Source organism: Mustela nivalis (genome assembly GCF_964662115.1).
Source record: "Mustela nivalis genome assembly, chromosome: 9".
NCBI classification, from domain to species: Eukaryota; Metazoa; Chordata; class Mammalia; order Carnivora; family Mustelidae; genus Mustela; species Mustela nivalis.
In genome coordinates this window covers 31,123,892-31,405,979 of record NC_139028.1, presented here as the reverse complement: position 1 = coordinate 31,405,979, position 282,088 = coordinate 31,123,892, and the positions used below count along the sequence as shown (strand labels likewise).

The following is a 282,088-nucleotide window of genomic DNA, read 5'->3' as shown; positions in this document are numbered from 1 at the left end:
AACAAAGGCAGACCTAAACTCAGACTTCCTGACTCTGAGTTCAGTGTTCTTTCTACTACCCATGTTCCCTGAGGCTGTCACCCTGAAATTTGGGGCCCATATTCTAAAGCACATTTCCTCCCCTTGAATGAGATCCTCATTACCTACACCCAAAGTCACAGTGGGGCCCAAGAAACATCAGGGACCTGGCTGGAAGGCCAGTGAGACCCACCCTATGGAGTCCAGGTTCTTAGATATTCTGTGAGGGCCCGGGGTTCATGGTCCTATATTCACCGTGGGCAATGAAGACTGATCCATGACATTAGTTGCTGGTAGATCTTTGAGCAACAGTGGTGATGGCAGGGCTGGTCACCACGGTAGGAAAACACTATTTACATCAGCTACCGTGGTGGAAAAGGCATCCACTTCAAGGTCACTGCACTGGCCCAGGATACTTGTGCTTTGTCATCGCTGAAGTTGGTAATTTCCAGAGCCAGGGTTTGTGTGCCTGAGTTCAGATGCTGACCTTCATAACTATGTGAGCCTGGGAATAGTGCTGTCAGGTATCTGCACCAGGGGAATTCGTTCCCTACTCACCCCTTTCCTCTTCCCCTGAGCATTCAGTGAGCACAGAAGTGGCCGGCTGAGAATGTATGAACAGATTTATACTGACTTCTGATTTTAAGGGGACACGTGTGAGCAACCAAGACTCAAGAACAAAGTGTCTGAGACACTTCCAGTGAGAAACCCTGGAAAAGCAAACACCAGTGTTGCTGCAACACAGAAACCCTTCCCTCCAGCTTTCCCAATGTTTCTGGCATGATTCTGGCCCTCTGCCTCTCTGTGACCCATCCCAGACCTGCTCCCCAAACAGACCAGTATAAAAGACAAGGCTATCCACCATACCTCCCTTCTGTGGTCAGCTGCTCTGGCTTGAACCTCAAGCTCTGCAGGGCTCTGGAAGGTTCGTATGTCTGAGGGAGTGGTGAGGGTGGTCCTCCAGGAGTCTACTGGCTGCCACGGGGCTGGTAGCCCTGAGGAAAGAACACTGGCAGGACTAGGTCACCAACTAGCCACCCTTGGTCTTCAGAGTGGAGGCATGACCATGAGCTCTGTTGAGGGTGGGGCACTTGGTGTTGTCCTTAGCTCAGGCCCCATGGATGTGTGTCTTGGTCCTGGCACAGCTCTCTTGGTAATTTTCCATTAAAGAGAAACCCCCCACCCCCTCCCCCAAAACTGGAAAGTGCCTTCTCGGCTCACTTTGCCACAGCGTGTGTGTCATGGAGGGCCCTAGTGGAAGGAAGGCATGGAGTGAGCGCGCTCTGGAGATGATGTCACTGGTAGGGGGGCAGGACTGCGGCAGAAGGAAAACTAGAGGATGCCACACACAGCTTGTATCTGATCTTGAGCACACCAGCTGGAGGGTCCTGGAAGCTTTCTTTTGGAGGGTGGTCATGCTTTGGAGGGGAGCAGGCTTCCTACATTAGCAGGTTGTACAAGGCAAAGGAAAGAGGAGACTCAGTTTGAATCATTCATTCATTCTTTGGACAAGATACCAAGCTCTGTAGCTTTGGAGTTGAGGAACCCTGGAGGATGCAATGATGACTCAGGTCAAGACCCTGTTTCCTGGGAATGTTGTGTCAGTAAGGGAGAGAGGACTGTGCTTGCAGATAAAAGCGCCCCTCCCCCCCAAAAGAAGTACCAGCCAGGGACAACAAGAGGTAGGGGAGAAAGACACATCTGCTGAGTGGAGGTCTAAGATTCTTCTTCTTCTTTCTCCTCCTCCTCCTTCTTCTTCCTTCTTCTTCTTTCTTGTTCTTCTTCCTCCTCCTTCTTCTTCTTCTTCAAGAGTTTATTTATTTATTCAAGAGAGAAAGCATGAAAAGGGGGTAGGTCAGAGGGAGAAGCAGATTCCCATCCAAGCAGGGAGCCTGATGTGGGACTCGACCCCAGGATTCCAGGATCATGACCTGAGCTAAAGGCAGTCACTTAACCAACTGAGCCACCCAGGCGCCCAGTCTGAGATTCTTCTTGAAAAGTGTGGGGAGGTGGTCTTCTGGAGGCTGCTGCATCTGCTCTCTTCACTGGGGAAAGAGGACAAGCGAGTGGTGAAACTGAGTCTTCAGAATGCAAAGCAGGATTTCTGTGGCGCGGCTGCCCTGGGGGCTCCTGGGCCGTCTCCCTGCCCAATTTGTATTCGTCTCTTCCATCCACCAGACATCCTCTCAGTCCAAGGGCTAAGATGACCCATATAGATTTCATCCTTTCCCAAGGTTGTATTTTTATATACATTTATATATATATTTTATACATATATATTTTATACATTATTTATATATATATTTATATAATATTTATATTTTATATATTGATTTTTATGTATGTTTACATATAGTAAACTGCCCACGTTTTTGTCTGTCTTTGTTTTGCGGGAGTTCTCAGATTACCAAAAAACAGAATGAAAAGCAACAACACCCAAATGTTTCAAAAAGAAAAGAAATGTAAAAGAAATTAAAAAAAAAAAAAAAAAAAAGAGGAAACTCTATAACCCAGATGTGTAACTTCACTGTCAAACTCAGGGTGCTCTGCCAGGCTCTAGGGAAGGACTTTTTCGTTCCTCCTTGAGGTTTGCCAAGTTCCCTTGTTAGTTCCCAGAGGCTCAAAACCCACAAAGGATATTGAGGGAATATTTTGTCTTTGTAATTTGCTTAATATTTATGCCTCCATAGCACAGTCTAGTTAGGATCTTGGATTTGAGTCCTGGTTCCTTTGCTTATCATCTGTGTGGTCAGCTGAGGCCAGGCAGGGGCCATATGGTTTATTTAGCATTTGTGAATGAAACAAAACAAAAAAGTCACCTCTAGCTCAAGGCCAATCACCCTATGAGTTCTAAGGGGGTATTAATAAGAGCATAATGTCTAGAATGAAGGAGGTGATGGTCCATTCCACTTGGGCTGGTTGGAGTGCACCTCTGGAATCCTGGGGTCCCAGGGCCATGTTTTTGAGAAAACTATAGGCAGGCAGGAGTGTTTACATGGATTTCATAGATAGGAGAAAGTGTGGGAAATGTGGGCAGGCCAGATTCCCTTTCAGTGCGTGGGGGTTGGGGCGGTTTGTCAATCTGTGAACTTCTCTTTCCATTCTAAGAAGGAAGCTGCCTGGCAAGATGGGAGTATGACATATTTCAGTTGCTGGTCTGGTAGCTAGCTAGTGATCAGAAATATTGGAATGGCCAAGTTCACTGGGCAACCGAGTCCTGCATCCAGCCCAGGTCTAACTGGGATGTTTTTTGGAAGGTCATTCAAGACCTTGTAGGAATGGATTTTGCTAAGCCTCTGCCTCCTCACCTCTAAAATGAGGACTAGAAAAATAGATCTCTGTCTCCTTTACAGAGACACAGACAAGAGGGAATGCGTTAGCTAAGGGGCATGCGTTAGCTACAGCCGAAAGGAGATCATTCTCTTTCCCTCAGGGCCTCACCACCACTCCTCTGTGCTTCTCCTGAGTAAAACCTGTAAGAGGACAGGCCCCCAGCAGAGGGGTGGGTGGTGGAACAAGGCCTGAGTCCGGCCTCTTGGGGATGGGAGCACAAACGCTTGCCTACGCTTGCCTGAATGAAAATCCATTCAGTTAAAAGTGGGCAGCCTTTGGGAGGTTTCTGTTCTCAGGGGAAGGACATCCAACCTAGTCGTGGTCATTACCTAGAGTCTACCTGAAGGAAACAGACTGCAGCCATGTTTTATTTACCTCTAAGTGCTGGGAGAGGGAAAAATACTGTTGTGTTTAGTACTGATGTAGCCCTTGCTTCAGTGGAGCTGACTAAAATCTGTTCAGTCTCTGGAGCTTTTCTGAGCGGCAAGGAGGCCTCAGGGCACTTCTGAAGGATGGCATCTTTTTCTAGAAAGCCTGACAGAAAGAGGAATGGGGCCAAGTCTGTGGCCTTTTGGCACCTTTCCTTCCTTGTTTAATGGCACTTTCTGAATAATGTGACTGGCAGGGCTCTATAACCAGCACATTGTGCGTCTTTGTGTGAGGGATCTGGGCTTATCAGATGTGACCCCACATGTCCTTGAGGGGGGAATATTTTACACTTGTCAGAATATGCTGGAGTTGTGAAAATAGGCAATAATATATGTAAACACAAAATTCTGAGTGAAACATGGCAAAATTCCTCGAGAGAACATTTTCAACGAAGAAAAGCTGCAAGCATCATCTTCTATAGCAACCCAACTTGCTGGCATTCCAAGTGTCTCTCCCCTCCCTCAAAGTCACACAGTAGGAACTAGACCCAAGGGTGGCACACTGTCCTTCCGCCATCTTGTCTCCACCTACCTCTCTCCTGCTTCATCTACCAGCACATCTTCTCTCGATCCAACCTTCTTCCCTTGAATATTCCAGACATCCCAAACCTACCTGGGCTCCCAGACTTCCAAACGATTTCTCCTTTGTCCACTCCCCACCTTGATGGCCCCTCGGGTGAAATTCCACTTTCCAGTAGCACCTCACCACCTCCATGAGGCTTCCTCCAGTCACCCCTTCTCCTCTTTATTCGTAACACTTTACGTGCGTTTACGCCTCGTGGTATTTGTCACTGTCTTCTCTACATAAAATGTTAAGGCCCAGGGCCATGTTTTATTCATCTCTGTAACTCCCCACCCGCCTGGCACCGTGCTGTTTACGTGGCAAGGCCCTCAATAAGCTTTTAGTGGATTAAATGGAATCACCAAAATCCTCGCTTCGTTCAATTCCATTTCTTTTTTTTAAAGAGTCCCTTGACCTGGAATGTCTTACCGAGCCATGTGCTTTCATCTTCAAGGGCAGTCAGTGTTTCAGAGGAAAAGCATTTCATCTCCTGCATGCGGCTTTCTCAAAACGTCTCTGTTGCGAAACCTGCGCGGAGATGCTCTTTCCTTCTAGTCAGCTCCGTGGGATTCTCTACTCCTCCTCATTAAGCAGCATGCTTAATTTAACCACCTATCTTTCACCAGACACGGATTCTCAAGAAAATCAAGGCTTGAAGAAGGGAGAACACATTTCACTGAAGAGCCCCTCTGTCCTGTCCCCGTCGGGAGCTGGGACACCCACCTCGCCACCTGGGGCAGGGGGTGGCCGGAGACACAACAAATCTCCTCCCTGACTTAGAGATGGGAGACTAGGTCGGTGGCTGGATGAATCAAGATCCCAGCTCCGTCTCACTGTGTCCGACCGTAGCCTGTCAACCTGCTTGTCCTGCAGAAAGCGTGAGATTTTGGTGACAATATCATGTATCTGGAAGTCTTGAACCAGACCCTGCTCAGCATTTCCTGACTGACTTTGGGACACAGGGGGCTGCCTGGGATGCGGTCCATATGGCCAAACAAGACCCCCCTCCCAGAGCCAGAGCCAAGGAGGGGGAAATATCATCCACCAGAAAAAAAAATCACAGCCACAGGGCCCAGATACCGAGTGCTAGCCTTGGAGTGCTCTTTCTGAGAAGGATCCCTGACTGGGCGGTTCACGTTTAGAGGGCTGGTGTGGGCAAGAATGTAGTAAGAGGTTCCTGGTGATGAGGTGAGCGGAGTAAATGGGGCATTCCCCTCCCTTTCCTTCCACCCCAGAGGATATGTGCGCTGAGTGGAAAGTCCCTGAGTCACTCAGTGTTTGTTGCTTGAAGTCACTTTCATCTCTTGCAGCACTGGGAAAAAAGACATTCATTGAAAATTGGGCTCCTTATTGCTAAATAAAGATTATTATTATACCGTATTGATTTTTCTTGCTTGACACTGTCTATTGACTCCCTAATCTGGGAGGGGCGGACCTCCCCTTCTGTCAGCCCGTTTCCTTCCACTCCTTCCTTCGCCTCCGTTCCCTACAGTTACACCAAAAGTTGTATTAACGCAATACCCAGGGTTTCCATCACTATGATTCCCTACATGTTGTTCACAGCTGAGCCAAGGGGTGTATTCTAAATATACTTTCTCTTCTTCATAAATGTGTGTCTTTAAGCGGAGCTAACAATTTTTGCATTTTTCTAGTTCTTTGTGTATCTATTACTCATTCCTCCTGCAAATCTCCTTCAGAACCATGAACCCCTCTTAGCACACCTCGGATGACTGATTTCCATGAGAGGCAGCCAGCCCCCAACCCGACCTCCAGGGTGGCCCCCCACCTTACCCAGGCACATCTCTTCACACTCACCCACGCTGGCTCCCTTAAGCATCTGTCTTGCGCTCAGGTCATGATCCACAGTGCTGAGATTGAGCAAGACAGCTGAGAGGAAGGTCCACCAGGACTGACACCTGTGGGTCACTCAGGCTGCGGGGTCTAGCCCAGCCCCCTCCCTCAGGGCTTTGTGCTGGTAAGCATCCTTCTTAAGGGTCAGTAGGCCTCCAGACGTTTGAGGAAAGGCTCAAACACAAAAGAGAAAGATCAAGACAAAACAGAAAGGGCTCCTGGAGAGGTAAAGAAGGGAGCCAAAGGAAGGTCTAAAACCTACAGTTAGCTCCAGAAAGGAAGGACTGTACTGTAGACGTGAAACAAGAATGGGAAGCTAGATCTGTTGACTATGGCACGTCACACCAGAATGCGCCCCCAACAAATCTGGTAGGACAGGTGTCAGGAACTAATGAGAAAATCCCAGGAAGAAAGAAAGCAGAGCCATTTTTTAAATAAGATTTTTATTTATTTATTATATATATAGAGAGAGAGAGCACAAGCAGAGGAAGCAGCAGGCAAAGGGAGAAGCAGACTCCCTACTGAGCTGAAAGCCCAACAAGCTGAAAGCCCAATCCCAGGATGGAGAATCTGCTTTCTATGAGGACTGCCAACCAATTTTCGTGTTTGTAGCTGGACACGTTGGCCCTGCTGGGGAGCTCCCTGGGCTCTCCCACTGCTGGGCTCTGAGAGCTGGTCACCGGCATCTTGCTGACTTTTCCCCCAGCTCCCTCAGCCGGGACTTGGGGTCAGCTCTCGCTCCGCCCAATTCCTTTGCTCTCCTGCTTCCTGAATGTTGCAAAAATCCCTTCTTGTTCTTTGTCTTTGAGGATTTTTACTTTTTTTTTTTTTTTTTTTTACTTTTTTAAATCCTTTAAGGGGGCCTGGGTGGCTCAGATGGTTAAGCATCTGCCTTTAGCTCAGTTCATTATATCCGGGTTCTGGAATCCAGCCCTGGGTCCTGCTCCCAGCTCAGCGAGGAGTCTGCTTCTCCCTCTGCCTCTGCCCCTGCCTGTATGCTTTCTCTCTCTCTCTCTCTCTCTCTCAAACAAATAGATAAAATCTTTTAAAAAAAGATTCCTTGACTCTCATTTTCCTTGAGTTCAGGAAGGAGCAAAAATAAAAATTTGCTTAATCTAACATATTTTCATCTTAAAATTATTTTAAATTTCTTTTCCTGGGGTGCCTGAGTGGCTCAGATGGTTAGGTATCTGCCTTCGGCTCAGGTCATGATCCCAGGACCCTGGGATCGAGCCCTGCATCAGGCTCCCTGCTCAACGAGGAGCCTGCTTCTCCCTCTCCCTCTACTGTTCTCCCTGCTTGTGCTCTCTTGCTCTCTCTGTCAGATAAATAAATAAACTCTTAAAAAAAATTTCTTTTCCTGATTCTCTGAATGAGGTGGTCAGTGCTTTGTAAAGAATATATACTGTGCCAGAAAGGGTACAGTTAGAACTGCTGGGTTTTTTTCCTTTTAATTGAAGTATAGTTGACATACAATGTTAGATTTGTTTCCAGGGCATGACAAGAACTGCTCTTGAACTAAACAGAGGCTGGACAATGCCTGAAACCTCTGCTTCCTCCCACGGGGAAATAGTGTCCTCCTGGGAGACAATCCTCTCAGTGAGATAATGGTTGGGAGGAGTTTACACATCACAGGTTGGCCTGAATTTGCCCCCCCTCCCAACTTGGCCACTTACTAAATGTGTACCAGAGAGGAGTGTCTTCACTGCTCCGTTGGTACACTGTTTAAAATAATGCCTATCCCCAGGGTGCCTGGTGGCTCAGTCTGTTAAGCGTCTGCCTTCGGCTCAGGTCAAGATCTCAGAGTCCTGGGATCAAATCCCATGGCGGGCTCCCTGCTACTCAGCGGGGGGTCTGCCCCTCCCCCCCCCAAACTCATGCTCTCTCTCTCTTTCAAATAAATAAATAAAATCTTTAAAAAGAAGATAAAATAAAATAATGCCTATCCCAAAGGCTTCTGGATGAATCGAGCTGGTGAAAGTAAAGCCCTCCACGCAAACTGGGAGCTCAGTCCATTCTGGGCTCCCCGCTTCCTCTCTTCCGACCAGGGAGAGCTGGCCTTGGCAGTGTTGCTCCTCTCCCCTTGGTCACCACACGTGCCCGCTCCCGGCTCCCAAAACGAATGTGGTTCCGCGTTGCAGACTCCCGCCTGCTTTCCCTGCCGTCTTCTCTGTGCCCCAGCTTCTTACTCTCAGACCTTGTCAGGTGCTACCCTTTGTGGGGTGGAAGGGCTGATCTGCTTTCCCCTAAATCAGACTGGCCCCCCTAAAGAACCATTATCTCTCCAAATTGCTCCTGTCGAAATATTAGTCACAAGTCGAATAATATCTTTGAAATGTTCCAAATCTCCTTAAGAAAAGAAAAAAAGGAAGAAAGAAAGAAAGCCATGCTGTGGACTCTGGGCCTCCAACTCAGGTGCGGAGGTCAGGAGGCTCCAGGAGGCTTGAGGAGGAAATGTTGGGGAACCCCTGCAGGGTTGGCACAGCTGATCGCACAGAGCCAGGGCAAAAGGAGAGGCAGTGTCCCCGCCACGGAGCCCCAGACCGCAGAGGACCTTCTCCATGGGAGCAGAGGTGAGAGAAGCAGCAGGCTAAGAAGAAGGCCGCAGAATTTCTCCAAGAGGACCGCCTGTGGGAGGAGAGATCGAGAAAATGGATCACGTTGCTTTTACCAGAGAGCCAGCGTTCCATCAGGTCAAACACCCTCACTTGGATCTTATAACCAAGATTCGGGGAAATGGAAGAACGCATCAGCCCTTCCCTCTCTGTTGCTTAGCAACAGCCTCTTTCTCCTTCCCTGTGGGTCCCAAGGGGTCGTTCTCACTGGGTGGGGATGGAGGTAAGATAATTACCTGGTCTGCCTAATAATAAGACATTCTGGCTTCTTTGGGCAGGAAGTGCTTGCCTTGTAGATGAATAAGGCACTTAAGAAACCATTTATTTTCCTCGTTTGGGGTTTGTTGTATACTGTCATCAAGAATGAATGTTTACCTTTGAGAGGTGCCTGTTTGCCCATGTGGGTATTTCAAGTTGTCCGGTGGATAATGGGGGGAGTAAAAGGCATACCCGCAACTCACACTCAGATTCAGAACATTGCCTCCTGCTCTGGAAATTACATCCCTAAAGTCCTTTTTCTGAATGGTCCCATGCTACCCCGGTGTCTCGAAGAGTCAGAACCCCCTGAGATTGTCCATCCTGGTGGAAGACCACGTGCCAACCTGGGGCCTCGGAGGAGAGGCACCAAGATAGGATTAACGATGCAGAGATCTTATTTGGGGAAACACCTAGGTGAAGAAAAATAGGAAGGGAGCCAGGAGAGCCAGCCATTGAGGGAAATTCAAGGTTGACTCTGAATGAGAGAGAGAGGGAGGCAAGGCTGAGCATCCTAGCTGGTCCTGGAGTTTAAGGAAGCTCCTAAAGGGCTGCATGAAAGTTTTCCAGCTAAAGCTGTTCCTGGAGGAGCCCCTCTGCCAGCAGTGGCCTTCCTGGGTGGGCGCTGTGCTCTGTCATTGGGACTTGGACACCCCTCTCCCTGATCTTGCAGGCCTGCAGGTGCTCTCTCATGAATTCTACACCCACATTTGAGGACATGCACTGCTCGGGGCGTGGCGGTGGTGGGCAGGGGGCGTGACAATGAACCAAGTGTTGTGAGGTTATCCTGCTGTTGGGTTGGGATCCTTGGAAAAGAAGGTAGAAGGTCACAGAGCTGAGGATTGAGAAAGGAGGTATTTTGGAGAAAAGGGTGAAGCTAGAGAAAAAGGAACGACCGTGGGAACTGGTGTACCCACAGGAGACCTTCTGTGAAGGGGGAAAAGGCATATTTAACACGAGCTTAAATCTCTCCTCTTGTTCTTTTCCTGTGGTGTTGCTCCCTGGACTAGGTCTATCACCATCCAACTCCCCCTAGAATTGCCACTAGAAGCTTCTTGATTGACACCTCCTGTATTCTTCTCCATTTACTCTAACAACTGATTATACTTACACGTGTTTGAAAAGAGCATTTCCTTTTTCCATGTGATTGTGCATTCATTTCCACTTTATGCCTCTTATGAGAATCCTGGTGTTATCTCTATTGTATAATTGAGGGGTATCAGAATCACACCATGTGTCCTCCAAACTTTGGAGCTGCTCTCCAGCTTCTTCTGTTCTTTTTAATCTCTGAGACTGCAGTAAAGTCTGAAACCTCATACCATCTAGTGTGGTGTTGACTGAAGAAGAAGGGGCAGACAATGAAGAGATTTGTGGCTCACCCACATCCAGCACCAACCTCAGCCCCCCAACCCCTCCCTGGAAACAAAGTGACAGCTCATCAGAGAGACTGGATGCTCCAGGGGCATGATCAGCAGTGAAGTGATTGGTGGTCCTTAGAGGATACTGTAACAAGGAGGAACAGTCAGAGAGCATCTCAGGAGGGGTAAGATAAGAGCTCCTCTCCCTCAGGATAGACTAGAGGGAGGTGGGCCCTAGGGTTTGGGATGGGAAGGAGGAAAAAAAAAAAGTGATGCTTGGGGTATGTTGGCTTTCATGAGTGTTTACTCAATGCCAAGTGCATCACATACATTATCTCACTCCCCACCACCGACCTTAGAGGGTGAAGATGTAGGTATTTGCCCCCAAGAGACACAGTTGGGAGTGCTGGGGGTTTCTCCCAGTCTGTTCTGTAAAGTCCCTGCTACAAAGCTTTACTTTGTGTTGGGACCAAGGAGACGCATGAATGGTCAAGAGAAGGTCAGGGCAGGCTGACCTTTTGTAGCCACTGAGTGAGTCATGAGCAGGAAAACATTGGAGGGGCACCTTGAGGACCCCCCGATGCCCACACCCAGGGGGCATGTATCCTACGTGGACATGAGGGCAACCTCATGCGTTTGGCCTGGGACACTGTTAGGTTGGGCAAACTGGCTTTCTGGTTCCAAGCTATGGTTCCATAAACAAATCCTTCTTAAATATCCCGGCAGCTCAACACCTCTGGTGTATCTAGCTCATTCCACTGCCACGCCTACTCTTGTTGGATCCAGTTCTAAAGTAAACTATGTTCTTTGAGAGCTGTTGCATACCAATGAGTTGGCAGCCGGTCTGAACTGACCCACAGACTCATACAAACCAACAGGACCTCAGCACCCTCACCCGGGCTACCCAAACTCTTGGACCAGAGAGGCATAGTGTTGCCCACATCAACGGTCGGGCTGCTTTCTTGGGGACCAACAAACCGAGTTTCCTTCTCTACACTTACTCTGGCAATCCATGAGGTAAGGGGGAGAAAGTCTGCCTGGTCTCTTTGTAGAAAAAACAAGTCAATTTGGGGGGAAATTTAACCCTCTTTTCCATACCTCAAGTCTAGACAGACTGTCCACCACTCCTGGGGGATTCGAAGTGTGTTTTTAATTTGCTCACTTGATGCTCTCTATTGTATGACCACACTTGGATTACAAACTGTGAGCTTCTTCCCACCATCCCTTGGCCATTTCTCAGCCCAGAGCTGGAGCACAGCGGAAGCCTTGGGTCCCACCATGCCTGGTTCCATGGTTTTCCCTTCTTGGTAACAGAAATATGTGCAGGGATTCTGTCCCTGACAGCATCCTTTCCATGGCTTCAGGGACTTGCAAAACAGCAAACCTCCCTCAGAGCTTCTCCATCATGAAGGCAGAGGATAAAGTGCTAATAAGATCTATTATGGAAAAGGCGCAAGGCTTATCTGGGTGAATTGTGTTGGTGAGACATTTTGCTTACCTTCCCCCAGAAGCTTCTGTCTTTGATGAAACATTGCCTGATTGTGAGTGAATGCATTTGGATTTCTCAGCGTTTGCTCAGCTCCCTAAATTTCTGCTGTGACAAATGCTCTGTGGCAGTGGGTAGCAACCGTTTCCCTGATGCTCTGCATTCTGTGAGCCCGAGAGTGAACAGGCATAGAGCCCCCTTCTCCCAACATCTCTGGCACATAGATTCTAGGCAGAGTTGCTCAGAAAAAGTGTGTCTTTTGCCACAGTCAAGCTTTGGGGAAATAATTTCTTTTTCATTAGTTGGGTGTACAAAATAGAGCAAAACATGGTAATGGTGGTAAGGGGGCCATTTTAGACGAGACTTTATCCAGGTCTCCCATTGGGACCCCTTCAATCACGGGCTTGGCTTCCTTTGTCTTGCTCTGCACTGTCTTGGGACAGTGTTAACTCAGTCAGCTTCAGTTTTTCAAAGCAGAGTGAGGTAGGGGTATCTGAGAAGGTATGAGCCAACAGAAAAAAAAACATTTAAAAAAAATACTTCAAGGCATGAAGATGGATTTTCTTCTGTGTAAAGAAGCAGCCCAAGTGAGTTGAGGGGCAGGGCTGAACCTGCCAGAAAAGTAGTGAGCGGATTCCTTGCGAAAGGTTCTTGGAGCTTTGGTGGCATTTGGTTTTCTCTGATTTTTTAAAAAAATTTAATATATAAGATACTGTAACTGCCAAGAATGCTTTGCTCTGCAGAGCCCAAACTTGGAATTTCTCATGCATGTCACTTTCCTGTTCTCAGCAATTCATTTTTTCTATGCTAGGTTACAAATATACCCTGGACCTTTTCACAGCTCAGTGATTTTCCAAAGATTCAGCTTTGGCTCCCGTGCTTCGCCTTTTACCTGCCCCGTGACTTCTGTGGTTTTAATGCTTCCCAATTCCTCCTCATTGAGTTTTCATTGGGTTGCTTATCTGTCTCAGCAGTTTGACCCCGAGTTTAACCCAAACCCCTCTTGCTTCTACTGTTTAAGATGCTAATGATGACTATTGCCTTTCTTCTTTTCAATATGACCCTCATTAATATTATTAGTATTATATATATATAGGTTTTTGTCCTCATTTGCCTTCCAACAAGCTTATAATGAGCACCTGTGATGTTGCAGGAACTGTGCTAGGTCCTGGGAAAGCACTGTATAGCCCCAGTTCTCATGGCACTTAAGTTGAGAGGGTACACACATGGGAACAGGTGATCACGCTCCAGCAGGACACATGAATGGGGACTGCAGTGCAGCAATGTAGTCATGACATAATCACTGTATTCATGGGAAGGACTTTGCCTGAAGAAGTCCTCATGGAGACATGATACTCAAATCCCTTGGTAGGCAGGAAGGGGCCTTCTGGGGGCAGAGGAAAAGCATTCCAGAACAAGAAAATAGCACTTGAGTCATGAGAGAGCATATGAGCGGAAGATACAAGGAATACAAAGCTGGCATAATGGGAGATAGGTGGTCCAGGGAGTGGTGAGGAACAATGACACAGGAGAAGCTGCAGAAAGAATGCATGTGAGAAGGGACCTTGTGTTGGGTGCTAAGAGGCTCGGGCAGTCTTCCTAAGGTAGTGGGAGACCACATAAGATGATATTTATATTTTAGAAAGGTCATTTTGTTTGCCAAGTGCAAGGTGTATTGGAGTGGGTAAGCCCAGGGCCAGGGAAACCATTAAGAGATTCCTACGAGGCAGAACCCACAAGATTTAGTGGCAGATTGGCTGCTAGGACCAAACGTAGCTCTGAAATAGGAACCTGAGAGTCACCTGGTCTCATTCGCGAACTTTCCCCAAAGTCCAAATGCCAAACTTAGAATGGAAAAGAGCGTTTTCTTGACATTTTCCTTCACACGTCCACTATGGTCTCATGGGCACAGAGACATGAACTAATGGTTCCCGGATGTTATGGGGAGTCATTGACTGTGTAGGACAGGTGCCAGCGGTCATTTGCTTTTCTGCTCCACTGAAATGCATGGCTCTCTGGGGAGAAGGAGAGTTTTCAACAGACTGAGCCTGCATCTCTTTTTCTCTCTGGGTACCTATGCCGCCAATGCCCTGGATCCCTGCTGAACCCCTGTGTTGCCCCTTAGGAGGTCATGCAGGAAATGTGTCACTCCTTATTGTAGAAACTCGAAGTTGGGACAATATCAGAAATAACGACAGAACTGCTGAAAGTTGGAAGCCCTTGAACCTACCATTAACTGTCCAAATGTATTCTCACTTTAAAGGAATCAGATCCTAAGTTGTCTTTCCTAAGGATTATGCCTGAAAGCAAGTGCTATTTTCAGTCCCATTTTGCAGGGAGGTAAAGAAGACAAAGAGGGCAAGGGAACTGAGGGTCTCCTGAGCGTTTCCAAACATGGTCATATGGAACATGATGTTTGTAAGACATGCTGGGGTTAGTGGAGATCCTGCTGCAGCTTCAGAATGCTACATCAGGCCCAGATACTCATCTCAGGCCCAATATGGCCTCAAGGGCCAGGCGTCAACGTCCTGGTGCCCATGACCCTACGGGTCCACTGAAAAACTCAGGGCTGAGTAACCAGAAACAAGTCACAGGGGCAGTAAATGGCAGAGCTGTGACTCAGTGTCAGCCATATATTCCTCGTTCTTTCACTTGGCAGGTGGGTGATAGGCCTTGACATGTTAGGCGAAGTCTCATGGTTTGTAGTATCTGGAAAAACTGGCACTGTGGGGTTTAAGTCCTGATCTACTTTAGGGTCGCCACTTTAACTCTAGAACTTTCACCCTAGAGCTGAAATAAGTCCTTGAGTCCTGAAAGGGACTCAAAGAGATTCCAGTTTAGTTTTCGTTAGACCCAAGAAGACTATGTCAGAATATGCATGCATTGCTGGTTCAAGTCACTATGGAATAAATTTATTGGCTCAGAAATCTAAGTTTGCCTTAATTAATTGAGGATAGTTGAATGTAATAATTGGTTTTAAAGACTTCTGCTCAATACCTTCTCTTTTCCCCACACCAACTGGACACTTTCAGAGGGGAAGTGATGGTCAGCTTGTTAAGGGGATTAAGGGAAAGCCCAAAGGGGATGTTTACCTTTATCTCCTGCCAGTAAAGTTATTCCAATTTTACGGGTTGAGAAAAGAAAGTACTAGACTATGATAAGTTAGCCTAGGCCAAAACGTAGAGGAAAGGACATAGACCTCCCCAGTCTGCTTTGTCTTTTGGGATCTATAAGATTCATGAATATTATTAGCTCTGCTCTAGATAGCAAAAAAGTGGTTGACTTGATTACGTAGTTCATAATCTTCATGAACAAGCAGGGAGTATGTGGAAACTGGAAAACAAAATGGGATGAACCATCCAACAAACATCTTTGAAAGAAAGAGGAAAGAAAGAAAGAAAGAAAGAAAGAAAGAAAGAAAGAAAGAAAGAAAGAAAGGAAGGAAGGAAGAAAGAAAAAAAGGAAAAAAAAGAAATAAAAATTAGCATGGAGATGTATAGAAGGTAGACCTCTAGAAAAGTCAAGAATAATCAGATAATAACCTTAAGGTCAAGGGGTTCATAGGAGTCCATTATTGACTCCAGATGGAATGATCTTCAGCCGTGCTTGCCGAGCTTATTGTGAAGAACGTGCAGAGAAAGTGTCGCTGTCCTTGCTGTTTCTTTGTCAGAATCTATGAGCAAATAGAGAGCACTGTCCTTACCCATGAAACTCTCTGATTCTGTTTGAGGAATAATAGAAATAATAGAAAAAAGCAAAAATAATACAGAGATTGACAGCTTCAAGACTATTGAGAGTCCAAGACTATTGACCCCAAGTCGTTGCTCCAGGAAATGCTTATTAAGGACTTGAGCTGTTAATGCAAAATTCAACCCAACAGCATCACATTTAAAAAAACAGAACCTTGGAATTAACTTTAAACAATCCTTCTAAAGGTTCATCAAGCCCAGGTCACCCATTGTGCAAAAGAAGAAACTAAGGTCTAGAGAAGCAAATGGACTTGCTCAAAGTCCCCAGGGAAAACACCAGCCTGAATCCCCTCAATGTCGTTTTGGGTCAGTAACTTTCTCACTCAAAGAAGCCTGTTGTTATTTTCCTAAAACGGTTCCCAGGGGGCAACTGTCTACCTCAGTGGGCATGCGCACATATTTACATCCTGTAGTTATCAAGCCTTGTAAATTTTGCAGTCTAGTTAGACAAATGACACCCCCTTATTCTTCTAAAGGAAGCTTCTTGAATATGCTATGAAATACACGCCAGACATTTCCATTTATTTAGAATTTCCCCAGGTCCATCACCCTCTCTCACTTGCGATTGCACAAACACCAGTGTTTCTTGGCTTGCGTTCAGGAACTGTATTTACCAGGGTGTATCAATGTGGCGCCATATCCCCAGGGAGCAGATTTAAATATGCAACACAATGCAGGCGAAAGCAAAAGGTTAATACTGTCTTTGCACTTAGAACAACCAAAGCTCTCTCAGGTGACCACCCCTAGGGGAAGACTCATGGTTCACTGCCTTCGATTAAATTCTTGGGAGCTTTCTGGCTCTATCCAGATCTGCCATTTGTCCTTGAGGAGCTCGACAGAATCTGGAAACCATGTATAACTGTTGCTAACTTCTCCCAGGAAAAGACTCCCCAAAATTTGGTCCCTTGGAGTTCAAGTCCAGTGATATTATGTTCAGAGAGAAAAGAGTAATCCCAGCTTTGTGCTGGACGGCGCATTCGACCATTTCAGGGATCAAGGTATTCTGATGCTGTTAGGGATCTGGACCGCTGATGAATTATGCATACAGGAGAGAGCTCAAACTGGATTCAGAGATAAGTCACAGGAATGGTCCAAAGGTCACCTCAGAAGGCCTCTGGGGAAGTCCAAGCTGTGTTGGGCTTTTCTAAAGGGTGAAGACACAATCCCGATCCTGCCGAAGTTTCGGTCTCACTGGAAGGATGGGTGTGAGTGACGGGCATAAGTATGGCACCTTCTCACTAATGGGTCTCTCTTCCTGAGTCTGTTTCTAGGGTGGCCTGAGTGAGATGGAGTGCTTGGTCTCCTCTCGCAGCTACTCCATCTTCTCAGATGGGGAGAAGAGAAGCCCTGAGAGGTCCTAACTGAGAGTGCTCACGTGAACCAGGCCTGAGAATCCCTTCAGGGGCTGGGGCTCTCTGTGCTCCTTGGCCTTGCGCAGATCCCTTGTGTGGGAGAGTCAAGGTTTCCTTCCCGAACCAAAGCTAACCCTCACTGCTGTTAAGACTCTGATGAGATGAAGTCCACTGAGGAAAGAGGCTAGCTGAGAAGTGGAGAAAAACGTGCACAGGATTTGGATTTTATTCAGCTTTTTATTCACGTGTTCTTTTGGCTGGGTGTTTCCCGTCTGGTGGATTTCTACGGACTAAGATGCTTCTTAAAGTGTCTAGTGGCAGTGAAAGAAGGGGAGGCGAGGGCTCCGTGCTGGGTCCAGGCTGGCCCCTAGAGCAATATGAAGTGGGGAGATCCAGCACTCAGGGCACAAAGTGACCCCATTCCTCCCGGGGACTCTGCTTAGAGTGGCAATGAAGTGAAGATGGGAAATGGGTCATCCTTTGAGGTTGGCCAAGGGTGGTGGGCTAAAATTGCTTTCCAATAGAAGCAGGGGCTGGTTTTCTCCTACGTACTGAAGACAAGATGACCGTGGGTTGAAATCTCAGCCTCAGAATTTGAGTAGATACCAAGGAGAAGATTGGGCTGTAGAGGTGTTGGAAGCCAGGAAGAGATCTCAGAGAGACCTGGAGTCCTTATGCAATCATGGAACCCATGTCCATCTGTCTGGGAGGTGGTTCAAGGGCTGCTGGCCTACAAGTGGGGCACGTCTTGGTGCTCTTGGAAGTCTCTTCCCTTCCTGAGTCCTGGAAGGGGGCTTAGCATGAGCTTCTGACTCTTGCCTTATGTTCCTGCACCACAGACACGAATCCCCAGTGACACTGTGTCTAGTGGCTTCAAGAAACAGATATGTTTTTCTAATGACACTCAGTGTAATCGTGTCCTAGGGACAGCTGCTTCTGGCTACCTCCCCATGTTCCAGCCTTTCTTCTGACTGCCGGGATCCACAGGATAAATGAGTCTTATAGCTCTCTTCCTGCCTGAGGCTGCAAATACGTCAGAGGTGCCATTAACCCCAGGCAGCCAAGAGGTCAAGGCTTCCTCCCATCTCCCCTGCCACCTGCCCCTCTTGGCCCTGCTGCTTAAAGCTTTGGCCTCCTCATTCCCGAATATTGGCTGCTCTGTTCTAAGGGCTCCAGCCCCTCCGGTGGTGCCATTCCAACCCCCCACCCCAGCTCACCTCTTCATCATCACGGAGTCTGGCCTGCAGTGGTTCTGTCTGTGTGCTTAGCCATGTGAGCAAGGGGGCCCCGGGGACTCCAACAGCCAGACCACAGAAAGGCCCATTTCCAAATGCAGATATGGGGAAAAAAGCCAGGCATGTGTCATCATTGACTACAGACCAGATGCCCGGCCACAGGGGGCCCTGCCTGTGACCGTGACCGAGGACGGAGAGGAGGGGCAGCTCCCGACAGAGAGAGGCTGTTTCCATCTCTGCTCTGCTGACTCTCCCGACCCCGGGATCTGTAGAAGTAATCCTCCTGTGCACAGCATGTTTCTGCTTTTCAGAATATTCTAGGCACGGCCAGCAATGTGGCCCCCATGGCTCAGGGAGGGAAATGACTGTCTCGGAGCCTGGTCACCTGAGTTGGTCAGGGCAGAGCTGGGTCCCCCCCAACCGGTCTCTGCGGATTTTCCTCAACATCACTCCTGGATTTCAGAGCCTCTCACTTTCTGGAGCAGCTCCAGACTGTCTCCTCCCTTCTGCTCTCTTTGCATCCTGATAGCTCTTGGTCCTGCAGTGAAAACCTCCAACCTGCGCGTCCCTAGGCCTCCTAGTCAAGACGATGCGGGCCCTATGTTCCAACTGGTGATACCGCCACTTTTCTTAAGAGAGAATCTTCTAGAATCCCTGACAAACGGAGAACAGAGAGGCTTCCCAAGTTCCCCAAACGCTCCCTTTCTGCAGGTGACATCCACATTTAAAAGGCACCCATTTCCCCACATATCCACCCCTCCCTGCTACACCTGTGAAGTATCCGGCTTTTATCTGAGGCAGACAGTTACTGCTTCTGTTTTAAATTGTCAACATAGGCAAGACTCTTCACTGGAAAACAGCTACAACACATGTCATCTTTCCAGTCAAACATTCTTCCTTATGTCTAACTGAGCTCCCTCTGGCTAAGTTCAAACTCACTTTTATATAGTCTGTCACTCATCCATCTGAATTTTCCCAAACACAGCATCATTTTATCTGTATGGTGACCCCGGGAGATAGCTATGCCTGTTACTATTATTTGACAGATGGAAGAACTGAAGCTTGATTTGTGCCCATTGTAGGTTGGAGGCAGCTCCTTTCAGAACTCTCCAGATTTTCTAAGTCTGCCTGAAATTCGAGAACTCACTGAGCAGTGCCCTGGGCAGGTGCTGGTTGGGAGCGAGGGAGCCTGGCTGGCCCGGATGGGTTCGTGAGGAGGCTGCTTTTGAGCTTGCCCTTGGCCCCAGTGAGACCTTTCCTCTCTCATCTTGGCATTGTTACCCCCCAGTTTTGGTGCCCTATGCCCCCCTGATTACTGATACTTGCCAGTGTCACCCCCGATTACTGTGGCTTTCTTAACCCTTAGCACGATCTATAATTACCATGATTATTTGGTTCCTTTTTATTATCTGTCCATCTCTCTCCACCTCTCTGAATATCAGTCTTATCCATATTATATCTCAGGTTCCTCACACAGATGGTAGACTCTGAATAAGTATTTATTAACAGAGGGACAAGGAACAACAAGAAAAGGAAGAACAAACAAGAAGGATAGAAAGAAAGGAAACAATTGGAAGGCCTTTCCTTCCCTTTGGTTTTCCTTTCCTACCATGGACATCAGAATTCATGCATCATATGGGCCAAATCTTATGGGACTTGTGGTAGAAGGATCTAGAAGGCTGGGGTCCTCATTCCAGCTCTCCTCCTCCCTTGTAAAATAGAGATAATGATATCTACTTCATGGGGTCACCCTGAGGATTAAATGAAATAATTTCTGCAAAACCAGTTTCTGGCTCATGGTAGGTATTTAGCAAGTGTCATTCCCTTTTTCCCTGCAGTAATTTCAACCTTCCAACCTGAGTCCTGCACAGTAAAATCAAACCCTGCAGTGTGCCTCCAACCATATATGAAAGGCTATCTGCCCAGCTGGTATGAAGATACATAGAGAATACACAGCCGGCCTTCTGTCTGTGCCAAAGAAAGTCACATTGAAGAGATGCATTTTAATGAGTTTCTTACAGTAATTACACCCAAGGGACACATATAGCAGCTGAAACCATGGTAGGCTGAATTCTAACTTTCTAGCTCTGTGAACTTGGATTAATAGCTTGGCTTCTCTGATCTTTGGTTTTCCCCTCCACACACTTGGAATAGCAATGATGTTGTGTATGTCATCGAGTAGTTGTAACTGTTGAGTGTATGCATGGAGAGCGCCTGGAAAGTAGTAAGGTCCCTAAGTGTTAGCTATTGTTGATCCATGGGTTACAGGAAAAACTACCCCCCATACTAAACTAGATTCAAGAATATATCATGGAGCCTTCCTTAATTGCCAGTTACTTTTATTCATCCTTTTGTTTTGTCTTTATAAGGAAGTTCCACACCCAGCATGGAGCCCATCACTGGGCTAGAACTCATGACCCTGAAATCAAGAGCTGAGCTGAGATTGAGTTGGCCGCTTAACCAATGGAGCCCAGGAACCCCTCCTTTCATCTTTAAATAATATTGAAAGATACAACCCCTTCCTGTTTTCATTCATTCATCACTCCATCCATTCAACAAACACCAGCTATAGCCACAGAATCGTGTGCCATTCTAACAGTGGCTAATTGTCAGTAAAGTACGGTGGTGTGTGGTTGGCTTAGGTAACGCTTCTTCTCTGTATCTTTCCTTTCAAGGCTCAGCCTTGGATTGTACACCCCATGGAGGCCTGGGGCTTTTTTTGGATTCTTGTGCTTGGCCAGTAATGCACACTGTCTCCTTGCTTCCAGCTACCCTTGTGCACCCACAGGGGCCAGCCCAGCACCTCACTGCTCCCCTGCACTGTGCTCCTGCTTTCTCCATTTCGGCCACATCTTCAGTTTCTCCAAGCTTTTGCATGTGGTTCAGCTGCTTTTGCACTCATAAAAACATTAACCCAAGACCAAGTGAATCTATGTTAAAAATGGGTGGTTTTCTGAGCATGTAAATGAGTTCTCAAAACCACGTGCATTTCTTCTCCACATTTCCAAGGACCACAATGGGTTCGAAACACATGAGCTATATGTGCCACTATGCACTGCAGAAAATCTAAGCTTAACTTTGAAAGGAGGAAATAATGAGGAAAATAATGCCCGCAAATGCACGGGTTGCTTCTGAATACACATGATCATCCCTGCCACTGATCGGCATTGGCATTTCTGAATTCACCACGTGTCATTTTCATATCCTCACTGGATGTTTATTTGGTCATTAGTTAGGTGAGCAAATAAAAAATGTGTTCAGCTGTAATTTGGAGGAAAATCTCTCCTTTCTTTCTATCTCTTTCTTTCTCGTGCACAGCCCCATGGGTCCACCACATTGTCCTTTGAGCCAGGGGAGAACATGGACTTTCATTCATTCAAGAAATATTTGTTGAGTTCCCACTATGGATGCAGAGGACAGTGAGGTGGGCTGCTCTCTGGGAGGGTATGTTCTAGCAAAGGCGAGATAGACAGGAGGTAAACACGTAATAAAGAAGCCAACAAAGAAGATGACACCTGTAGTGATAAGAGGTGGGAGGAAGCTAAAACAGAATGGAGTGGCAGGTTGGTGAGGCAGGGGGCGCCCTCTTAGATTGGACGCTGAGGGGTCTTGTTGCTGGAGGGTGGTGTAGTTGAGTGTCGAGGGATGGGAAGGAGCTGGACATGGGAAGACCCAGAACAAGGCATTCCCCAAGAAGGGAGCAGCATGCTGAAAGACGAGGGCAGGAGGTAGCATTGCAAGCTGGAGCAGCAGACTTGATGGAAAGACTGTGATACGAGGTGGGGCTGGGAAGGAGGGCAGAGCTCAAGTCATGTGGGGCCTCGAGGAAGCCAAAAGAGGCTTCAGCAGGACAGCAACGTGATCTGATTTGGGGAATGCACCACGGGCAGGAGGGAGAACCAGCAGAGGGAAACTATAGCCCACTCATGAACTTAAATGTCATTTGGGCAAAGGTGGCAGCAAGGGGGATGGAGTGAAGACAGATAGGTTCTGGATATGGTCTGTCGAGAGAGCGGACGAGACCTGTGGATGAATCTTGCTGAGGTGGGGATGAGAGAAAGAAAAGAGTCAAGATTGAATAGGGTTTTGGTTGAAGTAGTGGATGGTGGTACCATTGATGGAGCTGAGGAAGGCCCCAGTTAAACAAAATCAGTTAGAACACAGGTGTATTAGGGGCTAAGAAAAGGAGGAGGGTGATAGGAACATTTTTTGGGGGCATTTTCAACCCAAGAGGAACATACCCAGACGGGCCGCCTGGGTCCTCCACAGAGAAAATGCACCTCCCCTCCTCCCCAAATCCAATGGTGACAGGTCCTCAACCCCTGCTAAGAGTTTTTAGAGAAAGGTGCCATCACCAAGGCCTGGGCTCCAGCTGCCTCTGGATCTGGAAGTCTGGTCCGGCTAACCTCTGAGGAAATTCAATTGGTTTGGCACAATTGCATCTTCATGGGCTAATCGAATTGCATCCATTTATGGGCAATCTTTATTTATTTATTTTTTTTCCTTCTTGTCCTCACCCTTTTCTTCCTTTGTTAACTTTCCTCCAGCAGCAAAATAGACAAAATCTTCTTCTCTGGGCCTCAGGTCTGCAAAAATAGGCCTCAGCAGTCCTCTTTAAAGCAGCCTAAAGCTACTCCCCATCCCAGAGGTTCTGGCGGGAGAGCCAGCTCGGTGAGCCAGAGAGAACAGAGGGAAGGGAGGCAGAAGGATCCTACCCAGGCCTGGCATCTCCCCCAGGCAAGACTACATGACCTCCTCAGCACTTCCTGCGCAGTTCATGGAGGCCCTGCTGGTCCTTGAGCTAGCTGCCTGCTCAGATATAGACGTGGGGATTCATATTATTCCCCCCAAACCGACTCAACCTTTGGCTGCCTCTTCATCAGGCCTCCTCCTCCCTCCTCTAACCTGACATTATTAAGTTTTTAATGTGAGGGACCCTCTGCTGGGTGTTCTTACACGGATTCTTACCTATTCTTATTGTGAAACAAGTATTCCTAGTTCCATTTTTTAGGGCGAACACTCAGGTTCAGAGAAGCGGATTAATTTATTCTGTTGACTAGTAGATAAAATAGAGCCCAAGCCTAGGTTTCTGTCACCTTCCGGCCCACCTCCGCACTACCTTCAGGACATCTGTCGAACCTCATCCTTGTTTTGCCAACCCCACCAACCAGCTTTCTGCGATGATGTCCTCGGTCTCCGTGTTGCCCCCAGCTTGGACCTCACGTCCCTCCTGGGTGCCAGGGGGCCAGCATTTCGGTCAGTGCCAAGCCCCGAGGTCAATTCCTTGTCGTTGCTCCTGGTTTTCCCTCCATCCCGTCTTCTCCATCTTGACCAGCACAGCTCAGGTCAACCTTAGCAAGATGGATCACGGCAGGACTAAAATGATGTTGGAAAAACCCATCACTGAAAAAGGAGAGAGTTACTGGCAGTATGGCGGGTATGTGGATGGACAAGAACCAGAAAAAGGCGGTGTTGGCGGGACGGTACATCAGTCAGGTCTGGCCGAGCAGCAAAACAGGCACATCAAAAAGAGAGAAAGAGGGATAAGAAAAGAAAAAAAAAAAGAAAAGAAAAGAAAAGAAAAAAAAAGGCAAACATAACTCACGATGAGCTCTGGGATCTTTATTGTGACTTTTCTTTCTTTTTTGTTTTCCAGGCTTAATCGATTGCATTGGGAAACCAGCTGTGTAAAAACGCAGGTGGGCACTCCATCCCAGACCAGTCCTCCACGGAGCTGGAATTCGGGCTGACCCAGGACCACGTGGTGCCAGGACAGAGACTCTGTGGCGCCTGCTCTCACTCTCCAGGTAGACGGAACTCCTCTCCTTTCCTAGGAATGAGTGTTCTTAACAGGGCAGGGGCTATGCTTCACTTTCTTCGCTCCAAATCATCATTTATTTATGATACTTGATAAGATCAGCTTTGGTCCTGCGTCTGTGTAATCATGCAGGTCCCTATGATCTATATTAGTCCAGGTGAGGATTTTTTTTTTTTTTTTTTAAGGCAGACAGCTGAACATAGAGACAGGGTAGCCTGATACATTCTTTCTTGATCTTGATAGGAGCAAGGAAGCATGCAAGGAAATCTCTTTAAAAAAGACAGAGAGAGAGAGAGAGAGAGAGAGAGAGGAAGGGACCAGCTTCCAGGAACGCACAGTGGGTGGTTTTCTGTGGTTTCCTGTTGAGATCCTGAATGTAGGCTCCCCACAGCTGTCCCCTCAGCAGACAACCACAGAAGCCCCAAAGACCACCTCCCCCCTACAAGCCAATAATCCAATCATGCTCCACATCCCTTTAGCCTCTCTCTTTGGTGTGTGTGAGGCAGAGGGAAGGAATGATACGGGAGGGATGTGGGAGCGAGGAGGGGCTTTAATGGGTCCCATGGGATTCCAGCTTATCTGTGAGGTAGTGAGTGTTGAGTCTCCACAGAGGTCGGTATAAATAAGACTCAGATTATTACCCTTACTGGCTTAGGATTAAAACAAGAGCCGTGGGTAAGAAACAAGATGCTAGGAACAATGAAAATAAAACACATACTGAGAGGAGGAGAGAGAGGGAGAGAGTGAAATTGAGCTCCCAGGAGAGCATGAGAGGATGAACAAGCAATGGGGGACATGTGAGCATGGGGGAGGGGCGCTGCGTGGGGGCTGGGCCGTGGTGTCACAGAGTGTGAGGTCAAGATCACTTCCAGGCATTCCATCAGAGAGCCTGCAAGTCCGTGGACCTGCCTGCTTTGGAGAACTGCAGATCTGGGTCCCAAGCACATGACTTTGGCCTGACCTCCAGGCCTGGGAGGTGTGAGGGGCCGGGCCAAAATGGTCCTTTACCCTGGAACTGCCAGGCCACGGTCATACCAAGGGTGGTTCTCAGTTCTGTGGAGCCCAGGGGAAGGTGTAGGGATGGGAGGTACCCACATTCTGCCTCAGCCTCTCCACCGATCACCACCTGGGCAGGATTGGAAAGAAGAATTTCACCCACAGGTGTGGGGAGAAGAGACATCTCTCCAAATTCTGGTAGACTTCCTGTATGGGAGTGAGGACAAGCAGAAGAATCTCTCTGTACCTCCGGGCTCTTGAGAACAAGACAGTGGTGCTGCAGAATCGCGGTGGCCACTGGCTGAAGGAAGTAGGTGTCCCATGCAGCCCAGGGCCTAAGAAATGCCTAGCGCAGTGCTTCTGGCTGGGGCTGGAGGACAAAGGAGGAAGCAGAAAACAAGAAGGGATGTTTGTTGAGTCCCTACTGGGCAATAGGCCACTTACATGGGTATTTTTTCTGAATACTATAGTATAATTACCAACCATATAGTCCTCCACTTAAAGTATACAATCATGGTTGCTTTGCATGTTCACAAAGCTGTGCAACCATTACCGCACAATGTCAGAACACAGTCATCACAGCACAAAGAAACGTCATAGCTACTGGCGGGCGTTCCCCCTTTCCCTCCTCCCCTCCCTCCAGAAGCTACCAGTCTAACTTGCTCTCTGCAGATTTGCCTAGTGTAGACATTTGTAGAGATGGAATAATGCCACGTCTGGCTCCTTCTACCTCACAGAACACTTCCAAGACGCTTCCGTGTTGTAGTACTTCATACCTTTCTCAGGGCTGAGCAATATTTCATTGTACCGCCGTGCCTTGTCTTGCCTGTTGACTCGTGAGCTGATGGGCCTTTGGGTGGTCTCCACTTTCTGGTGCTTGCAGATAATGCTGGTATCAACATTTGTGTGCCAGTCTCTGTGGACACTGTGCATTTTCCATGTAACCCCCATAACGATAAAATGGGCATTATCGTCACTGATTTCTTAAGAAAAACTGCAGCTCAGTGAAATTAAATGACCATTTTTGAGACAGGGAAGCTTCTTTTGATTCAGGTGGACGAGGCTAGAAGAGCCGAGAAGGGGAAATGCGGTGGAGTTCCACTGCACCTTACCAGGTTGTGACACACACTATTGAATAAAAAGAAATGGCAGGAATGAGAGAAAGTGCGTCAGCAGGGGGGCTGTGTGCTCTGTGGGCCTCCTCTCAGAAAGCCGGTCCCGCTGGCAGGGCCCTTGGGTCTGGGAAATGTCCCTCCTTTCCTGTTGCTTCCTCGTTTCAGCGGCAGTTGTGAGGATTGGTCAAGAGCGGTTTGAGACTACGGCTGGAGCAGCTCATCAGGCTTGTGAGGAGTCAGGTGGGAAGCGTCTGCAGCAGTGCCCATCCCGAGAGGGTGCCTGGGGTGGGCTCGGCCTAGCAGCAAGGGCGGTGAGGAGGGGAATTCAGCATGGGCCAAGGGCGGCTCTATGGAATGGCATGACGGGTCACTGAGGCTGCTGGCTCTGCTTCTTTCTGCCTCCAGGGCTTTCCCAGAAAGTGCTTGGACATGGGAGTGTGGGTGACGTGACGTCCCATTAATGCAGCTCCGATGGCTAAGCAGAATCAAGCCAAAGCTGGTAATCATTGACCCTCGGAAGCTCCCTGGGGCAGAGCCGTAGAATCAACAGGAACACGGGCTCTCCAGAAAATCTCCTGGTCTGTGGTTTATCTGAGAGCCTTGCCCTTCCCGTCACCTTTCTGGGAAGCGTGTTGCTCCTGCAGCTTGGCACAGAGAATCCCAGAGTGAAAGGCAAGGCAGATGATAATGTCAAAGGGACTGTCAGTGTGTGGCAGACTCTCAGTGGAAAGGAAATTAGAGTTGGACTGAAACTGAGGATGCTAAGGGCTCGATCACGTTCCATGTTCAGGTTGTCATCAAAGCTCTTTCCAGCCATTTGCAAGATTGAAGCAAATGTCCCTATTTCTCAGATGAACACAGTGATAGGTCAGGTGGCACCCAGTGACTGACGTAAGCAATGTAAGTGATGTGAGTGACTGACTCCAGATCCAAACCGCACGTACCCACTTCTTCAGTCCTGCCTGGGAACCACTTGAGGCAACCCTCATAGGGGATCTTAAACATAAGCAAGAATGTGAAATGAGAAGGCATCCAGAGCTTCCCTCCAAACTCAAGAACCCAGTGTTCTGTGCCTTCTCTTTTGCATCATCTATGAGAGCTGGGCTATCCCACCAACATGAGACCCTTCACGTCGGGCATGGCATCATGAATTCTAGTCTCTGGGTGCCATCACTCAGGCATTAGCTGAATTGGGCCATTATTTTAGAAATTTTCAAGGGTCAGAATTCTGTATGTTCTCTTGAAAACAAAGTGGAATCTCCTGTTGGGGACACTCAAGGAAGTATGTTCAGTATGTCCAGTCCATGGGGAATTTATTCGTTTCTGGGCTGGAAAGACTGAGTCGACGTAACACCAACCCAAACCACGGAGAACTGTAAGGGTCACACTAATAACAGGATTCCAGCACTAATAACAAATACAACTTTTTGTAAACATTTAAATTATTTTACGTAATCCTGGTGCCATTTGAGATGAGTGGCTCAAAGATGAAATTTAAGAATTATTTCATTGTACATGTGCACAGTTTTCAGACAAACAAACTCCCCCAACACATACTTTTATAAGATAAACAAGGAAGAGGATGATTGTTTTATTTGCAAAAATCATTCTTTACTTTCTAAATAATCCAGTAAAATATTTTTTTAAGATACTTAATATCTTAACACCTAAGCAATATGACTTACTATATGCAAGTGATTTCTGTTCACATACCATCTTTTGAGAATACCATATGTTGGTTCTAGATTATACATCCAGACCTGAACAAAGATGTCTGCACTGTCACAATTTCTTTTGAGTAAACATGAGAATAAAAAGGCCATGAGACTAGAAACATCTTTGGGTCATTGTGTTAATTCCATTTTCTGTCACAGGTTCATTAGAAACTAGAATTCAGGGGCGCCTGGGTGGCTCAGTTGGTTAAGTGTCTGCCTTTGGCTCAGATGATGATCCCGGGGTCCTGGGATGGAGCCCCCCATTGGGTTCCGTGCTCCACAGGAAATCTGCTTCTCCCTCTCCCTCTGGCCCTCCCCTCTGCTCATGCATGAGCGCGCGCTCTCTCTCTCTCTCAAATAAGTAAATAAAATCTTAAAAAAAAAAAAAAAAAAGAAAGAAACTAGAATTCAACAGGTAGGATAGTGACCCTCAAGAGGTCTGACCAAAGTGCACATGAGGGGTCTTAGAACTGATCCTTCCACCCTTTCCTTTGTAGAGGGATCCCATCTGCTTCTTGGACAGATTGACTGAAATTTCACCCAGGATCCTCTAGGGATCTGTCCTCTCTCTTCAGTCAACAACACGTTTGCTGTATTTTACCAGGTGTCTTTCCTAATGGGCTTCCACCCTGATCCTATGTGCATCCTGACAAAGGCAATTTGGTAAATTCCAAACCCAAACCTGGGAGCTCTGTTGGCTACTGCAAGTTTTGGTGGAATGTGGAGCTTTGAAAGTCATCTCCTGACCCTCTTAAGAAGAAGCAAGGGTCTTGATGCTCACATTGCCTTCTCAGTAAACAAGGCAGTAGACCACCCAAGCTAGAACAAAACCAGATAAGAGTTTGGTTATGAGGAGCCCAAGGCCACAAGACCCAATCATCTGCCTGGTCCAAGTGCTGCAGAGACCGAGTCCCGCCAACAGAGAGCAGTGTTAGGTTCTGTTCACCTCCCCATATCCCCTTCTTCGAACCAAGCACTTTGAGTCTTTCACACCTTGCTGGAGCTATTTATTTCTTGACGAATGTTTCTTGAGGATCTACTCTAGGCTGGCACCGGGGATAAAGCAATGGAGGGCATGGACGGGGTCATTGCTGCCAAACCACCACAGAAGAAAATGTGTAGGTTGAAATGACTGTAGAAACTATACCCCGCCCCCAAAGAAAAGAATACAATAAACTATTATAAGGGGAAGGAATCTGATGTGAATGGGGAAGTCGTAGCCAGGGACTTTTGTCTCTTTGTGAACCTGCCATTTAAGTTTCTTTCTGAGACATGGCCTTCAGGTTGAACCTAAGTACCCAGTCTGGGGTTGGGAGGAGGGAGAGTGGAGCTCTAGTGTCCCCTGTGTGTCTTCCTTTGTCTGTGTCCTCACTGTTGCCCAGGAATGACCTTGGCCACTCAATTAGTGTTGCTGAACTGACCAACTCCAAAGCCTGGGTGCTTTGCCTTTCTGCTCGAGCAGTGAGGACCCCAGGCTCAGCTCACTATCACTGGCAGGGTTTCCTCTTCCACTGGGGAGGAAGATCCCTATGCCCCCTCACTAGCCTCACTGTCAATGAACTTCTGACTGTGGACGGTGATGTAACTGCACCCTAGAGGTATCTGGAAATGTCTCCAAATGGAAGATGTCATTGCCATTACTTCAGATCATCACCAACAGTTGGCTCAAGCCAAGACAATCTATAGAAGTTTCCAGAGAAAGCACCATGCTTAACAGTACATCTTCAGCTGCTTCCACAATCATGTCCTAATTATTTTGACATAGTGACCCTTCCTGAACTCTTCCCAGCATTATGAGACCCTTCTTGTGACTTTGGGGCCCATGGCCTTTTCCACCAACGTGTACCTGTGGATCCAGTACAGTTGGCTCTGGGCCCTCTCCATGGGGGTCCCAGGGCCTTGCACACACTCTTCCTCTCTCCCCTTTTCTAGTGCTTTTGCTGCTGCTTCTTGTCCCTGGAAACCTCTCCCCTCCCCACCAATCCAAACCCTCCTTATCCTTTCAGGTTTTGTGTCTTCAGAAAACGTTTTGTCTCATGCTAGCTCTTGCCTGCTATGGGATCTCTGTCTTATCACCATTGCTGGTGCATAGTAAGTAGGTGCCAAAAAAAATGTTTGCCTTCCCTTTGTTCAGTAACTGTTTTGAGTATGCCATACGGCTTAAAAGCAAGGACTTCTCAGTTAGGCAGAGCTAGATTCCTCTGATCTCTGCGCTTTGGGCTTTTTGCTTTGTGACCTTGAGGAAAATTGCTTAACTTTGCTGAACCTCTGTTCCCCAACTGCTAGGTTTATCATGTGAATTCAACACTATAATATATGTGAAGGATACTCTTGTGCCTGGCCCAACATCCAAGGCTTTCCAGACCCCAGAATTTCAGGGCTCCGATGGGGCACCGTTTGCATTGTGCTCTAGAGGGCGCTGTTCACACAGAATACAGGAGAGTGCAACAGGTCTCCCAAGGCCGTCAGCAGGGTACAGGGTATGGAAGTCCTCTATGGCATCTTAATAGCCATTTCCCACTCTCAGGAGACTTTGCTCTGCTCTCGTCTTTCTCTTCATTCAGTCTGAGCTGTGGATCTTCACTTCTACCTTGACTTCCTCTGTCATCTGTGGCTTAGTCCACTCAGACCCAATACAGCAATGCCTTCTTGGTAAAGAGCTGAACTCCCTGCAGTTTAGAAGAGAAGAATTCTTAGAAAACCTTTGGAATAGAAACCACGTAGATCCACCTGTGTGGTTTTGAGTTTCTCTTGTCTTCTGGTGCTCTCTCATTCTGCTGTTACCGCTCCTCACCACTCCCAGGGGTGTGTTGCTTTCTCTTCAAAACTGTGAGCCAGGCATAGAGGAAGTGCCTCCTTTTGGTCCTTCTCCACCTAGCTGAGACAAGCTAGCAGTTCCTAACTACCTTAAGGAACAGTGATGAAGAATAATAAGGAAACAATCCTGAAAATATACACAGAATAAGCACCCAGCTTCCAAAACATAGGTTTCCAATTCCACAACCAATGCACACTGTCAGCAAAGGCTAGGAAGACCCTGTAGACATCTTCTTTGGGTCCAGCTTCACTAGCTCCCAGGCTGAGACTGAATTCGTGGGAACCTCACACCTCTTGACATTTCCTGCTAGGACCCAATCCACCTGCTATGTGGAAATAGAGGTCTTTGCAGTGAGAGTGTAATTCTCTCAGGGCGACCAATGGTTGTGGTAAGCAAGACAGCTAGAGAGACTTGAAAACCTGTGTCTGAAAATTTTAACTCCTCTTTGTGACTTTTTGTATTTAAATTTGGTTATTTCCTTGATTCTTCACATCCGATACAAAAGCAAACAAATGTATAAAGTGAACACATGGCCTGTAAAATGGCTTTATGACCTTCTTAGTTATACCTTTTGTTCTGTGTGCTCTTCTGTCCTTTAGTGGTGCCAATGTGTCAGCTGAAGAACCTCCAGAAGACCCTGGTACTGTAACAAATCGGCTTTTTGCAGCTAGTGAGGACACATACCATGACGAACTGTGGGGAGGCTCACTGGGGGCTAGGTCACAGTTAGAGCATCTGGGCTTGTTATGTGATTTGGGGAAGATTTAAAGAAGCAATACCTTGCTCTGGGTTAGATGTCAATAATTCAGAGTAATTCTATGAGTCATTATGCCAATAAATCTTATCATCTAGAACGGGTGAAGACTGGTGGATAGCTAATGTCATTATTTGTAAAGAAGCAGCAGATCCCTTCTAATAGCCCACATGGGGGACTTGGGTCTTTTTTAAACAATGTTCAGGTTTTGGTCTGTGTTCAGGCATGATTACAGAATGGCCTTATCTGATATCGATGTTCTGTAGCACTGTTCGTGTTCAACAGAAGAACACAGAGCCCTAGTGGGGACAATCAGGACAGCCCCTAGCAGTGCCAAGACCCTTTGCAGAGGGCATATGTGTATACATTCAGTAAAACGATCAAGGCTTAGTCAATGTCTATGGTTGGAGAAGGACAGCGTCACTCCAGGTGCCATAGCTCTGGGCAGGCTTGTGAAGAATCATTCTCGTACCCTCTATTCTCTTTCCACCTCTGCAAGATAAGGCTTCTGCTGCGGTCACAAGACAAAGCCTTTGTCCTAGGCAAAGCCTCTATAAAAACACATTCCCTTTTCCCGAGTCTTCGGCTTGATGTATGGTTCATAGGCAGTGATGTTCTGGGGAAGCTTTGTCACTTTGCTACAAGCTTTTGCCTTCACCTGGATGTTGTCTCCAGTATAGCCCATTTGACTCCACACAGCAGAGACTCCAAATGGCCTGGGTCAGTGTGACGCTTGGTAAACTATTACCCACATTTAAATTTGTACCCTAATAATAACAGTTCTGACAATTTATTGTTTGATCGCTATGTTCTAGGAACTTCACATATGTGATTGCACTGAGAACACACTCTAGTCTTGGAAAGTATATTTTAACAGCCATTTCACAGGTGAGGACACATGTCAGAAGGACTATGTGGCTTTCACAGGTCACCTGTACAGAGCTGGAGTTCAAATCCATGACTCTGCGTACCCAAGCTAGGATTCCTTCCACCTGCCATGCTGCCTTTAGTTATTACCTGTGCCATGAACATCCTGGCTTAGGTCCTCCTATCCTCTTTTAATCTCCATGCCTGGCACACCTCTGAAGTTATTCCGGTAATACTGGTGGCCCAGCTGGCTCCAGAGAAGTCTACAGAACACGGTGTCCTTTACGAGAGCACCAACACCCTTCAAACTTGCGATTCCCTGGCTCTTGTTCCCACACTCTTTTCATGGGAAGGAGCCAGGCACCCAGGAAGGCCTGTGTTTTGTGCCCACCCTGGACACAAGTGGATTTGTGGCTTCACAGTGGACTGGATCTGGGAAAATCCTTACCGCAAAGGAAAGGTGAGACGTTCCTGAAATGCTTTCCTACATCTAGCCTGGAAGAGTCCTGAGGTTCAGATATCCTTTAAGAGCTATAGGAGTAGGAAAATTGGTTTCTACCAGCCCTGCCAGGGTCTATTTGAGAAGTGAGCTGTCTGATGGTGCTAAAGACGTCAGCGGTGACTTCTCCCGGAATTACTGAAGGAAAGGGAAACAGCCATCTGTCTCCTGTAGGTTCTGGGGGTAGCCCGGGAGCTAGATGACTCAGGGCTTGTCAGGGGCCTGAACATTTGCAATCCCAGTTGGGTGGATAGCCTACAATAGCTTGAGATCATTTCCATAGGAAACAGGAAGTGCTCTGCCTCGCAGCTAGGTGCAGTGCACCTTAGCGAAGTTGTGTGCAGAAGAGCGTAAACTTGACACCCAGCCTGCTGGGTCTCCTCTTTTGATGGTTGTTTTAAACCCCATGCTTAAGCCTTTTGGGGCAGCAAACCTGCCCCACTACAATAACCCAATCGTTTCCTATCTGTGAGGGACTGGGGCGCAGGGGCTGTGGTCCCTAATTCTTTCTAAAGGTTTCTTAGGCTAGCACCTGATACATAGTAAATGTTGAATAAGTCAAGCGTTGGCTTGATTATGTTAACGGAGAAGGCCAAGACTGTGCCCCAGAATCCTGTTCAGTTCCTTGCTGTGTTTAGTTGGCAATGTTTGTTGACTCAGTTGATTGTTGGCTTAAACAAAGCAGCAAAATTTGATGGAAACTTGAACTCCTCCACCGCGGTTGAGAAGGAACCACAGAAAATCATTTGACTTCTGTACTCGGGAACCAGAGCTTGTGGGTCCTACGTTTAACATAAAAATCTCAACTCTTGAGAAATGTCCACAACGGAAGTAAGGCAGTGAGAGACTTGACAACAAGGCAGACTCACGTTGTACGCAAACGAAGGGTGCATTTTTATGGGAAGAAGGAGATCCAAGAGGAAAATATGCTTATTTTCAGGAATTTTAAGGACCCATAAGCGGAATAGACCTCAGACTTCATTAGAATTACCATGAGTCATCCCTGAAGCAGAACTGGACCACTGTTCTTCATACGGTTTTGTTATTTAAGTCAACAATGAAAATATCTCACATGGCATTCCACCACCGAGTGTGTGGCCCTTGCTTGCCTTTCCAGCCTCATGTCTCCCTGACAGTCACCTGGCTTCTCTCTCAGCCCTTCACACTCTCTTCTGTTGCCCCGGAGTCTGGGTCATTCACAATTACAGTGCAGTTGGTTAGTTACTACACACTCAGGTGTGTCTCTTCTGAAATATCGCCATTAGAGGAAGACCCATAGAAATGACAGCAAACTCATTGCTTTGATGCATGGGTTGATGGATTTCTTTGTGATCGTCCAACAAATAGTTATAGTGTCTATGACAGGTGAGTCTAACACCATCCTCACGTCTTGACCTTGATAACACGTCTTTGCCTGTCAGATAAGATGCTCCCCAGGGGCGCCTGGGTGGCTCAGTGGGTTAAGGCCTCTGCCTTCGGCTCAGGTAATGATCCCAGGATCCTGGGATCAAGCCCCATATCGGGGTCTCTGCTCAGTGGGGACCTGCTTCCCCCTCTCTCTCTGCCTACTTGTGATTTGTCAAATAAATAAATAAAATCTTAGGAAAAAAAAAAAACGATGCTCCCCAGATCATTCCTACTGTTTCTCATCTTGACATCGCCTACTTCCCACACTTGACTGGAATCTTCTTCTCAATGACAAGGAAGGTGCCATTTGGCAAAGGATTGCATCTCTAAAGTCTAGCAAAGAGCCTGACACACGTACTAGCAGCAACATTGTTGAATCATGATAGAAAAATGAATTAATGAAAGCAAAAAGACAGTGACTTTTCTGTCCCCTGAAGTATTGGGCAGAGCGTGGATACCCATCTGATAGAGATCTTTTAGAAAAGGTGTTCCTTTGGGCAGATGCACACCATACCACATTGTAATTGCTGGTGTCCTGAGCTCACTTCCTCATTTGACTGTAAGCCCCTTGAGAATGGGAGCAGGTTTGATTTGTTTTTGAAATCCTACACAATAAGCATACACTCAGTGTTTGGAAAGTGTACAAAAAGTCTACTTCCTGAGAACAGACACTTTACAGAACAAGAATACTGGAGCACTGAAGGGAAAAAAAAATGGCAATAATAGAATTTGCCTGCTTTGCCAGGCCACTAAGAGTACCTTGGTAAATATTAGCTAATGTACAGCCCTTTGCTTGCTATTAAGATTTACTGATTTCAGTAGAAAGTAACCTAAAATCCATACATGCTATACAACACAGACAACCAGGGTCAATCTCTGACCACCCTGTAGTAAAAAAAATACATATTTGCTCTGTCTGTGGCTAGATGAGATGTCATTGTCTAAGCAAAGTAGGCTATGTGCTGATTACAATGGGTCTGCCATGTGAACTGTGGGTTTGATCAAGGGATGGATTTATTCCATATTCTTACATCCTTTCGGTATCATTCTTCTCACCCTTTGAGTAAATAAATCCACAGCATTGGCCAACACAGTACATGTGAAAAGTACCTTCAGTAAATGCCAGATTTTATAAAATAATTCCAACAATAAAGGCTGTTTTTTAAATCTGTTTCTTACATAACAGAGACTATTGTATATAGAGATTGACCAGTATCTTGTTTCTTCCTGGTGTGACCTTACTTTCATCTTACAAATATTTACTGATCTAAGTCTATATATTCACCTGTATCTTTGTGAACATTTGGAAATCTCAGGATCTCAGTGTGTTTCAGAGAACAGGCTCAGAGATCGATGATAACTAATTCTTTCTCGTGAAAAGCTAACAGGCATGACCTATGAGAAACAACAAGAGAGCTATATAGAGCGTGGCAAAGGAGAGGAGGAAAATGCTGGAACTCATGCCATGCTTGCTGCCCAGGGACCTTAGCTGGGGGGCTGTCATGTCTTAGCATGACGGTATTCAAGCCATGTGAGGTCTGGGGGAAAAAAAAAAAACACTACATACCCAGCTTAGGGCTTGGGCTGAGAACAACCAATTGCCTTGGTTTAAGCCACCCAAGTCCACTATCAAATTAAGTGTTTTCAAGCTAATACAAATTAGCATCAGTTCACTGACCAAACCCTGAAATAAATTAGGCCGAGTCTAAAAGAAATCAGCCTGCAGACAGAGACCAATTCCCAAGGCCACTTCGTTGCTTTCCCCAGGCATGGATACATCAAGTCGGAATATGCTTAGGATGTTGGTAAGTGCAGACAGTCTGGGAAGACTTGCTTTTGTTTTAGCTCTTTGCAAGGCCAGGCAGATATTTTATTAATAATGCAGGCAAGGAAACCCAGACTTAATCAAGAGATAAATCAGAGGCTACTTATTCATTCTACAGAAATATTCTTTATCTTCAAAAATGAAATGAACTTGAGACTGAAAGAGAAAAGTTGTGAGGAAGAGAAACTCAGAAGGTGTATTTCAGGAGTCATCTCTGGAAATATAATGTGTGACAAAGCGAATGTGGATTTGCCTGATAAATGTTGGCTTGAGAATTATTATTTTATTTCTACAAAGAGCATTTAAAACAGTGTGTGAGCTTCCATGACACAGGGGGAGAGAGGAATGTAAACCAGGTTAAACTATGTGTGTGTGGAGAAAAGAGAGAGCCTGGGGAGGGGGCAGACTCTTCTTCAGTGTGCCTCAGTTGGGACCAACCCCTAGGACTCTTTGGGGACTTGAGATCCATGAGGGTTGGGTGGGATGTGGGCAGGGCCCACTGAGTGTGTGCACTGATGTTTGCTCTCCTGGTAGCCTTTTCTTTCTCTGTAGCTTTAGAACTTGTCCTCAAAATTTCAAATCACCACAGCTGTGGTTTTCTCTTCACCACTTCTACCTGGTGTTGGCTTCTTGTGTTTTCACCTAGTTTAAGGCTATGAACAAAACACTGTGGGATAGTACTTTTGTTTAAAATGTATCACTAAGTTGGTTTCGCTTCCTGGTTTGTATGAATAAACACATTTTTGAAGGGGAATTTTGAAATCTATTTTAGAAACATATTTACATTTAATTAAAAATACCACGAAGACCTTGCTAACCATGGTGGGCACACCTTGGAGTGGGGGAGGGCACAGCTAGGGGAGGAGGTAGTCTAGTGTTGATAACTGTGGCTTTCATCATTGTTGGCTGTTTAGGGGAAAATCCCTTCAATTTTCTTGCTGTAAACTGGAAGTCACAATAATATCATCAACAAGAAACCATTGAGTAGATGGTATTTTGAAGAGCTTACTTCATTCACTGAGTTATTCCATTCATGCTCATTGAATAACTTGTGAGCGCCCATAGACTGTGTTAGCAGCTGGGGTAGAGGAGTGAATAAAGTATGGTTCTATGTTTATGGAGAATTATTTGGAGTATTATTTAATTCAGAGCTTCCCAGTCCTTCAACTGAGAAGCAGGGAAGAAAGCGTGAGATATTGATGGTGACCATCATACTATTCCTCTTAGGAATCTTGGCATATCATGGAGAGAAAAAGGAAAGGGGCTTGTACCTCCATTGAGCAAACTCCTGGGATCATATGGTAGGACTTGACCAAACTGTATTAAGGAGCTCTGTTCTAAATAGTCTAAAGCATTTTAAAAAAGAAAAAGGGAAGGTGACCAATATTTGTCTTAAAATGTTTCAGGCAAATATGACTTTAGAATATAAAATTTAATAGCTGAGACGCAGCCTATTAGAGGTTCCTCCTGACTGGAAGCAGGGAACCTTATGGTTTATGTTTTTAGTTGTCATCCTGCCACTGGTTAGTACATGACTTTGGCTATACTATTAAAATTTTCTGGGGACGCCTGGGTGGCCCAGTTGGTTAAGCAGCTGCCTTCAGCTCAGGTCATGATCCCAGCGTCCTGGGATCGAGTCCCACATTGGGGTCCTTGCTCGGCAGGGAGCCTGCTTCTCCCTCTGCCTCTGCCTGTCATTCTGCCTGCCTGTGCTCGCCCTCTCTCCCTCTCTCTCTCTGATAAATAAATAAAATCTTTAAAAAAAAAAATTTCTGAATCTCGGTGCCTTCCCTGGATAAGTGGAACAATAATTGGGACAAGATTTCTTTTACTATTGAGTGAGAATGGCAATAAAGAGGTTTACTTTAAGTAGTATATTGATGAACCCTTTTAATGGTTATTTGTTTTTATATATTACAAAAAATACAAATGGTCCTTCCAGCTTCTGCTTTCACGGCTATTTTTGCTTAGCAGAAGGCAAAACTTTATTAAAGTAAAAGGAGAATCAATTTAAAGAATTATATCAGATAAATCATAATGCAGGTCATAGATTGGTTATCACCTACATTTTTAAGTTTGTGTGTTACTGACTAAGGTCAGGAAACACTTGAATACATGCCCTCTTAAGTTCCTTCTATTCCTATCTCTCTGTAATTATTTTTCCTCTTTATAGTTAAGTAATATGATCTTCTGGTGGAAAGTTTCAATTGGAAAATAGTATTGTTGTATCCAGAATAAACTGTCAGCTTTCCTTAATGATCAGTAAATCAGATTGTTTTGAATGGTCTTTGATATATGTGAGTCGCCTAGTCCACTGTTGCTGTAAACATCATTTTGTTTTGTTTGTTTTTTATGTATTTCAGATCAGAGTGTTGACAGAAAGAATGTTCAAACATCTTCGGAAATGGTTTGTCGCTCACTTTTTTGGGCATTCTCGGCAAAGAGCCAGACTGGTCTCCAAAGATGGGAGATGCAACATAGAGTTTGGCAATGTGGAGGCCCAGTCAAGGTTTATATTCTTTGTGGACATCTGGACAACTGTGCTTGACCTCAAATGGAGATACAAAATGACCATCTTCATTTCAGCCTTCTTGGGGAGTTGGTTCTTCTTTGGTCTTCTGTGGTATGCGGTAGCCTACATCCACAAAGATCTCCCTGAGTTCCATCCTTCTGTCAACCACACCCCTTGTGTGGAGAACATTAATGGCTTGACCTCAGCTTTTCTGTTTTCTCTGGAAACACAAGTGACCATTGGATATGGATTCAGGTGTGTGACAGAACAATGTGGCACTGCCATTTTTCTCCTTATCTTCCAGTCTATACTTGGAGTCATCATCAATTCTTTCATGTGTGGTGCCATTTTAGCCAAGATCTCCAGACCCAAGAAACGTGCCAAGACCATTACCTTCAGCAAGAATGCAGTGATCAGTAAACGGGGTGGGAAGCTTTGTCTCCTAATCCGTGTGGCTAATCTTAGGAAGAGCCTCCTTATTGGGAGCCACATATATGGAAAGCTCCTGAGGACCACAGTCACTCCTGAAGGAGAGACTATTATTTTGGACCAGATCAATATCAACTTTGTAGTTGATGCAGGGAATGAAAATTTATTCTTCATCTCCCCATTGACAATTTACCATGTCATTGATCAAAACAGCCCATTCTTCAACATGGCAGCAGAAACCCTTCCCCAACAAGACTTTGAATTAGTGGTATTTTTAGATGGCACAGTGGAATCAACCAGTGCTACCTGCCAAGTCCGGACATCCTATGTCCCAGAAGAGGTGCTCTGGGGTTACCGTTTTGCTCCCATAGTATCCAAGACTAAGGAAGGGAAATACCGAGTGGATTTTCATAACTTTAGCAAAACTGTGGAAGTTGAGACCCCTCATTGTGCTTTGTGCCTTTATAATGAGAGAGATGCTAGGGCCAGGATAAAGAAAGGCTACGACAATCCCAACTTCAGTTTGTCAGAAGTCAGTGAAACAGATGACACCAAGATGTGACAGTGGCTTTTCAACAGGAGTAAAGTGAATTTTTGAAGATACCTAGTGACTAGAAGTATTAGGAAGCAATCAACAATTTGAGGATATAGGATATGAAATTAGAACAAGAGCCTTCAATGTCTATCAGCACCATGCCCCTTGAACCCCACAGCCACAATCTTATAAGACACATAGCTCTACAAGGCAACTGCATTAGAACATGCAATATTCTTATAGGAAATGGCAATATGGAAGCCATAGGAGTTCACTTGGAATCTTGAATACAATTATTTGAAATCATGCAGTGTTGATAGAAACAGTATCCTCAAAAGTTTCATAGACAGGCCAAATGAAATCTTAAAAGTCTCCTTAAAGAAGTTATGAGCTTTAGAAAGGATCAGGGGAAAACCATATTCTAATTTTGATTCTACTGATAAGAAACAAGCCACTTTTATTTTAACATTGGTGGCTTTTATCAAGGAAAGATGGTCTCCCTTGGGAGAGCCATTTTTGGTTGGTTGGAGGAGATGAACTAATCAGAGATGGTAAGAAAAGACTGGTACTCCAAGAACATTTGTGAGGCTCTGAGCTTCTCCAGCCCTGGTTTTTAGAGCTTCCATCTTAGTCTGGGTCATGTTGTGTTTCCTGAAGAGCAAGGGAAGGCTCAGGCCACCGACTTTGCATCTCTACCTATCAACGTGGGGAGGAACACTGAGCTTAACCTGCTTTATAGCACATCCAGATGCTGCAGCCCAAGTTGGGTTTTGGTCCAAATGATATCAAATGGTACATTTATACAGAGGATAAATCATCACCCTAAAATCTCAATGAACATTTTCCTAAAGAAAGAATGCTTGATTTGAAAATGGTGATATTTCTTCCAGTTTGTACTAGGTGGGATAAGGGGCTACAAATCCATGAAAATAGTATTTGCTGGCCTTCCAAGAAGGCAGTGAAGAGTTTAAAGGCACAATGTCACCTTAGGAGGGACAGCACTTCCAGTGCTTCTGAGAGAAAAATTATCTTGTGTTTTTGTGCCTTGAGTTTGTACTGAAATGCTGTTGCTAAAGAAGACTTGTGGATAGGAAAGAGTCTGTGACCCCACAGGGAGGCAAACATGAGGTGTGTTTTCCTCTGAGGGCCAACAAGACATCTTCCTCAAAGGGACCAATTTAATATAAGGATTGATTCTTAGGGAAGGGTTTTACTATGAATGTCTCATTCGGTCCTCCACCTCCATGATTTTGAATCTATTCTGGAAGGAATGGGACTCAAAGCACCATAGAAATCAAAATGTTTTCAGTGTGTTGATTCATAAATTAAATTTTGAAACTGTGCATGTGGTTCCAAAAGGGTCAGTTATTGTGCTTAAAGTTATTGTAACAGACCAATAGGGGACATCCCTCTTGCTGAGGGTGGACTTTCTCCTGGGTGATGTGGGTGGGATGGGAAGATGGCAAATAGGACCATCTGGATGCCAGCTCACCCTCGAGAAAATGACCCTGTGGTTACAGACATGCCTCTTTCTGTGCCATTCCTGATGATCACTCCAGTGTGTCTTGGGCACAAATGGCGGTGGTGGCAGTTTTCACTTATGATGGTTATGTCTTCCCAGACCTGGTATGAGTTTGTTCAGATTCATACACATGCTCTGGTCATTCTGAGCAAGACCAGTACAAAGTCTGATGGGCTAAGAGTTGTGTACTTTGTCAGTGGCCTTAACGCTGGATGCAACTGGCTTACACGAGAGATTAGTCCGTGCCTGTAAGTGTGCCGGCCCTGCAATTTGGTCTATTGACAAAGCTAAAAGAAATGAGGTATGGCAAGCCCAACGAAGCCAGAATTCTCTGCTGGCCCACTGTCATGAGGTTTTATGGCTCTGTAGTCCCTTCACAAACTGGCGGGTCAGAACACATTCCTTCTGGTCTGTTCTGCTCATTAATAGTATGCTTGGGATTTGGTGGAAGTGAAATGATCTTGTAAATCTAGTCCTTTTGATGGTTAAGAGAGCTTAACAACTGGAATCTTTGTGATTGGCATCTCCTTTTAGGTTATGCAGTGGAAATCTGTGCTTTCAAATATTCTTTTATAAGGATTAAGGCATTCTGCTACCTGGCTTCTCTTTCTTCATGAATATTCCCATCCAAACTCTAGCAACCATTAATATACTTATATCCAATAAAACCCTGAGGAAATGAGGGTCCACAGGATCTTTTAATAATCCTAAGGGGTGGCTGGAACCCAAAAGCAGCATAAAAAACCTGGATGTTTAAAAACAGGGGGTGACTGAAGACATAGAATCTCAGTGAGTAAAGAAAATAAATGGGAAATAGAAGGTTCCAGAAGGCTAACTTGCCTAAAGGTTAATGCAAATGCTAAAGGCAGGGTTTTTATTCCAATGAAACAACATTGTTCCCAGGAGGAGCAGACCGTATTAGCACTGTAATTGCTACAGGTGTGCCATATTGTTAGATTTACTGAATTATCTATCCCAGTATTTATTCTTTCCAAGAAAAATTGCATACCATCACACTGTACCATATTCAGAGTTTTCCTGGGTACTGACTCCCTTTGAAGTGCCTAATTTAGTTTTCTTGCTATGGGGGTTTTGATTTGGAGAGTCCCAACCTGGTTTAATGTGCCAGGACTTAGGTCCACTCTGGTACCAATATTCAGATTTAAGATTTGAGAGGTGATCTACAAATTTGTTTTCCAAGAGAGAAAGGGTAGACAGAAAAGATCCTCTTAAAAAAAAAAAAAAAAATCCCCTCTAAGTTGCCAAATCTAAGAAGTGAGAGGATTCGAGTGTCTCTTTCCATGGCTAATGGGCGACTCACAAGACAGCAAAGAACTTTGCTGGTGGACTGCGTGGACAGTGGAGGTGGCTTCCTTGGAGATTTTTTCCACAAAATGGGACACGGCTTCTCCACGGGAGGTTCGGTGCATAACACAGGGGATCTTTCCCCATCTAGAACAAACTTGAAAACCTCTGATGCGAAGAATGCAAATGAGCCCCTGAGCCCGCCCCTGGGCCGTTGTTGTCTGCCATTACAGGAAGTGCGTGTCAATCAAAGCTTGACAGGGGAGATAGAGCATTTTATTTTGGAAGCCAGAAGTTTGAGAACAATGACTGGAATTTCCTCTTTCTGTCCAGAAAGGGCTGTTTGTCACTGGGGAGATAAAAGTCCAGGGGTAGGGAATAAAGGTTATCGGGAACAGCGCAACACAGAGCCGTGTGGGGGGGCGCCGCGGGAGGAGGGGTTATGGAGGAAATCTATTTCAATGCCTGTCATTGAGTTTCCATTAAAAGAACATTCAGTTAGGAATTCAAAAATAATTTAATCTCCCCAGCCAGATGCACCCAGCTGGACTCCTTGGAGCCAAGCCCTGCAGACAGGGAGATCTGCACTTGGGGCTGCAGGGGCTAGGGACTGGGGAAGGGCACTCCTGCATCTCCAAAGCAAGCATCTTTGACTGCCCTGGGTGTTGTGGAAGACATGGGCATCTTTTAGGCTCATGAGACACCCCAAGACCTAGGCTATCACAGAAGAAACATAATGCCAGGGGCTACTTACTGAGTTCTTTCCTACTATGTTTGAGGTTCTGTTTTAAGCATTTCCTATACATTACCTTATTTAACTTCCCCAATGGCTCCAGAAGGTACTATTTTTACATTTATTTTTCACTTGAGGCAGCTCAGGTAAGGAACTTATCCAGAGTTACTAGCTAGTAAATGGCAGGGCTGGGATTCAAGTTCTGATCTGTCTTGTAAGCCCACATGTTTAAAAGAGTTCAAGTCTGCATCCTACCATGGGCCCTCCCTCTGAAAGGACCCACCAGGGCCATCAGACATTTACCTTGAACCCAAGGAGAGTTGGCACGTATTTGGGAGGAACCCCTTATTGCTCAGCACAGGCTAGAGCCCCTGGCTGGTGCTTAATGAACCTCTGTGGACTTCCACGTTCTAGGAAGAGGTTGTGTTTCACCGAGGCCTCTGGGTAATTGGCTAAGTCAGCGTCTAGAAATTTCATGGCTATCCTGAAGATTTTCCTAGGCTGGTGCAAACTATCTTTGTACATCTACGTATATGCTAACTATACACGTAGTTACGTGTCCTTTTATTTTGATCTCTGAGTAGTCTTGCATTGGAGGTAGAGGCAGATCTTATTTCCATTTTGACAGATGGACAGTGGAGCCTCCCTTATTCCTGTAGGACAGCGTCTACATTCTTCATTCACCTCTGTGTTTCTGGCACCAACACCGTGTCTCCCATGGCCAGTAAGTGGATTTTGAATCAGTAAATGGATGAATGAAGGATTTGCTTGAATCAATATGGTTAGGAGTGGATTTGAAGCAATATCCATCCAAATGACTTTTGACAAGCTACCTCAATCACCAGCTGAAGGGCTTTGATAGATGACTTCATTTCATCTCTGATGACATTTTTATGATGTGTAAAACTGAGCTTTGAAAAAGAGGTAAGGGGAGAATTAAATAAAATGAGGGACCTAAGGATCCCTTATGAACAGTAAATGATTATTGACGTGGTGGAACAAGGTGGGAGTGTGGGTTTGGAGCAGAGGGGCTGAAAGGCGCCAAGAGCCCAGAATGCACAGGCCTGGGAAGGGCTGGTACAGAGACCAGAGGAAGCCTCCAGAAGTAAGTGATAGGACTGAGGCCTCCTGAATACTGGATAGGCTGTGAGTTGAGGGAATCTGAGTAGGATCCTGGGGCCTGGGACTTCATTTCAAACCGGAGGCCTGCTGTGAGCCAGGCACTGGGGATGCTAGAATGAGGAAGGAAGGATGATTTTTAGCAGGGTCAGAAAGGATCCTGAGGGGCTCACACCAGCCTCATGGGCCAGAGCTAAGCTGGAAGACAGTTGATTATGGAGAATGTGATTTTCTCACCTGATGCCCATGTGCTTAGTATAGTTTTCGTAGGTGACATTGACATGATTGTTAACAACAGGACTATTGACTACAGTTTTAAAATTGGTTGGGATTTAAAAAAGTCTTTATAATATGTCCTACCAGGGATATATTGTCAACAAATGGTTTTAAAATTACGGGAAGGAGCGCTTCCCTTTGTGATTGTGTACCCAATTCACAGTTAGGTTCAGATGTCTCAGGTTTTTGTTTTTGTTTTGTTTTTTAACCAATTATTAGAGCTTGTTGATTGTTCCCCACTTGATATAACTGTTTCAGCAATTATGCAAAGAATTTATGTGGTTTCAAAAATCATAGACTAGAGTACGGAAAATTCATTGCTTGGTCTGTGCTCTCCCTCTTCCCTTCTTCTTCTGGAAAGGTAACCATTCTTATTAGTTTATCATGCTACTGTTTCATTTGGAAAAGTATAAGCAAAACATACATATTTATATCTCCCCATTCTTACACAAAAGGTAGCATTCTAGGAACATTGTCCCACAGTGTTTTGTTCCCTTAACAATATATCCTGCAGATCGCCACGTTAGGGTAATTGCTGATGATAACAACATCGCTGGGATCCTCCTCTCCACTGTTCTTCTCTGGCTTTTGCCAAAGTTGCTGGAATCTTGCTCCAGAGGCCCCTGTCCTGCTGTCCTAGGCCTGAGAGATTGTGGATGTGCCTGGTTTGCATTCCTCTTTGCAGAGGGCCTGCAGGCCTTACTCTGAGGATGAGCTCACCCTTCCAGAAGGAGGGTTCTCAGCAGGAGACAATTTGCCTGGGAGCAGCAGCTCTTTAGGGATCAAAACTCCTTGGAATTTTGGCCAGTTAGAAAGTCAGAACAGGGGGCAACTGGGTGGCTCATTTGGTTAAGCATCTGCCTCGCTCAGGTCATGATCCCAGAGTCCTGGGATCGAACCCCGCCTCGGGCTTTCTGCTCAACTGCCCACTGTCGGTTGCTCCCTCTCTCCCTCTGCTTGTGTAATCTCTCTCTCTGTTAAATAAATAAATGAAATCTTAAAAAGAAAGAAAGAACAGGTGCTCTCAAGGAAAACATCCTCATTCCTGTACATGGTCTGGGGTCTCTGCTAAGGAGTGGGGGGATTCATTTCCCAGGACATTCTGGGTCATCTCTTCTGATTGGGTTCCATGGACTCTTTGGAGGTTGGGAGATCAGGGAACCCACCAATTGTATGCAAAATTCCATGCACAAATATTAAGATTAAAACAACTAAATGAATTAAATAAATAAAACACTCAGTAGGAGTGTGAAAAAAAATCCCGAGGGAGGTAGAGGTGGGGAAGTCTTCTTCAGGATGGCACCCGACTGGGCTTAATACTCAGAGGAGGTCTGACATAGGGAGGGGTGAGGGCGGCCAGGTGGGCAGGTAAGTCCCAGGCTAACAGAAGGACAGGATATACATTTGCATGGGGCTTCTGGGAGGTGATAGGCTGGTTTACATGGCCGCCCCATTGGCACAGAGTGTGGAGGGAAGTAGCCATTTATGGTCGCGAGTCACAGGTTTGGGGTGGTGTAGGATGGATTGGAGAAAAAATTGGAGGTGGAAATTAGCTTTCAAGGGAGGGAAGGAAGGTGCCACCACCCTCATTTTTCAGAGGGGGATGGGGAGTAAAATACGTTCAGAGACCCTAGGACTTGCCCAGGTCACTTAGCCACAGATGGGAAAGCAAGGGCCAGAGCCCAGGGCTTCTGTTTTCTGGTTTGTTTAGTGCTCTTCCCTGGACCACCCACAGCCCTCACACCCAGGGCTCACTGTTCCTGAAAGAAAGCTTCCCAGGAGGATGGAAGCCAAGGTCAGGGGATTGTTTGCTGGGACCAGAGGGCTGGTAAGTTCAAGTCGGGGAATGGAGAAGGCACCACGTACTTGAACTGTGTTGTGGGGTAAGGCTGGCTGCATCTGCCCTTGCGCTTGGTATCCAAGCAGCCAAGAAGAAGGTGAAAAGCTCATTCCCATGGTCAAGGAAGGGACTTCATCTATCCCAAGGAAGTAAGAAGGAGGCGATTCACTAGTTAGTGGGCTCTTTGGGCCAACAGCAAAACTAGTTTCAGCTGACTCAAGAGTTGCAGTTCGAGACCGTAATGATCTTGATGGCTCTGTCTGTTCCCCATATCACAGCCCGAATCTGTGACCACCTCTTAAGGCTCTACCCTGATGCAAGCATGCAAGGAAAAAAATGTAGGTAATAAAGAAAGTTTGAAGGCAGGAAATATAGTGTGACGTTCAGTGGCTTTGAAGACAGGCTCAGCCCTCCCATTTACTGGCCATCTCATCTACAACCAGTTCTTAACCTTTCTGAACCTTTTTTTTCCAGTTGTAAATAATGGTAATTAATATCTATGTGAGTTTCTGGAAGGACAGCAACGTGAAATAATATGGAACGTAGTTTTAGGTGAAGCGGTGAGCACAGGGCCTACTGCAGGCTCTCCCTGGGTGGTGAGTGATGGTAAAGTGGTGGTTTTGCTGATGACCGGCAAGGAGAAGGTAGTGGTTCGGGCCACTCTGTGCCTCTGACCCTGAGCCTCATCATTGCTTACTCCCTAGATTCCATGCATTTCTGTTCCCAGCCTTGAACAGAACCTGAGAAGAGGTAGCTCATCTTCCTCCCATCCCTCCCATCTGCTTTCCCTGCCCATGCGCAGAAGCCTAGAAGCTTAACAGTGAACAGGACTTGTGATCCTGTTCCTGATCCTACCTTGTTGTTTACAGGTGGAGAAACCAAGAGTTCCGGAAAGAAATGACTTGTCCAATGGGTCTCAATGGCCCTTGGAAAGCATCACTTGCTTCAGACCTTCCACCACGTGACTAGGAGAGCAGAAACAGGTGATACCACTGAGTTGATTAGAGAGGAAGTCTAAAATGAGGGGACCCTCCACTAGCGGTTTGTCTAAAGCTGCCCACACTTTCTGGGAATACAGTGTGCCTCTGGCCAGTAGGTGGCGCCATACACCTCTAGATCGCAGAGAGAAAGCCGCAGGATGGAAAAGTTGGCCTCCAGCAGCCCTTAAGTGGTGGAGAGCCAGCTCTGGCACGCCCGGAGAGCTCTTTAATAGCTATCATGCTTAGAATAGTTAACAGAAATGCATAAAAATATCTGGATCGTCTAAACATTGCTGGGCCGATAAAATGTCTCTGAAGACTTTTTCATTTGCAAAATGAAATTGTGATGTCGAAGTTCACAACTCTAGAGAGATAAGGGCGGCAATAGAGAAAGTTATCATGTATTAAAAGTCCACTAGAGCTGAGATGCTTTACATCTTCTCCACCATGAAGCTGAATTAATAATATTAGTCCCCATCTTACAGATGAGAAGCCTGGGACTTGCCCAAGGTCTCTATGTGGCCATGGAGCGCAGAACCGGTATATATCTGAGTCTTACACATGTATATTTATTTGCTTATTTATTTTTTTAAGATTTTATTTATTTACTTGAGAGAGAGAGCGGGGTTGGGGGAGCAAAGCAAGAGGACAAGCAGACTCCGAGCTGAGTGTGGAGCCCAATGCAGGACTCGATCTCACAACTCTGAGATCATGACCTGAGTGGAAACCAACAGCTGGCCACTTAACCCAGGTGTCTGGTGTTTGCTCACTTAATCCTGGGAGACAGGAACAGCCCAGCACCCAAGCACGGTTCACAGGCTTTCCCCAATAACAGGCCAACTCAGGTCACCCGGAGGCCTTGGTTACAATACTGACTCTTCCAGGCTTTTTTATGACTTTGGCAAGGGACTTAACCTCTGAGTCTTAGCTTTCTCATCCTAAGATGAAGTTAATAAGAACACAAAGTTGTGTAGAGGATCGGTGGGGAAAACCTACAAGAAAACAGAGTCCATGATAAAGTAAGATTTTCTTTTATGGGAGTATTTCTACTGCAGGCATCGGGTAGCTTAAGTCATAGAAAGACGTACACAAGGGTCTGTGTCACTGGACTGTTGGTAGTGATGAAACACCTAAGTGTGCCCCAACTGGGAAATGGGTGAAAAGCGGTGTAGACCCTGACAGAGTGTAATACCACGCTATTTTCCGTAGAGACATGGGTGCTCAGCAAGGTCCTGGACGTGCACTGGGAGATAGAATGTGCTAGAAGCATAGTGGAGCTCATATCCTAGAGGCAACGGACAGGAAATGCAGCTGTCAAAGGGGAGACAGGGCATTAGGAGTTCTAAACCAGTCTGGGGCACCAAGGAGAGGCTGTGAGGAGCAGATATCAAGGTGAAACCCGAGGCCTCAAGGAAGAGTTAGCCAGAAGATAGAAGGCTGAGGGTAAAGATCAGGACTGGGGAGTGCTCCTGGGAGTGCTCCAGTGGCCCTCAACCCTAGGCACATACTGGCATACGGGTGTCATCTGGGGAGCTTCAAAAAATACTGATGCTCCCCCCCCACCCCAGATTCTCATTTAATTCTGTAGGGAGACAACCTGGGCATTGGGATTTTTCCAGCTTCACAGGGAATTTTACCAGCTTTCCTGGAGCTGCCAATATACAGTGAGACTGAGAACCACAGATCATAGGTGGAAGCAAGAGGCAGGGATTCGCAGTCAGTATCGGATCATCTTTGGGTGGTAGCACAAGGCTTGTTTAATGTCATTTTTTAGTAGTCTGTATTTTGCAGACTTTTATAGCCATGCATTTTCTTACACTAATTTTAAGCAGGGATAACTCAGAGAGAGTGTATCGTAGTATCCAGGGTCTAGATGATGGTCTGGGTCTCACCTAGACCTAGGACATCTGACCTTCCAACTGCCGGTGAACAAATAGGGCGATCTTGGACAAATTACATTACCTCTCCGGGCCTCAAGTTTTCCTTATTTCTAGAATGAACTCTACAATCCCGTGACTCTGTGAATTGGAGCTCTGAGTAAGCAAGACCCAGCAGAGGTCTGAATCATTACGAACCTGACTCTGTGGGAGGGAATGTCTCTAAAGAAAGACTACCTCTAAACTCCCAGAGTTCTGGAGGATCTTATCGGATGCTTCTTTTGTTTTTTAATGTACTTTTCATGTGAACCCAGTTGCTAGAGGTTTTCTGATGTCAGCTCTGCATGAAACACGGAAAGATGAACCATGCCCTTCCCTTTGTGCCCTTCCGTCCCAACTCGATCACCCCCCTCTCCTGCCCCTCTCCAGACCGCCACAGTGTCTCTGAGCCCCTGCATAGAATCACCCCAGGCCAGCTGGCAAAAATGCCTTCTATTTGGCCTCTGAAATTTGCCCAGACTCTGCCCACATTTCCCAGAATCATTCCCTTGCCTCTTTCACTTTCCCCGCAAAGGACACAAACCCCAGGAGCTGGGCACTCGGGTTTTTCCTGCAGCCGTACAACATTCTTAATGACTTTGATCGCAAAAGGAAGAGGAAGGAAAGACAGACTGGGAGACTTTGTTTCTTTTCTGCTTCCTGGCTGCGTTCTGGCTGTGGTCAAAGCCATCAGTGTGAGGGGCTCGCCGGTGGACTATGCTGTCATGATTTCTGCTAAGTAAGAGGACAGTGCAGTGTGGGGCGATGCAGTGGGCAGAGAGCCCTGAATCTATGTTCCTTTCCTGGCTGCGCCCCCAGGGACCAGCCACTTCACTGTTATTTGGCTCTCAGGAGGGTCCAGGTTACAGGAGCCAATTCTGAAGGTCTCTTTCCTCTGAGTTCAGAGTCTTCATACAGTAGCTCAAAATTTACAACTTGGAAATCAACAATGGCTACAAATCAGAACCCTGCTTCCAACCCCCCCCGCCCCCGTAAGGGCCCATTGTTAAGCACTTATCAGCACACTGCTGAGGGTATGTGCCTGCTCACCCTGTGTCCACAACCCCCTGAGAGCATTTGTCACAAGTGCAGGATCCCCAGGTCCCATTGCACACTCTGGAATTAGAATCTTTCGTTGCTTGAGGGAATTCCAAAGACCTGTACACTGGAACTGGCTTTCTGATGAGCGGTGGAACCAATGAATGACATAACCTTTAAGATCATTTTTGGCTCTAAAAATAAATCTGCTTCATTGCCACCTGCCTATGCGTTTGTGGCTACAAGCAATAATCAAATCATCCACTGCTAGGCCATCTCTTTCTTGCCAATCAGGGAACGGCGTGGCTCCTGGTGGAGCCTGCTGACATGCTTCTACCATGACAAGGTAATTCTTGCTCCCAAGTTTTACATCAGCCTGATGCAGGGACAGAAGTTCCCGGTAACCAGCTGCCCCTCACTGGTGGTGCTCGGGCTTCGAGCAGGCAGTTTCCTTTCAGAAGTGACTTCTCAGGGCTGGTTCCCTGAGGCATAATGATGTGCCTGGTTCCCTCCTGGATTGGAAAGTTCCCCTAGCCCCGCAGGCTGGCCTGTGGCTTACTGCTCAAGCCACACTGGACTTCATGGCAGCTCTTGCTATGACCTAGAGAGGAGAGGGAATTGCTGCCAAAGAGAGACCGAGGCAGGGATGTTTCTAAACGTCTTGAAATTCTACTTTATAGCACTCAGGCCGCTGCTCACTAACAGACCCCTGGCTCTTTAGCAGCCAGCAGGAATGTCTTTTGAAAGGAAGAGGACGCTGGGCTAGGGAGGAGTTCGGAAGAGGAGCTCTGTGGCATTCTTTTCTGATCCCTCTCCTGCCTGGTCAGCACCGCTCTAGGCTCTCCTGTGATCTGACCTTGGCAGGAATGTGTTACTGCATCTTTCTCTCCCTGATTTCTTTCTTGTCTCTCTTTTTTCTGGCCTCAGCTTTTCTATCTGCTTTCCGGAATCACTCTGAGGTAGGCCCTTCCTGCTTCCTATGCCTGTTATCTTTTTCAGCCTCCAGGCCTCCACCCTTGGCACTGGACAACTCCCTCCGGCTGCCTCCCTTCTCTCCTGGACATACAAAGTCACCGCTGACTCCTGAGAAGTGAAGTTTGGCATCTGGGGAGGCAGGAAAAGACTGCTCAGAGCCTGGGGAAGGGAGTGGGAGCCACGGGAGCTCCTCCTCCCCAGAAGCTGTCCGTGGGTAACCGGGCAGGAGGGCCGGAACAGAGTTTGCATATAGAATGGAAGACTGGGGAGCTTAGGAAGGGGTCCAAGTTTCAGGTTTCTCCCGAACGGACCCCAAATCTCACCCCAAATTACTGTCATCTTCTCGAGAAAGCAACTTGCCTCCGGCCAGGTCCTGTGGACCCCCCTGCCTGAGCAGGGGGGCCTGGCCCACGCCCCCCCCCCTCCTCCGCCCCTCCTCCGCAGCGCCCTCCCTTCCCTGCAGACCCCCACTCCCGGCTGCGCCCTCCCCAGGTGCCGGCGGCCGGCGGGCCGCGGGGCTGAGCCCGAGCCGGCTCCGGCTGTCTGCGCGCCGCGCTCCAAGGCAGCGGGGTGAATGGACGGCATCCAGCCCGGCCGGCAACTTGAAAATAAAAATAAAACAGAGAGAAAAGAAATAAATAATAAGGAGCGCGCCAGAAAGCCAAAGAAAATACAATCGCCAGACCGGAGTGGGCTGCGAGCCTGCAGCCGGCCCTCGGCCGCGGGCCCCTGGCACGGGAGGCGGCGGGGCCTTTGTGCTCCCCAGGCCACCCCCGGCGCGTTTCTGTCCTAATTGAAGAAACACAATCCCGGGGCTGCGCAGCGACGCGCCCCACGGCCGCCCAAGGCCAGAAGGGGCCGCTGGCTGCCGGCGCGGATCGCGAGCACGCCCCCCGCCCCGCAACAGGGCCCGGCTTGTTCTTTGTGCCCGCAAATATTTATTTTGGTTCAAGTGGACGCCTTTCCACAAAGACCACCTGGTTGTAATCAATAACACCTATTTTCAGATAATCTGCCGCTCTCTAGGCAGAGCCCACGGCACTCACCCAAACAGAGACCTTTTCAAAGGGCATTTTAAATGGGCTGGATTCAGAGGGCTGCAGGAGGGACCCAGGCTGGGGGTGAAGGGAAGGGGGGCCCATGGACCAGGCGCTGCCAGGTGGCCCTTTCCCCTGGGACCTCGAGGTGGGGGTGGGGGGAGAGCTTCCAGGAATGTTTCTCAAAACAAACGTTTCTTGGGTGGACCAAACGTTGCTGGAGAGGTAGGCTTCTAGAAACTTCGACAGCAGCTTCCTCCTCCATCCAAAAGAGCATCTACTTGTCAAATCAGGGTTTGGGCAGGAGGCAGAGCCAAAGGTACCTCACACTGGCCCTCCTCAGGCTGCTGCCGGGCCTCCCATCCCTTGCTCCTAACAGGCGCACCAAGCCAAGGACATCTGACAGGACCGCCATTCGTGCAAGAGGTGCTCATCGCCTATCCAGCGCCTACTACAGTTCAAGGCCCCGGCTGCAGCCTGGACCAAAATGGATAAAACCAGGCCCTCATGGGCCTTACACTCCAGCGTGGAGAGACAGATGATAAACACGGAAATAAGTCAAATATGCAGAGTGAGGTTATTCCAGGAAAAAAACAAAAACAAAAAACAAACGTGAAGACGCTTTGAAAACTATTAAGTGCGTTGTGTTTCAGCTCTGAGGTGAAACAGCTCTCTGGGCTGTTCTGTCTCCTCTGGCAGGTGTTGAGGAGATGAGTTCCCACAGGTGGAAAACCCCAGAAGAGTCAGAAGGTGCCGTGGGCTCCCTCGCGTTTCAGGGGGACACAGCAGGCCTGCGTGCAAGTCCACCTACTAAGGTAATTTCAGAGCCTTGAAATCCTCCACCACAATTGGGCTCAGTAGTCTCTACCTCCCTGGCTTGCTGTAAGGATTAGATGAAAATTGATAACCTACTTAACTCAGGGTTACTTCCTTCCTCCCCAAAAGGCCACGTTTTAGTCTAAGTCCAGTGGCCATGTAGCATCTTGGAATAAAATAATGACATTTTTAGGCCTCTCATAACAGAATTTAAGATTTCCAGGTGAAGCGTGGAAGTTAAATGTGTCCTGGCAGCTGACGCTGGGGGCTGCTCTCAGAGGAGACGCTGGGCTGCGTCGTTCGAACTGTGACTGTGACAGTAGGGGGTGGCCTTGGCCAGCCAGTCTGGGTGCCTGCCATGCCCACCGCTGCACTCAGGGAAGAGCCAGGGCTGCCCTGTGACGTAGGACTCTCCTAACCACCACCCTTGGGCCGTGACCCGAGGACAGCCAAGCCAAGAGCTTCAGGTAAGCCTTGAGGGGTTCAGAATGAGGTGACAGTAATTGGCTTAGCAAGTAAAGAACTTAGCAGTGCTTCTCTCAAACTTTTTTTTAAAAAGATTATTTATTTGGGGGAGTTGGCAGGGGCAGAGGGAGAGGGAGAAAGAAACTTTAGCAGACTCAGTGCTGAGCACAGAGCCCCGCAAGGGACTCGATCCCACAACCCCAAGATCACCACCCAAGCTGAAACCAAGAGCTGGTCGATCAAGCAGCAACTTCTCACATCCTAATGCTGTTTTCTCCATCCTTGGAGATGGCTGGAAAGAGGGGGGACAGGACTGATTTACTTAATCCTTCGTGCTGGTTGAGCCTGGCTGGGGCTGAATTGATGTCACTGCTCTTCACCAAAAATGTAGTTTTGTCCCTCCGATGAGATGTCCCCAGCATTGATGTTAGCTCTGAGTGAGCTTTGCTGAGAGATTAAATGTGGGTTCAGACAACCCAGCGGGGGTTGATGGCCCAGGAAAGGTTATGATAAGGAAGGGGTGAGGGACAGGAAGAAGGGCGGTGTCCTGGAATTTAGGATAATTGAATTTGCTGTGTAGCCAGCAGTTATGACCGGGGTCATCCGCTGGATCTTTGGTCGTAAATCCACTAAGACCAGGAAATTCCAGGGTTAGGCCAATCTTTCCATTTTTTTTCTCTGAGATGAAGATGGTTGAGGATTTAGAGAGGGATGGTTTTCACCTTCTAAAGATGCTGTGACTCTGAGTAAAATGATTTTTGGCTTTTAGATCGTTAAACTTGTGGCTTAGAAACCAAGTTATTAGTCCTGGCTTTTGGTCATAGTTTCTCCCCGGAAAACCAGGAGGACCTCCTACATAAAAGACGTTTGTCTGTCTGCTCTGATTACCCAAAGTGCTGGAGGTGGAATAGGGTTCCTCCAGGGACCTACTGCTTGTGAATTCCGAGAACTTGTTTTGACTCCAGTTTTTTTCTCTGTTGCCTTTTGGGCATTTGCTAAGGCAAACTGTGGGACCATTTGTAATTAACTTTCAACAAACTGAGTAACTGATCTTCTGGTTTCTAGATATTTCATTTTATTTTTAATATTTTATTTATTTATCTGACAGACAGAGAGATCACAAATAGGCAGAGAGGCAGGCAGAGAGAGAGGAGGAAGCAGGCTCCCTGCTGAGCAGAGAGCCCAATGTGGGACTCGATCCCAGGACTCTGAGATCATGACCTGAGCCGAATGCAGCGGCTTAACCCACTGAGCCACCCGGGCGCCCTCTAGATATTTCTGGCAACGTAAAACTTAACCTAAGAGCACATTGTAGGGAAGTTATTCATATGGCATCTCCAGAGTTTTCGGAAAACCCTGCAAATACTCAGGATATTCTTCTTGGAATAAAACAAAGCTCCTACAGGTAAGGGGCTTGTTTTTTTCTAGCAGAATGCACGTGTCCTCAGCATGAAGGGCAGCTTGCGGAAGATTATGTCTTTGGCCACACACCTTACTGTGGGGATGGAAATCCCTGCTCTCCTCTGCTGCTCTCTCTTCACTCCAATCTGACTGAAGTCTTCGAGAGTTAGCTTTGAGCACAAGTGGCAAGTCTAGAATTTGGTTGCTGGATTAAAGCCACTTAAAGAATTGGACACCTTAGAATATTGTGTCTTGGATTCTGATCAAGCAATCACTGAAGTTTGTTAACGATTCAGTGTAAAAAGAAGACTCGAGAACCATCAGCAATTCTCTTCTGAAGGCAGATTTAAGCTCCAATCCAATTAACTTTGCTTTTCAGAATTGGTGGCAAGTGTGTGTTTCTTCCCTATAGACAGCGTTCCTTTGGATAGAGAGTTGGAATTCTCCACATTTTCAAGGTCTCAAGGTGGATGTCTTATACCTATTGGTTTCTGAGGAGGCATATGTTGTCTTGTGTGTGTGTTGGGGGGGGGGGTTAACGACCAAACTTTGAGTTACTCAGAAAACCACCAGATAAGTAGAAGTTCCTCAACAAGACAAAAGCAGAGCAAAGGAAGGGAGAGTTGTCAGGAAAAGCTGAGGTATCTGGAAAGTATCACTAGAATATATGTGATGCTTGATTAAACATTTCTGAAAGTCAGAGCCTCAAGACAATGTAAGAGTCAGTGGGGAAGGAAATGTTACATCTTCTGGGGAAAGACAGTTAATAACAGACACCGACTTGGTAAACATTGCCAGCAAATTATAATAGTGCTCTGGTCTTATACTTTAACTATATCTCTCATGTTTTCATTTTCTCTCTGTGTGTCTGGAGTTAACCAGAAAGGCTCAGGTCAGACACCTCACCCTGCATCTCAGACCTGCTGGGCACCCGTGCTCAGATATTTTCTGCCCACAGGTGCAATTTGACAAACAACAGACACATGTATCAGACCCTTCTAAAAAGCCAAGCACTCACTAGGTGCTAGGAATTAAAAAGAAAACATTAGACACAGTGGTTCCTACCCTTCATGTCCTTCTAGTCTAATGGAGGAGGGCACAGACCTTCAAATACAAATAGATCCCAGGTCTTAGCACTGCTGAGTAACCAAGAGTAATTAAAAAATTGATTCCAGGGGCGCCTGGGTGGCTCAGTGGGTTAAAAAGCCTTTGGCTCTGCCTTTGGCTCAGGTCATGATCTCAGGGTCCTGGGATCGAGCCCCATATCAGGTTCTCTGCTCAGCAGGGAGCCTGCTTCTCTTTCTCTCTCTCTGCCTGCCTCTCTGCCTACTTGTGATCCCTGTCTGTCAAATAAATAGATCTTTAAAAAAAAAAAAAAAAGTTGATTCCATTCTTCCCCCTCACCTCTACCAGAAAACATTTATGGCATATCCTAGAGCATTGTTTCTCCACACTGGCTGTCCATATCTCTACCCGGTCTTACTATTCCAGTTTCTCCCCTGGATACCTAGTACAAGATCATTCATTTCATTTTATGCCCATCCCCAGCTAACTCCTAGTTTCTTAGCCTCTCTGGCTAACTCCTCTCCTTTTTTCTCCTTTCTCTTAACTATTGCCCAGATTTTGCATCTCAAAAGGTGCAAGGGTGTCTGTCTGTGTGTGTGTGTGTGTGTGTGAGAGAGAGAGAGAGAGAGAGAGAGAGAGAGAATGCAGAGACAGGTGGAGATCACACATTGGAGCGATTTGGAATCCCTTGTCCTCACCCACGGCCACCCAACAGCCAAAACGTACACACGTTCAGTGAGATTCGTGCCTTTGAAATGTCTATTTATGGATCCCCCCTCTATCGGCTTCTCATCCTTCCCCTCTTCCCTTTCCCTTCCTTTCCATTCATTTCCTCTCTCTCCTGAAGTATTTATTCTTGAAGCCACATGGGGAACAGAGTATCAGAGCACAGTGGTAGTAGGGTGTGCACCAGGTGAGAAGGGCATGGAGTACAGAGTTAGCACCCAAGTGGAGGAAAGACAGTGCCCGTGGGGGACTGTGGTGCGACCTGTCATGAGAGCCAGGGCTTGAGCAGATGGAGGGGGGTATCACTGTAGAAGGGTGGTCTGGCTTGGAATGTGAGAGCTTGGACAGGGTGAGGAGGACATCAATATGGAAGCATGGGCTGTGTAGGGTGAGGCTGGAGGCCACGTAGTGGGGTGGCTGGGATGGAAATTGACAGCCAGAGCAGGGAAAGGAATAGGTCCCATGGGGGTGAGAGTGTGGCAGAGAGAGGAGACGGGTCACATGCAGGACAACTGAAAAGCAAGTGCATATATTCTGCTTAAGGGGAATCCTGTTTGTCATTGTCAAATAGGAGAATCACAATATGGAAGGGGAAAACTAGGTGAACCCTGTGGTGTTAGTTCAATTGGAAAAGGATGCATTTGCACGAACTATACTTTTTCAATATATATAGATAGAAAAGAAATAAATACGGATACCAATGTCTAAGCATAAGTGATGGCTAATTTAATTGTCATCTTGAGTGGGCTAAGCATCGCCTAGAGAGCTGGTAAGACATTTTTTCTGGCTGTGTCTGTGAGGGTGTTTACAGGACAGATTGACATTTGAAACAGTAGACTGGGTCAAGGTCTTCCTCACCAATTGGGTAGGCATCATCCGGTCTGCTGAGGGCCAGTCTGTTGGATAGAACAAAAAGGGGGAGGAAGGGCAAATTCTCTTTCTCTGTTTGATCTGAGACCTCTGCTGCCCTCAGACACTGGCACTCTTGCTTCTCAGGTTTTCGGGATCAGACTGGGACTTACACCATTGCCTGCACTCTCACACCATTCTCTGGCCTCTGGACTCACTTGGATTGAATGACATCGCTGGCTTTCCAATTTCTTCAGTTTGTTTCTCTGGAGAACCATGACTAACACAGAGTATGTATGGATATGGATGTGTGTGTGTGTGTGTGTGTGTGTGTCTACATGATGTATGTATACATAGATATGTATGTTGCCTTTCTCTGTCCCCTGAAAAGGCATGGGAACAGTAACAGTGCAGTTGCAATGAGCACACCTAGCACGGAGATATTGGGTTCTAAATATAAATTCCCGTGGAAAAGAACCAGTCACCCTTGGAGAAACAACAGATTTCATGGTTGGGACAGAGAGCTGGAAAAATAAGAAAGTGCTCAAAGATTGGTGGGAACATATCAAAGGACACAGAAGCCAACTTAAATGGCCTCCCACTGGGGCAAGGTCATCATCACATTAAACAATGATAAGAACATATATCCAGGGGATAAGAAACTAAGTCTCTAGAGACATAAATAAGTGAACACATGGAAATCTAAAGATGAATGAGATATTCTATAATTTCAAAACACCTACCCACAAAATACTTGATTTTTTAAAAAGGTTTTATTCATTTATTTGAGGGAGAGAGAATAAGAGATAAAGAGAGAGAGAGAGAGAGCATGAGAGGGGAGGGTCAGAGGGAGAAGCAGACTTCCTGCTTCAGTCCTAGGTCTCCAGGATCATGACCAGAGTCGAAGGCAGTTGCTTAACCAACAGAAGCACCCAGGCGCCCCACAAGATAATTGTTAATTCCAAAGGGGAAAGAGTACCTGTACAATGGAGAAGACTGGAAGACACCACAATATGAATTTGATTAATAATGGATAAATTGAAAGCGTGTACGGAGAAGGCAACATCACTCTGTAGTACTGCCATCAGAGACGCCTAGTCTAGATCTGATCATGAAAAAATACCAGACAGCTCCAAATGGAAGGCCATTCTACAAAATAACTGTCTTATACTATTCAATGTTGTCAAAGTCTTGAAAGTCAAGGAAAGACGTGGGAGTGTTGCAGACTAAAGAAATGGGACAATTAAGTATAATCGAGATTATCAACAGAATCCCTTTGCTACAAAGGGCAATAGTAGGACAATTAGCTAAGGGTGAATGGTGCCTGAGGGTTCCATGCTAGTAGTCTCTCTCTCTTAATTTTTTGATTTTTCAAGATCCTACTGGATTATGTCAGAGAATGTTGTTCTTTGTAGGAAATTCACACTGAAGTATTTGGATGTGATGGGGCCTCAGGTTGGCAACTTGCTCTCGAGTGGCTCAATAAAACATGTTCTCTGTAAACTCAACTTTTCTGTAAGTGTGTGACCATTTTGAGCCTTGACAATTTTTTGAAATTAAAATAGTACATTCATAACAGACACAGAAATTAAGGAGTATGATTTAACTCCATTTTATGATATCAGAGAAGAACAGCGAGCTACTTACCAAGACGATATCTTGTATTTCCATAGTTCTTTTCAACATGCAGATCATTTTCACTTGTAGTGTCTTACTTAACCCCTTTGATAACCTTGTACAGTTAGGACTCTAATCTTCATTTTACAGATGGGAAAAATCAAGCTCAGATACGGTTATGCTATCATGAGGAGAGTGGCAATGCCGGGCTTCACCCCCAGGTCTCTCTGACTCTGTCTCTGTTCTTTATTCTCTCAGCGTGTAAGGATGGCCCACTCCTGTGTGCCTACTGTCTCCACAACAAAAACAAACAAACAAACAAACAAACAAAACCCTATTCTCTCCTCTCATGGAAAGTACGGGCTGCTTTGGGTCTGCAAACAATCTGGAGCCAAGCTTACTAAGCATAAAATCCCAGCTCCCAGCCTCTATTTCTTAGCTGACTTAAAAACCCAACCCAGCCTTTCTGACAAAGGGCATTTTTAGCATTCTTTCATAACAATCTCATTTTATTTGTAACATCCTGCAGCTTGGCGGTCTGCTCTGAGGTCTTTAGGTGTACAGAGAGAGCCAGCAAAGGGCAGAAGCCCAAGTGGGGCACAAGGGCCTCCCAGGGATGGGGAAGACACAGTGGGTCTCTGGAAAATCCAATTTACTCCACTTTTCACTCGTTTGGAAAAATGCCTTATTGACCACAAAACGAAGTCTACCCTGTACTCCACTCACCTAACAAAGTGTTCGCCAGTTACCGAGGAGTTAATAGAAGTTCTTGGAAAAACCTAGCAAATACTAGCGATAACAGTGATTACATATATCTATATACACTTCCTGTACAGTATTTAATAAAGGGTTTTCCACATGGGTCATCAAGGAGCTCGCAGGAGATATTACCCAGCTCCCCAGTTTGAAGGTGCCAATGAGTTGCCCAGTAGGTGGAAGGGTCAGAATTTGAACCCGGGACCCCTGGCTTTATATCCTTGTTCATTTATCTACCTCAATTGCCTCCCTCCTCCCGCTAAGAAAACGCAGGAGGTAACGAACTCGGTTAAAATCCAGAAGGTTAGTTTAGCAATTGTAGGTAAGTGAGTGGTCTCACTGGAAACTTTTTCTGTTTCCCCTTAGAGCTTTTAAGCGAAGTGTAAATTGACTATGTGCTTAGGAATTTACCAGCTCAGACAGACTGAAACAATTAGACAGGAGGCCAAGTCAGAGTGAGAGAGGGAGACAGACCCCAGGCACGTGAGCCGACATTCCTTTCAGAAAGCTTCCCTCCATATCCTTTTTCAATTGGCTGAAGCCCTAGAGGTTTGACTGGCTAAACCACTTCCTCTCAGAAGCGTCCGTCCCCCCCTCCCAAGGGAGACTGGGATTTGTAGTCCAGAAATCAGCTGACCTTTCATAATCCTTTAGCTGGACTCCCTGGCTGAAGGAGTACGTAGTCAATTTCAGAAGCTTTCCATATGATGAAGTGTCCAGTGTGCTTTTTGTGAAACACAAAGCTCGTCCCGAGTAGGGGCTGAAGTCTCTGTTTATTCACCAGAATCCAGTCCCCTGGTCTCCCCCGTCCCCGCCATCCTAGTTCTTTATTACCGCCCTTCTCTCCCCCATTGATACTGAGCACCATTTCTCTGCCTCCTTCTCGGGACATGCTGGACACGAGCCCAGTCGTGCAGCTGATGGTGGGGGACCCTCCAGGAGGCAGATCCCCAGCTAAGTGTGGGACTGGGGCTGGACAGCAAAAGAGCCATGCCCAAGGGTTGCTCCTTAGAGTGGCACCTTTTCAATGCTTTTTCTTTAAAAAATTAAAAAAAAAAATTAGAATATGAGAGAGAGAAAGAGATCATGAGCAGGGGGGAAGGGTACAGGGAGAAGCAGACTTCCCATCCAGCAGGGAGCCTGATGCAGGGCTCCATCCCAGGACCCTGGGATCATAACCTGAGCTGAAAGCTGATGCTTAACGACTGAGTCACCCAGGCGCCCCTTCAATAGGTTTCCAGGTAACATATTTACATGATGGTTGTTGATTCAATAGGTATTTGAGGAAGTGGAATGTGAAACTAGGTCCACAGACCACCTACAGAAAACACTGCGTTTTATTTTGTTTTTCTTTGCTTTCTAAGCCCTCGCTAACCACTGCCTTGGCCCTGCAGAACCTAGGCTTAGGATAGACAGATCTTTCTTTTTTTAAAAGATCTTATTTTACAGAGAGAGAGCACAAGCAGGGAGAGCAGCAGGCAGAAACAGGCAGAGGGTTAGGGACTTGATTCCAGGACCCTGGGGTCATGACCTGACCTGAAGGCAGCCACTTAACAGATTGAGTCACCCAGGCGTCCCAGGATAGACAGATCTTCCTTTCTGCCCTGGAGTTCTGGAACTCCCTGACCTCTGCTCTAAACTAGTCATATCCCATCTGAGGACCCACACTTTAGCATTACGCATAGACTAACTAAACACATTTAATTGCATGCAGATATTACTGGTTAAATTTTAAATACAATAATTTTTAAATTAAATTTCTAGTGGTTGTTGATCACTAGAAATGTAAAACAGTAGATATTGCATATATGATTTCCTTTGTGTGGGAGGCAACGATACTTTTTGATGCTAAAAACAAAAATAAAAACAAAAAACAAAACAAAAACAACCAAAAGAATGACCTCCTCTTTGAAAGAGCTGTTGACCAGCGTGCTAAAGCTTGGGAAAGAATAATTTTCACGAGAACTGCTCCCGGGTTTTACTATGCTACTCTCGGCTTGCCTTGCACTGTGTGTTAGACGCAATGAACTTCATGGCACAGGCTCAGAGGGTTGATCGGAGAAAATACTGAACAAGGAGCCAGGACGGCGAAGAGCCTGTTTGTCCTCTGCCACGATTCAGCTGGATGCCTTTTAGGAAGCTAGCAAATCCTAAATCTGGGCATTCCAGGGGACTGAGTGCTGGCCTTCATTCCGCACAGATGCTTAGAAGGAGGAAACACTGTCCTGGTCCTGTCAGTGAGGCACCGATGTCCCAAATGTGGAAGCATTGTTGGGAGCAAATTCAAGGGACAAGCTTAGACCAGAGTTCTGACTTCCACTGAGGTGAGGGACCCATGCCAGTGTTTGACTAGGGCATATAAAGGAAACCTCTTAAAAAGATGAACTCCCATTCTTCCCACAGCAGCAAGAAACATGCACCTCTATCTTCCCTAATGATTACTTTGCAAATTTCTAAACTGATGGAAAATTGCTTGGCTGGTGTGGAGATTTGCAGAAGAATCCAGCTAGACTAGTCTAGAACATACCTGGCCTTTATCGTTTCTGTCTCCATGCTTGGGCCACAAACACCAAATTTTTACTTTCTCCTTTCTTAGAAGGAAAACCCATACAGATGTACACATACATACTCATTCCTTTAACGACTACCTTTCTTGTGGAGTGTTAACAGCAAGAGATACACAAGACAAAGAACATAGGCAGGAAACATTAGAATTTCAGTTTCAATTTATTTTTATATTACTCTTGAGAATTATCTGTTTTTCGTGTTTCATAATATAAATAGTGATAATAGTTGGTGTATATGATTTATAAATCAGTGTTTATATGTTGAGAATATTTGCTTAACTCTTTTTAATGGTAGGGTACAATTTAAAAAAAAAAAAAAAAGGAGACCAATGTTCTGGAGCACACCTCATTTCATTTAGGTAGACGTGTTGTCCAGAAGGTACTCAGTGCTACCCGGGGAAGATGTCATCTCATTTCTCATTTCTCATAGACTTTCCAGGCCTCCCTCGTTTTCATTTATAAAATAAAGGAAATGAAAACCAACTACCTAACAGTGAAGCAATTTGAAGCAAGTTTCTTCCTTGGAAAGAAAAAAGAACCTAACAATCTCCGTGGGCCATAAGATCCTGACATGGGATCAGAGGAAACCAGACCTTCTTATTCTCCGGTGGAAAGTCAGGAAGATGGTCACTTGGGTTTGAGGTGCACAGTGGAAATACAGAGTGAAGTCTAATGGACAAAGGGCCCATCCTGGATGGAAGTGTTTGCTCTGCTCTGGTTCTTAGACACAGATTATCCACGGCCCTGGTGTCATCCTAAAAACCCTTTTAGGCTGGAGGAAGATTGAAATAACATTTTTTAAAAAATCTCTGCAAAGGTCATCAATAATGTGAAGGTTAATTTAAGTATCAACTTGCCGGGTTACACATTACTTGTAAGTTTATATGTGCAAGTGTTTCCAGATGAGATTAGCATTTGAATCTGTGGACTCAGGGAAGTAGATTGCTTTTCCTAAGGCCCAAGGACACCATCCAATCCCTGCAGGGTCTGACTAGAACAAAATGGCAGCTGAAGAAGTAATTCACTTCTTTGCTTCCTGTCTGCCAGCTTGAGGTGGGGCATGTTTCTTCCCCTCGCGCTAGGATTTCTACCATTCTCCTCTCCGGTTCTTAGGCCTTTGGGCTCACACTGGAACACATCACTGGTTTTCCTACATCTCCAGCTTGCAGACAGCGGATGGTGGGACTTCTTGGTCTCCTCAATTTTGTGAGTTACATCCCCATAGTAAATCTCCATCAGTACTGTACATCTTACAGTCCTGTTTCTCTGGAGAATAGTGACTAATACAAACAATGACAAAAACCACACCGATTTTGTACTTTCTGCTTTCTGGCAGTATATACACATGAAAAAGCCTTTACAGTGCAAGAGTTTCAATTGGGAACTTCCCCTGGGAAAACCCTTTGATTGACTTAGGGGTAAATAAGGCAACCATGTTCTCAGTTCTGAGAGAAGAAGGCACAATTTATTTAGTCAAATTATTTTACAACATAGTCTTCATTGACAGTTGTCAGCTTAACACTTAATATAGTTTTAAAAAAGTCAATGATTACCTGCAAAATTATATATATTTTAATATCTAAAAAATATATTGCATATATAGGGCAGGAAAATCCCTCGTATCCACAAGGGAAAGTTTGCTTGTTCTTTTCAAAGTTGTGATTATTGCATTATGGTTATTTACAAACATTTCCAAAGCATTAACGATTTGAATGGTTCACCTTCACCTCCTTGTGCACGCCCGTTAAATACTGCATGGTGCTTCTCTTTCTAGTAAAGTCAGTGACTCAAACGTCCTGTTTTCTTTTTAGCAATAGTCACATTATGTTTTTTAAAAACCAGCTATAAAAACGTACAAACAGCCCAAATGTACAGATTGACAAAAGATGTACAAATTACATTTAAAAAAATAACGACTGATTTGATAGTAAAATTGTCTTTGTGACCGAGGTCAACTCGTTTATTTATTTTTACTTTTTTTAATTATCTATTTTTAATACTGTGAGATATAGGAAAATAACTCTGCATAATTTATACAGTAAGTTGCCTTCTGATTGGTTGACCCTGGACCGGTGGTCGGACAAACGCACAGCGCTTGCGAATCTGCTTGTGTTCAGAAATCCCTATGACTTTTCAAAGTTCTGGGACCCACTGTCATTACTTAAAAAAAAAAAAAATTATTTAATTCTCTGTCTTTCAGTAATGTCTGCATTTGCATTAACATTTCTTAAGTTCATATCTTGACTATTTCCAGAGAGATGGTCAGCCTAGCACATACTGCCCACTGGGAGGGGTTTTGCAATGCCCACGGCTTCTTAAATACACACACACATGTTCTTTCTTTTAAATTCCAGTTGGGTGAAAACTTCACTGGCCTTACAACCAATGTTCCAGTTGCCATCCACTGAATCAGGTTCTCCTACAATAAGGTTATAAGGTTCCTGCCTCTATTTTCTCTCAGTCTCCAGCCAGAGCATTAACTGGTTAAGTCCATGATTATTTTTTTTATCATACTGAACCCTACAAGATCCATGATGAGACCCGTGTGTTGATAAGAAACTGCTTTGGTCATAAAAATATAAAGAAAATGTACAGTTTCTTTCCTAGAACCATGATACAACCATTCTAGTAATCGAAATATTCAACTCAGAAGAGGATAGCAGGTTGAGATTCCAAACTGGTGTACTGGCCCAGAAAATCAGCCATCTCTTTGTTCAAGGTAGAGGAAGCGGAAGTTAACCAACATTTAAAAAAAAAAAAAAAAAAAAAAAAGGATTGTTTTTAAACAACAAACGTTCTATCCAACAAGAAAGAACATCCAGTTTTGTTTTTCTCTTCAAAGCCACGTATGTCCTTTGGAGTCCAAAGTATCCCAGGAAGTGTGAGGAGTGGGGGGCTTCAGGTAGAAGACCACCGATGATTAAGCTTCTAGTAGTAGCTGCCTAAGTGTGAGGGCACGTGGGTGTTGGGATGGCGGGGGACATTGGGGTTGGGGTAAATCCCACCTGTGGGGGAGGTCCAGTATTGTGACGCTGCTCCGAAGAAGCTAGAAGACGTGACTGGCATGGAGGTCGGGTGGGGAGGGACAAAGTTCACCTTCTGTTGATGGGCGTGGTAGGAGGGCATGTAGGAGATGTCAGAAGGGTACTTGTACATGGACGACTCCGTGGGATGTGGCTGCAGAGCCTGCGCGATGCCGTGGAAGTCAAATTTGTAGGCATACCTCTTGCCGTGCACTTTGGTCATAATGTTTTTATCATAGTAGTATCTGAGGGCCCGGCTCAGCTTGTCATAATTCATGTTGGGCTTGCTTTTCCGCTCTCCCCAGCGCCGGGCCACCTCATCGGGGTCCGTCATTTTGAACTCCCCGTTGGTCCCCTCCCAAGTGATACAGCTGGCGTTGGCGCTGTCTGAGAGTAGCTCGAGGAGGAACTGCCACAGCTGGATCTGCCCGCTTCCTGCGGGCGGTGAGGCAAACAGGAGAAGACAGAGCAGCTCAGTCTGGGCAAGTCAGAGTCCGATTCCCTAAGACGTCCGATTCCCTTCTCACCCTTCCTAAGAAACCTGTTATTTCCTGTCACGTTCAGAATCTACTGCCTCTGGCAGCCCCGTAGCTGGATGATTTGAGGCATGCCGCTTCCCACCCCTTTGGGCAAGAATTTTGAATCTCTTCTAGAAAGATTTGCATCGCTGTCTAGTTTTGACTTACTCATGAAGTCCCCCCAAATGTTCCTTGTCAGTGTAAAAGGGAGCGGGGCCAGAAGACCACAGGGAGAAGGGGTGGCCCAGGTGTCAGGCTGAAGGCACCTGGGTCGTTCCTTAGCAGAGCCCCAGTGCTTGGGTCTCAGCTCTAAGTCTGACAGAGAAGAACTTGGGCAGAGAGAAAAATAAGAGGAGAGGGAGCTGTGTGCCTCCTCCCCGCCCCAAGATCCCAAAACAGGAATGGCCAGGCACCGAAGAATGGGCCTGCAGACACAGGCAAGAGCAGTTCCCTGAGGTGTGAAGGTGTGGGGTTCACTACCGCAAAGGGCCAGTTAGCTCACACGCTTGGTGGTCTTGGTCTAGAATTCATTTGAGAGCTATTTTTAATAATGAACCCTTAAACCACATTGTCAGATTTCCTTTATCTGCAACTTTTCAGGGACACGCCTCTTTCACAAGGCTTTCAGATAACTGTGACCCTTTCTAAAGTCAAGAACAAAACACCTTTGGACCATCTATTCACGTGTGACTTCCATGAGGACCATAACTGAGAACTCACTGGAATTGCCCCTCCCATTCTCCCCATCTTTCCCTACAAAAATTTCGACCTGCGTTATTTATTACAGATCTAAACTTCCATGCAGATAGGCAATGCTCATACTCTTGTTTTCCAGAAGGAGCCTCAGCTAATGGACATACCTACCACCTAACAACAAGCTCCAGACTCTCACTTGTACACCAGAGAAGTAGATGTTGACTATTTCAAGGGAAAGAGCACGTGTTACTTCTTAGTCAGGTCTCTGAATTTTGGACAGTGGTCTCTGTGACCTCACAGAGCTATGGAACATTCTGGAAAGAAAAACCTTGCAGGCCAAAGTAAACTCACCGGGGTTGGCTAGGCGACTGCTGGTCGGGCCCAGGATCTGATATGGATCTGAGGAGGCAAAAAAGGAAATAAGCTTCCCTATTATTAAAAATATAAAACCAACAGCATTAATAATAAGAATACCCCTGGGGTTTATACTTTTATTTCAATACCACAGAAAAAACTGGTTTCAGAAAACTATACTGCTTTTATGTGCAAACCTCAAAGATCTGGAGCAGTTATGGTTTTCATTCCTATGATTACAGAAGCATAGAATACAAGAAGCATCATTTTTTTTTTCATATTCAGTGTCTAATATTTGTAGATAACACCTTCAGTGGCTAAAACAGAATCATGAATCCATTTGGAAAGATGCTGGCTAATATTCATTCATCATGACTGAAGTGAAGGACACCTTTTGAAATGGGTTTACAGAAAGGTCTAATGATTCCTGGTCTTTACAGCTCCGTATACATCTCTGGTTTTGTGATACAGCATAACAAACATGTGCCTGGAAATCAGGAAGCCTGGTTTCTAGCCCCAGTTACGTTACAAACTAAATAACTCATTGGGACAATCTCTTCTCCCTTCTACTACCAAATCCTGCCTCATTTGCTTGGAAATGGCAGCAGTAGCCAGAATTTGTATTTTAGCAATAAAATGACTATTCTACCTCGGTCTCTGTAAAACTTACATGATTATTTAATTATAAAAAGAATCTTTGCAATGTTGTTTACATCGGGTCGGTCTTTTTTTCAGGTCAGGAAGTCATGATACACAGTTGGATCGTGACTTGGCCAGGTGGTCGTATGTTTGATGCAGTTTACTACTTTTGCAATTGCCGTTGCAATTTTTTAAAAAATTGGCATGATTTGGGGATTTCTGCTTACAACCATGAATTAACTTGAAAAGTCCTCAAGGCTACTGAGTTTATTCTCCTGCGTCCACATATCCACACAGTACGACAACTGAAACATTTTTGGCAGGTAATGTCTAATTTTATTGTCGCTGGGAATTCTTTAAATGCACTGTGTCAAATCCCGTTTGGCTTGTGTGGTTCACTCAGGACATTCTTTCTCAACCTTCTCAATGACATGTAGGTCCATTCTCTATTGCTCTGCCTTCGATAGAAATGGAACACAGTGTTTCTCTGTCTTAAAGCCAGTGGCTTGTCCAGAACTTAATCTCAGCTGTGTCACACAGAGAAGACAGAGCTAGGCCTGGGAGTGGACACCACAGCTGTCTTCAGAAACAGGAAGGACAGAACAGGAGGAAGGCCTTCCAGATGGCAAACCAGAAAGCTGGATAACAGTTACACAAGGTGGACATTGGCTCCAAGAGTGGAAATGAGCCTAGTAAGGTAGTGAACTCCTCATTGCTATAAATATTCAAGGAGAGATGAGGTAATCATAAGACAGATGTCACAGAAGGATGTGATAGACCTAGTATCACTCCAATACCAAGAGTTTCCAATTCCATGGTTTGAAAAGCTCCCCTGCCTAATTTGTTAAGTAGACCCATCAAGGATGGGAGTAGTTTTAGAAGAAAGGTTTTATGGAGCCTAAAAGGTTTGGATAGCAGCTCTGGAGTCTGTGGATTAGAGCTCTAGTTTTCTCATAAGCCAGCTGTGTGGCTTTTGTCAAATTACTTTCCCTCTCTGGGCCTTAGTTTCTTTATCTTACAAAATGAGGCATTGGAACATTTCATCTTTACTTTTGTTTTTACCTCTGATATGTAACAAATCTTAACCCGCTTCTAGTGTCTGCTACTTTTTATTCACAGAGCTCTTACAGGGAGTCAAGTAGGGATCCTCTGTGAAAGAGAAGAATGAGGACAAATACTGTGTATTGATTCAGTCCCCCTCAGCTGACCACATGGGATCAACAGGGGCATAAAGAGCAAAGGAGGGATTACGCATGCCAGACAGGTACCTGGTTGGGGCCGTTGTTCAGTATTCTTGTTCATTGCTTGTGCTCCTGCAAGTGGGGGACCTGAGGAGGGAAAGGGATAAGGTGAGTGGGGCCACTCTCCATGAGGGAAGAGAAAGGCCTTGTTAAAAGCCCTCCACAAGGTGCTTCCTCATTCATTTGCTCATTTACCCACTCTCTACTCACTCACTTATTCATTTTATCTAATAAATATTTATCTAGAGGGGCACCTGGGTGGCTCAGTCAGCTGAACATCCAACTCTGGGTTTCAGCTGAGGTCATGATCTCAGGGTCATGAGATCGAGCCCCGGGTCAGGCTCCACACTCAGTGAGGAGTCTGCTTGAAAGATTCTCTCTCTCCTTCTGCTCCTCCCCCACTCGCTTGCTCTCTCTCTCTAAAATAAATAAATAAATAAATCCTATAAATCTTATAAATAGTTTTCCAGAATTTACTAGTACTGGCAGTGTTCTTGGTGCTAGAGTTTCAGCAATGAACCAGCAGTTCTGGTAGGACTTACATTCTCATAAGGAGACAATGAGGAACCACAACAAACATACAGCACAGCAGGTCTAATGGTGTTTCTGCTATGAACTGCATTTTTAAGTAGGACATTTCGAGGTTCTCAATGGGATGGGGACATGTGAGGGAATGTCACCTGCTTGTCGTGTTTCCATGTTTTGTGAGTTCCCCTCGTGGAACCTCTCACATTCAGCTTTTCTGCTCCCATCATAGCTTCTCCATCTTGCACCTACGGTGGCTTCTCACACAGTTTATGGTTTATGTATCCTCACCATTCCCCTATCCTCCCACTGGTCCATTGTACATATAGACAGTTTCATTTCCCCAAACCATTTCACTCCACCATCCAAATACCTTTTTGAGTCCTCAGTGACTAAAGAATGAAGTTCTACCTTCACAGCAGCCTTCGTGCCCCATCCTTACCTTTCCAGACTGCTTTTCCTTTGTGCATCTGAAACTCTAAGAACCTGGAGTCCTCCCTAAGCATCAGACATGTCAACCGTGACATTGTTCCCTGGCCCCCCACCTCTCACGGAAGGCTCTGTCTTCCCCATCTCTGCAAGGCCAAATCCTGCCTCTCCTTCAAAAACCAGCTCAAATGCTGCCAGGTCAGGCTCTCCTAGATACTTCCCAGATGAAAAAAGCTGTGTGCATGTGTAACCTCTCTCCCCAGCTTGACAGATTGGTCTATGTCTGATTCATCTTTGTGGACCTGAGAGTGCCAAGTCCCAGGTACAGAGTAGACAAATAAGGAATACATAGTATGGAAAGGGGTCCCAGTTATTGCTTGAGCATCAATTTGTTATCACAACCTTCTTGAAAGAAGGCCCTTCATCACCCATGTGCTGAACATTTTGTTCCCTACAAATAGCAAGTTTCATACATTCTGGTTAGGAGTGCATAGTCATTCTCTTTCTATATTCCCTTAATGGGAGATTTGGGGTCAGTCTTGAACACAAATTCATGTGTCAGACCCCCACCATTGCCTCCTAAGACCGTTCTCCAACCCAGCCGAGGTCAGGGAGGTTGGTATGATTAAGCTTCAACACTCAAAGGAGGAAAGTCATGAACGACCATTATCATGACAGAAATGGCTAGATCCAAATCCAGCAACCTTCCATTCATACAGAAAATCCAGTCTTGAGAAGCCTTCTAGCTTCAAAATGCGAAAACCAAATGCAATGCAAAAAACCCGCAAGGTCTGAATGAAAATCCCACGTTACCTTTCAAGGAACAAGTATCACTGATAGGCCCTACCCTGGCAGTTAACTTTGATGTCCTCTGCACAGGAAAGACAACAAATGCACACTCCTGCTCTGTTCTAGCTCATGACCCTGTTTTTCACCCATGTTTGTAGGGAAAAAAAATTTTTTTTTCTCCAAATGATAGCGTGTCATTTACTTACTTTTGTTGAGGCCAGAATTCATGTTATTGCCCCATCCGCCTCTCCTTACTGAGTCATAAGAAGGGTCTAATGAAAAACAACAAGTAGAGGTACATCAGCATCTCCAGCTTTTCAGAAAGGTGCCATACGATTCTCTTGTAGTGATCAAGAGAAGTTTGATTTAATCAGCCATGACGTCTTAGGCATGACTAAGTTCCAGAGGTGTACTCTCCTCCTGGGCTACGGGTGGAAAGGAACATTAACACTCATCAGAAGTTGGAGTGAACAGGAAGATTCTTGAATTTGAAGTCAGCGGATTGGTTCAAGTTCTGTCCCTTGCCACTATTTGTTGTGGGACCTTGGATGAATCATAACTTCCCTGAGCTTCAATATTCTTGACTATGGACATAAAAATTTACACCATTTTCCCCCCTTATGGAGTTGCAGTAATGCTGTGAACTGAATGTTTGTGTGTCCTCCCCCCTTTCCACCCCCAAATTCACATGTTCACCCCAGATGTGATGTGATGGTGTTAGGTAATTAGGGAGGTAATTAGGTTATGAAGGTGGAGCTCACTAGAAGGAGCTAATTAGGTTATGAAGGTGGAGCTCACTAGAAGGTGATCAATGGCCTTATCGGAAGAGGTGGTCGAGCTAGCCTGCCCTCTTCCTGCCATGCGAGGGTACAGCGAGAAGTCAGCGGTCTCTGATCCAGAAGAGAGCTCTCCTCAGAGCCCCACCATGCTGGCACCCTGATCTTGGACTTCTGGCCTGGAGAAGGTGTGATAAATGTCTCTCATTTCTAAGCCACCCAGTCTATGGTCCTTTGTTGCAGTGGCCTGGCTAAGACAGGCAATAATCCAACGAGAAAACATCCGTGAGACAACTTCCAAGCCTCCATAACCGTGTTCAGGAATTGCCTAACTAACTGGCTGGAAACTTCCTCTTTTCCCTTCTCATGGTGTGAGTTCTGTTGGGACATGAAGCAGGAATAGCAGAAGAGTTGAGGGATTCAGCATTGTGACTTTCAAAGTCTTTCCATGAACAACAAAGAAACCATAAAAACCATCCAAACAAATGGAGCACGAACCTCATCAAACAGCAGCCTGACAGGGTGAAAGGCGACCCATCCTCCCCCCAGGCCCCCCTCCCCATCCCCTCCCCCCTCCCTTCGGAGCCTCTCCAACAAATTAGAATAAGCTCTGCGGAGATGGACGGGCCCATCCTATTGCTTGTTCTCATTGCTTCTGGCTAAGAAGAACCGAAAGCCCGGATGGTTTTCTTGTGGAAAAATCCACGTGCGGACGCACATTCCTCCCAGCTCTGGAAAAGCCAGTTCACTTTTTAAATTACCATCTGTAGCAACTGGCATGAAAAGCAAAACAGAAAGCAAGAAGGATGAGGATGGGAAGGGAGGGCAGAGAAGGGGACAAAAAAGACACAAAGCTCCATGCATTTAAGTCCTCTGTTTTCTTTGGCTTCCACTCCCTCCCCCACAATTCTCCCGCAAATAGATTCCTACTTTTGTTTAAAAATGAGGCAAAACAAACACAAACACAAATCCCAGCTTGTTTAGGGGCCTAGAGCAAGGTGAGGGCTCTCAGGAACGTTTTCTGGGATGTCTTGTAAGGATCTGTAGAGCGTGTCCGATGCTGGTATAAGCAAAATGGAAGGCAAGATTCCTCATTTCTCTTTGGGGGCAGGGGTGGGGAGCAAATGCTATTTAGGCCTTCAGTAATTTATAGCTGGGCTTGGAACAACACTGTTTGACTGCATGGGTCCACTTACACGTGGATCGTGAATGGTACAGTACTATGACATCTTTTTCTTATGATTTCCTTACTAATATTTTCTTTTCTCTAGCTTACTTTATTGTAAGAATATGGCATTTAATACATCTACCATAGAAAATATGTGTTAGATGACTGTGTATGTTATTGGTAAGGCTTCTAGTCAACAGTAGACTATTAATAGTTAAGTTTTGAACAGTCAAGAGTTAGACACTGATATTCAACAGAGCAGAGTGTTGGCACCCCTGACCTCCATGTTGTTACCCCTAACCTCCATGTCGTTCAAGGGTCAACCATAATTGGGAGTGACTTCTGCACTGCGCCACGTGCTTGGCCATAGACTGGATGGGAAGGGATATGAAAATATTCCCTGCAATTGTGTTTAAATATGAGAAGATTGGCAAGACTGTGGGGAAAATAAGGACCATGTACTAAAGGAATGGTGTGGTACCAAGGTCCACTGGAGGTTAAGGAGGGAGAGGTGAGTGTCACTGGGACCATCAGCCTTGAGTGGGATCCCTTTGGGGAGGAGAGAGTGAGTAACGAAGGCAGGCACAAAGCAGAAGTATCTGGGGAACAGCCGTGGGTGTCATGAACACATGACAGAGGTAGAGGGAAGGGAGGGGACAGAGGGGTGGAAGTGAGGGCCAAGGTCATGTCCAAGACCATGGTGATGGCAGCTAGGCAAGCACAGTGGCCTTGGGTGCAGGGAATGGACACCAAGAGAGATCATGGGCATCAGCATGACCACGCACAAGGGTGTGGTGGAGAACAAAGCTTGTGAGGTTGTGTCGGATGGATTGGAGCACCCAGGGAAGGAGGTGATTCTCATAGGAACAGAACAGAAAGTGGGAAAGAAAGTGACAAGTTCATGCCAAAGGAAAAAAACAAATCAGTCGTTCCAGGAACTGGTATGTGTCATCTGCAGTTCTGACTTGACATATGATTTACTGCATTGATAAAATCTCTGGCTCCAAGTTTACTTGGTGTTTTTTGGTCGATTGCTATTCTACCAAAGGCTTTCATCCTGTCTGAAAGCTTTATTCTATCCATTCCAAGGACTAAACTATGGCCATGGCTGATCAACTTCTCCTCCTATTCCTTTCCAGCAGCTCCAGGAACAGACCTAGCACACAAAGGTTACAGAATGAGTGGATGTACTCCTTCTAACCAACAAGGGTGGGTGACCGCTGGATTCTCCTCTAACTCCAAGGGGCCCCATCCTGGTTTGAAGTTGATGCCTTATCAGAGAAGTGTTTGGTGGTCCCATCTTTCCTGCCACACCTTGAGGTCTGTGGAGGGCTTCTGTAGGGACACAATTCTCCCACTAGCTTACCTCAGGAGAAAGCCTGGCTGAGAAGACTTTCAAAGTCCTACCCAACCCCTGAGTCCTCTAGTAAGTAAAAAAGGGAAGTGACAGAAACAGAGATGCCACCAGCAATCAGTCTAAACTATGTCCTCCCTTCTGTCTTTGACAGAAGAATAAAGAGTAAAGGCCATGTCTTCAGCTGGTGTCTCTAGCCAATGGTCCCCAAGGAGCGTGTGAACTCAAAGCCACACGGATCACAAGATCCCTTTCTTTTCTGTTTTTTCAATCCCATCTACCTACACAGAAAATCCCACCACAGGTACCTGGGTCCACAAAGAACACCCTGGGTCTGTTTACTGAGGAGTTTAACAAATACACTCGATGGGTACTGGGGCTCATGGGGGCAGCTGCTACATGTAACATTTCAGTGAAGACCAGTGTTTTGGGAGTAAGTCCTATGGCAAAGACAAAGCATGATGCTGGAGAAGACCAAGGCCAAGAACCAAGGTCTGGCCCTCAGCCTCAGAGAGCTGAAGAAACAGGGTAGCCTTGTGGATAAAACGAGATAGCCAAGTAAATGCCTGGCCCAGTGAGAGCACAGACTCAGCCTCGGTACATGTTGCCAAGTAATATTATTATTGACATCATTATTATGCACCTAAAAAATGATTATCCCCAGAGACATGGGTTTGCTAGCCCTACCAAATACACGTTCATTTCCCCTCCCATGCTCCCGACTCCCTTGCTATGCTGTATTTGTCTACTTTACCACCAAATTTAATCACTAACTCACGGTTGTTTCTTATAGTCTGCATCTCCTACCCGAATGCCAGTTCCGCAAGAGTAGCAGTCTTTCTGGTATAACCAAGCACCTAGAATAGTGCCCCACTATTATAATTTATATTATATTATATTATATTATATTATATTATATTATATTATAATATATTATATTATAATATATTATATTATATTATATTATAATTATAATTTGATAATTATTTGTTGAATGAATGAACAGACAGGCCAATATTTTATTCTTGCTAAGTATACCCACTTCCTCTTATTGTTCACTATTTCACTAGTTGAACAGAATTCAAGGCCCCTCCCCTGACTTCTCCCCACTGAAGTCTCCTAGGTGTTTTAAGACTAGGTGATGAGGTATATAAGCCATATTCATTCTGGATGCCCTTGAGACACCATGAACAACAATGCACATAGGCTAAAACCTTTTCCCCCTTGGGAAGTCAAGGAGTGGACATCACACATTAAGAGAAAACTTAGCAGTGTGGCAGTTCCCGTCCCAGACAGACAAACAGATATATGTTTATATCCCAAATGGAAAAGCCTGGACCTGGGAGTTAACCCAGCAGCTCACATTTCTGCACCAACACCAGCCCTCCTGGGGCCTGATGCCTGGGTACGTCAGAGCCCCTGCTGCTGGTCGGCACAGGGAGAGTTCTCTGATGGCCTGAGTCCGGTCCACGCAGCCGCCTGAGTGTGCACTGATCTCTCCACCCCCACCCCACAGTCCCCCAGTATGGTGTATGCTTCTGCTTTCTGAGAAATGTCTTCTGAAAAGACAAGCTTAAGGTAGCAGCAGAGAGGACAAGTTTTAAAAAAGTGACCGTTAAGGACCAGAAAACCAGTTGATGATCTTCTATGTAGTGGCAGATGGCTTTATTGGCAGAAAAATCACTCTGACTCTGACAAGCTGTCTTTTACTTTGGTGAGCTGACCCTCCCTGGATTTATAGAATATTAAGATGACACATCTCACAGTGACTACTTCTCAGAGAAGTCGTCCAAAGGGCTCTAGCTGGAGTCCATCGTTTCCGGCAGTCCAGAGCAAAGAGAGAATAGAGGCTCATTCGGGAAAATCTGGGCACTGCTGGGCATTGTAGATAATTCAGCCTCACATATGTAATGGCCCAAATAGTATCTAGTATCGCCATTATGTGATGTTCAACGTGGCTGAATCAGACGCAAAATGGCCTCTCAGTACAGAACTATGAACCTGGAGATTTTTTTTTTTTTTTTCTGAAATTTCCTGTTGAAAGGAGAAAGCTTTTTCTGGAAATGACCTTCTCATAGACATCCATGCAGTGTTAACTCAGTTTCTGTGTGAAGCTTTTAAATGGGTTCTAGAAATCTGGCCAACTGACTCAGGAAAGAAAGCTTCTTTCTGCTCTGACGCCCACGGTTGGCTGTGTGAAGGCCTCATGTCCCGGTGAACACGCAGCTCTCTACTTTGTCATGACCTCACTGGGGGCCAGCACACAAGCGCCTCTCTCTTGATCCCTTACGACACAGGCCATGCTCTCAATTACTTGATGGAAAAAAGATGAATTTTCCCTGAACCTTCTCATCGAATTTCTGGTTGCTGCTGAAAGAGCTGGCAGCACCTAACCATGTTTATCCTTGGAAAGCCCAGCTTCTGAATGTAGACCTTTCAGCTGAAGAATGGACAAGGCTGCTCATGCTCAGTCAGATCCAGACTTCCTCTCTGGGAAGCGGAGGATACCACAGGAGACCCAGAGCCCTGAACTGCCCAAGAGAGGGTCCAGCCCACCTGGAGGTAATTACATATCCTAGTCGCTCACAGGGAAGAACGTAGGGGAGCGGCCATGTTTGTTGTCAGTAGATGTTTGGGCCAGACGAGCCTCCAAAGCCCCTTCTCCCTTTGAGGTCCTGGTCTTCTGGCAGGCCCAGTCTCTGAGGAGAAGGTCCTACTGGCCAACAACCTGGCTCACACTGCTTTCCTCTGGGCTTCCCTTTGTGTTGCCTGTGACACTGGCAACCTGTCCAACCCATGAAAGCTTGCTCTGCTTCCTGAACCTTCCTGGCCCCCACATCGGGCCAGCTTCTTGTCTGCCACCATCTCCTCTACAATGCCTGCCAGTGACTAAGCCAGCTATTTGAACTTCCGGCCTGGCCTCCCACTTCAGAAACATAGCCACCTAACACCTGAGCAGCAGCCGTTTGGTGGTGGTGGGGGGGGGCAGGACACACCTGGGGGGCACTGTCTTTTCTCTGTGTGAGACCCTGGGCTTTCTCCAGCAGCTACGTCATGGTGGGTAGAGTCACGGAGCTCTGGGTTCAGACCCCAGCTCTGTCATCTACTCTGCTGAGTGATCTTAGCCAAATCACTACTCTGTTGAATTTCAGGTTCTCCTTCTCTATAAGAGCGGAAAACACATGCTTTAGAGGACAGCCTGGAGGAGTAATTCCACGTGTGATAAGCAGCAACTTCCAAATTTACACTGTAGACCTGTTGTTTATTCTCTCGTCCTGACATCTCTCAACTATTTCTCTTGGTAAGTTGAGATTAAAGAGTTCATCGAGGAGGGCCTTGAAAAGGGAGAGAAGCCACCAAAGGGAAGAAATGGTTCCACTGCTATGCTCCTGAATCAGTGATATCCCATGGGAATCACGTGTGGCTCACTTTCCACAGGAGAAGTGGGTTGATTGGGCCCTGGTTTGAGAGACCTGGCCCTGGAAGACTTTGGGGGGCAGTGGCCGCAGGCCGCCTTCAGTAGAGTGGGCTCGGGGAGTAAGAGTCCAGCGTCCACCTGACTGCCAGCTCCCCCAGTCCCTACCTAGCTGGCCCCAATGCTCAGAGCTGTGTCCCCTCACCTCATTTCAACTCATGCTATAGGAGCAGGCCAGCCTTCACCTCAGTAGTATCTTATGTTCCAAAGAGCAGCAGAGGATCTTGGCTTCCACTGAGACTCAGGAGGAGGGAAATATCTAGGGAAGGCTTTCCCTAAACTTGGAACTCACAGAAAAAAAAACATCCTGGATCAGATTTCCTTTGCTCAAGGATCTTGTCCTGGAATCCAAACAGCCCCTCAGCCTCAGCACCAGCCCCGCTGTGTGGAGTATAATGGAGGTACTGTTTAAGATTATTATATGTGCGAAGGGGGGGGGGGAGGCATATGAGAAAAATGCTTGAAAAAAGTGGATGGTTTTTAAATATGAAAAGTTTGGAAGCGTGAGTGGCCCATTCGCCAGGCACAAACTTGCCACAGTCACGCAAGGCTCCCCACTGAGCCCGGACCCTTCCTTCACTTTGTGTCTCCCAGGAGCTCTGTGTCCGAACGACACTGAAGTCTAAATGACCTATTTATTTTGATAAGGCCTCAAAGTGGGATTTGGGGGTCAGCCTTATGTGGAAAAGCAATTCATACTGACTAGATTAATTGGGTGTTTGCCCAAATTTCCCTCCACATTGGGCCATGCAGACACAACTAAAGTGCAGGCTTTTTGGTCAAATCCGCCTCAGGTTTAAAAGGATTCCAAGTAGGGAAAAGAAACTCGAAAGTTCACCTAAGTAACAGGGCTTGAGGAGAAAGGAGAGGTGATCTTGTGTTCGACCCCCTCTGCTCCCCAGTCTGAACGGCCACCCCCAACACCTTCACAGTGAGGTTGTCCTCACTTGTTCTGGCCACAAGGGGTACGATCCTGTGTCTGCTCCACAAATCAGCTTTTGCATCCTCTTCTTTTCAAGGTCTGCAGGTTAAGGCTCCCTGGTGATAGTCTGATGTTTATTGCCCTGCCCTGTTCTTCTTCTTGTGTAGTTCTCTGTGCACATATCTTGCTTGCTTGGTGATGATCTTTTGAAAGAGAGGGACTGCGGTGTCTTAATCACCTTTCTTTCCCTCGCCAACTCAAGATTCTTTCCCTCCCCAACAGTAGCTTATTGGACTTAATCAATATCTCTGATCCCATGGTACATTCATTCAGCCACATTTTATTGAACGTCTACTATCAATCCAGATACCGCTCTATGCGCTGGGAACACAATGATGGCTAGACGAACATTCCTGCTCTGTGGGACTTACATTCAAAACAAACAGTAAACCACATTGTATATGAGAAGGTGGTGAGAACCATGGGAAAAGAGAAGACACTGAAAGCATGGCAGGCAGTACTGGGATGGGGAGGGCCTCACCAAAAACATCTAATTGGAGCTCAGACTTGACCAGTCTAATGGTGTGAGAACAGATCTCTCCCTAGCACCACATTTTTTTCAAGAGGAATGACCGCCGGCTCACCCTACATTGATCTGAAAGTCCTCCTGGAAAGTTGATGCCCTTTTATTAACTCTTTCTTTAGTGAGAATTACTTGAAGTTGGAAGACAACAAAATAAGTGAAAAAAAACCCGACAGTATCTTTTTGGCTTTTTAGGGTGAGGACAGTAAGAGGTTTGATGAGTCTGGTCTAGTAAAGGGTTCCCCAGTTCATGCAGACTTAGAATCATGCTAACTGGAAACCCTGAGGTCTTCCCCTCACACTGATTTAGGGTTACCATTCAGATCAAGAAACTTAAAATCCCAACACTGCCCTATGATCTGCCTGTTGAGCTGCATCAGAAATGCAGGAAAGGGCAATTCTCTGGGGTCAGCATGGGAAGAATGGACAGGTCAGGTCATCACGAAGGAATACTCCATCTTTGTGGCCTGGTAGGTAAGCATGAAATGCTTCCATTCCTGAGTCCTGCATCCACATGACAAAAACACAGCAGTTTTAAAGAAAAAGAACCACCAATTCTTGGTAGGTGGAATGCGATCTCACTTATATAACAGAATCAGAGGCTTCTTTTCAGACTGGAAGAGACCTCAGACATTATCTAAACCAGACATGCAAATTAGCAAAGGCCTGGAGGCCCAGAGCCTGAGAGAAAGCATATGTGGCCATATAAGAATTTTAATAGAAATTGAAAGTATGACTCATAGCATAAAAACTGCCATTCTCTAAACTCCTCTAGGATATTGGGCAGGGCTGATAATTATTTTATAGGCAGGCCAAAGACTTTTTAAGCTCAGAGGTTTTCCAAGATTACACCAAGAATAATTTCCATCTCTTTGGAAGAGTGATACCTAGATCTTACCAAGCATAATATGGTTGTTTGTGGTGTTCGTGAGGATGCCTAAAGATTTTCATTAGAAGGAATTCCATAATTTCTCTTTAATCTCTTCCAAGCAGGGAAACAGCTCATTGCAACAGGAAGAATTCAGGATTGGGGTTCAGAACTTGATTTGCTTCCCATCTCTGCTGGTTACCAGCGGCATGAATTAAGGCAAGTGACTTAATCTGTCTGAATCTCAGTTAATCTATCTGGAAAAGGTAGGTACCTGGGTGGGGGAAGGGATGATTCTTCTAAACTTAAGAGTTTGGAAAACCAAATGACTCCTTTAATGCCCACAGGGTTCTACTGAAGAGAAATGAGATCATGTATGTGAAAATGCTTCATATACTCCAAAGTGTCCTATAGAATTATAGCTGCTCCCTTGTTCGAGTTTAATTCATTGGAAATAGGAAGTTAATCTTTCTTGTGTCCACCAGAGCCAATTTCTTTTTGTTCTTTCTTTTAGTGAAGCAGAAGGATTGGGGAAATATTTAATTAAAGTGTCAAACACTACAATTTTTTTCCCCCAGTGAATCCATCAACCATCAGTGATTATTCACGGAACATCTACAGAGCTGGGGAAAAAAGGACGCGGGATGAAACTCACAATTAAAGACTACAAGGTAACCTTGTAATTAGGTCATTAGGTTCATAGATAGCTTGTGAATGTGCTGGGGCTTTGAGAAGAGATTGTAGTCTTTGCGAGTAATGAAGAAATATCTTAAAGGCGGGACTTGAATTGGTTTTTTAAAGGTATGTTAAATTTTGTTAGACAAAGTAATAATCCCACTTAATTACCACTTTTTCTTTAGATTGTGGCTTACACGAGAATTTGAATTTTATCAAAGAGGCATGTTTAAACTTTTTCTTGATCCTCCCAGGTGGGAGCTCACAGATCCCTGAGATGAGAGAGCAAAAGCCCACATGAGTCCTGGTTAGTGTTTTTAACTACAGTATTTCTTCCTCAAAAAGACTTGATGTTCTTCAAAAGGATAACTCATGAGAAATAAGTCCTTTATTTTCTTAGATAGGGGCTTCTCTAAAAAGAGTAAATTGTTAACATTTATAAAAAGAACCACAAAACTTTGGTTAAAGTTTTTATATTAAAATAACAAATGATACTATCAATGCCTTGGTTTTTCACCAAACCTCTACACCTTTATCTGAAAGGAGAGAAGCTTCTCTCTCTTTCTCCAGATAGAGGGATAAATAGATTAGATAGATAGATAGATAGATAGATGATAGAATCTGGTTTATAAATATGAGACTAAGCAAGCTTCTTTCAAATACTTTCTAGTATTTGGAAATACTGGAAATACCACCCCCTCAAACAGCCTCCTTGTATGATTTCTCTATCAGTATATTTTGCAAAACAAATGCATTTAGAACATTGTGTGTTGAGGTGGACACCAACAGACCCCCTGGAGCCCTTGTGGACCTAGGATTTTCTTTCCCAAGTACTTTGGGACCTCACTACTCAAAACAGCCAAAAGAGGTCACTTCTAGCTTCTATTACAAACCAAGACCACATGGCAATAGAAATGGAGTTACATCAACCCAGGCCAATTTCACTTTGAGTCTTAGCTCTGTTATCTGGAATGGGATGAAATGTCTGAGTCAAAGGGAAATTTGGTAGACATGAGAGGCCTGAAATAGTAATAGTCAAGAATCTGGAGATGAACTGGAAATTCAAAACTCAAGGGCCCACTTAGTAAATGTGAAATGCTACTGGGAAACTAGCATTAACAGTTGTGAGAGCTGCACCCCACCCCTCCACCCAGCTTTGTCATGAGAGGGCCCTCCCTGCTGGGCGGGCTAGATCAGTGTCTGGCTGAAGGATTGGAAGTGTACTCTCTAGGTCAAGTGGCCTCCAAATACCTTTCCCACAGCCTTACCCCACCCCCCACCCCCCACCTCCTAGGCTTACTTAAAGCCATTTTTCTCCTATTAAAATGCAGCAGAGCTCATCCATTCATTGTCATCATCATTAATGTTGCAGGACAAGCTGGTGCCTAGCGGGTTCTGGATTTCTCCAGGAGCACTTCAGAGCAGGTTCAATAAACATAAAGACATAAAGACAAAAGACACGCCCAAAGAGGGCAGGAAGGCCAAAGTTGGGGGAACATGTAAGCAGCCGGGAACAGGATGAGGGGCCTGAATGTCTTCCGGCAGAGGGACAAGATGAGGTTAACACTGGTGGCAGAAAGGGTGACCATGACGAGCAAGGAAGGCACATCTCTTCTCCTTTCAATATTCAAATAAAGCTCCAGCTCTCCAGGGTGGGGTTGGTGTCCAGGGACAAGAGGTCAGAAACATTGGACGGCACTCATTCTAAGAATGCAAATCTCAACTCTGACTTCCTCGTGGGCTCCTTTGCCCAGCATGGGCACACAGGCTTGGAGGAGGCTGTGGGCTCCCGTGTGATCTGGGGTGGCTGGATCGTGCGTCTTCAAAATCCTCACAGCCCTCTTTCTTACTCCTCCTTGAGCACCGTGGGTCCATGAAGCTTACAGAGGCAATGAGCTTACCCGTTGCAAAGTGAGGGACACTTCACAACTAGCTTGTGGATAGGTGGGTAGGTGGATGGTGGATAGGTGTCTATAATGCAGCAGAGCTCATCCATTCATTGTCATCATCATTAATGTTGCAGGACAAGCTGGTGCCTAGCGGGTTCTGGATTTCTCCAGGAGCACTTCAGAGCAGGTTCAATAAACATAAAGACATAAAAATTAAGTTTTCAAAACAGAATAGCATAGGGGAAGGGAAGGAAAGATAAAAGAAGATGAAATCAGATAGGGAGACAAACCATAAGAGACTCTTAACCATTGGACACAAACTGAGGATTGCTGGTGGGGAGGGGGGTGGGGGAGGGGGTGGGGGAGGGGGCAACTGGGGAATGGGTATAAAGGAGGGCACGTGATGTCGGGGGCACTGGGTGTCACATGCAACTGATGAATCACTGAACTCTGCCTCCGAAACTAATAATACACTTCGTGCTAATTAACTGAATTTAAATTTTAAAAAAGATAAATTAAAAAAAATTAAGTTTACTGCAAACCTCATTGATTGACAGAGTGTTACTCAGTATAACTCCCTTTTCTAAATTTCTTCTTTTTTCCCTTTATTCTTTTAAGTGTATTATGGAACACAGAAGAACGGGTAATGTCATGTAAACGATAAGGCACGATAATGAAGAAGTCGACCGTGAAACCACCTCACATGCTTCTGGAAACATCTACAATGCTGTACAACATGTACAAACATGTACAAACATGTACAACGCTGAGTACATCCAGTCAGGTCCCTAATTTTTTCGGACCTTATAGCTGAATGGTAAGCTCTTGGAGAATAATTTGAGGCACTTTGCCTATAATTCTCACCCATCGACCCAGTGGCCTTGTCGGAGACGCAGTCCCCACCTCTGAGATGTTCCAAGTCTTTTAAGAGAAAAGACTACTATGACAGAATCTTTTGAGGGCTAAATTGGGAAAACAGTGGGTCCAAGCAAAGCACTGTGGGAATAGGGGGATGACCATACTGAGGAGACGTCGTCTGACCCAGGCCTCAAGAGGCGAGGCACATTTCTTCATTAAATATTCAAATACAGCATGGCGGGTGTGGGGTTCTGGGAAGATTTCAGAATGTGACTTTCTAGGACACAGGCTGCACTGGGGGTGAGACAGGGGAGAAAGGGTGTATGCCACTGGGCAAGGCTGTCACATCCCTGCACCAGAAGCAGACTAGATTGTTCTGGAACTTGTGTCTGTGGGTCCTGACTAGTGGAAGCTGGACAACCTAAACACACACACACAGACACACACACACACACACACACACACACACACACACACATACACGTAAAGGCTGACTTTTGCCTCATAATTCCACTGTGCTGTGGTGGCAAAGTCGTCAACTGATCAGAGTAAGTGGGGGAGACAAGACTGAGAAGCACCTGTGTGAAACTCTAGACAGTCACCCTAGTCATGTGTGTCTGCCCCAGGAACCCTGGGGGGCTCATGGTTGACACCATGCACCTCTGAACTCTCTCCTGCAGGGAGATGTCTGGTGGTCGCTTTCTTTAAAATAATCAAACAAACAAACACAGACACTGAGGAGAATGATCATGGGAAGATATCTTTGCTTGACTACATTTAAAAAATATATCCTCAAAGGAATAAAACATATACAATTTGAATTATCCCTGAGACAGAGAAACTCCTGCAAATAAGGGAATGCAGTCCTTAACTACAACTAAAGGACAAAAAAAATGTCCCAACAAAATTCCCCTATACCTTCCTCCCACAAAGCAAGGACACAATGCCGAAAGTCGTTGGCCTCGTTATTCTGGAACAAATTTACACGTGTCTTAGGAAACGGGTTAAGTGTTTCCAATAATTTAGAGAAAGCATGTCCTAGTCGCTGTGTGTAACCCACACATGTGTGATAACAGTACACGGAGCACACCCACGGAAAAAAATAACAGTGCTTTTACTTAAGAGAAAGGAAGGATAATGGTTACTTAGAAAGTGTCCCAGACAAGCTGTCAAATTGAATTCAGAGAGCAGGAGTCTGACTCCGGGACAGGGCTGGCTGGCTAAATTCCCTTGGGATTGGGGTTTCCTGCCTGCTACAGTTTGGAGACAACCATTCTTTGTTTCCCAGCTCGCTCGCTCGCTCGCTCTTTCAATCTCTCTCTGCTGAACACACACACACACACATACATACACACACAAAAACATGCAGCTCTCCAAAGAGGGTCAGATCGAAAGCAGACAAAACATTAACTCTGGAATTTCAAAGAAAAACAGTTAAAAAAAATAATAAAATGGAGAGAGCGAGCTACTGTCTATTCTAGAATCATAAATCTTGCCTTTGGACCACAGAAACAGCTCGCTCGCTCTCTCTCGCTCTCTCTCTCTCTCTCTCTCTCTCACACACACACACACACACACACACACACACACACACACACACACATTTCAGCAATCACCCCGGCTTTGCTAAAAATGGATTAGGGGTATTTCATCATAAAGAAAAAACACAGAATGACAAAGTTCTTAACAGGCCCTCCTGTGAGGCCTTAATACCCTCAAATTTTTAAGTGTATGTTAGTCGACACAGACAGAGCCTGAGGAACCATATAACCTGCTACATAAGAGAGGTCTTTACTCCCTAAAAATAACAGGAGATTACCTCACAGTATTACAGGCCTTTTCCTATGGGTACACATGTTCCAGACCCATCCCCCATGTGCTACCCTGTACGGGGCCTGCCCACACCAAACACCACGCTCATCCTCCCTTCCTATAGAGACCCCACTTAGGATGCTGCCCAAAGCCCCCCCGGCCCCCAAATGCTGAACTCGAACCCATGTCACCCTCACACACTATGCATTGCCTTAGGAATACATATTCTGAACCCATCTCTGCTCTTTTCCCCATCAAAACAAAGTTTCTTGAGGCAGCTTTGAAATTATGGAAAATTCTGGAGGTATAGAAAAGCAGAGTGAAATGTCTACAGAACCCCGGAGGGCCCTTTATCCTGCTTTAACAAGCATGGACTCATGGTCAATCTCATTCCTGCTCCACTCCCACCTACTATCCCTCCCCAGCCTCCATTAATTTGAAGCAAATTCCGGGCTCTGGGTTCCTTCGTGGAGCTTCCTGGCCCACAGGGAGACACCCCACTGGACTCCGTCTCTCAGTTTCATGTAAGCCACCAAGAGGCCACACAGGGCTTCCCACCCCCCATAACCCTGTCATATGTTGAGGCCTTGGTGCTTCTCCAAGCCATGCTCATATCTCCCAGAGAAGCTCACCTGGGCCCCGACCCCCAGTCCCAGCCTGAACCCCTCTGGCCCCTGGCACTGCTGTCCCCACACGTACACAACAGAGCCAGTGGCACTGACCAGCATCTTAGGGGTCGACTCTCTTCCCCTTGTCTCCATATCGACTCCCAGGACTGCCATGATGCATATCTCTAGAGGGCTCCCATCTTTTGCTCCAACCTCTAAAATTCCATCATAAAGGACACCCCCAATAGGATGTAAATACAGGGGGAATGGCAAGATTTAGCATTATATACTCATCCATACTCCAATATACAGTATTTAAGGACTTACTGGCCTTATCTGTAGTATCTCTGATTCTTAGCCCCTTGATGGTAGGTACTGGTTGGACACCATATTTCTGGGGCTCAGCCTCGTGTCCCAAACATGATAGGTTCTTAAGAAATGAAGACGTGACCGAATAGGGTAGAGGAAGGCACGAATCACAGGATTTTGGTCCATTCTTAAGGTCCTGAGTGACTTCAAACTCTGCCACTTGCCACTCCCTCCCTGTGTGGTCTTGGCTGGACCCAGTCTTCTCTGGCCTCACATCTCTTCTGTCCCATGAAAGTGGGGCGGCAGTGGGGGATGGTGGTGCAGGGTACACAGTGTTAGCATTGAACTATTTTTCATCTCTCCATTATTCTCAGAGAACTTCTTGGAAGTAGCATGTATTTTTCTAGTCAATGATATGCAATTTCATTTTATTCTTTAAGAGGTCCACGTGCATCTCCTTAATAAGATTTTAAGCAGCTTGGCTGTCTCACTGATGGTATCACCATGCCATATGATATGGTGCTTCTCAGCCTTTGGCACAGTGTCAGCAAACGGTCAACCCTCAAAACTATTCTAATTCTTTTGCAATAATAATACTAATTACTATAATTCATGGAGCACTTATTGGTATGTCAGATACCATGGTAAGGGGTTGGTGAGTACTGTCCCAGCCCTGACGGGGTACTAAAATGGTCCTCACTTTTATACATGGGGAAACTAATGCATCAAAAGTAAGTGACTTATCCAGGATCATACACCTAAGTATATGTATAAGTATGTATAAGTATGTATGTATACTGTATAAGTATGTGTGTGTAAGTATGTATGTATAAGTATAAGTATAAGGGTATAAGTAAGTGACTTATACATGGGGAAATTAACGCATCAAAAGTAAGTGACTTATCCAGGGTCTGAGTCCAGAGCTTGAGTTTCTAATCAAGATGTGATAATGTTAAAATAAGAGATGAATACTTGCCTTGGGTAAATTCGGAGCACGAATCAAATAATTTAATTAGTTTACATTTAAAATACCGTTAGATGCTTGAACTAAATAATGCCGAGAGGATGATATGAGAACCAGCGTGGTGGGAGGAAAGAACCCAGAGACCTAGGTGTGAGCCCCGCTCTGTCCTGGGACCTGGGGGATGTCCCAGGAAGCTTGTAATTTCTCTGGGCCTTGTTTTCATTATCTACAGAATGGGAATAATAATAATACCAGCCCTGCTGCCTCCTGGTGAAGTTGTGAGGCGCATATGACATAATGCGTGTGCAAATGCTGGGTCAACAATGAAGGGCTACAGAAAGGGGCAGTTGCTATGTGTGTGTGTGTGTTGGGGTGGGGGGCTGGGGACTGCCATCTGGAAATCTCCTTGACAGAAGCCGGGCTCTTGTTAGGGTGATCTTCAGTGCCAGTTAGGCGTTTCTCGACAAAGGATGGGGAAAGGTAGTTGCTTCCTCCCTCCCTCCCGTACTTAGCAAGCAGACAGACTTTTTCTCCATTAGCCATGGCAACTGCTGGAGAGGGCTCCCCGTGCTCAGGTTTTGCATTCAGCAGCAGGTTCGGAAAGCCTTCCTGGCTGGGGCAAGCAGCTCAGTGCTGCACGGGCCCCTGGCAGGTTTATGAGTTCTAGGAGTTCATAAGCAAGGAGCTCAATATCCTCTGACGTTTGGAGAGTCCAAGGTATTTAAACAGATCCAGCGTGAGGAGCTAAGGAAACGAAGGTTAGGCATGCAAAGCAGCTCCCAAGCTGAGATGGGAAAATTATTGCACGCTGATTTTCCAGCGGAGAGCACTGGGAGGCCCTAGGGTGTACCCCAAAATCAAGGTGGTGCTCTAACCTACACCCCCAAACACACTCCAACCTCAGCGTGGAGGTCAGGGAGAACAAGTTTGGAGAGTCAGTGGTCCTGTTTCCAGGACTCATCATATGGACTTGGAAAGGCCACTCACCTTCCAGACTCTGATTGTCTTTGCTAGAAAATCGAGGTTCCAGGGCTCCTGGGGGTGGCGCAGCTGGTTGGGCGTCTGACTCTTGATTTTGGTTCAGGTCAGGATCGCAGGGTCATAGAACTGAGCCTAGAGTCAGGCTCTGGGTGGGACTTGGAGCCCACCTGGGATTCTTTCTCTCTCCCTCTGCCCCTCCCAAAATAAATACCACTTCTACTATTTAGATACATATAATGAGAGCGTATAAGTGAGGGATTTCTGAGATGTGAAGAGAGGTGCTAACGCAAACTTGTCAAAATCAATGATAATTATAAGATCATCAATGATGATGGAAAGAACAAGTCATGATCACGTGGTCTCTCCACTCAACCCGGACCTTCATTAGTGAACCAACAAGTCCTGTTCCTCCTCCACTAGGGGTCAGGAAAAGTCAAGATCAACCACCCAGTGTATCTCTAAGAAAACCTGGGGGGTGCTCTGAGCTAGGTCTCCTTTTCCTCCCTCGAGTTTGTGTCTGCACTGCAGCAGAGGGCTTCTCAATTTTAGCTGTAGGTTATGACAGTAACCTGGAGAGCTTCAAAAAAAATTCCCAATGTCTACATGTCATTCCTAGCCATTCAGAACTAATGGGTGCTGTCTGAGGCCTGGGCATACGTGTTTAAAAAAATTTTTTTTAAGATTTTCTTTATTTGACAGAGAGAGAGAGAGAGAGCACAAGCAGGGGGAGAGGGAGAAACAGACTCCCTGCTGAGCAGAGAGCTCGATACGGGGCTCGATTCTAGGACCCTGAGATCATAACCTGAGCTGAAGGCAGACATCTAACCAACTGAGCCACCCAGGTGCCCCTTAAATTTTTTAAAAATTTAAATGTCTCATTTTTCTTGTTATTGTGATAAAACATCTCTAACAGAACTGAGCATTTTGACTATTTCTTAGTGTGCATTTTAGTGGCATTAAGGACGTTCACTGGGTAACCCCCACCATCAGAACTTATTCATCTTTCCAAACTGAAACTACATCCATTCAACGACAGCTGCCCCTCTGTCCCTGCTCCCAGGCCCAGTAACCACCATTCCATGCTCCATCTCAAAGGATCTGCCCATTTGAGATGCCTTGTGGGAGCGGAGCCATACAGTGTTTGTTCTAGGGCACCAGTAGTCTCTGTGTGGTTCAGACCAGAACGTAGTGCCAAGCAGGGGATGTGTATGAATTCATCCTTGGGAATGGAGAATGGTACAGGGCATGGATGGAGAGGAGAGTGGAAAAATTGTGAGGTCAGGGCCAAACAATGGGAAACATGTCAAATCTCTGCCGAGACAATCTTTTGGCCAGATATTGTCTGCATGGCCCTCCAGCGAAAAGGGTTGAGCTGTAGGTGTCAGGGAGACCATCGGAAGCCAGGAAATTGGGAACCCTACAACCTGGGTTTGAGTCTTTGCTACACTGTTGTCTAGCTGTGTGCTCTTCAGTGAACGGCTTAATATTGCTGAATCTCACTTTATCTGCAAACTAGAGAGAGTCTTAGCTACCTCTCAGGGACTCTGCCAGGTCAGAAGAAGAGACAGAGCACGTAAAAAGGTCTCTGGTATTACAAAATCCTATGTAGACCACAGCTGTGGCTCCTTTTATAAATGCGTAACTGTTGCTTCCATCCTACTGTACTTTTTAAAGTGCATTAGCCTTGATAAGTAAAGGTCAAGAGAACACCACTGTTTTAACTGGGGCCAATGTGTGACTATTGAATACTTGATTTAAAGGGGCTTATGGACTGTTATAAATTAATTTCTAAAATCAAGTCTTACTTCCTGGGCACAAATAACCCTTTGAGAAGGCAATCATTTTCAAGAGACAAGCTGAAAGGGTGATTATGCCATTTTAAAGCCAAAAAGGTTCTAATTTGATAAATGAATTGAAGAAGCACTAAGAGACATCATCTCCTCAACTTCTTTCCTTTGTGCTTGATGCCAGCACCTGCCTTTTGTGACGCACAACACACAAACGCACAACACACAAGCACACACATACACACAGAGCTCTGGGCTCCTGTCCCCTGGGTTTGTTTGGGGGCTATGCGTGTGTGTCTTATTCAAACAAGGTGGAGCCAAGGTTAAAGTGGGTTTTCTCATTATTTTTCCAATTCATATTTTAAGTCATGAAGATAGCTATTAGAGAAAAAGCGTGCACATGTGAGAGAGAAAGAGAAGAGAGAGGGGGGGTGGGGATCTGGGGAGCAGGGTGAAAGGGAAGGAGAGAAGTCTGGTTAGCTTTGTCTTGCTAATGCACTTTGTTTTGTGGATGGTAGGCCTTTCAGACAGATTCGGACCACCTCACGAGGCAGGGAGGCAACACAGAAGCAAGACAGCTTGAGTGGAAAGCTTTACTGGGGACAAAAGATGCACCTGCAAAGCACAGACTTAATGGTCTCTAGAGGCCAGAGCCGATGTTGGGAGATAAATGCCCAGCACCACCTGAATGAGGTCCTGGCAGTGTGCGTTTGCCTGGATACTACAGTTCATTTATTTCTGAGGGTGCTTGCCCAGCAAGAGCGAGCTATTCCTGCAATCAGCCTGAATAAGCCCGGTGGCATTACAAATGCTCAGCCGCCTGTACACAAAAGGGCCAAGGGAAGCAAAGGGAGTGGTAGGTGCAAGTGAGAGGCTGAAAGCTTAAGACCCCTGGAGGAGTAATGAGTTGCTTATCAACGCAGTTCAATTCAGTCCTGCTTCTAATTGAAAATCTGTATTTTAAGCCCAATGCCAGATATTCTCTCATTGGCTCTGTCCCCGAGCCCTCACTGGTTGCCAGCAGGCGTTAGCTTGTAGAACTAAAGGAACTTTGAAGGATCCCCCTTCCTTCTCCCTTCCTCCCCTTCCCTTCCTCCAGTCCTTCCTTTCCTCTCGCCCCCATCCTTCCAAGAACTGGAGGCCTGTCTGCAAATGAAATGAACTTAAGTACACCAGATCCAAACAGAGGGGCCCTGAATGAAGGCAGAGCTCTCAGCTATGGCTCTAGGACCTCTCTTTAGAAGCCAAGAGCCCAGGAGTCAGGGCTTGATTTTCCCTGATTTAGTTCAGTCCTTTTATTCGACAGGAAACAAAGATTTAGGGCATGAAGTGATTTCCCCAAATGAACCCCAAATGTGCCTGGACCTCCAGTCTAATATCTGTCGCTACAATACCTTTCCTCCATAGTAGATGTCTGCAACACAACGTTAAACAGGTAGGCAAGTAAAATGAGGTTCAGACTATAGAATGAGTCAGTTCATCAACTTTAGTTTTTCATGGCAAAATCCAAAAAATCTGATTTGGAAAGGAAAACGGTAACATAAAAAGGACTGACCCTGCGATGGACAGGGGGCGGGGAAGAGGAAGCAAAGGAAACCACAAAAGTTTAAAAGTGCTGTGAAGTATGTAAACCTGGTGATTCACAGACCTGTACCCCTGGGGATAAAAATATATGTATATTAAAAATAAAAAATTAAAAAAAAAAATAAAATAAAAGCAGATTCACCGTGTCGTAGATCGTAGATTCCTCCCCCCACATTTTCTGGTCATGATCTGATTAGAAACTGCTAACAGCGAACACAAAGTCCTATGTGATTACACTGTGGCTGTAACCCATGAGCATTCTCAATCAGATGGTCTCTAAGCCTCTTCCCTTAGAAGAGCTTTAAGTTTTTCCAGAAGGTTATGCTGTGCTCTTACCCCAGGGCACCTGTATGGAGAACTTCTGCCCCCATTCATTCTCTATGAGAGCAGATGGACATTAAAGAAAAAATGGTGAAGTAGTAAAGGAAGCCAAGGAAGGAAGATCGCATGCCTGCTGTACTCCAGGTTCGTTCTTTAAGCCTCCATTCAAAATGCCCCTTCTCCATGGAGACATATATATTTAAAAAAAAAAAAATATATATATATATATACTATATAGTATATATTGTATATATATATTTATAATACATTAAAAATATATATATATTTTTTTTTTGGTCTTGGGCAGACTTTTTTTCACGTAATATTTCTTCCTCCCTTAAACCAGGTACCATATTATTTATTCACTTGTTTAAATGTTTGGACTCTAACACAATATCTGGAGCAGGAAATCCCCACAATGTTCCATAAATAAGATGCTGAGAAAAGCCATTATAATCAAATCCTCACTAGCAGAAAATCACTTGTTGAAGTTGTTTTCTGTCCCTCTCAAGCAAACCCAACCAACTAGACCAAATCCCCAAATCACCACTTTAAAAATGAATTGGCATTGCTAAAATTTGTGAAGGGGGGGAACCCCTTAAAATGTGGCATTGCAAGAATCCCAAAAAAAAAAAAAAAAAAAAAAACCCACCAGAAAAAAAATCCTTCATTTCATTATCTTCAATGGAGGAAAGCCCTGACTTCTCGCTCTGAAAGGGAGTGCTGCTCTGAGAGGAACCCCTTTTTTAATTCCATGGTGTCACAACTTGAAGTCCTATCTTTGATATTATTATAAGATATTTTAAAACCTCGCCCTGTTTTTGCCGCTCTTTGGCTTCTTGCCTTGTATGCTAGAAAAAACAAGAGACTTGGTATTTGAAAATGAGCAAAGGGAAACCTCAATAAAATGAGTTGAGAGGCCAGAAAGGGGAGCCTGGGTGGGGGGCACTACCACTCACATGTCAGTTGCAGGAAGAACTGTCAATTACAGACTTCAACAGAGGAGTCAATGACCTACCACAGCAGAAGAATCTCCAGCAGGAAAGAATCATCAATTACAGGCCCCAAGGGGGAAAGATTTACCTTGCCTCTCTCCTGTAAGAAATCCGCTACCCCTGCATCCCAGCCATTATCCAGAGCTCTTACTTTCTCCAATGGACTTCCATTCAAAATGTGTCCTCCCAGCTTCCTCCACTTTCTCCATAAAATAACGCTTCTCTCCTTTGTCTGCTGGGCTTACCTAGGGTTTTGCCATAACTTGTTTATCCAGAATTCCTATTCTTTGCTATTCCCAAATAAACCCAATTTTTTTTTTTTTCTGGTAAAATAACCACCAGTTCTATCTTTAAGGTTAAGGGTGCACAGATTTGGGGCTGCCCAAATGAGACTTAACAGCACGGAATGGTGCCAAGCCTGGTTCTGAAGAAAATCCACGAGAGAACTGACTCACCTTCTTTGACACTCAGTCGTGAGGATTGGTCTGTGTGGGAGGTTGTGTTATAGGCCAACAGTGAACCTGCAAGGCAAAGCAGAAGATGGCTGTAACAAGACGTTCTTCTGAGATCAAGAGTAGAAGGTGGGATGAGAAGGGATCGGGAGGGGAATGGATAGGGCTAGGGAAGAGGGACAGATGGCTCCTTGAGTTATTGGAATCTGTTTTGGGGGAAATGTACTGGATTCCTGGAGTTCCCGTTAGAGTAAGTTAGGACAGAACACTTCCGGGTGGGACTCTCACAGCCCTCCCCAGGAGCCACGTTTATGATTCCAAAGAGTTCTCGGGTGTCCATGCCATGTCGCGGCAGGAGCACAGGACAGAGAATCTCGCTGCATGACTGTGGGTAGGTCTAGATTTTGATTTCTTCAGCAGAAAGATGAAGGAGTTAAACTACAGCCGGGGCTGGCAAGCTTTTCTTATAAAGACCAGATAGTAAATATTTTAGGCTTTGTGGGTTAAATACAGTCTCTGTTGCACATTCTTTTTTGTTTTTGTTTTGTTTTGTCCATGCGCCAGAGTTGGCCAGATTTGGGCAGATTTGGCCTGCAGTTCGTAGTTTTACCACACCCTGGAGGAGAAGCTGCAAGATTCCTGCCTGCTAGGATATCCTGTGGGTTTATGGACAGGTCCTTTCGCTGGTGGGGTGAAGTGCTTGGATATTACTCGTTGACGGTGGAGAGGAGTGTGCTGGCCGTTGGGAAGGGGGGAGTGGTGACGGGTGTTCCAGCAGCCACTCTTACCTTCCCCTGCGAATGTCTAAGAGAATACAGCTGAACGTAAGGCATGGTACGTGGAATTTTCTGTCATCCCAGAGGGCTGCTACCCTACCCAGTCTCTTAAAATTAACCTTCAATGCATAACTACTCACACCAGGCCCTAGTCTGGGAATTTTCAGGGATGATAGTTTTGTTTTTGTTTTTGTTTTTGTCTGCTGCATATAAAAACTCCCTCTTGCCCCTAAAACTAAACTGGTTCCTTAATTTCAAAAGAATTCAGGGATTTCGTGTTACAAAATGGAGGCATTTTTGCAATTCTCCCTGAGATTCTCGTGGGGGAAGTTCTGCAGGTCTTTCAAAAACCGGGGTTGGAATATGCTTTTACAGAGGACGCGATAAGCCTGCCAGAGGTGTTTGAGGCTGGGGAAGTCTTTGAAAATTTTCCCTTCTCTGTGCAGACGGATGGCTTTGGGTGCCAGGGCTGAGGACAGGGGATGGGCTGTCAGACGCTCCTATTTTTAGTCTCCAGTCATGGCAGAGATGCCGGCGCGGAGCTGCCGCCTCACCCAGCTGTGGGCGTTTGGTTGTGTGCCTCAGAGAAAACATGTTCCTTTCAGGCAAGACAACGGGGGAGAGAATTTTGTAAGAATCCCCCAACTGCCTAGCTTCTGGCTAGGGCGACTATCCCTGCTGGCCCCGGAAAGGGCTCCAAACAAAAAAGAGGAGGAATGGGGGTGAGACTGAGACCACGCTACGCCAAAGTGTGGACACATGCATACTACTTTAGAAACGAGACAGTCACGGGCATCTGGGTATCTCAGTCTGTGAAGCATCTGTCTTTGGCTCAGGTCATGGTCCCAGGGTCCTGGGATCAGGCCCCTGCTTCTCCCTCTTCCTGCACCCCTCCCCCCTGCTCCTATGAGCTCTTCCTCTCTCTCTCAAATAGATAAAATCTAAAAACAAAAAACAAAAAAATCCCCAAAACATAAATAAGACAGTTATGCACACGGACTATCCTGAGAGCCAGATGCATTTGGTTAGTCCATTCTCAAAATATCATGGACCCAGATGCTTGGGTGGCTCAGTCAGTTAGGCGTCTGCCTTCGCATTGGGTCATGATCCTGGGGTCCTTGGATCGAGTCCCACGTTGAGCTCCTTGCTGGGCGGGGAGCCTGCTTCTCCCTCTACCTGCCCTGCCTGTAGCTCTCCCTGCTTCTGCTCGCTCTCTCTGAGAAATAAATAAGGCCTTCAAAAATAAAATAAAATAAAAAGGACCCAGCTAGGCTGGGAGGACCTCATTTCATTATAGTTGTTATGCAAATGAGAGTCAAAAGTTGGACCTGCCTCTTACCACTTACTAGCTTTGTGACCTCCATCGATTTACCTAATCTCCCTAAGCCACAGGCTCCTTATATATAAAATAGGCTAATAATAACATCCACTTAACACGGTTGTTGCGAGGATTGAATAAAATAATACGTGTCAAGTGCTCAAAAAAGATCTTGGTTGCTAGTGAGTGTTCAGTAAATGCTAGCTGTTATCATTACTATTTTTACATCCCTTCTCCCACAGACACCACAATGACATACAATAAACCCTTCATAAAAGGGCTTGCTGAACGTTCGTCGTGTCCTCTGGACCTGGACTTATGAATGGGTTCTGCTGCAATAAGAAATAATCCTCCATGACTGGAAGGAGGTTAAGAAAGAGAACCAAATGTTCCAAGGGACTAGAAAAAAAGAAAAGTCTCAGGAGTAAGACCAAGAATGTCTGCCTGTCTGTCCCCGACATTCTCTCCCTCAGGCTGAAACCTCACGGCTGGAGCAAATAAAGAAAAATGATGGTCTCAGAAGAGCAAACTGCCTGAGTCATTACTGCAGATTTAGCTGAGAGCACGAAGCTTAGATAAACCACATTTATTAAATTTTCCCCTCGCCGAAAGTTCTTCTATGGGCACATATGAATTCCACAGGAAACTCCCAGAAAGCCAAGAGAAAGAAAGGGTCGTTTGACCCCTGCAAAGCTTGCATGAAATACATATTTCATGGTAACCTAGGAAAAGGATTTTGCCCTGAAGACCGTTCTTGGTTCAAGTTTCACTCCTGGAAGGAGGGGCTGGTTAAGGGCATCTGGCCTCCTTCCTAAGGGACCAACATCCCCTTCGCAGCTCCCTTTTTTATTTGACAAGTTCTTCAGCCTATAGAGGATGGCACAGCACACACGCTTTCCTTTTTCTTTTTCTTTTTAGATTTTATTTATTTCACAGAGGGAGAGATCACAAGTAGGCAGAGAGGCAGGCAGAGAGAGGGAAGCAGGCTCCCTGCTGAGCAGAGAACCTGATGCCGGGCTTGATCCCAGGACCCTGAGACCATGACCTGAGACCATGACTTAGGCGGAAGGCAGAGGCTTAACCCACTGAGCCACCCAGGAGCCCCAGCACACACGCTTTTCTTACGGGAACTTGTTCTGATATGAAGAGGTCCTTCCTGGAGCCTGGTCTCCCGCTCAGTGGCTTTGGATTTTTTTTCTCTTGCTTTCAGGCTCTTTCTCTGTGGGGCTAACGTGAGCTCCTAATCCTTCCTGACACCATCCTGTCCCAGCAAACAGGCTGTGATGGGCAGAGGGACGCCAACACTCCTGCAGGCAGGAAGCACCAGACACTTTATAACTATTCTCTCACTTAATCCTTACATGGGTCCTCTGAAGCTGGGATCACGTGGGTCTCCTCTTACAGATGAGAACATCAGCCTTCGGAGAAGTCAGGTAGTTTGCTCAGGGTCACACAGCCAGAAAGCCCAGGAACAGGATTCCCATTCTGGTCTATTTACAAAACTGTTCTCCATCCAACAGACCCTGGGGCCCTCAGGCTAAATCTAAGAAACAAGAAACTCACTCACGGTGTTGGTTTCCTCTGGGAAGGAAGGAGGAGAGGTGACAGATAAAGCGTACCTGGGGGCTTCTGATCTCTTCCTTGACCTTGACCTGGGGTGCTCATACAAGTGAGTGGATTCTCTTTGTGATAGTTTCTTGGGTTATGCATTTACAATTCTTGCTTAACTCTGCAAACTTCCATTAAAATGTGCATATATTTGCTTATTTACTGTTATTAATGCATGCACATGGCATATCCATATATATATATACACATACATATACACACAGATATATATATATCCGCTAATTCGGGGCCCCAAAAAGAGGTCCCTGAGAATGGAGTGCTCCCCCTCAAAACTGAAAGCATAAGGAAAAAATAATTTTCCATTTTGGAGTCCATCCGTCACTGGATATTGTATTAGGGAACTGAAAGAAGATGGAAATGAGCAGAGTGAAGCGTTGCAGGTGTGAGGTAGAGCCCCAACAATGGGGCTTTCTTCAGCATTCCAGTCCCCCAGCCCAACCAGCTCTTCATCTGGGACACCTGGAGCAGGGGAGACAAGGGTCTAGCCTCCCGCCTCCCGGGCCAAAGCCTTTGTCTCCTGCCCAACAGCCTGCTGACTGCGGCTCTCCCTGTCTCTGGGCTGCAGGGCAGGGCAGGGTGGGAGGAGGGAGCACGGAACTAAGGCTCTATGTTCCAACCACAGGCTGCACTGACTACAGAGTCCAGGGGAAATCTGGCCTTTTGTTGTGCCTGAATCCTGTTTTCTTTTACTGGTCAGACCCTGGCCTGGAAGGGATAATACTTCACCAGCTTAATTACGCGGACCCATCACCTTTGCCCAGCCCTCAGAGGCTGCTGGGGGGAATGCCACAGAGCACGAAGTGTGTTTTCCATTAAGTTTAAATTAAAAATGGGAATCAAGATAGATACCTTTCTTCAGTCTCCCTGTCACACAATATATTTCTTCCTCCAGTACCACCACAATTTAAAAACACAGTGTTTTAGCCTTTTTCACGGGTCAGACTCTGAAACATCTACGGAGCACAACTTTTTGTAAAAGGAAAAAAGACTCCTTTTCCTTCTTCCTCTGGCCACCCAAGCCCAGGACCTTCTGGGCTCCCAGAAACCCCAAACTCCCCCCCACCCCAGGGGCCCTGAGCCTGAACTGCCAATCCGGACGGCTGTCATTTCCTCTGGGGTCCGGTCCCACCGTGCCTTGTGACAGACCAATCTCACTTCCCTCAGCCCTCCGACGGTAAATATGGCCCCTGCCAATCGGGGTGTGCCCAGCAGAGATACTGGCCCCGCCGCCGGTCAGGTCCAGGGTGTGAGGCGGCGCCGGGAAGAGAGAAGGACAGGGTTAGTGTGGTGATAGGCTTGACTTTAATCTGCCTCATTCCAGGAGGCCATGGGGGAAGTTTCAGAAAGCATTTATCTCTTGGTACAAATGAAAACAGAAAATGCTGTGGGGAAAGTGGCCTGGCCCTCCACAGAAAAGCCCCAGGGGAGAGAAGGGAGCTTGGCTCACTGTCTCTCTTGGGACCTCTCACTTCTGAGCACGAGGCTGTGGTCCCTGAAGCAGGATGGGACTCTGGAGGCCTGGGTCTTAGCTACCAGGATGCCCTCCGCTGGCTGTATGCCTTTGCACCAATTTCTAAAGCCCTCCAGACCTCAGTTGCTTTGGCTTTAAAATGGGGTTTAGAGACGGTTGTCCACGTGGTGTCCACAAGGGGGCGTCCTGCCCACATGCAGTGAAAGGCACCTGGGGAGATGCACACCTGAGCCCTGGTGTCCCTAGGAGACTCCAGAATCATCCCAAGTAATACAGGCATCCTCCCCAGACCCCACCTCATCAACCTCCTCCCGTTCCCAGCGTGGGCGAAGTTACAGAGGAGGTGTAGGGGATGGCCACTCTCTCTGGGACAGCTGAAAAGCCAAGCTAGGGAGAATAAGCCCCTCCAAGGAGGCCAGAAAAATCCTAGGACGTCAGGCCATCAGACAGGGCACAGGGGGCACCTGGGGCATTGCTATCTCTTCGCCACCCTGAAAAATAACATTTTAAAATGTAAGTTTGCTATTTAACATTTAAAGGTAGAGCTAGCCTCCCAGACAAGCCCAATCAAAACTCAAGCACCCTTGGAGAAAGTGTGAATTAGATGCCCGAGCTTCTTGTCCTATGAGGTTTCCTTTTTCTATTGAAGTCCAGAAAGACCAGATACTTTGGAGTGACAAGAGGCCTCCCATGTTCTTCTGTTGACTCTCCCTAGCCCCACTGTCCCCCTCCCCCGCTGTGTCGAGGAGCTGAGCTCTTTTCCTCTCACCGCCAGAGTGGACATGTTTGAACCCCAACCCCCTCCTCGGCATAAGGACAGATGACAAAGCACAAGGAATGAGCACCCCGTGCCCCTGCCTCAACTCAGCATCCCTAGCCTCTGTCCCCAAAGCACGGGACTCCCTGTTTCGGCACAAAACATCTGTTGGAAGTAAGTCTTCAAAAACAATAAAGTGTTCGAAGGCAGGGAGTTCCAGTCCTGAGAGCAGCCGGTCCCCAGGCACACGGCCCCCTCGCAGGGGTCTCAGCCGGCCAGACTTCGCCCAACACAGAGTCCCAGAGGCTACCACGTGAAGCTAGACACCCGTTGAAAAGAAGCAGGACTCCCATTTTTTTTTCCCATGAAAGTGGATCATTTTAAGTCTAGGTTCCTCAAAAGGCCTTTAGACTATTACAATACTATAAGTCTAGGTTCCTCAAAAGGCCTTTAGACTATTACAATACTATTCCGGGGCACGTTTCTTCTCGAACCTTCCCACAGGATTTTAATTTTTGCCTCCTCAGGCAAACTTCTATCAGCCCGACCACTTTCTATTTAGCTATTTTGCTCAACATTGTATCAAATATATACTTTGTTCCCTCTCCTCTCCAGCCTGGAAATTGCTCCACTAATAAGCTCCTTTCTAGAAACTTCTTACTTTTATTGCTTGGGGGCATCTTCCTCAATATCTACAAATATTTTTTAAAAGAAAGAAGGAAAGCCGCAGCAACGCACACCCTTTCTTGCCCTGTTACCTGTACCCCAAAATACCAAGCCTCTGACCTCCACTGCTTCATGACCTGCTCACTCCTTTGCCCCTTTGCTCCCTATTTACCTGTGCCCCTCCGTCATGGTTACCAGCGCCCCGCCCGTCCCCCCCCCCCCCCCGCCCCCGCCGGCTTATCAAATGACTAGGCCTTTGGGGCAGGTGCTGGTCTGGTTTCAGGGTCTGTGGCTTGGGCTCTGCTGTGTAGGAAATCCTCGTGGGGACTTGGATGGTTAATGGACCTGCCAGAAAGCAGGCCTGGGGAGTCACATGGCCTGAATGGCCTTTTCCCCCCACCCCTGTCAAGTCAGAATGTGCTCAAATGCTTTCCCGACAAAGCTATCTGACATGGAACCCCAAATTGCTGGTCCCTTAGATTGTTGGGATGTGCCGTGCCTGTTGCTGCTGTCCCTCTCTTCTCCCACAAAGGAAATAAAGAGGCCGGTGATTCCTGGAGCACTGCCTTCTGATGCCTGAAGAAGCAGAAAGGTAGGCTTCATGAGCGTTCTTGCTTTGCGGGTCTCTGCTTCTCAGTCCCGCTTCTGTGGCTCACTCCCACCCCCTGCTGTGCCAGATTAGCACCATGGCAGGTCTGTGCAAAGAAACTTCTTTAAAAAATTCCATAAGCGCTTGAAAGCTGAGAAACACAGATCATTAGAAAACATTAAGTTTTCCAAAGCTCAGGAAAAACTGGGTAGAGAATCGCCCCCTTTTCCGAACTTGCTGTTTCTTGGGCTGACCTCATGTTGCAGCAAGACTCAGACATGAGGTAACTGGTTTGCTGTTAACATATACGGCATCACCCACACTCTCTCACTGGTTACCAGACGCCTCAGAGGTGACCAGAGAGCCCGGAGGCACCGGTGGAAACTTCCAAAGGCATTTTGAAAATTTTTAAATTTTAAAGCCAGCGTGTGTTGCTCCCATGTCGTGCACTGTTGTAGAAGGAGGCAGAAGATTACAGGGAGGGTGAGTCTGAAGACCCACCAAATGACGGGGAGCAAACGAAGAACTGATGAACCCAGAGCCCGGGAGACCAGGAAAGCAGCAGACACCCATAGGCAGTATCCAAAGATCTCAGCTTCAAAAGGGCTTGAAAATCATCAAGCTCCTTCACTCCACAGCTTAACTCCTCCAAGATGCCAGGCAGCCTGGGCTAAGGAAAGCAGACACTGTACCCTGAGGTTGCCCATCCCTCTCTGCTCCGGGCTGTTACAAAGCTCCCTTCTAGACAGAGCCCACCCACATCTGTTTTCAGCTCCCTGATCTCAGTACCATCTTTTCTGGCCACAGACAAATCCTTCAGTACTTGGGGTCATTGATAGACTACTGGGCCTGGATTTCTGGGGAAGCGTTACGGCGAAGATTATTAGCATGCCTGAAAAAATTCTGTTCCTATCTCTGTGTAGGTTTAAGACCAAATGAAATTCGTATGAAATTGATGGGCGCTTGATGCCTGAGAAATCTCATACTGGGTACACTTTTTGGGTGAAGACATGCTTTCTTTCATAAAATCTTTTCCGAAGCTCTTTTCTTTCTCGCTGTGCCAGGGGAAAGGATGCCAGAGACCCTTGTGCACCCAGAGCTTCTCCTGTGCTCCCAGTTTGGCTAGCAAGGGTGCGTAGCTAGCAGCCGGCAAAGGTTGGGTTCGGGTCTGCCAGAGTGACCCTAAGGATAAGAGGAAGTTAATGTGTAAATTTTCAAAACCTTAAATCCTAAATCCATGGATCTGGAGTTTACTGGAGGAATTTAAATCATTGTGCAGGAAAATCCCAGCCAGGATATCCATCTATTTATAATTACAGGGCAAGGCAGTTTCTGGAATGGGGTTCTCATGGAAACAGTGTGACTATACTCTGGCAGACCCCACTGGGTCACAGCTCCCTAGTTTTTCTCCATTTCTTACTGTGCTTCCCTTGACACTGCAGGACTGGGTCAGCCCCCTTGAAGGGTTTGTAAGAACCAAGGTGACTTTGGCAACTTCACAGGCACTGACCTGGGGCTCCTGCTCCTGCAGCATGCTGCCCAGCCAAGGGGCAGGGAGGGCGGAGACAGACCAGTTTCCTGGTCCTGGATTGGCTGCATGGGAAGTCAGTCTTCATTTAAGGGCAGGCCTTGCAGAGTTCTGCCAGCCATGAGACTTGGGACTCCACCCCGCCCAGACAGAAACAGGACACTTACTTTCCCTGAGATAACTGAGATGTGACAGCAGCACTTCGGTGTTGTAGAGGGAGGTGGCTCGGAGGAAGTCCTCTTTGTTCATTTTACACAGTTCCTTGCCATCCATGTTCTGGAAAAAGGACGTGTCGATCTCCATCAAGCCATACTCCTTTATTGCCCACTCCAGCCACTGCCGCACGTGCTCCTGAGTCCACAGCGTGGGGTCTGCAGGGGAGATGACCTGTTAGCAAGGTCTGGGCCGGCCAAGACCCCCTTCCCTTCACCAAGGCTGAGTAGACCCTCCCTATTCCCGCCCCTCCCTCTCTTCGCGCTCCTCTTCCCACCTGCACCCCTCTCCAGCTCCCTCTCCTGCTGTGTCCCCCACTGGGAAAGTGGGTTCCCTCCCAGATGGTTTCCTCCTAGAACTCCCATCTGGCTCTCCACATCTGGCACTGCCTGAACCACTTAGCCCTCGGGGGAGGTTGTTAGATGTCTCCCGAGGCATCCCAACAGAACATTCTCTTTATAGTTTTTGGAGGACAATTAAAACCTTTGCCTGAGCAATGGTGGTATCAAAATGAAAGTACACACGGTCCCAAGGAATCAGGGACCAAAGTCTCTGGAAAGGGAAACCATCTGTATCTTAAGAACATGAGTGATTTCACGGGAGAACACGGATCTCTGAGATGGCTATGGAAAAGAACACATATGTATACACTTTTGTTGCGATTCCATCTGTACAGTTGGAAACCCTAGTGGTGTGAGCCTTTAACAGAAATCCAACCTGGATTTTCTCCTTGTGGAGACAGCTATGATGAAATCTCTACCTGATCATTCCCCAAACATTTTTATGATATTAATGTCCCCAAGGTTGGGAAAAGCTATTGGAGAGAGAAAACCTTTCAGGCCTTCCTCCTTTGAGTGGATATGAATAATGTAATGATCGAGGTCATCTTTAGCTAGAACCCTCACAGCTCCTTTTTGGCTAGGTGTGTGTGTCAGGAAGGTGGGTAATACTTTGAGTGCTGGTGATGAGTTCCAGCAAATTCCACAGTGGTTAAAGTACTTGTATCTTATCACTTATCACAGGCTGGAGGTTATTTCTTTTCCTGGCAACCAATTATTGGTAAATCCAATAAACACCTCAGGTATGCCCATCATAAAAAAGGAAATGCCCATCAAACAACAAAACTACCTGGCTCTTGGCCACGCAAAAGATCTGTTCATGTGAAACATTTAGGTGGGAAACTGTCTACTTCAGCAACAGATTCTGTGGTGGGAGTTGAAGGAATCATGGGTGGAGGGAAACAGTGTGAACTTGGAGAGTCATGGAAGGCTTCCTGGAGGAGGGGAGGAGACTAGACATTGTAGGGCTGTCAGCCCCGGGCTCCTACTGGGCCTGCTTTATTAGCATGTTTCCTTGGTAAGAATATCCATGCTGCTTCTCCTCTTCCTTACCCTCCCATTCAAAGACTCTGTGAAGGTTCTTGGCAAAAATGGGGACCAGGTTTGAATGATTAGTAGTGACAGTGGGAGGAAGCAAGGTTCTGTTGCCTTCCTCACACCAGATGCGAATTCCCCCACTTTTCTTCAGAGCTTCTACTGATTGCCCTCGGTTGCCATAGGCTCTCCACTCCTCCTTGGTTTTCTATGTGAGTATCTGGGGGGCAAGGGCTAAGTCTGCTTTGCAAAGTGCCTCGTCTCCCCCGAGGTGTGAGAGTGGTTTCCATATTGGTGCTGGAGGTTGAGGAGCTGGCCAGAGAGGCAAGAGTAGAATTTGGACTTATGGGTCACAGGCTGCTGTGACCCGATTTGGGAGACCTACTATTTGCACCCCAGATTTGGGGTGCCTCCTATGTGTGGCTGTCCCACATGTACCATTTTTCACGTATCCAGAAAATCCAGCAAAATGGCTTTTATTTTCATTTTGTGATAAAAAATGGAGTTCTGAAAGGTTAAGTCCCCAGCTGAAACTTAAGTCTTCCTAGGATTTCACTTAGTGGAGGGGGTGGGCTCCCCCCCTCCCTGAGCCGAAGCCCCTCCTCTTGCTTTTTCACAGTCCTGCCTTAATTAGGCCAAATAATGGAGCTCCTCCTATAGGTTCATTGTATAAGTCTATATGCATCTCTCTCTCTCTCAGATAAATTTCTTAGTTTGCTTTTCTCTTTTACTCTCCAGAAACAATTAGGCACGGACCATTGGAAAATGGAAATACTTTGCACCATTTCAGAATTCTAAGGAAAAGTGGCACAGGTGGGGTTTGGGTTCCACAGCATTTCATTTCCTCCACTCTTTTTGCTTCTCCTAAATCCTCACTTTTAGTATTTGAGGCCTCAAATTCAATTTTACACCATATATTTAATTTATTTTATTATTTCCTCTCTTGCTTTGGGCTCTATCACAATATTATTTCTCTCCCTTTACAGCACAATGAATTATAAATCTTCTACTCCAGATCATGCTAAACCCTTCCAAATGTATTTCCTGGATGATTTAGTCCTAGTTTCTTCCCATCTGAACCTGAAACTGGTGATTAACCAGGGCCCTCGTTTATACCTGTCCTAAAATCCCACCAAAAATTCAATCAGTTGCTCCTCAAATGTTTTATTGCCTTGATTTGTGGACTCACCCCAATGAGACTTTCCCTCATGTCCAGGAGGCTGGCCTGGAGGAATCCAAAATGTCTGAGGATAATGTTTAAAGATCTCACCAGAGGTAAAATAATGAAGTAAATCCATAGCTAGCGAATTCACTACAAGAAATGCTTTGAAAACCCTCTGATATGAATCTACGCTAGTAGCACGATTACTACTGTGGTTACCTGGGTGTATTGAGGACTGACATTTTGATATGCCTTCTGAAAGTATTTTGATACCAATTCAGAGTTGAAGGGTCAGCCAAGCAATCTGGCCACGTTTGCCCCCTCTGACTGTGGAAATGAGATAGTTATCGACATTTGGTTCAGAGACAATCTCTGATCCCCTGTCTTTGGTGCTCAAGATTGCCTTCCCATGTTGGCCACTGTTTGGGGAAACAAGGCAGTTTGATGCCCAAGGAGCAAAGGCCTGGTGAGGCTTGACTTTGCTTAAGGAAGAATAGGGAGGTTCCCACCATGTCGGTTTTCTATTGCTTTATCGCCTGCTTCTTCATTTAGAAGGGAGAAACATGGTTTTCTTGGACCTTCCCAAAGCACCTGAGCTAAACTTTCCTGCTGTCCTGAAGGAGGGAGGAGACCAAACGTTAAATGACAGAAGTAATGGAATGTAGAGAAAGCAGTTCGCATGGTGCCTGACACCTGCCAAGTGCTCAGAGCATGGGCGCTATTCTTCCTTTTCCTCCTTTTCCTTCCTTTTCTTCCTTTCTTTCTTTCCTTCCTTTTCCTGGGAACCCATATGCTTGTGGAAGAAGGAAACTCAAAATCCTTTGGGAACAGTTTTCAAGTCCTACATGGCACTGTAGGAAGAGTCCACACTAGCCCAGCTTCTCCGGCCTTACGGGCAATCACACCTCGCACCACCCGCCATCTTGAATTTGGCCTAGATCGCAGGGATGTGGCCATAGTCCTCAGAGCTGGTGAGACACAGCTTCCCGTGGAAAATAAATACAAAAGGGCATCGGGAGGAGAGGCTCATTACAAAACCATGCCTTCCAGGCCAACAAGCAAATTCCTTCGCGTTACCTCAGACAGCTAGCCAGTCCTTTGCCCTCAGACACAACTGAATCTACACTTTTCCAAATGGAAAAGGTTTTGCCTTTTTGGTCATGTTATTTTGGTAAGATTAGTTGTAATCCCTGCCCTGTAATTCACTTTGCTTAAGATTTGGACATTCTTGCTCCTTCCACCTGGCACCAAGTCTATATGTTGCAGTTTTCAAACCCCCTTTCCAACCAGGCTCCAGAGCTTGCTGGTCCAGCAGAGGCGGAGCGTCCGGCCAGGGGACCGAAGGCTTGAACAATGATTTTTATTTTCTGTAACCAACAGCACCAATACCTAGGAAAAATAGGCTATTTTTACATAATGACCTAACTTGCTGCACACATTAAGGCGCTCCGTTTGTTAAATATAGTTATTTCTATTTTGAAACTGAAAGAGCTGGCTGTCGTTTTGGAAAGGTGGGACCATGCGGATGCCAGGAAGTCCATGCCTGATGGACATGACAGACCTCTGTAGCCGCCCCTTCTCCTTCAAGGCAAGGGTGGGGCCGTCGGGAGTTCCTGGGACTCCTTTTGGATTCCGACGGCCTCACCTCTGCCTTCCCTTGCAGGCCTCATCCTGTGGTACCAGGCCCTGGGGGACAGTCTGCGTGCTGTGACCTGTCTGAAGGTGCTGGTGACATGTGGGATATTCTCATGAAGGGCAGTTGGAAGAAACTGAGAAAAGCAGCTTTTTCCCAAGTAGGCATGTCCATTGGGAAGAGGGGACTGCCTAGGGACCAGGGCCACGGGACAAGCATGCCCTCCAACTTCTAGCCCAGAAAACCGAGGACTCAGATGCCAGCCGGCAGCCTGGTTCGCAAAGTACCTGCGGGGACGATGACCCTCCTCTCGTTGGTGGTCATGTTGGGAGGAGGGGGGCCGTTCTTCTCGTCCATGTAGCTGTTGTAGTTCATGGCGTTGGACTCGCTTCCACCAACTAGCTTCCCGCATTTGCTAACACTGCAGTCCACCGGAGACTCCCTGGAGTGAGAGGACACAAAGCCCAGAGGAAGTCATCACTGCAGCTGCCATCAGCCCAGCGTGGGCAGACAACCATGGCGCCGTCTCCCAGCCCCACTTGGGGTAGGGCTGCTGCTGCTGCTGCTGCCTTATTTCTCTCCTCCACGCCGCCACCAGAGTCTTCTTCAAATCCCAGCCCAATACTATAATTACGGTACTTACAAACTGCTGGCAGCTTCTCACTGGCCTCAGACTACAGTCTGGACTTCTCAGGACGGCGCTTGCAACCCTCCCAATCTGACTGCAGGGGACATTTTTAGCCCTGTCGCCAGGCAACCTGTACTCCCCCCACGGGTGCCTTGCTGGGGCCTCCAGGTGGCCCCCAAGTAGGCCTCTACACCCCCCATGGCGCTCTGTGTCTGCCCGAGGTTCTGGCACTGGTCACACCATGGGATTGTTAGCCTGGTGGAGGCCCTTCCCCCTGGCTGGACTGGGGGTCTCCCGAGAGGCTGACATTCCTTTCTCCTAAACCTCAGTGTGTTATGTCGAGCCTTCCATGGGAGATGAGCAATCGGTGTTTTCTGAGTGGACTCTATCTACTGCACTTTTATGATTTTAATGTATTTCTCATACACTGTTCTAGCTAAACTTCCCAGGACTCCTCCACAGTAGCCATGGTGAGGGTTCACATCTCCTCTTTATGGTTAAGCAAACTGAGAGGTGAGGTGACTGGCCCAGGGTCACACAGTTCATAAAAGTGGACACAGGACTCAGGTCTTCAGGGTTAAGCTTTCCTATCAAAACACACACAGGCAGGCATGCCCAGCTGGCTCTGCTGGTGGAGCATCTCAGGGTCCCGAGCTTGAGCCCCACACTGGACAGAGAGTTTACTTTGAAATACACGCCCACGCACACACGCAAAGAAACTGGGTACTGCACGAAGAAGGAATAGAATCCAAGAACTTCAGCCTACTAAGTTGTGGCCCTGGTGACAGGTTGCAGCCCTGGCCACGGTCACGGAAGAACCATTAAGGAAGTACACAAAGGAAAAATCGTCCAGCCCAACCTCAATGTCCGTAGGCCAGTGGAAGGCTGCTCCCTGGCCTCAGCTCAGCCTTGAGCTGCTGTCTGGAGATCTAAGCTGACACCCGACTTGTGCCCCCCACCCCCAGGCTGGGAGGAGGTTGGCAGAATGTTCCACACCCTCCCCAAGCCCGGCATCATGGTCCCCCCAGAGTGCCCAGGGGAAGTGCCATCCCACCCTGCCCTCGCTTCTGTTCGGCCACTCCAGCAGCAGCCGCGGGACCAAAGGGGACGACTGGAAGGCCCCAGAGAGGCTGCCGCCGTGGTTACACAGCGCAGGAAGCATGAGACCTGGGAGACAGCCAGTTCTCTCAAGAGCTCCAAACCAGGCCCTCAGACCAAGGAGTTCAGATAAGGTTCAGATTACAGCGGCCCAACCTTGGGCCGAAGAAAGACTCCAGGCTTCCCGAAGGCCTGGCCGCTGCCCTCCTCACTCTGCTCTGGGCAGGGACCAACCATCCCAAGGACGTAAGAAGCCCAGTCCTGCCAGACAGGGCCTCGCAGGGCAGGGAGGGCAGGGACCACAGAGGAGAGGAAGAATGGGTCCTGGAGGGGCGGGTGCAGGGGGCGGGGGGGACTCCAGCAGGCCAGGGGGGGGGGGGGCAGAGAACATTCAATAAAGACAATTAAATGAATTTGTTTCTTAATCTGAAAGGAAAAAAATATTGAAGATCACTTATCATAGCTGGGAGATAAATGGTCCACTGAGATATTAGAAGTCAGACGGTAATTTTTTCCTGATGTCTTACAGAGGGGAACATGGGCTGAAAATGAAAATAAGATGTATAACTTACACATGTTAGAATTTAAGGTTTTACTATTCGCCTACTGTTTTTCCAGGCAGAGAACCAAGAACCAGCCGTCAGAGCCCCAGATTGTTGAAGGTTTAATGTCCCTATGGCAGTCTGAGGGGACGCAGTAGCACATCGGGGCTTTTCACCAGTTTGGCCCTCTGGCTTCTGCTGTTGGAGACCTTGGTTTGCCACGAAGCCAGCCGCCACCACAAGACCCTGGGGCTGCGTCCCAGCAGAGCCCGCGCCCAGCTCGCCGCACCCCCCTGCCCCACTCCAGGACACCCCTCCCTCCTGCCGGGGGCACACACGCCTGTGGGGCACACGCCAGGGAGCACACTCACACAGACCCACGTGCGCACACACAGACACTGGCACACCCCCAGCACACGCGCACATGCGCACCGCCATGGCCTGGCAGCCTTTCCCAACATACTTGTCCATTGTGAAACAACCCAAGGGCAGCAGGAGTTTGGAGGATTAAGCTGGCCCTCCACCAGCACAGCAGCGTTTTCATTGGCTGGGAAGCCCCCGGCTGAGGGTGGGGTGGCCCGAGCACACACTTCCTCTGGCGGATGCCAGAGTGCAAGGGCCACGGGCAAGGGCGAGAAAACTCTCAGAGAGGAGAGCAATGTCCAACTTGGGGGAGGGGTGCGGTGATGGAAGAGGGGTGCTGCCCGTTAGCAACAGCAGGGAGTCGGGGTCTGGAAAATTATTTCCCACATCGGCTGGGCCTCTGGCAGTTGCTGAGCAGAAGGCCGACCTCTTGCCATGCGGAGGTGAAAAGTCAGAGCCTCAGAAATTGCCAAAGGGGGACAACCCTTTAGGCCACAGGCGCCTATGGCAGAATCAGGCATCAGGACCAAGTATAGAGAAAAATAAATTTGAAGAGAGGAAATATATGGGAAAGGCCACCTGGTCTGGGACCGGGTAAGAAGAGGCGCCAGGAGCACCACAGCGCTGGGGAGGTGGGTGCCCAGGTCACAGGATGGGTGGGAGGAGGACCTCAGAACCACCCTCGGGACCAGGGTTCTCTTGCTGGGGTGAGCCCTGGGGGCTGCACAGGAGTGGGAACCTCCTCATTTCCTCTCCCACAGAAGTTCTCATGGTTCTGCTTTCCCCCGTCTTCTTCCTCCAGCACCTGTGTAGGCACTCATGCCCTGGCCGTGCCTTGGGGGCCCCCTCCCTGTGCTCGCTCCCAGTCCCCCCCCAACCAAGGTTGCCCTCAGAGAGGCCTGGCCCCACCATAGACCATCATGCTTGCCCAGGCCAGCCCTCCCCTGACTGCTGGGGGGATAGGGAAGGGAAGCCATACCTTTATCACTGGCTGCCGCCCTCCCCTCCATTCGCAAGCTCTTGGGCTCTGTGCCTCCAGTAGCCAGCAAACGCCTCACATGCAGCCATGGGCTTGACAGCTATGCTAAGGGTGGGTACAGGTGAAGCCCTGCCTGAAGACTGATCTTTAATGAGGCAGCTGGTGCCTGTGAAGAGGCCCGATGAAAACAAGGGGGAGCGGTGAGGGGGAGCACGGATGGAGGGGAAGACGTTCTGCCATTCAGCCTGCCCGCGCTGCTGCTAATTGGTATTGAGCCCTGCATTACTGCTTGCGTGGGATGGGGGCCCACAGGCAGCTGAGAGCCCTGGGACAGGTGACAAGAGGGCCTGGGGCGGCCACAATAGAGCAGGGAGGCGGCGTAGGCTCCAAGCGTGTAAGTCGAAGCATCTCCATCTCAGGGCAGCAGGAAGCCCTGGCAGGGGAGGCCCCAGCAAAGGTGCCATGGGCCCTGCAACTTTCTCCTTTTCTTTCCCCATGGGACAGGAGCTCTGTATTTAATGCTGCTTTAAAAATCCTGCCCGGGGGGAAGTGGGGGCACCTGGGTGGCTCAGTGGGTTAAAGCCTCTGCCTTTGCTCAGGTCATGATCTCAGGGTCCTGGGATCGAGCCCCACATCAGGCTCTCTGCTCAGTAGGGAGTCTGCTTCTCCCTCTCTCTGCCTGCCTCTCTGCCTGCTTGTGATCTCTGTCTGTCAAATAAATTTAAAAATCTTCAAAAAAAAAAAAAAAAAAAAGTCCTGCCAGGGATTTTCAAGGCCGTCTTGTAAAGTGTTAAGCAATTTAAAACAAGGTGAGAATGCGTGGGTATTTGGGTGAGAGAAGATTTCAGAGACTACTCCCAAAGATGACCGCTTCAGCCTGTAACAGACATCTTCTTGACCTTCCCACTCAGCCCCCAGCAACTCCAAGTGTTCTGCCGAGAACCACAAGTGCACGGCGCCGGCGTGCGGTTGGTGGATAATCTGTATTCACACAGTGCATGCAAAGTCGCAGAGGCCACCCAAGACACACAGTCACCTTTGGACCTATCACGTGTGTCTTCCATGCGTCACGCACACTCTGCACCATTGAGCGATCCCTGTTGTCTTTAGCACTTCTGTAGGACCCCTGCATAGATATGTCCCTTGTTTTTAAAAAGGAATACTCGATAAGTGAGAAGCAAATTTCAAGGAGACGGAAGGAAATCACCCCTAATCTAGCCATTTGCCCTGACCACTTAGCTATTTTCACCACTGCACATAGCTTCTGCTGAAGCCCAGGGATGGCTTCCCACCCAGCTTGGGTGACATGCTCTGTACGGCAAGGTTGAGAACTGAAGGAAGCACCTGAGAAAGCGGCTCTATTGTCACAGACACAGACCTTACAAGGTGTGCGAGGCTGATCTTCCTGAAAGTGGAATGTGAAGTCTCCACGTGTCTCCTAAGAGCATCCAGAGCCCATCGGCCAGGGCTAGGGGCTGTCAGCGTAGAGTAACACCCACTCAGATTCTGCATGCCAGGCGCCCAAGGCAAGCAGGTCCTTGCTTCCCCAACTCTCCCCACCCCCCTGTAAAATAATACTCTTTCCTCCACGGGATGTTTTCTCCCCATCCCCGAGGCAGAGGCAGGATGCAGCTGAGAGTCATTTGCAGACCACAGCCCAAGGTCAAGTTGCTGAAGGCTACGTACATCACAGAACCAATGGGCCTTGCTGTTCCAAGAGCAACTCATCCTAACAGATTCAAGCACGACAGGAAGAGACAAGAAAGAGAGCAAACCTCCTGCAACATGGGCCAGCTAGGTTATCCCTGAGCTGCCCAGACCTCAGTCTCTCCATGTGACCCTGTGCCCCTGGTCCACAGGACTTAAGAGTGGGGTGAAAAGCAAGAGGGTCATTGTAGCTTTAAGGGACAGAGAATACCTGCTCCAGAGACAGAAATATCTACGGTATCTCTAAGAAGCACGAAGTCACTCAGAAACCCAAGTTATCAGAGAACGTGGAGAGAATGCACCGGCAATTGTGAGATGGTCCAAAGCATTCTGGCCCAGCACTGTCCAGTTAAAGTACAGTGTGAGCTACATATATAATTTTCAATTTTCTAGTAGTTTCATTTTTAAAATGAAAAAACCAGGTGAAATGAATTTTAAAATATATTAATATATTAACTCACTATAGCCAAAAGAAAATTATCCAAAAGAAATTATCACTCAGCCAAAAGAAATGATCATTTCAACATAATCAACGTAAAAATAACTAATGAGATATTTTACCTTTTCCCCCCATAGTCTCCAAAGTCCAGTGCGTATTTTGTATTTCGAGCACATGTTGGTTTTGGATTTCAGGTGCTCAGAAGCCACATGTAGCTGGTGGCTCCTGCCTTCGATGCCACAAATCTAGTCCACGAGTCGAGACCCCAAATGGGACAGATACTCTGCTTCGATTTTCTCATTGGAAGTTTGGAACTCTTTGTATTAAAGGAGCCATTTTGGTAACACTCGGGGTCAGGGAAACGCAGTGTCAATGATGAGAGATTTAAATTGCCTGGCATCTTTTTCATTGTGTCCCTTCTTTTTGCATGATTAATTAATAATAGAATCTGACGTGGTTCCAGCCTTGGTAAAGACATTTTTCTGAAAACCCTGGCTTCCTGCTGACCACTGGGCCAGCTTCCATGTGAGCTCTTGGAGAATATTTATAGGGTGCTAGCAATGGCTCCTGAGAGCCCACGGGATCATCCCTGTTTCCCTGGGGCGGGTGAGACTCGCCTGTCCTTCTGCACCTATTCTGTCACTGTGGATGGTCTGGGGCAGGACCTGGGAATCAAACCAAGGGCCCTGTGTCACCACAGCCCTGTAAATACCACGTCTGCTCTTTGGGGGGTGATCACACAGTTCTCCTCCTACTGGCCTCTGGTGTGACAGCAGTCAGCGACGGCTGGCCAGCGGGTTCTGAAAACTGATTTCCTTGGGGGACCCTGTTTGTCCAGGATTAGTGTGTAGGAGTGCCCTCAGGGCAGAGAGCGGCCAACTCATACAGGCAGCCTCCCCCGAGCACGGACATAGGCTCTAGCTAAGACAATGTCCAAAGACCTTGGTGTCAGTCCCACTTATATACACCGATGACCTACAGGGCTTTGAATAAGCATCTTCACCTTTGAGTCTGGTTAGCCATGCATCCATTCACTTCTTTGTTTCATGACTATTTGTTGGGCACCTATCAAGGGCCAGGCATCACTCAGTAGACAGAACAAGGCCCTGCCCGCATTTTAGTGAGGGGTGTGAAAAGAGCCAGGAAGAACAAAGAAGAATCTGAGTGAGGTGAAGAGCGCTGGGTGCTGTTTTCCGTCAGATGCATTAGAGACCTGAAGCAAGTGGGAGAGAGAGTCATAGGACTCAACGGAGTAGGAATATTCCAGAAAGAAGGAACACAGGCAGGAGACTCTGAGGCAGGAGGATGCTTGGAGTCTGGAGTCTTGTGTGGCTGGTGCAGAAGGAAGGTTTAAGATAGGAGGGCTAAAAAGGGTTTCATAGGGATGGGGGAACAGGGCTTGAGGAGGGCTGTGGAGTTTGTTGCAAGCCGGTAGAGGATTTTGAGCAAAAGGGTTAAAAATTCTGGAAGATTCTCTCTAGCCACTGTCTGAAGAACAGACTTCAGGAAGGCAAACAGAAGTGGGGAGAACAGGTGCTACTGGAGTGGCCTAGTAGCACAGGTGTTGCTGGTCTGGGTTGGGATGAGGCTACAAGAGTGGTTGGGATGCGGCTGGAACAGACCAATGACGCTCCAAGCATGGAATTTGGATTTTCAGTAAGCATCAGGAAGGTTCGTTCTGGGGTCGGGCCAGTTTGGGAGGCACTGCCAGGCTGGGTGCTGTCAGAAACTGTACCATGAACCCCAAAACACAATGTACAGGCAGAGAGGGAAGGGGTGGAGAGGCAGCCCACAGGCCAGGAATCAGAAGGCCCAGCTCTGGTGCTGGCTTTGCCTCCTCTAAATCCTTGGACAAGGTGTCAATCACCCCCTTGCCCCTCAAAGTCCAATCTGCCTTTAAATGTCAAAATGTAATTGCACCATTTTCTCACAGCATCACGGTAGCGGGCAAATGATAAGACGGTATGGAAAAAGTGCTTAACAACTGCACCTTCCCGACACTGTGGGGAAATCATCATCCTTATTATCTATGTGAAGAGAGGTCGTTTGAGGGGCTCCTGGCTTAGAACCTCTGAGCCTTCTGTAAATGCTAGACTCTGGGACGGTGGCTGGGATCCCAGTGGCTGGTTCTGGTTAGTGGATTTGAAATGTGGTAGGGCTGGGTGTTCCCACAGGCAGGTCCGAGACTGGGGGTTTGTCTGGGGGAGGTCTCCTTCCCAGTGGCACACTCGTCCCCTTCTCTCTCCTTCTCTAGACTTATTTCCTTAGTGACCTCATCCCTTCTTAGTGACAACTCTTTAGAGATGATGCCCAAACCTATGTTCCAGCCCCTAAACATTATCTCAGCTTTAGTTTCCAACGCCTAGCAGACATTTTTATCTGGATGTTCTACTGATTGCTCACAGGAATCTCAGAGGGAACATTGACATCTGTTCTCGAAGCATTTCCTTTCCTACCTCCCATGGCTAACAGCACCGTCCTGGCTAAAAAACAGGCAAGCGCCAACGATCTTTTTATTCTTTCCTCTCATATACCCTCCATCCCCCAAAACAAGCTTCAGTACGTGTCCATCTCAGCCCCGCTAATGATCCCTTTGATATGTCCCTCCTGGAGCTGTCTCTCTTGATTTCCCTAATCATTACCATCACTCAGATTCAGAACGTGATCGTGTCTTACTGGGATAGTTCACTAACTTCTTATCTTTCTGACGCTCCTTCCCTTCCCCACCCTCCGTATATGACTGTCAGCTCTGGAAATCAAGCTCTGAAGAAGCTACATGTCAAGTCCACACTTCGAGTCGGTATCTGCATATGGAAAAAAATCCTGTGTTTTCTTAGCATGCCATTCAGGGCCCTCTCTTAATTTTTTTTTTTTTTTCTCCTTGTGCTGCAGGCCCATTGACTGGGCTGATATTTAATGAATAAGACTGATGTTTTCTCTCTTTTAAACATTTGCCCAGGATGAACGCTATCAATATCGAGCACTTTCTGCGTCTGAGGCACTGTTCTGGATACTTCCTCCCCAGCATCAGAGTTAACCATCAACAGGAGCCTATGAATCCTGTGGCCTCTGGTTCCGAAAGGGAGAAGCTGGTGCTCGGAGAGCTGGATTGCTTGTCCAAGGGCAGAGCCGGGAATGAAACCTGGGCTACCCATCCCCCAGGCATGCCCTTCCTTGCTCCTGTGAATCTTCTCTCCTTGGGCTCTCCTCCCGGCATTCCTACAAGGAAAGTCTTCCTGCCCTGGGTATCACCAAGTTCTAATACACCTCCCAAGTGTGATGTGTCTGTCCTCCCTGGCACAGTGAGCCCACAGATGTGTTCACCTTTGTCATCACTTCTGGACTTTTACTGCAAGACTGGTTTGGTCATCTCTGAGACCCACCCAGAAAGGTCAAGTGGCATCAGCGGGACAGGGACAGTGTGTTTTCACTAAGTTATCCCCAAGAGGAACTCTACCTGGGCCTGACACAAAGTGGGTCTTCCCTAAGTGTCAGCATAGGGTCATGAGCCTAACTCTGACCTGGCCTTTGAGGGCTGAACCAAGACTCAGAGGGCGAGGTGGCTTCCTGACCCTGCTCCAGCCCCTGCCCTCCGTTCTATAGCCCTCTTTTGTCTCATCTCTCTAGGGACGGGCTCAGGCTCCCTGGCCTAGCAGCAGAGCCCCCCTCTGCAGCAGGCACCCGAAGCACCAGAAGCTACATAAGTCAGATCTGCCGGACTCAGGCACCAGGGGAACAAGCCTCCGCTAGCCCCGCACCTGGAAGCCGGCTGTGCCCACCCCTGGAGCGCCGCAGGCCTGGCAGGCTTACCTGGATCCATTCATGTGGTCATACTCCCGCTTGACATTGACCCTCACCGGCTGATTAATCCACTCCTGCTGCGGCGGGAGGGGGTTGATTTTGTGGGGCTGGCCATAGTCTGGGCTCCCTGAGGCGGTCATGTCGGCCTTGGGGAGGTGGGCCGCCGCTCCGTAGGCAGAGTCGAAGAGGGACTGGTCGTCGCTCACCACCGACAGAGCCTCCTGGAAGGTCAGAGAAGGAGACCGAAAGCCCAGTGTCAGTTCATCCCGTGTCACTCTTCACCTACTCTCTTTCTGAACTGGCAGGGTGGCCCAGGGCTACCCCTGGCCACCGGCCGGAGGTCCAGATTGCTGACTGACTCATGCTTGGTGGGGGAGGGGGGAAGTGATCGGGGTGACGTGGGGGAGACAAGTCTACCCCCATGCGAACTCAGTACATTCTTTGCGGGTTACCCTGCATGAGGAGGGATTTGGGGGCAGTGGGGTGGGATGGGGGACCCCTCGGAGCCCGGGGGCTTGGTCACACCGTGCGCATGCGCAGTGTTCCGTGGGCGCTTGAGCACCGGCTTTCAGGTCTCAGCAGAACCACGTCTGACTAGCTTGTGTGTCGGTAGGGCTGGAAGGGGATGTGAAAGTGAGCATTGATATTATAGGTGAGGCAAGTAAGACCCACCCAGAGAGGTTAAGTATCCAACTCAAGGTCACACAAGGGAAGGGTGGGGCCCAGGGCTGCGGTTGCCTCTAATTTCGGTTTCCTTATCTGTAAAGGGGAGTAAGAATAGCTTTTTCAGAGCTGGTAGGTGGGTTAAATGAGAAAAATTCTTGGGACAGGTGTCTAGCTCGAAGAGATGCCCAGCGGCTTTCACAGGGGTTCTCTGGCATGTGTTGGGGGCATCTTACACGTGAGTCAGTTGGGAGGCTGCCTGCCTGCTAGGGACCCGGCTCCGTCATGCCCTCTTGCCTGACGCCTGGAGATGAGAGCTTCCTGTCTAAATTGTGATGATTCAGCTTGCCTAGGAACAGCTCTGCAGATGGGGGAGTCCCCGGGTAAGACCCTCTGCCCACTCACACTGTCCCATCCCTTGGTGCAAGTCTGTCTTGTGGATATCTGGATGGAGAAAGGAAGCCTTGCACTGGGCAGAGATCTCCTCCCCTCCAAAGCACCATAATAAGATGCTTCTGCTATTCCAACCCCCTTAAATCACAGAGGCCAAGGGGTCACAGACTAGAGTTTGATGTTCCCTAGATCACATAATCACACCAAGGTAAGTTGTCCGCGCTCCGGAAAAGAAGGGAACAATCTATAACCCAGAATGAATTTACAATCAATGTAATCTATAATTACACAATCTGTCATTGTGAAGATGAGATGGATACTATCCAGGAAATGCTTAGAACAGTCTCTGGCACCTAATGTCACCCAATTAATGTCAACTATGATGATTCCTAGTGTTCAAGGACAGGTTCTCTGAGGCTACGTGTTAGGGGCTGAATTGTTCCCTTCAATTCACAGAGTAAAGCCCTGATGCCAATACCTCAGGATCTGACTGCAGTTGGAGAAAGGGCCTTTGGAGAGGCTATTCAGTTGACAGGAGGTTCTTTGGATGCACCCTAATCTGATCTAACTGGTGTCCTTATAAGGAGAGGATGTCTGGACACACAAAGTCCACCATGCGGAGAGGCTGCAGGCCACCTACAGCCAAGGAGAAGAGCCCTCAGAGCCTGCCAGCACCCTGACCTTGGACTTCCAGCCACCAGAACTGTGAGAAAATAAACTTCTGTGGCTTAAGCCACTCAATCTGTGGTATCTTGTTATGGCGGCCCGATACACCACCTTTACGTAAGCCCTCCCGTACCCGTAAAGTTGCAGTTTGCTCCACCAGCTAACCCTTACTGTTTCTCCCAGGGTCATTCGCAGCCCCGGCAGGAGGACAGCCAGAGTTCAATGAGAAAGGCTCTTCTGTGGCTGCTTCTAGCTGGGGTTGAGGAAGAATTACTGGAACCTACTCCGGGAAGTCTGTTCCTGCCCCAGAAAGCTTTGGATCATATAGATATGGCCAGAGATAGCAGTTTCTAAGCTGAGCTGTCCACGCAATATTGAAAGGCCCACATTTGCCCAACCAAGTGGGTGTCTCTTGATCCTGACCTAAAATATGCTGGGATCCTTCTTCATTTTCCACTTAGTGCCCTTGCTCATGTTCAGAGGAAATCTGGGCTTCCTGGAACCACTGTCTTTGGGTGATTTGACCCATTCTCCATGTCACTTAGGGAGCAGACCTGGCTCCTTATCCCAGACCAGTTTTGAGTTGCCATCCAGGCCTTTGGTGTTTTGATTTTAAGTTGAAAAGCATGACATTGTAAGTGACCAGAGAGTTGAACCTGAGTCCCTGAAATTCTGGGGGTTCTACATGAGGAGCAGAGACGCATTACCCCCTAGGACCTACATGTGCACTTTTGGTGGTAAAGGGGAACCCTCACCAGTCCGGCTACTAAAAGAAACTATGTATGTGTAAGGAATTGGGTATCATCTTCTGCTGTGGAAAGTGGCTTTATGCTTGGTCAATCAGGCACACATCCTAGAGTTTCCAATGAAAGAATTTCTTATCTCCCTTCCTCTAGGTTAGGGAAAAAGATGGTAGAATCATGGGAGGAAAGAGGCAGGAAAAAAAGGGAACAATCGGAAGCATCAGGGAAGCAGGAAAGATCCCTCCCCTCATTATCCCCAAAGAGAGGGGGCCAGGAAGCAAGAGAGGCAGGGTTTCATGTCCAAGGGGGCCAAACAGGTGGCAAAAGCAAGGCTTGCAGCAACAGAAAACATGAGATGAAGCAGCGGGTGTTGGTGGCTGACCATGGAGAAACTTCTTAAGGAAATGAGAACGAAGAGCTTACAGGACCAAGGGTAGGTGTGGTAAAGGGCATGAAACCTGTTTGAACTCATTTTGGACTGCAGTCCACAATCAAAGGAAACCAGTCAGGCGGCAACATCACAGGGGGAGAGATCCCTGATTTCCTCCCAAACGTCACTCTCTCCTCCTGCCTGACTAGTCTTCATCTAATGGTCCAGGCACGTGGGCATCCTTGCCTTTCTCTTCCAGACTCTTCCCTCTCTGACAACACACGGGCACTCTCTGCACTCATCCAGCCCACCATGCACATCCCCTGGGCAGAGGGAGCTCCCCCGAAAGTCTAAATACGTCCCGCCATGATCCCCGCTCAGACACCTCTGAGAGCTCACTTGATGTTGCCTGCAGCAAATCTACTCTCATCTGCTTGTGTTCGCACAACTCAGCTTTGCCCCAGCTGCCCACCCTTATATCTCACGACATCCCCCCAGCCCCCGCAACTCCTGCCCGATGCTGACTATTCCTGCTGTTCCACTCAGCAGGCTCTGCTCACATACACTTGGTCAGTTCCCGTGTTGTGGGCGCCCTTACTCTGTCCTTTCCACCTGCATGCACGTCCAATATTTCCCATTTTCTAAGGTAAATGAGATCTTCCTCACCCTGTGAAACCTTCCCTGATAGTTCCCTCTGACTCATTTGAGCTTCTGAAAGCGCAGTGAGAAGAGGGTGCCTGGGTTGGCTCAGTTGGTTAAGCATCTGCCTTCGGCTCAGGTTGTGATCCTGGGATGGAGTCCCGCACTAGGCTCCCTGTTCAGCCAGGAGCTTGCTTCTCCTTCCTCTTTCTCCTTCCCTCCCCCTTGTTCATGCTCACACTCTCTCTCAAATAAATAAAATCAATACTCCTTAGGTAGGTGTGTGTGTGCGGGCACACACATACTCACACATACACACACCACACTTTCTCTCTCTTTCTATTTCTAGTCATTGATAAGCAAAAGATTTTTTTTCCCTTATAACAGTATGGAGAAAAGAATCTGTGGTTGGGAGAAGCTGGGAAGGGAGAGAAGATGAAGAGGAACAACTCCCTGTCTGGTCTGCTGGACTGAAATTAAGAAACCTAGTAAGAGCAGGAGGCCAGAGACGAGAGCCACTAGGTGGGAGTAACAGATTTGGGCAGCGAAACAGACTGACTGAAGACCCTGGTGAAAACTTAAAGTTGGGGAGGAGAACATTCTCACTGTCTCTGAAAGGAAATAGCACCCCTCTTGCCCTTCAAGACTGAGAGCCATAGGGGCATCCCAAGACCACACCCCTAGCAAGAATGCTTCTGTCTTGAAGATGGGGAGATTTCTCTGAACCTCTTTGGTGGCATGGGCTTAGTGAGGAGGGGACAGGCTTAGAGGAAGGACAAACGGGGAACATGGCACTGGGTATCTGTGGCTGACAGACTTGTGTGAGAGCATCTTGTCACTGCTGGGGACTATGGGGGCTGCTGGGGGCGTGGATAATGAATATGGATGAGGCACCAAGGTGCTGCTTTTTTTTTTTTTTTTAAGATTGTATTTATTTATTTGCTGGGGAGAGAGAGAGAGAGAGCGTGCATGCACAAGCAGGGGGAGTGGCAGGCAGAGGGAGAAGGGGAAACAGGCTACCTGCTGAGCAGGGAGCCCGATATGGGACTCAAAGTCCTGGATCATGACCCAAGCCCAAGGCAGTTGCTTAACCAACTGAGCCACCGAGCCTCCCCAAGGTGCTGCTTTTATCATGTGAGAAGCTATTGAGCTGGTAGATGTTTCAATCACACACTTTGTACACATGCTTTTACACATGTGCAGCTCTTGCTGTTTTGTGTCTTATAAAGCTGTTTGCTTTTACTTAATCTCTCAAAACTTCTAAAAGTTTAAACATGAAACTCTTACTTGTACTGAAAACTCTTTACAGGAAGGAGTTGTTGGTTTTCAAGAAATTTTTGCTGATGACTTGTTGATAAGAATTTAATTTTGGGATGAGAGATTGAATTCAGAAAGACCTTTGGTGTGAAATTCACAGACCATTCTCAGACTGACTAAGTTCCTTCAGTTTGTAACGTCTTCACTTTTTCTATTGACTTTGGCCATGACCCAGAAGACAAATGATTCTTTTAAAGACTGTTAAAATCCAGGTTGCTTTAGAGCATGCTACATAAAAATTGACTTCAAAGTGAAAAAGACACAAGGTATGGGCTCCCTAGCCCCATGTGGCCCCCAGTTCTAGGGTTAATCCTTCACCCTCATAGTCATCACTGGGAAAGTGAGCCCTGGATGTGCTTAGTAACTGGGTTCTGAGAAGTATCTTTCCTTTGCTCTGCTGATTGCTGGAAGGAATATAGCAATTCAGGATGCTCTGGTCCCTCAACCACTGAGTTCTAGACCCAGAGGGAGGCACACAGTCCCTTGACTCCAAGTACATCAGTACCCAACTTGGTCCATTTGCCAGAAAGCTCCGACAAGGTCAGCTACCGGGAGAGGCAGCTGGAGTTCTGAGCTAAGAGGTTGGCCCTATTTGCCCGTAGAAATGCTGACCAGACTGTGTCCGCCTTCCTTCCCGTGATCCCCTGCTGGTCCTGGCAGCCAGCAGAGGGATATGGCCCATGGAGCGCTTGTCCTTACCCAACTTGGGTAAATGCCTTTAGTTCATCACTTATAATATATCCTGTGGTCTCATTATTGAAAAGAGGTCTTAGCAGATAATTATCATAGCACTTAGTAAGTGTGAGACACTGTTTATATGAGTAATCCAATTTAATCCTCTTAGCAATTCTATAAGGGATGCACTATTATTACCCCCATTTTTTTTTCGGATGGGAAAATGGCTATTCAGAGAGGTGAAAGAACTCGCTCAGGTCGCACACCAAGTGAGCGTGATCTGGGATTCAGATTCAGGTCTGCTGCCCGTCACCTCCCAGGGAGCCTGTGCACGCCTTGAGGACAGCTCTTGAGTTCATTGTAACGTAGAGCCCAATCTTTGGAGTTGGAGAGATGCGAATTTCAATCTGCTCTCCAGCAGTTGCTCATAAACCCATCACTGATTGTGATTTATGAATGACTCTCTGAACTACACATCCTCATCTCTAGAACACGGATAATAACAGTACCTCACCTGGTACATTTTGAATATAGGCAAAATGAGTAAATGTAAGTGAATTTCCCAAATCAAGCGTCTAAAGTTCTTGGGATACAGTAAATACTCACATTGAAAAGAAGCCCAAGGCTGAGATGGCATTGGGACCCTCGTACTGGAGCTGTGAGATGGAGCAGGGGAAGGGGAGAGTGCAGATAAAGCCAGAGATAGACCTCCTTCTCCCCTGTGTGGGTTACTTCAACGGAAGTTGCTTAAGGTTCAAAATTAGCAGGTTTGGAGATAATAGTTAGATTTTGAAATGCAAATTCCATGAGGTTTCTGAGAATAGAGCCTGCTTCGCTACTGTTTCCACTCTCCTCTTTCGAACCATGGATGTTGTTCCACTGCAGCCTGAGAGCTCTCTAAATTGGTTTCTGAATTGAGGCTTCTAGATGGCAGATAAATTTTTGTTAAATAGCCTTGCAAGGGAGAGGAAGAGCCACTCATGGCTGAGCTAATCAAAACAGAGGCGGCTAACTCCTATCCTTATCGCCATTCATATATCGTACATGCAGTAAACATCAGGAAAAGACCATGTGTATGTCTGTGAATTCACTAATAAGAAAACCTTTCCTCATTTTGGAATTTGTCTCATATATATATATATATATTTTTTTTTTCTTCCTTCATTTCTTAAAAATACTAGCAGACATAGCTTCCCAAATTCGTTTTCCTTAGATTAAGGCATATGTTCTCTGTGTGCACGTCAGTTGAGTGATAGGGGACTGTGGTCACAGCATGGCCACATGATGGCCTGGCTGATATTAATGATGAGCAAACAATTGCATCTCTGAAAAAGCTTTGCTGAAACAGAGATGGAAAAACCCCTAGAGTAGCAAAAAAAAAAAAAAAAAAAAAAAAATTAAGACGGTGTCTGGACCCTGGACTTTCTCCCCTTCTATTTCTGCCATGATCCTGTCCACAGAAGAATACACATATAATCCACATTTATGAACCAAACAGATTCAGGGGAGGAAAAGTTCCAGACAAAACCATGGAGGAGAGACCCTGTCCTTCGCTCATCCTGATTTACATAGTTAGATTGAGTTTCTACACCAGCACAGGGAATGACCCAAGACATGGCGCTCCAAGAAGCACACATTCTATGTGGTTTCCTCCCCTTTCCTTTCCCTCTCTCCTGCCCTGAACCCTTCAAGGACAGGTCTCTGTGGTTCATGAGCTTTGCTGGAGGTGGGTGAAAGGACTGTCAAAAGCAGCCCCACCAGGTTCCCTGCCGCTTGCTGCCCTGCTCAGCAGGCCGCGTGACTCCCAGACCAGGCCTCTGGAAAGCTCATCTCTGGGTCACCGCAGGGAGCATGCTAGCTTTGGCTTTTTATTACATTCTTTGCATAATGACATGAAGTCCCTTTGCTTGCCAGCCAGAGAGCATACAAAATTCAGACAAGATTCTAGGAAGCAAAATACCCTGTCTTCTCTGTTTTTGGAAATCAGCAAACTCTGCAGCAGTGGGAGCATCCAGCTCATGGGGGCGGGGCAGGGGGGTGGGCGGTGGAGGTCTGGTCATAGTCACATGTGAAGTGTCCTTGTCACATCTAAAGCTGTTAGTTCAAGCCTTTTGCTTCTCACTCTTTTCTAATCGCTGGCCGTGTACTCCCTTCTTCCTCATTATTTCAGTCCCACAGAGGGCAGGTGGACAAAAAGAAAAGAAGGTAAACTTTATGACAAGTTGGATAAGGAGGAAGGTGGGTAACATCAACAGTCACCAAATATTAAGCCACACATGGGAGAGTCCCGGAGCTGCCTGAGCTCACATCTGCCTGGTTGTCTTTTCCTGAAAGGGCCAGGTTAATATTTCTAATCTTTGCCACTCCCCGTCTGCATACGGGCTCTCTTTCTCTTCCCCTTGAACCCCCTTGAACTTCACGACTGCCTCAACAAACAGAAGATGGCAGAAGTGACCTTACAGGACTCCCAAGGCTAGGTGATAAACAACATTATGACTTCCACCTGCTTCTTGGTCTCTCTTGGGGCTCCAGGCCTTAGAAACGCCACCATGCCACAAGGAAGCCCAAACCAGCCCAGGCAGAGAAAGGCATGGAGAGGCCCACATGGAGAGGGACCCGAGGCCACCAGCCACCAGCCCAGCAATGACCTTCAGACTTGGGGGTGATGAGCCGCAGATGAAGGTTTTGCCCACGACCACCATAGCAGTTGTATGCCCTTGAGTTTTGGTATAGTTTCTTACATAGCCATAGAAACTAGAATTAAAATGAATTAAATCTAGATGAATTAAATGAATTAAAACTAGAATTAAAATCATTAATTAAAATGATTTCCTATCATTTTAATCAGCAACAAGAGAACCCAGATTCAGAGGCTGCCGAGCACGATCATCTGTGTTTCCTTTTCACTAGGGTTGCTGACACCAGCTGCAAGAATCAGTGCCAGGACTCGCTAGATGGGGAACTGAGGCACAAAGCCCACACTCCTTAGGATCACACAGTGAGGGAAAGTCAGTCTCAGCGTTCAGGCCTAACTCTTCTGATAACCACCTAGCAGAAATACCCCTCCATGACATCGAGAAAACACATAACCAGGGCCACTATTTCTTTTTTAGGATCCTTATATTATAAAAAAGGAAACTGAGCCTTAAGGGGGTTTCTACTTGCCTTAGGTCCCTCAACTAACAAATGACCCTGCTGGTAGCCTGAGTACAAAACCCACACTCTTCCCCCAAACTCCTTCTAGCCCATTGACTCTAATCCAGGCTGTGCTACAGAGCCAAACTTGCCAAGAAAACTCAGAGTGCTTTGCTGATTTCTAAGGTATTTCATTGAACTCTGTCCCCCTACTTCCCCTCTCTCCATCCTCTTCCCCCCGCAACTTAAATCTTCACTCACTGGGGAGGGGGCTTCTGCAGTGGGCGACCCAGGGAAAGGCAGCCAGCCAAGTTCCTAGAAAATGGAATTAGAATCCTTTGCAGATGAAAGTACTTTATTTAATGGAGTTTAATAAATTAAGGGAATGAGCCTAAATGAGTTCAGAGAAGAGGGTCTCTGGGTTCTATAAAGGCATGCCATGTAACAGAATCCAGAGCTGTGGCCTTGTGTTAATCATGGTCCCCATTAGATACTTCTGCAGCTCTCCCGTGGTATCTACCTTTGCCTGTTGACTTTGAGTTTTCACAGTCCCTGTTTTGACCATAACCACATTTAAAGGGCATCTCTAAACATCAAAGTTAAATTCTCCTCCCACAGAGAATGATTTTACTGCTGAAAAGAAGAAAAGTGCTGAATATGGAAACTCACAGGAAGGGGATAGAAGGTTAGTCTGAACCCCAAGACAGGGACGTTTTATAGTATGCTTTACTTTCTGTTTCTTTACAATGGGCCTGACCGCCCTTCAACATGCTTTTTCTCGATGACAGTGGGGGTAGCCAAAGGGTCAGCAAAGACCTGTCATGTGGAGTTTGTGGTACTTTTGACCATCCACGGGGGCGAGCGCCTCTCCCATCACAGGAGGTGAGCTGGCCCCTCAGGTGGACCCCACAGTGTTGGAGGGATAGGACCGAACAGTGATGGGAAGCTGAGGTTCACTAAGGTTAGGAACCTTCGATGATCTCCTCCGTGAAATGGAGCACATGTTCTCCAGCGTGTTCAGATGGGCTGAAAGGGGGGAAATTAAGCCCTCGCAGATGCAATGGGGTGATGATGAAAAGAGCTGTCAACCAGCAAAACAGAACCCCAGATGCCATGGGGAGAAGCAGACACAGAAGAGAAAAGTCCTGGAAGGGACCCGGATACAGCAGCAGAAACAGTTCCCTGTGCACAAATTTCACTGCTTATCACTTGCATCAGGACTATATTCTGCCAGATTTCACAAGGCTGGCTGTTCCAGTCATCAAACATACTGGAATAGGGCACCTGGGTAGCTCAGTTGGTTAAGCCTCTGCCTATGGCTCAGGTCACGATCCCAGAGTCCTGGGATCGAGTCCTGGATTGGGGCTCCTGCTTGGCAGGGAGCCTGCTTCTCCCTCTGCCTGCTGCTCTCCCTGCCTATGATCTCTCAATCTCTCTCTCTCTGACAAATAAATAAATAAAATCTTTACAAAGAAAAAAATACTGGAATACTTCCATACCAGTGCCTCCTTTCCCTTCTCTGCCTGGGGACAACGAATGGGTCAATGATTGGCATAGCAGGTCCTCCTAGACCGCACTCTAAAACAAGGGGTTGGCACACTTGTGCCCACGGCATAGGGGTGGTTATGGATTTGCACATTTTCCCAGACCTAGCAGGGGGTTTTCTGATGACAGGCGTTGTGGCAAGTGAGGACCAGGGAAGACTCAGCCTGGGCTGGAAGCAGTCTTTCTCCCCAGGAGGATCCTTGAGCCTGTTGGCCTCTGAAGGTGTCAGAAGGCAAAGGACAGAGAAAACAAAGCACTTGTCTCTTTCCTCACTCCATAGGGTGCATGTTCCAGTAAAAGGCACCAGCTACAGGCTGGGTCAAGGCAGAGCATTACTGGCTGTGTGAATTTGGGCACACTACCTACACTCTTGATTCCTGGAAAATTTTAACGGTCTTCCATCCAATGTTGAACGCTCTTGGACGATGACGAATGGCCACACTGCCCCAAACACAGAGAACTGAAAGCTTGGAAGAAGTGTCCTCTGAGGGGACTGGCTCCGGTATTTCCCCACAGAGTCCCCATGTGACCCCACACAGGGCTGATTTAAGAGGCGGGGAGCCGGGAAAACGTTCCTGGCCGGTCCTGTTGCTTGAGACTGGGAGCTCCATGAATTACCCTTGGAGCCTTGTCTTGGTGGGTCTGGCTCGGTAGCAGGATCAGGAGGATCTCAATGTGGTCTGTGGTGAGGAGAGGGGACTCTGAGTGACAAAGGGAAGGAAGGGGGCAGGGAGGCAGTTCAGGTCTGAAAGGATGGGCTCCCCCAAGGGGCAGACAGCTGTCCAGCAGGGGTGGAAATGGCACTGGCTGCCAAGTTTATCAGCGGTGGGGAGCAGAGGAAGTGTAGGTGGCAGGTGCCCTTGGGTGTTTCTTTGAGTCCTGGGGTCATGGGAACTTTCCCATCCTTTTTCTCAAAAACCGGTTCTGCCGCTGGAGGCACGTCATCCATCTTATTCTTTCTTTTCATTCCCAGTTGCTTGCTCAGTTCCCAACACCCAGTAGGTATGCAGTGACCTTTTCTAAGGGATAAAAGCCCCAGAGCTGATAAGAAACACAGAAACCCCATCCCCCTTGCCAGCACCTTTAACCACCAGTTGGATTTCCCATTCTCTCTTGGCCATGTGTGATTTACACTAAGCTGGGCCCCCCAGGCTTGTCCAGTTTCTTTTCAAACAGCCACACCCAGTGTCCAGTTTAAACCCAAGGCCACCGACCGCTCCTTCTGAGCAGCTCATTGAGGTCCTATTCCTAGAAGCTGTGATCTTATCGGACAATTTCCTCGTGTGACAGTTTCCGTGGCAACTGGTGTCTTTATAATCACAGGAAGGCCAGGAGGACACACGCACACGGTGGGGCGGGGGGGGGCTTTGCTCTTTTCCTTCCAGCTCCTGTACCCCAGGAGCACCCTGGCAGGGAGATGAAAACAAATCCAGCCTCAAGAAGCTAGGTGTCTGGTCTCAAGCGCCCAAGCCATGTCTGCAAGCCACAGCTGGCACCGGCTAGGACAACGCCGCTTCACCATGGTGGGGAGCAAGGCATAGCAGGAGAGACGCCATATTCTTTCATCTCCTCACAGGGGTCTGGGAAAAGAGGGGCCCCTGAATTCACTTCACAGTTCTTAATGGCTGTCTCCTTTCCATGATTCACACCCAAAGAGCCACGCTTGGTGACCTCATGCCCGTCTAGTCCTGAGTGTGCAGTATTTCCAACTTTCACATCTGGATGAACCATCCTAGCCAAGGTGCTTCATTGCGTTGTGGCCCGGCAGCATCTGGTTACCATACTGTTACAGCAGCGAGCGGCCAAGTCCCTGAGGATGGAGGTCATGGAAGGAGGTGGTACCTAAGCAGGTCCTTCTCTGGGCCAGCTCAGCAGCCCTGACCCCGCCTCTGCCCAGCCCCTGTGCTTTATGTTATCCTCCTGCTCCATTCCTCTGGTGCCCTTCTGTATTCTTCACTCTTCCTGCATCCTGTTCCCATTCCTTCTCTTTCTCTTGTTCCTTCTCTTGCATTTTAATGTTCTGTCTTAAATAGATTCTCCTCTTGTTATACAAGACTCAGCACTCCAAACCTTCAGACTCCTATCTAAAATACCTTCCTTGACTGCTCTCTGGGTGTCTGCAAATACCTTTTCCCTTTGCCCAAAGCAGCGGTCCCTACACAGCCCTGCTTTCCACATGCCCCCTGTCTCACCGGACCTCATTTACTCACCAAACTTTTACAGAGGACCTACTAGGGGCCAGGCATTCAGCTAGACACAGGGGCTACAAAGATGAATGAGTCTCCAAAAGCACACACTTGCCCTTAAGGAATTCAAGTCTAGGCAGAAGACCGGTGCAAACATCGATACTCTTGTGGGGGTGGGAAGACGGGGCAATAAGTGAGGGGCTCGGGGGTGGCCTCCTGAAGGAGGAGCCTGAGATGGGTGAAGGGCACCTTCCAGAACACCTCAAGGGCCACAACCTCCAGGAAGTTTCCCTGACCCCTCCAGCCCACCACAGTCACCACTTCCACAGTAGTACTTGAAATTAGTAGTACTTTCTGTCTCTACCACCCAGTCAGCATTTTATTCTAGTCTGCTTTGTCACATTGCTTTTTTTTTTTTTCTTTCACTCCTGCCATATATGGTAGGTTTTCGTAGGTTCACCTTCTGTCTCTCCCACCAGAGTGTAAATCCCGCAAGGATGGATTTTCTTTGCCATTTTCCATAGACGTCATTCACACTGACTGAGTGCCTTGATTCCCTCATCCCGAAAGCACCCAGTTGAGACAGAGGGCGTTCACATAGGGCAAGGGCTCCCCACTGCGTCCCTGCTGGCTTCTTGGAGATGTCGTTTATGGAGGCAGAATGACAGGATCTGAGTTCCTCATCTACTGCTCTTAAGTACTGTGACCTTAGTCAAGTTCTTTAACCTCTCTGGGCCATAGTTCCCTTTTCAGTAAAATAACAATGATAATAATTGTATTCTAACTCATGCCCCTCACACAGCAAGCACCCTCTGAACTTAATCTTCTTCCTAGGATTCACAGTTTCTAACATAAGAAAAGCACTTCATTTCTCTGGGCCTGTTTCTTTACTTGCAACATCAAAGGACCGAACGGGATCATCTGCCAGGCCCTCTCCAGGGCTTCGATGCTAAAAATCTATTAGTGGATTGACCCCACAGCCCCATTGCCTGCAACAGTCCCAGTTTAGGCCTATTGTTTCAGATAATGCTAAATAACACCTCTCTCCACTCTCAGAATTATTCCCATTTGAATGACACTTTATATGTATGAGCGAGCGTGGCTATCTCGGTGTAGCTTAGCTTCATGGGACCGTGGGTTGTCATCCTTGCTCTCCCTTCCAGGGAGGAGGTAAGGGGAACCGAGGACAGCCTGGTCTACACAAAAAGCCAAGCATCCGCTCCTCTTGGAGCTCAGGCTCCATCTCCGGTACACAGCTGGTCTTTCAGTTGGCAGCCACCCTCAAAGCGGTCGCCCACTGGGTTGGCCTTCATCCTTGTTTGGCTTGAGTGCCAAACCTAGGCAGTCTGGCACTGGGCCTCCTGTCTCTCGGCATCCATCTATAGGAAAAGCAGATATTTTGTGAACAAGTCCTGCCATGGTCTTCCAATGAAAACATCTCAGTGGGATTACATGGAGATATTTTCTTTGTCAATCTCAGTAAAGCTATTAGAACAGAAAACCCGGCTAAACCCACTGACAGTTCCTGGGGACTTGGGACTGATTTAGTTACTCTATAAAGGGTACTTAGTGTTCTACTCTTGGAAGCTTCTGAAGGTATCGGCCTTGACCAGTAGGAGCCTGTCTGTCTCTCTCAGGGACATGTGTCATGGTGGGAGTACAGCTTGATCCTTGATGGCTCCAAAACTTACGGGAAATGGGAAACTAGCTCACAAGGTGGGGACACCCTGAGATGTCCCAAACCTTCATCAGTAACTTTTTTCTTCTAATTCCCTTTACTCCAGGCTCCATTGTCAAAGGCTCTCAAGTTCTTACATTGTCCCTTCCACTTAGTTTTCTGCATAGTTTAGATCCCCCACATTCATTATGGCCTTGGTGATTTCCACAAGAAGGCCAACATCAGTGATGTCAACCTTCCCAACCCTGCACTTCTTGGGAAGCTGTGGAAGCAAAATGTCCCTGGGGGAACCCTGTGGTCACCTTCCTCCTTCTAATCCCAACCCAAGGAAGGTTTCAGGTCCGACAACCTGAATGACTTTTTGAAAGTCATAAGGAATTCTGGAAAAGGATAATAACATGTTGTTTAGCCTCTGTCTTCCCACAAAATCAGAGTGCAGAAACAAAGTGTTTTTCTAAGCATATTATTCTTTTACATAGAGAGAAATTGAACTCGTAAATTGTTCTTCCAGATAAGCGATGTCCAAGAGAAATTTCTGATATAGGAGACATTCCAAAATCCTCACTGTGCAGCAAAGAAGCATTAGCCACGTGGAGCTACTGAGCGTTTGAAATGTGGCTAGTGCGACCGAGGAACTGAATTTTAAAACTTTACTGAATTGTATTTCATTTCAATTTAAATAGCCACGTGCTCCTAGTGGTGACCACAGTGACCGGCATAGGTTCTAGACACTTAGGCTTGCTGGTCATATTATGTGCTATTCAAAACATCACTTCGGCAAAGCAGAATAGCCAAAGTCACTTCGGCTAGTTCCTTAACACGTCCTGTCTAGTTATGGGATCGTGAATGTATTTGCCACCAAAAGAGCATTCATTCATTCATGGATGCACTCATTCATTTAACCAATATTTCCTGGACATGTGCTAGGAACCAGGCAGGCATTGTCACAAAACTCAGGAATATGTCAATGGAAAAACGGCAGCAAGGTGTTGATAGCATTATTGTTACTATAGAATTAGGATACCTGTAGAAACCTCCCTGCACCCCCTAATCTGACCTTATCTATGCCGTGAACTAAATATTTAACAAGTATGCAAATGCATTTGTGCATAAGAGGGTCACCCTGGGCAGGTAAGTAGCAGCTCCCAATCTGCTATGGTGAGAGAGGTAGAAGGAGGGAAGATCCTGAATTCATGATGGCAGGAATCGCAACAGGTCTGTGGTGAGATTTCCATCAAATGAGAACAAGGCTCACCAAAGAACTCCAAGAGGTAAGGTGTGTCTGTTGGTACTTTGCCGTAGCTCATGGAACAGGGTGGGCCAGGGGCGTCCACAGCTGCCCCGGGCAGCATCTCAGAGAAGAAAATAGCTGCTGAGCCATTGTCCCATGAGACGGTGGCAGGACATGAAGCACAGGAAGATGGCACAACCAACTGTGGGCATTTTAGAGGACAGGAGAGCAGTGAACTGAGCAGGAGTGGCCAAGGCAGGGCCTTAACACTTCATTGATGATCAACCCAAGTACTGCTGGGACTTTCCTGGTCATAAATAGCCAGCTAGGACCTCAGGTAAATGTTTTGTTGCAGCCTCTGAAAAGCATGCAGCCAGGGGCAGGGGAGAGTGGGGGGAAGGTGGACATGGGATGTAGAGTCCCAGTCACCATCTTCAAAGGCTTTTCCCAAGGGACTTGGAAGGGCATTTCCATTTAGTAAATTTAGTAAAAGACTGTGGCTCTCTCTGCAGGGTCCTAAAACAGTATGTAGGTCTCCAGTGATCTGGAAGAGTAGCATTCTGATCTTACAGTAAGGTGTCCCTGCATCCTCATTGGCTGGAGGCCAAACTCTGCTTCTCCACCCCCAGGACCCACGTGGAAGGGCCACTGATTGTCTGTTCAACCAGAGCTCACAGACTGGGGTTCCTGGCCCTATAACACAGCTCTGGTGTCTCTCGGAGCTCTGGCCCTTGGAAGGACAGCAGTTGATTAGTTGACTAATAGAGCCTGAGAGATCTAGCATGCCAGTGCTGCTGCCCAGGAGCCCTTCCCTTTGTCCCTCTAGGTTAACAACAACATTTGCATGAAAACAGGATCTTTGCTGCTGCACACTCTCTCCCTCCTCCCCAGCTCCCTTCCTTTCTGGTCGCCCTATCTCCATCCTTCCCAGGCCCTGGTCCAGACATCATCTAAACAAGGACCCACCACCCCAACTCCAAGAAGGGGCCCTGCCTGACCATTAGGATGCTTCACAGGACATTGGCTCTCTGCAGGGAGCACTGCATAATATTAATTCTTTCCAAGTCTCAACTGTCCACATTCGATGGTCTCGTCCCATTGAGAAAGACTTGCTCTAAAACATCTACTCTTCTAACCCAAAGGGATCACCACACTGTAGTTTGAGAGAGGTTTCCCCTTCCCTCCCAGGAGATCAATCCTCCTAATTATCTTAATATAGGCTTATGTGAAAAAACAAAAACAAAAACAAACAAAACAAAACCCTGCCATCTCTAGGCACACAGAAAATCAACGGGGGCAAGTAGGGGAAGAGGAGAGGGTCAAAACGCAGCAGGGCCACGTCAGTTCGGGCCAGGAGAGACCAGGTGGACTGTATTTACCGGGTCTTGGTCTTTGGCAACCAAACGTTGTTTTAAGATTGTTCTGACCTGATTCCAACTCTCCCCATGGGCCATTACTTCTATGAGCACCAAAGGTAAGCTCTGAAGGGACAAGTGAATAGACAGGAAACTAGTGTCTTTAAATTGTTTGTTGTGACAACAGAGTTACTCTTTCAGTAAATCGTTCAGACCCTATGTGGGGACCTCCAGAGCTTTATGGAGCGCACCCTTGGGTTTAGAGACGCTCTGACCCCTCTCCCTTTGTGCGCATGTTCATACCCATTCTGAAATACTTATTTCAATATACAGCTTCTCTTCCAACCCCCACTTTGGGTCCAAGGGTTTCTTGGGAGAGTACTCTCTGCACTCATGGAGCACAGACACACCTAGACGTTGAGAGCAAGGAGGCATCTACTTCCTTCTAATATCAGGGCAAGTGAATCAGGGCCGATGTGTCCCTCACACACAGGGACAAGAGGCCCAGCTGGAGGGTCTGGCCAGACCTGATGCAGCTCAGACGTGGCCCTTTGCTCCTACAGCAAGAGGAAAATCCTGTCAAAATGGCTTAACGATCTTCTAATATTTCCATGCAATTAAGGCCACATCTGTCTCCCAGGCCCCCACACTCCTTTGCTAGTGCACAGACATGAACCAAACAGTCTGTCTTGTCGATCTGGAAGGTAACAAAGAGCTCCATTCATAACTGTAGGCACTTGCACTGGTTTTTTTTTTTTTTTTTTAAGTAAAATAGAGTTTTCACTTTGAGAATAACCTGTGTGGCAAGCAAGCGAAGGATTTTTCCCCCCTAATAAATCAAATTCAACAGCCTAATAAAATGCTGGCTCCCCCACTCCCCCCACCACCGCCTCCCCCTCCCACTGTCCCACTCTCTGCCAACAATCGCTCAGAATACAGACTAGTGGTTGCACCCAAAGATGGTAGGGGAAGGGGAGCTGGGGGCATGAAGGGAATTCAAACACCTTTTGAAGGTGGGATGGATTTGTTTGGCAGATGAAGAGCTGAGATGGGTGGGGGTGGGGCTGGGTAGGGAGGGAGGTAGCCTGCCTTCCCCTCCCCCACTTTACCTCCTTTCTCAGTGTTTCTGGGCTGGTTTCAAAACACTCCTTTTCTTCTGCTGCTCCCTTTACCCTACTACCCATCCCCAGGCATTGGGTAAACCTTCTGCTTCCTTCTTTTGCATGGGGAAGAACAAGAGAACCAGGTTCCTAGGGATGGAGCAAGGGCTCTTGGACCACACCTGCTGCTAAGCCCTGCAGGATCTTGCCTCTCCTCAGAACAAGGCTGAGAGATCTCCTTGGTCTTTGAAGCCTCCAGAGAGTGAATTTGCAGGAGATAAGTGCTGATAAACATCGAGTTTGGTGCTTATCTGCAGCAAACACAATCTTTTGAGGTTCTCTCTGAGCTCACAGGCCATAGAGACTCTAATCAAAAAAACAGAAGGGAAAATGCAAAACCAAGCAGTATTTGCTGCTGCTTTTTCTTCTTCTTTTTTGTTTTGTTTTCTTTTGACCTACACACTGGAAAGCCCAACATAGATACTATAAAACAGGGGACTCCAGAGCAGAAACACAACCCTGGGTCTTTGCTTTGTTCCATTTTTTGTTGTTGTTGTTGTTCAGCTGTCAACAGAGGAGATATTTTCAGTTCCGGACATGAGAGGATGAGCCAAGTGTTGACAACAACAATCTGCCCATAACATTTACTGTCCTAAAATGCTTTCACAGGCATTGTGTTATTGGCTCTCATGACAACTCACTCTAAGACAGGCACCATGGTTGATGGGTAAAGAAGCTGAGCCTGAGCTAGTCTACGTGATTTGTCCACTATCATACAGCTTGAAGTGTGGGTTCCAGGAGCACCAGCCAGAATTTTATGGTCATTCTAGTCCATGCAGAGGCTCCACAGGTAGAAGAAGGGACTCCAAGCTTTGAAACACTTGAGTGATGCCACAAAAGCAGAGGCGTGGGTGTCTTCTATTTCAGTGTGGTTTTTAGACCTGATTTCCTAGGATGGGATATTAGCAAGAGGCATGCATTAAAGAGGCAGCTTTGAGAACAAAGAACAGCGGGACAGGAACAAGGACTCCAGAGCTCGGGTCTCTGCTCCACCATTGATCTGTCATGAGCCCTTAAGGAAGGATTCCTTCTCAGATTTTCCATTTCCCCTTCCATAAAATGAAGGAGTGAGATCTATGGTCCTTAAGGCAGGAGGGTGAGGGAAGATGAGGGAAGCATGGAGAGCGTTTATTGCCCCATGAACACACTCTCTAAAAATTACACAACCACAGTGACAGTTTTAGGGTAAACTGTGGGTGCTCCTTGCGAAGACTAAGATGGAACGTTCAAAGGCAGAACCTGGCTACACATATCTCTCTCCGCCCCAGAGTTCGACGGCACTGATGGGGGAATCTTTAGCTCAGGGAACTACTGATGGCCATTCATGTCCCTAAAGACAGCAAGTTATCTCCGCATTAGGTTCTGCTGAGCCTTTCTGCTCCATATTGCCCAGCCCGCCCATACTATGTATATGACATTGGCCATTTGCGGTTGGGTAGAAAGTAAACCATCTACAAAAGCCTCACCAGTAACATTACAGCAAAAGTAACTGGAACTCAGCGTGAGAGATCATTTCCTGAGAGAAAAAGGTGATACCTGATTCACATGATCTCTCCGAGGAACCTCAATAAATCATCAATAGCCACATGCAGGATGGGGAGTAAGACTTGTGGGGGGGGGTGTGGTGAAGCAAGGTGGCTCTTAATTTATCTCTGTTTGAATTTGTTAAAAGAATGTATTTGTGTCTTTTCTATTTCATTAAGAAGCAATTTTAAAGGATGGGCTGACAAAAAGAACATCGCACTCATGGTGGAGGCCATGGTAGAGAGATAGGGGTTTGGATGAAATCCCCACCAAAGGCTCATTCAAGTTATAGAACTCACTGAGGTTGGAGAAGGACCATGTTGCAGATGCCAGTGCTCCGGTGTGTGTGGTGGGCACCATCGAGACAGATGTGGATCATTTGAGTTGCATTTGGGAATAACTTACTTCGTGCTATGCGTTCTGGTTTTTTGTTTTTGTTTTTGTTTCAGCTCCCAGGTAGTACGGCCCTGAAGTAGGTCAAAGAGTATAGCCTCATTTTACAGATGAGGGGCCAGAGCCATGCTGGCCCCCAGGTCTCACTCTTTCTTTCTGTTTAATAGCAAGAGACCTTTCTTCTGCTTTTGGGGTGGGGGCGGGGAGGGGGTTCCTTGGCCACCGGAGAACAAACTATCATCCCCACATAGCCAGCTGAATTTGACAAATGCAGTTTGAAAAGGGTCTTCAGAAATTCTTGTCTATTTAAGAGTTAAGTCTCCTGGAGAAATGTATCTTGAGCTCAGAAAGATATCCCTACTCTCTTAAATACACTTATAGATCCTTCAGAAAATGCCCGCTTGAGGCATGGGGAGGAAGGCTTAGTATTATCATCTGGTTAGTACCATCCTTTGGAATACAGACTGGGGGCTGGACTGGTTTGGGATGCTGAGTCAGGCTCTTCTCCGAATGGCAAGACATCTCAGTCTTGTCATGATCCCTCACACACACCTGCATACGTACAAATACCCGCAAATTACAATGCATTTTGAAAACTACTAAATATCGCACCATAAATATTACTTATGGAAACAGTATTACAGTGGAAAGTATGCACATAGACAACACGGTAGCTACCTGTCTCTTTCAGAATCAGAAAAATAACCATTCTTTCCAGTTTTCTGAGCATATATATAGTATCTGATAAACATTTGCTTTGGAAAACTAGGGGGGAAAACATGGTTTATTGATATATCATTGACCATAAGCTCTGTTTTTAGATTTTTAGCTACAGTGGAGATTTTTATCTGTACCTGGTATGTCTTGGGTGTGTCTGAAACACACCCTCTCGGGGTTCCCACATTCTCTAAGTTGCTCAAGTAACAAAGGGATGCAGGTTATCAAGCCAGCGATAAGCATTTCAAGCATAAGACTCTGCTACAGGTACCTATTGCAAGGACTTCAGAAGCCAGAGTGCTAATGTCACCATCAAAAGCTGTAGTTCCTGAACTCACATCACCCCTTTTTGCTGGAAGTTTCCTGAGTCAAAGATTCCTGACGGTCTTCTTTTTCTAGCAATTTCTAACTGGCTGCCCTGCACATATGAAATGAACGTGTACAGCTCATGGTAATGGAAAGGAAGAAAATGCACTGATGCTGAGTGAGAGTGGGGGTTGGGGCCTCAAGAGTGGGTTGCATGTTAAACCCAAGCAGCTTGCATTTCCTGTTTAGTGGGGTTGGGTGAAGGTTTTCAGTAGTAAGGTCTCAAGCTAACCTGAATAGATAGCCTCCTTGGAATTGATATTTGGCCTCTGGATACCAGATGGAGGTTTCAGGATTAGAAAACTTCAGGATCAACCGCTCCCCGTTTCCAGCTGCTTGTTTCAATTGTCCTTTGCCTTATTCTTTCGGGGTTCTCCCTTTAAAGTCGGGTTAAACAGTTTCTTAGACCAGCCCATGAGACCCTCCAAGGATAACGTTAAAAACATCTCATTCTTGATACTCTTGATAGCCATTATTAATTACCTTTAAGTTATTAGAGAGGAATTTAAGTATATAACAAGGGACCAGAACAAAGTTCTGGGCTGGTTTAATTCCTGTACACTGCTCAGTCTCTCTCTTTCTCTTTCTTTTCTTTTTTTTTTTTAAATTTTTAATATTTATTCATTTATTTTAGGGGGAGAGAGCACGCAAGCATAAGCAGAAGGCACAAAGGGAGAGGGAGAACCCCAAGGGGACTCTGAGCTCAGCACAGAGCCCAACTGTAGGACTTGATCTCACAACCCTGAGATCATGACCTAAGTTGAAACCAAGAATCAGACACTCAACCAACTGCGCCATCCAGGCACCCCTGCATTTTTAATGGAAAAGGCAGAAGATGAATCTTCTAGACTTATTTCCCTCTATACTGTGATTATAGCAATAACAATAACTGAGATGGTTAGACTACTTTATAGTTCAAGACATTTATCTTAATAGGACACTTCCCACACCTATAATCTTACTTAATCACCATGAGTAAGGGGAAGTAGGTAGTATTATTAGCCTTCCCCATTTTCCTGGTGAAGAAAGGAAGGCTCTGCAAGGGTAACACTTCATTCCTGATGGCAAAGCTGCTAAGTAGAAGAATGTGAGCCCAGCCTCCCAGACTCCAGACACCCAGGCTTTTCCACGGGGCCACGCTATCTCTAATGCACTCTCTGCCCCAAAATGCAGCAGCGTTTTTTCACACTGATGCCCTTTTCCTTTGCCCTTTTGATCTTGCCCCCTTGGTTAGACTGTAGGCAGTTTTAAGGTGAGATCTTTATCGGTCAGCCACCATTTTAACTTGTGGTGGGCTCCTTAGTGTTCCAGAGACACTTGCTGATTGATGGCATGCACTGGGCACGAGGCTGCTGGCTTTGACATTTTAGAACTGCACACTTCCTCCAGTGACACAGCATATGCCCCAGCAACAGGCCTCCCTGCCATTTTCTCAAAACCAGGAAACGAAACTGGCCACCGAGAGCAAATGACCACCAGCCCGAGCATTAGTGCAAACCAAGCAAAACACACCAAGAGGCAGACCTCGTGGCTCAGAAGGACAAAGGCATTCCATCTGCACTTATCGCTGCAGAAATGTCACCCGCTTCTTCCTCTCCTCCTGGTTTCAGTAGCAACCATCCTGGACTTTGCAACAGGTTAAATGGTGCACCTTTCTATATGTTCTTATGCAACACTCACCCCCAGACCCACCGTTGGCGAAAATCCCGGTCTCGTTATGGCACAAGGACAGCCATCCCTAAATTTTTTAACTGAAGAATGTTCTGAGAAGGACAAGGCAGGGCTGTTTAACATGCACAGGCGAGCACTCCCCACCCCTCCATTCTTCTTTTTCTACAGCCTCCTTTTCGCATCCTGTGTCTCTAACCTAGTCAGATCCCTGGCATATGGTATCACGGATTTTTTTTGGTGTGTGACTGCAAAGGTGTTTTCTCTCTGCAGCAAGCCACTGTGGAGCTCTGGGGGGCTACCGGGGCACAGGTAATGGTAATCTGAACCCAGGCGTCTCAACAGCGAGCTCCGGTCCCCTTCTCTTCCCATTATGCTGATTGCAACCCAGATGGGAGGAGCTTTTAGGAGCCAACGCCTCTCTGAAAAGAGACTGTTCCTCCAGGCTTTTTCATTCTGATGGGCCAGGACTAGAAGGAGAGAAAATAAGACACCAACTGCTTTGCATATGAATGCAACAAGATGTGTCTTTCTGGGTACCTTTGTTCCTTTTGAAAGGACGGGAGGCTGCCAAAGCGACATGGCTAATTAGACTAAGACAGATGGGCACATCAGAAATCATTCTGGATTCTGGATCCTGGATCCTGCCCTTGGACAGTGTCAGGAATTTTCAGTCTTCTGCCACACATCATGTTGCTGCCAACCGAGTCCAAAGGACAAACGTGGTCTTTGTAGCTGGACATGAGACACCCCACAGATTCTAGACCAAGGTCAGATTTGTGGTCTGTGACTCACTTTGCTTATTATTATTCTTGGTGCTGTTGTGACTTTTTTTTTTCTAGATAACCAACAACTTAGTTCTCTGTTCACCCAGGATCATCCAGGTTAAAAGGAATGAGGGGAAACTAAGGAAGCTTGTGGAAATGAGTAGAGCTGTTGCAGATGTTTCTCGGGATACCAACCTGGTTCTTTTTTCTTGAAGCATGGTTCTTGGACTTGGTGTATTTTCTTTTAGAGATGAAAACTTCCAGAGACCATGCTAGATCTTGTGAATTAGCACCTTAGGAGCCAAGCCCATGAACCAGGACTCTACTACACACCCCAAGTGAGTCCTGGGCAGATGCAAGTGTCAGAACCTATGTTAGTGCTCAGTGACAAAACCTTCCACTGTCAATTTTGTTTGGAAAATGCTGCAGAAGACATTGCTCCTCTCTTTCGCTTGGAGACTCATGATACATATTAACTATTAGCAGACACAAGGTTCTGATAAGTCCTGAGGCAAAGAAGCTTTTGCAGGTTTCTACAACCCAGCCTTCCCCGCACTATTTTGAACACGGAATCTGGTTGCACCAAGTACCTTTGAACATCCCTCAGATATGTTTTGGCAGCAATGAAATACCGTAATGGTGCCTTGACGGCACATCATTGGAGGACCCTACCTTCCTGGGTCTCGCTTGTCTTCTTTCCTGCCACAGCCTACCCAAAATATTCCAAGAGGGAAGTAAGCTCAAGACAGACAGCAATCACTTTTTGGGGGGAGGGGAACTAGTCGATTTTTAGAATCGTAACGTGCTTCGTTTATGCGTTGGAAGCAATGTTGTGTACTCCTTCCTCCCATCTCCGTCGTTTATGTGGAAATACCGCATCTTCACAGGGGCTTTCCTGGAATGGTCCCATTCAAATGATATCCAGCCTTAAGTCCTTCTTCAGGACTCTACTTTTTCTTCTTCCTCCGTACCACATTTCTATTACATATTCATTTATGCAAAAAGGTGATTAAAGTCTCACCTGGCTAAACTAAACTCTCCAGAAGGCAGGGTGTCTGGTCTCTTTTGTTCAGCCCCGAAAGCCAGGACTCAGCTTGGCAGATAGTAAGCACTTGATAAATATTTGTTGCCTGAGTGCATGCCAGACTTTTACTCTAGCGAATCACGTGAACACGTGGGTCCAGGGAATGGTGACTCGCCGTGGTTCTGTCTGCACCTCAGAATTTCCTGAAATCCCTCTCAACAGTGCAAGGTTGTGCCCCACATCTCCTCCAGGAGAAGGAGGGTGTGGCAGGATCCCACGCCGACCACTGGCTGGGTGGGTGGAGAAAGGAGGGCGCGCTGAGCTTTGTTCGGGTCCCTTACGACTTACTCTAGGTTTTGGACAAGTGTCTCCGTGTTTGGGTGCCTTGATTCTCTGTTTAGTGCAACGGGTGTCCCATTTGCTGCTCCAAAATTACACTGTGAGCTCTCTACTTGGGCATTTTGAAATCCCGAAATGAGCGGTGATTCTGAAGTTCAAATCATGGTTACTATTTCCAGCACTGTGGGGTTTCTAGCACGTGGCTTTGACCCTCAGGTTTTGCCAAGAGGATTTTTTTTAATACGACTTGCTCAGGAAGTCTTTTACTCGATGCTGGCCCTTTAACAGAAAAAGGACTGCTCTGTCTGTTAACCACCCTGTCTTACTTGACCTCTTGTTTTGTGGTGCAGAAGTTACACAAGCAGACCGTTGGACACGCATGCTGGCTCATTGGTGTTTTTCTCAGGGACATCTATCTCAGTGGCTCAGCAACCTGCACCCAGAGCCTGGAGTGCATGGCGGAGACACCCCGCAGGCAGGCAGATCTCGGGGTGAGGGGGCTCCATCCCACTGGGCAGCCCCAGAGCCCTGCAGGGCTAATCCAGCCCCAGGCTGTCAGCAGCACAGGAAGCAGAGGGCATGGCTGATGTACATGTCACCGTGTGGCTTATGGCCACAGCCTCGCCCTACCTTAGAGCCTGCACAAGCTGCGAGAGCAACAGGAAACGGCCGAGGGTGTATATATAGCCACATTGTGTTTATCCAAAGGTGCTGTTTTGCACAGATTATGATGAGCGTTTTCACTGGGAGAGGACATGGCATCTGCCTTTTCCACAGGGCCTCCTGAGATGCTTGTAAAATTAATCACTCCACCTGAGAAGGAAGAGGAACATGACGCCTTTTGGGTTTCTTCCTTTTCAAGGTGAACAGACCAGCACGTTTTCTTTTCCAAAGGATTTCCGGATCCATTCAGCCAAGGCTCAGAAAGGATGGGAAACAGCAATGGAAAAATGCAGGATTTTCATGAGCCTCTAAATACAACCCATCTGGGAAAATCATTCATTCCATAGATTGAGTTTCCCCTAAAATGCATTAATTAGACTTCGCTTCCCCTCTCCCCCCCCCCCGCCCCTTCCCCTTACATTCTCCTGGCAGACAAATCCATCCATCCCTTCCTAGAACAGCCCTCACACAGTCTTTGGTCTAGCTCCCTCAAATCCCACCAGGGCAGAGCTCGCAGAAAAGTCGTGGGTGCCCAGGCTCGTGGGGGCCCAGCCCTCCACCCCTGACCCCCTGTGTTCGCAAAGAGGAGTGGTCAGAAAGAAAGGAAAAAGGGTCCTCTGTTCCAGTCCCTCCCTCAGAGCAGAGCCATTCTGCACTCTTTGGAGGTGATCTCCTTGGGGTGCAAGTTTATTTGTCGAATTCTAGACTCTGAGCCTGTTCTCAAGCCGCGCGGTGGCTTTAGCAGCTCTCACTGGCCTGTTCCACCTGCTGAAGAAACTTGGGAATGAGCCCTGGGAAGAGCGGGTCCCTGGAATGCTGGTCTCACAAAGGCAGGCCTAAATGCTTTGGTCTACTGAGCGTGCTTGGGGGACTCCGGGGAAATTAGGAAACTGCTCTGAGATTCGGATTTTCATCTGTAAAATGGGCATAATAAGGGTGTGAGCTGTGGATGAGAGAATCTGAGTCTAGTCGTCAGCCTCGTACCCCTGTGAGTGAAGGTGACGCTTTGCCGTCAGAGCCGAGGTAGTAAAACCATAAAATCAGACTGGGTCTGTGGAGCAGAAGAATCCCGGGGACTAAAGACCCCAACTTCAAGATTTTCCACTTTTTGTGCTAACACAGTTGGCTGCCTCATTCAGCACGAATAGACTCTGTATTCTGAGGCCAGACCTGCTCAGGGATGGGCTTCACTGCTGTTCCTCAGAGTAGCCTCTAAGAGAGTGCCACTTCATAAATGCCACTTCATAAATCTTGGTTCTTCCTATTCTGAGAAGATGTTAAAGTTGTATGATGCATTGTGAAAAAATAGGCACCAACATTCGGGAGGACGGTTTCAACGTTTCCTCAACCTCCCGGTACCCCCCAGCCGAGGCCTGGGATATGGGCTTGCAGGCTGGTTGAGTAGGTCCCAACTCAAGAAGCAGAAGTGAATGCTTCTGTTTCCTATCCTTTCAGAAAGGGGGTAGATATCTGAGGCTATTTTGTATGCACAAAGCCATGTATGGCACAAGGAGGCCAGAGGCAGTCAGAGGGACCTCGGCGGGCCTGAGCCTGGAGCCCAGTACCTGTTCAGGAGCCCTTAGTGGGTGCAGATGGTGGACGTCCCCATCCACCTCCAGCCCCATCCTCTTCTTTCCCACCTATTTCACTGCACAGGGCCCCAGACCATTGTTCAGTTTCTTCACTGAAAGCTGAGCACCCAGTGGCAGAGGCCAAAGCCTGCAACTGTGTGTGCCTGAGATTAAGACTTTTATCTGATCTTCGGCAACTTGCAGAGGAAATCCTGTTCCAGAGCTCAGAGTGAGAGGTTGCCAGCAGTTCTTCCCTCCCACCTGCGAGATAAATCAGGACACCTGAAATGCTAATATGGGCTCATTGTTTATAAATATAATCATCTCACTTCCTGTAACGCCATTAGTCCCTCCTTCTGCCTTTTTTCTTTTAGAAAGGGCATAACCAAGTCTCTTGGCAGAGCCTGGCCGGGTGTCCTTAGCGTCCTCATCTGCTGAGCAGGCCAGCGGTAGAGACTCTCCGCAGATGGAACTCCACTGCGACCCCGCCTTTAGGATAAGATTCATGTGGAGTGGGGCAGCTGTGTGGGTTAAGTCAGTGGGTTTAGCCTCTGCCTTCAGCTCAGGTCATGGTCTCAGGGTCCTAGGATCAAGCCCCACATTGAGCTCTCTGCTCAGCAGGGAGCCTGCTTCCCCCCTCTCTCTGCCTGCCTCCCTGCCTACTTGTGATCTCTCTCTCTGTCAAATAAATAAATAAAATCCTTAAAAAAAAAAAAGGTTAAGATTCACACGGAGAACCAGCAAGTTCTTCAGGAACCGAGACAGGCACAGGTCCCTCTATCACCCATGTGAAGGCTCAGTGTGGGTCTCACCTCCTTGAACCAGAGAACCCCAGGCAGAAGGGCACATTCTCAGGTGGTTGGAGTCGAGGTTGTGGAGAGCTGTGGGTTCCTTTCATTCCCCTCACCCCACCTCCGAGCCAGAGGGCTAGCTGACTGAGGTTGATTTGTAGCTGACAGATGGTTTATGAGATCCTGCCCGGTGATGGGAGTAACGCAGGTCTCTCCTCTTCAGGAAAAGTGGGTGATGCCCCCTAGTGTGAATTGGGGAGGGGAAAGAAGATACTCCTTGTAACTCAAGGAGGGAATCCCCAAGACAGAATTTGCTGGAGGATCTGCCCTGACTCTGTTCCTTCTCCCACTACTCCTATCGTTTCCTTCACTGCCCAGCAGGAGTGGATCTGCTGATCGCCTCGCCCCCCTGCACCCCGCCAAGTCTGCCCAGAGCTGTGCTGGGTGACTGCGGGCAATACACCAGAAAGAAAAGGCATAGAAGTTGCCTGAGGGACCTCAGACTTGCAGGGGCCACAGGAATCATAGAGGTGATGATGAGAGAATCATGCAACAGCCATCAGCTTACAGGAGAACCACCGAGAAGCAGGCAGGAAGGGGAAGTCCGCTTCTAGATCTGACACCGTTGAGAGGTATGACCTCAGTACTCTCACCTGGGCAGCAAGGGTGCTCCTAGACAGTTCCTCAGATCTTTCTGGAAATGGCATTCCATGAGTCTGTGGCAGCCCCTGCCAGATGACAAGCCACTAAGGATGAAGTCAGACTCTGTTGCCACCTCACAGGAAACTGGGGGTGGGGGGGGGCACTGCCTCCTTTGTTCCCTGGCACCCATGGGGTGGGGGTGGGGCAAACCGTGGCCACTTGCAGGGAAGAGGGAGTCCCTGGTGCTCCTGGCTCCCTGCGTGGCCTCCTGATTCCTCTTCCTGCAGAGCCGCTCTGCTGATGGCCCACCCACCGGACGGAGCCCCTTTTTTGTTTTGTTTTGTTTCAGCTTGTGAGGAAAATGAACTTACTAGTCAGTATGGAACCGTCCTGAGGGGAAGTGGGTGCAAGGAGGGAACCTTTACTTCTGCCCCATGCAGGCCAGAAAAGACAGAGGGAATGCTGCTTCTCCGCCCCTTCAGCTCAGCACTCTTCTCCTCCACAAACAAGCAGGGAGCCTAAGGAGGCCAGGCGGGAGGTCAGGTGCCTATCCTGCCCCGAGCTGGCCACGGCCAGCCCTGGTGTCACCAAGGGGAGCCAGAGCTCCCGGCATCCCTCTCTCTCCAGCTGCACATGCAGTGACCTCCCAGGGGGATCTAGAAGTCCACCCTGGTGGGCGTATTTACATCATGGAAATAGGGAACCATCACACAAACCCAGAGGGCTGGGTGTTGAACATTCGACCACACACGTGGTTGGATGCACCTGCTTCTCCAGCAAACGACCGCTAGCCGGGACCTATCACGGGGATGTGCCTGACTTCCTCACCCCTTGGAGGCCTGGGACAGGGCCTGACTGCTGACAGGAGCACCTAGGCCTCCAGGTCCCTTATTCTCTGGCCCTTGGAAACTTTGCGCAATTTTCTGTGGCTGCTTTTCAAACCCATCAGCAATACAAAGGACACTACCAGTCACTAGGGATGGAGGAGCTGCTATTTGCCAGGGGCAAAACTGAGCCCCTTGGGTTACGTTTTCTTGTCCAATATCCCCACCATAGCCAGAGGGAGTCTTTCCTTGTCTCCGTTCAGGAAGGTGAAGCTTGGGAGGTTACCTAGTGCATAGGCAGCAGAGCTAAGATCTGAACTCAGATTCCAAACTGTGCTCCTTCCAAAGTCTTCCCACTACACAACCTGCCCATTGTTAGTCAACACGATTATTCTTCCTCCTTGAAAATAGATCCAAATGCTATTACTTCAAGGTAGGACCTCAAGTATGGCACAGCTCCCGGGGCCCCCATACAATCAATATCACCCTTTCCAAAGACAAACCACCCTCCCCTCCCCCACAGGACACACTTCCTCTTCCCCTCCTCTACCCAGCCGTTGTCCCTCCCCTCCTTCAACCTCTACTCAGAACTTACTTCCTCCTTGAAGCTTTCTCTCATTAACCCCACCCAGTTTTGATCACTTCACCAACTTTGCTTCTCCTCAAACACTCACACTCAAATTTGCACTAGATTTCATTTGCCTTATTTTTACAACTGGGGTCCATCTGGGTCTTCTTCTCCCAGCTGTCCCTTGCCCCTCTCTTTTGTACTGTTCCCATGGTGCCTTGCGATGAGGGATGTCCTCAGGGACCTCTTGGGGTGGGCCTCCTTTGTCTCTGTGGGCCTACGAACAGCCTGTTCTTCCCATCCACAGCGGGGTGCAGGGACATTGTCTCAATGATCCGGCCAAATGTCTCAAGCACCCTCTTTGTTCTGGCCTAAGATGGTGTGAGTGCAGAGCTTGGGCAAGAGGTCGGGAGAAAGAGCCTCAGCCAGTTCCACGTCCCTCTGGGAATTCTCCTTTCCAGACCTAACACCCAGTGAAACCTTGGAAGACTTTCTTGTCCAGTCTTGAGGCAGACAAGGACCTGATTCTCTCTAAAAGGGTCTCGGGATTTCTCCTCGCGTCCTTCCTACTCCCCACTCCCTCAGACTGAGTTGTTGGTTGAAACTAGCAACGGAGCAGGAATTTGGGGCTGTGGCTGGGGAGGTATCTTTCTGTTGATCTGAGTGTCTGAAGGATGCGAGTACGTAGGTGAGTAAGAGCGGGAGTTAGCTGGGCGCACCAGCGCTGAGCCTGGAGCTGGGACATCGTTACACAGGTTCCTGTGTGCTTCAGAAGTTCCCCAGTGGACTTGAACTAGAGGGCTGGCTGGATCTTGGGTCTTCTGGGGGAAGATACCAGTAATGTGGTAGTAACAGCTGGTCTGATTTGCATTTGGGAAGCCAAACTGTTTCAGACACCTCAGCTGATGCAGGGAGCCATTCCTCTGAGGGCCCTACTGGCCAGTGAGGGACCCCTCCCTCCTCCCAAACTCCTCTGCTGCTGTCCCCTACTCCCCACGTGCCTCAAATGCCTTGTAATTCCTCTCTGCTCTAAAGACCCGGCTGTGATCATCACACTCCCTTGCTTCTGTCTTCCTGACACGTTCACAGGCATTCCTCCTGCATGGCCTACTGCTTTTAGACTGGCACACAGTTTTCACAAGAAAGGTTTTTGTGGTTTGGGTTTTTTTTTTTTCCTTCATAAGTTTGCAGCTGCTAGTTTTGAAACCACCAGCCCTGGGGCAACTCAGTCAAACAGAGAGCAAGAGAGAAAGAAAAAGAGAGAGATGAAAAAGAAGGATGAAAGATGTCTGTAAATCATGTATTACAAGCAAAAGGTCTGTGTGGCTGCCTTGTCCTTGACTTGCCTTCTCAGCCAGGCTTCTGGGCATCTTGAGGTAGATTTGACAGAGGGTGTCCTTATGCCAGAGCCCCTGGCAGCCTGTGCTCACAGGTGAGGTGTGAGGGGCTGGCACTTTTGGTCATGCTCTGAAGGGGACCCGCCAGCTTCCCACGTCCTGCTTGAAGACGTGCACTCTTAGGGACATACAACCCATGTGTGCTGGGGACAGAGCAGAGGAGATGGGGAGGGAGACCCAGGAGGCCCCTGACTGAGCTTCTGAGTGCTCCATGGGGATCAAGTTCAGGCTCACTTCGTGGGTTCCTGGGTGACCCTCGAACAATGTGGAGGCTAGGGGCGCAGAACCCTGCACGGTTGAAAATCCACCTCCAGCTTTCGACTCCCCCCAGACTTAACTACTTAACAGCCTGCTCTTGACCAGAAGCCTCACCAATAACACTGACAGCGATTAGCACCTACTTTGTACATTACATGCATTACACAGTGTGTTCTTTCAGTAGAGTCAGCAAGAGAAAAGACAACATCACGGAGAAAAACCCTCAGGAAGAGAGGACACTTGTGCACTGCTCTACTGGGAGCCATCGGAGTAGAAGTGGCCTTCATGGTTCAAACGCCTATTGCCCAAGAGGCCCCAGTATTTAGCTGAACACAGACTCGAGGCAACAAGAGGAGCCAGACATAAATGAATCCAGAAAAAAACTTTACATTCAGGTCTCCCCCTTGCCCCTCCCACATTCACTGCGTTTGTGGCAGCTAATTATAGTTTTTATCTAAACCACCAGAACACCTAGAGGCACAACCTAGAATCTAGCCCCGAGCAGAGCATGGCGGCCCGGCCCGTCAGGACAGCAAGCTGTCAGGCTTATTTCGGGTGGCTTTTGTGTATATCCTATTGGCTGGCATCTGGCCTTGAAACCCATAGCTCTGTGTGGACCCGGATGAAAGCACTTTTGCTGGTAGTCAGAGGGAGAATCGTGGACATATTACTGAGGAAACGAGAAGGGGTTGGTCCTCCAAATCAGGCCTGCTTTGACTTAGAGGGCCAGGACAAACATAGGCTATTGAGAATCTCTGCCTCCATAACCCTTTGCTGGCCCCTTTCCTAGAACCACGAACCCATTCCTGTTTTATAACAGAATTACTTGTGGTTGTGTTTCTCTTCACCCTCCCTCTCTCTCCCTGCTCCTCATCGAGTTTCCTGGGGGTCTCTTGAGGGCTTGGGATATGTTCTCTTGGCATGACCTATAAAGCTACTCAGCACAGTGACTGCCTTGCCAGGAGGAGGTGCTCTATCCAGATGCGTATTCAATGGCATTGAATTGAATATTGGTGGTTATACTGTCTTAGAAAAACACATACTGACTTTCCTGTCACCTGCAACCTAAAATATTACTCTGTACAGCCTGGTCTAAACATTTTTAAAGGGTCAAGTCCTAGTTTCCAGCTTCTCTTCCCTCTCTCCGCGGTCAGTTCCAGATCATTGTAGAAATCAGCTTCCCTGTTACCCGCGCCCTGTGTCTGTGAAGCCATCCCCAACGACCTCAGCCCTTCCCAGCAGAGTTAGTTGTTCCTTCAGTTGGTCTCCTAGGACACCTTGTGCGTATCGTGAAAGCACTTTCTGGTTATTAGCGTGTGAGGGTCTGTATATGCCTGTTTCCCTCAGGAAACTCTGAGTCAGTCAAAGACTGGGACGCCGTCTGAGGCATAATTGCCTTCACAGTGCTGGACGCTTCCTAGAAAAATAGGCGCCTAGTAAAGGTCCGATACTAAATTATTGAGAAAAGGAATGGGCTCCATTCATCTCTTCTTTCCAGAGTCTTCCTACACCTGTCCTCTTTCTTTCCTTCTCTCCCACACGTGGCCACCTCCCAACGCTCAACCTGTCTATGGCACTAGGAAGGCAGTCCTTTTATTTCCATTTCTGAAATGTTTATAACCTTGTGTGTAAGTTCTGTAACATCAACCGTAGCCATTCACTGCTCATCATTCTCGTGGCCTCCAACATTTACAAAGATACTGACTCAGATACTCAAAGATGTAGACACCCATGAAGACGAACCTTCCTGGGTCCTAGCCTACTTCCTCCACTAGGACTCCCCTACCAGTCCAAACCCACAGCCATTTTCCTTACACTGCCCAATCCCTTGGTCGCTTCTCCGTTCTCTTTAATTACTACACTGTCGTTTGGGACTTGTATGCAGTTGTCATGGATATTTTTTTCTCCTGATTCTCTGGAGACTTCCCCACAGTTCACATTACTGGATACACGATCAGAATACGAAATGAATGACTGTGTTAGACAGTCCGACAGGGACTCTCAGTATCCTGCATCGCTCCGCAGACCCTGGGTTTTCCCAAGGGAACTTCACCTTGATGGACTAGCTGCTGCTGAAGCAATATTCAGGAGCCACATTGAGGACTCTAGTTTCTGTGATGGAATAGGTCTCCAGTAATTTACACATTTTTGACCCACATCGGTTCACTTTATTATGGAAGCCATGCCACTTGGTTTCCTGGTTCAAATATTGATTAAAATTTCTTCTCCCAGCAAAGAAAGCTGTCTCCCCTGGAGCCTGAGCTGGTGCATCCCCACAGAGTTTCCTCCTACCCCAGGGCCACAGATAGGAAAGTGAGTGCTCTGTGTGAAGGCCAACTGCAGGCAAGTAGGCCAGGTGGGGATTTTTTTGATGTCTACAATCACCAAATTGGTGTCTGCAGTTTTTTCTGCCTCTGGTCTGAACATCATCCTTCTCCTGCACTCCGACCTCAGTGCCTTCCCCTCTGGGGACTGAGCCTCTCTATCAAGCACCCCTTCATAAATTTTTCTCTCCTTCTCCTCCCCCACACACTGTCAAAACCACTGTGCCAGGTTTGCCATAGTCACAGGACCTTGTGAAGAAGCTAAGCTCTTAGAGTAAACATGGTCGCTCAAGTCATGTCAACCAGTGACTTCGGTATGTTGACATGAGGTTCCTGAAGCTCCAAGAAATGAGCTCAGGGTGACTTTTTCAGGAAGATTGGATATTGGTGGTGGAGTCTTGTGGGGGGTGAATCATTCAGAGCCTCCCATGACAGCTACCCAGGACACCTACATCTAAGGCTAGACGTGGGCCCGGTAAAGCTTCTTCCTGCCCCTTCTCTGCTCCCTGGTGACCAGGGATCTTCTGACTCTGAAGCTAGTTGGTGAGGTGTTAGGCTGGAAGGGTAGGTAGGAAAGGAGGTCCCCCCAGTAAATACATGGCCTGAGTCATCTTGCTTGGAATTCAGGGTTTGGAACGTCATTCGGTTCCTTCATTCCTAAAGCTGACCTTCTAGAGAGTTTGGAGCTAGCAAGTTTCAAATTCATTTGCGTCAACATGTTGTTTGGTTAATGCAGCTGAGCATCTAAGCCCATTTTCTTAGAAACAGGAAATCCCAGTGTGCCAAGAGTAAACAGATCCCAGCCCCCAAAGGTTTGAGTTCATTTAGGAACTCCCTGACCACAAGGGTCTGTGGGGCTGTGTGCCTAAGCCAGGCTCACTCTCCTGCCCACAACTGATCTTGCACAGAGAGATAGTCTCTTTTAGCTCTGCGGCTGGAAGAGCTGTGAACAGAGCCAAGCTCAAGAGAGACAGGGGGTAGATTAAGGACAGGATCCCAATGTCAAACATAACATAGGAGAGTATCAAGTGTCTCTTATAACTCAGCAGATGTTACTCCTGAGACCCTCCACCCAGACTCTTTGAGTAGAGGTGCTTCCTTTCTATTCTTTGTATCTTTCAGGATAGCAGGGATCTTGTCTGTTTTTTGGTTGTTGTTTTTTTTTTGTTGTTGTTGTTGTTGCTTTTTAAGATTTTATTTATTAGAGAGAGAGAGCGAGCAAGTAATTGCAGCAGCGGTAGTGTCAGAAGGAGAGGAAGAGGGAGAAGCAGGCTTCTCGCAGAGCAGGGAGCCTGAAGCAGGGCTCAATCCCAGAACCCTGGGAACATGACCTGAGCCGAAGGCAGACGCTTAACTGACTGAGGCACCCAGGCTCTCTGGGATCTTTGCCAATCCTGCTGCTAACTCCAGCACAGTGCCCAGAACAAGAGACACTAAGTACATATTCACGGGATGAATGAATGATGAAATAAGTGGCACCATGGGAGTCAAAGCATTAATGAAAAACTTGGCTGTCCCAGCTTTACAAGGCACTGTGCAGGGGTGAGGCAATGCTGGGCTAGTCCTGAGGGGCTCCTAGAGGATTCTCATTCACACATTTATCAGCACCCGATGGGTAAGGACTGATTCTACCAAAGTTGCCAGGAGTTTCCAACTTCTTGAGGTTAGCTGAGTGAGCTCAGGTTGGTGGGGTCTGGAGGAGAAGAAAATCATTGGCTGGGGGGAGGGTAGGGGGTAGCCAGAGGGGCCCCCACTGCTGAGGTCCCATTCCCTGGCCAGACAAAGTGCCTGCAGAAAGCTACCTTCCCAACCTCTGCCACACACCGAGAAGGCGAAAGGGCCTGGCCTCTTGCTGACAAGGAGCCTACTGACCCTATTACTCTGAGGGGCAAGGGAGGGGGCAGGCAGCTGCCCCAGACGCTGGGCTAGCTGAGCAGTAACTGGAGAGTCTGACAACGGAAGAAAAGAGGCAACTCTTCTATTATTAGTAGTTGCTTTCCACGTATGTGTAAGTCAAACAGCCTATGCAAAAAGAGGCCTCGTGGCAGCAGGAAACTCAGAGTTGTGGGTGTCTTTGTGCTATCAGATCAGGTCCTGGGTTTGCCTGTAATCCGGTCTCCGCGGGCTTCCATGGGGCGGGGCCGGGGAGGTGAGCTAAGGCTGGCCCCGCCCCCCGGGCCTCCGACTTTATGACTCAAGGGGGACTCTGTGACTTTTTTAACATCTCCTTTTCAGCATTTCATGTGGCTTTCTTTCTAAAGGCTGTAAAGAATATTTTATTGAAATAAAAAGGAGAGAAATCTAGCCCTGTTACAAAATGCCATCCCAGGCCCAGAAACTGGGAGAGAACCAAAGTGACGTAGACTTAAAGCCCAGCACTTAGCACACTTGTAGTGATTTACTGTATATCCATTAGAAGTAGGGGTGTAGAAGAATAATAATAATACAGGAAATATCCATAATTTAGTAATAAGAAAATAAGAGGAGGTTGCAAAACAATGTGATTCTGGTTATATAAAAATAAGACATGTATGGGGGCACTTGGGTGGCTTAGTGGGTTCATCTGCCTTCGCGGCTCAGGTCATGATCACAGAGTCCTGGGATTGAGCCGGGCATCAGGCTCCGTGCTCAGTGGGGAGTCTGCTTCTCCCTCTGCCCCTACCCTTGCTCATGCTCTCTCTTTCTCTCAAATAAATAAATAAAAATATTTTTAAAAAATAAGGCATATATATCTATATATTTACATTAAAGAGACTGGAAGGAAACATATCAATGCTTTAACAGGTTGCTTTTTGGGTTGTGGGACAATGGGTGCTCTTACATTTTTTCTTTTGTGATTTTTCTCTATTTTCCCCATTGTATACAAAACTGATGTATTATTTTGGAAATCATCATGTTAAGAAAAATACTTTAAGAAGACACAAGGTATTTAACAAGCAAAAGAACATTTTAAGCCACAGCACGGAAGAGGAAAGAAGTAAGGGTATCTGTGGTGTCACGTGAGGGGAGCCTACTCTCTCACCGTTGGGTGGATGTTGATGGACCGTCCCTCCCGTCCCTGGATCTCTGTTTCTCTTTCTCATCTCTACACAGCTCTGCTCCTTCCAACCCATCACTGTATGCTGTTCCCACAGCACCTTCCTTCCCTGTGGACCTGTCTGCCTGGCATTCCTTTTGGCTTGTTTGAGAAAAGCAAGAGAGGTTCTGGAAGGAAAAGCGGCTGTGATGAACATTGCTTAGCATCCCAAGTCCAGGGTGAGTCTCACCGGTCCCTGGAGAGCGCCTGAGATCTGTCCCATTCCATAGAGCTCATGCTATCTGCCTCCCCACCCCCGAGCCCTCACTGCCTTGGCATAAAGCACCATTTGACATATATTAGGAAGATATCGGCGACTCCCAAGTGTGCAGCTATCAGAAACTGGCTACTTTCGTCTCCCCAGGAGAGTTTATTTAAGTTGGAAGTAAATCATATATATACACACACACGTGTACATTGTGGAGATGTACACAGAGATCCATGTATACACACATATATACAGAGATGCCTATATCATACACATACTTGTGGGGGGGGGGCAGATCAAGCACACACACACACCCAATTCTGTCCTCATGGCATTAGGAAATGGTATATTTTCTTCATCTAACTGATGAGGAAACCTAGAGTCTAAGAGGTTAAGTTACAAGGCCAGAAGTGGCAGAGCTAGAATTCGAACCCAGTTCCGCCTGTCTTCAAAGCTCCTAGCCAGCGTGCCACTCCCCCTCTTGCATGGCTGTCCCCGCAGCCTGCTGTGGTGGCGGTGCGTCCCACAGCTCCATGATGACTGGGTTCAACCTGGCCTCTAGCACAGCCATGACAGAATTTGTGGAAATGTTCACCACAGCTCTTTACTTCCAGGTTCTGAGATCAGAAACGGAAGTTTCAAAATACCGAAAGTTCGTTTATGTTGAACATACTGCTTCGGCTAAAAGCAGGAAGTCCAAGAAAGCCTGATCTCATGAGATTTTTCAGCCCAATTTGGATCGACATCTGCACTTCTGGATTTTCCACTGTGTCCGAGCAACCTCAGCTGCTCTGCAGCTTCTCCCCTTTCACGGACCCTCCACGTCCCGCGTGCGGTACAGATAAGTAACACAGTCTGTTGCTACTAAGATGTGTGCAGTGATTGGCCAGTTGCAAGGTGGTGAGCTGGGTTAGTCAGCTTGAAATTTGAAAAATATGCAAGGTTCTTTTTATAAAGTTAAAAAGAAAAAACTAAACAAAAGCTCTAAACAATAAGTCATCCAAATAATGGCTTCTGTTCTTGTGTCCAGGTGCAGGAAATAAATGGAAAGGAATCTTGTCCCCTCCTCCTTCCCATGGACCTGGCCTCCCCCCAGTTACACTCCAGCCAGGCTGGAAGAGGAAGGGGAGGCGACGGTGCTCAGCAGTGGCTTTGCCTGGCCGGCTTTGGGGGAGCCTCTGGAGGCTGGGGAGGATCGTCTCTGTATCCCAGATCCCATGGGGAGTACGTCCCTCGTGTTGCACATGAGAAATCGGAGACTAGGAAAGTGACATGATTTGCTCAGAGTCACACGTCCCGTTGAGGGCGGGAGCTGGGATTAGAACTCCAGTCAACTCTAGCAGGCTCCTCTTGTCCCCATCTTAATAGCTGGCCTGCCTGCATTTCAGCTTTCACATGACTTAATAGATGTCATAGAATTTTTAAACTGGGGATGCCATTATCTATGAGGCTTCCCGTTCAGAGGCTCCCAAGAACAGTCCCCTGCCCCCCACCAAATGGACACCACCTTAGATACCCCGTGGGAACATTGGAGGGCTTCCGGAAAGCAAGAGTCCTCCGTGCATGGTCGTGTGGGCTCCTCCACTCCCAGGCTGGAGGGCATTTTCTTGAAGCACGACTTTGACCCATCCACACCCAGCTGAAACCGTCCAGGAGAGGTAGCAGATGGCCTCTTAGGGCCACGTCCTCTTCAGTTTGAGGGGCGCAGGCACACAGGGAGTGACTGTCTTGCCTTGCAAACTCTTGAAACTGGGTGCAAAAGAGATGGGGCATGACATGTGGAGCAGCTGTGTGGCCTTGAGTAAATTACTTAACATCTCTGGGCCCCAGTTTCCTCATCACAAGATGGGTAATTGCAATATATACCTCACAGGTTGCTGTGGGAACTAAAGGGGAGACCCGTGGATGTGGGCTTTTCCGACCCTCCCCCGCAGTCCCACACCGCCCTCTGGGATCAACCCTGGAAACCTAAATGTCTGGAGCCCCCGTAGAACTGCCAGAACCTGGAAGAAGACTCCAGGTCCGCAGTATCCCTTCCTCTGCAGGGATTTCTGACCCTTAGCAATCACTGAATAAAGGCTACCTGACAGCAAAACCTTAACGAGTCTGTTTCCTCTTCGAGGGTGCCTTCTGGGAATTTCCTCCCTCCTCACACAGGCCCTGCACAGTTTCCTCAGCCACATCACAGGTGCATGTGGGACTGGGACCGGGGACTCTGGTTTGGGGTGCACTTGGAGCCGGGGTGAAGAGGGTAATGTCCCCAATCGCTCGAAGTGGCGGCAGGAGGAAACAGGGCCTTTCATGTGGCAGGCTCGGGCATTCTCCCCAGAGCGGTCCGTTCCCCGGAAGCCAAGCCGATGGGCAGAGGCCCAGGCCGCCGCACTGCTTCCTCCCCACCTTGGAAAATTACACAGAGGGCCGCTGTGCCCACTGGCTGCCGGGCAGATGCCTGCTGCTTTCTGAAACGATCCTACCTCCTTAGAATGAAAAACAACAACGTGCCATGCCCACAGTGACGAGCTTGCCCTTTCCTCTTCCTCCTCCCTGCCCTGGAAAAAGTACAGGATCTGTAAACAAGTCATTAGATTCGAGATCCTGCCCAATTTAGACTCTTTGTCTCAGTTTTCTCCAGAGTAAACTCGTGGTCACACCCACCCAAACCAAGCAAAGCCCAGAAGGAATGCAGAGCCCTGTGGCCAGGCTAACCACAGCTGACCCCACGATGCCCAGGGCTCCGCGCTCCGGGTACTGGGAGGGGCCCGCAGAGCTCCCAGAGAGCTCTGGCTCCAGCGGGAGAAGAGCAGTGCCCTCGGATGGAAACACAGCTCAGATCTCCATCTCTGGGTTCAATTCCCCAAAGCAGTTTGAATTTTGCAAATGCCTCCTCAAACTATAGAGAATCCCAAATCCACCTCCTTTGAAGTCTGGCAGGAAAAAAACTCCCAAGATCAGCTTCTCTTTTATTCCTGTACTTCCCGTACAGGCAGGCTTCTAGAAAACAGAGGTTGGAGAAAATGAAAGTCAATGCCAAATACTAACCAGACAGAAGACTAACTGCTTTTCCCCACGGTCCCCCACCCCCAGCTCTGGCATTATGGGCTGGGGAACTGGGCCCCTCTCCTGCCGCTGAAGATCTGTTTATTTTGCACTCCATAAAGGGAAACCAGGCCCTTTTCTGACATTTTGGCTTGGAGGGGGTGGGGTGAAAAAGAGGTCCAGAATTTAAACTCAAAACCAGATCAACTTCTCAAAATCTCCTGGTGCTTTTGCTGTGATTCTTCAATGGACCACATTGTGTGAATCGGGCTTTTAACTCTCCCAGCCCATGATGCCTCCATCTCCAACCCCCTGCGAATGCCATAAACTGCAATGACCCCTTCTTGACTTCCAACCACGCCAGAGCGCCCCAGATGAAATTAGGGACAGACGTGCTCACAAGCCGCTTGGCAGCTTCCCCCATCCCACTACCAGCTTTGCTCTGCCTCTCTTGCCGGCCAGCAGGGAAATCTGCGTCTCTCTGCCTGAAACCCGGTTCTCCTGAGTGGGCTGGTGGCTTCCTTTAAACAATGAAACAGGGAATTTCCTTTGTTCTGGAAATGTTCCGCTTGTCATCCACGTTATCCTTATCAGCGGACCACAATGCAGCCAGGAGAGGCCCGGTGTGCTCTGGACCCGTGGGGTATCATTGCAAAATGTTTTCTTCACTTTTTCCTCTGCCTTGAATTCAAAGCATGACCTCTACGAGTGGAATTCAATCAGGTCAGCTCCCCGATTCCCCAGCGGGGAAATAAAAGTAGCACAGGCAAAGTCTATTTTTTCGATCTCAAGAAGGTAGAAAAGTGTTGTTTTCTGTCTTTCACATCCAAGTTAATGAGACGGGATGGAGGGGACAGGGAAGGTAATAAGAGGTCCCTTGAACATTGTTTAAGATCTCAGGAAATAAAACAGTGCCTGGATCCTGACTTCTCTCAACACTGACGGAAGATTCTCTCTAGAACGTGTTGGCATCTGCGCATCAGTCTTGTGTGGTGATGCTGGCTACGGTGAATGCGATTCATTTTCTATTTGCACAAGTTGGAAGCTCAGCTGTGTTTTTTTTTTTTTCCCCTCCCCCTTTAAACAACAGGAGAGCAATACAGTTAGGAAAAGGGGTAGAGAGGCATGTGGAAACACCAGAAGGCCAGAGGAATTGCAAAAATAAACTTCTGCTAATGTTAACACTCTTGTATTCCAAGGCAGGCGTAATTAATTGTATATGTTTAGTCACTTAGCAACCCCGAGCTCTTATTCTGAAAAGCTCAAAATATTTCACATATGTAGTGAGCAAAGTCTTTGGGATCAGACAGACCCTACTAACAAATGACTTGAGTTTTCTATGCCTTAGTTCCTTCTCAATGGTAAAGCATGTCTAATAATAGACGTATTCCACGGGCTACAGTGGGAAGGAAGTACTAAAATGCATTTAAATGCTCAGGACAGCTCAGGACAGTGAGTTTATCACTCACTACTCAATAAATGTGATTATAGTTACTGTCATTATTACTATTGACATCACAGTGAGCTCCTACCAATGGTTGTTTTGAAGTAAGGATGAGGCCAAGGGCACAGTGATTCCAGAAAAGATCTTGATAGCCAATCCTGTTTCTTCATCAGAGATGAAGAACGTCTCTGACATTCTTCATCAGAGATGAGACGTCTCTGACATTCTAGCAAATGCCTGATATAGATAATAGGCCTCCTCAGTAGGCGTTTTGTTGTGTTTTTTAATTTTGCAAAAGACTTTCGCGGCCATCTTTATCACAACATCCTTTTGAGATGAAATTATCACTGGCAGAATCTCCCCGTTCTGCCGTTGAGGAAATCGAAGCGTGGGGAGACCCAGGCCCTTGCTGAAGGACAGACAGCAAACGCTTGGTATCAAAGCCGGTGAGCATGGTTTCCAGAGATCTGTCTGCCAAAGAGCCACCCAACTTTGCAGGGGTGGAGTTACAAAGGCTGACACTAAGCTGATTCCCCCAACTGGAGTTCTCAGAGGTGGAAGTCAACCTTCCAGAATCGTCAGGCCCTTGACCTTTCTGGACATGCTGTACATTAAACATACATCAGCTGGTACATGTATGTTCCATGCACTCAGTAAAATGCTGGCCCAGTAATGCCTCCAGGGGTCATTGTCCTCTCACAGTATTCTTTATTACACTTTACTCGCCTTGACTGCAGAGGAACATGGCTCAGAAAATGGCTCATGAACACACAGATAATGCCTGGAGGGAGCGTGGACACAGAGACGGAGCTCGTGATGCTGAAATTGGCAGTGCCTCGTAGCGGCTGGGTAGGAGAGCGGCCCCTTAATTCATTCGCTCATTCTGCAGACTTACTGGGGACCTGTTTCATGCTTGCTCCTTCTTATCATTCAGGGTTCAGCCTCAATGTCACTTCCTTAGGGAAACCTTTGACCTCTGAGACCAGGCCAGGTCCCAGTATTATACTTTCCTGATGTACCCTGCACTTCCCTTTTCACTCTTTGCACTTATAACAAGTGGCTCAGTATCTGTCTTCCCACCTTTGCTGTAATGTGGCCTGGCAGCAGCCCTGCCTGTCTTTATCTACGCCAGTATCCCAGTGCCTTGTGTAGAGATGGTGCTCAGTAAATGCATGAAGCCGTGCCAGGTGTGGAGTCTCAAAGGAAAACCAGCAGGGAGTCTGCCCTCAAGGAGCTTGTGCAGACATGAAAAACCCACACTTGGATGCATATTAAAACCATGTAAGAGGAGTAACTCAGTTAGCATGATCACAGGATTGTATTCTACGCACACTTCCTCGTCTCATTCCAGATAAAATCTGAAAAGAACAAAAGGGGAAGTTTTCAAACTGAAGAGACATTCTTCTGAAAATGCAGGAACCACAGAAATATCAAGCTAATGACAGATTCTACTTAATTGGGATGCGACTATTAAGGATTCTAATTGGGCATTCCCTTGGGTCTGGGGATTGATCTGTGTTTTATCCTTTCCAGAGGGCAGGTGGGAGTGGAAGCCGACCACAGTGGTCCATCTCTCCTAAGACCATTCTGTCATGTCGCGCTCAGAGAACTCTGCCTCATGTTCTAGATGGCATCCATCCATCTTGGTTTTAAACAATTCGACTCAGAAATGTATGCCACAAAATCAGTGATGCCAACCTTGAAGTCTTCCTATGTGAACACCACTGTCTATCTGCTCATTAGGTCTCCTTTGGAGAAAGACTAAGGTGTTTATTCCTCGTGTTAAATACAAAGCCACATCAGGTATAGCATGTCATTTCTATTATCCATGAGGCCGCAGAAAAAAGAGAGAACTTGCTTCATGTCTCAGAGGTAGCGGGCACTTGGATCTTGGTAACCGAGAGTACCATGGAACAGTCCAAATCTAGGGATTACCACCAGAGGGAAGTTGGGGTTCAAAGATCAACACTCTAGGGGCACCTGGGTGGCTCAGTGGGTTAAGCCGCTGCCTTCGGCTCAGGTCATGATCTCAGGGTCCTGGGATCGAGTCCCGCATGGGGCTCTCTGCTTGGCAGGGAGCCTGCTTCCTCCTCTCTCTCTCTGCCTGCCTCTCCAACTACTTGTGATTTCTCTCTGTCAAATAAATAAATAAAATCTTTAAAATCGCTTCTCGGCCTTTTGGCTAAGATCAAGTGTAAAATCTTTAAAAAAAAAAAAAAGATCAACACTCTAGTGAGTTATTTGTTCAATGAAGTTGGTTTGTACATATTTATACTTAAGGGGAAATCTTCCTACAACAAATTATAGGGATCTGGAAACTAGAGAAGCCAACCATCTGTTAATAGGATGGAGTCCCACGTAACAGAAAATCATATACTCATAGCAGCACAAAGGATTAGAACTGAAAATGACCTTCAAAGTAATTTAGCACAATGGCGGTATTTTAAAATGAGGGAAACGAAATCACCATGTTGTGCAGGATTCTCTTGGGCTCAGACCATTTTTCATTGAAAGGGTATATACAAAAAGCCCGTACCTTTCTTTGACAAGTGCAAAATACATTTAATCACAATTTGTGAATATCCCTGTGATAAATTCCAAATGCCTCCACTTTATCGAAAGGAAAAGAAAACATTATATTCTTAAAGATCGCACAGGAAGAAGCCAGGAGACTACAGGGGAACCTTACTTGCTACTCCAGGCCAACACGGATAGTATCTGGACGTTTACAAGACTGATCAATGCTGATCATGAGGAGTTAGTGGAAGCCCTGTTCTCCATGTAAACAACACATCACTGGCTCAATAAAAATAATCCAGGTAAATATATCCTCTGACTGAGTTCAAATTTTAAGATGCTTCTGATCTGAATTATATAGACTTGTACTGTCTGATAGGGAGTCACTAGTTGCATGTGGCCATTTAAATTCAGGTTAAGCAAAGTCAACTGCAATGAAATTGAAAATCTAATCCCTTGTTGCACAGCACAAGTGTTCAGGAGCTACCTGAATCCCGGGCTAGTGGCTGTCATATTGGACAGTGCAAAACAGGGCATTCTTCCTTCACAGGCAATCCTACTGGAAAAGTCCAATAAAAATGGGTCTCTACATCTGCCATTCTCCTCTGCCTTTGAGATAAGGCTAAGGAAGATGAGAACTATTGGTGACAGTTCCCAAATCCCTCATCCTAAAAACTGTGTAAGAGCCGTATCTGTCATGAAGCCTCCTATACATCAGTACTCTCGAGAGAGATGTTTGCCCCTTCCGCAGTGCAAGAAAATACAGCCCCCTTCTACGCAAATTGAATTTAAAACCAGAAATTTAGAATTACTTGGAAAAGATTTGACATTAGCTCTTCCCAAATGTGTAAATGTTTATGTAAGACATAGGACATAGTTAAGACAACTGCAATGTGAGTTTGTTGAGAACCATGATATGATCCAATCTTGCAGAGCTAGACAACACTGTTAAGCAAAATGTGTTTCATGTAAGGTGCCATTTATTTCTGTTGTATGAGATGTTCTTCATAATTTGAAATACATATCTGAGATGATCTCTCATCTCTTTACCTTCATGCTATGGCTTTGGTCTAGAAAACACAGACTTCCCCTTGAGTACAACATCAAGATCTTGGTGATCATTTGTTTTCATGGGCAAAGAAACAAGACTGATCTTAGCTAAACTGTGGTTCCTAAAGAACTACAGATCACTATCTGAGCAACTCAGTGTCCAGCACCACGGACTGTGAAATCCCAGTTCTGTTAACCAGGAAAAAAACTAGCATATAACTCAACATATTCAGAGGAAAGATATAAGGAACAGCTCTTAATCTCAATCCTAAATGTTCAGATGAGCACTTTAAGATGAACGGTCAACTTCATTTTCCCTTCTTTATGTCATTATATAGCTACTTCAGTGAGGGTTGAATATGGACAAATGTTCTTCCTTTTCATGCCTGGTCTCATAATCCTATTTGGTCACATGGTATAGCCTGGAAGGCAGAGATACAACCTTTCTGAAAATATTGATGATGCACAATGAGAATAAAGACTAAGTCTGCTTTGTCTAATCTCATGTGGCAAAAGAGCCGGGATTATTCCCGACTTCAACACTAACAGAGGGCTATTGTCGGGGCAAATTACCTTCATTCTGTTGGCCCTTCCCTCATGCTTAAATTGCTGAAGCTTATTAGTGGCTCCGACCCGTAAGGCAGTCCAACATGACCCCAACGAATTCAGAGCTCTTGACTGAAGGAGTTGAGTTCTCTGATTCCTGCCAGTTTGGAAAACTCTGCTTTCTGGAAGGAGATGGTAAAGTGGCACATACGGAAAGACCCAAGTGTTAGCTCCACTCTGAATGAACCGAGTTCAGGCCTGGCCCTGACTTCCTGCACTCTAGACCACAAGGACACAAAGACATGAGAGGAGGGGGCACAGGTGAATCAATCAGGAGAGCCAGTGGGGGCTCTGGCTAGCTGGGTGAGCATTTTATGACTGTTCCCAAGGGAATGTTGTAAAAGATAATGTGTTTCATATTCCGGGAGGACTCTTGACTCTTTAAAACCTAAAAAAACCACCCAACTCCCCCAAGCCACACCCCCTCAAAAAAAAACTCTGAGCATAGGTTGGACAGGAGAATTTTGTTTCTCTGGTATTTTCAGTGTGACACACTCTCTTTATCAGCAGCACAAGGCTGGAATTCCTGAGGCTGCACTCATATCCTGAATTCAGTTTTTACGTAAAACCTCCATTGATTGGGATGGGAGTTTCATGAGTCTAACAATGGCCGGATACGAGGGAGGGAAAGGAGGAATATGTGGTGTTCAGTCCTGTACTGATGCATTCAGAGGGAAGAGTGTCTTTATAGGCAACAAGATAGGAATAAGTAGCTACTTGGTAAAATTAACCAACTGCAAGTTAAGTCTTAGAAATCATTAAAGGCAGAAAAGAGCGACCCCATAGATTCAATTTAAGCAAACTTTATCATTTGTTAAGTTCAAACACTGATTTGGTTGAGAATAACAGCAAAGGTAATCCCAATTAGCATTTACACAGTGTTTTGCAATTATGAAGTGCTTTTATTCCTGTACTTCTTTCGATTCTTACAATTAGACAGTATGGCAGCTGGAAACCAATATTATTTATTATTATTATCATTAGTATTCCTGTTTTACAACTAGGAAATGAGAAGACTAGAAAAGTTAATAACTGGCCGAAGATCACACTAATAAGTAGGTTTAAATCTAGATTTTCACACTTCAAGTGGCACATGGCTTTCATGGAACCATTCTGCCACTGTCCTAATGGTTTACAAAACCCTCCAGCATCTCACTGCTGGCCTTCACAAGATTTTTGTGTCCCCCTTCTTTGGCAAGAAGCACCATACAGCACAAAAGCATTCCCACATCACATTGTATGAGCACAAAATTGTATTTTGTAACTCAGGCTGACTGAATACAATTAACCAGCCCCTGACAATAGAGAGAAGGACGATCCCCTAGTAAAAAGTTCACATAAGGCCCCAGAAATGAACATGTTGCGTGATTTATAACTGACAAGAACAACCATATAATGAGCCACCCAATAGTCAAACTATAGCAATTAATTAATGCTTTCTTCAAGAAATTCAAAGTAACTCATCACTCCAGACTTTTTTTTTTTTTTAAATCAAATCCATGGGAGAAGAGGGTTACTGCTAGTAGTTTTAATCCTTTCGGGTGGATGGAGAAGCTGAGGTTAAGAAAGGGAGAGTCACTTGCCCAAAGTCATCCAGCCAGCCAAAGACCTAACCAGGACCAGACTGAAATTACCCAATCCTGGTGCCCACTTTGGTGCTTCAGACGGACTGATGCATGGGTAGACTAGGGGGCCCCTTGCCCAGGGAGCACAGGTCTGCTCCATCAGACACTTCCGCCTTTAGTGCAGGGGTGTACACAGATAAGCTCATCATCAAAGCTTATTAATGTCTATGAGGAAGGGGGTAGAGAACAAGGCTTGCTGTTGTGAGAACACTAACCCCCTCTAATCAGAAGGGGGCTGTAAGCAACATGAGCATCTGGAAACTGCCACTCCACCAGCTGCACCTGCCACAAGACAGACCTGTCAACCAACAGCTTGTCCATGCTGACTGGCTGCATTAGGAAGGACTCATGTATCTCATGCAATGTTCCCCTTTACCCTTCTAGAAGACCTGAGCTCAGAGCCAACCCTTTCTCCTTCAGTGATGGGCCCACCTTCAGTGATACCCCTTCTTTTTCCACAGGAGTTCACCTTCACTGAGGCATCAGTCTCTTTCCCCTTGGAAATGTGCATGTTTTTGGCACACTAGTTAAATATTCTCTCCTGTTTCCAATTATTTTTTTAACAATTAAGCATGCAAATGTCTGAGCAAAATTTATTAAACTTCTGTGGGCTTTAAGGAGGGAAAAGAAAAGATGAACCAACATGAATCTGAATCATCAAAGAGCTCTTACAAAACCAGCATTTTGAGCCTTTAATTGGAAGTGAATCAGAAACAGGCGTGTGAAATTTCCCATGAAATGTACACAGGGTTTAAAATCAAGGAGAAAAAACAAAACAAAAAAAAAGGTGCTCTGGGCAGAGAAGAGCCGGGGCCATATCCACTCCAAAGTGATGGGGAGAATTGGTTAATTCTGATAAATTCCAAACCCAGTCCCATTGCCTGACCCTGGCTCGTCTATAAGACTTTCTGGGGCGAACTCTAAGAAGGCAGCGAGGATGACCGTGGTACCGCTTTACCACACGACAGACCCAGTAGGGATACAGAGATCCACCGATCTCCAGAAGGAAAGGCTCAGAGGCTCTAGTGGCCAGAGCAGCACAGGTGCGGCTGTAGAAGCCTTCGCAGAGGCACCCTGGAAAAGTCTCCTCATGCCAGTTTTCCTGAAATGACATTGCCAGAGAAGTAGTCTGTTCTTTCTCCCTCCCCTTTCTAGAAAAAGTGCAGAAAATACAGGTACCCCTCAAGTTCTTGACCTCTGGGGAAGTGCTATGTTGCACCAAATACCCTATTTGAGAAAGGTTACTTCTGCCCTTTGGCCCAATATGCTCTTACTGAGGAGAAGTCCAAGGTCTGCACAAGGCTCTCTACAGACGGGATTATCAAGGCTGGGGTTGCTGTCTGAGATAAGCCATGGATCTGTGTTCTAGGATTCCTCACCGGTCATGGACCTGGTACAGAGCTCGTGGCAGAGTCCAGTGCCAGGAAAAGAGAGCCCTCCTGCTCGCACATGAGGGTGCCGTGCCTCCCTTCCCTTTGGCATTGCCAAAGCAGATGATGTGAGGCTTAGCACCCCAGTCGTGCCCAAAACCACGCTAACACCCTCCCCTCATGCCATCTAGTTTCCGAAGTCACTTTTCCTCTTTGAAATACCCTTTCAATGTCTTTTCATCCAGAGAGGCTTACATTGAGGACCGTGGTGGGCCATATCAGTGTGAATTACAACAGCGGATTAACCCTCTCCTCTCAGAAATATCTTGCTTGCTTCGGGAGGTAATTTCAGTTTCAATATGATTTCCATTTCAAATCAGTGATCTTTGTTTAAAAAAAAAATAAAGAGTGAAAGAAAAGTCACTAGTAACATTTGGGTGGCTGCATGGTTACTTAGCTATCTAGCTGGTGTCTATGGAAAATGCCATCTTCAGTTCCCCAGGAGTATTATACAGTTTTAAGGAAATAAGAAAGCATGAATTCATGAAGTCTTGATAACTTTGCTCCTGGAAACACCCTTATTGCAAATGTGTTGCTTGGGCCCAGGAATACCCAAGTTCTGCTCTGAGTAGCTTTTGCCTGGTTCTCATCTTCAGATGCATCCCAACCTGAAACCTGAAATCTCTCCTGTGCACTGGCCTGTTATCTTCTTTTTTTTTTTTTTAAGATTTTATTTATTTATTTGACAGAGATAGATCACAAGTAGGCAGAGGAGCAGGCAGAGAAAGAGAGAGGGAAGCAGGCTCACTGCTGAGCAGAGAGCCCGATGCGGGACTCAATCCCAGGACCCTGAGATCATGACCTGAGCCGAAGGCAGCGGCTTAACCCACTGAGCCACCCAGGTGCCCCCTGTTATTTTCTAAGAGTGCTGGGGCATACTATCATTTGACAACTTGCGATATTTGCCCTCGGCCATAAAGGGGCTACAGAGAACTTCCTTAGCCCCGTCCCTTTTTCTCCAGGTTATGCCTAAAGGTTTTTCAGAAATAATGCGCAGGCCAAGTGATAAGGGGTGATATGGCATCATCCAGGCAAGAGAGGAAAGCAACGCCTTTATCCCAATTTCTGGAATTTCTTCTTCAACTGACGTCAATGACCCTTTGGATAGCCTTCAAAGCTTCTTATAGGCAGGTTTCTGGAGCTAGAACTTTGAGTATTGCTGGAATAAGATCTCTAAAGAAGAGAGTTCCTTTGTTGGCCTGTGGGGCTGAGTTAGGGTAACAGAAGAGTAAACCCTCAATATAGAGGTGATCTAGGTAACTCTTGAAAGCATGCCTGTGTTTGTGGGGCTGAGGGGTGCTCGTGGGGTGTTAGTGAGGAGAATGGGCTCAATCTTCCCCTTCGAATGAAATCAAACTACCACTAGGATGAGTTCAAGGGGCTCGTTGACCCCCAATAATTGCATGTGGGGTCCATCGTGATAGTGTGCGGCACGTTGTGGAAAACTGCGAAGGCAGGTCCTCGGCCCCTATGCCCTGAGAGTGAACATTTTTAAAATAATAGCTTCTTCGGTACTAAATTATGTTTGGTCCCAAGTATCCTTGGAGCTCTGGTTTTCTTTGTTCTGCCAAAGGAAAAAGGAAATAAATCAGGAAGCTGGGCCAGTCCACAGGAAGTCTCACTTAGGCTGATAAAGGCACCCATGTGAGCTCGCCGTGGAAGCAGTTATAAGTCAATCAGCCTTGAAATAACAAGAAAGACTATTCAGGAGAAACTGGAGTTCCACTCAGCTTTTCTCGGTGGTTTCCTTTTAACCCTGCAAAACATTCCCTTCTTTGTGTTTTGTGTAAGCTCCCAATCTGGGTTGGTGTGTTTTTAAGCATGTGTAGTGTATGTGTGGCATCTGTGTGTGTGTGTGCGTGTGTGTGTGTGTGTGTATGAGGACAAGAGAGAAAAGGGGGAGGTGGTAGAGGAGGAAGCATTGTCAAGGCAAAGAATGTGCCATTCTCTATGAAGCTGTAACAGTCTGTCTTTTTTTCATTTCGTTAGCCCACAAAAATAAAACAAAACCTGTTGGTTTCATGCTCATTTGCCTGCTGTCCTCATATTATACCTGTTGGCGAAGTCAGGCAGGGAATCTTCCCTGGGGAAAACACAGGGCTTAGGCCTTCTTGAGTAAAGGGTGGTAAAGAATTGAGATACCCCACGAATATGACCCATGTAGGCTAAGGATGGGGTCATGTAGACTAAGGGACATGACAAACAACAACAAAACCTCCAAGGTAGATGGTTCGACTAGGAGCCTAAACTTCATGGATGTATGTGTCAACGGGCAACGTAAAATTGTGGCTATGCTCTATGAGCTTGGTAAGCAAACGGGATTAGGTTCAAATCATTGCTATTCCACTTTCTGCCTTCATGACCTTGGGTAAGTGACTCCACCTTTCCAGAACGGAAGTGATGAAGTCTTGATAACTTTGCTCCTGGAAACACCCTTATTGCAAATGTATTGCAATGTACAGGGTTGGTATAAGGATCAAAGGCGGGCATGTTTATAAAGGTGAACACAGATATTGGCACATAGTAAGAGCTAGAGAAATGGCTTTTTTTTCCTTTCTGATGACTCCGATTGCTCCTCCTTCCTCCTCATGCTATCCCTCCTCAGATGGAAGGCAAGTGAGTCTCTTGCTCTTAAGTAAGAAGTAGGGAAAGACAGGCCATAGCTAGAGCCATTGGGGTTCATGTAAAATAGTGGGGGATACAGTTTCAAACTGAATTGGGGCTTTTTGGGGGTTGACTGTGTTTTTACCCCTAGCATAGCATCACTTCCTGTTTTAAGAAGAAGAAAAAAAGCCTTCCAGAAAATTCATTAAGAGGCTCAAAATTCTTCTTGGACATCAAATAAGTCCTCAAAATATCGTTTTTTAAGAGTTAAGTGTAAATGAATCAAAACCAGACGAATTCAATTTCCCTTCAATTAAACAGGATTTTTTAAAAGTTCAGGGGAAAGGCGCTTGGGGCCAAATGTGCTTTGGGTTTTAAATGAGACCAAATTTTGAAAAAGAGTATAAGACCCCATAGCAGAATCAGGCCCTATTCTTAGTTTGTATTAATGCAAAGGGATTAGCACAGCTCCAGTGTCACTTGGTAATAAAAACAACCAGCTCACAGAAAGTCACAAAGCACCTCCTAAGAGTTCCAGGCTTCAACTAGCCTCAAAGATCATTCTAGAATTTAGCCCCGAGATTGTGGGGAAGAGCCACATGGGCCCAGACAGAACTTCTATGAAAGGCTCAGTCATCCATGCCCCCCAAATAAGAAACGGTTTTAAAGACTGCCAGTGATCAGAGTTTTATGAGCACGGAAGCTGAAAGGAAAATTTGAAATGATACCTTCACTGTATGCACCAGAAAACATTTCGCATGAGAGATTTTACATGAATTCTCAAAGACTGAAGTGACTTGCCTAAGACCCCATCACTCATTTACGTCAGAGCTAGGCCTGGAATTCAGGTCTCTGGATCCTAGGCTGGGCTGTTTTTACTTACTTACTTACTACAAAGTAGGACCCAGAAGTCTCTGAAATCAGCACATTTGGGTTAGAATGCTGGTGTCCAGCCCCTTTTTTACAAATCTATTTCTGAAGTCCCTATTTATTTATTTATTTAAATTTATAAAAGTAATATATACTACTGACTTAAAAAAAAAGAAAGACTACCTAAGTTTATCGTGTGGAAAAATAAAAGTTTCCCAGAGGCAACCACTGTTAATAGCCTCTTGTATATTCCTCTAGAAATTGTCTATGCATAAACATGCATATGTGTGCATTTTCAACTTTTTTTCTTTTTTTTACAAAAACGAGACCACACATTTTGTAACTTGCTTTTTTCCATGTGACATTATGCCCCGGGGAAGAGTCTAAATCAGTGTATATAGACAATTGATTTTATTCAACAGAATAGTTGCATGGTATTTTCTTATAAGCATCATCTATAACATATTTAACAAGTCCTCTATTGATGGAAGTTTAGATTCTTCCAATTTTTGCCATTACAATGGTACAATAACCGTCATGTACATACATCTTTCATATCCGACTGAACATGTCTGTAAGCTAAATTTTTAGAAATTGGACTTGTTACTGAATTTCTGTAAATATTTAATATCTCAATCGTTGTTTCTGATTGATGTTTCCAACTGATGTGTTCTCCAGAATGACTGTATCAAGCTAGACTCCCACCCACAAGGTAAGACAGTGACTTTTCTGTTTACTCTAACATGAGGCAATTTTAAGCTGTTTTAATCTTTGTTACACTGCACTCATAGATGATAGATGTTGGAATTTCATGATTTTCATTGGACTATCATTAGGCACATGCTTGCAATTCTTTTCACAGGTCTATTGGCCATTTGTATTTCTTTTTCTAGCATTGTCTGTCAGCATTTTTGCCAACCTTTCTGCTAACTGGTCTACCTTTTTCTTATTGTAAGAAATCTGATATCCTGGGACTTTTGTTTTTTGTTTTATTCCCTAGAAATATTCTTCCCCAGGTTCTGATTTATCTTTGCACTTGATCTATGGTGTTTTCCTCTGTGTTAAAATATATGCAGAGGACCTACAGCTAAGAAAGGGAGAATAAGAAGTCCTTCCCTTGGCTGAAGCCCTGGTTTTCCAAAAATGTCCATACAACAGACTAGTATCACCAAAAGTGAAGGGGCTATGGAAATTATAAGCCAGATGTTATCCTTGGGAAAATGTTCCTATACTTCTTTATGGTAAAAAGCCACAAATAAAGATTTGCCCAATGAGTATTGCTGCTTTTGGAATCTCCAATAGTCAGACCTTAAAATCCAAAAGCAGAGAAAGCCCTATTCTCTACAGGTTCAGAATAAATATTATAGGCAACTTGTTCTTCTTCACTTATGTGGAGTTCTGTTGAGAACTGTGCCTGGTTGTGTCATTCACTTTAGGGTTGAATGAATAAATGAATGAGTATGAATTAAGTAATGACTTTAGCAAAATGACTCTCCAGGCATAAAAATTTAGATTAAACTCTACGCATTTACACAGATGGTAACAGCATTAACTTAAAGACAATTTGAAAACGGAGTGATTTTATAATAATAACTGTTACCACATTTCTGCTATATGAACTATAGAGCAAAATTTTTCGTGCTTGGACTCCTTCACACCTAAAACCAATGAATCCCCATATATCCAGACCCAACAACTCTGCTATTGGAATGTTAGATTCCAGGAGACATGTGAAACCCACACGGGTTAGAGTTCCATGGCATGCGTAATTCTGGCCTCCTGCATGTGTGCACTGCGATGAGACATGGGTCTTTCATTACCTTGGACACATAGCACTGTCTGAGTAAATGGGCCCTGCTCGAGGTAAATGCAAAAACATTTCAGTTTTCAAATCTACATTCCCTAGGAGGTAACTTGAAAAATGTACATACTCTGGGATTTTGATCATGAACTAAGTGGTAGGTACCCTGTTTCCCAAAGAGGGGAACTAATGTTAAATATGCTGGCATTTTGGTTCATTTTTGTAAGTATAAGCAGCTCAGAAGCTGCCCTGAAGTGGGACTGAATGATCTGGAAATGAATCTGAACACTTAATCTCTGATCCTGTTTGGAATGGTGGTGATAACTGAGTTTCTGGTGTGCTTGGTGAAATTTCACCATGAGGTGATGGGCACAACCAAAAGATGAAAGTCTATCAGACCTGTTTGACTTTCTATCGAGAGATTGGAGTCTCAGGGAAACAACATTTCCTTTTGTCTCTTCTCAATTACTATCTGCTGACTCATTGTCAAAGGGAACTGAAGTTGTACCCCCAGGATAGCTGCCTAATTGAAAAGAGGGCTCGTGGTGCACCTGGATGGCTCAGTGGGTTAAGCCTCTGCCTTGAGCTCAGGTCATGATCTCAGGGTCCTGGGATCAAGGCTCAGCGGGAAGCCTGCTTCTCCCCACCCCCACCCCTGCCTCTCTGCCTACTTGTGATCTCTCTCTCTCTGTGTCAAATAAATAAATAAAATCTTCAAAAAAAAAAAAAAGAGGGTTGTGGTGTAATCTCTAGAACACTGAGACAGAGGACACATTTAAATGAGTTAAAGGAAAAAATCACATTTTTATGAGCTCTGGTGAAGTAGAGTTTCTCCTCCTTCTCCTGATTCCTTACTTAATAAACAGGCATCTTTAAAGACAGTTGAGGGGCGCCTGGGTGGCTCAGTGGGTTAAAGCCTCTGCCTTCGGCTCGGGTCATGATCCCGGGGTCCTGGGATTGAGCCCCATATCAGGCTCTCTGCTCAGCAGAGAGCCTGCTTCCTCCTCTCTCTGCCTGCCTCTCTGCCTACTTGTGATTTCTGTCTGTCAAATAAATAAAATCTTTTAAAAAATAAATAAATAAAAAATAAAGACAGTTGAGAGCATGGTCTGGTTCCCTGAGCATATCACTGGCTCTCAAATCCTGTCAATTATTCACTTCCTGGGGCCTCTTGTCCACCTGTGGGCAAGTGATGGAGCCACTCCCTCTCCATTTCCTAAGGAACTGGATGTGGACAGGAAGGGTTTCATGTCTAAGAGATTTGTACATCTGTGTTGGTCATACTTCTCTTCACGACTTTTTGATTCCTCCTTTCTAGACCTAAATTCTTGTTATGGTATTGAAGGTGTCCGGAATACAATTCCAGCCAATCTTTCCCCTCCTCCTTTTCTTTCATATGTATCCCCTTCCCCCCGCCCTCACCAAAGTATTCTGATTTCTGAGAAAGCCCCTGAACTGTATCTTTTTGGGCAGTCCTGCCCATCCTTCATAGCCAAGGTCCAGGTCTACCTACACCAAGAGACTGTGTGTATAGAAAAAGCAAATATTCTGGAATCAGAAACCCAAGGCTCGAAACCCAGTTGTGCCATCCATCAGCTGTCATTTTAGATAACTTACCTAACCTCCCTGAACTTTAACTTCTATCCAAAATGGAGGCGTGATGGTATTATCTCCTACTGAGCTGTTTTGAGGATTAATGATGAAGGTTTACGCAAAAGTGCTTTGTAAATAGAAAGGACCATATGGATAACTATTGGGGTTAGGTCTTTCTGGGTCTCTCCAGTTGAAATTGCTCCTTCCTTCCTTGAGGTCAGCATAACACTTGTTGCATTCATCTGTGCACACACCCGGCTTATCCTGATGTCTTCAGAAAGCAGCCTCTTTGCCATTGGCATTCTATCTACCTTGACCCCATTCCCTTACCCTACATTACAGTCACGCAAAAGACCTTACTGATTTGCATGGTTTGCTGTCTTGCGTTAATATGGCTGGCATCAGTTTATGATGCCAATGAGACTAAGATTATAGATCCCCATAAAGCCAGCCAGCTTCCCTCACCAAAAGGATTATTCTCTAGACAGCCTAATCCTGTTAGATTTCCATGATATTGGCGCCAAAGGGGATGATATGGGGGTAACAAAACCCCACCCATTGCCTCTGGGAAACCTCTCAAGGCTATAGGCCACTGACGTTGGGTGTAAGAGGTCAGTAGGAGAGTGAGAGTGACGTCACTTAGTAGTACCATCCCATCGATGAACTGATACGTGGATAGGATGAGCACTGTAGATGTAAATCATTAAAACAACAGAAAATGAAGCAGAGTACAGTCTTCTGCAAGGAAAACACACCTGCACAGATCTGAGGTTACTAAAAAAGCTGTTATTCTGGTTGATGATTTTGTGAGATTGTGTGTGTGTGTGTGTGTGTGTGTGTGTACATAGTGACCAATGTCCTTTAGCCTTCTCAGTTTGTCACAAAACAACACGCCAAAGATAGAAAGACTGTTCCAACGACAGGCCAAGAAAAGAAAGTCACGTTATTCAAAATAAAACAAAACAAAACAAAACAAAACAGAAACTTTATTCTAGACCCAAATAATGTAGCTAATTGTCTAAAATGAATGAAAATAGTAGATTTTCAATTCTCACTCTAGAGAGTCTGTCCCTAATCTGAAAACCCCTCTATCAAGCTTCAGATAGAATAAGACCTTTTTTCAGAGCAGACTAGGATGGCTTGAGTCCTGACTTACAATTTGAGGATAGTTTTTGAAGTTTGAGGTAGGATAAAGGCCTCAGTGCATTAGAAATCCTGTCTGGTGATTCATCATCATGAAGATTTTCCCAAATTTTACTTTTATTTTTATTTTTTTGCTGGGGCAACTCAGTACTAGAATTAGACCAATGTTACATTTCTAGAAAACAGACTGGGTTTAAATCAATCACTTTTTAAAACCGAATGCCACATTAACCAGATAACCCCAAATATGAGCAGACATTGAAATCTGAACTCTTATTTAATGCAGTTGTTATTTAAGACCTACTTACTACACAGTCTGAAAGATGGGTCTATAATTTATATTGTAATTCATCTGAACATATTTTGCTTAAATCATCAAATACTCAATTATTAAAGGAATTGAAATAGGAATTCGGCCCACCTGCCCGTGGTCGGTAGAGGGACCTATTGGTTATTTAAGCAAAATCCTTTATTTTTTTGTTGCCTCTTGATAATGGAGACTTTGTTTGTCTATAGGAAAAGAAAGATTTATTTTGGAAAACAGCTATGTAAAAATCCTATCTGAGAATTTGGAATTCTTTTTAAAGTATGGATATAATTCAGGATGGCAGTAATAAATTTTTCATTAAAGAGCAGATACATCTTTAGCTCAAAGTGCCAAATTCCTCATGGTTTTTCTTTTTAAGGCTTCTCTCTCTGTCTGTCTCTGTCTGCCTCTCTCTCACACACATGATCGCCAGGATTCTGTAACTCATGGTATTATAATGAAAGCAAATGAAATCTTCGCAATGTGGTGGAAAGAACACTAGCCTGAGGGTTCGGATCCCTGAATTCTCCTCTTGACTCTGTCAGTGGTTAGCTATGTGATCTTAGGTAGTGCATTAAACAACTCCTGGCCTCAGTTTCCCCACCCACAGAACAAACATATTGAGCTCAATAATCTCAAAAGTTCTTAAGTTGCAAACCTACAGATCTGCTTTGAATGGCAGGAGAAGTGGAGGGAAGATTTTTGTGGGAATTATTCACCAAGGAAATAGGATTCATCATTTGTTAAATACCTGAAGGAAGCAATTCAATGTGGTCACAGGGACAGAGAAATTGACATCGTGCTGTTCTGCCTGGCATTCTCATGACTCCAGGAAGGTTAAAAGGTAGTGGTAAGGGGGAGGGGGGTTGTACAATTCACTCTTCAAAGTCAAGGTAGCACCTATTTTTGAGGACAGACGTAGAGTCTTTGTTCCCAGGGTTCCTCACTCTGTTGCTTTCTACTCAGATACCATCCCAAAGTTTCCAGACTGGAAAGCATTGTCTTGTCAGCCTTAACCTACCCTCCTGGCCCCCATCTGCCGCACACACACTCTCTGCTGGCTTACAGAAGCCAGTGGGGACCTCCCCCTATGTTTCCCATTTTGTTCTCCCATCACTTAAGGGATTGTATGGTGCTGCCATTTCCCAAGGCAAACGATGTAGACTGACAGTTTCTCTGCTCCATTATGACTTTATCTGAAGCATCCTCTCCTGGTATCCTGACTGATATGGCTACATCACCTTCTACCCCCTAACCTGCCTCTTTGTTCTTCAGAAAGTGGATCAACCCTAGATACAAAATTATTTATTTAGATGTCTGCCCCTACTATGAGATGTACATTCTAGCAGGGTTTTGATAACCTCTTTTATTCTCAACACAGAAAGCAGAGACTTGGAACATAATAGACACATAATCAGTATTGGTTGAATTAATAAAATATGTTTTATGGGACACCCAGACTTGTGATCCGATGCTCTGACCAATCGATCCCTGAAAGTCCTTAACCCCAAGGAGAAATTCAGCAAACGGGCATTCCACTAAGGTACCAGACTTTATTTAATCCTCACTGTGGTTTCTGGCAAGGGAGTGCTTTGGCCCCACTTTACAGATGAGAAAACTGACATTCAAAGACCTGAAGGGCCTTGCTGTAGGGCACACAGCAGCTGAGTAGCAGCTGAGAATGAACTCAGATTTCCTGACTTCAAGTCTGCCCCACATTTCCCTGTTTCATTCACCAAGTCTGCATCTTCTCTGATTGTCTCTCCATCTTTAATGGTACCATGTGCATTGAATCAAGCTTTCATAGATGGAGGAACGAGATTCAGTGGAAGACTGCCTAGAACAAAGATGCAGGTTTTGAAACCGGGTCATCTTCTGAGCAGCAACCAGTATCACGTGATTTTCAACACTGATAATGTCACTGTGGGGGCAGGGGTGAGATAAGTGTTGTTTAATATCGCAGGTTAACTTTGGTCTGTGGCCAAAGAAGAGCAGAATGGCTCTTGCAAATTTTGGTCTTCCGAACATGACTCTTTAAAGCCTTCCCAGGAGACATTCTTGGGAAGGAGGCAGGAGCACGACACAGAAGGACTTACAACAAGGGCGGCAAAATTAAGATTTTGAAATCACATGGAGTTCTACAAATTATGCACAAAATAAAAAGCTTCCTCAAAGCAATCAGACTTCCCTGGCCTGAGTATCTCCTTAGTGTGGAGACTCATAGGTATTTTGAAATATTGACATGCCTTATATTTGAGGAAGAAATATGCAGGTGCATAAAAATCATATTCCAGAATTACTCAAAGATGATTTGTCAAGGTCACTCAAACTGGGAACACACATTCTAGATTTCTGTCTACAGACCTCCATCTGTATAGGACAGAATTTCATGGACATGCAGGCCTATGTCCTTATAAGAACGTATAAACATGGTATTTTAGGAACCGAATATTGGAAAGATATACTGTATAGGGACTTTACTTCCCCTGTTTCATTTATACAAAGATTTTGAAGTTCAAACAGGTTCAGTGGATCATACATTCTCGTGTGAGAGGCTAGAAATCCACTAGCCTCCCCTTGTCTACTGTCTCCTCCAAACACAGTGTTTGAACCCCCGTAGGAATGGGGTCTAGGAACCTCAAGATCCAAAGGTCACAGAGGAACCGGAAACCGTGGCTTTCGCACAATTTAAATACCGAAGCATACATTAACAGCGCCATCCTTGAGCATTCTGGGGACTGAAGTCCCGCCCCAGGACTTGAGAAGCCACTGCTCTGTGGGTGTGTCTGCAGAACCAGGTCACCTGGAGGAGGGACAAGGGTGCTCCCGAGGAGGGGCTGGAGGGGCTGGAGGGACTCACAGGCTCCCACCGCCCACAGGAGAAAGAAGACCTTCCCCTCCATCCTTAGCATGAAGGACCAAGGCCCTCATCTCAGCCTGGTTTCCCTGCCTGCCATGCCAATCCTTGTGTGTGTCTCTAAAGAGGTTAGCACATCCTGGGTACACAGACCACAGCTTCCTCCATTTGCTCAGGGCCGTAGAGGTCTAAGCATCATGGAGATATTGCTTCACTTCTCCTTAGGGTGTCCACATCAAGACCCTGGAGCCATCTTGCCACCCTTCCAGATCAGAGGCAGAGCTTCTGGGTAAGTGGTAAGTGTCCTAATGTGAGAGAGTCTTCTAGAGTGGAGCATCCTTTTACCAAATCAGAGACACACAGACATTTGCAGGCGCACACCAACATGAAGACAAACAGGTGTAAGTGACCAGTGGCCACCTCCACACTCGCTGTAGGAACACTCCTCACCCCCGCACACTTTAAACTGGATGAACCCAGACTCACGCAGGCTTCCCCCTGAACTCTGTACAATCAGTTATCTCATCTCCAGATTTTCAAGTTCCTTCTCTTGGTGCCTTTTACCTAAGTCAGCGTGTTTCAAACTTTCAGAAAAAAAAAAAAAACTTAGAAAATAAAAACCACTACTCCACCCAAATGATAAAAATCTCTTAAATTCTCCAAGCACAACATCTTCATCTTCCCTGTCCTCTAAACTCAGTCCTGAGCAAGGAGTTGATTCCTTTGGGTTCTGGGGAATGGCCGGCTCTGCCAGTCCCCACCTCACCAGCCTAATAGTTTTTCCAGACTGACTCCTGCTTGGGGTTGCGGGACAGCCTGGAAGCCTACTCCTGGTCCCATTCATTCCTCTGGGTCCTCTAAGGTCAGTCACTTTAGGGGTTGTCCCTCCTCTCAGCTCCCCGGACCACTTCCCCCTTCCAGGAGGGGCAGGCAATCAACACTCCTGAAGTCTGACACAAACCCCAGACCCTCATCCATCCCTCTGGGCTGCTTTTGCAACTTAGAGGCAGGCTCGAGGTGTGGGGTGAGGGTGGGGAGGGGGGTGGATTTGCCAGCGCGGTCGCAGGGGCTGTCGGCTCAGAGCCGGCCACCGCAGGAGAAGCGGCTCTGCAGGGCGCGGGACCCTCTTTGGGAAGACGGTGGAGCCCTTGCCCTGGAGCCAGCGCACGGCTGGGAGAGGAGAGCCAGAGCCGCATGCAAGGCGCGGGGCAGCGGCGCCGACCCAGGCTGCAGAGGGATCCCCTGACGGCGGAGCGCAGAGGCCGGCCCGGCAGTCTCGGGGAGCCGGCAGCCCTCGAGGGCCAGAAAGCTCCGCAACACAAGCACCAAGAGGAAGGGAAACCAGCTCGCGCTGACATGTAAACAGGGACTTCCATCTGGAGAAGTCTGCTCGCACAGACCCCTAGGCACACTCACTTGCACCCCGATCCGCTTGCAACCCATCCACTTGCCCGCCCCAAAGCCCTCCAGGCGGGGGGACCCCAGCTGGTGGCGGCTGCAGCTCCCGCCCCCGTCGCCTTCGGCCTCGGGGAAGAGGAAGCCGGCCCGCCAGGCGAGTGCCCAGCGCTGGGGCCAAGGCGCCCAGCTTGCCCGGTGGGAGTGGTGGACCCGAAGGTCTCCAGCCCCAGGCTTGGATCCGCGCCCGAGGTCCTTAGGTTTCATGCGGACCCACCCCGCCCGCAGCCCGGCCCGCAGCGCGTAGGGGGCAGCCGGACGCGACTCTGGGACAAGGGGTGCTGGGGGAGATCGCTGTCTGTGGTGAGCCCGGAGGGTCGCCCCCGCGAGTGAAACTTGCCACCCGAGCGCGGGAGGAGAAGGCGCGAAGCCGGGGCACGGAAGGAAGGGAGAGTAGCCACGTCTTCCGGGACCCCGGCGCCCCGCGCCAAGCCTGCCCCTCTGCCTAGCCGCCCCGGCTGGACCCGCCGCTCCCGCGCCCACTGCCCCATCGCTTACCTTAATAGTCCCGTCCATTTGGCCAAGTCTGCAGCCGAGCCCCCCAATATTCCACACATTGACCCGGTTGCAGCCTGACCTCGCAGCCCCTTCGGATTAGCCCGGCGCGGCCTCCCTGGCGCCCTGGGCCCTCCCTGCGTGCCCCCCACGAGCGCCCTGCCCTCGCTCCCCTGTGCACGTTTGTTGTTGTAGCGGAGCGAAAAAGAGACAGTTAACCGGATGAAACTTTTTTTCAGCTAATTTTGGGAAGTGACTTCACTTTGCGAATCGAGGAGGAAGTCCTATCTCTCTCTCTCTCTCTCTCTCTCTCTCTCTGTGTGTGTGTGTGTGTGTGTCTCGCGCTCTCTTCTCCTCTCCCCTCTGCTCTCCCTTGCCTTCCCTCCCCCCACACCCCCTCTTCCTCCCCTCTGCTGGTCCTGCTTTTCGCATCACACACACTATATAAATATACCCGGAGATGCCCAGATACATTCATGCGCAGCGCACACAGGATACTTGCTCCTGGGAGATAAGAGCGAGCCGGGAACAATGCCGGGGTCCACGCCCGGCGCCCGCGCCCTGATTCCCGCAGTCTGCACCCCCACCCCCAACACCTTCCCCCAAAGTCCAAAACCAAACGTCTTTGGCCTCCTTCCTTTTCCCGGGCCGTTGGCCGAAGGTGGCCCTCCTGACTCATTCACTTTCCGTTTCTTCCCACAGATACGTTCATTAATGCTTTTTCCAGCCGGAGTCAAACTTATTGGGGGTTGGGGGGGGGGGGTTACTCGGGCTGGGGATAACCTGGAGCCTACTGCCGGGGGAGATCCGGACGCAAACCGAAGCAAACCAACCATTTAAAAAAGTGCATCCAATGGGAATTTTTCCACTCGGGCCCTCGGCCGCCGAGACGCGGCAGACTCAGAGCGGTTCACCGGTCGACGCGGACTCCGGGCGGTTTCGGAAGGACCGTCGGGGGCGCGGACTAGGCTCCCAGCGCATTGTTAGCAGAAGGGTGCCCTCGGGGCAGCGCGCCTCGGCCCTTCGCTCCCGGAGAGTTCCCGGCGCCCGCGGAAGGCGAGAGCGGCGGCACCCAAGGCCACCTACCCGCGCCTTCTAGGGTCAAACCCCTCGCACTTTACCTGGACCCGATGGCCCAAGTCCCGGCGCTCGGCCAGAGCCGCCTATGCAGTGCTACTCCGAGCCCGGGAGAAACCTACACTACCGCCGACATTCCTTCTACGCTGGTCAGCAGGTCTCCAGAGCGCAGCAAGCAAGATCGCCGCACAGACTCAGACTTCCCCCTCGGGTGAGCCCCCGGGAGTCAGTGCTCAGGACCATCATGCGCACCCAGCCGGGAGGCCAGCCGGCCCTTGGCCCGCCTTGTCGGTCCCCGCCACCCGGAGACCTCCCCGGCCCCCCTGCATTGCCGCCGAACGCTCCAGCTGGGGCAGCCTCAGGAGTCCAGACGCAGCGAGGGGACCCCCCCTCCCCAGCCTCCGAGCGCTCTCGGCTTGACTCCCTTCTCCCCAACCTCCAAAACAGGTTACCTTGTCCACGCTCTCCAGACCACGCTTTGGACTTTTTCACTTTTATTTAAGAGTCCACCCGGGGAAGGAGGAAAAAAAAAAAAAAATCCAGAGGAGATCCGAGTCAATTGGAAAGAAAAAAAATTCAAAAGGGTGTCCACAGCGGCGAAAAAGGTGACTTATTAATTCTTTATTTCTTCTGGACCAAGTGAGCCAGAAAGCTAGCTTGCCTTCCTCCCTCCCTCCCCCCACCCCCTCTCGAAATTAGTCTCATCAATTCAGCTCCAATTTTGGGTTCGAATACAGACGCGGGTCTGAACGTGACCAGACCTGGAGTGGCGGGTGCAGCCTGCCAGCAATTGAGACTCGGTGTGCTTATGGGGGAGTGGGGTGGGGGAGGGGTGGGGGGGTGGGTTGGGGGCCGGACCGACCCCCCCCCCACCTCCTGTCTGCTTCTCAATCCAGGGGTCTGCTCCGGGGCTCCCCAGAGACCGCCACATCTGGTTACCGCTAGCGGGGTCAGTTCCCCCCCTTTGCCTGGGGCCACCAGTTCTGGAGTTCAATTAAAAGAAATCAGACTTAACCCTTTCCTCTCCTCAGCCGGCAGCCTGCGCTCTCACTCTTCCCTTCAGCTTTTCCACATGCTTTCCAGAGAGGAAAGAGGTTAAAGGGAAAGGAAGAATGAATTACATCCTTTCAAACCCCAAATTGTTTCCTTTTCAGCCCAGACTCTGTCGACCTTCAAACGACAACAGGGCTTTCAGGAGGGTGCGGGGAGACCGCTTTCCACCCAGACCTGGCCAGAAACCCGGCACCCCCAGCTTCGTTGCCCCTTTCTCAGGCAGAAGAGATTCCAACTCTACCACCCGGAGGCCCCCTTCCTGGTTCTGGGCAAACACTGAGGTTGTTAATGGCCACCCCACACCAGCCAGCTGCTCCCCCTTCCTTCCAGACTCACTGGAGAAGTCACCTCCATGGCAAAAATGTTGGCTAGGTTTCTCTTCCCACCTCCTATGAAGGGTGGCCAAGAGCATATATTCTTATCTACACTGCACTGATCAGGACAGTCACCCCCACACCCCCCTAGTACCCCCAACTCCTTTTAGCAGGAACTGCCTTTTCACATCAGGAAGTTGGTCAATATGAAACTACATTAAAACGAGGACTTGCCCTCCTGTTTTATTTTATCGTTTTTAAATATTTTATTTATTTGACAGAGAGAGAGAGAGAGAGATCACAAATAGGCAGAGAGGCAGACAGAGGGGGAGGAGGAAGCAGGCTCCCTGCTGAGCAGAGAGCCCAAGGAGGGACTTGATCCCAGGACTCTGAGATTATGACCTGAGCTCAAGGCAGAGGCTTAACCCACTGAGCCACCCAGGTGCCCCTGCCCTCCTGTTTTAGCTGTGGAACTCAATAGCACTTTGTTTCTCCCGGGAGAACCAAAGCTATGGCAATTTCATAATTTGGAAGATGGAGGGGGGAGAGGCTGACATTGGCATAACTGTCACCCCTTTGTGACTCATGGACTGGCACTGATGCCATGCCTTTTGCTATTTACCAGCTCCTCCATGAGGAGCTCCTGTGCATTCACGATGTCCTCCAACCAGCAAAAAGAAGCCCTCCCAGCTGGGAACAACAGCTCTCTGAGGGATTTGAGGCTCCCTCTACCCCATATTGACATGCTGGTAGGCAAGTTTGCCCCACTTATATAACTCTGGGTTTGAGGCTCAACTCCTGCTGCTGCTTCTATTTTAAATCCCAAAGGGGGAAAAAGCCCTAACCAAACACAACAGTAAACAAGTCTGCCCTGTTTCATGTGGTTAACACCAGACATCTGGAAAGATGGTTTGATCCTGGCAGCTCGCATTGTTTTCACGAGCAGCCAAAGAGAATATTTTGAATGTTTGCATTGAGACAAATTGATAGAGAGCCTGTGGTAAGGCCCGCTACAAATGAAAAGTGTCTTTGAGTTGGGGAACCCCTCCCCATCTCCTCACTCGCCCTCCCCTTTCTTTTTCCCCTCTCTCCCTCTCCCTTCTCTGAGCTTAGTGAGGAGCTGGTTACCCCAGCCCACACACTTGCACACACCCTTTTTCCTGGCTCACCAGAGACTGCCCTGCCTGCCTTTTCCAGACTGGGCAGGGCTGGTGCCTAGGAGCCAGTGCCGGCTACCCTCAGCGCCCACCAGCTTTCAACTCGGGGAGCGCTGGCAGCCAAGGAAGCGGCCCAGCATGGAAAACAAAAGCTACCAACTGGGGGACCCACAAAACAACTCATGGCACCGTTCTAAGCCTAGGGTCACGTACAGAAAGCATGCACATGGAGGGTGAATATTTAGGAAAACATTTGGATTTTGAACATTTTCGCTGGAACTCTGGTCGAAGGACTTGCCTCTCACCGTATGCACTTGACAGTATTTTCAAAGATGCGGAAGTCCTGCTTCCCCCCGGGAGGGAAGCGGCTGGGTGAAACGTGTCTTGGCTCGCTCAATGTCAGCCCTTTTGACCCGGTCAAGACTTTCCAGACGCGACTTCCTGGGCTTCTTCGGTCCCAGCCCAGGTTGGAGGCGGCAGGACGCGACAATCGGTGCCGGGTCCCCGGGGTGCCTCCGGATCCGGGGACTGCCCCGTCACTTGAAACCCCGAAAGATGCCAGGCCTGGCAGAATGTCTCCGGCGGATCCTCCCCCCTCCGTCCCTCCGTCCTCCGTCCTCCCCGCCCCTCGGGTCCAGCGCCGCCTCGGCTGGTATTCGAGCTGGCAAGGGCGGGGAGGGCGGGGAGGCGGGGGCGCGGGGGAGGGACCGGCGAGCGAGCGCCAAAACTCCAGACTGCACAACTGCAGCTTCAAGTGTCTGGCCCCTCGCTCCAGGCCATAATTAATTTGAGATTTATTTTTATTGGAGAACTCGAGTCTCGTCTGACCTTAGCCAAACAAGGCAGCTCGAGCCGCCCCTGGATGCGCTTGAATGCCGGGGAATATTTCTGCAGGAAGGCTCTGCAGGCGCGCCTGCTTTGAATTTGTTTCTCAGACTTCATCCACTCACAGATTGAAGGAAGATTTAGAGCCTCTGCTCGCCCTGCCCGCTCCCCACGCTCGTTCTTGCTTTAGCGCCAAGCGGGTTCAAAACGCTACGTGGGAGGCCGCGGCGGCGGGAGGGCCGGGGGTCGGCGGGCTCGGCTGGGGGAGGGTCTCTGCGCCCAGAGCCCGAGGCGCTGCGGGCCGGGTCCCCAGACCACTCGGCGTCGACGAGGAAATCCCGAGGGAGTCCCAGGCCGACCAGAGAGCACAGGCTGACAAGAGGTGGAGACCAGCCAGGTGCCGGGACTCTCACCCAGCGGCGATGCCTAGACGGGGGCCTGGGGGGGGGGGGCACGGGAGCATTTCAACCTCTCCGATCTCTGTCCGCCCTGCCTCCCAGCCGCCCCAAATGGCATTTATTCTAAGTACAGACCTGTGTCCTTGAAAAGCTGCTGCTGGACCTGCTGGCCAGATGCTGCCCCTGGGGCGTGTCGGTCGCTGTGAATATTCTGGGGCTAGAAGCCTCCTTTGGTCTGGTTTGGGGGGGGCGGGGTGTCTCCTCCAGAATGCAGCTTGGGCTGAACCTGCAGACTAGGTTGTGAGGGAGCGGGGAGCAAGGAGTCCGGAAGACTCAAAGAGGCGAAAGTGGAGGACCCAGCCAGTCTCCGCGGGTTGACGAGGGGTTTTCTGGGTTGTGCTCCCCGCGCTGGGACTGACAAGGGATTTGCACCCTGCAGGGGCAGGATGACTTCCCATATCTACAAGTGGAACATCCAGGTGGAAGGTCACACTGTGGGACCTAGGGTTTGAATTCTGGCTCTGCATGTACCAGCTCTGTGGCCTTGAACAAGTTCCTTAACCTCTCTGTGCCTCAGTGTCTTCCATCTGTACATGGGTGTTGTGATAGGACGTAACCCTCAAAAGGCTTTCCTAAACTTGAAATGAGTGTCTGGAACTTGCCTGACAGCACAATTTTGCCCTTATTTGTATCTTGGCCCCACCTCTTACAAGCTCTGTTATCTTAACCTCTCAATACCTCAGTTTCTCATCTGCAAAATGGATTACCTCCTAGGATTACTATTATTATTAAATGAGTTAGTACAAATACAATGTTTAGAACAGGGCCTAGCAAAGGCAAGGGCTACAATGATGTTACTACCATTATTCACCTACTGCAACGTCTTTGTCCTGAGGAGTCACCCCCCTTCCCTCTCTCCCTTTTCCTCTCTCCTTCCAGCTCCATACTCTCCCTCAGCGCTCTCCTGTGGAATCTCCCTGAGGACTCTGTGAGTTCTCAGAACCCAGATCGCTGCCCGGTGGAGTGGGCACCCTTGGCTTCTGCAGCCCGGCTAGGCTCCAGGCTCCCAGCCTGGGCGCTGGGGCATGCGGTGTTTGTCAACAACCTCGAAGGTTCCTGACACAGAATGGCAGGGTTTTGGCAGGGGGGGACTGTTTGTGCCCCTCTGGCAAATGGTCAATGTAGGGAGCGGGAGGAACAGACCCAAGATTGTCCCTGCTACGCAGACCTTGCGCCGCCATCAATGCACCCCTTTGTGCAACAATACAAACTTTGTGGCTGCTGAAAAATCCATTTTTCCCCCTTGAAAAGAGCTCCTGCGGCGAGCGGCTCCTAGACTGCCGCCTCTCTCCCTACTCCCCACTCTGGACAGCTCTGCTCTCCTGGGCCGGTTTGCTTTCTCTCTTACTCTCCGCTTGGGTCAGACTCCTGGGCTCCCGCTTGCCCCTCTTGGGACCGTCATCCCGAGGTTTTGGGTCCCCGATGTGTGTGCAGACACGGGTTGGGGAGGTGGTGGTGGGCTGTGGATGGGAGAGACTCCCCACCCCGGGGCCACTTGCAGCCCTTGGGGTAGAGCTGGAAGAGGGAACGCCCTTAGCTTTGAGTACTGGGAGTGCCGGGGTGGGAAGGGTCACAGCCGGCCTAACCTCTCTGGGAAAACGACTCCACGAACCCCGGAAACCCGGTGCGCTTTAGTCTCCCTGTGTACGCCCCGCCACCTCCCGAGAGCCCTCCGTCCAGGGATCCATTATATGGATTGTAGACACATCGATTCACTTATTTTTCATTCATTCCAGATTAAACAACTCTTACCCGCGCCAAGGCTCCAGGACCTGGCCCCCCAAAGTGACTGTAAAACTTCTTTAGACCTCGGGAGGAGGCGGGAATGGGCGGGGGTGATACTACCCAGTCTCAACAAATTTCCCTGTAGAGGAATGGGAGGAGGGCCGAATGCAAAAGTTGCGCCTCCCGAGAGCCGCACCCCAACGAGGTGGTCAAGTGCCGGCTGTCCCACAGGTCGGTGGTATTCGCCGACGCAGCAGGGAGCTCTGCGCGGGCACGCAGGTGGGGGTGGGGGCCGGAGGGGGCGGGGTTTCACGGAGAAGGGGGCGGGGCGGGGACCTGAAGGGTGTGTTTGCCGAACCCCGGCGAGCTCTTCCTCCTCGGATCTAGGGAAGGCTCAGCCAGCCCCAGCTCCCGGCTGTTACCCGGAAGGAGGGAGGTCGCGCCTGAATCCCTACCCCCGACCCTCGGCCCCGCCCCACTGGCGGATTTTCATTTAAACGTGTAACGCAGATGTCCTTCCCTCGATTTGTTTACATTTTTGGGAACTGTTATGAGTGTAAAAAACGTTCTATATGCTGTCAAATGCTGCGCTTTGGTGGAGCGGGTGCGGCCAAGGAAAGGTGTGCTTGAGGACGGACGGGGTGCCTAACCAGTGGAGAAGCGCGTCGCCTTCACATACCCTCTCACACATGCCCAGAGACTCACATGCACACTCCCAAGTACAGGCAGACTCTTAACTTGAAACTTGCTGTGCGCCCGCGGCACGAGCGCAAGACCCACTGGGATCGGACACTGGCTCTCAGTTCAGGGACTGGCGTCTCGGCTTCCCTGCCCAAACTTCACCAGGCTCACCCACTTCCAGTCTCCCAAACAGTACCTGCCCGAGGGCCTGTCTCCTCAACCAAGGATTCCCCAGTCTCCAGATCCACCCTCTGACCCAAGAAAGGGGATGGAGGGACCACAGGCCTGGGTGGCAGAGGGGCAGGGGTTATTACCTGTTTAAAGACGCTGTCATGTCTTACCTTGACGTAAGACGATGTGTCGGGGACCGTCTGAAACATCCTGGCTTGGTAAGGAAGGGTGGGGAAGGCCCAAGAACCAGCCTGGGTAGGAGAAACCTCAGTCACCCAACAGTACAACACGGGTGAGAGGGTAGAGGGTGGGGGTGGGGTTAGGTGATGAAGGAGGAGAGTTGGGATGCTCGGATCTGCCTGGGATCCACCTGGGCCAGCAAGGGAGGATTGGAACTGTTAGGCACTGGGCACCCGCCCTGCCCCTCTGCCTCCAGACCTGAAGGTTGAGAGCCAGCTGACGCCATTGGGTCTCTTTCTCACAGCCGTGTAACCCTCCCCTACCCACAATCTGAGACACCCATCTCCCTACCAGGGCCTGGGTAGGTTCACACCTGCAGACACCAGGGGACCGGGGACCTTCTGAGCCAGAAGACAGAATGCTGCCTGGATAAAGGTAGGTTTCCCCACGAATGCAGCCCAACCACCCAGGGACCAGATATTTACAGAGCTGCCAAGTTCAGGCCCTCCAGGCACAGATCTCCTGCCTGGCTCCCCTAAAACCCCAGGACTCTGCCAGAGTTCAGGTGCCCCCCTCTTCTCTGCTGCTGGACCACTTGGGAAGGAAGACTGGCAGAAGCTTCTTGAGGTCTGGGGAGGTCCTTTCTCCCAGCCCTGCTTCTTAAAGAAAACAGTTTTTACAGCAGAGACAAAGACAATGAATAACGCAGCCTTATTTCTAGTGGCAGAGGAGCTGGTGTCTGAAGTCTGAGTAATTGGGCTGGCCGGGTCAGAAACCACCCTAGAATGCCAGGTGCCTCTGCGTGAGTCTCTCCCTGTCTTGCCAAGTCCGGGGGCTGTCTCTCTCCCCTCTTCCCTTCCTTCTCTTAAGCCATCTTTAACGTGGCAGCGTGCGGCTTCTCCGGCAGCCAATGTGTTTCTGATAAAGCACTTTTCTCCTCACTAACAAATTCCAGCTTTTCGGCTTCTGAAGCCACAACACACATACGTGAGTTCAGGGACCAGGTATGTTCCTCTGGGCTCCTAGATTCCCATTCCCTGCCTCTATCCCGGGGTCCTTGTGGAGAGTGTCCCCCATTTTCTCTGAAAGTTGGAATGGAATTTGCAGGGAAAAAAGTGAGGCGGGAGCAGGGGAAGAGAGAAAAGAAAGTGCCGGAGAGAAAGAGAGAGTCCCAGAAAGCCTCCCATTCCTGGTGGAGAAAGGGGCGCCACTAACCTCCTGCATTCCCCCAAGGATCTCACACACAGGAACGCTCACCTTAGATACCCTTTCCTGTTTGGCCAGCAGGAGCAGAACTCCAGCAACTCCAGGATGTTCGAGTTCTGGGTGCCAGTTCTCTGCGCCTAGAGCCCTGGATCCTCGGTGCCCTATTAAACCTGCTGGCTGCCCGGAGTCAAAATGTGCCTTTCTCTGCAGCGCCTTCACACAGCCAGCCTCAGTCCTAGCTGGGGGGTGGGGGTGGGGGCGCACAGAAACCACTTGGTCTGTGTGCCCTGCAGCTCTCCTCCCTGATGTCTCTCTTCGTCCCACTCCCCCTTCCTCTCTCTTTTCCCGTCTTTTAACTTGATTTCCGTTTTCTTATCAATATTTCAACTGCTGTCTGATGAATTGTTCTAGTAGACAGCCACCCATCTGTCCCTCACTGCTTTTCCAGAAACCTCACGGTAGTGCTAGGAAATGTCAAGGAATACTGGGAACCACACACATACTACAGATATAAAGCCAAGGGGAGACACGGAGACCCTGGCCTGCTTTTATGTGATTAGCTTTAAACGATTGCTGTGCAAATAATTTTTTTCTCAGACTTAAGCAATGTGATGGAAGTCCTCTTGGCTTTTTCAAGCCCTTAAGTTCAATTAACTTACAGGTGACTCTTCCCCTTACTTGGACCTCCCCAGAACACATCCTTTTCCGACCCATGATTTCTAGGCATTATCTATATGAGCAAGGAGATTTGCAAATGTCAGAAGCAACCCTATTACGGAGTTTCAATTTTAAATTACATATAGCAACACCCTTGCTCAGGAGTAGTTTCTGGGTCCTTGAGTTTGTGGGTTTTTTTGTTTTTGTTTTTGTTTTTTTAAATTTTGGAATCTGGCTTGCTTCTTCATTTCTAGACCAGGTCTTGAATGGGACTCAGATTTCTGAGTTCTTGTCCACATTCGCTGTTTTAGTTGCCCAGTCCAGGGCCATTCTCCACAAAACGGCTGGGCCTTGCCATGCCGATGCGTTGCCTGTGTGCTCCCTCCCAGGCTGGTGGTTTCCACACCCTTCCATGACTTTGCGTCTCCTGAGCCTCCAGTAACCCAGAGCTTTGCACCAGACCTCTGTCCAGAGCCCTTGGCAGGGACCAGAGCAGCTGAACTTGGGTGTGCATTGTTGGGTGTAGGGCAAAGCCAAGGGGGGGCTGTGTGACAGGTAAGGGTAGAGTGTGTCATAAGAAAACCATAGCTTCTGTTTCCTTTGAGAATTAGCCTCAGTTTCTCAAGCCGTTCCCTCCTCGTTCTTTCTTGGGTACCCAGACCCTGCTGGCTGCTTTGGTTCTGGACAGGAGAAAATTAACTCGGTACCTGCTCCCTCTCCACCTCCCTGCTCCCCACCCCTCAGCTGGCTCTGGAAATTTCAGACCAAAAGCAATTGCTAGGATTCCATTTCTGGAGAAAGCACACTTATCACCCAGATCTCCCCACGTGGGGGGTATGAAGACTGGCGGCAGGGTTATTCATTATTTCCTTCTCAACAATATCCCGATTTTTCTCTCCGTCCCTCCCCCAAAGCTCAACATATTGAAACATTTTGCTGCTTAATAAGAGCAGCCGGGAGAGCTCTGGGGTGAAAGGCCAGCCTGGGACCGAGGCTGGGGCTGCCCGGGCTCGGGGCTGACGGCCAGGCTGCCCCCGCCCTGCACATTCCTGACCATTGCTTAGGAAAACAAGAGAGGCTTGGGGAGGGGAGGGGCCTGAAGTACAAGGGCCTGTGCCCCCATAGTTTTGTTCCTGGGATTCCGTGCAGAGGTTGGTGGTCTTCCTTCCCAAAGGGAACAAACACTATTCCAAACAACCACAAATGAGTCTGAAGGTGCTCCTCTGTAGGGCAACACATCCCAGACCAGTGTCATGCTTTTTAAGGAGAGGTTTTTTGCAGCACAGCTGGAGATTTGAAATTGCTTTCTTTTCAACATCCCCACCCGCCCCCCTACTGTCTCCTTTCTTTTCTTGAAAGGGGACTTCCAAAGAGACCGCTTGAGTACCTGCTTCAGATTTTAAACTCCTCTTTATGTTTCAGAGCTATTATCACACCCTTATTCATAGACCTCTCCATCCAAGGTTGGCCTCCCTTCCTTAGACTGTAAGCTTCCTGAAGGCAGGTGTTGCTTTCTTTTCCTTCCCAGCTTGATACCCCGGGTCCACACTGAAATTGACAAGCATTGAAGTGGGACAATTTCTTAACTCTGTCTCTTCTTCTGAACAATAGGGAAAACTAAACAAACAAAGCCAAGCCATCACATTGTTACTAAGTGAAAACTGATAGGCACATTTCACCTGAGTACAGTAATTCATTTTCTGCTTTGCAGGGTGGGAGAAAGTCAGGGCTCCTGGGTGGTGGACTTTATTTTTACATAAATGGTTTAACCAGGGATCAAGAGATCCTCTGTCTCTGACAGAGGTGTCCTCTGCTAGTTCTATATCAAACCCTTCAGTGTTGTGCGTGTGTGTGTGTTGTGCACACCCACGCATGGATGGCCTCCTATTTCCTCCTCTTCATGTAATTTTAAGAGCTAGAATGGGCATTCACGCTGAGGATCATGCAAATAAATAAAATCTTGGTGGTCCTGGAAAAACAGATGAGCTGAGAAGGAAGTAGACTTGATCTGGACTCCCTTTCAGCTAGGGTTTCGGAGCAGGACCTGTTTGCACACTTGAGGGGGTGGGGAGACTTGTGGAGGCCCACCCAGGGAGTGCTGGCAGCCCTAACCACCCTGTCTGGGAGCAGGGGTGGGGTGGGATTAGGACCCAGGCTATCTCATCCTCCAGAAGGATATGGCCAACTCCCTTTGTCACCTGGAGCCTTCAATTTGCCAGAAGAAAACTGTTGAAACTGGTAACAGCTGCCATAAGGTGGAGCCTAAGAAAGGAGAGAATGAAGGGAAAGGAGCAGGAAGACTCATTAAAGCCAGCTTATCCCTCTAACTGCTTCCAAAGGGAAAGGGGCGGGGCTCTCTTGCTCCCCGGTGATTGCCTCCTTGCCAGCCCATACCAGGCTACCTCCTTTGGCCATTGATTTGCAGCCGAGAGCCTGGTCATTAGCAAGTGACTCTGATGTTGACTTTAGGAGCTTGGGAGATTGGAATCCAAAAAGCACATTCATTAGGGGAGAAGAGTTGGTTATCCTGGGTGGTGGGGGGCACCTTGAGTTCTATGATTCTCAGCAAGTCTATGAGGACCTAGTGTCCCTATTTGGCTAATGAGAGAGTTACAACTAGACCATCATGAGATGCCTTCCAAAAATTCTGTGAGATTATTTGACCTGGGAAAGCATGTGAATCAAAGGCAAATTAATGTTCTAGGGTTAGAAACTTTGGGTTCCAGTTTTAGTTCTGCCTCTAATGAATAGTGTTATGAACTGAATTGTGTCCCTCTGAAATCCATATATTAAAGCCCTCACCACCAGTAATTCAGAATGTGAATGCATTTGGAGACAGGGCCTTTATAGAGATAAATAAGGTAAAATGGGTGGGCCCCAATCCCATAGGATTGGGTCCTTATAAGAATAGGAGATTAGTACACAGTGCTAAGCCAAGGAGAGAGGCCTCAGGAGACGGCAAACCTACTGGGAACCTGATCTTGGATTTCTAATCTCTAGAACAATGAAAAAACAAATTTCTGTTGTTAAAGCCACTAATACTTTGGTATTTATTATGGCAGCCCTAGCAAACCAATGCAAGTGGGGAATAGTACTTTGCCATGATTTGGTTTCCTCAAGCAAGTAAAAGAATTGACAATGTTGACACACTTTACTCAACTCTTCTGGAACTCTCCAGAAGAGCTGCCATCCACAGTGTTTCTGGTCCTGTGTAGCCTTGTATATAAAGCAGTATTCTGATCTTTGTGGTTCTTTCCACCCCAAATAAAGACTTCAATGACACTGAGTTTCAGTGTCCTCCACATTTTCTATTCCCTTTGCTTTTAATGATGGGAAGGAAGGAAGTCACTTCCTGCTCTCCCATCAAGCAATTTCAGGTTTTAAAGGGTAGCCAGCAAGATGTCATGCTCCTTATCTCTCATTATTTGTGTCCTCTTGTAGCCCTTGAAGGCTGCAAACCTACACTGAGCTCCTGGAAATTACAAGGAGAGAGAAGTGGGAAATCTGCTCAGAGAGATAAGTCCAGGAAATGGAGGCAGTGAGTAGAACAGACTCCATGAGAAGAGCTACCAGACTGGGGCATTTTGGATTCTGACGCATGTGAGTGGGTCGGTCCTTTGATTCCCATCACATACCAACACACACACACACACACACACACACACACACACACACACACACACACACACATTCATGCATATCCTCAGCGTAACAGAGGATCTTGGGATGGGATAGAATAGGGTGTAAAATAAGAAGATTTCAGAACAAGGATGGAGAACTGCCAGATCAAGAGATCTGTGATCTGATCAGACACAAAAGAAAGGGCCTCTCCTCAGCTAACTGATTCACCCCTTACCCCCACCTGCGGATCAAACACATACAAAGTTCCCGAGGGGGAGCGCTGGGTGGTTCAGTTGATACGCGTCTGACTCTCACCTTCAGCTCAGGTCATGATCTCAGGGTCTTGGGATCGAGCCCTGCACTTAGTGTGGAGTCTGTGGAGATTCTTTCCCTCTGTTCCTACCCCCTACTCCCACACCCAGCCCACTCTCTCTCTCTAAGGAAAAAAAAAAAAAGAAGTTTCCAGGACTGTGGATGGAGAGGTGAGAACGAGTAAGACGATGCATTAAGGCAACAAGGAGCTTTAAGGACCAAAGATTTATATATATATATTATATTCCTTCCTTCAACCCCCTTAACAAATTTTCTCTCCTTAAGTTATCTCTCCATGAATATCAATTAATTAATTTTATTAGATGATCCCTGAACCCTGTTCTATCTTAAATTTTTATAATTCTAAAGAGCATTTTACTAGTCTCATCTATAATCATGATTTTTTTAGTTTATTGGGAGACATCGTTCATCCTTGCTCCTGTTTTAAAAGAGAAAAGAGAAAACCGAGATAAGAGTTAGCTAGGCCAAGGTTAGTTCTTCATAATCATTCCAGTATGGTTGCAGGTTGGGTGATGCTTTTTCTGATTGAATGGAATAATCCATTCATGTTTCCGTTCATTCATTTGTGTTCTAGGGGCGGGAAAATGGGTCATGGAAAGGGACTGAATAGTATTACTTTGCTAGCTCTAAGAAGGCAAAGATTTGCAAAGATCATGTTATCTTTGCTCTATTGACCTGGACTGACTCAACCCTTAGAAGAAGAAAGAGAACAGAACTAATGAAAGCATCAACTTCAGAACCCCTTGTAGAAGGAGTCGCCATCGCAGTGTTAGGGGGAATGAATCAGGGATAGTAAAGGATTCAAAAGTGTTGAGTAGGATAACTGTATGTCCACCACAACTTTGAGGTGAAGGGTGATTGTATTAATTGAAAACAAAACAACCCTTTGGGATGCTGTTGAGAAAAATGCCACAGAAGTGAAAATATGCTCTGGCTACCAAGGACACCAGAGCAGTGTTGTCTGAAGTAGTGACTCTATTATTCATTGCTCCCTGCCAGCCTTTATAATTCCAATTTATAAAAGAAAAAGGGGGGGGGTTGCCTGGGTAGCTGAGTCAGTTAAGTGTCTGCTTTTGGGTAAGGTCATGATCCCAGGACCCCAGGATCGAGCCCCGCATGGGGCTCCCTGCTCAGCAGGAAGCCTGCTTCTCCCTCTGCTTCTGCTGCTCCTTCTGCTTCTGCTCACTTGCTCGCACCTCTTTCTCAAATAAATAAATAAAATCTTCAAAAAGAAAAAAGAAAAAAACCTAGACAAAAATCGAGCCGGACCCATGCCAATTATATCTGACACAAAGGTCTTGAGGGTATGCTTTTTTAATGGAGGTGATAGGATTGAGGTCAGGTGTGGGGGGTACTTGAATAAAGACAGATATCAATAATGTCCCTAATACTAATACCTAGCGATAGTCTTTTGAGAACTGAGTTGCTTTCCACAAAGCACTTCCAACTTAGAGATGGAAAAGACACTTTGTACCTACTTGTCTGATCAAATACTGGTCTGCTGTGTCATTATTATTATTTTGGTGACCCTCAACTTTGATAGATGGGGACAGTGGGGTCCTGAAGAGAGCACGGTCACTCACTATTACTTCAATGCACGTCATAGTTGAACACAAAACAATGTCCCCCACTTAACACAATAAACACTGGGGACTCACTGCCTTGTGAGTTCCTTTCAGGGAACCTGCTTTCCCTAGATAAGAGATCAAAAGTCGAGGGTGTGTTTTCATTTTCTTGGTGTATGTTTTTAGATCAGACTTTGTGAAGTAAGGTGTCTCCTAGATTTTTGGCCAAGCTCAAGGGGAATATAGATTTATTGCAAACCTTCGTTTCTCTTTTTAAAAGCTCAGATTTGTGAGCGATGCACGGATGAACTGAGTATTTGACTGTGAAATTCTCATTGCGTCAGAGTGATTGGTAATGTGGAGGTGGGCAGAGTGGGAATTATGTTTCACACTGTGGAGCCTGCTCCCTAACTTCTGTGGGTCATGATTTTGGTTCTACTTTATAAAAATTGACGAGCCAGGGAGGGGTGGAATGAAGTGGGTCTTGAAGAAATTGGTAAGTGTGTCATGCCCCCTCCAGTCCTTACCTCTCCCTTCTCCAAGTTCTGACCCAGGGGTGGGTTGGCCAGTGCGGCTCCCAGACTGTGCTTGATTTCAAATGGAGCTAGTTCCAAGTGTGCTTTCCTGACTCAGCTAGCCACTGAGCTAGAGAGCTGTCTTGTTTTGGAGATCCCTACCTTTTGCACTTTGTTTAACTGCTTATAGAAGCAGCACCAGCAGTGAAAAAGCAAAGCCAGGGAGGAAGGCTCCCGTGGAAAATTTCATGGGTCCACTCCGACAAGACTCAAATGGGTTCCATGACTTCAGCTACGAGCTTGGGGAACCAGCTACCCCAATCTACCCCCCCACACACACACCCCGACTGCATGCCTAGATGAGTCTCTTAATTTGCTTAGGAATTCCTGGGGTGAGAATACCACCCCTGGTCAAACTTCAGCAAGCTGTCTGCAATGGTTTTCTTCTGACAAGGGTAGATGGTCAAATTTTTCAGTTGGGGAGGCTTTTCGATTTGGAACCAAACTGAATTTTGGCTTGCATCTCTAGAAAAGAAACTGGTCATGGCTGTGGGGCCCAGAACCCTGAGAGAGATGATAAGCATTTGCAATCTTGAGTGCTTATCTCCTGCTGTATCTGGGCTTCTTGCATTTATAAAGTAAATCGGGAAATCTCACCACAACAGGCTTTCCTGTGAGGAGGCTGGCATTTCCTGCCTGCCCCACTGGGGACAGGAATGGAGGGAACACGCTGCTGATGTCAGGTTTCCTCATTTCAACCCTGCTGCTGCTGTGGGGAGTAGAAGGTGGTGGGGGGTGGAGGGTGGGGGAAGAAGGGACCCACCGAGATCAGCTAGGGTGTGAGTTGGAGCGAAGGAGATCATTGTTTTCCTGATATACTTTTCATACAGCTTTCTGACACATAAAATAAGAAAAGAGCCCACCCATCATTATGTGTTTGAATCCACATACACGCATACACATGGTACATACGTGGGTTGTGTGGGTACTTAGCTACTTGCTTTGATGAAAGCAACACAATTCTGACAAACTACTATTACATCAGTTATATTAAAATTACTTTGCATATTATGCACCAGGGGAACATTCCTATGCATTCCACAGTCTTGCCTTTAAAAAATGTCATAAACAAATAATGCTTTTGTAAAGAGAAGTGCCTCGCCCCACTTCTTGCATTTAACTTTAGGGTCAATTTTTATTCCAATTTTCATATATGTGCTATTGAGAAGATCACTTGTGTTAATAAAAAAATTGCACATCTTGCCTCTGTTAAATGAAAGATATGAATGTGTGTAGAAAATTTGATCTGGTTCTACTATTGTAATGTCTATATATTTTATGTAGAACTTAGAGTCATATGTCATTGGATGGACCCTAGAGAAATTCATGCTCAATTTCCAGATGAAGAAACAGACTCTGAAGCAGAAATTGCTTCATTTAAATATGGTATTTCATTTAAATACATTTATGTATGTTGTTTAAGTAGTTAAATATTCAAACATTTAAATATCTTATTTCATTAAGGAACATGATTATTGTTATCACCACCTTTTTTCATGGTGAAACTGAATCATATGTGAGAAACTTGAATCTCTTAGAATCATCTCATATATTATCTAAGTAATGTGTTACAGACATTATCTATAATTTTATAAGTAATTTCTCATGCTTTGCCGGGGGAACCACAAGGTTGGCTAGAACTTAGGTCTTTTCCCTTCTCATCTTCTGTTTCCTTGTTGAGTTTCCATCAACATGGTTCATGAGCTTTCCATCTCCTTTAAAAAGTGATGAGGTTGTTCAACATCACTGCCAATCCACTGATTTCATAACTGTTTTCTCTCTTCAACGTTTAAAACACCTAGTGTTGCTTTCTCTTTTCCTTCCTTCCATCCCAGGAGGAAGAGTTGCAAAGATAGGAGAGAGTGATAGTTCATGTATACACACCCAACCTTTCTTAATGTTACCTTATTACATAACCATGGTCTCATTACCCAAAACTAGTATTAATGCAATACTATTAACTAAACTTTGGACTCTTCAGATTTCATCAGTTTTCCTGCAATATCCTTATTCTGTTCCAGGGCTCAGTCCAGGTCCCTATGCTGTTTAATTGTCAGATATCCTTAGCCTCTTTCCATCTGCTGTAGTTCCTTGGTCTTAAGTTCTGTTGCATGACTTCGACGCTTTTGAAGGGCATTGGGGAGGTACGATGTAGAATGCCTCTCAATTTGGGTTTGTTTGAAGTCTTACCATGATTAGCTAGAGATATGTATTTTGGGGAGGAATGCCACTGAGGTGATATGCCTTTTACAGCACATCATCCTGGAGGGTCCATGACATTGATGTCTTCTCACTAGTGATGCTGACCTCGAGCACTTGATAAACGTGGTTTTGGCAGGGTACGCCACTACAACGTTACTATTTTTTCCCTTCACAATTATCAAGAATTGGAAAGGGGAAGGAGATACATTGTCATTAACAAGTATTTCTGGGCCCTGGGGGTGGGGGGCGCTATTTTGAGACAATGCAAATATCCTCCCATCCCCAATCCCTGACAAGCACTGGGATTTGCTTTCCATGCCCAAAGTTTTGTCAGTTTCACCATGTCATATAAATGTAACCTTTGGGTCTACTTTTTTCCCTTGTAGGTGTATTTCAGATTTATTAATGTTGGTATATGAGCTAGTAGTGTGTACCTTTTCATCACTAAGCAGTATTTTTTTTGTTGGTAGTACTCGTACAGAGGCACCATGTTTCACTGATCTGTTCACCTACTAGAGGACATCTAGGCCATTTCCAATTTTTGGTGGATATGAATAAAGCTATAAATATTTGCGTATAGGTTTCTGGTTGTGTGTAAGTTTCCATTTTGCTTGGGTAAATATCTAAGAGTGAGATTTCTGGGCTTTATGGTTAATGAACGTCTAACTTTATTGAAGAAACTGCTAAACTCTTTTCCCAAGATGTTGTGCCATTTTGCCTTTCTACCAATAGGTTTGAGAGCTCTACTTGCTTTTAACACTTCTGAGCACTTGGGCGCTTGGTTGTAATTTGCACTTACCTAATACCTAACCATTCTGGATATTTTTCATGGGTGTGTACATGTGCTTGCATCCACACATCTTCTTTGGTGAAGAGCTTTTTCACGTCTTCAGTCTACGATTTTGTTGTTTCGTTCTTGTTGACTTTTTATTTTTTATTTTATTATTATTATTTTTTAAGTAGGCTCCACAACCAACATGGAGCCCAACATTGGGCCTGAACTCACGACCTTGAGAACAAGACCTGAACTGAGACCCAGAGCTGGGCATTTAACTGACTGAGCCACCCAGGGGCCCTGAGTTCTTACTGAATTTTGGGAGTTCTTCATATTCCCTGGAAATACATTCGTTATCACATTTATTTTTTAAGTGATTTTATTTATTTATTAGAGAAAGAGAGAGAGCAAGCAAAGTAGGGTGAGAGGCAAAGGGAGAAGCAGACTCCTGGCTGAGCAAGGGCCCAATGCGGAACTTGATCCCAAGACTCCAGGAGGATCATGACCTGAGATGAAGGCAAATACTTAACTGACTGAGCCACCCAGGTGCCTCTTTCACAATAATGTTTGCAAATATTTTTTCTATTTTGTGTATTGTCTTTTGAGTCTCTTAATGTCTTTCTCTGAGCAAAAGTTTTAAATTTTGATAAAGCCTGGTTTATATTTTTTTCTGAGTCTTGTTTTGATTGTCATATCTAAAAACTCTTTGCCCTACCTAAAGTCATGGAGATATTCCCCTATGTTTTTTTCTAGAAGTTGGATAGCTTTAAATTTTACATTTCAGCCTTTAATGTATTTTGAATTAATTTTTGTATAAGATGTGAGGTATTTATAATGGTTCATTATTTAATTACTTGATATTTTGCATATAGATATCTAAATGTTTCAGTATTATTTGTTGACAAGACTATCTTTTCTTTATTGAATTGCCTTTTTACCTGTCTCAAAAATCAGTTGACTGTCGACAAAACTAAAAGACAACGAACAGAATGGGAGAAGATATTTGCAAATGACATATCAGATAAAGGGTTGGTCTCCAAAATCTATAAAGAACTTGTTAAACTCAACACACAAAGAACAAATCATCGAGTCAAGAAATGGGCAGAACACATGAACAGACATTTCTCCAAAGAAGACATACAAATGTCCAACAGACAGGAAAAAATGCTCAACATCACTTGGCATCAGGGAAATACAAATCAAAATCACAGTGAGATACCACCTCACACCAGTCAGAATGGCTTAAATTAACCAGTTGGGAAATGACAGGTGTTGGCAAGGATGTGGAGAAAGAGGAACCCTCCTACACTGTTGGTGGGAATGCAAGCCACTCTGGAGAACAGTATGGAGGTTCCTCAAAAAATTAAAAATAGAGCTAACCTATGACCCAGCAATTGCACTACTGGGTATTTACCGCAAAGATACAGATGTAGTGATCCGAAGGGGCACCTGCTCCCCAATGTTTATAGCAGCAATGTCCACAATAGCCAAACTATGGAAAGAGGCCAGAGGTCCATTGATAGATGAATGGATGTGGGGTGCACACACACACACACACACACACACACACAGTGGAATATTACTCGGCCATCAAAAAGTGAAATCTTGCCATTTGCAATGACATGGTGGAACTGGAGGGTATTATGCTAAGTGAAATGAGTTAATGACAGAAAGACAATTATCATGAGATTTAATTCATATGTGGAATTTAAAAACAACAGAGGAGCATAGAGGAGGGGAGGGAAAAATAGAACAAGACATAATGAGATAGGGGGATAAACCATAAGAGACTCTCAACCATAAGAAACAAACTGAAGGTTGCTGGAGGGAAGGGGGGGTAAAGGGGTGTAACTGGGTGATGGGCATTAAGCCCAATGAGCACTGGGTGTTATATACAAATGTTGACTCACTGAACTCTACCTCTGAAACTAATAATACACTAGATGTTAATTAATTGATTTTAAATTAAAAAAAAACAGTTGACTATATTTGTGTGGGTTTATTTATGAGTTCTCTATTCTGTTCTATTGATCTGTATATGTAACCTTTTGCCAATACCACATGGCCTTGATTATGCTAGCTTTGTAGTAAGTCTTAAAATCATAGTATGTATAGATAACATGAATCCTGTGCCTTTGTTCTTTTGCAGGATGGTTTTGGCTACTCTAGTGCCTTTGTCTTTCTATATAAATTTTAGAATCTTCTTGTCGATTGCTGAGGTTGTGTTTGGGATTGTGATGAACCTAGAGAAAACTGAAGGAACTGACATTTTAACAATTTCCAGAAACATAAAATTGGCGTGCATCTTGTTCTTTTTTTGTTGTTTACTAAGTATTTTATTTATTTATTTGAGAGAGAAAGAGAACACAAACAGGGGGAGGGACGGAGGGAGAAACAGGCTCTCTGAGGAGCAAGGAGGCCAATTTGGGGCTTGATCCCAAGACCCCGAGATCATGACCTGAGCCAAAGGCAGCCGCTCAACTGCCTGAGCCACCCAGGTGCCCCTTGTGTTCATCTTCTAAAGAATTTATACAACACTGGTTTTTATTGCTGCATCTAACCTTGTTGTACTATTTTTGCTAAGCCACTCTAAGTGGCTAAGATGAGCCACAAATATTAGTATTTAGCATTACATAAATGGTTCTGTACTGAGACATAAAATATAAGCCTAAATATATCCTTGATTATCAAGGAATGGGGATAATAATTCTCAAAAAAAAAAATCATGCAATGCAGTATATACACAAAAACTTATTTGTACCTATATTTTTATTATATAAACAACATAAAAGATAATCTTTTAACTACTGGAAAACTCCTTAAAAATAATTAAATATGTAGAAATCTGACTATCAATTAAGGGCTCAGAAATCTGATTGACTAACAGTGCTGTCAAGAATGATTTCACAATTACAATTAAACTTCCACCACCAACCGTACTATGAAGCAATATAGTGTGGTTGGTAATATTCCAGGTTTGGGTCAAATAGACCCTGGTTTGTGTAATGGTCTTCATTGACAAAGAGTTCTAATATATCAAAAAATTCTAATAAAGATTAACTTATTTTATGTATTAAAGTACTCAGCACAATGTCCAGAACCTGATTCTCAATAAATATTAGCTATATTAATGAAGAGTTTTTTATCTTAAGTGTTTCAAATATTTTTTAGTCACTGATGAAATTTGGTTATGCCAAGCTCTAAAGAATTCAGTAGCTATAGTAGCTAAAACGAACCTTTTCTGGGGACGCCTGGCTGGTTCAGTCAGAAGAGCATAGGACTCTTGATCTTGATCATGACTTGTAGCCCCCACATAGGGTGTAGAATTTACTTAAATAAATAAAACTTTAAAAAAGTGTACTTATTCTGAAATATAGTAACATCCCCAGAAAATTTTCTAATGAAAAAAAATCATTGAATTATTTCCATTGAAATCAGTCTCAATTCCAGGGATGTATTGGTAAACTGTTAATTTTAGTAAAAACCGGAAGTACAAGTGACTGAATGCTGACTGATTTTTAAACAAAGAGAGGCAGCTTCATAACCTAATAGTATTCCTGAACTAATTGTTATTTTTTTAATTTTTTAAAGATTTTATTTGTTTATTTGACAGACAGCAAGAGAGGGAACACAAGCTGGGGGAGAGGGAGAAGCCTCTTCCCTGCTGATCAGGGAGCCAATGTGGGGCTCCATCCCAGGACCCTGGGATCATGACCTGAGCCAAAGGCAGACTCTTAACGACTGAGCCACCCAGGCGCCCCACCTGACCTAATTATTAAGGTAAGAAAACTCTCTTCAGTTTACAGACACACACACAGACACACACACACACACACACACACATTGTGGTAGGCTGAAAAGTGAGATGTGTTTGGCTTTAGGAATTCATCTAATTCAGCTTATAAACAATTCTGTTTAGTGACTTTAAAGAAAATCTTTCAGTCTCTCACTCTTTTTGCATGATTGTAGGAAAAGCTGCCTCTGTTGTACCTCACATTTTCATCATTTAAGTGGATGAGTGTCCAGACATGGGGGAAATTTGGTCAGAATCAGCACTGGCCACAGATAAGAGCTGAATATAACATGTTGGTAAAAAAAAAGGTCTCTGTCACCACCTCTGGAGGACTGTGTCCTCCTTTTAGATCCTTAACGTGTCAGAGTTGCTGGAAACTGAGGACAAAAGGGAAGCGGTTTGCAGTCCAGTTTTTCCATTTGGGGAAGGAGCATGGACAAGACCCCTCCACTTGATTCTCAGCCCAGACAGGGACGCACAACAGGACCCTATCGAGTCAGTTTTTCAGGAAATTCAGGACAGGTCCTCCAAAGCCACTGGGCAACCCCAACTGGTGGGGACTGAGACCTAGGTTCACAAGGAGCTCAGGAAATGCGATGGGCTGTCTGAGCCCTAGAGGGTTTGTTCCGGTACGCCCGGGCTGGGGGCTCGGGGACCTGGACAAGCTCAAAGCACCCTGGGCTCTCCATGGTGGGTAACTTTGCCTCTCTCTTCTCCGATTCCATTTCCTCCCTCTAACGGCCACAGCTTGATCGTTGAGACTTAGCCACCCGTGGCTGCTGAGGGAAATAGAGGGAAAATTGAGCTGCTGCCTGCATCCCCTCCCCTGGAACCAGGGGCAGCACCCGAGATAAATGAACCTCAGCCGTCACTCACTGTCACCTTTGCGTTCAAACCATTCGGTGAGGATCCGGGACAGAGACTCTGAGAACCTTGCCAAGAGAGCTCCTTCCGCGTGGAATTGTTTCCTTTGAGCTTAGGGCAGAGGAAGTCTGTAATGGAGAAAGATGAACATAATGTACAATAAAAGGGCACCATTTAATTCTATGGAGGGGGCTTGCAAGTGGATATTGAGAAATGAAGATCTGGGCATGACGGCTGGAGAGGTGTAGTGATTAAGGGTTTGTCCTGCGTAGACAGTCATCTTTGCCCTTCACTCACCAGAAACTTCTGCCCGCCATTCTCCCCTGCACTGGGCCTCTGTTTTCCTCATCATTTAAGTAGGGATCCTCTCCACTTAACAAGGATAAAAATGAGATAAAGATAGTTATGGCTGCAGAGATCCTAAAAACACACATCCCAGGTTCTTGTGCAAAGAACCATGCCAGAGAGCTTGATTCTAAAAATTCACTGATAGCTAAAAATACCCTGTTGACACAGGCCTGTCGGCACCCTCTGATTTTTCATTTTACGTGCACAAATTTACGTTTTCCCATTTTCGTTGGCTGGGGTTCTGTTATTTGAAGGTAAGGTGTGGGAAGTCCTTTGGAGGTTCAATGGGAGACAGGGAATCGGATATAGTTTTTCTCTCTGGAAGAAACTTTCATCGAGATTAAAAAAAAAAAAATAAAATGTTTAGGCTCGCTTGCTACTGTAACCTCTAGTCTTCTGCCAAATGGCAATACAACAAAGAAAGTCTCCTTTTCAAGTTTCTGGTTAATAAAACAACACGACGCAAGACAAATAAACAGAAACAGAAGGGCTGGGGCTCGCGCAGCTCAGGGAGCACATGTGTGGAGCGAGGAGAAGCGCTCTGCTAGCAAGGCCCAGGGATGTCTCTGGTGGACCCCCAGACCTCAGCCCGCCCTGCCCGGGGTTTCCAGATCCACTGCGCAGGTCCCTGAACAGAAAGAGGTGACCAGGAAATATGCCATAAGCAAGCGGCTCTTCTTTTTGGTCTTCTGTCCAATTCCCCCCCTTGCGCCCCCCAACTTTGGGTTTGCTGCTCATGGAGATTTGAGGGGGTGACTGAGTTTGGGGGCCATGCTGGTGCAACGGTTCTTAGCTTAATGCTGGAAAGTGTGCGTGCCTGGAGGAGTGGTGGTCCCCAGTCATCTGGGAATATTTGGGTAGCCCTAAAAGGGCAGCTGACTTGCTGGAACTGCTTCTGTTCTTTTCTCCTAGCGATAGGACTTCTCAGGATTCACCTGAGAGTGCGTGAGGGCTCGGCACCTCGCGGGGGGGGGGGGGGGGGGCGGGGTGTTGATGGGGAGGGTGGGCGTTGCAGAGGAACAGGTTGCACGCGGGGCCCATGGTCAGAGCATCGTGGAGGGCCTGGAAGGTTCACTCTGTGCTCGCTGCTGTCCCTTTCCACCCCAGTGTGGGTTCTGGGTGGGGAGCTGGGGACCGCTCAGGAAGCAGTAAAGCCACAGCACACCCACCGGTTCTGGGCTTCCCTCTTGCTCTCTCCTCTTCTCTGACCTGTAAGAAGGATGTCTCTCCTCTCTGCCTGCCCCTGCACGCCCGCCCTCCGCCTTCCACCGGGTGGCCCAGAGCGGTGGCTTTCCGCTCAGGACTGCACAGAAGCCCCAAGCCCGGGAGGAAAGCATAACCTAAGTAGTCCTCTCCCCCAGGCGCCAGGAAGGGTTTCTCAGCTCGTCATCCTGGGCCTCGGGGGACATCTTCGGGCCAGTGTGAGGCGGTATCTGTGAATCAGCTGCGGCTGAAAGCTGGAAACAGAGTGAACCCAACACTGGAAGAACCGCTAAGGATTTACGACGTTCCAGAGGAGGAACTATTCATAAAAACCCGACCGGCCAACTTCTCTGCAATGTGTTAAATAACAAACCGAGGGTGTAGAGCTGCTTTTTGTTACTTGGAGCAAATGAAATGTCAGGGAAGACCGTGAAGCCCTTGGTGGGATGTCTGAGGCTTTGGAAGGAAGTTCCATGGGATTTTCATCTTTTTGAGGATTTCATGCCATTAGTTCCTCTTCATCCAGACCTGCCGCTTCTCCTGTTTTGGATAGAAATGCCTCTACGAGGGATGTAGGAGTCCCCCAGTTCTCTCAAAGGCTCCTTAAATCCCACTTCCTTGTGAGGGCTTTATTAAATTCATCTAGAACTCTTTTTTTGTGGACGTTCACCACAAAGGAAATGGAAACTGGACAATGGCCCTCGTTAGGAAGCTGGGTTTGGTGGAAGCCTACCTGTCCTTGCCTTCCTTCCTGAGCGAATCCAAGCACAGGGCACACCTCTTCACGCCCTGTCCTGGTTTCTAAGGGATGCCTCAGCCCCCCCTTGGCTCCAGGGATGGGCTGTGATTTGAAAACAAAAATCAGGGCAATGCCATTCTCCTTGAACACATTGTGTTCAAGAGGGGCCATGTGGCCTTATTCTGCTGGAGGCAAAGATGGCAGAGGCATCTGGAATGTTCTTTCTCACTTTTAGGAGAAGCAGTAGATAGCCACTTTCTCTCTCTCCACCTCAGTGTCTTCTGTTGGCCATTTTATGACCCCAGGGCAGCTGCCATAAGAGCGAAGTTGATACTCAGAGGGAGGCAGCTCTAGAGCATCTCAGGGAAATGCAGCCAGAGTCCTGGTTGCTTGTTCTTGGAATCTGCCCAACCTCTGAATGTCTAGTTATATGAGCAAAGAGGATTCCTCACTTGAAGGAATTTTAAGCCATCTGAGTCAGCTGAAATCATCCTGACTTAGGGGTTTTAATTCTCGGCAGGGTGTAGAGCTGTCTGGTAGAAGGGAACTCAGGTAGGGACCAAAGGATCTAGCCTAAAGCCTTAGGCTGCCAAGCGCTAGTGATGTGTCTGGGAACAAGTCTGTTCGACTTGCAGCATTTCACTTCTGTGTTAAAGGGGGGTTAGGGTCACTGTGTCTGTGTCACAAGGCTGAGTGGGGATCAGATAAGTCAGAGCTGCAAAATGTGTTTATTTGCATCATTCGCCAGTTCAATTTGCTATTCTGTTATGGTGAAAATAACAGTGGCTAACTCTATTAAGATATTATTAATTGTCCAGCCCTGTGCTGATTGCTTTAATGACTTAGTTCATTTAATCTGTTGTGCAATCCTATAGTATGTTATTATATCTGGGTTTTGTTGGTGAATAAAAAGCATTAGAAAAATTAATTTCTTATCAATATTATACATCTACCAAGTGGGGAAGCTTACTAATATATATTTGAGTATAATGTTAATAAGGCAAGGAATGTCAGTTCCACAACAATTGCCAACAGTCCCAAATTCTGTATTAGACTTGTTTCCATTTTTGGGGTTTGACCACTTGCATCATTGTTACCTAGTTTCCATTTATTGCTCCCGAAGTCCTTAGGCTAATAAAAATGTCCCTTTCACAATTAACTACTGAACTTCTTCTTTTTTTTTTTTTTAAAGATTTTATTTATTCATTTGACAGAGATCACAAGTAGGCAGAGAGGCAGGCAGAGGGAGAGGAAGGGAAGCAGGCTCCCCGCTGAGCAGAGAGTCCGACAGGGGGCCCGATCCCAGTCCTGGGATCATGACCCGAACCGAAGGCAGAGGCTTTTACCCACTGAGCCACCCAGGCGCCCCGTAACTACTGAACTTCTTAACTGCACTCAGAAATCATTTGCCCAGGAGTTGGTTATTTTTTTTAAGATTTTATTTATTTATTTGAGAGAGAGAGAGAGAGAGAGAGAGAGCACCCAGAGGGAAAGAGAGAAGCAGACTGCCCTCTGAGCAGAGAGCCCTGGGATCTATCCCAGGACCCTGGAATCATGACCTGAGCCAAAGGCAGACACTTAACTGACTGAGCCACCCAGGTGTTCCATGCACTGGAGCTGGTTTACATCAGACTTCTAATATTAAAAGTTTGCATGTGTGTGTATATGTGTGTGTTGTAAGACTATTGTGTTGATATTAATAATTATTTAACAAGTATTACCAATGAATAATTATTAAGAACTAATTATTAGAACTAATAATTATTGATAGTAGTACTGAGTGCTTTAAATATGTTGAGACTCTTAAAATAAGTGCACTTATTAGTGTCACATCTGAGATTTGTGACTGGGCTTGCCAGTCACAAATTGTGGCTACAAATGGATATCACTGATGTCTTGCCCTGGAATATTGAAGGTAGATACAGATTCACTGTAATTAGGGATGGTCTCCTTCCTGTCCAGACCAATAATTCCATAGGGACAGCTCTGCATGCCTACCCCTGCAGGGGGTGTCTGGACAGGGTTTGGTTGTTGCAACTAGGAAGTAGTGGTGTGCTGTTGGCATCTAGTGGCTATAGCCCAGGGATGCTATCGAATATTCTCCAGTGCACAGAACAATCCCCACAACAAAGAATTATCCAGCTCTGGGGCACCTGGGTGGCTCAGCATCAGCCTTTGGCTCGGGTCAGGATCCCAGGGCCCTGGGATCAAGCCCCAAATCAGACTCCCTACTCAACGGGGAGCCTGCTTCTCTTTCTCTCTCTGCCATTCCCTCCGCCTGTGCTCCCTAGTTCTCTCTAACTCTCTGTCAAATAAATAAATTCTTAAAAAAAAAAAAAAAAGAATTAAACAGCTTCAAATAAGAGTAGTGCTGGGGTTGAAAGATCTTGGTCCAGGCAACCCAAGGACCCATGCTGAGCTTTCTTTCTTTTTAAAAAAATTTTATTTGCATTTTCCTTTCTATACCATTCTTGTTTGGTTAGGAGTCAGGCGACCCATCCCATAATAAGGATGCATGAGGATCCTGGAGTGTTCACAGATTGACCCCCACACTGAGGCTCAGCAAAGTCTTGGAGCTTGGCCAGGGTGTCCTTCTGCTGGAGAAGCCACAGGTTTCTTGCAAGAAACTCATGCCAGCAGACCCTTCCCTGAGAGCACTGAGGTCAGCTGGTATACCTCTTGAACAGTGCATGAGGGTCTTCAGGAATTTCACTTCTACTCGGGCCCCCAGTTTGGTGAGCTGGTGTGTTGCTTGGCTCTCTCCATGTGAACTCCTTTCTCTCTAATGAATCCCCCCAGGTTTACTTCTAGTAAAGTCAGCCCCTAGTAAAGTCAGCCCCTGACATGTTCTAACCTTGACCTCCACCCATCCACTCCTCTACTGCCAGCCCAGGCTACCATGATCAGGTCTCTCTAGCCTGGAGGGTATGATCATTTCCTTTTCCTCCTCTTCTCTGGCTTCTTTGCTCTGGCACACACATTACCTCCTGTTACACTTATGACCTTCCCTTTTGACTCGCAAGAGCTTAGCTTCAAACTTGAAAAAGAAAAGAATATTAGACTTTCTTCTCTTTCAATCCTCTCGCTATAGAAGTCAAACTTTTCCTTATGGCCATGTGGGTGCCTCTGAACAACGGAGGAGAGAGTCAGGGCATACAACAAAGAAAGAAAAAAAATTACAAAGATGAACATGTCAAGATCTGATTTCACTACATCAGAGATTTCATAAGTTTCTTTCCCCCCCTTGCACTTTGGAGTTTAGGAAGGAGGTAGTGGTGGTAGAGGATAGTTTTATGGGTTTAGCCAGATGTTAGGGACATCTGGTGACTAGATGTTTGTTTTCTAAGCGTTTCTGAATGTTATGTTCAGAGGATGGGAATCAGGAATAGGCCACTCTATAGGCAGTCTTTGCTTTGAGAGTAGAGATTTGGGACAGGAGTGGGAGAGGAGGGTTTGCCCTGGTAGTAGGTAGCTTTTCCCTCTCTGTGCCTCCATGTCTTTTTTTAAAGGCAAGACTCTACCTATCCCAAATATAATAACCATAATGATTCTAGCTATGATTTATAAAACCCTTATTATATAATGGACACAGTGCTAGGTGCTTTGCTTATGTTTTCTTATTTACATTTAGTTTTCATAAGCTAGAACCTGTGATGCACGATGGGTCCTAACTCTTCTAGATTCTATATCATTCTTTATCTCCATTTTTGGGGGATGGATGTCATTCTTTAGACTTAAGCATACAGTACTCACATTTGGAAATTTTAAGTTACCAAACCCAGTATAATATATTTTGTTAGTTTTCCATTTGGTGCTGATGAATTGTCTTATGTATCCACGTCCACTAATCCAGTTTTGCTGGGTGAATGTATTGCTTGTGACTGTGAAAGTCACTTGCCAACCCCAAATGTGAAATGTGAAATGAACTTGCCAACCTCAAAGTCAAAACATGGGACCTTTGTTTCATAAACTCTAGGGTCCAACTAGGTGAATCAATTGGTATCTTTGAAGAAAGGGCCAGATCTTCTGGAGGAAATATCTCTTGGACTTGAGTCTTTGTATTTGGTGTATAAATTTATACTTCAGAATAGGAAACGTTACCATGAGAATATACTGGATGTGTGTATTTGAAGGCTGATGAAAGAAAATTGTGAACAGAAATTTGACCTCTTCCCAAACACTATGACCAACACTATGGGACAATTGTCCCAGGGAACTACAGGTGGCTCCTAATGGGAAAATTTCTAGCATTCGACAGACACTGTTAGGGGAGTAAGGAAAAAGTTCTAAAGTAAATAGGAAAGAAGCAAAGTTGAATGATAAATGTTGAGGGAAACAAAAATCTAGTCTTTGATAGGAAAGAGTAGGGGTTTAAATATTTGTAGGAGGGGGGCACCTGGGTGGCTCAGTGGGTTAAAGCCTCTGCCTTCGGCTCAGGTCATGATCCCAGGGTCCTGGGATCGAGCCCCACATCGGGCTCTCTGCTCAGCTGGGAGCCTGCTTCCTCCTCTCTCTCTCTGTCTGCCTCTCTGCCTGCTTGAGATCTCTGTCTGTCAAATAAATAAATTTAAAAAAAAAATAAATATTTGTAGGAGGAAAAAATTTTAAGGTTCAGGAGGTGGGAAAAGATCTTGACTTGGGAGCCAGAGACCAGTGGTCTAGCTAGGTTCTGGAGAAATCTGGGAGACACAGATCCAGAGTAAAGCCTTTGTCAGTGGTTTAGATCATACTGGCCTTCCAGATACTACTCCCATATCCCAACTGGTACCGGGGCAATCTTGGCATGATTCAGTGCAGAATCTGATATGATCAGTAATAAGAGGCTACAAAAAGCAAGCCTGTGTCCTGAGGGCTCTCCTGATCTCCATGCTCCAAGAGGATATCTCCGTTATTTGAAGACTTGAGACTTATCACAGCTTAGTGGATTTGCAAGGGATTTGACTGCTGGGTTGGAGTGGGCAGGCTTACTGTCACGGCTGGGCCATGACATCTTTTTTTCTGAAATTGGGAGAAGTATTTGATTTACAAGGAGGGTCCTCAGCTTCAGAGAGTGGAAAGGGGTATAGAGTGGATGAATAGGAATAAGGCATTCAGTGGAAGACTGGAAGTTTCTCTGTACAATGACATAAGCATACCTTTTCTGCTTTTGGAGAAGGAAACTAATCTTAAGATTAAAAAAAAAAAACAGCATAGGGAGTTTTGAAAAGTTTATAAAATGGGGAGCTTACGTGGCTCAGTCAGTCGAGTGCTGGGCTCTTGATTTCAGCTCAGGTCATGATCTCAGGATCGTGGGTTCGAGTCTTGCATTGGGCTCTGCCCTTGGTTGGGAGTCTGCTTGAGATTCTCTCTCTCATCTCTCTTTGCCCATCCCCCCACTCTCTCTCTCTCAAAGAAATAAATAACTCTTAGAAAAAAAGTAGAAGTTTATAAAGCACCTCTGAAGACCAAAAAGCCCATAAATAATTCACATGTTTCTTCTGTTTTTCTAAAAACCTTGCTTTCAGTGTTGGGCAGCAGAGATACCAAAAATTGATTGTTAACCAGGACCCCATTCTTTTGTCATCCTATAATGGGGAAAGTTTCTTTCAAATTTGGAAATCTTAAAAATAAAGAGAATAATTTGTGAATGGTTCCTTACAGTAAAGAAAGAAAACAGAATGATTACTTTTTGTGATATCGAATTTCATACACAGTATAAATATTCTTACCACTTTGAATCAACCAAATACTTTCAGCTTTATAAAGTTTCCATTATTTCACTTAACCAGAGAAATCTGCCAGCTAATATTTTATTAAGCCTGAAAATATTTTAACTAGCCCTTTCCATATCTATCAAGTTCAAAGGGATGATATAATTTATGTATCAATACTCCATAAAGTTTAGTCCTAGAAATGTGGGTTATATTTTCAATATTTATTAAAATTTTTTGTCTATGGCTGACTTATTTTAAGCCCATGGGCATGTGTTTTATTGCATGGTAGGTTTAATTCATACGCTCCATCTAGATGACTCTAGCATCTTGCCGTTCATGAAGATCATTTAAGATGAAAGGCATTAAAATAAGGTAGACTTTAGATATCTAAGCATCTGTTTAATCCAACCCTTCTCTATTACTTAGTTCTGGTGCTGGGCATCAAAGAAAAAAATAAAAAGTCGGCACCGTTCTCTTAAAAATACGTCAAGGCCCCCAACTCTTTAACAACACAGGAAATGTCAAATATTATATGGATATAAATAACTCAGTAAAACAGGCTTACAGGAACATCTGGCTTTGCACAGTTCCACGCACTCGGCTGGCGCAAAGATATTTCAGTAATACTATCCAGTCGTTGGGCTGTGTGACACTGTGGGGCACAGAAGGGAATTTGAGTGTCGAGTGAAAAATGTGCTTGTAAAAGGGTCTGAGTTGTTATCTGTCTAATCCGTCCTAATCTGTTCAGTCATTTGCTCTGGGGGGCTCTTAAGAGGGAATACTGACCCCCTCTGGAAGCCGGTCTCTTAGACAGATACCCCCAGCGCCCCCGGGGTTAGGGATGGAGGGCAGAAGGTTAACGACCCTCGGGATGCGGGCTGCCCTGATGATCACTGGAGAGATCATTTTTAAAAGGGACATCTTAATTTTCTGAGTAACATGTCGCTTTATTTCAGTTCTAACCTTGTGGAAACAATCCAAAGGGAAAAACGAGGACAACATCTCCTTTGTTCCTGCCAGCTTTGCCTTTTGCCCTGTACAGCTCCACTGTCTGGCCTCCCTTCTCTCTCTAGGGCGTCACGTTCTCCACTGTGGGCTTTCCTTCTATTTTTAAGATCTGACTTCCTTGGGTGTTGGGCAGACTACAATTTGGGGAAGGCAGTTTGTGCAATCCAGACTATTTGGTGTTCATTTCACTTACACACACTTTAAAGAGAAAGCAAAACCCCCAAACAGATACACACGAGAGCGTCACACAAGGCACGTGAAGTCTATGGTTTTTCCTCTATGTCTGCATTACCATGGTCAGTGTCATCGAGAGTAAGCTCGAGCAACAGTGTCCACCTCATAGGGAGACAAAGTCCAATAAAAATTAGACGTGTATCTTAGATTCCTTTGTGCTTATCTCCAAATACATTCTTAATTTCTGTATTCTGCAAATATCGAGTCATGACTGTGTGCCAAGCATGTGACAGGTAAAAAGTCAAGGTCTTTCCTTGTCTTCAAAGAGCTTAGAGTCTCTGTGGAAATAAACAGTAGACTAGCTCAGACTACAGTGTGATATGTTCTAAAATAAAGTGAACCACTGAAAGAAAATAAATTCCAGGTAATGATAACTTGGTTAAATATCTCCTAAAAACTTAAAAAAAAAAACTTTCTTTAAGATTTTATTTATTTATATATGAGAGGCAGAGAGAGAGAGAGAGAGAGAGAGAGTGAGAGAGAAAGAGAGAGAGGCAGAGGAAGAAGCAGGCTCCCCAAGGAGCAGGGAGTCTGACGTGGGACATGATCCCAGGCCCCCAGGATCATGGCTTGAGCCCAGGGCAGACATTTAACCATCTGAGCCATCCAGATGCCCTCCTACAAAACTTTTTGAATATTTAACTATATTGATATGTTTCTATCCCTTCAAGAAACTTTCTGGAAATCACTTGATCCTTCATGAAAATCAAGTCTACATGGGGCAAGTATGCAAGTGACGGGTAGCGGAATGTCAGTGCCGCCCTGGCATCAGAACAGGAAGCGGAGGGGAAGCTGATGTCTTCCTGAAGCACTTGGGGAGCAGTTACTTTGTGTTGAAACCTATCCCTTTATTTGGAGCATGGTGGGGAAGGACAAAGGTGCATGGTAACCTGGTTCCCAGAGAGCCCAAAGTGCTAACCCTCAAGGTACATATTTCTGTATTATTTCTCAAAAGAACTTATTTTATTCATGAGTTAACCGATTAATTCAATATTGTCTATTTATAGAACACCTTCTAGGAAGGAAGATGTGCAGGAGAAAACACTACTTAGCTTTCAAGGCGCCCCATTAGGTGGAGGAAATCCATGTAAGTCCATGGCTACAGCACAGTGCGTAAGTGTTACTGATCTGTGCTAGGGATTTGCAGAGAAAAAGATCAGGTTCAAAAGCAAATGCCCGAGGTGGATGGGTCCACAATCACCGCTGGGTCAGACTAATTCTCACACTAAACATTCAAGTAATAAATTGCATCTTCGTTAAAAGCTATCCTGATTGGCTACATAATTTATTTACGTTAATTGGGTAATTTCTCCATTCCTTTTCACTCTGTTTTTCATACACTTGGCTTTAAAGGAATGACTAACGAGTCGCCTAGAATACAGACTCTGCCGAGCCTATGCATTTGGTTGTCTAGAACCTTGAGAGGGTGCTTTCTCAAGTTTCTTCATCCGTGAGGTCCCAGCCTCCCGCACACCCAGCCCAGTCCTAGCCGGACACTGTTGAATATCTCTTACCAACCTGCTTTTTGGCCACTTTCTAATGCTCACTTTCTCTTCTCCCTTCCCATTCTGTTCCAGGGGTTTGACAGAACAGACTGCCCTCAGACACCATTGAGATCGTGACACAGGCCAGTACACTTCAGGAAATTCAAACTGACAGAAACCCCTGCCTTCTGCTGTTGCAAAAGTGCCTTGGTGTAGCAAGACGCCAGCTCAGAGTCAAGGGCTGCAAGAAAAGGTTCTTGACCCTCTCTGCAGAGAAGGGAGTGCCTGGGGGGCTGAAAGCTCTGGCAGGGTTGAGATAAACACTCAGGTTAAGGCATTTTTCATCTGTTTAACCAGATCTCATTATATTGTCAAACAAGACTGCCAGGTTCACAAGAAACAGCTCCGGTATTCTTGTTGAGGGTTGGGGCAAGAAGTAAGTAAGTAAGTATTCATTTATTTATTTATTTTCCCATCAAGGTGAATTCCCCTGATGCTGGGATGCCAAGCAAAGTTTTCACTGGGATGAAAGTGAGGACTGGGAGGGTGCCTTTGAAGGAAAAAGCCTGAACGTATTTCATAAAGCCCCACCCTACCGGGTGGTGAGGTGAAAAAAGAGGACTTGGTAATAAGCTCGCCTACATCCTATGCAAAGAAGTCCCTTTCTTCAGATACCTATATAACATAAACATAACAAAAGCTCTCCTCAATTGTATATTCCCTTGCTGTGTCAGTGTCTTACACTGCCCTTTGTTGACTCCAGGAAAATCACATTTTGCCTTTTTTTTTTTTAAGATTTTGTTTATTTATTTGACAGAGAGAGACATCACAAGTAGGTAGAGAGATTGGAGGAAGCAGGCTTCCCACCAAGCAGAGAGAGCCCGATGTGGGGCTCAGTCCTAGGACCCCAAGACCATGACCTGAGCCGAAGGCAGAGGCTTAACCCACTGAACCACCCGGGTGTTCCGTCTTTATCATTATTTTTTTTAATAGCTTCTCTTACCTTTTCCAGGTTGAGTTAAATTTAATTTCCAGGTTGAGTTAATTGTTTAGTCCTGGTGATGCTCAAGTTAGATAAATTGCTGTGGTACACAGCCATGAGTCCAAATTACATAGGGATTGCGGTGTTCCATGTGAAAATACTTAGAGTTCATCCTCTAAAAGCATCTTACTCAAACAGAACATCTGCATTTGAGAAAATCCAAAGCAAATGTCTGGCAAGTGAATTCTCTTATTAGCCTCTAACTTCAATCATCATCTTATTTTATATTTGGATAGCACATTCATTCTTGTAGCTCATTTTGTTCTCATCATACAGAGCACCTTTATCATTTTTAAAGCTTTTCTTTATTGAGAAATATTTACTGAGTTATTAGTTTGTGAGGATGCTCGTACTACATTCCTCTCTCACTTTGGCAACACTGATTTTAAACCTTTTCGGCGCTCCCTGTACCTCAAGGACCCCCACTTCACCTCCTGCTCTGTAAGCAATGCATGTCTCTTTCACTGAAAAAATGGAAGCCATCAGCTGGGAACGCCTTGAACTTCCTGCCACCAAATCCACATCCTGTATCTGCCTGCATGTTACCCTTCTTCCTTCCTAGGACTGGGCATTTATTTATTTATTTATTTATTTATTTGGACTGGGCTTTTAGGTAGCTATTTAACAGAGCAGGAAACATGCTGAATGACCTGGAGAACTGCCCCAAATCTTATAGGAAGTAAAAGGTGGTGGCAGAATTTGAACTCAGGTCTCCTGATTTTGGGTCCCAGTGCCCTTCCTCCTCTTCCCGTTTTTTAATAAATTTTATTTTTTTGTTGCTATTTTTAAATAATTTATTATTTATTTGTCAGAGAGAGAGTGTGTGCACAAGCAGGGGAAGCGGCAAGCAGAGGGAGAAGGAGGCTCCATCCAGAGCAAGGAGCCGGATGTGGGACTTGATCCCAGGATCCTGGGATCATGACCTGAGCCAAAGGTAGATGCTTTACTGACTGAGCCACCCAGGTGTCCTGCCTTTATATATTAATATTTTTGAAAAAGCAGTTTTAGGTTTATAGTAAAATTGAGAGGAAGGCACAATAATTTCCATATACCTCCTGCTCCCACAATTATTGGCATCACTTACCAGAATGGTACCTTTTTATTCTTTTTTAAACCTAGGATGAACCTTCATTGATACATTATTACTCAGAGTCCATAATTTACCTAAGGGTTCATTCTTGGTATTATATATTCATTATGTTGGGACTGACATATAACGATATTCACCCATCATATAGAGTAATTTCATTGCCTTAAAAATCCTCTGTGCTCTGCCTAATTCATCTCCCCCACCTCCACCTGGCAACCACTGATCTTTTATTAGCTCCATAGTTTTGCCTTTTTCAGAATGGCACTACTTGGTATGTGACCTTCTCAGATTGAGTTCTTTCATTTAGAAATATGCAGTTCAGCTTCCTTCATGTCTTTGCATGGCTGCCTGTCATTTATTTTTAGCCCTGAATGATATTCCGTTGTCTGGATGTATGGCAGTTCATCCATTCATCTACTGCAGGGTATCTTGGTTGCTTCCAAGTGTCGCAATTATGAACAAAGCTATTATAAACATCTGGCCAGGTTGTTGTGTGAACACGTGTTTTCATCTTCTTTGGGTAAATGCCCAAGAGCACAATTGCTGGACGGCATGGTAAGATATGTATGGTTTTGTAAGAAAGCCCAAATGTTTCTCAAAGTTCTATACCATTTTGCATTCCCACTAGTAATTAACAAGAATGCCTATTTCTCCATATCTTTGCCAGCATTAGGTTTTGTCAGTGTTCTGGAAATAAATAAAACCTAACAGGTCTGTAGTTGTATCATCTTTTAATTTCTATTTCTCTGATGACTTATGAAGTGGAGCATCTCTCCATATGTTTACTTGCCATCTGTATATTTTCTTTGGTGGGATGTCTGCCATGGTCTTTGGTCCATTTTAAAAATCAGGTTGTTTTCTCATTGTTGAGTTTGTTTGTTTGTTTGTTTGTTTGTTTGTTTGTTTCAGACAGAGAGAAAGAGAGAGAGAGAGAGGGGGAGAACATGAGTGGGGAGGGGCAGAGGGAGAAGCAGACCCCTCATTGAGAAGGGAGCCTGATGTGGGGCTCAATCCCAGGACCCCGAGATCTTGACCTGAGCCAAAGGCAGAAGCTTAATGACTGAACCACCCAGACACCCCTCATTTTTGAATTTTAAGAGTTATTTGTGTGTATTAGATAATAGTCCTTTATCAGATGTGTCTTTTGCCAGTGTTTTCTCCCCATCTGGGGCATGTCTTCTCTTTCTTTTGATACTGTCTTTCACAGAGCAGCAGGTTTTAATTTAATTTAATTTGATTTTTTAAAAATATTTTATTTATTTATTTAACAGAGAGAGATCACAAGTAGGCAGAGAGGCAGTCAGAGAGAGATGGGGATGCAGGCTTCCCGCTGAGCAGAGAGCCCGATGTGGGGCTCAATCCCAGGACCCTGAGATCATGACCTGAGCCAAAAGCAGAGGCTTAACCTACTGAGCTACCCAGGCACCCCAGGTTTTAATTTTAATGAAGCCCAGCTTATCAATGATCTCTTTCATGCATTGTGTCCTTGTGTTGTATCTAAAAAGGCATCACCATACCTAAGATCATTTAGGGTTTCTTCTGTGTTATCCTCTAGGAGTTTATAGTTTTGCATTTAAGTCTATGATCCATTTTGAGTTAATTTTTGTGACGGGTACAAAGTCTCTGTCTAGATTCGCTGTTTTGCACATGGACATCCACTTGTTCTAACACCATTGTTGAAGAGAATGTTTTTGCTCATTGTATTTCCTTTGTGCCTTTGTCAAAGTTTAGTTCATTATACTTACATGGGTCTATTTTTGGGCTGTCTTTTCTGTCCCATTGATAATTTGTCTATTCTTTTGCCAGTTCCACACTGTTTTGATTACTGTAACTTTTTAAAAAAAGATTTTATTTATTTATTTGAGAGAGACAAAGAGAGATAGTGAGAGAGAGCATGATCGGGGGAGAGGGAGTGGGAGAAGCAGCTTCCCCTCTGAGCAGGGAACCCAGTGCGGGGCTCTACCCCAGGACTCTGGGATCATGACCTGAGCTGAAGGCGGACACTTGACTGGCTGAGTCACCCAGCTGCCCCTGATTACTGTAGCTTTATAGTAAGTCTTGACGTTGAATAATGTCAGTCCTCCAACTTTGTTCTTCTTCCATATTATGTTGCTTTTCTGGGTCTTTTGCCTCTCCGTGGAAACCTTAGAATCAGTTTGTTGATCTCCACAAAATAACCTACGGGGATTTTGATTGGGATTGCCTTGAATCTAGAGATCAACTTGGGAAGGGTTGACACCTTGGCAATATTGAGTCTTCTTACCCATGGATATTTCTCCATTTATTTTGTTCTTTGGCTTTATTCATCAGAGTTTTGTACTTTTCCTCATATAGTTCTTATAGATATGTCAGATTTATACCTAAGCATTTTAGTTTGTTGGGCACAAATGCAAGTGATTTGTGTTTCTAATTTTAATCCAACTTGTTTACTGTTGGTATATAGGAAAGCAATTGACTTTTGTATATTAACCTTGTATCCTGCAATCTTGCTTTAATCTTTTATTAGTTCCAGGAGTTTTTCCCTTGATTCTTTTGGATGTTCTACATAGACAATCATGTCATCTGGGAACAGTTTTATGTCTTGCTTCCCAATCTGTATACCTTTTCCTTTCTTATTTCATTAATATTGTATCTAGTATGATGTAGCATAGGAGTGGTAAGGAAGGAACATCCTTGTCATTTCCTGGTGCCCTTTTCACTGCATTACACCTTTTAGTCTTTTAAATTAAGTAAGCAAACATTTTATTTTTAAATGTTTACAACAGACAGGTCGATCAAGCATCCACTCCCTCCTTGACCATTTCCAATGGCCCTGAATTTGTGTTTGGTGGTCCATATGGTTCTAGGGAATCTTACAACAGCTCCAACTCTAGCTATTGAGAGATGGACTAGCAGCATCCCTATACCACAGTGACTAGTTCATGAGTAGACCTGTGTCCTAAACTGGCCCAATCTGAGTGGTGCACAGATGCTGTTTGTTTGTTTGTTTGTTTGTTTTTCCTTCTGTGTGGTATGCTATAAAGAAAGAAAGCCTGGAGACCCTGAAGCCATTTTGCCGTTATGAAGGAAGTCAATCTAGGGATGAAGGTAAACACAGAAATAGACCAAACATAAAATATTTGCAGGAAATGAAGCTAGGGCCTTGATTAAACCATAACTGAACATTCTCAATTATGTTACCCATAAATTCCTGTCATTTCTAAGCCACTTTGAATTTAGTTTTCTGTCACCTGTAACAGGATGCATAATTGGCTGATACAACTTTTGCTGATTAATGTATTTTTCTTACAAATAATTTAGAAAATTCTGAAAAATATTAAAAGCAAGTAAAAACTATCCATAATTCTACAACCTAGAATAATCACTATTAACATTTTAGGGGATTCCTTTTCAGTTTTCACTGAAGAGAAATTAGAAATTAAGATTATATTTAAAAAGCCTTATCTCTTGATTTCTTTTTACCGGAACATCGAATGATATGAAAATTTACATGGCCATCTGTAATTATTATCTTGTGCTTTGTCTCCCTCCCCAGTCCCATCCTGCTCCATTTTTTCCCTCTCTACCTCCCACAGCCCCCTGCCCTGCCTTTCAAATTCCTCATATCAGAGAGATCATATGATAATTATTTTTCTCTGATTGACTTATTTCACTCAGCATAATACCCTCTAGTTCCATCCACATCGTTATAAATGGCAGGATTTCGGTGTTTGATGACTGCACATTACTCCATTGTATACATATACCACATCTTCTTCATCCAATCATCTGTTGATGGACATCTAGGTTCTTTTCATAATTTGGCTATTGTGGACATTGCTGCTATAAACATTTGGGTGCATGTCTCCCTTCGGATCAATACATTTGTATCTTTAGGATAAATACTCAACAGTGCGATTGCTGGGTTGTAGGGTAGCTATATTTTCAAATTTTTTTTTTTAAGATTTTATTTATTTATCAGAGAGAGAGAGGGGGAGAGAGCAAGCACAGGCAGACAGAATGGCAGGCAGAGGCAGAGGGAGAAGCAGGCTCCCTGCTGAGCAAGGAGCCCGATGTGGGACTCGATCCCAGGATGCTGGGATCATGACCTGAGCCGAAGGCAGCTGCTTAACCAACTGAGCCACCCAGGCGTCCCTATATTTTCAAATTTTTGAGGAACTTCCATACGGTTTTCCAGAATGGCTGCACCAGCTTGCATTCCCACTGAAGTGTAGGAGGGCTCCCCTTTCTCCACAAAATCTGTCTTTTCCTGACTTCTTAGTTTTAGCCATTTTGACTGGTATGAGGGTTTTATCTCATTGTGGTTTTGATTTGTATTTTCCTGATGCTGTGATGTCAAGAATTTTTTCATATCTATTGGCCATTTGTATGTCTTCTTTGGAGAAATGTCTTCTGCCCATTTCTCGACTTGATGATTTGTTCTTTGTGTGTTTAGTTTAATTAAGTTCTTTATGGATTTTGGATACTAGCCCTATATCTGATATGTCATTTGTGAATATCTTCTTCCATTCTGTCAGTTGTCTTTTGGTTTTGTAGACTGTTTCCTTTGCTGTGCAAAGCTTTTGATCTTGATGAAGTCCCAAATGTTCATTTTTGCCCTTGCTTCCCTTGCCATTGGTGATGTTTCTAGGAAGAAGTTGCTGCAGCTAAGGTCAAAGAGGTTGCTACCTGTGTTCTCCTCAAGGATTTTTGTGGATTCCTGTCTCATATTGAGGTCTTTCATCCATTTTGAGTCTATTTTTGTGTGTTGTGTAAGGAAATGCTCCAGTTTCATTCTTCTGTATGTGGCTGTCCAATTTTCCCAATGCCATTTGTTGAAGAGACTATCTTTTTTCCATTGAACATTCTTTCCTGCTTTGTCAAAGATGAGTTGACCATAGAGTTGAGGGTCTATTTCTGGGCTCTATTCTGTTCCATTGATGTATGTATCTGTTTTTGTGTTAGTACCACAAAAACAGCTTTGATGATTACAGCTTTGTAATAGAGCTTGAAGTCTAGAATTGTGATGCCGCCAACTTTGGTTTTACTCTTTAATATTCCTCTAGCTATTCGAGGTCTTTTCTGGTTCCATATAAATTTTAGAATTATTTGTTCCATTTATTTGAAAAATATTGATGGTATTTTGATAAAGATTGCATTAAATGTGTAGACTGTTTTAGGTAGCATAGACATTTTCACAATATTTGTTCTTCTAATCCATGAGCATGGAATGTTTCTCCATTTCTTTGTGTCTTCCTCAATTTCTTTCCTGAGTACTTTACAGTTTTCTGAGTACAGATTCTTTGCCTCTTTGATTAGGTTTATTCCTAGGTATCTTATGGTTTTTGGTGCAATTGTAAATGGGATCAACTCTTTAATTTCTCGTTGTTCTGTCATGCTGTTGGTGTATAGAAACGCAACTGATTTATGTGTGTTGATTTTAAATCCTGACACTTTACTGAATTCCTGTATGAGTTGTAGCATTTTTGGAGTGGAATATTTTGGGTTTTCCATATAAAGTATCATATCATCTGCAAAGAGTGATAATTTGGCTTCTTCTTTACCAATTTGGATGCCTTTTATTTCTTTCTGTTGTCTGATTACCAAGGGTAGGACTTCTGGTGGTATGTTGAATAGTGTGGGGACAGTGTTCCTGACATTGGAGAAAAAGCTCTCAGCTTTTCCCCATTGAGCATGATATTCATCCCCATTGAGAATGATATGCACCATCCATAGATGGCTTTTATGATATTGAGGTATGTACCCACTATTCCTACACTGTGAAGAGTTTTGATTAAGAAAGTATGCTGTACTTTGTCAAAGCAGCATCTACTGAGAGTATCATATGGTTCTTGTTCTTTCTTTGATTAATGTATTATATCACATTGATTGATTTGTGGATGCTGAACCAACCTTGCAGCCCAGGAATAAATCCCACTTGGTCGGGGTGAGTAATCCTTTTAATGTACTGTTGGATCTTAATGGCTAGTATTTTAGTGAGAATATTTGCATCTGTGTTCATCAAAGATACTGTTCTGTAATTCTCCTTTTTGATGGGGTCTTTGTCAGGTTTTGGGATCAAGGTAATGTTGGCCTCATAAAATGAGTTTAGAAGTTTTCCTTCCATTTCTATTTTTTGGAACAGGTTCAGGAGAATAGATAGTAATGTTTAAATGTTTGGTAGGAATTCCCTGGGAAACAATCTGGCTCTGGGCTCTTGTTTGTTGGCAGATTTTTTTTTTTTTAAGATTTTTTTCTTTATTTATCTGACAGAGATCACAAGTAGGCAGAGAGGCAGGCAGAGAGAGAGGAGGAAGCAGGCTCCCTGCAGCGCAGAGAGCCCGATGTGGGGCTCGATCCCAGGACCTGGGATCATGACCTGAGCCGAAGGCAGAGGCTTAACCCACTGAGCCACCCAGGTGCCCCTATTGGCAGATTTTTGATGACTGCTTCAATCTCCTTACTGGTTAAGAATCTGTTCAGGTTTTCTATTTCTTCCTGGTTGAGTTGTGGTAGTTTATATGTCTCTAGAAATGCATCTATTCTTCCAGATTGTCAAATTTGCTGGTGTATAGTTGCTCATAATATGTTCTTATAGTTGTTTGTATTTCTTCTGTGTTGTTTGTGATCTCTCCTCTTTCATTCATGATTTTATTAATTTGGGTCCTTTCTCTTTTCTTTTTGATAAGACTGTCCAGAGGTTTATCGATCTTATTAATTCTTTCAAAGAACCAGCTCCTAGTTTCATTGATTTGTTCTTCTGTTCTTTCGATTTCTATTTCATTGATTTCTGCTCTGATCTTTATTATTTCTCTTATCCTGCTGGGTTTAGGCTTTCTTTGCTGTTCTTTCTCTAGCTCCTTTAGATGTAAGGTTAGGTTGTATACTTGAGACCTTTCTTGTTTCTTGAGAAAGGCATGTATTGCTATATATTTTCCTCTCAGGACCACCTTTGCTGTATCTCAAAGATTTTGAACAGTTGTGTTTTCATTTTCATTTGTTTCCATGAATTTTTAAAAATTCATCTTTAATTTCCTGGTTGACCCATTCATTCTTTAGTAGGATGATCTTTAGCCTCCATGTATTTGAGTTCTTTCCAACTTTTTTCTTGTGGTTGAGTTCTAGTTTCGAAGCATTGTGGCCTGAAAATATGCAGGGAACGATCCCAATATTTTGGTACCAGTTGAGACCTGATTTGTGACCCAGGATGTGATCTATTCTGGAGAATGTTCCATGTGCACTAGAGAAGAATGTGTATTCTGTTGCTTTGGGATTGAATGTTCCAAATATACCTTTTGTGTCCATCTTGTCCAGTGTATCATTTAAACCCTTTATTTCCTTGTTGACTTTTGCTTAGATGAACTGTCCATTTCAGTGAGGGGGGTGTTAAAGTCCCCTACTATTATTGTATTATTGTTGATGTGTTTCTTTGATTTTGTGATTAATTGGTTTATATAGTTGGCTGCTCCCATATTAGGGGCATAGATATTTAAAATTGTTAAAACTTTTTGTTGGACAGACCCTTTAAGTATGATATCATGTCATTCCTCAGCTCTTATTATAATCTTGGCTTAAAATCTAATTTATCTGATATAAGGGTTACCACCCAGATTTCTTTTGATGTCGATAAGCATGGTCAATTGTTTTCCACCTCCTTACTTTAAATCTGGAAGTGTCTTTGGGTCTAAAACGAGTTTCTTGCAGACACCATATTGATGATTCTTGTTTTTTTTTTTTTTTTTTTTAACCATTCTGATATCTGTGTCTTTTGATTGGGGCATTGGCCCATTTACATTCAAGGTAATTATTGAAAAATACGAATGTAGTGCCATTGTACTGCCTGTAAGGTGACCATTACTGTATATTGTCTCTGTTCCTTTTTTGTCTGTTACTTTCTCTCTTTGCTCTCTCTTTGCTTAGAGGACCCCTTTCAATATTTCCTGTAAGTCTGGTTTGCTGTTTGCAAATTGTTTTAGTTTTTGTTTGTCCTGGAAGCTTTTTTTTATCTCTCTTTCTATTTTCAATGACAACCTATCTGGATATAGTATTCTTCTTGGCTGCATATTATTCTTGTTTAGTACTCTGAATATATCATGCCAGTCCTTTCTGGCCTACCAGGTCTCTGTGGATAGGTCTACTTCCAATCTAATATTTCTGCTGTAGTATGTTATAGATCTTTCATCCTGAGCTGCTTTCAGGATTTTCTCTTTGTCACTGAGACTTATAAGTTTTCCTATTAGATGGTGGTGTGTGGACCTATTTTTATGGATTTTGAGGGAGATTCTCTCTGCCTCCTGGATTGTGATACTTGTTCCCTCCCCAAATTAGGGAAATTCTCTGCTATGATTTGCTCCATTATCCTTCTGTCTCCTTCTTCTTCTTTTGGGATCCCAATTATTCTAATATTGTTTCATCTTATGATGTCACTTATCTCTCGAATTCTCCCCTTGTGGTCTAGTAGTTGTGTCACTCTTTTTCTCAGCTTCTTTATTCTCCATCATTTGGTGTTCTATATCACTGGTTCTCTCCTCTGCTTCATTTATGCTAGCAGTAAGAGCCTCCATTTTTTTATTGTACCTTATTAATAGCTTTTTTAAATTTCAACTTGGTTACATTTTAGTTCTTTATTTCTCCAGAAAGGAATTCTCTAGTATCTTCCATGCTTTTTTCAAGACCAGCTAGCACCTTGATAATCATCATTCTGAACTCATTATGACATATTACTAATGTTCATTTTGATTAGGCCCCTAGCCATCAGTACAGCCTATTGTTCTTTTTTTTTTTGAGGTGAGTTTTTCCACCCTGTCATTTTATCCAGATAAGAATAGATGAAGGAGAGAACAAAATACTAAAAAAGGTGAAAATGACTCCAGAAAAATATACACTAACCAAATCAGAAGAGACCTGAAACCAGGTCTCTGGTATATATATATATATATATAAATATATATATTTTACCCCCCTTCTTTCTTCATCTATATCTTATCTATATCTATATCTTCATATAGATATCTATATATATATATATAGAGAGAGAGAGTAAAATATATATATAATATATGTAATACATATATATACATAAGCAAAAAGTTGCTTAAAAAGGTATTGGTAAGATAATATAGTTTAAAAAACATTAAAATAAGAAAGAGGAAAAATTTTTTAAAATAGAATAAGAAAAAATTAAAAAATTAAAAAAAATTTAACTTTGAAGGACTAAAGAATCACGTAAAAAAAGCTATGAATTCTGTGTGCTGTATTTCTGTAGCTCTGGAGTTCCGCAGTTCTCATTGATTGGTAACTTGGTCTTGGCTAGATGTTCTTGCTGATCTGGGTGAGGGGCTGTTGCAGTGATTCTCAAATGTCTTTGCCTGAGGCGAAATTGCACCACTCTTGCCAGAGGCCAGGCTAAGTAATCTGCTTGGGTTCATGCTTAGTAGCTTTTGTTCCCTGAGTGCTTTCTGTAGAGCTTTGGAGGACAGGAATGAAGATGGCAGCCTCCCAATCTTGGGTCCTGTAGCAGTCGAGAGCTCGGGACCCCACTCCTCAGTGCACCCTCAGAGAAAAGCAGTCAATCCCTCCCATCTTCCTGGTCTCTGACAGCACTCGAGCTCACCCGGCCTGTGACTGAGAGTTTCTCTCTCTGGCGCACAACCCCCATTTGGAGTCTCCAAACCCAGCAGATTCCTGCTGCATGCTCCCATGCCACTCCTCCTGGAGGAGGAAGGCGAGTCTCCCTGGATCTGCCACTTGTGGGGTCCCTGTTCAAGGACCAGTGGCCCAGTTGTGCCTCGGGTCATGGTTTAAAGTAACCCCAAGCTGAGAGCACACATTTTGGCTCCCTTTGCCAGCTTCCCCACTCTGATACCTGGGAGCTCTGCCACACTCAGACACTCCCAATCTTTCTGTGACCCTGCAGGTCCTGAAACCACACTGTCCCCATGAGGGCTCCACCCCTGCTTAGCCTCTGGAGCGACATCACTCAGTGAAGCAGACTTCTAAATGTTCCAAGTTTATGCTCTGTTGTTCTACCACTTGCCTGGCCTTGGCCTCCCTCCATGGTCTTCTTCCCATATGTCACCTTGGGTTCACTTCTTTGCATTTCCTACCTTCCGGAAAGTTGTCATGTTTCTGTTCCTAGAATTGCTGCTTTTCTTCTCTTCAATCTCCTGTTGAGTTTGTAGCTGCTCAGAATGGTTTGATAATTATCTAACTGAATTCCTGGGACCCCATGATATTTAGATCTCCTACTCCTTCACCATCTTGCCCACCCCCAGGAGGGTCTATTTCTGATGTCAGGGTGGGGAGGGGATAAGTCTCCGTAAAGCAGCAGAGATGTCCAAGAACAAGCTGAAGAGTGCAGAGTCTTGGCATCTAAAGGAATAAAGTGCGTCAAGAAACAAGGGGTCATGATAAACATCTAAAGCTGCAGAGAAGTCTGCAGAGATGAGCACTGAAACATGCTCTTGGATTTTGTGGCATTTGGGTTTTTAATGCCTCTAACAAGACCTGTTTTAGGATTGTGTTGGGGGCAGAAGCCTGGTTGTGATTTGAAGAAATATTAGGGGAAAAAGGAATGGAAGCAGGTTTTATGAAAAAGTCTAGGCATTTTGATGAGAAAGGAAGCAGAGAGTAAGGACTAACATGGTTCTCAGTCTTGTCTGTATGATAGAATTATGTGGAAGCCTTTAAAAAATCCCAATGCCAATGCCATTCTCAAGACCAATTAATTCGGAATCTCTGGGAGTTAGACCCTAGTACTGGGAGAGTTTATAAAGCTCCCAGGTGACTCTAATATGCAACCCAAACTGACAATCTCCAGGTTAGAAGGAGATGCAGGGTTGAAATTATATACAAATATATTTTAAAGAATGCATAGACTTGAAGGTGTTTAATTGTTGGTAGGAGGGGAATAGGTTGGAGGGAAGAGAAGGCACAGTTGTTTGTGTAATCCTGAGCTGCAGGGGAAAGAAACATATAGAAACAATGGAATGAGTTACGCTTTTAACTGCACCATCCATCGGTTACCTTGACATTTATAAAAATATTTTAATCTGTATTTCTTTAATTATACAAAGTCAAGAGTAAAGTTGCTTCTTGAAGCATTTCCTATAGAAAATAATGCAGCTAAGCAGTTTCCATACACCATTTCCATTTTCCTGAGTCTTTAATACAGATGATGGTTGCAAAAGAATTATTATTTTGCACTCTGCATTTTTCTTTTTTAAAAAAGGAAACACTTTTGACATTTGCATTTATTTTTGTAACCATGGTTTAGGACCATTGTTTAGATTTAGTATTAGATGTAATTCATTTAAATGTTGCCTGGTGGTGTGATGCTTTTATGACATCACCACTCCTAAGTTTTGAAATTCCTTCCTCATTTGGCATGTGTGTTCAGAAAAAGTATACAGCATGATATTTTCTGAGCTCCTGAATGCTTGAAGATATTTTCTCATTTTTTTTCGAAGTGAAAGACAACAGCACTGAGCATGGAATTCTTGTATTTCAATATCCTCCATAAATACTCCACCAATATTTTTTACTGTTCCACTAGAGGTAACTTGTTTTTTTTACCTGTATACTTGCAGGGTTTCCCCCTGTTATCTTATATTTATAACACATTTTCAGAACATGCCTCTTTGTTGTTGCTTTACATTGGGACATGGTGAACACTATTGGTTTCAAAGATATTTTTTCCTGCTCAAAAAAAAATGTTCTTTAGTTATGCTTCTGATTATTACTTTGGTTTGAGCAATTTTGGTTTATTCCTCGGGGTTACTATCAGACTTAGACCCAAACTTCACTCTTTGTCCTCCGTGTCTCATACTTTTTCTGTTTTCATTTGACTTTTTTCCTTTGTGGTCTGGAAGAACTTTTCAAGTTTATTCTCCAGGTATCAGTTGTGTTTTTTCCCCCTACAATTTCCATTCTTCTTTTTCCTGCCTTTAATGTAATTCTGAGACTATACTTTTCTTTAGTTTGTAATTTTCCACATTTTGATTCATCTCCTTTTTATTTTTTTGCACACTTTTAAAAATCATATCCTGTCTCTCCTTAGGGGTTCTGTTACTAGGTCAGAGACCATACCTTCTGGCAATATATTGAAGCCACCATTTTAGAGACTTGCTATTTTCCAGAGGCTTTAAGATGATATACCTTTTCTCATGCTCTGTAACTTTTTTTTCCCCTGTAAGACCCATGGCTAACCAGGGGTGCCTGGGTGGTATAGTCAGTTAAGCCTCTGCTTTTGAGATCATGATCTCAGGTCCTAAGATTGAGCCCCATGTTGGGCTCCCTGCTTAGTGGGGAGCCTGCTTCTCTCTCTCTCTCTTTCTGCCTTTCCCTCTGCTTGTCTGCTTATTCTCTCTTTCTATCTCTCAAATTAACAAATAAAATCCTCTTTTAAAAAAAGACCCATGGCTAACCAAACAAAATGTTTGCAAATATTCAGTATGCAGAGGGCTTGCATATGCCTTCTGTATCCTTAGGCACGTGTTCAACTCCCTGTTCATTTCAACAGATATATGAGTCAGGCTGATTGCAATCACATGGATGGAACTAGAGGGTATTATGCTAAGCAAAATAAGTCAATCAGAAAAAGACAATTATTATATGATCTTGCTGATTTGTGGAATTTGATAAACAAGGCAGAGGATCATGGGGGGAAGAGAAGAAAAATGAAATGGGACAACACCAGAGAGGGAGATGAACCAAAAGAGACTATTAATTTCAGGAAACAAACTAAGAGTTGCTGGAGGGGAGGAGGTGGGAGGGATGGGGTGCCTAGGTGATGCGCACCAGGGAATGTATATGCTGTGGTGAGTGCTGTGAATTGTGTAAAACTGATGAATCATAGACCTGTACCCCTGAAACAAATAATATATTAGATGTTAATTTTTAAAAAATGTTAGAGAGGTGCTTGGGTGGCTCAGTTGGTTGAGCTTCCAACTCTTCGTTTCAGCTCAGGTCAGGATCTCAGGGTGGGAGATCAAGCACCGGGGCTCCATGCTCAGTGGGAGTGTGTCTGAGCTTCTGTCCCTCTGCTCCTCCCTCGCCCATGTGCATGCGCATTCACTCTCTCTCAAATAAATAAATAAATTTATCTTTAAAAAAAAAAAAGTCAGGCTGATACAGACTTAGTGTCTGCGGGCTTTTCATCCAACTTGCTCAATTGGCATGAGAAAGCATCTTCTACCACCTGTAGTTTGCTCTGTCAAGCTGAACACAGAGGCTGCCTGAACACCATTAAGCTCCAGCATTTGCAGCCATGGGACTCACCTTCCTTTGGTTGCTCTGCTGCATTGCCTCATCGGGCTTTTCTGGCTTTTGTTCTGATGCTCAGCCTTGCAGGAAGCCACAGGGTGCTGCTAGTCCCCGCACCTAGCTTCTACCCAGGTTTTAAATTTTTTATTTTATTTTATTTATTTATTTTTTTTCCCCTCGGATTGGCAGCCTCTAAGTAGTTATGGAAGCAGGTTCTGATCTGAGCGTGAGAGAGGGCTGCGGAAGTGGCACAGTTGAGGAGAGAAGTGCCTCCAAGACAGAGGGACAGCTCCCTGGTTTCCCTACTGATGCTGATCAGAACATGTATCCTGAAGGAAAGCGAGGTGATGAGCAGATCTGCCTTGTTCCCCACCCCATCGGCCATTTTCATCAGCCAGGTTCTATAGGGTCCACAGCTAGTGGGTCTTCCTGGATTTATCAAGAGTCTTAAATGTTGGTATTGTGAATTTTTGTTTTTTTCTGTCTTAATAAGAACAGTAAATGGGAGGCTGGCAGAATTTTCCATGAAGAACTTAAATTGAGGCCAGATGCCATTTTGCACTTTTCTTTTACCATCTGAGTGGTGGTACCATAGAAATAAATCTTAATCAAGTAAGATGAAAGCTTTGGGCAAAGATGAGGACAGGGTGAGAGCCAGCCTGACGATATGCAGCAGGTGGCTAGTGGACTGTGCCCCTCAGCATGGGACTGACTTTTCTTTTAGCTGCACTCCGAAGGACTTAGAATTCCAGACTCTCATGCACCTCTTAAGACTTTGAAGATCTCTACTCTCTGGGGGGTTCAGAGATCTCGTCCATCTCCTAAAACTATTCTGTTCCTTCTAGTAGGATGTTAAAAGCATGCTTAGAAACGAGAGCTACAGTCTGATGTTTACAGCAGCAATATCCATAATAGCCAAAATATGGAAAGAGCCCAGAGGTCCATCGACAGATGAATGGATAAAGAAGATGTGGTACACACACACACACACACACACACACACACACACACACACAGAGAGAGGAATATTACTTAGCCATCAAAAAGAATGAACTCTTACCATTTGCAATGATGTGGATGGAGCTAGAGGGTATTATGCTAAGCAAAATAAGTCAATCAGAAAAAGACAATTATTATATGATCTCCCTGATTTGTGGAATTTGAGAAACAAAATAGATGAACATAGGGGAGGGACAGAAAATTAAAATTAAAAGTTAAAATAAGGTGAAATCAGAAAGGGAGACAAACTGTGAGAGGCTTTTAACTATAGGAAAAAAACTGAAAGATTCTGGAGGGGTGGGGGGTGGGGGGTGAGGTAACTGGGTAATGAGCCTTAATTAAGGGGGGGTCCTTGATATCATGAGCACTGGGTGTTATATGCAACTGATGAATCACAAAACTCTACCTCTTAAATGAAAGAAAGAAAGAAAGAAAGAAAGGGTTAGAGGAGATAGTGCTGGCAGACTGAGACCCTTAGGTGGGCTTCAACAAGACAGATGGTTACCCCTTAGACATTGCATAGACTTAGCTGGCTCCCTGATAGAAATGCCCATGGATCAATGGAATGGAGCTGCCTGGTGGTCTTGCTAGATGATTTGCCAGCAACACCTAGTGTATTTGGAAGTCAGAGCCTATTTCATTCATTTAATAGCAGCCAATATTTCCTGAGAACCTACCATGTATCAGGCACTGAAGTAGGTATTGGGATACAACAGTGAACATGACACATTGTCTGTCCTTAAGCAGCCTGAAGTTTATTGGTGGGGAGGGACAGCTACCTAGGAAACGATATGTGTTGAGATCTGAAGTTGAGGTAAGTGTATGGTACTATGAGTGAGTAAAGGATGGTACTATTTAACTACTCCCAGTGCATGAAGGAAGAATTCTTGAAGGAAGTGATACATAAACTCCAGAAAGAAAAAAGACACATAGGAGAGAGTTAATATTATAAAAAGCTCTAGTATGGAAGAACATATTTCTGAGTTGAAAGAAGACTCAGTCTGTAAAATCGAAGGAGACACCCAGATCCACTCAAGTTAATTATTTTAAAGATTTATTTATTTTGGGAGGAGGGGAGAGAGAGAGAAGTGGGAGAGGCGGAGGGAGAAAGAATCTCAAGCAGACTCACTGCTGAGTATGGAGATAGATGCAGAGCTCAGTCCCATGACCCTGAGATCATGACCGGAGCTGAAACCAAGAGTTGACGCTTAACCGACTGAGCCACTCGGGTTTTTTTTTTAAACATCTGTTTGGATGTGTATAGTAAGCACTACATAATGATTTGCGAAAGAAGGCATAGATCACACAGACTGTTAAGGGACATTCTAACAACGTCCTGAAACTAAGTTTTTTTTAACAAAATGAACTGGTAAAATGGGGAAGGAAAAATGTCATAAAAAAAACTTTAGGGGTAAATGTTTCATTTACTTCTCCTTACTCTGTTTCAAATATCTTCATTGGAACTTGGAGAGAGGTAGGAGAAAAGGCAGCCTTGGCAAGAGAAATAGTTGGTGTTTTGACTGATATGATGGTGAAGATGTATGTGGCAAATGAAAAGCATGGAGGAAAGAAAAACAATAATTGATTTTCTCCTTTTAGTATTCATTTCAATTTATGGTTTTGATAGGCTACATTCAAAATGTTTACCCTTTGAGTACAATTACCTTTATCTATATCTATATCTATCTATCTATCTATCTATCTATCTATCTATCTATATTTACTTAGGTTCCACACCCAACATGGAACCCCAAATGGGGCTTGAACCCATGACCCTAAGATCAAGACCTACACTGAGATCAAGAGTCAGATGCTCAACCCACTGAGCCACCTGGGTGCCCTAAGTATGATTACCTTCTATATTTAAGTTAGCACTGTCAATAGGACATAAATTATTTGAAAATTCTGATGATAATATAATTGATGATTGACCAAAATGTAGACATGAGCAGTAAAGTTTACAGAGTAAATACATAGAACAATTTATTACTTATATTTGTCTTTATTTTATTCACACCCGTTGTTGTTCCATTTAATCAATCAAGCCTTCAAAATAATAACTAAATTCAGACTTTTTTGATATTTTGCTGACTCTCAATACTATTATGATCGTAGCTTGGGACACCTGGGTGGCTCAGTTGGTTAAGCACCTGCCTTGGGCTTGGGTTATGATCCCAGGGTCCTGAGATCCTGTCCCCATGTTGGGCTCCCTGCTCAGCTGCTCCCTCTTCCTCTGCCCCTCCCCCGCTTGTGCTTCCTCTCTCTCTCTCTCTCTCTCTCTCTCTCTCGCTTGCTCTTGCTTTCAAATAAATAAATAAAGTAAAAAAAAAAAAAGGCCCATAGCTTTACACATTTAAGAAAACATGTTGTTGTTTTAAAAGCTTATCAAGCCAGGAGGATAGAACATATACATTTATCAGTATATTTGCTTGAGTTAAACTTTTAAGCACTTAGGCATATGCAATTTTGGCTTCCATTGTACAATGGGAGCAGTGAATGTTGCTGGACTCTGGACCTGGACTCTGCAAATGTTCGAGAGGGACCTGTTGCTCAGAGTTCAGCTACCACTGTGCCTTTAGTGTTGTGTCAGAGAGAACCCACTTCAGAGTGAACCTGAGCATTTTATAATTGAAACCCTATTGGTCATTCCCATATTAAAGTATACACACACACAAACACACACACACACACACACAGACACACACACACACACACACACACATATATCTTCTTTTTTTTTTTTTTTAAAGATTTTATTTATTTATTTGAGAGAGAGAGAGAGTGAGAGAGAACATGAGCAAGGAGAAGGTCAGAGAGAGAAGCAGACTCCCCGTGGAACTGGGAGCCCTATGCGGGACTCGATCCCAGGACTCCGGGATCATGACCTGAGCCGAAGGCAGTCGTCCAACCAACTGGGCCACCCAGGCGTCCCTATATCTTCTTGACATGGTAGAATTATTTTGCTTCTGTAACATGGAGCTTCTTCGAGATGTTCCTGTCTATTCCTTACAGGCATCATGGTTTCCTCCTCTGTGTGCCTCTAGGTCTGGAATAGTTGGATGTCAAGTAAGTGCTTGTTGAATTGGAAGTTTCTTGAAAAGTTGCAAGAGGCAAGAAAAAGTTGCATAGTGGCGAGAGCAGGGGTTCTAAAGTCAGAGGGCCTTGGGTCCAGAGTCTTTTATTTATTTATTTATTAAGATTTTATTTATTATTTATTTGACAGGCAGAGATCACAGGTGGGCAGAGAGGCAGGCAGAGAAGCAGACAGAGGAAGGGAAGCAGGCTCGCCGTGGAGCACAGAGCCCGAGATCCCAGGATCTCAGGGATCATGATTTGAGCTGAAGGCAGAGGCTTTAACCCACTGAGCCACCCAGGTGCCCCTGGAGCCTTTTAAAAGGTTGGCTGTCTCTGGGCAGAAACTCCATTTCTCTGTGTGTCAGTCTTTTGTCTGGAGAGTTCTAGCCTATTCCTCCGAAGGTTCTGATAAAAGTGAAATGAGTTAATATGTTCCAGGTATGCAGATCAGCAGGAACTAACTACGCATTTGCTGTTATTAAGGAGGGTTAGTAGATGATTCCATTTAACACATACTGATTGAATACGTGTCCTCTGCTGGGGAACAAAGGGCGCATATGGGTCTACCATGTGCCAGGCCTTGGGCATAGCTGTGGATATCAGAGCAAACAGGACCCAGTCTCTGCCGTATTTGGGTTTGTAGAGTAAGGGATTCAGGTGAGTCATCAAGCGATTATAGAACAGATTATTATAACAGGGTCCTGGAACCTGGAAGCATGCAGGAGGGATCCCTTCCCCTGTCTTGGGCAACCAGAAATCATTTTCTAAAAAAGTGGAATCAAAACTGATGGAAATTTCTTACGCTTATAAAGGGAAGGGAGGAATGGAGATCCATTGAGGTTATAATGGCCTTAGATTTCGTTTGCTTGAAATCCTAGGTATTTCAGGAAAGCCATGGTGGGTTTGGGGGTCAGCACTCCTGACCCTTGGTAACAGCCATAGCGCCCACAGCCTTCAGGTCCCCATTCGTGGTCTGCTAAGCTGTGTGTTTTCAGGATCATTTGGGGTCCTGTTTTTCTTAGCTTGTGTCCAAACAAGTACCATGATGGGTTTTACAGCGTGTTGATTTATCTTTTGAGACATTTCTTCCTCTTCTAGATACTTCTTCACAAGTTTCCTGTTACCATCAGGACCAACACTTCCTGCAGAGACTTCCGGCTCATGGAAGCAGCGTGCGCCAGCAGGAGAGTTCAATTGCATTGAGGGCTTCCCAAAGGAGTTCTTTTTTCCCCTTCTTGCTGGCTTCCTTCTTCTCTCTTATCTCTGCTCTGTTCCCCACTTGCCCCAAATCCTCAGACTTCCTCTGGAGACTGCAAATGATGATTTCAGAGACAGCGAGCTCAGGAGCCTGCGTTCAGGCAGGACCCTCCTGGGCCTCCTTCGGCTCTGGGTAAAGCAGTTATGTTGGCCCAGTCCTACAAGCAGTATAAAATCTGTAGGTAATTAAGAGCTCCCAACTCTCCCTTCAGTCCTACAAATACATCACCCTGGGAGAGGGATCAGCATTTCATAACCCTCACTCACTGAGGTCAGGGCCATAATAGGCTGCTGGAATTCCAAATGTTAAATGAGAGGAGGTAAATATGACTCATTGATACCACAGGACACATTAGCCTCTCTGTTCCCTCTGCTCCCCTCAAGGGTCCTACAGGCATGAGACCCCAAGATATGACTTTTAGGAATTAAGGAACCTGGAGAATGGGGGATATTACCTGAAGGACACAGGTATATGCCACAGGAGAGAGTCTCTATCGATGTGTTGATGAGTTTTAAGCATCTGAAAATGGGGTCAACCCAGTTCCCTCCCTCCCTACCTCCCTTCCTTTCTTCCTTCCTCCCTCTTCCCTCCCTCCCCCCCCCCACCCCTTTCTTGCTTCCTCCCTCTGCTGAGCCCTTCTCATTCCAGCCTGAGGCTGTGCCAACATAGCAATCGAACAGAGTGAAGATATGACAAATAAGAAACGCATAGTCAACATGATCATTAAAACTCAAATCCGATAATTCAGGTTTTATTTTTCTTGTATTTTCCTGTTTGGCTTTGACAATGCCAGAATGAACTAGAATCTGCCAGAGCCTCCTTTCTCCTTGAACTGCCTACACAGATCTTAGCCTCCCTGGGATCCACCCTTTTGTAGGAGAGCAAAGAAGAGGAATCTGGAAGATTCTGTCTAGGGCTAGAGCTGCGGAGGGCACAGAGATTCATCTGTGTGGGGTCTGTCCTTACCTGTCCCATTTTCCTTAAGATACCATGGATTTTTTTTTTTTTTTTAATGAAAGAAACCGGGAGGATCTTCCGTAGGTCCACCTGATGTATGTGCAACTATGGCCCAAGCCTGTCTTTCTCCAGAGTTTGCCAGTAGGCCCTGCTTCCCATGGGCCCTCTGCAAGTCCCCCTTAAAGCTGGAGGTAATGGGAAAATAATCCAGCGGGAAAGGGAGGGGACGAAGCACATGGATTTCTGGTCTGCGGCTCCTGTTGCTTTTGGCATCTCAAGAGTGAGATTCCCAAGCTGCCTGTGGCCGTCTCTGATGGGCAGGAAGGCCAAGGGGACACTCAGTAGCTCTCTCGGGTTCTTTGGTCGTTCCCGCTACGATTTGTTATTTATTTGCTTTTACATTTTAGTGGCTTCTAATTCGTGGAAACAGGTGGGGAGAAGGGGAAAGGAAGGGGCAGCCGCTCAGGTGGGGCTTCTGGGTCTCCCGGAACGACAGCTTTCTCATGGGGCGGGGTGGCGGGCGCGCACGTTGCAGGCAGGCAGTGTGACCACCAGGCGGCGGGCTCTCCCTGTGACGAGCGGCAGCAGCACCGGGCTGGACTGAAAACTTCCAGAAAGGAAGGTACCGTGGATGGGATTAGAATGGATGGCTCATGAGAAGCATTCGGTTTCGGTAAACGCTTGCTGGGGGTGTTGGGAGTAGCTTCTGGAGCCCAAGCTGATGGTGGCTCAGGCTCTCACAACCCCATCCTTTCTAGACAGCAAGACCAACGCCAATGTGCTAAACTCCTAGTCATCTCCTGGCCAAAGCAGGACATGTTTGTACCATGCTGATTCTGTTTACTTATTTATTTTTTAAGAGTCCGTGCAGTGTTTAATTCTGTCTTAGAACTTAGGGGAGCTTGGGCTCCGAACACATTTGGACCAACGCTCAGGTATTTGAGATCGGCTACATCTGGCTGTGCTCCTTATCCCTGCCCCGTTGGGTCATCGCAAGGGCGTCCCTTCCTGCCCCTCTGCCCTTTGTCCACTTTTTCTCTCCTGTTCCATCCGCTCTTCTGTGTCCCCCAGCCCCAGTGGAGCTGTAGGGGCCCTGTGTATGACCTTTCATGATCCTCTACCGTTTTTTAACTACATTTTGTTTTTAAGTATAATTTTATAACTAAACTGCGGTTTCCTAACTCAGCTAGAACTCAGAGGTTCCCATCCGCTTTTTTTCTTACTTTAATCATCTCCTTCTTCCATGACCCACACTCGGGGTTCAACCCTCACATCTTCTCCCCTCCCCATCATCTCAAACTTCCTTCAAGTATTTCACTCCCTGGTCCTCACAGTGGCTCTTACTCCAATTTCATAGAAAAAAAAAAGGGGGGGGGGAGGGATCCTATCAGGAATTACCATTCCCAGGTGTCCGTGGGCTACTTGGGCATTTCTCTCTACCTCTCCACACTTATACTTCCCTCCTCCCCACTCGGCTCTGAGCAGAGGGACCAACTTATTTGCCCCCATCCTATCCTCACTCTTCCACCACCTGCTGGTTTCCAAGTGTCCCAAGTCACCCTTCCTCTCCCTGTCACTCAGCCTTTCTCTGCTGCTTACACTCCTGAGCTCATAAAGGTGCAGAATTCCTTTCCATCCCTAATTTCTCCACCATGCTCCCACACCCAATTACCACCAAATTTCTCTTTCTTTATCCATGCACACTTCCCTAGACCACTTTTCATGAGCTGTCTCCATTCCCCTACCGGACATTTACCCCCTAACCCCACACCCCAAATGTGCCTTGTCCCACCTGGGGGCAGCCCCTCCGTGGGCCCCGAAGGGAAAATTATTTTACAGCTGTGACCTAAGGTTCAGCAAGGTCATCAGTTAGGGAATGGTGAGACTGGACTTCAGACTGAAGTTTTATTTGTTCTGCTATCTATGCTTTTCCCACGTCTGGATGCTGGTGGGGAGGGACGGACAGCAGGTACCTTAGATAGCTATCCGAATGCCTTCTAGGAAGACAGGTTTTTGGAGATGGGGGCGTGGTGGTTGTGAGGGCAGCAGAAGTTAGAGGCAAGCAGACTAGTTACAGGGGTTTTCTGGTTGTTGTAATTCCTACTCTCCTCCTTATCTTCCATCCTCTCTCCTCACTAGCCTCAGTAACACGCACAGAAGCTCGTCTACACAGACCCACACGTGTCATGGTCATTATTCCTCTCATGTGCTCTGCAGATCACACCACAGAGACCCCAAAATTCTTTGCTGCATGAACAGAAGATGAGGGTGGAAGGGAGGACAACACCTACAACATTTCCCAGGTTTGCAAATGGGAAGAAAGTGCCGACCTGGCTGTCAACCCTTTGGCTGGGAAGGAGACCCTTCTTGAGGCACAGTCTCAGGAACTCCTGGGCCTGGGGCCTGGGCAAGGAGAAGTGTGCCTTTGAGAGGCTGTGACCTATGCACGCGCAGCCCAGTTCTGCTAGTGCCAGACCGTAATCTGGAAAATGGGCTGATAATGGGGTCCGAGTCATGGGGCTGCTGAAGACAGTGGGGTGGGGACGCCCAAAGTGCTAAGACGGCTGTTGCTGCTGATGTTTGGGTGATGACAGTGATGATGGGGATGGAGGTGATAAAGGAGATGTAATTCTGCTATCAGCTCCGTGCACGCCGTCAATAATGATTGAGTACCTACTGCATGCACGGAAGTGTGCCAGGCAGGGGCAGCAGCGTAGGGACATACAAGCGAGGCCCCTGCTTTGGATAGGGAGGAACCTGGACTTCTTTATAGCTGGGGGCTTTAATCTCTGTGGCTTTAGTCGGATGACCCTTCTTCCCGAGGGGACGTTCCTGGCCTTTCAAGGGTCTTTGAGGGGAGACCCTCCAGTATCTCAGGGAGCCCCATTTCCTGCTCTTTTCCAGAAAGAGGACTGTCAGCAGCTTTTGAGTCTGTCTGCTCCAGGCAGCCAGGGTTACAAGAAAGCCACAGGGTGGGGCCCCAGGGAAGGCTCATGTTACCGGACTTGGAGCCCCTGGTTGGTAATAGGAGCTTGGGGGGGCCATCGCTTTCCACTGCCGACCTCATGAAGAGGTCACTTGAAGGGCTTTGAGGCAAAGCCCCGGCTTTGGAATATTCCCTGGGCTTGGAATCAGTTCAGTAGCTCCAGGGAATTTAGGAGAACTGTGTTGCTTTCTGGAACCACAGAGAAATCCCTCCGTTTACTCCTTGTTGCCAAAGGGACTTCTCACTTCTTCTCTGTATCCAGGACCCCCAGACAGCAGGAGGTGGAGCCCAGAACCCAGGGCAGCCCCAGATGTCTGTCCAGGAGAGCCAGCTAGGGCAGGGCTCTACTTGAGTAGGAATTTAGGCTTCTGATTTCTGGTCGGTTATTCTATTTGCATCTTGTCAGGATCGCTCTTTTCATGGACATTTAAAAACAGATTGCAGAGATGCTAAAGGTCTGGGCCATTTGGGACACGAGTCATTTCTTTACTGACCTCTTCGATCACGAGGGTCACCTGGTGACTAGGTGATGTGATTTATCTTTCTTAAAAGATAAAAGTGAATTTAGTCATGCTTTTCTTTCTTATATTTGTTTTTTCATCTTTTTACTCCTGCTTTATTGCAAACTTCCTCTAAATTAGGTTCTGGTTGCCTCAGAAGTCCCATGGAGGGATAGAGACTTTTTTGTTGTCGTTGTGATTATTTGCTTTAAATTAGGAATTGGTATGGACCTCTGTAGCCAGCCCCTTTGGTCATAAATGCATCACACTGTCCTTCAGAGAGAGGTGATAAATGACATTTGGGCAGAAAAACTGAGGCTAAGTAAGGGAAGATGTCTCTGGCTCCTTGGGAGGCCACTGTCCTGTCACTTTGTCCCTGTGTCATTCTAAACCCAGTCCAGGTGTGCATCCTGGAGGAGTCCCAGGTTTCCTTTCTAAATCTTGAGCATTCACTGAAATCCTAAAAGGCCACATACTGCTAATAGGACAAATCTCAAACCCTCAGTGAGGCACACAGGCCCCTTCCACATCCCCTCTTCCTGCTCTCAAGCCTTGGCTTTTTCCCACTCTCAGCTTCCCACTGCATGCCCCAGCCCCAGAAAAAACCCCGAGGTCCCACAGTGCCAGGCCAGGGTCTCTCCACCAGGCCTCTGAGAAGGTTCTCTGTGTCCTCGAAAAGGATCATCACTGCCTTGCTATCCCTTCTAGTAGAGACTCCCCACCCAGATTCTAGTCACACACGCCTGCCCCCTCCTGCAGCGGGCTCTGAGAGTTTCATGGAAATGGATAGCAATGTCCCACCCTTGTCCTCTGCAGCTGTCACGGGAGCTGGGAAGAGCTGGTTGATGACATGGGGGCCCAGGGCGTGTACAGCGAGGGGCAGAGCGTTGTTCTGACTCGCGGGGGCAGCCCAGACCCCAGGCAGATTTGGGCATCTCCGTTTCCCCGCATTGCCTGTGAGGTCTCCGTGGTTGGCCACCTTGCACCAACATCGTTTGAGCAGAAGGGGTCTCTCTAGTCGCAGAACACAGGTTCCCAGCGCAGCAGTCAAGGGAAGCTGCAGAGAGGGGCATCTTCTAGTAAGGGACAAAAGCCAGACTTCCTTGAAAATCTGACTCATGCTTTTTGCTATATTAAGAGGAACTCAGCCCCTCTCCTTTCTCCAAAGAAATACCCCTATATTTGGCCTCCCTCTGGAAGGCATGTTTCAAGACCCCCTCACGGTAGAAAACAGCTTCTCACTTCTCCCCTTTTACCCCTAGATTCACCTGTCCTTTTCTTTGGACAAGGAATTTCTTTGTATAATAACACCGTATGTGTGTGTGTAACAGATATAATTGGGAATCCTCCCTGAAATGAATTTTTCTATTGTCACAGGTTAATAACAAGAAGAAGACCAAGAATTTAAAGTAAGAGTTAATTGAATTATTTGATGTATACATAATGTATTTTCTGATGTGGCATGATGGTTGCCCCAATATTACTGGTTTCTTTACCTGTTAATGAGACAACTCATTTGCCTATTTCCCATCCATTAGCTATTACCTCACACTGTCAGGAGGACTGTTATTAAAAAAGAAAGGCAGCAAGCAATGGTGAGGTTGTGGAGAAACTGGAACCCTTGCACACTGTTGGTGGGAATGCAAAATAGCACAGAGGCTATGGAAACCAGTATGGAGGTTTGTCTGTAAATTAAAAATAGAACTGCTCTATAAGCCAGCAATCCCACTTCAGGGCCTTTATCCAAAAGAACTGATATCAGGATCTTAAAGAGATATCTGCACTCCATGTTCATGGCGGCATTGGTCACAGTAGCCAAGACCTGGAAACGACCTAAATGTCCATTGACAGATGGATGGGCGAAGATGGGTGGCAGATACTTATATATAATGGACTATTACTCAGCCTCCAAAAAAGAAGGAAATTCTTCCACATGTGACAACATGGATGAACCTGGAGGACATCACACCAAGTGAAAAAAGGCAGCCACACAAGATCTAATTGAGTTTTAAAGTGCAACAAGCATCCTTTTCGTCATCTCTTTTGCCCAGTTCCCTGCATGCATGGTCATTTTTCCTGTGAGGTGCTAAGTGGTTTTGGATTCTCTCCCACCTAACACTGGGAAGTAGAGCTCAACCCAGATAATTAGAGACCCCACTGTACCCTACATGCATTCTTCCTTCTTACACTATTTCTGATTGAATGAGGTAGAGATTAGACACACTGTGTCCCTGGATGGACAAGTGAGCCCAAAAAGTGGGTCAGAACACTAGAAAGCTTTTGGACCACCTCTTTGCACCCAAGCCTGTTCGCTGATTACATTGTAAAGACTCACCCAGCCTTTCTGTTAAGACGGCTCCAGAACCCTCAACAAGGGCAGCGCCGAGGGGTAGCGCATGGGTCTTGGCTTTCATGCCTACAGTCCCTGATATATGTCTCTCTCGATGGTCCACAGAAATAACTTCATTGTCTTTGAACCAGAATGGTGTTCATGACACCACCGGTGTTCTTAAGGATCACCAACCACTTCAGTTTAGGGATGAGGACATATCCTGAGGGGTGCAGTGAGTGATTTATCTGGTAGATTCTATGAAACTCTTAGGTTAGGTTAAGTTAGGAGGACATTTCCATAGACCCGTTCTCTGTATGGGACAACTGAGGCACAGAGAAGTCAGTGTTTTCCTCCAGTCATGCATATGGAAGTGGCTGACAAAGAAGGGGAACCAGGTTATGGCTACTATTTCTTGAGTGTTTATTTTGTGCCAAGCTCAGAGTTAAGCAGTGACCATCTTCTTCTCAGTCCTCAGAGGCCCCGTGGGGGAGGTATGGAGGTTGTGCGACACGTGATGAGTCCAGGCTCCTGATTATACCATAAGGTTGCAAATCTGGTTCTACCAAGTACCAGCCGTGAAGGTTTATAACTCACACTGGGCCTCAGTTTCCTCCTTTGTATAACACGGATAACGGCATGTAAGCCATAGGGTTTCTGTGAGTGCACTCACAGCCTGCCGCTCGGTAAGCAACCAAAAATATATTGCTTTGCATGCCATATTATTCAGATAGAGAAACTGAGTCAGGGGGGAGGCACTAACTCATCTTCAGTGGAATTCAATCCAAGGCTTGTTTTATGCCAGAGTCCAATCTCTTTTCATCTTGGTGGGCACATACATAAACAGCTTGTGGTTGTCAGAGAGGGCTGGTAACACATCTACTTGGTTTGTTGACTCTGCCTTTGGGTCTACCTAGATACTGACTTTTCTTGTGGGATGGGACAGGGTTCCTCACCTCCTCCTCTTTACTGCACCCTTCCCTATTGGCCTTCAGGGGGCGCCATTGAGCTGTAGTCACCTAGTTCCAGGGAGATGGAACCGCAGCACAATTTGAAATGACATATCAAGGAAAAAACTCAAAAGCTGAAATCCAAACTGCTAAGACTTTTGTCTTTATGAAGAAACAGCTCTTAAAAAACAACATTGCTACACTGCGGGAATGGGAGGACTTTTCAGAAGTCAAGTTTATTGCAATGTGTGTTGTTTCTTTTCTTTGCTCCCTGTACTGTAAACAGAAAACTATAAAGCTACCTTAACACACACACACACACACACACACACACACACACACACAAAACTTGAGACAGTATCCGTGTCAGACTCCGCGTCCTTAACCTTGTCAGGAAAGGTGTTTCAGAGCCTGACGGCCCATTGACAGAATAAAACTAACTTCTGCCTCTGGTTAATGCTAATGGGAAGCTAACATCAGAGAGAATGGATGCCCGGGAAAATAATTGGGACCAATGTTCCCTTTGCTTATTTGCTTATTTGCCAGGTCTGAGGTTCCAAACTAGGTGGCTTCCCTGAAAGCTCAAAACAGGAGAGCCCCAGCGTGCCCAGTGTGTGGAACATGGGCCCTGCCCCCGGGGGCCTTGCCATGGCCACTTCCCTGCTCCCTGGCCTGACCCTGCGGCCCGCCTCTGCTGTCAGTCTCCCTGTGCTCATGGTCTGGGCTTCTAGAGAATTGTCCAAGGCCCTCGCATCATCAGCCAAGGGCGGAAGAGCTACTACCTCGCTCAGAGAAAACATGGTGGGTCCCGTTCGTTGCTTCTGGAAGTCATTTGGCAAAACCATGTCTAAATGGAGGCCTCTTCCAGGGTATCACCCCATTTCGTTACCAACAATCACTTAAGAGTGTCCACGTTTTACAGGGTATGGAGGGGGAAGTGGCTTAAATTCTCCTGCGCTACTAGCCAGGCTTTGTGGAACTTCTAGCTGTTTTGAAGTAGCTCCCGGGGTCTTTCAACGACCAGATCCTTGCCTCTTGCTGAGTCGCAGGCTAAAGATCAAACCCACTCAGCTTCATTGGCTGTCTCCCCGCACGTCTGCAGGACTTTCCAGGGGAGGATGATAAGATCACCTTTTGCTTGGTCTCCCCCTACCCCTCACTCTCTGAAAGTCATCTTTATCAAAAAGATCTTCACTTCTAGCCTATCAGGCCACTCTGGTGGCATTGGAGATGTGCTCAGAAGACCTGGCCAGACATGCCCCACCCCACCTCCCCCATTCTGGTCTTGGCCTTCCTGGCTCTATGTCCACCATCCTCCCCTACAGCTCTGGTCCAGAGAATTCGGCTGCTGTGGAAAATGCAAACACTTTCGTAAGAGATGGCTAATTTAGCCCTGAATGTCTGACTTTGGTCTAGTTGGCTCCTTTTTTGGCTGAGGAAAAAACAAAACAAAACAAAACCAACTAGGAGTGAGAGCAGAAGCAGGAGGGTCAGCAAAAGAAAGAAAGAATGAAAGAAAGAACAAAATGTTGCCTTGCAGGGCCCCTCCCTTCCCCCTGTCCTCTAGCCCTGGTCCTGCGTGGAGGGTTCTGACACGGCCCTTGACAAAATGAAGTGTGTTCAGATAAAGGATGTTGCTGCTTGTTTCAAAACAAGGGTCCCACCCTCCACACCTACCGGAGGAAGCAGATCTCCAGAGAGTAAGGTGGAGCCCTGAGATGAATATGAATTATTCGTCCTCCGCACACTCTGATGGCATCTGCCCGTGGAACAGTCCGGGCCGGGCTGTTTCTTCCACACGGTGTGGTTGATCCCCACCGCAGGTCGCGATCAGCCTCGACTCCAGAACACACCCAGTCCTGTTCTCAGAAGAAAAGTTGGAGTTTCCTTAAAAAGGACTTTAAAGGAAAAAAAAAAAAATCTAACCTTTTAATTTATAAAAAAGGAAGCAGAGTCCATCTACTTTTTCTTTTAAATAAACCAAGATACGGTTAATAGTTTACAGACGTTGGCTGGGGTTTTTCCTCTTTCATGTGTTTATGAAATGATTCTGCTCTTCACCTTTAAGAGCTTTCACACATCCCTCTGAACTTGTCATTATGTTGAATGCCGAGCTGAAGGCTGTCTCATCAAGGGCAGTCATTAGGACTTGCATTCCGGAGGATCCGGGAGCAGCAAACGCCATCCCATGAGCAGCCCCACTTGGAAAAGAGCACCCATCTGCGGGCCACCGAGGTGTGGTCCCGTGTGAGACAGCTGAGCAATGTCCAGGGTCACTGGGCAACCCCAAACATACACAGCCCAGCCAGAAGTGGCCTGGTGTGTTTTCCCCCCCAGGCAGGAGGCAGCTGGATTGTAACTTACTACAAACAGGTCACTTTCAGTGACTTGGCGCCCAGATGAGGCATTATAATGTCAAGCACACTCTTTCCTCATCACTGTCCCTATTTCTTCCTTGAGTGTTCAGCCAGGGTGGTCCCGATAAGAACTCTGTTGCCAACAGAGAGCTTTTTACTTATAGCCTGCATGCGGCGGTGGCTTCTGGACTCCCTGGGGGGTGCAGGAGGAGTTGAGTCGACTCCAGAATGTTCTGGGGGCAGCCTCCCCTTTATTCTTCTTTCCCTTTCTGCCACCTTTCCTTTTCACTGTTCCCTTGTGGGTGGCTTTCCCTGTTAATCCCCTTCCCCTGTAGGTGATAAAGCCCCCCTACCCCCACTGCCCATAGCATTTTCCATCAGGATGAAGGACGACAGGCAGACCCTTCTGGGGGTCATTCTTTGCTGGACACTAGCAAAGGCTGTTACTCAATTAGCAAGAAGAGTGGAAATTTCTTTGGATCTCTGGGATGGGCCTGATGCTGAGCGGGCTGGCCTTGAAGATGGGGCTCGGTTCACAGCCTCCCCTGGGTCCTAGGGCATCTCCAGATCCCAGAAGGTCTCACTGTGGCTCACCAGCAGTACCAGTTAGGTTGGAGAGGTGGTGGACTGTGGAGGGGGCGGGGGGCCTGGGGGGGGTGGGGGATGGGGAGCTGGCAAACCCGAGGGCCTTGTTCCTGCTTTTTTTCTGTCGCATCTGCTGGAGTAGAGCCTTGGCAACCAACCCTACCCCCTAACAACAATTCATGGCGTCTAATTGCTCTTTCCTTTTCATTTTATTTAGTAACTGGGTTCAGCCCAGGAAACTCTGGCTTCCAATCCTTGAGTGTTTTGACTCAGGGACCGTAAACTGTCTGATTTCTTGGACAAACACAATCTTGAGGAATTTCTCTCTTTATACAATGGCAGGCATCTGTGAATGTCAGCCACCCCGCTCAGGCCTTGGCCGGCTTTTTTCCCCCTTCCTACAGACGTCAATCTCCTTAAAATAAATATTCCCTTTGGTTTTGGGGGCCCTTTCCTTTGGATTACTCACCTTTATCTCTGGGATTACAAAGCGGCTGGGAAGCAGAGATAGGATTTACTGCGACTTTCACACAGAGCAGGAGAAACAGAGCACGCTGGGCGATCAACTCCCATTCTAGATTTCAGCAACTCTGGAATTCACCTTTGGCCTGGGAGATTCGTCTGCTCCTTTGCCTTGGGGGGAGGGCATCTACCTGTACGCTTTCCTGTTTGGGGTGGCTACTCACCGTCTCCCCGGTCCAGCTTCCCCTCACTTGTGACACCCCTCCCCCCAACCACCTGAGTCATCTTTCTGAAACAAATCTGGTCACGTCTCTTCCCACCCCATCCCTCGCCTCCCCCATCATGGACCACCCCGGAGGCCTCAGATAAAAACCCACTGCTCAGTCAGGCAAACTGAGTCCTTCACAGTCTGGCTTTGCCTGCCTCTTTGTCTCCTTTCTCATTACTTTCCCTGTGTACCCCATGGAGCAGGCCACCTGAGGGGAGGCCTTCACCGTGGTGCTTGGACATGTGTGACCCCTTCTGCCTGGATGCCTTTCTCCTTCCTTGTTGGATTCTTCCTCGTCCGTTCTGACCATGTGAGGTCAACCTCTACGAAGAGCACCCCCGCTTGCTCATAGGGCCCCCTCTGCCATCCAGAGAGCGGAGTTCACGATTACTGCCGTTATTATGCTTCCACTCAAATACACTGCTAATGGCTCTTAAGTCTTCTTTTCGTTTTCGTCCTTCCTTGTCTTCCCTCTCCTCTTTATCTCTTTCTCCTCTTTTTAAAGAGTGGATAGTATTATTTTTGAAGTCCTTGCTGGGCCTTGTACAGTCCCTGGTGTTCTACCAAACCAAAGGTTCACGTGCTAACTTTGGTCTTATCAAATATCTGCAATGCCTGGACGCCGACTGGGCACCTTCTGCCGGCTGTCTCACCAAAGCAATACACTACCCCGTGGGGTGCATGAGAGTTTCTCATTTTCACATGACATAGACTGAGGCTCAGTGAGTTCTAATTGCTTTTGCAGGGCGCCAGGTTGGGGGGGCGGTGCTCAGCCGTTAAGCCTCCGCCTTCAGCTCAGGTATTAAGCCCTGTATTGAGCTCTCTGCTCAGCAAGGAGCTTCCTTCTCCTTCTCCCTCTGCTGCTTCCCGTACTTGTGCTCTCTATCACTCTCTCTCTCTGTCACATCAATCAGTCAATCAATCTTTTTTAAAAATTGCTTTTGCAAGGTCACACTGCTGGCAAAACGGTTTATCATTCATTCTCAGGCCTCTCTGATCCCAAAGCCTGGGCTCTTTTGTAGTGTCCATTAGTACCGTTGGGGTGACTTGCTGTGTGCACACATGGCCGGAGGACCAGGGCCCCAAGTTTGGGTCTCCCTGAAGCTCCCTGTGAGCTTCTGACTTTTCTGCACCTCCCTCATCAGTGAGCGCTAATTGCCGCCCTCAGGATGGGGAACAAGCGCCACAAGTTCATGGGAAACTGTCTGCAATCAGCAGACATTCCCCAAAAAGTAAGGTAATGAGGACTTTTACACCGTTCCCCACCCTGATTTCCTTCCTAGCCCATCCTGAATTTACTGTGCTTTCCTGGCTAAAGAAATTCATCCCTGGGGAAGTCAGCTGCCGTGGTTCTGGGTTGCTGGGTTAAACCAGGGACTTTGTGTCTTTCAGTTGGGGTCAGGCCCAGGTAGGTCTGGCTGATTTAGGTATAGAAATGCTTGGAGACCCTGAGTGACCAGGTCACCCTGAGTGACCACACTACACTAAGTGTAGGGTGGAAAAATTATGTCAACAGAGCACTGGAGGAAAAGGGAAGCCTGCAGGGGAGTGGAACCAGAAGAGACCCAGGCCTGGGGTTCCGAGCAAGTTTCCGAAGTGGAGGGTCTGATGATGTGTGCATTCTGGATGCTGCTCAGCAGAGCCCCTTGTGGGGCCTGCCACCGTCCGGTCATCCCTCCTTTCTTCCAGAGACAGAATCCACCGTCCGGTCATCCCTCCTTTCTTCCAGAGACAGAATCCGCCGGAACAGGCCAGCGTTCATGGACATGTAAGGGAGCACCTCCTCTTCCGAGGCCCTGAAGAGCTGCAGAATTGTCAGACCCGGGCCCTGCACCGAAGAAGTGGAGGCCGAGAAGGGGTAAATGAGAGGTTCCTTCAGGGGCTTGCTCTTTTAAACACCACTTATCAGATGCTTTGCCACGTGGCGAGGGTGAGATGGGGGTGAGACCCGGGAACGAGTGACGCTGTTACTCAGAGCAAGGGCTCGGGGTGGAGGGGACCAGGGTGGAGCCCACGTGCACTCTTCGGGGGAGCGGTGGGAGAAGGGTTCCCTGAGCAGGGCGTGTGCCTGATGGGAAGCGAGATCCAGCCCGCCCCACCCCCATCTAGTGCTGTCCATGGTCATGGACAAGGGCAAGTGACTTCCCTCCCTTGCTGCAAGACGGCACGTGGTCTTGAAGCTTGGTTCAACGTCCAGACACCTGCAGATCAGCAACTGGAAACTGAGTCTTGCCCATAAAATCCCGAGCGGGCTGTGGTCCTACTGACCCGCCAGTGCCCTTCAGTCCCGCGGCACCTGCCCAGTGACCTCGGCACCGTGAAGCTTTTTGAATAAACAAGGAACACGCAGCAAGCAAGCCAGTTCCCAGCAGCAGCAGCAGCAGCTGGCACTTGTCTCTGACTCTCTTGTCACTCTCAGTGCCGCGTTCTTTGTTTGGTGCTGAGCGAAGGCAGTCAAAGCCAAAGCCCGTTGGCCTGGAAGCTCACCCAGTGCCCATGCCCACCCCTGTCAGGCCCCAAGCTGGCATCTTCCCCTCTCCTAAGAGCAGAGCCTGCCTGGTTTAAAAAAAAAAAAAAAAATTCTGGCCCAGGGAGTAATTTTATCTTGTATATCTGCCTCAGTAATGCTGAAGTCAGGAGAGGACTGTTTTGTCAAAGCTGCCGGGTGCCCAGAACATGCCTCTGAGCTCCTACCTACCTCTTCTCTTCAAAAACAGGAAATCACCTAGGGCCAGTGTAAATCAGCCCCACACCCAGGGGGTTAGATCACATTCGTGCTCGGAAAGTCAGTCTAAGACCTGGCAAGTGAAGCCTCCTGAGGGCCCAGCCATCTTCCTTCTGCCTTTCCAGTTTTCTAGATTTCTCTCCCTGTCCCCCCCACCACCACCCCCGCCAGCGTGGGACTCAAACCCTTGCTTCTTGGGTGAGACGTGGGCTCTGCAGGTGGCCAGTTGTCTGTGCTGGTTGGAATACAGGATGAAGCCTTTGTTCTGGAATCTGCTGTGGTTTCTACATTACTGGCTTGATGGGTTGATTCCACTGCCTTAAGGCCCAGAGACTCTACTCACGTGTGTCATTCTCAAATACCATCCAATACCACTTTGGATTTTTTAGGAGGAAGGCTTTGGGCTTCATCTTGAGCCGCTAGGACTCAAGGGGCTGGGGAGCGGGGCAGGAAGAAAGGAGTGCCTCAGGGAGTCATTCCTACTGGGTATCTGGCTGTGCTGAGCCCAGAGTGTGAACACCCTCCCAGCCCCCACCGTGTCAGGCCTGGGAGTCAGGGCTGAGCCCCCTCCTTGCACACCCTGCCACCCAGCTGGCATAGCTCCGCCCTCCTTGTCTGACACCCAGCCACATTCCCTCCTCCTTCCTATCTTGTCCAAACGTCTGCTCCTTCTGATCTTGCTTCATCTTCTAAATTGGAATTCCTTGCCGTGGACATGGGGGGCCCGTAGTACGGAAGGACGGAGTGGGTCCTGAAGGAACATGAAGGAACGGGATGTGCTCTCTTGCTCTGTCACGGCTGAGACATCTCTGCCGCTGTGTTACTGGATCATTTATTACAGAAAACTGTAATAACATGGAAAGGAATCCAAAGATGAAGTCGGTTGCTGGGGAGAGAAGAGAGGAATTGAAGCCAAGACCCGACAAATCCAAGAACGAGATGACAGTGGGAGGGATTAATGTGGGGTCATCTTTGAGGACTGTCAACAGAGGCTGTGTCTCCTGTGCCCAGGGAGCTGACTGTCTTCTCCCAGCTCTTAGCTGCCACCTCGTCTGCCACCATCTCTGACACTCCCAGGGTGTGCCTTCTTGGAAACACATATGGCAAAGACTCTGGGGGTTCTCCAGGCTCCGAAATGCCTAGTGGCCAGGGAGAGGGTGACCCGGTGGGTTGCAGAGCTCCCACTGGGAGCAGAGTAGAGAAAGTTTACAGCTTTGTCTTGGGACATTTGCTAAGTCATGTTTTAAGAGAAACCCAGTCTGAGGCAACATGAGTCCACTGCCGAGCGGTGAGATGCATAGGTTCTCAGGCTCCGAGACCCTATGGGAGATTGCCTATAGGGCCCCATAGCCTGGGAAACTGGCCTAGAGGCTTTATAGAGTGACTAATATCCTACAGGGATCATCTGGGTCCCGGGACTTGTAATGGGGTCAGCAGCCCAGCCTCCCCTTTGAGCAACACCCCTGGGACTGTTCATGTTCATCTGGAAGAAACTCGTCTCTGAGTCTTGTTCAGGACTTAACTTCGCTTTCCCACCTCTCACCCGGCCGTGTGATTTACACATCAGTTTACATTTTCTGTTGGGAAATCCCAAAACATCTGAAAGGCAAGCAGGGACACTCAAGCTGAAGTCAGAGGTAATCGTGTCTTGGGTTGGGGGGAAGGGAGGGTTGTAAGGAAAAGAGAGAGAGAATAAAGAAAGGAGACACACACACACACACACACACACACACACACACACACACGCATGCATACGAGAGAGAGAGAGAGAGAGAGACAGAGACAGAAACAGAGAGAGAAGAATGTGGAAGGAAAATGGCCAGGAAAAAGCCAGGTCTCTAAGGCTTACAACTGTAATATTATAATTAATAATTCTGTCCTATTTGCTACTGCCTGATGTAGATGTTCAGATTATAGAACTGGGGGAAACCATGTCACAGAAACAAAAATTCCTTCTCTCTCATTTGGGGACTTTGTCCAGCAGGGGATGGTCTATGAGGAATAATCAGTTCGTCCTGATCTGAACATTGTTCCCCCTTGCCTGGCGGAACATGTCACCTGCTCCGTTATTGTTGGCCAGGAGGGGAGAAGGAGCTCCAAATCCTTAATCACCATGGGTGTGCTGCTGAAACTCCTCATTTCACACCACCAGCCTGAGTCCCTGGCAAGTGGATACATTTCCAAGACTCCATTGCTATTCTCTTGTGTTAATGACAGGCAGAGCTTAGAGCCCATCCAAGGAGGCAGAGCGGTGGCGTGGAAATGCCTGGAATTTGGATGACACTTAGGTGGTTTTGACTTATTGACCGTATGGCTCTATTAAAGCCCTTTGAGGGGCCCCTGGGTGGCTCAGTCAGTTAAGCGTCTGATTTAAGCTCAAGTCATGATCCTGGGATCCTGGGATCAGCCCCGCATCACATCAGGCTCCCTGCTCAGCAGGAAGCCTGCTTCTCCCTCTCCCTCTGCCCCTCCCCCCGCTAGTGTGCCCACACACTCTCTTTCTTTCTCCTTCCCTCTCTCAAGTAAATGCATATATATATATATATATATATATATATATATATATATATATATATAGTTTTTTTTTTTAAAGGCCTTTGAGATTCAACTTCTCCCCACGGATAGTGTCAGAGTTGCCCCTGAGAATCTTATACGTTGCACTGCATACGGCAATTATGCAGTAGATAGAAGCCCTTCTAATCTAGCGTAATTGCCTAGTTTTATTGTATGAATCTAGAACCCAGACGGATACTTCGCCCAGGGGAGAGATCCTGTAAATACTTGTTGAGTAGAACTGACAAGCTACTCAGGGCCCTGAACCACAAGTCTCTGGACTCAAAGGCTCTTTAGAACTGATTCCACCTGTTCCCTTTCTGAAGGAACCTCTTCCTTTCCGGAAGGAACTCTGTCTCCCAGACAGCAGAGGCTTACACGGTCCTTCTCCCTGGAATGGGCCTGGTGAATGATATGATGTGGGTGCAGTGACTTTAGCTCAAGTTGCTTCCTGGGGACCTGCAGAAGCAGCTGCTTCTCTGACTAAGAGGCTGAGTTGGGGGTTCCAGCCAGAAGAGGAACTGACCGGTGATGCTCTCCCCGCTGCGGGCCTGGCTGGGGGTTGATAAGTGATCTTCAGAGACATCGAGGGAGCCCTCTGTTTCTGCTTCCTCGTAAAACCATGACTCAGGAATATTGTTCACATCCTCAGGATGGCAGGGGAGCTAAAAATAAACCATGATGGAACAGACCCCTGTGAGGAGTGGTGGGGTGGGGGAGGTGAAGAGCTGAGAGCCCGGAGGCAGGAGAGGGAAGGATGCCAGTGGAGAAAGAAGGCAGAAGGCAGACAGCAAGGGGAAGAAGAGGAGAAAGAGGGGAGGGGAGTGTACATTGGACAAGAGATACACCTTGACACAGGGTAGAGGAGAGTGCGGAAGGAGGGTCCTGGAGAGAAGACATGTCTACTGCACACATGAACTACAAACATGAACTTGACATTTGAAATAGTCAAAGCTGTCTGGAGTCTTGACTCAAGGTCACCAGCTGCTCTCCTTGATCCCCAGTGTTTTCTCTTCCTGAGACATGTCATAAATGTCTCCAGTTATCAGTTCTACACTGGGAACCCTAAGTCCTCATCTCTGATGTCAATCTCTCATCCAAGTTGGTTCAGTATCTCTAACTGCCTGTAGCAGTGGGTTTCCCATGAAATCCGGAGGAGCCCTGAGGATCTGAGATACGGGTGGAGGGGCGCTGGCCTACTTTTAAACTAGCATGTCTCCCTTTCAATCTACCATATGTGTTAGGTTCCCCCGAAGATTCTGCTTGCTGCTTAAAATAAACTTGGCAACCGTTGGCTTTTAGGTTGAAATTGTTTTTGCAAAGATTTAAAATGACCCCAACTAGGAGTGCTGGGGAGGCTCAGTCAGTTAAGCGTCCAGCCTCTGACTCTTGATTTCATGATCTTAGGGCTGAGTCAAGCAACAGGCTCTGTTCTGGACATGGAGCCTCTTTAAGATTCTCTCTCTCTCTCTCTTTCTCCTTCTGCCCTTCCCTACATCTGGAAAAAAATGTTCCCAGATAAACGTGCCCCTCCCCCATCTGTTCTCCATTTTCCCCTCTCCTCCCTCCCTTTGCTATTACAACCGTCCTTCCAGTCATTCGGGCTCCAAATCTTGGGGTGTACTGAGAAGTCTAATTCCCACCTCCACAGGAAATCCCTTGCTGCCTTGGAAATGCCTCTTGGATTTGGCACTTTCTCCTCCCACCTGCGGTGGCGCCCTTCATCCCATTGTCTTAGGGCCCAGATCGCTGTGGCATCTAACCAGCGTTTCTCTCCTCCCCTTTAGGCTGCACAACGCTGTCTAACTAAATTTCCTTTTCTGTCTTTGTTAGTTTGCTGCTCACTTTTCAGAACCCTTCCCTGCTCCCATGGCCTCTCCTGGAAGTCCTCCACCCGGAATTCAGAAGGTGTCCCAGAGCTTGGCCAGTCAGAACCATCACTCCCACTCATTCTCCCGTCAGGCTTTCCTCTCCCGTGTGGGGTGCACACCTCCTTCAGCTCTGCTCTTTTGTTCCCCACGGGGGGATGAACCCCACTCTTTGTTACCTGTCCCTACATTGCCTATCCTTTGACTTTCCTTAAATCTAAATTTCTCCTCTCTCTTCTCTAAGACTTCCAAATTATTTTAGCCCATTCTTTTTTCTGAATCTGTGCAATCTCTTCAGTCTATAATGCTGAGCTTAGTATTTGTTTATACCTGGGTTAACTTCACTCCCGGCTCAGGACCTGGTCCCATCCCCTTACGCTGCCAGTGTCCTCCCCACCCACCCTGGGGCTTCTGGGTCTGTCGTGCCCAACTGTCTATACTGCCCTACCTTTCTTAAGGACCTCTTAGGCAGACCCACCTTGTCCCTGGGCCACAGGGGTCAGGGAGGTGCAGGTCTGGACTTCACAAATATGCTGATCTAGCTAGTGCCTTAGATGAGTTTTAATATCCAGGATCTTGACTCTACAGGAAAGAAAGGTATGTCCCCAGGCTTTCTGTTTTCCCATCCTCAGTGGGGTGACCTGGACACATTATTATTCACTGCACTGCTGCCCTACCGGCCCCTTTGGGATGAAGGCTACCTCCAACCTTTGCACTTGACATCCCTCACCACCATCTTTGCCGGGGTTGCTCCTACTCACCCTTCACCTCCTAGGGGAATACTAAAAGTCACTTGGTAGGGGGACACTCTCCTGATGGAGGTGGACTGCCCTGGATCCTACGCTTTTTCTTTCATGGCACTTAATGCACCTGCCATCAAACGAGTTCCTTGCTGACACACTCTCTCCGGTAGCCCACATGTCCCATTGGGAAGGGGACCTAGTGGGTATTATTTTTTGCTTTGCTCCTGACCCTGAGTATTCGTAGAACCTGGCTCAGGGCAGGATATATCTGTAGAAGACATGCTTTGGATTTGACTTGGAGTTAGAAGCCATTTGGTACATTACCCAAGGGGTCTACCTCCCAGACACACCATGGAAGTTGTTCATCTTTTTATTTTGTGTTGAGCCGTGGGTCGGCCTGGAGAGGACATCCCTGCCTTACTGCTTTTTCTTGCATTCCTTGCAATAAAAAAAATCCGTCTCTGGCTGCCTTACGTTCTCCAGTCCTCCAGGAGCTGTATGAACAGCAGAGCTCCTTGCCCCCTCCCTGCCTGACCACCTCCCCCCAACCCCAATCCTGGCACAGACCGGAGGCTGGCAGACAAAGGAACACAAAAGACAACACTTGTGCCCATCCCTCCCATCCCAGTGCTGGGCCGAATTCTTCTCTGTCTCCTGGCTCCAGAAGAGACTTCTCACACTCCCTGGGGGAAAGCCAGGGACGGGGACGGATGTGGAGACAGAACGGGCTTGGGGAAAGTAGCACCTTCTTCAGCAGGATGTGACTCTGGGAAAAGCAGCCGGAGCTCAGGGGAACAGGGGTGGCACCTCTGAGAGAAAGCCCAGCTGAGGGTCAGTCCCACAAAGCAGAGAAGCTCCATTGTGAATTAGTCCATCCGTACGCCTATCCAACCCCATGTTCATGGAGTGCCCGCCGTTCTTCCTGTCCTCACAGAGCTCATGTCTAATAGGGCCCTCAGATTACCCACCCCCCCACGAGGTCACCAAACCACGGCTACAGATGGATCTCAGGGCCAGGAACAAGCCAACAGAGTCCTGAGGTGGAGGACTATGTAACCCCTGCTTTGGATCTGAAGGTCAAGGTTAGGTATACAGTTAGGTGAAGAGATTTTCTTCTTCCATCCCGCCGATTGTTCTATCGTGACTTTTCTGTCTTTGCTCAACTTGGGTCCACTCTCATTTTTCCCATCCCTGTCCTCTGCTTTCTTTCCATGTTCTCTCCCTGCTGGTCCTTGTCAGTCTTTGGTTCCTATGTACCAGGAGCTGCGCTAGCCTAGAAACGTTCCTTTTCTTTTGTTCTTGGCTTTTTTCAGTGAACACTCTGGAGCCCCAGATTTTGGGTCATCCTCCCCAAATCATCAGATCTCCCAGAGTTGGAGGGAAGGAAAAGACCTCAAAAGTAAGCGTACCCAGTCCTTTGTTCTTTGGCTCCCTCTGGATCTGTCCGTCTGTCTCACTGTTCTCTCTGCCTCTCTTCCCCTCATTCACCATTGCTTCTTCTTTTCCCCAGTTCTGTCCTCCTTCCTGGCGTTTTATCCCATCCGTCCCGCAGGATGACAAGTGGTCACAGAGTAGGAAGGAGAGCCTCTCTCTGAGGACAGCTCATCTTCTCCCCCAACCATGTGGAAAGATCCTGTTTCGGTTATGGTCTTTCGACAGGGACCAAGTCGAGGGGCCATAGTTCTACATCCGTCATCTCATCCCTCTCCGCTCTTGTCCTGTGCTTCCGGTTCTGTCAAACTCAGGGGAAAAGGCATGAGGTAATTTACTTTTCCTTTTCTGGTGGAGGGAGGCAGGGATGGGAGGACCCAGAAATGTCAGGACTGTGCTTGGTATGTGGTACCTCATTTTTGCTCAATCCTCCCTCGTCCCCTTTCTTTCTTGATGTCAGATATTTTGGGAGCGGAAAAATGGCCCGTCAGATATGAGTGGTCCTTCTCCCCTGATTATCGAGGAAGTCAGGCTCCGTGGTGGGCTACGTCTGCAAGTGCAGGGATATGATGGCCATTGTGTGGGGGGAGGGGATGGGAGCCCCAGTGTGGCCACTTATTAGCTGTGTGACCTCGGTGAAGTGACTTCATCGTTCTGAGCCTCCTTTTCTCATTTGTCAAATGGAGACCAAATAATAATTACCTCCTAGACGGTGTGTAAGGACTGAATCTATTCAAGTATTTGAAGAACCTGGCAGGTGTCAGATACAAACCCCTCCTTTCAATTATGAGGGACATGCGGAACCCCTCGTTGGTACAGAGCTGGGATGGTGCCTTTGCTCAGGGGGTGTGTACAGAGAAGAAGTGGCAGGGGCAGAGGAGATCTGGTTACAGATCTGGTCCCCTCCCCTGACTGGGGGGCCTGGGTCTGAGCTGGCGAGGGGGGTGGCCGGCAGCCAGGCCCCTCTCCCCAGGAGCCGGGGCTCACATGAAAGCCTGTCATACCTCAGGAACCGGCCGCTGTGCGGAGCATCTGGATGTTCTTAGATCTCTGTCTGGATTCCTTCTGGTTGTCTTGTGGAATCACTTATCAGCGGCGAGCAGACCAGGCCTTTGGCTTTGCTCTCAGCAGCCCAGCCCCACTGCCTTCCTCTCCATAAACACCGTGGCGCAAGGGACAGGAAGGTGGCTCCGGGGCCTGCAGATGAGGCAGCCCTGGGCGCTGTCCCTCCTCTCCCCCAGGGACCACAGATGCTACCGCCGGTCCTCCTCTCATGTCCAGCTGCCTTCAACTGCCTACACAGTCAGCGGAGAGAGGTTTAGAGAGTGGGTGGAAATGTCAAAATTGCTGAGAGAGTGGGAATATTGAGAGTAGCCTGTAATGTCCATTCACCAAGCCGTTCCCACCAGAGGAGTCCTCTGCCAACCCCCTTCTGTCAGGGGGCGGTGTCACTTTCTGAGCCTAGACCGACTCTGTCTCTTCCTCACACCAAGGTACTTATGAATCTGTGGCGAAGGCTGGTTGCAGCTCAGGGAACAGACTGTTCCTCTGTGGTGTCCCCCCAGACTAGAGGAGGCCTTGGCCTTTGTGGCTCTGTCCCCAGGGGGGGCTTCTAGGCTGGGTTCCAGGCCCCGGGGCAGGAAGAGAAACTATCTCGGGGGAATGGGGCTTTGGACACCCCTTCAGGTCACTCTGAGATAAGATTGTCCGTTGTCTGTGCTCTGTTTTGTTTCCTTCTCAAGCAGCAGGGGACACCGTCATCTCTCCTGGTGATGCTTTCCTTGCAGGGCCTTCCAGAAAGCTCTCTTTCTGGTTTTGCCCCTGCTTTGTGGTCTCTACTCGGCCCCTTCTGTTGGCTCCTCGCCCTCCCGCCACCTCGGCACTGGAGGGTCCTTGGCTCTCGGTTCTGCCTTCTTCTTTTCCTCCCTGAGGAACACATCCAGCCTCGTGGCTTTAGAAGGAAGTGATGTAGGAGGTCAACCTCATGTTTGTGTCTCCAGCCCAAGCCCCCTTCGGACTCCGGACACACAGGGGGCGCCCACAGAGCAGACCCCTCGGAATTCATGTGGCCGTGATGGGACGCCTGACTCCAGCCTTCTCCCCGTGCTTCCGAATTCTGCGGCCCAGATCCCTGGAGGGTGCTGGCTCCCCTGTTCCTTAGAACCACATCCAGCCTGTCGACAAATTCTGTGGCTTTACTTTTTAAACTCTATCCGGTATCCAGCTGCTTCCTGTCCCCCGCATTGCCACTGGCCACTAGGAGCCATATCATGTCTTGAGGGAGCTTGGCAATGGCTGCCTCCCCAACCCGGTCTATGCTGGCCTGTCCCCTGTTTGCCTCATGAAGAGCCCGAGGGGACAGACCACCCTGTCAGGTTCTCTTCTTCCCCCATCTTCCTCAGGGCTAGCTGAATGTCACTTCTGCCATCTGTCCTGCTCTGAGCCTTCTGTATGAAAGAAACAGGAACCACCCCCCACCCCCGCCAACTCTGTTCTATCCCCTCCCAGCACCCCATCCCCTTCTGTCCCTCGGTGCCTCCATCATTATTTCTTTTTTTTTTTTTTTAAAGGTTTTATTTATTTATTTGATAGAGATCACAAGCAGGCAGAGGCAGGCAGAGGGAGGAGGAAGCAGGCTCCCTGCTGAGCAGAGAGCCTGATGCGGGGCTCGATCCCAGGACCCTAAGATCATGACCTGAGCTGAAGGCAGACACTTAACCCACTGAGCCACCCAGGCACCCTCCATCATTATCTCTTATGCTCTCTGTTTACAGGCTCTCTCCCCTCACCGAGCTGTAAGCCCCACTAGAGCAGGGACTTCTGTCTTTGTGTCCCAAGAGTCTGGTGCACATCAGAGCTGCTGCGTGATGGACTGAACGTTACTGGGCTCAAAGCCTGGTTCCTTCTCACCCTCAGCCTGTGGCCTGAACACCCCTTTTTCAGGGACCATCCCAGATAGAATGGGGGCCTCCAGCCCTCTTTGCTGCTCTCTGTCAGGACCCTCCTCCGGAGCTTGTTGTCACAATGTGTAAATGAACACGTACTGGGGTCCTTGCTGGTTTGTAATGTGCCTCTCCCTGGATAGTAATCACATCAGTAGTGTGTTTGCACTATTTCCCATGGTGTTCCATGGCAGAAGCCTATGGAGAGCACAATTATCTATCTAACTACCTATCTATCTATCATCTATCATCGATTATCACCTATCTGTCTATTTTGGATGAAGGATTTGAGGCTCAGAGAGATGGAGTAATTGGCCCATAGACCCAGAGCTAGAAGGGGAAGCCAACCTTGAACCTGGGTCTGTCTGGCTGCGCATATGTATGTCTATATGTGCACATGTGTGTGCATGCGTGTGTCAGGATCTGTGTTTTCCCTCCAGTCTTGCCCTGGGCAGGCAGCTGGTCCCCCTGTCCCAGGAGGACGGTCCCCAGCTGCCATCTCTGGTCACCTCCTCCCATGAAATGCTGCCGTAAGAGGCCCCTCTAATCTTCAGGCTTCTTTATTCTCAAGAAACCTACTCTGAGCCCCAGTGGCCAGCTCTGAGCCCCATCAAATCCATGGCTTCCCAGGGAACAAAGGCCCAAAGTCCTGTCTCTGTGGACACAGAGCCCGTGGCCTTGGGACGTTCTGAACATGGCACGGCGGCCACCTGAGCAACCTCCAAGGGCAGGAGCCAGCTGCCAGGCCTGCTCCGCAGCGCAAGCCCCCTGTGGGCACAGCTGAGAGGCCCCAACGGTCCTTCCTGCTGTTCCCCCTAGCAGGTGTCCCGCTCACATCTGCATCCCACGAGGAATATACTGGTCTTTTTCTACAGGAAGGGAAAGGGAAAGAGGAAGCAAAACAAAGTCTTCTTTAAAAGCAGAAGGAGAGAAACCAAGGGCTCCAGGCCCCCTGGAATGTGCCTTGAATCTGGGGACTAGGACGGACATGGGAAGATGAGCATGGCATTTCATGAGAGTCTGAGGCCTGCCCCCTGGGAGTTCCGGCCTGGCTTCCAGCAGGCCTCCTGGGAAGGGCTGGCCTGCGATGCTGCAGCACTCGTCTTCACGGGCAAAGGGGTAGGGCATGGCTGCCCGAGACATCCCACCCGGGGCTGAGGGATCCCCGCAAGCCCAGGGCTCTGCTGACCGCTGCTCCACCTTGGTAACACAGGCCCAGATATACAGAAGCCTCCCTGGGCAGGCACGTTAAGACTAGAATGGCAAACAGAGGTCAATCATTTAAAAAAAAAAATCATGAAGGTTTTTCCCACAGCTATAGTATGGGACGTGGCCATCACGACCCACTGAGGTTCGGTGACTTCTGTGTTTCTACTTGTGCACGGTTTTGTTTCACTAGGAGGAGGCATAGTTTTGTTCATCAGCAACAAGACAGAGGGCTGGGACTGGGGCTGGACTTCTGTGTGTGGTGGCTGGGAAACAAGGAGGGTGGCTCGGGGACCCGGGAGCCGTGAGCACAGCCTGAGCTAGTAGTCATTACTACTTCCCAGGCTGGCGTGCACACGCACACACGCACACACGTACACACATGTACACATAGACACATATGTGCACACACACTTAATCTGCAACAGGTAAACCCTGAAGCAGCCTGTTCGATGCTATTGTTATTCTAGCAAATAAATATAGATCTATAAACAGACTTTGCATTGTACTTCAAAAAGTGAAAAGTGCGCAGAAATGATCTTGTAAACCAGCTGAAATGTTGGCCTGCTTTGAGTTGTTTGCTTGGATGTTGTAGATATCTCCTGGATCATAAGCTTTCAGGAAGATTTTGGGAGAGTTTCCTAACTGTATTAGGATTGTTTCTTCATCTTAAACGGCTTTTGGTTTCATTGTTTTGGATAAAATATGAATCTGTATCTTTTTTCTTTATCACTTCTTAGAGCATTACTAGTACCACTGGGCATCTAGACAGAGAGGGGAGGGAAGGAGGGAGAAAGGAAGGGATGGGAGAGGGAGGAAGGGAGAGAGGGGGAAGGGAGGAGGGGGGAAGGGGAAGGGAGGGAAGTAGGAAGGAGGGAGCTGGAAAGACAACGAGCCCGCCTCTCTCCTGGCATGACCATCCTTTGGCTACATAGGCTCAGGACAAGCCTATGAACAATGGGGAGGACCCACCAGCTCTCACTCCTCATCCTACCTTCACAGTCACAGACATGGGATCCACCTAACTATGCCCACAGATTAGATGGGCTAACCTCCATTGCCTGCTGACCTAACTGGACATGGAACACAGAAACCAGTTTCCACTAGAACCTGCCCGGGGCCATTTTCACAAACTGAGAGAGAGCACGCAGCTGCAGAGGGAGCTGAATCTGGGAAGAGGGGGACAGGTCGTGAAGTCCAGCTTTGTATTCTTGGCTCCCTGTACCCCTGGTTCACACCTGTGCTTATGGGCGGGTCCTGGGGTCCTCCTCTGTTCTGAGCTGCTTCCAACAATGGCACAGTGTATGCCCTGTATTTGACTTCATCACCATTTTCAGAGAGTATGGTCTTGAGGCCCAAATGATGTGCTATGGATTACCTTTGACACAAGCTAGAGATGAATCCTTCGTGCCCTGTGGTCTTACCGTCACATGTCCCTCTCCTGTTGTGCCTTGAGTGTTTTCCTCTAACCCTCAAGTTGGCTGCATAGACAGAAGTTATGTCCTAGAGAGAGAAGGTGTCCCAGGCCCTCTGTCCCCTGGGGGACTGGATCCGGCTTTACCGTGTGCCCAGCCATCCCAGCTCCCCACGCTGCTGTTGACGTCAGCTCTGCCCACGTTGGCCCCTTGACCGACCTTCAGCTCTGAGCCTACTGCTCTGCTGCTGGGCAGAGCCAGGCTTGGCCCTGGGCACTTTCCTGACCGCACCATCCCGAGCTTCCTCCTCCCACTGCCATCTGCCTCAGTTGCAAGGCCCAGCTGTTTGGGTAATAGTCTGCGTACTGATGCTCTCATTCACAAGAGGTCAGCCTGCAGCTCACCGCAGCTGGAAGGGTCAGAGATGGGAGGTGCCTTGCCAAGCACCCTCAGCTAGTGGGAATCATCCTCTGGATGGCACCTACTAGGTCTCTAGACACTGTGTCTGTGAGTTTTCCCCTTGGACCAGCCAACATCCCTGAATCACGTTGTGCTCGGGCCAGGGACGGGCTATGTGGCCAACTGCAAGGGGAGCTCTAGTTAGGAGTTCAATGTCGTTAGATAATGAGCCAGATTTTCTCTGGTCGCAAGCTTCTCCCTGGCAGCAAGATCAGCCTCATTGCTGGTTTTCCCAGATGCTTTCTGGATGGTGCGAACTTCCACCTTCCGTGCCATGGGAACCAGCGGGAACCTCGCGTAGTCTCAGACGTGGCATAGAAGGGAGTCAGCCCCATCACACAAACACACAGCCAGCCACCAGGCAGCTCACGCTCCGCTCCCCACGCGGCTGTCCCCTGACAACCCGGCCACGCCAGCTCCTGCCGGCCCAGGTGCGGATTTGCATGGTGCAAGCCAGCCTCTCCCGTGAGGTTTTGCCTCTCCAAGTTTCTTTTCTGCTCTTGTGAGATGAGCAGCCTCTTTCAAAAGAAAGAAAAACAAGACACTAGTAACTCTCTTCTTGGACCTGGGCCTCAAGGTGTTTCAAAGCCTCCTGTGGCTATTTCTGGCCCTATTGTCGTCGGGGTCTGAGAGGAAGGTCTGATGGCAATTCTTGGCTTTAAAGGCAGAAACAGAACATTGTTTCTCCCAGCTTTGATTTAATGGCCAAAAACAGTTATAGGAAACTGTTCAGCAGATGTTTTATGAAACTCAGAAAAGACTGGGTCTTTTAGAAGGGCTATTTTTAGACAAATGCTTCCTACCATTGGAGGTTTGGTACTCACAAAAGGGACAGAAAACAGGAGAGGGAGAGAGAGGGAGAGAAAGGCCGGGAGGAAGCATTTGAACATGTTGAAGATCGCACTCTGGTCTTCCTTCCATTTTCAGCATGGATTAATGGGACCTGGGAATGTGTGCAGGACCGGCTGTAGATTGGTTCCAGTAATCAAGGCTTCACTTTAGAGTTTACTTTCTAAAATGAAAGTTCGCTGGGTGTGAGGGACATCTATATTTTTCATGACTCTCCACCTCCTACTAAATGCGGCAGCAAAAGGGAAAGGCTTCTCTTGTCTTGCCCCCCTTGCCTGAATTAACCTTTGCCCCTCTCACCCCCTTCCTCCTTGCCTCTCCTTGTGCCTCTTCTCCCTGTTGCACTCATGGCGAAGGTTCACACTCAGGTCGGCCACATCTTCCCCCAGAAGCCTTCCCCGAACTCTCTAGAGTCAATCGGTGTTCCTCCTTTGTAGTACGCTGGCCATATTTCAAACACTGCTTTTGCTGCTTTGCCTTACACGCTATTTTTGTAGCTGGCCCCTTCCTCAGGTCGTAAGTGCGATGAGGTTGGGGACTCCGCCTTTCATACGCTTTCATGCTCCTTACTCATGCCAGTTAGTACACTCGGAGACACAGAATAAATGTGTATTGAGTGAAAGGGTTGAGGGAAAAAAAAAAAAAATCAGTGAAAGAGGCCGGTTCGGGACTTTCATCCAGCTAAATTTTACTTCAGCTGCAAGGGTGACAATGAATTTGTCTTGGTCTCTGCTGTTCAATTCAACCCCAAATCTGCTATTGCTAAATGATAATAAAATAATTAATTATTATTTGGGCCACGACTTAAAAGCTGTTGTGGAAGCATTCAGCTTCAGATATTTTATTCCAAACTTTCCTTTTCTCCAGTCTACCAGGGAGAATGGTGTTCTCAGGGGCAGAGAGCATTGAGTGTGTGGACCCAGGTAAGAACTCTGGTAAGGGAGAGGGCCCAGAAGGAGGGAGGTGGGGGTAAGTCACAGCAAGCCTTTCCTCCTTTCCTGCTTTTTCTGGGGCTACATCTACCTGGAACAAGAAGACAGGAGGACCTCTCCACCCCCCAATGAAGATGAACAAAGGACCTCCCAAGTTCTCTCTTGTCCTGGGGCCTCTGGCCAGTGTCTCAGAGTAAGGTAGCCAGAACAAAAGCCAGTCTCCTCCAGTGTCCTGGTTACCCCTGCAACCCAGCCCAGAAAGAAGGAGCTTCTCATTTCATTCGACCCCTTACTCTCTATGGTCTCCTAAGCTTCTCAAGAAGCTACCTGAGCACTGTTCGGAGAGCACTTTTAACTGGCTGAGGTTTAGGCAGGTTCGGATATCTGGAAAATGAATCATCATGGTGTGGGTGAAGGCCAATGGCCGCATCACTGTGCTCTGGGCAAGCACTTTAGAGTTTCCTGGAAGCTGAGCCCGGGCAGAGCTTCCTTTTTGTTCCATGGCCCTGAGTGAATGCTTCCACATCCTTCTGTTTTCTTAGAGCTATCTTTCTTTTTGGAGATTTACTATGTTGTAGTTACTGTGCTAAGTGCTTGAGAAAATGACCTTACTTATCTTGAAGCCACTTTTAAAAAGCACAAAATATAAAGATGCCTTCTTATTGTTAAGGAACATTACCTTTTTATGTCATCAATAACCCTCAGAATGGAGTTCTAGTGTTACCCTCGGATTCCAGATGAGGAAACCGTAACGGGTAGACAAATTAAGTGAATGTCTCAGAGGCAAAGACAGACATTTCCTGCTAAGGTAAAGTGGACTCCAAGTGAAAGAAATGCCAAGAGATATAAAATGTCAGTACTTTTCTAGAAGCAAGAACAATAATATCATGTTGGAGAGAGCTAGCAAAGCAGTTTCCAGTGGAGGTGAGCTTCTCTCCGGGGCATTGCCAACCTGATTTATTTACCTCCTACTCTTCTGCTATCATGAAGCCTTTGGTCCAGAGCTCAGCAAACATTTGCTGAGTACTTCAGTAGCCTTCAGTTTGGACTAGTTTATGCTGTGGAGACAAACACCCGAGTGGCTTTGAAGCAACACTCCTTACTCATCGACAATTGCTGCATGAAGATCACAGGTTGACGGTGGCTGTGGCAGCTGGGGGGCTATGTTCAATAACATCTGAGTGACGGTGGGCCCAGGATGATAAGCAGCTGTCATCTGACACATACCAGAGAGAAAAACAGAATGGTTGAAACTGTGCACAGGCTCTCCAAACTTCTGCCAGAAAGGCTCGAATTTCATCAGTGAAAGCAAGTCCTAGGGCTACTCCCAATTTCAAGGGCACAGGGAAGTGAGATTCTACCACGTGCCCAGATTGGGGAAGGACTACAGCATTTGGAGAACAGATCTGAGGTGCTTACTGTTAGGTTAGGTCTTGTGGAACAAACAAAACAGACAAGAGTCTAGATCCGGCCTAAAGGAGCTATATCCATAGATGGGGAACCAGGACTTGCCATAACAGTCAATGGTTGGAAACCTTGATGAATTGGTGTAAAATAATGTATCCTGTTGAACCACGGAGGAAGGAATAGCAGGATTTCAAATACAGGGTTTCAAGCTCTGAGGAGGCAAATAAGGAGACTCTGATCTGCAAAAAAATGCCCTAGATAGTATCATGTTCAAATAGAAAGAGTAATTACACGAATTTTGGAGATGAAAAGATCCCTAGAGATCATCAGATTTAGTTTCCTGAACTTTTCCCTCATCTAACACTTGAGATGCCGCCACTAAAAATGTAGATCATCTAGTTTCTTGTTCCCTGATAAACTGTAAGCTCGAAGAACCGATATTGCTTTATCTTTTATTTTTAGCTCTTATCAAATATCTGGAACACAGAAGGGCTTAGTACATGTTGTTTGGAAGAGTTAATCCTGCTAAGCCCATTTCGTACCAGGTTTCTTAGAAGAAAGAGAGTTGGAAGGCCACCCATGGAGAGTCACCAGTGTCATTCAGTGGGCTCAAAGCATTGCTTCAGGGAAGGTTCTCAGCACTTCTGTTCTTTCCCTTATGGACCAGCCCACTCCCGCTCAACACATATTCTGTTTCTTGGACTTCTTCTCACCTATGCCTTTTTGCCTGGCTACCCCATAAAGGAAACACCCTGGTCTTCTACAGTAGCAATTGTTTAGAATGAATACACTTCCCTGACTTAGATCAGGGTCAGAATGGGCAAGAATTCTAAAAACACTGATTTTTTTTTTTTTTTAAATGCTGAGACTCTATATGAATCCCTCTAGCCTTTTGCAGAAATGGAGTCTTGGAGAGCTTGCAAAAACCTCCCAAGGTTTCCTAGGACTCTCTGGGTCATCCGTGCTAGAATCCCGGTCTTTCGACTTACACCTCCCTATTCTTTATGCTCAGTAATGATACACATATTTCCATTTAGACATACTGATAAACTTTGTACTGATGCCTAAGACTTTATGTTTTCCCCTTTATATCAAGGCAATGTTTAAAGCAATGCAGAAACAACTAAAGGAAATCCAATTAATGTGATTTACATGCAAGGAGAAGAGGGACACAATGCCCAACATAAAATGAGATCTCGGAGAAAACCTTTGCTTACCAAGAAAACCTCACCTACATGAATGATATCAGTGCTGCCTGGGTTGGACTTGAAATCCTGGATGGAGCTGATCACCTTCTTAGGATGGTATGAACAGGCAAGTTCGATTCTCATTAGAGAATAGTTTGGAGGGAAGCAGATGAAATTTGAAGTTAAGTTGGACACCATTTGATTTCTGAGCTTCAGTTTTGTTATCTGTAAAATATGTTAATGATCCCACCTGGCCTAATGTATATATAGTCCTGTTTATCAAATAAGACATCGAGAAAGAAGGTATTAGATGAACTACATTCTAATAATGGTTGTTGTTAGACCCTTAGTCATGGAAGGTAGCACCCAAGAGATGATGTCTTCTTCTGAACTTGAGGCAGGAATGGAAAGAAAGTGGAGTTAGCAGAGTTATTGACCATGACTGTGCTTCCTAGTTCACCCATCACATAGGGTTGTAGTAGGAAAGAGGCTAGAAGGAGAAAAGTGGAAGAGTAGAGCAACAGAAGACCCGGTGAGGGTCAGTTGGGGACCAAGGAAGGTGGAAAAGGAAAACAACCACCTCTCAGAAAGGGGTTAAGAGTTAAAATTATCTCATGAATAACAGCAATGGTATTGCCTCTCACTTCTCTTCTCTGAAAGCACAGATTGTCCAAAAATAAACCAAGGGCAGAAAGGTAGTATAACATTGTGGTCACTAATACGAGCTTCAGCCAGTTAGAGCAACTTGAATTTGAATTCAGATTTACTTGTATGTGACCTTAGGCAAATCATTTAACTTACTGTGGCCTCATTTTTTCTTTCGGCAAAATGAGAATACTAATACCACCTCTCTTAAGGGTTGTTACCAGATAATTTTACCAGATGCCAAGGGTTTAGTTCAGTACTGGACAAAGTAGTAAGTATACAGTGTTAGCTCTTAATGAGGGGTGCCTGGGTAGCTCAGTCAGTTAAGCAGCTGCCTTTAGCTCAGATCATGATCCCAGGGTCCTGGGATTGAGCTCCCCATTGGGCTCCCTGTTCAGCGGGGAGTTTCCCTCTCCCACTCCCCCTGCTTGTGTTCCCTCTCTAACTCTGTCTCTTTCTGACAAATAAATAAATACAATCTTAAAAAAAGAAAAGAATGTAGTACTTAGCAGGGGAAATGATTCTTGCATTTGAGCTGAGCTGTCATCTACCCAGGCTTCTCCATACAAAGAACCCAGAATCCTTCTTCTCTTTCCCCTCTTCTCTGTTAAACCTGGGCTCCTTCTCAATCAGTCTTAACTAATTAAAATTTTACTAAGCATCTCTTAAGTACTGGCCACAATCAAACGTAAATGAGACAATTTGCCCACAGGGAGCTCAGTCAATTAGGATTAGTTTAAGAACTGCACAAAGGATAGAATTTCTTTATTTCTGATGGCCCTATGAAACGTAACTGTAGGAATATGTAATATTCTCGAAGTCCTATTAGAGTTATCACAGCTGCACCCTCCTGCTCTCTGATAGATGAAGTTCCAACACAGCCTTGTATGGAAGTGCAAGTTTTACTTCCAGAAAGCCTCTACTATGTTGTTATAACTGGTATCATAATTAACTAAGATGAGACTTTATTTCCTGTTTTTTTGAATCCATGTTTGCTGTAACCTAGGATAAATAAACCCTGAAGCAGTCATTAGACCAGGAAGAATTTTTAGGGCCTATATCCTGTCCTGGCAGGGAAATGGGATCAGATGAGCTAATGGGTCTTTCCATGGTAACTGCTATGACAGCTGCCATGTTAATAATGGCAGGAGCATCAAAACAGCAGGCTGTCCAGTGAGAGAGAGGCTGGGTTTTAATTTCCATCAGCACAGGAAAATGAGATCCCAAGGCAGCCATGTTTATTCCATTCATGTAGAAATTAAAATTAGAATGGAAGCTATAGGAACCCACCTGTTCTAGGACATGTAGAAGACTCCTGACCAGAGAGGATTAAGTAACAGCAACAACAAAATAAAACATAATAATGATATAAAAATAAACCCCTTGGGATTATATTTTAAATCTGGAGGGAAAACACGTGGTCCAACACCTCCATTTTGGGGGTGGTGGGGCTTCAACGAGATAGAAGATCTGAGAGGCAGAGTGGTGTCACTGAGTGTCCATAAGAAAGGAAATAAGAAGATGTTGGGAAATCATATGAAATCTAGTCCTCTAGCTCTGTGAAGGGAAGACCATTCTCAAGCCTTTCTAATTCTTTCTAAGCTCCCCCTGATCCTTGCCTTCCCACCAAGTGGCTAGAATTTCTGTTGTCAAGTATTTATCTGCTGGTCGGATAATGACATCTACTGGTAATGTGCTCTGGGGACAACACCATAAAACAAGAAGGCCAAGGGATAGAGCAATCCTATCTGTGCAGAATGGCTATGATCCTGATCAAACCCAAAGCTTCTCTTTCAATATTTATTAAATGGGGAAAATCAGCTTGCTCCGCAAATTTAACTGGAGGACAAACGAGTTAAAAGTGCAGGCATTTTGAACTTCAAGGGGATCTACAAATGTATTTACCTTTCTCTCTTTCCACCCCATGGTCTTGTACACAGTCAAACTCTTTTGCTTGCCTGGGCTGTAGCATTTTCTGGCTGCCTTCTCAAGCTACGCTTTGGCTACAGAGTGACTGGGAAAGGCAGTTTTGGCATTCAGAGAAAGTATCTAGCCCATGGATGTGGGTGGCATTAACAGAGCCAGGAGAAATTACTCTTATTGGCTCCCTTTCTCTGTTCTTAGGTCCCTCCAAGGGACCGTTTTGTCATTTCTTTTCCAGATTTTTGAGGAGTACCTAGGCACTGAATAGAGTTTGCCCCTTTCCTAAGCCAGACCACAGGGGATCCAGCTGTGTGGCCACCCTCTCCTACTTTTTCTGGCTTGGTGGAAGGAGAATGGGCGTTGGGCACATTTTGAAGCCATTTCTATAATATTGATGCCGCAAGTCAATGAGAAAGCTGAACTCCACTTTCCAGGCAGGGATCGCCAAAGAACAAAGATCCGATTCATACTAACTCATTGACTGCCTTATTTGTAATTTCCCCCTTAATATTATAAATGCAGGCAACCAGGAATGCCGGCTTCCCAGATGAGAATTTGCACAAATCATTTTTGTTTTCTATTTTCTGTAGATTTCCTGTCCACCCCCAACCCAACCCAATGTACCCCGTGGAAACACCACCACTCTGGAAAGAGAAACTGGAGAGCCCTTTGTTTAGAGAGAGGAAAGCCATACATGTGTGTGGGGGAGGGATGAATTTTGCAAGACACCTTCCACTGTCCTCTCACAGCCTGATGCAATAGAATGGATGGCTACCCAGAGCCTTTTGAAAAATGTCAAAAATCCAGGTCTTTGAGATAGGAGGATGAGGCTGGCTACAGGTCTCTTGAAGAAAGTTCTCCACTCTGCCCCACCTCAGTGTTTTTGAGGTATGCTGTGAGCTGGGTGGGCGGCTGCTGGCGGAGCGCTCAGTAAGTCAGCTCTTCATGCAGAAATTTGATTATGCCACAAGGAGCATGGAAGCTGTTGACTTAGAAATCACACTGAGTAATTTAAACATTTGGCACATTCATTTGCATGCCACAAATTCATAAAGACCACCCTTCTCTTTTCCACAATTCCTGGTTCACGTAGTCTGAAAACAACCACCAGCAGTGTTTCCAATAGTTTGGGATTTGAACTTCTCATCTCCTTGGGACACTGAATAAAGGAGTAAAACATCAGCAAAGACCCCACTGAAAGATGAGAAGATGGAGATATAGGAATTTATTAAGAGATATATCTAAGATTCCTATTTTTTAATACCAACTTCTGTTGTCTTTCCAAAGGTTCTCATAGCATTTATAAATGAAATCAGAAAAATAAAGGCAAATGTTCATTCTTGGGATTTTTGTGCTCAGACTTATGCTGACACATCAAATGTCATAAGAGAAATGATTATAGGCCAGTATTTTCCCAACATAAATAGTATCTTTTTAAAAAGCAGAGATTTTAATATATAATATGTATATATTTGTGAGACAATGAAAAGCTAAACAAAACAGATATTATAAAATGAGAAGTGAAAGTCGACATACCCATTTCATAGTGAGTCACACTCCCAAAAGGTAGCCACTTAAACTATTTCTATTTTTAGTATTTTGATAGTTAATTCCATAGTTTATGCAATTTACTTCTGTTATCTCTTGACTTAATCACTTTAAACCATGTCAATTAACCATCAATGCAAAACATAAAATAAGTGGTTCATTTACACTATACCCAACCCCACTAGCTTCTGAATCTTTAAGTGATTTTCCAGTTTTTAGGTGTTTGTTTTAGTTATTACTGTAAATTTGAATAGTACATCTCAAATTTTTATTTTTTCGTGCATCATCTTTAGGTAACATCTCTGATCTCATGTAGTGTGAAATGATGAAATTAGCACTCCTATGTTTTTCTACCTTTCTACATACTCTCTACCTCTTCATATCATCAAAGTTACATTTGCATTCATTTATAACCATAATTAAGTCAGTCATGTTTTGTCTATAGATTGATTCCAAAAATTGATATCTCATTTGTAGTAAGATTATGAATTTATATTAAGATGGTTCACCACAGAACCAAATTGTGTAATTAGACTTTATAGAATGAGGTATAATTCTATGTCATATACATGTGTGCAAATGAAAAGCTTGACAAATTTTAGGAACTAAAGAATTCTCTTTCTTATTCCATAAATCAGTTAAAATCAGATCACATTTTCTTTTTCATCCTATGATTTTCTTAAATACCTTTTTGTTTTTCCTGGTGTTTCTGATTGCTTTTTTTCCTTATTAGTTAAAGCAATTTATTTTTTCACCTTTCATCCAACTTTTTATAAATTATATGTTACAAGGAAATCTACCTTCTTTTAAGATATTTTCCTGTTCTTTAATTGCTTTTGAAATCTATTGTAAACCTGTCTCCTGGATAAGGCCCCCTGCTGCCTGATCTTATTTTCTCTTTTTCTTTTTTTTTTTTTTGTTTCTATTTTTATTTTGCTGAAGTACATCTTATTTTTCATTTCAGAAAGATTTCATGGAAACTAACTCTTCACATTCTTTGTATGCCTAAAACTGTTTTTATTTTGTTTTATACTTGCTTGATAGCTTAGGTATAGACTTCTAGTTTCAAAATAATTTTTATTCAAAATCTTTAAGACACGGCTTTATTATCCTTTATCATCCAGTGCTTGTAATGTGAAGCCTGGTGCCAATCTTACTCTCATTCTTTTGTAAACGACTTGCTACCTTCTTTCTAAAAGGTTTTTGAATCTTATCTTATCCTTGGATGAAACCTCAATTATAAGATTGGCGACATTCAGAGCACCTAACTGGATCAGTCAGTCGAGCACGTGACTCTTGATCTCTTTGAACCCCATATTGGGTGTAGAGATACTTAAAAGGTAAATAAAAATTGAAATTAAAAAAAAAAAGATTGTGACTCTCTTTGGTTCTCATAAATGTTCTTCTGATATTTTCTACCCTTTATTTTCTTTCTTCTTTTTTGGGAAACTTTTTGAGGTGAACGTTGGACATCCCAAGTTGATCTTCTATGTCTCTAAACTTATATTATTTGATACTTTGCATCTCTTTACATTTTGCAATTTGTCCCAGGAAAGTTCTTTGAGTTTTTTCCGAGTATGTTGTTAAATTTTTATTGGGAAATCATATTTTTTTTCAACAATTCATTCATTCATCATTCACTTGTTTAGTAAACACATACCGAGGCTTTATTATATGCCAAGCATTCTTCTATGGGATACAGCAATGAACAAAACCTACAAAGTGTCTTCCCTTATGATGAGAGAGGAAGCAAACAATAAACAAATGCATAAGTAGGTCCAGAAAAAGTAAGTGCCATGAAGAAAAATGAAACAGAGTAAGGTGGATAGAGAATACTGAGGATGGGGATGGATTGTTTTATTTTGTATAGGTGAGGAGTGGCAGGGGCAACTATGTAGAACTGTAGCAGGAAGGTCAAGTACAAAGGCACTGAGGTAGGAACTTTCTTGGTCCTTGAGCCTTTTCCATAGTAGATCAAAAAGGCATTTGGGGAGATTCCTAACTGTATCTAAAATTTTAAGATGCTCATATTTTGTTGCTTTGGAGAGTGCCACAGGATCCTTTTACAACTAACCTTCTAGGCTCCAAAATAAGTTAAAACCTATGTATATTTTCAATCAAATAAACTTATACTGAGAGGCTCCTGAGGGCCAAGTACCAAGTAAGATGCTAGAGATACAAAGATAAGTAAGTCACCATCCTTAGCCTGAATGTAAACAGGTCAGTAATGTGTAAGGCCAGCAAACACATTGGATTTATGTACAAAGTAATTGAAAATGTGAATTGGGAAGGTGAACACCTGATCCCACAGGTGTGATAAAGTCAGGCAGGGAAGATTCAGAGAGGAGGTGACAACTGAATAGGATTGTGTTATGGGGACGTTCCAAATGGTAGTAAAAACACAAACACCTAACAACAAATAGAAAATTCCCATCAAGAGTTTTTACGCAATTAAATCTAGTTACTGGAGGTCTGAGAGTACACAAGCATAAGAATTTAATCCCTCCCCATCTCCCCAAGAGACAGAGTCTAATAAAGGAAGGGGTTATAAGGCAGAAGGACCATGAAAGGATTCTTAGTGAGTGGTCACCAACGTATGGCTTTCCTCTGATTTTTTAAAATATGAGTTTTCCAAGTATGTGTGGTCTTGGACTGAAGGAGGCATGAGATAGGAACCCAGAACTGGACTGAACATCAGGACTTTGTGGTCTAAGACTGGTGGGTTAGCTTTGGTCTCATTACGCATCCGTAGTTACATCTACTCAAGTATGAATCAGGTAATTACCTATAAAGGCTTGGATATTGTTTCTCTGTTGAGCCAAAGCTCAGCTTCTTATACCTTCCATTAACTAGGCCTAGCTTGATGCTTTTGGAATAAAAAAACTTCATCTTCTCCATTACAGCCCTTTACATACTTAAAAATAGCAGTAGAGATCATCGCAATAGTGGCTTCACAGATTCTCTGAGCCGGATGGAACCTTAGCTATCTGGTACAATGCAAGAAACTTCTCTACAGCATCCCTGCTGGTTGGTTCTCCAGCTCTATTTCAGTTTACCCAGTGCTTTTCCAGGCCCTCATTTCTTTTTTGAATGGCTCCAAATGTTCAAATGCTCTCTAAATGTTCAAAAGCACTTCATCATTTTGATCTGAAATATGCTCCCCTTAATGTTTATCTACTGATTCAAGTCTATGACACTTGTCTATTATGAGGCAATTTCAATTCTAACAATGAAATATTATAACAGACTGCTGCAATGAGACAAGGCAGGATTCATCAGAGCTATCATAAACAAAATCTTTAATCCCTTTCATATGCAAAGCATTTGACTTTCAAAGCATTTTCTGTCTCTATTATCTCATTTTATTTTTCAACATCTCAATGAGAAAAGACCTGCTAGGATCTTAGGCAGCAGTAGGGAGTGGTGCCTGGTTCCATGAATATTCTTGCTGTGTTTAGTAACACTGACAGGGATGGGAGAGAAATAATCAGGAAGGAAATGTCTCCCAAGATACTCCATGATCTGATGCCATCATCTTTTGGAATCCTGCTTGCTGATATGTGGGAATATCAGCACCTCCTGAGATAATGAAATGTGCCAGGACTAGTCCTCACTCTCCTCCTATTTCACACCAGAATCACAAGTCTCTGTGGTCAGTGGAATTCATGATAAAAGCAAAACATCAGAGGCTTCTTCACATCTTCTCAATGGATGGACTACAGAAAACACTCTGGTGAGATGTTGGCTCTTGTGGAGATACCTAAGTTGACAGACTCCAGAAATATACAGAGATAATATTCAGATCTGTGCTTCATCTCTTGATCTTTGTCAGTCTCGGCCCGTTATGTGGATAGTTTGGTGAGACCTGAAGTAGCAGGAATGGGGGAGGGGCACCCTTCCTTTCAGGCCATGAACATGAAAGATACCTTGGGAACCCAGTGCTATAAGATTGCAGGCAGAAGTTTCAGGGAACCTTACAATGCTTCCTCTGAACTACTATATCAGACCTCAGGAATTCCTTTAGATTCCAATTCATGGGCAAATTGAGTTCCCCATCCATTTTCATAAGTTACAGTGGAAAAACACTGTCTCTTCCTAGCTTCTCTTTGATGTGGAACACAAAATCCTTACTGGACCCTTTAAAAGCAAGAGAGATTAACATTTCTGTTCTTGGTCCAAAGAAAATGAATGTGCCTTTTATATTTTCTTATAGTCTGGCTGGAGACTTCAAGAAGGCAGAGACTTACTTGAAGCTCCAGGACTTGATTTTCTACACCAGGGGCATGGAGCTCCAGTGAGCCTGGTGGCAGAAGTACTTGTATGAATACCTGTCTGGGGCCTGGGGCTCCAAACAGACCTTGCATTTCACAGCAGGAGAGTGGTGCCAAGTTTGCAGAAGCCAGGGAAGAAGAATCCAGCCACCCATCTTCTGATGAGCAGATCAAAGGCATCACATTTCATTGTTTCAGGAGAACGGAAATGGAAAAATAAAAGGAAAACAAATCAAAGGATGAAGGAAAAGGGAAATCCCTCTCATATGGAGTAGACATATAGGCAAAATGGAATAGTTAAGAAACTATGCATTATATGATTTATGTCCCCGAGGTCCTTCTCTTGGACTTTCTAGAAATTAACTATATAACCTTTTACATCACAGATAAAAAAAAAACCAATGCCCAGAGACCTTGCCCCCCAAACATAACAGCCAGTTAGTAGACTTAGGAATTGCATCCAGTTCCTGTGATTCTTTAATTATCGGTAGAGTATAAAATGAAAGCTCAGTCCTATAGTAAATGTCTGGACTTTTTAGGAATACATACAAGCATCTCATGAAGCATTAAAAATGCCATTGAGGGCAGCTATTTAATGGCATTAAAAATAAGTTAAGATTTATAACTAAGAAAAATAGGTTAAATATCACATGTAATGCGATCTATTTTATTTTATATAAATTAAAAATACTTATCTATGTAAGAAAACTAGAAAAAAATTGTCTTTATGAACTATTATCATTGGCTACCTCTGAATGGAGGATTATAGATGAATTTAATCTTGTTTTTACTTTTTCCTATTTCCCATATTTTCAACAGAAAACATCTATTACTTTCAGATAAAAAAGTAATTATTGTGGCACCTGGGTGGCTCAGTCGGTTAATTGCCTGACTCTTGATTTTGGCTCAGGTCATGATCTCAGGGTCATGGTCCTAGGGTCATGAGATGAGCCCCACATCAGGCTCCTCGCTCAGTGCAGAGTCTGCTTGAGACTTTTTCTCTTTCTCTGCCTCTGCCCCTCCTCCCATTCTCTCTATCTTTCAAAATAAACAAATAGGGATGCCTGGGAGGCTCAGTTGGTTAAGCATCTGCCTTCAGCTCAGGTCATGATCCCAGGGTCCTAGGATCGAACCCCATGTCGGAGTTACTGTTCAGCAGAGATCCTGCTTCTCCCTCTCCCTCTGCTGCTTCCCCTGCCTGAGCTCTCTCTCTGTCAGTTAAATAAATCTTTGAACTACTTATAAAAATTAATTAATTAATTAATTAGAAAAATCTTTTAAAAATTTATTTTATTTTGATAGAGAAAGAGAGATCACAGGTAGGCAGAAAGGCAGGCAGAGGGGAAGAGGGAAGGAGGCTTCCCTCTGAGCAGAGAGCCCAATAGGGGGCTTAATCCCAGGATCCTGAGATCATGACCTGAGCTGAAGGCAGAGGCTTAACCCACTGAGCCACTCAGGCACCCCAATTTAAAAAAAAAAAAAAAAAAAAAAAAAACTTTAAAAAAATAAGTAGAAAAATAAGAAAGGTAATTATTTGGAAAAAGATAGAAGGCAGAATTGTTCTTGGATTCAAGATTAAAGTCCTTGAATTTCCATGTTGGGAAGTGATTTAAGGGGAAGAGCACGATTTCAATATAAATTCTTCACTCTAAGCTTCTTTGAATTTTGTTCATCTTTAGAGTTGATTTGTACAATCTGGGCAAGTACCAGCCCTTCTCTACCTCTGACCCACCAGAGAATTCTGCCTTACACTAAGCAAGGAGCAAGAATACTTTTCTTTCTACTTTTACTCTTTTGGGGTTTTTTTTTTTTTTTTGCCCTCTTTGGAGGTACCTTTTATCCAAACACCCCAAATTTCTAAAAATCCACGTTCGAAGTGCCATCAAAATAAGATAAAAAGTGCTCCACTGGGGGCGCCTGGGTGGCTCAGTCGTTAAGCATCTGCCTTCGTCTCAGGTCATGGTTTCGGGTCCTGGGATCAAGCCCCACATCGGGCTCTCTTCTCGCAAGGAGCCTGCTTCCTACTCTCTCTCCACCTGCTGCTCTGCCTACTTGTGATCTCTGTCTGTCAAATAAATAAATAAAATCTTAAAAAAAAAAAAAAAGTGCTCCACCGAATTATTCTGTGCTTTGGCCAGTGGTGGGCTATCGTGCAAATTGCAAGAGAAGGCAGCCTTAATTAGGACTTCAATTTATTGCATAATGAACTAGATTCTCTCTGGTCACAAGAAAGGTCAGCATTGTTGGCTATCCCAGATGTTTTCTGGTTGGTGCAACGTTTGAGTTCAAGCTTATATGATTTCCTTAGCTGTCCCTTTAAAAAAAGAAAGAAAGTAAGTAAGAAAGAAATGGGTGTTTTAGATTACAGATTTGTATGCAATAAGGGAAGTTAAAAATTGTATTGTACAATCACAGTGTTTCTTTCCATACTATATGGTCGTCTCATTCTGAATCAGTCCTGGAATACCTTTTCTATATACCTATACACTGTGAAGAGTTTTCTGTTCCCAACAGCCATTGATAAAAATGAGTAACACATTTCAGATTTTTTGTCAGACCTGAAACTCTTGGCAAACAAACGAGGAGGGAAACAAAACCCAACAGTCTAGATTCAGCCCAGCAATCACAAGTCAATTACTTCTATTTTTCTCATCCTTAAAGAAAAATAAGATGAGGGCTGTACTGATGCTTCTACTCAAATAGTAAAGGAAAAACACTCCAGATGTAGGCTGAATTAGCCAGATAACAGACAAAAAGAAATCTGGTGTGAAGTGGTGACTCATTCTGCCTGTTTACACAGACTGAATTTTCTGGTTAATTGTCAGTTCTTCACTTCACTCCGTGCTATGTAAAAGATAAATTATTCTCCTGACAGGTTTATTTTTATGTTGACTGGGAAAAAGTTCATGCTGAAACAGTTGTGTGATGTGTTTTCTGGGGACAGAGTTGGGTGCCAGAGTTTGGTAAAGTGTATGACAATACAGGAGCAATGAAAGGAGAATTAAAGATCAAAGAACCAAAGTTAAGAAATTATAGGTAAATTAGAGAATGTAGAGATGACATTCAAATATCCATCTGCTCTTCCTTTCTTCCTTTCTTCCTTCCATCCATCCATCCATCCATCCATCCATCTATCCATCCATCTACTCATTCAACCATCCATCAAATATTTATACAGCCTTTACTTTAGGTCTTAGGTATAATGATAATAGCTACAGGAACAATGCTAAACAAGACTGATCCATTTCCTCCCCATTCCCCCAACCCATGATTTTACAATAAACAAAGGAGATGGACATTACACAAGTAATTACAACATCATTTTTGCTACAAAAGAGAGAGACATGCTCTTAAAACATGTCATGAGAAGACAATCTAGTGAGAAAGGGAAGAGGGTGTGATTAGAGAAAGCCTCCTCATAGAGGTAGAACGAGTTGAAACTACACATATGTGAATGGCGGAGACATACGGATCACCTTGGTTTGTTTCCCTGGTCCCTGAGTTCAGGAATCACCTTGGTTATGTTGAGGAAGAAAGAGAAGCATCAAGGATAAAGATGTCAACAGCAAAGCTGGCAGTTGATGGACATGGTGTTCCAAAAAGTACAAAACAAACCAATCTACTTCCAATCATTCATCAGCACAAGGCCAAAGTAAGAACCCACTAATAACTGATGAATGTGGTGTTCTATAAATCTCTCAATGCATTTATGCCTGTAGCTGACTGCAGTTAACTGGACTTCGTCCTCAGCACATTTTGAAACAGCAAATCCATGGTGATATTTTGGTGGTACATTGGATTGCTCTTTCCTCTTCCTGGTTTACTGAGGACTGAGCTGTCTACTGAGTCTCCGGGCATCTGATGTAAAAACGGGACAATAACCTCATCAACAGTTCAATTAATCTGAATTTTCTCCTGTAGTGCTAGTTACCCTAGCTTCAAACATAGAGCTCTAGACTTATCCAGGATGCTCAAGATGCAGCTAACAATGGTTCCTATAAATAGGCTAATGCTTTGGCTTTGAAGAGTCACAAATTTATTTATTAACTTTCTTAACTAGAAGATTGATTTCCCCAATGCTGTTTACTTACTTGAAAGGTGATGAGATTGCAGAATCCCTAAAGATTCTTCCCAGCTCACAAGCTCATAGTTGTTGTCATGATGGTGCTGCTCTGGAAAGCATATCTTTTCTGAACAGATGCTACTGATTTGGTCCAGGTGAGGGGCAAAAATAGGGAGATGTCCAAGGCACAGAGAGAGTGTACAGTTCACGCAGACACAGCCAATCCTGAGCACCTAGAGAAAGCAGAGCTCAGACTGCTTCCCAGAAACCCTGACAGCCTCCCATGAAGAAGAAGGAGTTTATCTCAAGTTAAATCAAGAAATAGATTAATGGTCTCTGAGTCCCTCCATTGAAAGTCGTTTGCCTTCTAAATGAGGACTAGAAAATTTGCTTGGGGAAATTCAAGTTTGGTGCTGTTATCATCTTGGGGAGGAGGGCCTGACCCCAAGACTGGACTCAATCTGTAATCATTGGACTATTTCTAAAGGGAAAATTAACATGGGCAACATTTATTTGTGGGAGCCCCCAAGCAGAAGAAGCTGTGGCTGGCCTTGTACAAAGCCAGCAGGACCCCGTTTCTCAGCAAGCTTGTCCTAATTGCCTTACTCAGTGCTGTGTCAGGCTCTCCTGTCCGGAGCAGGAGCCCAACACTCCAGCCATGAGGGAAGAACAGCCCATGCATTCTCAGGATTCGTGGGGCATGGTGGCCAGAAAATGGAAGCCTATGCTGCCATTGATAACAATGTTTCATATTGATCAGGTACAAACTTAATTAGTTAAATACTTGCACTCAATGCTTCTTTAATTCTCATAATAATCCCTGAGGTGTATATATCCTTATTCTTGTTTTCCATTGGAGGAACTAAAGGTAAGAAAGCTCAACATGCTCAAGGTAACATAAGAAGAAGAGGGTTGGGATTCAAGTTGGGACAGTATAATCTCAAGTCCATAACACTGTGCTAGAATGGGGTGCTCTACTGTAATCTTGATTAGACCAATAAAATCACACACTTGAAAAGAAAATTTTGCTTATCTTAATACAAAAGAAGCACAACTTCATACGAAAAGCAGAAAACACAAACACATAAGAAGAATAAAGCAAGCAAACATCTCCCATGCCACCAGAAATGACATAGGTGATGAGTGCTTTCAGATTGCAAACAAATGGTATCATTCTGTAGGTCTGATATTTAGACCTGTCAAGCCATAACCTGTTAGACTCATGACATCCATATTCACGTGCAATATGTTGGACGATTAGACTTCCTGCTGAAATGAATGAGAGAGCTCCATTGAGAAATGTGGAAAGACAACACCAGGAAATGTACTGGATGTCTCAGAACAATGCATATACATAAACCCTTGAGAAAGGTGTAGGGACAAGTGGGGAGGGGGTGGCTGCATATCAAACCGTAAATTGTAGTTACATTTTTGGTGTGAGATCAGGTGGAAGGGGGCAAGGGTGGTAGTTCTGAGTTTTTATCCACATTCTTGTGTATTGTTTGAATATACTGCAACCCCAAATTAATTGTATAATTAAAAATGGAAATTTACGATGCCACTTTATTTTTATTTTTTATAAACATATATTTTTATCCCCAGGGGTACAGGTCTGTGAATCACCAGGTTTACACAACTATCATATGATCTCCCTGATATGAGGAAGTGGTGATGCAACATGGAGGCTTAAGTGGGTAGAAGAAGAATAAAAATGGAAATTTAAAGCTAACCGTGTCAGAGTCGATTGACAGAGGGAAAAAGTAAAGGTCTTTCGAGGGAGGAGGGAACAAGGAACACAGTGACAAAGAACAGAAAAAGGAACAGAGTCAAAAAGAGGGTGATTAGAGACGGGTTTCTGCGGGCTCCAATATACCCTACCATCAGCCACTCTGCTCTGTCAGAACTTTTCGAATTCGTGGGTTTCAAAGGATGCTCCGTGAACCCAAGGGAACCAGGATGGTGACGGGTCTTTCACAAGCCTGATCTAAGCTACGTTGCAGTGTCTATCTGGGGCCCTTTTCCAGGCCCATTTCACATCGGAGAGAGGACGGAAACAACAGGAAAGCTGGTTGGAGCAACTGCGGGGTCCTGGGAGGGCTATGCCAAGAACTCTAGCTTCTCCATCAGCTCGCTGGCACAGAAAAGGACAGGCACCTGGGCGCCAGATGTGTGTGCACACGTGTGTTTGCCACTGCTGATCCGTCTGGGGCTCAAGACATAGACTTAGCTTTTGATCACGGAAGGGAGATAGATTCATTACAAAGTACAGGATAAGAAGTTCCAGAGCTGGAGCATGAGTAGACAAAGGTTCTCTGTTCCCTGCTCTCCTTTCATCTTATCTTTTGGGGCCTCTCCGATATTTGGTGACCACTGCATTTGTAACGGTATCTGGATTTTACCTCCACTCAGTTTCGATAATATGTTTAGATGCTGCTTTCCTGCATGTATGGGGTCTTCTTAAACATCGGAGGTTTTTTCAGGGAGATGGAAGGAGAAAAGAGATAGTATGTACAATGCAACAAATGATGATTTTGCTTAGTTTCTCATTAAATTTAATGCCATTGCTGAATTCAAACTTGTTTTGTGTGCAGACGGTGGTTTAAAATGTGGATTGCTGGAGTGCCTGGGTAAGGCAGTCGATTAAGCAGATGACTCTTGGTTTTGGCTCAGGTCCTGATCTCAGGGTCCTGAGATCGAGCCCCATGTGGGGCTCTGCACTCAGTGGGGCATCTGCTTCTCTCCCTCTCTCTCTCCTTCTCCCTCTTCTTCTCCCTCTCCCTCCCTCTCTTCTCCATTTTTCCTCTTAGGAAATATAAACTTGCAATGTCATTTGTTATGCTGAGAGAAGGAAAAAGATTTCTTCACAGTAAGAGCAGCAAATCGCTTGGTAATTATTCTAGAAATTCATTCAGGCTCTATTCCAAATGTGTCTAAACTATATTGAAACTACCATCCTTCAGGCTGGGCTATGGAGATATTTAGAGAAGCCAACAATACTTTCGATTTAACTCTTTCCCAAGGGAGCCCAAAGATATATGCTTGCTAGGAAACTGGGTTTTTAAATATTTTTTTCCTTGAGTATCTTGAAATATATAGTCATCTTTCCTAAGGTCCTTCTCCATAGAATTTGATATCCAAGAGCATGGAAAAGAACAACCAGCTTTGGCCTTTACAGTTAATTGTTTATACTAATTATCCAATTATACAGTCATCTCAACAACCTCATGAAATTGGGCCGGTATGTTATCTCCTCTTTGACAGATGACTTGACGGAGGGGCTCTATATGGTGGGGAGATCCCACACTGCTACAAGTACATCCCCTTTTCTTCTGGAGGATCATTCCCTTTGTCCCATGCCATCCATTTCGATCAGAAAGCATTCCTTCTGCAAATGGACTACTTTACCCTGGTGACCTACATTTTTTTCTTCAAGTCAGTGCATTTTTTTTTTTTTTTTTAAATTTTAGTACAGGGGCACATGGGTGGCTCAGTCAGTTAAGCATCTGTCTTCGGCTCAAGTCATGATCTTGGGGTTCTGAGATATAACCTTGTTATATAACCCTGCTCAGCAGGGAGTCTGCTTCTCCCTTTCCCTCTCCTGCTCTCCCTGCTTGTGCTCTTTCACTCTTTCTCTATGTCAAATAAATAAATAAATAAATAAATAAATAAATAAAATCTTTAAAAGTTAAACTTTAGTATAATACATACAACATAAAATTTACCACTTAACCATCTTTTTTTTTTTTTTAAGGTTTTAATTTTAAGTAATCTCTATACCCAATGTGGGGCTTGAGCTTCCAACACCAAGATCAAGAATCACATGACCTACTGACTGAGCCAGCCAGGTGCCCCATCATTTTAACCATACAGTTCAGTGACATGAAATAATTACCACCACCTTGCATGTCCAGAACTTTTCATCATTGTAAAGGGAAACGCTGTCCTAATGAAACACTAACTCTTCATTTTCCACTCCCCTCTGATCCTGTTGATTTTATTCTACTTTCTGTCTCCAAGAATTTGATTCTTTTAGGTACCTTGTAGAAGTAGAATCATACAATATTTGTCTTTTGGGGTCTGACTCATTTTGTCTAGTATGCTATCCTTAAGTTTATCCATGTTATAGTATGTCAGAATCTCATTTTTCTAAGATTCAATGATATTCCATTGTTCGTAACCACCACATTGTGCTTATACATTCATGTTTTGACAGACATTTGGGTGGTTTCCACATTTTGGCTATTGTCAGTGATGCTACAGTGAACACTGGTATAATGTCTGCTTAAGTCTCTGCTTTTGATTCTTTTGGCTGTATACCTAGAAGGGAATTCTGAATCCTATAATAATTCTACATTTAATTTTAGGAGGAACCACCATGCTATTTTCCATAGTGGCTACACCCGTTTTATGTTCTCACCAGGATTTGTGGAAGGGTTCCACTTTCTCTACATCTTGACCAACACCTGTTCTTTCCTAGTACTGTTCTGTTTTGGTTTTATTGAATAAGAGCCATCGTCATAGGTGTGAAATGCTATCTCATTGTGATTTTGATTTACATTTCCCTGATGATGAGTGATGTTGACTGCCTCTTCATCTCTTCCTGTGCTTATGGGTCACTTGTATATCTTTGCTGAGAAGTCTACTCCAGTCCTTTTCCCATTCTGTAATGGGGTTATTTGTTTACAAAACTCCATTTTGTAATGGGCTTATTTTGTAATGGAGTTATTTTGTTTGGAGTTCTTATGTATTCTGAATATTAATTTCTTATCAGGGATTTGCAAATATATTCTCTCATTTTTTTCCACTTTCTTGATGGTGTCCTTTGATGCACAAAAGGTTTTACTTTTGGTGAATTCCAGCTTACCTATTTTTGCTTTTATTGCCTGGGCTTTGGTGTCCTAGCCAATAAATTATTGCCAAATCCAGTGTTGTGAAGCGTCTCTCTATGTTTTCTTTGAAGAACTTTATGTTTTTAACTCTTATGTTTAGGTCTTTGATCCATTTTGAGTTAATTTTTGTGTGTAGTGTGAGAGGAGGATTCAACTTCATTTATTGCCTGTGGATACCGATCTAATATTGCATTTTTGAAAATACCAATTTAAATAACACTTCCCGCTTTCCTGGGCATTGCCAGGCAACTTACAACAGTGATGACTTACTTGGCATCATTCAGATTTCTAGCTTATGCTCTTTCTCACCATGAAAGGTAGAGGAGGGAGCTAAGGTCCTCAAGTATTGCTGACTGTATGAACTCTTATGTAGACAATGTCCAATTCCAGAACTTCTTAAAAATCACGCCGTGTACCCTTGGAGGACGAGAATCCATGTCTTCTCTGCTTTTTTTCCAAATGTCTTGCAAACATAGTAAATACAATTATAATTAGTTGTGATGGGTTTAATTGACCATGAGCTTTTTAGGCAGCATGTCTTGCACTGTATTGCAATGGTTGATTTGTGTCTCTCTTCCCACGACAGCATAAACTTGTTATTTTTCCAGTGTCTAGCACAGTGCCTGGCACAGACCTTTATTAAACAATACTGCACCAAATGGCGTTATCTCTTCCTTCTTCGAAGCCATATTAAAGTGCATAGAAAAAAGATGAGCAGCAAAATCTCATTTTAATTACAACACCATCTTAACTGCATTGCTAGCTTTATAGAGTGAAGGATAATGATGATTTTGCTCTGAGGGACATTTATTAGATTTTCACAGAATTTCCAAGTTGTGCTTTTGTGATGTCACTAGAAAGAGAAAGGAGCCAACCATGACAAATCCAGCTCCCATCTATTCTTCAAAAAAGATAGAATCTTTTAGGATAAAACTCTTAAATTAAGCAGCCAAATAATGACTTTTCTTTTTTTAAATTATTATTATTATTTTTTAAACAGAATTTTTTTAAAAGGATTTTATTTATTTATTTGAAAGACAAAGATCACAAGTAGGCAGAGAGGCAGGCAGAGAGAGAGGAGGAAGCAGACTCCCTGGCTGAGCAGAGAGCCTGATGCGGGGCTCAATCCTAGGACCCCGGGATCATGACCTGAGCCGAAGGCAGAGGCTTTAACCCACTGAGCCACCCAGGCGCCCCCAAATAATGACTTTTCAAAAAAATTTTTCTCTTAACAAAATAACCGTATTCCTAGAAATGATTTTACATGAATATAACATTCTTAACCATGGTTCCGAATATGTGAATAAAAGAAGCTGTATATTTTCACCTATAACAAATGTATGATTTTCACACTGCTCACATTTGCTCTAAATGGGAAATATATGAACATTTCTGTCCTTTAATTGCTGTGCCAGAGTCAGGACCATGAAACTAATCTATTTTAGACATCACCTAAGACCAGACTTACACGAATAGGGTA

General features: G+C 46.2%; 2 protein-coding genes and 1 long non-coding RNA gene across 10 annotated transcripts; 2 read left to right on the top strand and 1 right to left on the bottom strand.

Moving 5' to 3' along the window:
* The first annotated feature begins 11,179 nt into the window (after positions 1-11,179).
* On the top strand, positions 11,180-40,875 carry KCNJ1 (potassium inwardly rectifying channel subfamily J member 1). 4 transcript variants are annotated; one of them, XR_014298828.1, is made up of 4 exons: positions 11,180-11,437; positions 23,899-24,049; positions 26,337-26,411; positions 31,304-31,555. XR_014298828.1 is itself a non-coding variant. In XM_082683362.1 (4 exons), exon 4 carries the CDS (start codon positions 38,441-38,443, stop codon positions 39,557-39,559), a length of 1,119 nt encoding a protein of 372 aa, XP_082539488.1. In that variant the 5' UTR covers positions 11,189-11,437; positions 23,899-24,049; positions 26,337-26,411; positions 38,420-38,440; the 3' UTR covers positions 39,560-40,875. The 4 variants fall into 4 exon arrangements, 3 of the variants coding, with proteins under 3 accessions (XP_082539488.1, XP_082539487.1, XP_082539486.1); XM_082683362.1 differs by lacking the exon at positions 31,304-31,555 and adding an exon at positions 38,420-40,875 and having other exon boundaries at positions 11,189-11,437; XM_082683361.1 differs by lacking the exons at positions 26,337-26,411; positions 31,304-31,555 and adding an exon at positions 38,420-40,875 and having other exon boundaries at positions 11,190-11,437.
* A 23,106-nt stretch (positions 40,876-63,981) lies between these two features.
* On the bottom strand, positions 63,982-186,683 carry FLI1 (Fli-1 proto-oncogene, ETS transcription factor). 5 transcript variants are annotated; one of them, XM_082683950.1, is made up of 10 exons: positions 186,410-186,683; positions 185,116-185,223; positions 115,812-116,023; positions 106,533-106,687; positions 102,032-102,235; positions 93,134-93,199; positions 70,956-71,021; positions 69,034-69,093; positions 67,124-67,171; positions 63,982-65,993 (listed from the first exon to the last, which is right to left on the bottom strand). In XM_082683950.1, the coding sequence occupies exons 2-10, from the start codon at positions 185,179-185,181 to the stop codon at positions 65,464-65,466; spliced, it is 1,407 nt and encodes a 468-aa protein (XP_082540076.1). In that variant the 5' UTR covers positions 185,182-185,223; positions 186,410-186,683; the 3' UTR covers positions 63,982-65,463. The 5 variants fall into 5 exon arrangements, with proteins under 5 accessions (XP_082540076.1, XP_082540078.1, XP_082540079.1 ...); XM_082683952.1 differs by having other exon boundaries at positions 185,143-185,223; XM_082683953.1 differs by lacking the exons at positions 185,116-185,223; positions 186,410-186,683 and adding an exon at positions 177,515-179,711.
* Positions 185,310-232,892, top strand: LOC309841085. Its single transcript, XR_014298926.1, has 4 exons — positions 185,310-185,587; positions 199,700-199,866; positions 230,838-230,891; positions 231,999-232,892. It is a non-coding gene; the product is annotated as an uncharacterized lncRNA (long non-coding RNA).
* Positions 232,893-282,088: the final 49,196 nt, after the last annotated feature.

Coding starts and splice junctions, on each gene's coding strand:
- KCNJ1 (XM_082683360.1), top strand. CDS start 36,001: ATGGATACATCAAGTCGGAATATGCTTAGGATGTTG. Junction 36,037..38,419: donor GGAATATGCTTAGGATGTTG/GTAAGTGCAGAC, acceptor TATGTATTTCAG/ATCAGAGTGTTGACAGAAAG.
- FLI1 (XM_082683950.1), bottom strand. CDS start 185,181: ATGTTTCAGACGGTCCCCGACACATCGTCTTACGTCAAGGTAAGACAT. Junction 67,172..69,033: donor TGAACAACGGCCCCAACCAG/GTACCTGTCTGG, acceptor TTGCCTCCTCAG/ATCCATATCAGATCCTGGGC. Junction 65,994..67,123: donor CAGTCGCCTAGCCAACCCCG/GTGAGTTTACTT, acceptor CACCGCCCGCAG/GAAGCGGGCAGATCCAGCTG.